The 282,125-nt window shown below is 47.4% G+C and overlaps 16 protein-coding genes and 1 long non-coding RNA gene across 45 annotated transcripts in view; 10 read left to right on the forward strand and 7 right to left on the reverse strand.

The window, feature by feature from the left end:
* Positions 1–8,745: 8,745 nt before the first annotated feature.
* Positions 8,746–13,266, reverse strand: tent5aa (terminal nucleotidyltransferase 5Aa). The gene is made up of 2 exons (XM_023812996.2): positions 11,892–13,266; positions 8,746–11,225 (listed from the first exon to the last, which is right to left on the reverse strand). The coding sequence occupies exons 1-2, from the start codon at positions 12,315–12,317 to the stop codon at positions 10,446–10,448; spliced, it is 1,206 nt and encodes a 401-aa protein (XP_023668764.1). The 5' UTR covers positions 12,318–13,266; the 3' UTR covers positions 8,746–10,445.
* A 5,907-nt stretch (positions 13,267–19,173) lies between these two features.
* On the reverse strand, positions 19,174–34,042 carry ibtk (inhibitor of Bruton agammaglobulinemia tyrosine kinase). Of its 2 annotated transcripts, none has more exons than XM_023813123.2 (28): positions 33,748–34,042; positions 31,593–32,355; positions 31,284–31,380; positions 30,560–30,684; positions 29,585–29,695; positions 29,324–29,494; positions 29,081–29,198; positions 28,781–28,961; positions 28,561–28,684; positions 28,303–28,480; positions 28,056–28,212; positions 27,115–27,738; positions 26,396–26,482; positions 26,136–26,218; positions 26,010–26,047; positions 25,736–25,832; positions 24,473–24,574; positions 24,008–24,125; positions 23,732–23,792; positions 23,529–23,650; positions 22,675–22,787; positions 21,917–22,050; positions 21,701–21,822; positions 21,521–21,616; positions 21,220–21,372; positions 20,925–21,092; positions 20,360–20,492; positions 19,174–20,171 (listed from the first exon to the last, which is right to left on the reverse strand). In XM_023813123.2, the coding sequence occupies exons 2-28, from the start codon at positions 31,917–31,919 to the stop codon at positions 20,046–20,048; spliced, it is 3,966 nt and encodes a 1,321-aa protein (XP_023668891.1). In that variant the 5' UTR covers positions 31,920–32,355; positions 33,748–34,042; the 3' UTR covers positions 19,174–20,045. The 2 variants fall into 2 exon arrangements, with proteins under 2 accessions (XP_023668891.1, XP_023668890.2); XM_023813122.2 differs by having other exon boundaries at positions 21,220–21,426.
* Positions 34,043–37,556: 3,514 nt separating this feature from the next.
* tpbg (trophoblast glycoprotein) lies at positions 37,557–39,568 on the forward strand. The gene has a single exon (XM_023813000.2). The coding sequence runs from the start codon at positions 38,068–38,070 to the stop codon at positions 39,124–39,126; it is 1,059 nt and encodes a 352-aa protein (XP_023668768.1). The 5' UTR covers positions 37,557–38,067; the 3' UTR covers positions 39,127–39,568.
* Positions 39,569–51,229: 11,661 nt separating this feature from the next.
* Positions 51,230–59,643, reverse strand: ube3d (ubiquitin protein ligase E3D). 2 transcript variants are annotated; one of them, XM_023813094.2, is made up of 10 exons: positions 59,351–59,643; positions 58,128–58,327; positions 57,666–57,756; positions 56,879–57,101; positions 55,960–56,029; positions 55,779–55,857; positions 55,338–55,446; positions 54,744–54,883; positions 52,636–52,774; positions 51,230–51,362 (listed from the first exon to the last, which is right to left on the reverse strand). In XM_023813094.2, the coding sequence occupies exons 1-10, from the start codon at positions 59,425–59,427 to the stop codon at positions 51,342–51,344; spliced, it is 1,149 nt and encodes a 382-aa protein (XP_023668862.1). In that variant the 5' UTR covers positions 59,428–59,643; the 3' UTR covers positions 51,230–51,341. The 2 variants fall into 2 exon arrangements, with proteins under 2 accessions (XP_023668862.1, XP_023668863.1); XM_023813095.2 differs by lacking the exon at positions 59,351–59,643 and adding an exon at positions 59,217–59,284.
* A 208-nt stretch (positions 59,644–59,851) lies between these two features.
* dop1a (DOP1 leucine zipper like protein A) lies at positions 59,852–81,522 on the forward strand. 4 transcript variants are annotated; one of them, XM_072716229.1, is made up of 38 exons: positions 59,852–60,164; positions 61,121–61,301; positions 61,725–61,906; positions 62,017–62,187; positions 62,987–63,176; positions 63,267–63,365; positions 63,447–63,546; positions 65,358–65,467; positions 65,785–65,899; positions 67,008–67,128; positions 67,257–67,376; positions 67,483–67,591; positions 68,228–68,257; positions 68,621–68,839; positions 70,665–71,163; positions 71,248–71,522; positions 71,959–72,111; positions 72,343–72,443; positions 72,979–73,226; positions 73,321–75,349; positions 75,444–75,555; positions 76,003–76,185; positions 76,302–76,427; positions 76,560–76,694; positions 77,140–77,195; positions 77,321–77,425; positions 78,087–78,153; positions 78,257–78,401; positions 78,661–78,740; positions 78,827–78,936; positions 79,021–79,170; positions 79,267–79,328; positions 79,439–79,591; positions 80,097–80,233; positions 80,362–80,417; positions 80,495–80,659; positions 80,754–80,883; positions 80,967–81,522. In XM_072716229.1, exons 2-38 carry the CDS (start codon positions 61,164–61,166, stop codon positions 81,264–81,266), a joined length of 7,281 nt encoding a protein of 2,426 aa, XP_072572330.1. In that variant the 5' UTR covers positions 59,852–60,164; positions 61,121–61,163; the 3' UTR covers positions 81,267–81,522. The 4 variants fall into 4 exon arrangements, with proteins under 4 accessions (XP_072572330.1, XP_072572329.1, XP_072572331.1 ...); XM_072716228.1 differs by having other exon boundaries at positions 59,852–60,122; XM_072716230.1 differs by having other exon boundaries at positions 59,852–60,122; positions 65,385–65,467.
* Positions 81,523–82,898: 1,376 nt separating this feature from the next.
* Positions 82,899–115,980, forward strand: snap91a (synaptosome associated protein 91a). Of its 5 annotated transcripts, none has more exons than XM_072716232.1 (28): positions 82,899–83,873; positions 93,717–93,859; positions 96,507–96,582; positions 96,756–96,858; positions 97,251–97,344; positions 97,737–97,848; positions 98,103–98,209; positions 98,298–98,339; positions 101,353–101,414; positions 104,309–104,321; positions 104,452–104,594; positions 105,189–105,286; positions 105,699–105,713; positions 105,958–106,146; positions 106,677–106,775; positions 107,891–108,082; positions 108,811–108,894; positions 109,096–109,164; positions 109,376–109,459; positions 109,562–109,633; positions 110,486–110,653; positions 112,474–112,626; positions 112,825–112,849; positions 113,010–113,103; positions 113,201–113,287; positions 113,372–113,464; positions 114,285–114,376; positions 114,512–115,980. In XM_072716232.1, exons 1-27 carry the CDS (start codon positions 83,744–83,746, stop codon positions 114,366–114,368), a joined length of 2,631 nt encoding a protein of 876 aa, XP_072572333.1. In that variant the 5' UTR covers positions 82,899–83,743; the 3' UTR covers positions 114,369–114,376; positions 114,512–115,980. The 5 variants fall into 5 exon arrangements, with proteins under 5 accessions (XP_072572333.1, XP_072572334.1, XP_072572335.1 ...); XM_072716233.1 differs by having other exon boundaries at positions 112,489–112,626; XM_072716234.1 differs by lacking the exon at positions 109,096–109,164.
* A 178-nt stretch (positions 115,981–116,158) lies between these two features.
* prss35 (serine protease 35) lies at positions 116,159–128,702 on the reverse strand. 3 transcript variants are annotated; one of them, XM_023813135.2, is made up of 3 exons: positions 128,581–128,702; positions 127,814–127,924; positions 116,159–118,131 (listed from the first exon to the last, which is right to left on the reverse strand). In XM_023813135.2, exons 2-3 carry the CDS (start codon positions 127,895–127,897, stop codon positions 116,878–116,880), a joined length of 1,338 nt encoding a protein of 445 aa, XP_023668903.1. In that variant the 5' UTR covers positions 127,898–127,924; positions 128,581–128,702; the 3' UTR covers positions 116,159–116,877. The 3 variants fall into 3 exon arrangements, with proteins under 3 accessions (XP_023668903.1, XP_023668904.1, XP_023668905.1); XM_023813136.2 differs by lacking the exon at positions 128,581–128,702 and adding an exon at positions 128,069–128,170; XM_023813137.2 differs by lacking the exons at positions 127,814–127,924; positions 128,581–128,702 and adding an exon at positions 121,527–122,395.
* On the forward strand, positions 128,657–162,061 carry me1 (malic enzyme 1, NADP(+)-dependent, cytosolic). Of its 4 annotated transcripts, none has more exons than XM_023813131.2 (14): positions 128,657–128,790; positions 139,558–139,691; positions 141,223–141,372; positions 146,869–146,944; positions 147,048–147,209; positions 148,507–148,610; positions 156,181–156,290; positions 157,683–157,780; positions 158,251–158,364; positions 159,169–159,274; positions 159,901–160,043; positions 160,203–160,376; positions 161,093–161,191; positions 161,322–162,061. In XM_023813131.2, the coding sequence occupies exons 1-14, from the start codon at positions 128,662–128,664 to the stop codon at positions 161,487–161,489; spliced, it is 1,767 nt and encodes a 588-aa protein (XP_023668899.1). In that variant the 5' UTR covers positions 128,657–128,661; the 3' UTR covers positions 161,490–162,061. The 4 variants fall into 4 exon arrangements, with proteins under 4 accessions (XP_023668899.1, XP_023668902.1, XP_072572338.1 ...); XM_072716237.1 differs by lacking the exon at positions 128,657–128,790 and adding an exon at positions 129,262–129,329; XM_023813133.2 differs by lacking the exon at positions 128,657–128,790 and adding an exon at positions 129,382–129,573.
* A 3,313-nt stretch (positions 162,062–165,374) lies between these two features.
* On the forward strand, positions 165,375–169,370 carry LOC111844574 (uncharacterized). Its single transcript, XR_002838419.2, has 3 exons — positions 165,375–165,446; positions 167,907–168,001; positions 168,494–169,370. It is a non-coding gene; the product is annotated as an uncharacterized lncRNA (long non-coding RNA).
* A 38,495-nt stretch (positions 169,371–207,865) lies between these two features.
* On the reverse strand, positions 207,866–214,961 carry prdm13 (PR domain containing 13). Its single transcript, XM_023813130.2, has 4 exons — positions 213,767–214,961; positions 212,122–212,253; positions 211,909–212,029; positions 207,866–210,045 (listed from the first exon to the last, which is right to left on the reverse strand). The coding sequence occupies exons 1-4, from the start codon at positions 213,899–213,901 to the stop codon at positions 208,580–208,582; spliced, it is 1,854 nt and encodes a 617-aa protein (XP_023668898.2). The 5' UTR covers positions 213,902–214,961; the 3' UTR covers positions 207,866–208,579.
* Positions 214,962–222,266: 7,305 nt separating this feature from the next.
* Positions 222,267–227,750, reverse strand: LOC111844492 (desmin). 2 transcript variants are annotated; one of them, XM_023813004.2, is made up of 11 exons: positions 227,450–227,750; positions 225,849–226,005; positions 225,352–225,501; positions 224,475–224,594; positions 224,296–224,391; positions 224,079–224,213; positions 223,761–223,871; positions 223,432–223,542; positions 223,150–223,274; positions 222,827–222,979; positions 222,267–222,546 (listed from the first exon to the last, which is right to left on the reverse strand). In XM_023813004.2, exons 1-11 carry the CDS (start codon positions 227,671–227,673, stop codon positions 222,543–222,545), a joined length of 1,386 nt encoding a protein of 461 aa, XP_023668772.1. In that variant the 5' UTR covers positions 227,674–227,750; the 3' UTR covers positions 222,267–222,542. The 2 variants fall into 2 exon arrangements, with proteins under 2 accessions (XP_023668772.1, XP_023668771.1); XM_023813003.2 differs by having other exon boundaries at positions 222,267–222,551.
* Positions 227,751–230,184: 2,434 nt separating this feature from the next.
* On the reverse strand, positions 230,185–233,219 carry tstd3 (thiosulfate sulfurtransferase like domain containing 3). The gene is made up of 4 exons (XM_023813081.2): positions 232,942–233,219; positions 232,491–232,676; positions 231,849–232,008; positions 230,185–230,962 (listed from the first exon to the last, which is right to left on the reverse strand). The coding sequence occupies exons 1-4, from the start codon at positions 233,069–233,071 to the stop codon at positions 230,896–230,898; spliced, it is 543 nt and encodes a 180-aa protein (XP_023668849.1). The 5' UTR covers positions 233,072–233,219; the 3' UTR covers positions 230,185–230,895.
* A 45-nt stretch (positions 233,220–233,264) lies between these two features.
* On the forward strand, positions 233,265–249,665 carry usp45 (ubiquitin specific peptidase 45). Of its 8 annotated transcripts, none has more exons than XM_023813027.2 (18): positions 233,265–233,405; positions 234,777–234,885; positions 235,184–235,347; positions 235,444–235,544; positions 237,447–237,547; positions 241,896–242,047; positions 242,473–242,568; positions 242,655–242,785; positions 244,351–244,438; positions 245,634–245,715; positions 245,875–245,966; positions 246,170–246,226; positions 246,306–246,431; positions 246,516–247,038; positions 247,145–247,245; positions 247,402–247,488; positions 247,614–247,743; positions 248,045–249,665. In XM_023813027.2, the coding sequence occupies exons 2-18, from the start codon at positions 234,783–234,785 to the stop codon at positions 248,173–248,175; spliced, it is 2,265 nt and encodes a 754-aa protein (XP_023668795.1). In that variant the 5' UTR covers positions 233,265–233,405; positions 234,777–234,782; the 3' UTR covers positions 248,176–249,665. The 8 variants fall into 8 exon arrangements, with proteins under 8 accessions (XP_023668795.1, XP_023668799.1, XP_023668798.1 ...); XM_023813031.2 differs by lacking the exon at positions 233,265–233,405 and adding an exon at positions 233,623–233,880 and having other exon boundaries at positions 246,306–246,401; XM_023813030.2 differs by lacking the exon at positions 233,265–233,405 and adding an exon at positions 233,623–233,880 and having other exon boundaries at positions 241,899–242,047.
* Positions 249,666–251,491: 1,826 nt separating this feature from the next.
* On the forward strand, positions 251,492–258,050 carry pnisr (PNN-interacting serine/arginine-rich protein). Of its 4 annotated transcripts, none has more exons than XM_023813023.2 (12): positions 251,492–251,591; positions 252,159–252,252; positions 252,687–252,866; positions 253,311–253,576; positions 253,674–253,830; positions 253,917–254,110; positions 254,223–254,366; positions 254,480–254,579; positions 255,077–255,130; positions 255,491–255,679; positions 256,043–257,081; positions 257,538–258,050. In XM_023813023.2, the coding sequence occupies exons 2-12, from the start codon at positions 252,165–252,167 to the stop codon at positions 257,566–257,568; spliced, it is 2,442 nt and encodes an 813-aa protein (XP_023668791.2). In that variant the 5' UTR covers positions 251,492–251,591; positions 252,159–252,164; the 3' UTR covers positions 257,569–258,050. The 4 variants fall into 4 exon arrangements, with proteins under 4 accessions (XP_023668791.2, XP_023668793.2, XP_072572339.1 ...); XM_023813025.2 differs by having other exon boundaries at positions 253,356–253,576; XM_072716238.1 differs by lacking the exon at positions 255,077–255,130.
* Positions 258,051–258,769: 719 nt separating this feature from the next.
* On the forward strand, positions 258,770–262,334 carry coq3 (coenzyme Q3 methyltransferase). Its single transcript, XM_023813055.2, has 6 exons — positions 258,770–259,090; positions 259,603–259,755; positions 260,241–260,340; positions 260,534–260,776; positions 261,061–261,220; positions 261,818–262,334. Exons 1-6 carry the CDS (start codon positions 258,840–258,842, stop codon positions 262,018–262,020), a joined length of 1,110 nt encoding a protein of 369 aa, XP_023668823.1. The 5' UTR covers positions 258,770–258,839; the 3' UTR covers positions 262,021–262,334.
* A 97-nt stretch (positions 262,335–262,431) lies between these two features.
* On the forward strand, positions 262,432–268,227 carry faxcb (failed axon connections homolog, metaxin like GST domain containing b). 2 transcript variants are annotated; one of them, XM_023813053.2, is made up of 6 exons: positions 262,432–263,694; positions 264,702–264,837; positions 264,942–265,138; positions 265,239–265,456; positions 266,238–266,354; positions 267,557–268,227. In XM_023813053.2, the coding sequence occupies exons 1-6, from the start codon at positions 263,435–263,437 to the stop codon at positions 267,844–267,846; spliced, it is 1,218 nt and encodes a 405-aa protein (XP_023668821.1). In that variant the 5' UTR covers positions 262,432–263,434; the 3' UTR covers positions 267,847–268,227. The 2 variants fall into 2 exon arrangements, with proteins under 2 accessions (XP_023668821.1, XP_023668820.1); XM_023813052.2 differs by lacking the exon at positions 262,432–263,694 and adding an exon at positions 263,744–264,268.
* A 10,132-nt stretch (positions 268,228–278,359) lies between these two features.
* Positions 278,360–282,125, forward strand: part of fbxl4 (F-box and leucine-rich repeat protein 4) — a 6,964-nt gene continuing 3,198 nt past the window's right edge. For 2 of the 3 annotated variants that reach the window (XR_002838400.2, XM_023813037.2), the window contains exons 1-5: positions 278,377–278,482; positions 279,704–280,144; positions 280,656–280,992; positions 281,092–281,336; positions 281,712–281,925. Coding sequence is in view for 2 of the 3 variants with exons in the window: in XM_023813037.2 (XP_023668805.1) it covers positions 278,424–278,482; positions 279,704–280,144; positions 280,656–280,992; positions 281,092–281,336; positions 281,712–281,925 (1,296 nt within the window). In the remaining variant the exon portion in view is untranslated. Of the gene's footprint in view, positions 278,483–279,551; positions 280,145–280,655; positions 280,993–281,091; positions 281,337–281,711; positions 281,926–282,125 lie in introns of all 3 variants that reach the window. The other variant, XM_023813038.2, reaches the window with a different exon arrangement.

Here is a 282,125-nt window from a genome sequence, read left to right on the forward strand (position 1 = left end):
AACCGAAGGCCGTCTGCTGGTTTCTCACCAGCTAGCGTGTCCGTGTCCCAGCACACCGTCACGCACCGAACAACAACAGCTTTATCAGAAGCACTGATCCAGACAGAAGCAGCACCATTCATGGAAAAAAGGGCACAGATGGAATTCTTCCAGGAACGTGTTTTATCAAGTAATAGTTTGTTTTTCTAGCAACTTTTCCAAGGTGTTTGCTTGCCTTGTGTCCTGTGCCTGCAGGGATATTCTCCAAGCTCACACTACCAGCCCGTACTGGGTAACTGGCAAAGAAGATGAATAGATGGAAGGTCTGTTCATTTCAATAAGAGAATTTAAAATTCACAGCATCGAGATGTTTGTCAAGTTGTACCTGTTTGATTCTTTAATGAGAATATTCATAAGAACATAAGAACATAAGAACATAAGAACATAAGAACTATACAAACGAGAGGAGGCCATTCGGCCCATCGAGCTCGCTTGGGGAGAACTTAACTAATAGCTCAGAGTTGTTAAAATCTTATCTAGCTCTGATTTAAAGGAACCCAAGGATTCAGCTTGCACTACGTTATCAGGAAGACTATTCCATACTCTGACTACACGCTGTGTAAAGAAGTGCTTCCTTAAATCCAGTTTGAAATGTTCTCCCGCTAATTTCCACCTATGGCCACGAGTTCTTGTATTTGAACTAATGCTGAAGTAACTATTCGGTTGAACAGCATCCAAACCTGTTAGAATCTTATAGACCTGGATCATGTCCCCCCTCAGTCTCCTTTGCTTGAGGCTGAACAGATTTAGCTCAAATAACCTTTCCTCGTATGACATTCCTCTAAGACCAGGAATCATTCTTGTGGCCCTACGCTGCACCTTTTCTAAGGCCGCTATGTCCTTTTTAAGATATGGTGACCAAACCTGTACACAATATTCTAGGTGAGGTCTCACCAAGGAATTGTATAATCTTAGCATTACCTCCCTTGACTTAAACTCCACACACCTGGAGATGTACCCCAACATCCTATTGGCCTTTTTTATTGCTTCCCCACACTGGCGAGAATGAGACATGGAAGCATCAACATACACACCAAGGTCTTTCTCATAATCAGCTACCTTTATTTCAGTAGGTCCCATAAAATACCTGTACTTTATATTTCTGCTCCCTACATGGAGTACCTTACATTTGTCTATGTTAAATTTCATCTGCCAGGTGTCAGCCCAGTCACTAATTAAATTAAGATCCCGCTGTAGCTGCTGAGCCGCTAGTTCAGTATCTGCTACACCACCCACCTTGGTGTCATCTGCAAATTTCACCAGTTTACTGTATATATTGGTGTCTATATCATTTATGTAAATTAGGAACAAAAGTGGTCCTAAAATTGAACCCTGCGGTACCCCACTATGAACGCAGGCCCACTGTGACATCGAGCCTCTTATAACTACTCGCTGCTTCCTATCCGTTAACCAGTTATCAATCCAAGTCGCTACAGTTCCTAAAATACCTGTCGCTTTGAGTTTAAGTGAGAGCCTCTTGTGGGGAACAACATCAAAAGCCTTTTGGAAATCTAAATAGATGACATCATAGGCCTTCTTATCATCAACTTCCTGAGTAGCTTCCTCAAAAAACTCCAACAGATTTGTTAAACAGGATCTACCTCTCCTAAATCCATGCTGGCTATCCCTCAAAATGTTATTTGAGTCCAGGTAATCTACCATTTTCTCTTTGATTATAGCCTCCATAACTTTACCAGTTATACAAGTTAGACTGATTGGCCTATAGTTTGACAAATTACTTCTATCCCCTTTTTTGAAAATGGGCGTTATGTTGGCATGCTTCCAATCAGAAGGTACCACACCTTCAGATAAGGATTTTTGAAACAGTAATGTTAAGGGTCGGCAAATAATATCCCTCATCTCTTTTAACACTATAGGTAAGATGCCATCAGGGCCCTGTGATTTATTTATTTTGAGCTTAGCTAGGCTTTGCAAAACATCAGCTTCAGTTATATATATATTAGTTATAGACGATGTTGAATTAGTAATAAGAACTGGTAAGTTACTAGTGTCCTCGTCCTTCATCTCTTTTTCTAATTAATTTATATATAATACACCCTTAATTATTAAATAATCTGTTACAAAGTCAGGTGATCTGGTCATTTTCCCGAAATAGGAAAATGTACCAGAAAATGTGCCTGAACAGCAAATGACAGACCAACACTAACCTTTCAGTTTTACTTTAAATACTGTATCAGTGCCCCAGCCTGATAAAACACAGAATGAGCACAGTCACTCTCCTGCCTGACCACCGATCCTCATGAGCACAGGTCCTATTCTACTTCAACCACGTCAAATCTACAAATTCACCACACCTACTAAACCCCAGTTGATTTACTTTTTGGCCCAGTCCACAGGACAAACTCATCTCCAGTACCTGTCAGAAAAAGGAAAAATATGCATGTAGTGTGTGCATTTTGTCTAAAAGTCTGAAATGGTTTTTTTTTTATTATTATTATTTTACTTAAATCAGTATAATTCATAAACTCTACAGCCACTCCTGCCAAATTACCCTGCCCACTCGCCAGTACACCACACCCTTTGAGGGAAAATGATTATTATTTTTTTTAATTCTGAGATTTTGACCATAGATAGTTGTTTATGGGTTGTTTGACTGAGGCAAGAGGGATGACCTCACACGGCAATGAATGAGAAGATTGTATACACTCCCAAAAAGTCACCTGACCCCTTCCTGGCTCAATCTAAAATAAGCCAAATATTGCACTGTCATCTGGTACGAATCACTGGAGAAACCCACTTCATCTTCCACAGATTCCAACAATCCAGCTAGAACTGTTTTCACTGGGGCTCAAAAATATTGTGGCTTATACACAAATGTTATGTTCAATATACATGCCAAGCTGAAAACATTTTCAGTTGTTTGGAGGCCAGTCAAACCTGTAAAAATGTTTATTCTTCCAATGAAATTGAAACGGTTAGTCTCAGTGTATTTAATAAGCGCAACACTCCCATGACCCAGAATGGTAAAAACTCCACTATTATTAATGAGATCTGAAACAGGCAGCTGTGGCTGGGGTCCTAGTAAATTATAAAACTGCTTAATAGCAAGAGCTACTGAAATGATCAGGAAAGTGCAGGTTTCCTTACATTTGTACTGTATGTGGCTTCAATCTCCTGTGTTAAAACCTTTATAGACATCATGCAAGTGCTAACATAATTATATTTAACTGTATTTCAGTGCTGGCTCATTAAAGTCCGAAGGTTTTTGGTGAGAGGGTCCAGTCACTAGTACACTTGCCCTGAAGATGCTGTTGGACCAGTTTTTGGTGAAGAAATTTCACTTCAACAAAGAATACTGATGGATTCAGGATCCTGGCTTTGCGCTGTGGAACATTGTACCACACTCACATCCCTGCACTTTCATCCTAACCACATCCAACATCATCTCCAACCACCTTTGAGTTGGTCTGGTAGGAGACACTTTGTATACATCGTAAGCTTGGAATCATATGCCAGTTAGGCGCTTTCACACTGAAGTTCTGGAACCTGGCGGGTTTCTCAATATGCATACTTGACCATATTTGTGTTCTCGTATTTCTGTTTCAAGTCATCTTCCACTCTTGAAAACCAGTTCCAATACTAAGAACAGAAGCACAGAGGATGGTAAAATCCCAGGGATGAATCTGTTGTAGCCTTGCCAAATGAGACCAATCCCATGATTCACTGCACCCTTGGGAGGCAAGTTAGCAAGATCGGTCTTATTAAGACCACAAGTATGATTTTCGCGTTCTTGGTATTTAGTCTGAAGTAAGAACTAAGGAAGGGGTTCTGAAACTGCCTCCAAGAAACTACAATCAGGCCTGCAATGTGAACATGGTTCCGGAAAAAGGTTCTGGTTCCTGAAAAAAAGTTCCTGCTTTGTGAAAGAGCCTACTGTAGATTTAATTTGTTGCTTTCGTTTTGCTTACTTGGGTAGTTTTGTACCACTGGTGAATCTGACATGTTACCTGTAGTTTATGTGCATGTCAGTGAAGTATCACAGCTTCTGGCGGTAGAGATGGTGCTCACCTACAGGCCATAGTGCTGGAATAAATTTTCCAAGTTTGTTAAGATGGTGACCTGGGATGACTGGCTAAGATTGCCATGGCCGAGTTACTGGGGTCCTTGCGTGAGAACGCTGGGGAACGATTGTGAAAGAGAAGGCTTTCATGCAGCGATACATAGCAGCAGTACTGGAAGACAAAACTCCTTAGTGAAGTCCTGCTTCACTGGCACACTTCTTGCTCCCTCTGGCTAGGGTCGGCACTGTCTGTAATAAAACGTAATTAAAAGGCACAGTCAGAAGAGAATGTATAGATACAGTGAGCTTTAGCATGGAGTTTTCCCACTAACAGTTATGGCTGAAATTGGTAATGACACCCATATGGTTCTGATTCATGAGGTTTATTTCATTTGCCGTGTCACCAGTGGGGCTGAAAGTGGGGACATGTATAGCTGGGGTAAAGGAAGAGGGGCCAAGTCCCCCCCCCCCCACGGAAACAAGCTAGGAGCATTGAGGGGCCTGTTAGGTGTGTCCGGATTTATTTAATTCTTGTTTTCACATCGTTCTTTGGCTACCTGGTCTAATTTTATGTGATAGCTTTCCAATAACGAGGAGAGCCCCCCGACTTCTGCGGATTCGCCAGTGCGCTCCTCAATCTGCACCATCCTCTGTCACCACCTTCCTCAGATAGAACAACGATACTGAACCGGCACCCATTTATTTATTTATTTTTTATGTATACTGTGTGGGCCAGTATTACATTGCTGAAGCTACAGCTCGGCAATAGCCTATATCGAATTTTTACTGTATATCAATATTTTTTCAAAATGAGGTATAATATAGCACAATGCTGTTTCTATCAGTATATTTTAATTGTGTGTTATAATTTGGGCTTTATTAAAGATAATAGAAATCAACAGTATTCCTTCCTGGTTGTGAACAGGTCATGATGCACAGAATCCCAGATAAGTGTTGGTGGACGTAGGAGAGTAAAAGCTTATTTGAGTCATATTCATATTAAATGACATTTCTTGGCAGTGTAACCAAATTAAATTATGTGTATGTTAATAATGACAGGCAAGTTTGTCATCATTGCAGAATGCATACAAGAGGAACCTGCGTAAGAGAGCCCAAACATGTTTCCCTGGGCACGGGGGGGTCCTTGGATAAAGAAAGACTGAGGACCGTTGGTGTAGGTGGCTGAAACAGCGATGGAAACACCAACGGCGGCATGGAGCGCAGCGCGGCCTGGATGCGAGACGAGTGTGGATCTGTTTCGCATTAATCTGGCACTATTTTCCACCAAAAAAAAAAAAATCTCCACCTCATGCCTGGCTGTGGGGGTCAGAAACCTCTGCAAGAGCGTGGATGCCTCTGGGCGCAGACGCCAAATGCAGAGCGGGGGCTGAGCTCTGGCGGTTTGGACAAATGTGGAGAGGGGGTAACTTTATCTCCCTTAATCGACGGAGATGGCAGTCACTCTGGATGGGAGCCCCTCCAGGCACACATACAGACAGACACACACACACACACACACACACACACTGTCCACGTATTCATATGTTTATGGGGGTTCTCCATTCATTTCTATGAGCATAACCCCCACCCACATTGCCCACAGTGTAATAATTACAAAAATGCCTACATAGTCAGGCCTGTCTGCTCTGGCATCAGCCTGCTATGGATGATGCTGATGGTTCAGTTTCAGTGACCTCCTCTCGAAACCCTCTACGCTTCCTGTTTGACTCAGCATCACCCACATGTTTACCTGTGTGCATGTGAAGGTCCTCTCTTGTGCGTTTACCCGTGTGTCCCTATGAGCCCCTGAAACCTATTCAGGCCTTAAGGTGTGGTGCTGCACCGTCGTCGCGGTAACAGCTGCCTCTGTTACCATCGTCATGGATATCTATACCATTATCTCAAAACGTAATACTTTCTTCAGTATCGCACTCCTAATGATAAACTTGTCAACGCACGCCCAGAGTAAATAGCGGTGAATCCAGACGAAACTAATAAATCATCTCTGTCCTCACTCTGCCTTGACTTATGCACACACACACACGCACACACATGCACACACACGCAGGCCAGGCCTCTCGCCCTGCGGCCTGACCATGCTTTCCTTGGCAGGGCAACGTGAAACATCATCGCTTCATCTCTCCCTCCATTGGTGGCTGCCCTCCGCCTGCAAGGTCACAGATTAATGCTCCCTCTATTGTGTTTAACGATGGAAAAATGACTTCAGTTGAAACCTCACCATCTCCATCTCTGATCCAGAGGGTCGTATTAGGGGAGGAAAACAGATTAAATCGGAACCTGACGTCGACATCCATGGGCCATAAATGACAGCACTCCTCTGCTGAGGGCAGGCCTGCAATGGCTATTATATTCCCAGAAGGCCACAGCACCATCTGAGGTGATATATGACCAGCTTTCCAATCCCAGAGCCGTCAAGGACTTGGCTGGTGAACAACATCAAACACATCAAATGTGCCGGAGATGTTGTCTCTCCTGTCACTCTCCTGATCTCCTAAGGGACTTCCTGGATTTCAGCCCTGAGGGCGAATCCATGTCTGGCATTCTCTTCACACATGGAGTCAGACATAGCTCAGGTAAATATGTACCGGATGGGCTTCAAATATAATTCTTTCATCTGATAAGAGTGTATGCGCAAGACGATGTCCGATATACGTCAGTATACGTCCGTAAGCTTTCTTTGCTAAAATTATTATTTTGCTTTGAAAAGCATCTAAGCTCTTAGTTTAATAGTATGATTTTACAGCAGCGTTTTGCTCACTGGTGACAGCTCAAGTGGTGGTGCTGTTGCTTCAAATCTAGCGATGCGTTTCTGGACGTTCTCTGTGTAGTGTGGGTTTCCTCCTTCAGTCAACATTTAGGCTAATTGGTGTCTCTAAACTGCCTATTTACTATGATTGTTTGTGCATGTGGCCTGCGATGGAACGATATCCTCTCCAGGTAGTACCCCACCCCTCTGCTGTCCGGAACAGGCCGCAGGTGACTTGGACAGGATGCGTGGATATCAGAGACCAGCAACATCCGTATGTCTCTGTCATTTAGCATAATATTTTGTGAAATCATTCTAATTATCATTTTAAAAAGTATTTCAGGAAAGTATTCCCTTTTTTCAAAAAATTGCAGACACAGTTCTCCCTGCCAATGGCCAGCAATGAGTTTCTTTGATCGATGCTGGATGCTTTATGATCTTATCTTGCTTTGATGTTGCTCCTGAAAGCTCCAGGGCACAGTCTCGATGTATATGATTTATGTTTTATTTCGGCTGTAAATCGGTAGATGTGCAGGAGTTACTGCCACCGTTACGGGATGGACCTTGGTCACCTTCTGCCTGGTCAGCACTGTCCGTCAGAAGTTCTCATCCCTGGTCCAGATGCAACGTGACTTGGGTGTCAGAACCAGTCAGCTTCAGGGTGACAGGACTGTCCTGAGCCCCATGACTGAGGAGAACTTCCATATTATTTTTAGGACCCTGAGGCAATTTAGTGACGGATTAACTTTATGGGAAGCCTGGAGTAGGGGGTGGGATGGCTGTCATATCAGACCCATTGCTCCATGATACGCTTCTTAGGAAGACTGGGGTGAGAATGTAAAAGCATCACAGCAAAGTTTCTCTGTCAATGTAGATGTTTGGGAGTCAGCCTTTGTGTGAATGAATGTGCCTCACATCCAGAGCCGTAATAAACTTTAGCAAGCCATAGCTACCCTGCACCTCTCTCCCTCTCCGTCTCGCTAACCGTCACGCAACACTGTCTGCTTCATAAGCCGATCAGTGTCACCTATTTCCTGGTCACGTCCATCGGGGGCAGGGGCGTACTGAGCCTATCTGAAAGCTGATTGGCCCCTGGAGTGCCCCATTTCCCGTCACTCACCGATTCAAAACACATCATTGGCTAATGACTCCTCTGTATGAATTATGGCCCCTCTTGTGCCCCCCCCCCCCCTTAAAAAAAAAATCCTAGATCCCCTAAGCTGGGGTTTATTCACATCATGTCCAGTTTGGCTTCACCTGGGCCGACACTTTCAAGTCTGACTACAATAGAAAATCCATAATGTGGTTTATTGGACTCCACTGCAGCCTGACCCGAGAAGCTCCCTCCTCTGCGCTATTTCAGTAACTGTGTTTTCGCCCTGACGCAGGCAGCGCTTCTGATGTGCGGAAAAGCTGCTGTCGGCTTTCGCCCGTCTGACCCAGAGAAATCCCAGCACATCCATCCCAGCTGGTCAGGTCTGCTCAGTGTGTCCCAAAGCGAGCAGCTGGGCTCACATTTAGATCCCCGGACTGGATCAGAGCTCCAGCAGCGTCAGGTTTCAGGAGGGGGGGGGGGGGGGGGGATTCATTCAGCTTTTTCTCTGTGAACGTCAGTGATCAGCTGCAATCAACATTAAATGATAAACGCTGCATAGCCCCCCCCCCCATTACATGTTCAGACTCATAACTCACCCCCCCCCCACCAAACTTCCCCCGTAATTCATGCCACCTCATCCCCAAATCTACATTTCAAATATGGTTTAGCCCTTAATAGTTCCTGGAACCCTAACCTTGTTTCCGTTTCAGCATTTCGTACGCTGGATTTCATTAAAAGCAAATCAAACCTGAATCAAACCTGAATCCCCTCCGGCGCCCCCTTGTATGAAATGATGAGAAGAGACAGACACCAAAGCTCCGCTTTCAGGATCCGTTCTTTTAATGGTAAAAATCTCCTTTCTCACAGAAAAACAAAGTACAACATTTCTCAGAAGGACTGCTAAGAATCTGCAGATACCCAAGCACCGCGACAAAGAGAACACCAGAAACATTAACAAAAATAGCATCAATAGAAAAATACAAGGTTCTCTTTTGCAGCAGAATGTGGTTCCACCGCGGGGTGATGCAATTCGGGGGGGGTGTGTATCGCATCACAGGTGAGGGGTATGCAACGGAACACATGGGTCCATATTCCCAGCACAACCTGCGCTGCATCATTCAGCCGTATGTAGCTGAAGAATCAGCATAGGGTTCTGGACAGGTTCACGTGTGAGAAGAGTGACAGGTTGGGGCCAGACTGAGGGATTGTGGGTAAAGCACTTATAGGTAGCTAAAAGACACCCTGAATGACTTCAGCATGGTGCTCGCATGATCATGTGACCGATTATGCTGAGAGAAACAGAACTGAAGGTGCCCACATCTGATTGCTGATAGCCTATCTCAGGTCCTGTATATGCTAGCAGAATATGGTCCTGTGAGACTGTGGTGCAGATGGATTGTAGGGGTTAATCCCACTGTCCGTTCTGGGGAGCAGGAACCATGATGCCTATATGTACTGAGCTGAAGAGGATGGGTGGAGACAGAATTGTGACCCATTCACCATGCAAACCTGCTCCCCTGGCTCCGCCCCCAAGCTGCCCAGCCCACCTCCTTCCATAGGCTGTGATTGGTCCCCGCATCCTGCCATTAATCAGACGCTGTGCAAACACCACTCCGTCAGAGGAGAGCCCAGGGCCATGCACCCCCCCACCCCCCATCGCATGCTTCTATCGCTTTTGCGGGACCTGCAGAATTCCCTGCCCAAGTGTCACAGCAAATAGCATAGAGCGCCTCACAGGGGGAAACACTGACCCCTTATGAAGAGGTCCCCAGCGGCCCCAGTCACGGGTGGCCGTAAAGACGCCCCGCTCGGTCCTACAACGCACACTGCACTTCCTCTTTTCAGCCCTTTTGCAATTCAGTCTTTCTACAGCGAGTATCTGTGAAAGGAAAGTATCTGAAGTGTTGGGGAAAAAAAGTCACAACTTTACACACACATAAAACAAAAAAAAAACCAAACACTAGCACTTCCCTTGGCAGCGCTGAACACTGGGGACATCTCGGGGGGTTATGACACTGTACAGATGAGATGACAGCTACGTGTCCCTCAATACGCAGCCACAGCTTTGCTAATTCAGCTGGCCCGGGCCCAAGCCTGACCCACGACACATATCAGACACGTCTCCCCTTCGGTGCCGTCGTCTGTTTTTGGGCATTAAGCTAAATCTTTGGTATTTAAACGCGACGTCATTCTCGTTTTTTGTTTTTTTTTGTCTTCCCTCCATCGATGTCGCCGCTCAGGTCACACGCGGCAGGTGAGGCGGGATGCAAGCCGGGAGCCCCCCCCCCCCCCCCCAGGGGAACGGGGCGGTGGGGGGGATTTTGCGTGGTCTCTGACAGCCCCCAGCACACGCGGACAGTAGCGCGTTCCAAAACCCTGTGCCTGCAGCACTCAAGACAGGCAGCATGACCAGGCTGAGTGTGGAACTGGGACTCTGCTCCTTGCCCTTCCCATGATGCTTCAGGGCCACGCAACTGTTCATGCAGCCTATTGTGTCTGCCCTCTGTGCCCATGTGCAGGGCTCAGTTACAGGGCATCCAGGTGGAATAAGAGTGGTGGTGCCACCCAAAGACAGGCTGGACCTGGGCGATGCAGTAGTTGCTGAAGTTGCCATCGGCCACGTAAGGTGCAGGCTGGTAGTAGCAGGTAACGTTGGCCACGTTGGGGATGGCGTTCTGCTCAGCCAGGACATGCACCGCCAGCATGGCGATGAGGCTGAGGGTCTGCCGCCTCTCGTGTCCCATCAGGCACACCGTACTCTCGTTCACCACACTGTGCAGCGTCATCAGATAGTCGTACTTGCGCTCCTCCAGGCCAACAAAGTGGTTCTGCAGGTAGGACTCCAGCTTGCGCCGCTGCTCGCCGATGTCTGAGAAGTCGATGAAGAAGCGCGAGCACATGTAGCGCTGCAGCGACTTCATCGCCGCCTCGGAGGCCGCGCGGAAGCCCCTCACCAGCAGGTGGCAGTATTTCAGCAGGCCGCCCCCTCGGATCTCCTCTGGGTTGCGTGTGCAGATGACCTTGTGGCGCAGGTGCTCCAGCGCCGCCTGGAAGTCCCCGTAGACGCTCTCGGCAACGACGGTGGGGTGCAGCGTCTCCGACATGGCGTTCTCCGAGCAGTCGTGGAAGAGGAGTAAGGAGTCCAGCTTGATCTGGAAGGAGTCCACGCTGAACTCGAACTGGCGACGCAGGGAGCCCACAAACTTGAGCTCCACGTTCTTGCCGTGGTTGTTGGAGAGTGAGATTAGACTCCACCGGTCCGTGTCCGTGCAGACCTTCACCATCTTCTGCACATAGGCCTCCTGGGGGGGGGGGGGGGAGATAAGCAGTTCTTCATGCTATTACTGCCCCGATTGATTTAGACGAGGAATGATTAAAAACTCAGGCAAGTGTTTACACTGAGAAAAAAATCAACTTATTTTTCCTGGTTACAAACGGGAGACTTAGCCAACGACAGCAGCGTCGTTTACAAGTTGACTTTTATGGATGATTAATGATCAGCTTTGCAGAACTTTACTAAGGAACGCATCAAGCTGAAAGCGCTGTTTTAATTTGTGCCCGATGGCATCATTCTCTTACGTGTTATTCGCGGTGTCATTTCGTGCATTAAATCATTATATCAGTAGCGGCTAAAATTAATTTAATTGCAAGATTATGTCTCTCCCGGTTTAATTTATTTTTCCTACATCTAAATGCGCGATATTACAAATTATGTTAATTGATGTAATTATGTAACTGAATCCTTGGAATCGCCTTCTTCCGTTTGGCATAAGGACCAATTGCTGGCTTACCTGCGTAGATTTTGAGGATCCACTTTAAATAGGTTTATTCAATCCTCTTAATGGTAGAAAAACATAATTTTACTAACAGAAACCCTTCTAAATATATCTCAGGAATGCCTAACGGGCACGAGACTTGGGTCGGCACTGTCATCAAACCCCAGAAAACCATTTTAAAGAAACGTGTACCTTCAGCGTTAGGGACGTTATTTTCTTCTTGTTCACGCCTTCGGGTAGGAAGTCCAGCAAGCAGTCCAGAACAATGTCCTTGATCACCTGAAACTCGGCTTCACCTTTCAAGTCCGCGCAGAAGATGAGGTCCAAGTCTTTGTAGCCCAAGCCGCTGTCCTCATGAAGAACGTGGCTCGCAGCAGACCCGTTCAACCTCACATCTCGGACACTGATCTTCTTGTCCTCCATCCGACTCCTGACTTTCTTAACAATTTGCTGGGGTTTCATCTCCAGGGTGGGGAAGTTGCCCCGGCCGTGGATGGGAATAGTTTCTGTCAGGATAGAGTCCAGGCGCCGAACCTGCTCCCAGTTCAGCACACTGGAGTTCCTGCTGTCTTTCTCAAGTCTTTCTCTATCAGGGCGCCTGACATCGTCTTCGGCCATCCTGACAAAATGCAATCTGCAGACACAAACGATTCTATCTATCTCGTCCCGGTACCGGTTCGCTCTCGGCGCGGCGGAGCAATGCTGACTTTATCCACATCGGTTAATCTGCGCCACTGCCGCCGTCTTAATTCACTGTCTTAAATCTAAGCATGCTTTAAGTGACTGCGCTCGTCCTAAGGCGTCTTCGGAGGAGAAGAAGTCCTTACCGATCTGCGGATCTCCGCATCCTGCCTACTGCTGTAACAGGGCTTATCTGGAGGTCCGCCCGCGCCTTCATCGCCCCAAGGCACGCCTATCAATTTGCATGCACGCTCGGTGGCTTTTGGCAGCTTCTGCGCATGAGTCTCCGCATAAGATCCTTGCCAAACTTCTCCGGACTTAAGCTTCAGATAAAATGAAGGTTTAGATGGGGTTATATCCGAAAAAAAGAGAATATCCTGCCAAAATTTCCATGCTCATTTTGACTACACATAAACTGGAGTTAATTTGCAAGGTGTTGCGTGCTTTATTATTTGTTAACTTTTGCTGGTCTAATAGCATCTAGCTTCTCAGGCTATCTGGAAACTTCTATTAGAATTCTGTCCCTGTTCTAATCTATTTAAAAAGGGTGGTGCAATTAAAACTTTTGTCGACAATTTCTAAGTCCAAAGCATTCCTGATATTCTACAGACTTGGATTCGTGATGAATTTACTGTATTATACCATAAAAGTGCATAAACACTTGAGAGGCTGTTTTAACTTTATTACAATATTCATAAAACATGTCATAAATGTAACAGTATATGTGCAGAACATTTGATAATGTGTGAGATGCCCCTCCCTTCACAGGCCGTGTGGATTACAGCTGAGAGTTCTGTACATTAACACTGCTCCCTAGAGGCTACACGTGGACTTGCAGGGCGGTGTAGAACATCACTCCATTCCAGGGGTCTCCAACTCCAGTCCTGGAGAGCTACTATCCAGTAGGTTTTCAATCCTACCTGGCTTCTGATGAGCCACACCTGCTCTCAGGTAAATACCAGGAACAGGTATGGCTCATCCGAAGCCATGTAGGATAGAAAACCTACTGGTTAGTAGCTCTCCAGGACTAGAGTTGGAGACCCCTGCTCCATTCTGATCTCTGTATTTCCATACATTTGCATCTTACATATACAGCTTGTTCTGAGGAGGACATTTTCTCCTTCAGGATGGAGGCCTACAGAGGAGAAGAGACCAGAACTGAGAAGGTGGAGGTTCTAAGGGGCAAACGGGGTCAGCATGGAGCAGGAAGGGGGTGGTAGTGAAAAAGCAGAGAAGCCTGCAGTGGGAGTAGAGTGTTGGAGGCTGCCTGGGTTGGGAGGCACGGATACACGTCACCCCCAATCCATCAGTCTGCACAAATCCCGACGTCACTGCGGCCTGACATCCCTTAAAGCCAGATTATCCCAATTATTCAAGCACTACCTTAGCCTGGAAACCAGCCTCCACCCAGCAGCCCTCGCTCAGGCTCCCCTCCCAGGCTCGGTGGCTGCCAGGCCTGGCCTGGACACTTCGCACTAGGGAGCACCCGTCTGGATCCCAACACCGATCCCACATTCCTCGGCTGCCTTCACAATGAACGCAGTTTGCAAATGCGCTTTGCAGGCAGCGCATTAAGACCTGCTGGCTGCACTTGCATATGCCACGCCTCCTCTTCCCTCTGCTCTGGAATTGTTTCCATAGATATGGGATATCAGCCTTTCCCCTGGAGCGCCTGAGGTCAGGTGATCAGGTGGACGGCCTGTGGCCCCTCCCCATACCCGGGTCGGTGAATGGACACACATACTGGTGTCCTCGCATGCACCTATCCGCTCATGTAGGTGGGTCCCCTTTCGAGAGTTTGTTGGGCATCATCTGGATCGTCCACCCCCAAGGCCTTGATCTGCAGAATTACTAAAGGCTCTTCCTGGCTCGAATAAGCCTTGGGTTCCTAGGGACTGGCAGGAGAATCAATCCCATAAGAAGAGGACAGAGCACTAGCCATGCTGAGCTGCACCACACCAAAAAGTGGCAAAAAGTGCTGAATTCACCACCAACCACATGCACCGTAAGAACTTCATTCCCATTCAGCCGGAGGGTGCTGGGGGCATCATGACCTGCAGGGTAAGTTGCAGCAGAAGGCATTTGATGCGTGTCCCAGGACTTAATTAATTAGTCCCCTTAATTGTGAGATTAGATTCACAGACGCTGGTTGGTGCTTCATCACTATTCCCCTCAGAACATGAGGAACATGAGGGTGTGAATCCAGCCTCAATGTTATGGACACACCTCCATCCCCCACATCTCCTTGGTGTGAACGTGACGAAGCAAGACTACATTACGGAAACACCTCGGCCATCTGTTTGCCACGCTTCCTAACGGCACAGCGATGGTCTCCACATTCGCGGGGAAGGCCAAGGAAACCAGCAGGTCTGCACCCCTGTGGTTCCCAGCGGGGTGCAATCAGGCAAACAATTCCTGAGAATATATTGTTGAGTACATAATGTACCACTTTTAATATTTTGCCTTAAGAGCAAGACAGTGACCCCTGGGTGCAAAGTGTAACCAATTTCAGTGGGAGCCGTGGCTGAAGATTATCTGATATGTGATAGCGTAGCTTGTCATGAATTTCGTACTAACACAACCACTACCGATTTTAGCTGCAGATTTCACCTTCAACGTATCAATGATTGCGACAGACTAGAGCGGCGAGTTAGATGTGGGCGGATGAGTTACCTACTGACAGCTGTGCTACACTCACTCACCTTCTCCAGAACATATATTTAACAAGTTTTCTCACTCTGACCACTAATGTCCAGTTCTGGGAAGCTCTACCTCTTCTCTAGGCACTGGGCCCAGAGCTTAACAACCCCAAAAAAACATCACTGAAAGACGGAGACGTTTGCCTTAAAGACTAGCTGCGCTAGAGGAAGCGTACGCATGCACAGGACACAGCTGAGAGCGGCACTCAACAGACCAACTTCCTGCACGATCATGACAATGTGTAATCAACAGAGCTAAAATAAAACACAAAGGTCATGGTGTTTTTTTTTTTAGGCCAGTTTGTGTTGCTGGAGCGCCAACAGAGACACGTGGGACCCAGTTACGTTTGGGACGTGATCACAGAATGGAAGGAGAATATGACTCCAACTGAAGACAGCAACGGGATGGAAAATCGTTTATGTTTAGGAATGAGGGACCGAGGAGCACAGCTCTTCATCTGGATGTGCGCATCAGCATTCCAGGGGATTCTTAAGGAATCCTGTTGCCATGCTCCTAAGGAGATGTAGGGTTGAGGGTTACCTTCTGAGGAGGAAGCTGTATGAAGGTCCTCCGTATGCTCCAGGTGGCCGGTGCAGAAACAATTAAGACACTCAAACACTCAACACCATGATGCCTGCTACCTTCTCCACCCAGTGTCCACCTCCACTTCATCTACAGGGGACTATGATTCGGCTGGATCACTTCACTCCGTTCTGTCTCGCCATTCTGTCAGGAGCAAAGGCATCACAGGAAACTAGCCCCGCCCTCCTCGAGGGGCTTAGCCTTTGACACAACAAAGCCAAAGAGCGGAAAGGTAACCCCCCTCCCCTACCACTGCCCCCCCGGCAGGGTCTCTGGCGGCTAAATGGGATTGATGGGCCAGCACGGGCTAACCCGTGGCCCAACTATAAGGACAGGCATGATCGGAGGGTTCATCTAAGGAGAGAAATAAGTAAACCAGTTAGCATGCGAGGCTTTGGCACCCCCTCTCTCTAAAACGAAAGTGACAGATGTCACATAGATGACAAAACGAACGATGAGGACAAATAAGACAAGGAGCAAGACAAATGTTATTTTGGAGAAACCGTGTTTGGCGAGGAGGTCTTTCGCCAACAACAACACCATTCATGATGAACTACCGCAGAGGCAACAGCGACCCCACAGAACACCCGCCTCACTATCAGTGTGTAACGTGCAGACACGAGTAACCCAGATATGCCGTCGCTCCAGATAAACACAGCCCACAATGAAGAAGCTTCCTTCGAGCTAATTTCACAATCAGCCTATGGCTAAGGACCAAATGACAAGCTCTGATAACGGATGGAGGTCAACTTCGAAAGGATGATGCAGCTTGTGAGAGGCAAGCAGATGACAAGCCAGCACCGTGATGAGCATCGTCCAGGGGACAAAGCACCTCCAGTTCCTGGAGTGATGCTGCAGCAGGTGCTGAGGAGGATTAGGTGAGGGCTGTGATCCACCGGCTGGTGCTCAGAGGAGAGCTAGGTCGGCCGTGTTGAGCAAGACAAGCTAACGGCTTGCAGAATAAATAGGCAGAAGTGCAAGATAAATAATCAGGATGACATCAGCCGTATGGCACAAGATAAGAACCAGCAAATACACACAGCAACAACCGCTTAGTAGAAGGTCCCTGGCCGTGAGAAGACAGGCCACTAGCAGAGAGCGGCTTCTGCCAGGAGCCGGACATATTAATTCCGGCCCGATTTCATGTGCTGCTCCGCAGATTAGGCATCTGTGTCTGTGATCAGAAGGTTGGCAGTTTGAACCCTGTTTACAGCAGAATAGTCCCTTGTCAGTTGGGCACTTAACCAAGGCCCTCAATGCCTAAGGCTGACCCTGCACTAGGACCTCAGGCTTTGCTCTCGACTGAACTTTGCGCTTAACTTACAAAGCACTGGATGGCTTTGCAACCAGAATATCTTAGATCTACTGGTCTCATACAACCCTCCCTGCCTGCTTCAATCTCAAGGAGCAGGATATCTGTTAGTACCTAGAGCAGAAAGAACTATGGACCATTCGACATGGCTCTGCAGCTTCCAGTAAGATTCAGGCTCACTCTCAGTATTCAAGACTAAAAAACACACTTGCTTAGGTTTCCTTATGGGCACTCTAGGTTTAGCTCTAGGTAGCTGCTCACCAGAGGTGGATAGTTCAGGTCCATAAAGTAAAAATCCAGACCAAGATTTTGTATCAGCCAACCAGTTGGGTATAGAGGCACAATCACCAAGTATGCAGCCGTTTGGTTGAAACAACTTGGTCTGGATTTTTACTTTCTGAACCTGAACTATCCACCTCTGCTACTCACTCCCAGTAGTGTGAGGTGTAAAGCTGGGTGGGGATCGGTGCCATTTGGCTTTAGATGAGCTGAACTGTCAGTGTTGTCACTCTAGCTTCACACCCCCTTGTGGAATTGGAGTGCTGACGGTCAGGGACCACCCCCCCCTCCCCATGCCTGTGTTCCCACTTGCCTCTCCCTCCTACTTACGCTGCCATAGCCATATCAGCACTCACCTATCAGTTAGCACTGTAGTCTTCCCTACTCTGGCTAATGTACTTTTGTACCCCCCACCCCTCCTGGGGATGTGCTGCCTGGAGACTCAAAAATCAAGATATCCTGTCTACCTTGCAACGCCCTACTACCGGCAAAGTCCTTCCTGTCTGCCCTGCTGCCAGTGATTCTGCATTTACACTCGGTCTTAATCTGATGTGTACAAATCAGGACTTTGTTAATTCGACTTCCTCTGCTGGCCCCAGGAAAACATGCTCCCCACTTTGAGTCTGGTTCCTCCTAAGGATATTATATATATATATACACACTCACCTAAAGGATTATTAGGAACACCTGTTCAATTTCTCATTAATGCAATTATCTAATCAACCAATCACATGGCAGTTGCTTCAATGCATTTAGGGGTGTGGTCCTGGTCAAGACAATCTCCTGAACTCCAAACTGAATGTCAGAATGGGAAAGAAAGATGATTTAAGCAATTTTGAGCGTGGCATGGTTGTTGGTGCCAGACGGGCCGGTCTGAGTATTTCACAATCAGTTACTGGGATTTTCACGCACAACCATTTCTAGGGCTTACAAGGAATGGTGTGCAAAGGGAAAAACATCCAGTATGCGGCAGTCCTGTGGGCGAAAATGCCTTGTTGATGCTAGAGGTCAGAGGAGAATGGGCCGACTGATTCAAGCTGATACTAGAGCAACTATGACTGAGATAACCACTCGTTACAACCGATGTATGCAGCAAAGCATTTGTGAAGCCACAACACGCACAACCTTGTGGCGGATGGGCTACAACAGCAGAAGACCCCACCGGGTACCGCTCATCTCCACTACAAATAGGAAAAAGAGGCTACAATTTGCACGAGCTCACCAAAATTGGACAGTTGAAGACTGGAAAAATGTTGCCTGGTCTGATGAGTCTCGATTTCTGTTGAGACATTCAAATGGTAGAGTCAGAATTTGGCGTAAACAGAATGAGAACATGGATCCATCATGCCTTGTTACCACTGTGCAGGCTGGTGGTGGTGGTGTAATGGTGTGGGGGATGTTTTCTTGGCACACTTTAGGCCCCTTAGTGCCAATTGGGCATCGTTTAAATGCCACGGCCTACCTGAGCATTGTTTCTGACCATGTCCATCCCTTTATGACCACCATGTACCCATCCTCTGATGGCTACTTCCAGCAGGATAATGCACCATGTCACAAAGCTTGCAACTGCAAGATGCTATCCTATCAATATGGGGCAACATTTCTAAAAAATGCTTTCAGCACCTTGTTGAATCAATGCCACGTAGAATTAAGGCAGTTCTGAAGGCGAATTGGGGTCAAACACCGTATTAGTATGGTGTTCCTAATAATCCTTTAGGTGAGTGTATATACACACATACATACACACACACACGGTGGATTATCTCGAACATCGCTGACACAGAAGCACCATGCTGCACAAAGCAGCTCTCCACAGACGAGAGGAGCACCAAGTCACCGAATGCGGCTCTGAGCCCACTCTGCTCTTCAAAACTCCAGTGTAGCAGGTTCTACTCAGGAGACTGAAGAAAGAGAGAGGTGTTATTGCACAGGTGTGGTCTTTATTGTGTGGCTGCAGGCTCACTGCATGTCTCACGGGGGGGGCGGGGTTGGCCCATATGGCCTAAGAGACCCAGGTGCGAGGTCAGCATTTTATCTTCAAGACCTTAGAGCATTGCTTCGCAGTCCAGTCCTCAGGGACCCCCAGACAATCCACATTTTTGCTCCTCCCCCCCCCACACACCTATACCAGGTATTCAGTGTTCTTGATTGGCTGGGAGCTGGGGGGGATAAAAAATGTGGACTGTCTGGGGGTCTCCAAGGACTGGGTTGGGAAACACTGCATTACAGAATTGTCAGGAGCGGAGCAGTTCCACAACGCAGCGACAGGTACCAGCAGGAATGGCACCGGCGAGTACAGGCACGTCCTGAGTAGAGCTCCCCAGCCTTGCAAAACACACACAAAAACTGTAAACAAGAGACGCTGTCTGGTACATTCTGTGCCATCATTCTCCGAAACAGCTCCCTGCACGCTGCTGCAGTCCGCAGTGTCTTATCAGGCTTCATCGCCAGACACTATTAGAATCCCAGACCTGTTCTTCAGACCTGCCTCCATCTTCCCAGCAGACATCTGGCCCTGTCTCCCAGAGCTTCCTGGGAAATGAAGTCTGTACTTTAAATCAGTTCTGAAAGAGACCAGTTTCTTTCCTCTCTGCCAGCTCTTAACCTGGTGTGTTCCAATTCCTGGGGGGGGGGGGGGCTTCCAGGGCCATGCTATGGGACCATCACCAAAAGACTGCAAACCCGTTTCACACAGACACTCAAGTAAAGCACAGCACTGCGTCGGACAGGATGAGGGCAGGGGTGGACGTCACGGTGACACTGCAGGGGGGGGGGGCTGCTTCCACTCTTTGTCAGTGCTTGTTCCATGTGGGGGCCGCAATGGGCCCCTGGGAAGCTCTCTCCACCACGACAAACTCCTCCGGGTTGTTGAGGGCCTTGTAATGGAGAAGCAAGTCCTGAATGGCCCTCTCCTCGATCTGGAACATGGAGAGGTCACAGAGGGGTCACAGAGAGGTCACAGAGGGGTCACAGAGGCGTCACAGAGGGGTCACAGAGGGGTCACAGAGGGGTCACAGAGGCGTCACAGAGGGGTCACAGAGGGGTCACAGAGGGGTCACAGAGGGGTCACAGAGGCATCACAGAGGGGTCACAGAGCCAGCATTACCTGGATGAGCGCCAGCGGTTTCTCCCGGCTACGGCACAGTGCTGCCTCCTGCTGAAGCTCCTCCTCCACGATGGAGGCGAAGGTTACCATGGTACCCACGGGCGGACTTCCCACTGCCGGCAGCACCCAGGGGCTGATGGGAGAGGACAGCCGGGGGTGTCAGCTCAGGATGGGGCAAACACAGCAAGACCTTCCAGCGAGATCTCATTACCCCGCATGTGGTGCTCTCTCAGGCCTGATCTGGGGAGAGTCACACCCTAACAGCCAGCCTCATGCCCACATACACACGCACACACATGCACACACGCGCTGAAGCCTAGCAACATGAAACGCATTTAAATTAATATTGATTGGGCCATAAGCAGATTTCCCAGCTCTCTTATCTGCCAGTGACCTGAGAATTAAGGGCTAGAAGTGTCCCTGACTTACCGCTACATAAACAGCATGAAAACAGAGAGCCCCCTGCTGGAGATAGTCTGTAACTGCAGCTACACAACACAGCCAGACAAATATGCTGCACTACTGCCTGCATCCCCAGGGTGGGTGTGTGTGACCCACGGCTCACCCAGCTGGTCTTTCCACTTCTTTCATCTCAGAGCTCTTAAAGGTCACTTTCCTGGCAGAAGAGCAGGACCCTCCTGGACCTTCAGCAGTGGCCCTGACCCGCATCTCCTCCTCTACCAGAAGGTCCCGAAAGGACTGGGATGCCTGGGGGGACTGGAGAGGTGTCGCCCTGATAGCAGAGATGCAACACGGCCATGGTTACTGGTGAACCTCACTTTGAATTTGGGGGCATTTAATAAACTGCATTCATCGGATCACAACATACAAAAGACCAAAACACGGCTACTTAAACCTACCATGCTCTCACGGTCTTGGTGGGGGTGGAGGTGGGAGCAGGGGAGGACTTGACCGAGATGCTCTCTGTGCTGGGCTCCTTGGTTGCCATGGCGATCATCTTCCGCTGCTTCTGAGACAGTTTCGGCGGGAGCGAAGAAGACTTGGTACCACCGCTGTCGATCAAGGGGAATGAGGAGACCAGCATCACGGGTGCCGCTGCTGGTGACCTTGAACATGCCCAGAATCCCTCAAGAGAGTAACCCAAACACCCTCCTTCAGAGCCCAGAGGCCCAAGGATGAGCGAAGATGAGGCCAACTTACGATCCAGGGCTTTTGGGCGGAGTCTGCAGGTTCCAACAACACGCCTCCATTTCCATGATGGTGCGCAGGTCCAGAACAGGAGGCGGCTGGGAAGAACTGGAAACGGATCACACGTCGCCCATTAAATACTGGTCCCCAGGCAACATAGCTGGGTTACCTGATAACCTGAGGTCCACCCACCTTGGTCTGGGTCTTGGAATGGGCTGGGGGGCGGAGCTCCTGGCAGGGGGGGCTACCCGGGATCCCCCATCTGGGGTTTGAGGTGGGGTCCTCAGCTTCAGGACACGAGTTTTGTCCTCCAGCTGCACAAACCGAACCCAGAACCCAAATCAGAACCGGAGCAGAGGGCTTTTCTCTGCACCAGCAGCGCGTGGGGGCCCGATAGCGGCACCATACCTGGAGTCCATCCTGAAAGATGGGGGAGTGGAGGTCACGGGGGCTGCCCACCCCTGCGTAGCTCCCCTCCGAGTCTGAGGTCAGCAGCTCCTGCAAGGACTCAATGGAGCTGGTCTTGCCTGACCTCACCAGACCTGCAGGGGGCGACACTCATCTGATTCGATGCATGCATACCTTTACGCCCGTTTCAAATCCGAACTGCATCCTATCGTCTCTGTCCGACGTTCACTTTTTGATGATTGTGTCTTTATACTATAAACGGAATGTGCCTATTTTCCTCCGCCTACTGATAGCATTTAACTGACCAATAAAAAAGATATTTTATGAAGTCATCCATTTCATTAATATTTTTGTATGAGTTAATTGTATTCATGATGGATGTTTGTATAGATTACTTCATACAGCTAATCTTAATGTTATTTCCTAGATAGCCAGCTAACATAATTGTTAATTGTGAATATAAAGCGAGATTCGTTTGTATCTTGTTGACTCTGACATTTGCCTCACTGACAACAATCACCATAAGTCCGTTCAAAACATCAAACCCTTCACTGACGGCTGTGTAAAGGCAGGTTTCTGATGCGGTGCTAAGGGTGTCTCATTACGTTGTTCTTGGTTAATTTTGTCAAGTGCTTACTAAAGAGATGTCATCACACTGCTGAAATAATGGATTTTTGGAGATGCAGGTTTTTCATTGGACAGTGACGATATGTGGTGTGGCGCGGTGGAGATGCTCAGCTCAGAGGGGTATAGGGTACCTGCAGCGGGGGGGCTATGGATGATGTCTGACAGGTTGTACCCCCCCGAGCTGTCGGACCGCCGGCGTGGCTTCCGTTTTGCCTTCGCTTTGGCTTTCTTCAAAAGAGTCTCTCTGAGAAGAATGATGTGGCAGAGGTGATGTGAGAAGGAGCCTGGATTGCACCCCACTTTAACTACAAAGCAAAATGTTCTACTCCTGAACCACAGGTTGGGAGATCTGAGGAGTATGCAGCGTGTCACAGGGCAAAGGTCACCAGAGGTCGCCATCATTGGTGAGTGATTGGTACAGCATACAGTACTAGTCAAAAGTCTGGACACACCTAGTGAAAATTATTTTGTTTTCAACAAGATAACTCTAAGCACATCTCAAGGTTGTAGTAAGTATTATCTTGTGAACATGGAAGGAGATGGTGTGCTGTGACAGATGACCTGACCCTCATAATCCCCCCCCCCCCCCGGCCAAAACCCTTTAGAACTAGTTTGGGGTGAGCTGGATCAAGGAAGAACTTTTGCCCAGAACTTGTGGAAACTCCTTCAGGCCTATTGGAGAAGCATTCCAGGTGGCTACATCTGAAAGCTGGTTGAAGGAATGCCAAGAGTCTGTAATGCTGTCATCAACACTAAACGGGGCTGTTTTGAAGAGTCCAAAATTTGAGAATATTTTGAGATGATGAACACTTCTCATGGTAATTGCAGTATTTAATGAGCATTACTTCATTGCCTCGTGGTCTTTTACTATAAGGTGAATAACATAGCTAAAATAGAGATGGATGCGTTAATAGCAGGGATGTCCAGACTTGACTGGTGCTGTATCAGTGCAGGTGTGTACTGAGTCATGTGACTAGAGACTCACCGGGAGGTGTGGTCTATCTCCGTGCCGCTGTCCGTGTTGAGAGAACAGTCCCAGTCCTCATAGGCGTTGAGGTCAGGGCCGTCGGGGTAAGGCGTGATCAGACGCTTCTGCATCGCTGGAATCTAAGGGCAGGTTGTGAGAACGACAGCATGAGTCACACAGAACGTGGAGGAAGAGGAGGAGGAAGAGCAGTAAGGGCTCACCATGTCCCTGTACACCGCTGAGAGCTCAAGCTGCACATCGGCACTCAGGACGTCCAGGGCTCTGAGGACAGACACAGGGGACACGAAGCACAGAGTTCACATTCCAGGTCATCCATAAAGGACCATTATTATATCTCATTTTACTACTCACTACCGTATATTTTGCTACTTATTTTATTCTACTTAAGTGTTATTTACTGTTAGGAGGCTCTGAGTCCAAGAAATTTCCTTGCCAGTTAATGCTGTTCCAGCATTAAAAAACTGAGTGATTCTCACTTGGTCTCCAGCAGGGCGGCCATGTTGAGCACGATGAACTGCAGGCAGGACAGTTTGAGCTGCTGGGCATTGTACATTGCTGCGAACTCCAGCAGCTCCGCCACGTTCTTCAGGGTCACTGGGGGTGACATCACAGTACATCACCCAATCAGGCTCCTCCACTGGCCTGCTCAGAGTGACAGCAAAAAGACATTAAGAGTCACGCGCAGAAATGGCCGTGATTATTGCCCGACGACTGCACCCCAGCACAGGAACGAGGCCCTAACTCCAATACCCTCACATCCGTTTGACCCGGAAGTTAACGGCTCAATTTTAACAGTTCTTTCAGGTTCGCTACGGACTGGGAAAGGATCTGTCTTCACAAAACCACGGGCAGCCACCACGGGCCACATCTGACTGCACGAGCCACATCTCGCTCTGCGGCCGCGAGGGAACGAGGAAGTGAACGTGGAAGGTGGTACATACGGTTCTCCACGATGGTCACCTCACAGATCTCCTTCAGGCGGGGGATGAGAAGCTGGTCGGCCACGACCAGGACATTGCACACAAATTCCACGTTCAGCGACTCTGCGAGCAAAGATGGGGGAGACGGACATCTATTATCACGTGCATTTAACTACCAAATATATAGAAGGTTGCTGGTTCAAGTCCCTTCTGGGGCTCTGCTGCTCATTCTGGTACAATACAAACTACATAACTGGGTTCATTTTGGGCCGGCTAACGAGCAAACGCTGTCCTACACATGGCTGGTTAAACAGATCATTGCAGTTATTCTCAAACGTTCTACGTCACATGCCACCTTAAAGACGATTTTTACTTCGCTTTTCCGTGTGCGCTTTCCGTTGCGTATGAGGGGATGCAACTTAAATTTCATCATCGGGGTTTGGCTGTGGACAGCTACAGTACGCGTGTAGCAGAAACCTTGTGCATCCAAGTACAGGTGCAGGAGGACTGATTAGGTATTTCCGGGATTGTTGTATTTATGGTGAGCAGCTGTATGGAGAGGGTAGGAGGTATCTCCATATCTAATCTGTCTTACTTACACTACACTGAGGTAAACGGTATTTCTAAAAGCAGCGTGATTCCGGCATATTCTGGAAAGCTGGCAATAAAATTCGCCAAGCGGATCAGGGGCGAAGGGGTCCTGGCTAATTTTGCCTTCTTACCGTAATACCGCCCAAGCCTAGACTAATAACTTTTGTGAACAAGTTTACCCGTTTCACTACACTGCTTGTATTTGTGTTTGTTGCAATACATCTGCCCTCTCCTGGTCTGGTGAAATATCACAGCTGTGTGCAGCACCGACCGCGACCGTCCGCATCCGCAGCCGAACGTGGTACGAACACAAGCTGCCGCGCACGATGGTCTGCAGCCCGAAAGTGAAGTATAAACTACTCTTCAGAAAATATCTGGCTCTCCGTGACCAACCACTGTAATTAATGTTCAAAAATATAAATACCTCACTGTACCACTAGAGGGAGCTTGAGTACCACTGGAGGTACAAATACCATAGTTTGAGAAGCACTGCAGTACCAGATTATCCTGTCTTTTCCTCACTGGCATAGCGAACGAAATCTCGTATATCGAGCTCTGATTTCATGGGCAGCCTTTACCAACATGACAACGTACATAAGGACACTTAAACACAGGTAGAAGTCCGTAGGTGGCTTTTCAGGGCAGAACCGTCCCGTGTCCTCATACACACACGGCCCCATGTCCAGCGCTCACCTCTGACTGTGGCTGACTCATCTGTGTACACATACTCCAGGATGACCTGCAGGATGTCTGCCTTAGTCGGCATCACCAGTGCAGTGCAGCAAGAGGCCTGCAGGGGGCAGAGTGAGGTCACACAACAGAAACAACCAACTCACAGGATGGAAATGGTCCAAATATGAACTCAAAGAATAATGCAGGAATATTCCTAAAGAGTTCAAGTGGACTGGAAATTAGTACACCTAGCAACTGACTGAACTGGACTTTAACAAAAAAGGGTAACACTTACCTCAATCCAGGGGTTTCCCAGCATGCTGTGGAAGTACTCTGTAAAGGTAGACCACACCAGTATAAGAGAGATTCCATAAGAGGCGTGCACACACGCGCACGCACACAGACACACACAGAAACTCACCAAGTCGCGCACACAAGACACACTTGTGGCACGGGAAATCCTTCCCATCTTCGGACCGCAGAGTAACATCACAGAGGTAGGAGCTGTGGTTAGAGCGAGGGTGAAAACTGCAATGAATTCTGGGTTACAGTCACTGTCCTAGACTGAATTTCTCCCTATGGTGAATCAGAGAGGCTCACTCGGCCCCTCCCACCCACGGCCATGACGCTTCTCCAAAGCCACACCCATCTGCAGGCCTCGCTGACCCTCTGGTCACCTACCATTTCTTTGGGTTGAATTTCAGCTTGTTTCCAGACTTCTTTTGAACGACGTTGATCCTTCCGTTCTCATATTTCACTCCATCCAAGCTGTAACGGTCAAACAAACAGATCTAGACAAGTTTAAACTCAAATGATAAGTGTTCTGCTGTGAAATGTTGAGGCATCATAAGACAAGGAGTGTTTCTCAATATGCATACTTGACCGTACTTGTGTTCACGTGCGCCTGTTTGACGTCATCTTCCATTACCAAAGACCAGTTCCAATAATCAAGAACAGAAGTGCAGAGGAAGGTAAAAAGCCCAGGATGCCATTCTTGCCACGCTTAAAAAAACGAGATCAATCCCGTGATTCACTGTGCCCCAAGTTTGTTCTTGGGAGGCAAATTAGCAAGACCAATCTTGCCAAAACCACAAGCGCGATCTTTGCATTTTCGGCATGGCGAAACACCCCAGTGCCAAGAATGCGAAGATCGACAGCAATGAAAGATGACGTCAAACGGGAACACAAGTACGGTCAAGAACGCATATTGAAAAACACCCCATGTCTGATTTAGCCACCATCCAGAAGAGATCCGAATGCCCGCCCACTAGCCAATTAGCCGTTAGCCAATTACATCAAACCTTCTAAACCTACCTAATGAAATGGCTACAAAAAAAAATGGCTGAGTAAAGGGAGAGGTAGAGTTTCATTGGCCAGCCCAACAGTGGGGCGGTCCTTACCGTGCAGACAAGCTGCCGACACCCAGTCTCTTGGCCACACCCTGAAGGGCCTTCACTGGGTTGACCCCTCCCTCACTGGCCTCTTTTCCTTTGCTCTTCTTGCTGCTCTTATTGGCTCTGCCCTTTGGCCCCTCCCCTCTGCAGTCGGAGGCGGGCAGCGAGCGGTACACCTCCAAAGCGGACCGGCCCTTCAGCTCCTGGTGGAAGCCCAGCACCTGCAGGTCATGGATCAGCTGGTCCGGTTCGATCGCCGGGCTGCGGTCCTGGCTGGGTGTGGCGGGCTGGTATCCCGGCTGCAGCATCTGGCAGCTGTCCGTGTAGATAAACTGCAGCACCTGCTCCAGCATGTCCGCCGGGATCTTGTCCAGCGCCAGAAGGTCACAGCCTATGGCATCCTCGCTGCGCGTCACCCCCTCCACCTCCTCCCCCTGGCCCGGCTCCGGGTACAGAATACGCCGGAAGTAGTCGGAGCGGGAGGACAGGATATATTTGTGTGCCGGGAAGGTGCGGCTTCCGGCCTGCAGGGTGACGTCGTGGATGTTGTCCGTCTCTTCGGCCTCGGCCTGCAGGCTGCGGAGATGCTCGGGGAATGAGGAGGCGGAGACAGAGGGGACCTCGAACAGGCTGGGTGGGGGGATGACATCGGGGGGGCGGGGCATCAACGCAATGCTCACATCCTGCACACTTGCCATGAAGCCGGCATTTCTGGGAACAGCCAGCACCAAACCACTTACACTTACATTTTAATCATTCAGCAGATGATTTTATTCAAAGTGACACACATATTTGACAGCAAGCAGGATGAGGATCCCTGGAGCGATTAAGGGCCTTGCCCCAGGGGCCCAACAGTGAAACCACACCGCCTATTCTGGGATTTGAACCAACATTCTAACCTGCTGAGCCACTCAGCCACCCCCTACCTCCAATCCCAACCCCAGTACCTTGTCTTAGGGTCTGACTGCAACACCGCAAAGTTGCGGCCCTTCATGTCCATGGTGATGCTGACGGCCCTGTGGGTAAACGGGATCCTCTCCAAGCGGATCCGCTCGTACGCCCCGCCGGCCTCGGACTGACCTGGCTCCGGCCCGCTTCCTGCCTCTGAACGACCGGAAAGAAGTGGGGTTTAGAGTCATGAAGTGATGAGGAGGTGCAGGATGCTTAGAGCCAGCAGGCGGACGCAGTCAAAACCTTTGCGATCCGCGTTCTTCTTGCGGTCTTGCTGCCAATGGCCATTGAAGCCCTCACCCTCCTGGGTGACGAACATCAGGTGGTCGTCGCTCAGCGCCATGTCCGCCACAAACACCTGCCGGCCGTACGCCCAGCGACACTGCTTCACGGAGCTGCTGGAAGATCTCCAGCAGAACACCTGACAGCGAGAGGGAGGGCGTCACAAGTGACGTGCCAAGACTCACCCCGCAGTGCCGAGAGAGAGGTATCTACACATACCCTTCCTGCCTGGTCCAGGGCAAGGATAGACACCTTTGCCCCACCCCCATCCATCAGCACCTGGGGGTCCACACGATGATCCAGGCTCCCCCCACTCACTAGGACCTTCTTGATGTTGAGCTGCCTGGGATGGAAAGAGGCAGAGGGGTGTGGTCAGACACTATGGGCAATCAGAAGGAGCTCTCCACACACACACAGAAGGACGGCATTCACACCTCACCTGGAAGCTAGCTTTTTGCACTGGTAGTCGGCGAGCAGGTAGACATCTCCCCTCTCGGTCACACACACGGTAGCCCCGGTGCTGGCCGCCAGCTTGCTGATGGTCACGTCCTTGTGATGCAGGGCAGATACCTGTCGAGGGGCCGTCACACACTTCTCCCCGTTAGGGTCGAGCAGGTAGCCTGCAGGTGGGGAGGAACGTTCCTAAGAAACCACCAGAATGGGTGGAAGCTGCTCCTTAATCGCAAGGCCAGGACCTGAAACGTAGCAGGACCTCCAAGCTCAAGGTGTGGAGTCTCACCCAGCTGGCCTCCGTTCAGCCCCATGGTGTAGACCGCCTCCCTGGTCCACAGGACGGTGTGGAACCTTCCCGCCGCCACGCCAACCACAGTCCTCCCCTTCAAAGCCTTGGAGAAGACCTGGAGGCCCATCAGTCAATCAGTACTGATTGCTCCGTACATCTGAAACTTAGACCTAACCATGTCAAAGAATCTGCATGACACAGGGCGCTGATCCCCAAGCGGGGGGGTCTATGGGGCCTCACCTGTTTGGGCACATGGCTGGACGCCGGTGGGGGGGTCAGGCCCAGCTGGTGAAAGGTGTTAAGGCCAAAGGTGTAGACATAGCCCTCCTCGGTCAAGACCACGGTATGATCCTTGGCGGCAGCAACTTGTGAGCAGTGGTGGGATAGGAGACCTTCCACTACCCGGGGCACCTGGGTAACGGCAGCCAGATGGAGGTGAGGCAGACCTCCCGCAGCACCGGAGAGGACCTACACCCAGCACCAGATGGAGGACGCTCCTACCAGGTAAGTCTGCTCGTCACCGTGACCCAGGCGGCCGCCCTGACCGTGTCCACAAGTGAACAGCTGTCCCTTCTGAGACAGGAACACGGAGTGGAACTTGCACAGCACCACCTGGGGGGTACAAGTCGGGCACTGTGAGATCCATCATCTGGACCACTAAACTCATGAAAGAGGAAGGTCTGAGCTGGAGGACAAAGCAGGGGGAGATATGAGACACACTGACCATGGACACGTCGCCCCCGCCAGGGGCTGATGTCATACTGCAGCTGACAGAAAACAGTGCATGTGTGTGTGTGTGTGTCACTGTCCTCTCTCTCTCTCTCTCTCTCTCTCTCTCACTCTCTCTCTGAGTGAGTACGATATCACAGGATGTTCCTTCTCCTCATAATCATCTCTTCCACAAGCACCAGACCATGCTCTTTAACATCTGGCACAGACACCCCTCGTGGAAGGAGGCCATCAGCCCCCACCCCTACGGGCCAGGGGACACCATGTGACACCGCTGCCACACGTAGGCCAGAACAGGAATTACACTCTTCAGCTTGCTAGGAACACAAACACTCTATGTACCACAGTGGGGAGGGAGGGAGAGAATAATGGGGAAGCTGCTGGCAGAAGGGGCAGGCATGTGACCAGTTACCCCCCCCTCCCCCCCGTGGCCCCTCCCAATCACCAAATGCCCAAAAGGAGAGCAACTGAGACAATGAACCTCTATGCACAGCTGTCCAGGGCTAGACTGTCTATGGCTCTAGCACAGACTATAAATGGCCTGCTATCAGCACCAATGCCAACCAACTCCCATCAATCCAGATTCCACAGGCCAGTGCCAATCACCCTCAGCCTGTGCCCTCATCCCAGTACCACAGAAATCATGGTCCTGCTATGCACACCCAGTTCTTTGGGCCTCTTCTGTGCAAGACCCAACCCAACAGCCCCATTTTAAGACGTTGAGAGACTGGGAGAATGACTGCCCACCTGTTTGATGTAAACTCCAGTCCGGGCGAAGAGGTCTATGATCTCAGGATGATTACGGCTCTCTTGGTTACCGTGTCCAAGACTGAAGTTAGTGTTGCTCCCCCACGTGTAAACCTCCGTGGGGTCTGTTCAGAGAGACAGGCCTGCTTAGAACAGCTCTGCATTTCCAAAATAACATCAACACCTTCTGCTTACACCCCGTTCAACAACTACTAACACCTTAGTGTTCCTAACGCTCATGGCAGTTTTATTTGCACAGAAATGTTCTGAGGGCAGAATGGAAAATGATTGGTTCTATCTCTGAACCAATCAGATTGTAGAGGAGGTGGGTCCAAGCAACTCGAAGAGGAGGGACCATGACATCTTATTGGCTGGTCTCACCTCCTCAAGTTGCTTGGACCCACCTCCTCTACAATCTGATTGGTTCTTTCTCTGAATCAATCATTTTCCATTCTGCCCTCAGAACATTTCTGTGTAAGTAAAACTCCCAAGAGCTTTCCGAACAGGAGTTAAACAAATCAAGGATGAATCCGGGGAAGCTCCGCACCATTCCACTCTGCAGATGCCAATCCCAAAACACAAGTGAGTGCTAACTAGAGAGGCCTTAACACGAGCAGAGTCTTGCTGTCCTGGATTTCCAGCCAGAAAAAAACTTTTACAATGCCCCATCAGCAGTAAAGGGACAGTGAACTGCAACAGGACCTGAAGTCAAAGTTCTCCTCACCAGTACTCCTGAAGACCACATGCTGGGGCCTGTCCTTCATGGTCAGGTCCAGGACGGAGAGCCCTTCCTTGTCCAGGGTGGTGAGAAGGCCACCATGCTGGGTGGGAGACAGGAAACGTCGGCATCAGTGATCGAATGGACTAAAGCAACCTGATGCTGGTGTGTCGAGTCTGAACCAATGATGGTTTGGTACCAATAAAGATGAACAGTTTGAGGCAGACCTTGAATGTGGATTAACCAATGAGAAGCAAGCACACAAGCAGAGAGCAACTGTATAACCAATAAGCACACACCACGCGCAGCCGGTACCTTGACCAGTGCCAGCAGACAATGGATGTGCCCGTAGAAGGTGCTGCGGTGCAGGGCAGTCCACCCTGACTCCTTGTCCTTTACCAGCAGGTCAGCACCTTTGTTCTGCAGCAACCACTCCACCAGGGGGCGCCGTCCCAGCGAGGCAGCCATGTGCAGGGCGGTGCGGCCGAAGGCGTCTCGCAGGGTGGCCGCGTTGTGGCAGTGGGCCGACAGAAAGGCCCGCAGACGTCCCTCTGAGTCCGCTGCCGTCAGCGCCGCCATCACCTCAGCCGCGTGCTGCGCAGACCGGCACCGCGGCGTACAGTCCGAAGGGGGGGGGCTCATCCTGACCGCCGGAACCGTGCCCACACAGAAACGACCCCCGCAAAAGCGGACACGACCGAACGCGGTCGCACTGGAACGTGTAGGGAACCAGAGGCTGATATCTCCTGGATGGCAGATAGGGGGCGCTAGCACAGTGCTTGTGTCAAGGATCCACCGCACGCTAGCAGCCACGAAACAGCCTCACCTCACCGCACACGCGTGACGACCTGCTCCGCACACACTCGCCGTCCACATAAATACATACAAAACTGTACAAATATAGACTCTCTCTGTTGGCAAAAATAGACTTTTCTCTTATATAAACAGTTCCATAGAAAATGTAACGACTCCTTCCTCCTTATTGCTGCCGTCTCCTGAGCCCCCACCCTGGGGAAGGGAAGACTCCACCTCCCCCAAACGCTGACAACCTTCAGGCCTCCATAATTGTATGTCGAACCTGGGTAGAAATTGAGGGGGGGGGGGAGGGCACAGGATGTCTTTAGCAGGTACAGATACTGTGGTATAAAAGCATCAAGGAATTAAGTCAGTTTCCATCTACAGTGTGTAACTAGGATGTGTACATATAAAAACTGTAGAATATATATATATATATATATATATATATATATATATATATATATATATATATATATATATATATATATATATATATATATATATCTGTATCTGTGAACACTGAATGACTGGAATAAACAAATAAGGCAAAGCTTTACTCCGGAGGCCCCTTTACCAAGAAATCTGATGTAATTCAGGGAACCTGGCGACACCCATTCTGCCTATAGCTCCAGCAGGCATTGGAAATAATACTGAACCTGCTTAGGCTTCTAACCCTGCATTATGGATCAAAGAAATTCAGTTCGGCATTCAACAATTACAATAATAATAAATTCAATAAATTCATAAATAATCTTTTGGCACCAACCCCACCCCACTCACTCCAGAACTTAGCAGTCTGTGTTCGATGAAGTAGCAGTCCCAGTTTACAAGGAGAGGGTCAATGACAATAAGTGGGGGGGGGGGGGGGCTTGCTGGTCTGCAGTGCTGTGAAATGACACTGCAAACTCAGCTGCTACTTTCAGGGCCCGGAAAAGTGCATTTTCACTAGAGCCATTATGAAGACACGGGGCAGCTCTTACAAAGCAGCAAACAGACTCCAGATGCTACACGCAGAACAGCACAGGCGATCCGCTTCATCCCCACTGGACCGAATAACTCCAAAACAAGAAGTCCCTTATCTAAATAGTTCTCATAACGTACACTTAAAATTAAATGGCTTTTATGTTTAACGCTCTTAAAGAGTTTTCTGGCTCCTCCCTCACTCATGTCTGTGCGTTGGCATGAAAAAATACCAAACCCAAGACAGTCGGTTTAAAACAGGACAGGAAATGTACCCATGTTGCATATAGATGTCCTCCGGTGATGAAAGACACCTTACCCAGAAACAGTCATCCTTTGCAACTTTTACTAAACCGTGCTGCATAGTGCTGCACCCACGATCAACCCCCAACAACCTCAATCCCCATTTGGGTACTTTATTACAATCCACAACACCGGTGCTGTGTTGACCACCAGCAATCAGATACCTGCGGTTATCAGTTTACCAGTCCGGCTGATGACCTGTAATTAGGCTGTGACACTTTTAATGCTGATATGTGTCCGGGGTGTCAAAGCCCGATTTAAACTTACGCCCAGGTAAGTTACTCCAAATCCTTGGCAAGAAAGTGACACGGGGACCGCAGCGTATATGTCAACGCCGATCGGCCTGACGGATAAGGGTACCGACCGGCCGGAGCCGTCTCTGTATGTCCGGCCCACAAACCCCTCTCACCTGCCGCTAGATGAAGCTGAAAACGGGGGTTCGGCGGGCCTCAGCGACACAGATCCAAGGGCTCATGGTGCAGAAGAAAGCAGATCTAACAGGAGGACTGCGGGAGGTATACGGCCAAGGAGAGGGGACACGAAGGCGCAGGGTTGGCTGGAGACGACGGCCGTAAGTCGTGTCAGACTGTCGCAAACGCCGCATATACCCTTAAATGGGTTCCCCACTTTTACGGCGATCGGCGTCGTAAACCGCCCTGTCAAAAGCAATCGTTCGGCGTTCACAGACTACGCGACCGAGAACGACAGTGAGATATGAGCAGAGGTCTTATATTAGCTGCCGCCCCTGACCATGTGTAGTGAGCAGATAATATGTGCTCACGCACCCTGGCACTCATACAGTACCCAGTGAGTCATTCTGTCAGGCCACCAGAACAAGTTCAGCATAAAATGGCCACATTCTTACCACCACAACACTACCCTTCACTCTTTTTTTAACATACTAAGATATTTACTAGAATAACCATGCGCAGGCTTGCTGTGCAGAAGCACAACTTCAGCTTCTAGGATCTCAGCCCCTAAACTTTAGGTCTCATATTTCATAACTAAATACCTCCACTGTTTACGACACTGCAGCTTTTAATTACACATAGGCATACTTTAAGGTTAACAGTAGGTGCTTACTTCTTGGGGGGAAACTAAACAGTAATATCGAGATACTCTGAAATTTTATGATAGTAATATTCTACGATTATAGCATGTGCAGTAGAACTAAACTGAAAGTTAGGATTTATTCTCTATGAGAAAAACAGCACTGCGATCTTGTAGTGAAATTATTTTTTCGCTATTTTTAACTATAGTTTTATTTCTTAGACGCTGTTTCGTGTAATTAACAGCTTGTTCTGTAATTATTTTTTATGGCACTAGGTGGCCTAAGAGGACTGAGGTTTGCTTTTGATTGATCACAGCGAAGTCCCCGATTTTATTGCTATACTTATCAAAACCTTTCATCCTCCAAAGACACTAACGGGCGATGCGATAACAAATGGTTGATTTTGTTAGTCAAAAATAGTCTTGTGGTGTTATCTTTGTAAGATATACTTTTAGGTTTTGTATGGTCTGGGGGCTCTGGAGCTATAATCCCAGGCAGCGTGGGTCCAATTTCTGTTCATTGGAAATCATTTTTGTAGTGAAGTTGAAGCCCTTTATATTAGCTTCAAAACTGTCAGATGGGTCGATGTGAAATAAGTTACCTTCGAAGTACATCTAGTCTTAAATACCATGCAGGCTGCGACTCTTCTCAGAACGATAGACACATTCGCATTTTCATGTCTTAACATATTATGATAATACTTATGTAAATATAAATAATTTATTTATGGGTTAATATTAGTATTTTTCATTTAGGTATTTCTTTAGCTATATGTGAATGAGGCAGTCCGTTGCGCGCATATGTGATGTTTTAACTGCATAATTTACATCTTCCTCAAAGTCATTCTCTACGAGAGTATGTCTCCGGTCAAATGCTTTCCGGAGTTTTCTTCAATGTCCGAGGCTGGATGTAGGCTTATTAAGTTTATTGGGATTCGTATTTTTTTCATATACTTTTTTGTAGTAAATCGTCACCACGCCTTTCCAGATCTTCGTAAAATTATTGTATTTTCTCCGATTTACATATTATAGCCAGCTGAGTTCGGAGTGGTGAGGATATTTTGCGCTGCTCGGTCAGCACAGTTACAAGTAGTGAAGTGGAGAGTGAAGGGCAGACAACGGCAGAGCCAAACGAACTTGGGTGAGGGTGAAGACTACCTCAAACCCTCTTCTCTTTCCATTGGGGCTCTTTGTAAATCTTGAGTCAGACATTTAGGATAAAATGGCTTTTTGCTTTAAAAAGGTTGCTGACATCTGATCTATGCTTAGTTATATGTCTAAGTAACATGTATTATTTAGCAGATCAACGTGCCGATCTGTTGTTGGGATTGAATTTTTCTTAAGTGATGAATGACATTTGGACACTCTTTGTTGTTGTTTATTGTTGGCAATAAATAATTAATTAAAAATAATTGCATACATTTGCAAAATGCAATCATGCCTTGCCAACTTAAAATCCCTTAATGGTAAATGTTGAATAAATTCATGATTTAATTTGCGATTAATTTGTGTGCGTACTGTAGGTGTAATTTAGGGACTAGCCATGTCCAAGACCTGTGATAGCCTAGTCACATGACTGTGTCTCATTCCTCTCCTGCCTGGTTTTTTGAGGTTCCTGGAATTTGTCCTGTGCATATTTACTCGTCATTAATCAATTAATATTACCAATTAGCATGTCATTAGAATCTAATCTAAATTCATGAGTACTAGGACTTCTGCTGCTGGGCATCGTGGTGGTGGTTGGGGGGGGGGGGGGGAGGCGTAGGATAGTTGTGTTAGGCTGTATTGTGACTAAACTGTCTGCGAATCCTATTAAAAAGCACAGCACCTTGTCAACGTTCATCCGAAGGTGGACTGCAGAGGTTAAAAAGTCAGGGTTGAATCATCAAGTCCTACCAGGCCTGTAGGATCTGGTGCCCCAGCAGACCACCGATTAAATTCATTATGATTAGCATAAAAAAAAAGAAAAATATCACCTGGTGCTTGCATCTGTGAGTTACTAACTGGGCCAGTTTCCAGTCAACAGTTGTTGTTTCCAGGCAAAAGCCAGGCGATGTAATTTTCCATCCAAATGATGTTTTGGATGTATCCATAAAGGTGACGACCATAGGGCTGTCCTAGGCTCCCATTTGGGTACCTAAAATATGCGTAAGCTGGGATATTTGTGTTAGGTGTGGTGTTTTGGTTAGGGCTGCAGTGTCAGGTTGAAAGAGGCTTTAGGGAAATAAAGTACATCATTACAGATGGCTGCCTGTGATTTTAGCTTCATCATATATCCCTGTGAAACCCATAAGCTGGAGAGAATTAGGCTTGATGAAAAAAACAGGTACCATGTTGATTTGTGATCCGCAACTAGAAGGTTGATGTGCGGCAAAGTCCTTTCAGGTCTCTGAGGAGTTGCTGAAAAGCAATTTACACCACATTTTTATTAAATATGGTGGTGTATGAATGGGTGTTTTTGTCTGTTAATTTTTTTACAATACAGTAGTTGTACCGACCATTGCTCACTGGGGGCGCTAATTTCACCTTCATATAAATGAAATGAAAGTAGGACTATTACATACTGGAGTTCAGGTAACTTGGTCAAATACCGCAAAGATCTGAAGATGTCTGTGTTTTGCGTACGAATTTGATTTTAATACTAAATATTCGGAATTGCATTGCCTACACTCGATAGCCTACTATACAGTCCTCGTAATTAAGCGAAACTGGCCTATAATCAATCTAAAACTGTCAATTATATTGAGGACAGTATCTTAATCATAAGCTGCAGAGAACAATTTAACGCATTTTTGTATTTTATTTTGTATTTTTTTGTATTTTGTAGTTTACACGTGTTACATATGTTACTTCGATGTTAAAACACTTAAATAATGACATGTGGAACTATATTCCACATGAAACATCTGGCCAGATTCAATCCAGAATCAAAACTTTGAATAAGTTCTCATAACCAATTTTAATACGCGCTAATTAAAACATGATCGGCGTTTACTATTCCATGAAGCCAGTTTTTTTCCATTCGGTTTGGGATATTTTCTGGATAAAATCGCACTTTAAAAAGTTATGTGGTGGGTGGTTAGACAGTTGCGAGCGGGCGGTCCGAAACCCCGCCGCCCTCCGCTGATGGTACATTCCTGGCACCGCTCCGTTTTACGGTTGACTCTCTGGAAAGACTGCCCCACGCCCCCACCCCCTTTTCCTAAAACGAGAAGGAATGTACAAAGGGAAGGGGACCCTGGAGCAGCTGTAAACGCAGGTTTGCTTTAATGAAGCGCTGCGCTCGGAGCATCCGTTCGGCTTAAAGCGCATGTAACGCCTGAAAAACGCCGAGATCTTACAGTTTAATTTTGGATTTGACTATTTAGCTGTGAAGTCAACGCAACAGGAGAATACTGAAACAACAGCTTTACTTATTCATTTTATTTTAAAAATTAGTAAACAACAAAGAACAGTAACACCGGCATGCGCGTAATGTAAACTTTCTTCCTCTATATTTCGTTAATGTGTTAATGAGCCGAAATCTGTGCATGAAGTCTCGCTTCATTTTCTCGTGTGTTATCTCTGGCGTGATCGGAGTTATGCGAAGCTTCCAGCGCAAAGGCATTTGAACCTGGGCCAGCATAATTTACCAACTTTCTGACGACCGTGGAGAAGGGATCTCAGAGAGCTCAAGAAAATGCGTGTTTCTGGCACCCGGCTTTTATCAGATCGGAGACATGTAATTACACAGAAGCTATGCTTGGTGTTTTTCCTCAAGATACTTGCTCCAGCTTTGTGTCAGGCTTGCCCGGACCCATGCCAGTGTAACGAGACAGCTGTACGGTGCGAAAATCTAGGCTTATTCGCCCTCCCGCAAGCATTTCCGAGTGACGTCAAGTACATTTTCGTAACTGGGAACAACATCACCGATCTTACCAACGAGTCCTTTCCAGTCATCCTGGAGCAGTTGACCAAACTGCTCCTTCCCGGGAATAATATCCAGCAGATTGGTCGAGAAGCGTTTGGTAACTTGCCAAACATTAACTTCCTGGATCTGAGCAACAACACACTCAGAATTTTCAACACGGACGTTTTATTCTCAAAGAAACTGATACCGCATCCTAGCTCAAATAGGTCTGTTTACAGTAGCCCTCAAATTGATGGAAGTAACACATGGCAAGTTGTAGCCGTTCAGGTGTCTACTCTGAATCTTTCCAACAACAATCTGTTTTTTCTGGATATGACACTCCTCAGCCTGGCCAGTCTCCGTCTGCTGGACCTGAGGTCCAACGCTCTGAGAGTGCTCCACAACAGCACACTGACAGCCTTCAGCCAGCCCCCTGACCTCCAGGTCCTCTTGGCCGGTAACCCCTGGCTCTGTGACTGCAACATCGAGGACTTTCTCTCTTGGCTCAGGGAGTCCGACAGGGTGCCTGATAAGTTTAACCTGTCCTGCTTGTCCCCTATGGAGCTGCAGGACGTCACCTTGCTGCAGATCAACCGATCAGAGCTGCAGTGTGTTTTCTCCAGCGGTATGAAGGGCGTACTGGAGACATCCTACGTGTTCCTGGGTGTGGTGCTGGCCTTCATCGGCCTGATCTTCTTGCTGGTCCTCTACCTCAACAGGAAGGGGATCAAACGTTGGCTTTATAACATCCGAGACGCATGCAGGGACCACATGGAGGGATATCACTACCGCTTCGAGGCCAGCCCTGATCCCCGGTTGGCCCAGCTCGGCATGAACTCAGAAGCATGAAGGTGCAGGTGGTCAGGGTCTGGTCCTAGATATGCATGCCACCCTCCAGGCCCACCTCTTCCCCCCAAATTCGGTGTTTTGTCATATCGACTGATGTACTATATTTGTGTTGTGCAGTGTTGCATGGATTGAACAGGACAGGTGTGGATCCTGTAAAGTGCTGAGCCCCAAGACTCCCTCAGCATTATATGTTGCTCATGGGACTGACTTTTATATGTTTATTTGTATATGTAGCCTGATTATTAGTTAGGGTAACTGCTGCACCCATTGTTCTTGAAGATGTCCTGGACCAGCAATTCCTTTGTCAGACGTGAGCGTGACATCCACGTGCTCGTCTTACCCTTGCGGGATTTTAATGTGGTGTACCTTGTTGTACAACGAAGTCTTTTTCCAGCTCTTTCCTCCTGAAGATGTTCTATTGAATAAAATGTCCTTCACAGCAGCTGTGGTCAGTTGATCTAACTGACGGTCTGAAGTGGAACTGTGGGGGTCGCACGCATGTACAAAATGACACACTTCCTGCATTCTCCTCAGTAAAGACATGCACAGATCACACATACACACGACATTGCTGTACAATACCAAGCTGGCCTGCATGGAATGTAGCAGAAGGTCATGGTAACAAAGTCATTATCACAAATACAGTGTAGAAGTTCATAGAGGAAAAGGTAGTGATTATCTCAAATGGAATATATCAGAAGTTCATGGTAAGAAAGGTAGTGATTATCCCTCGTCAATGCGTAAGTTTTCAGGGTTGCAAGAAATGGTATCATTTTCATATTTGTGTATAAGTGTTACTGACAGCTGGCAAGTGTCTGCAAGTCAAAATGCATTAGTTTGCCTCGACATTAAAATCTGCTTTTATAATACTTCGCTAATTTCAAGCCTCTCCTAACAGCTACAGAGAAAGCAGCAGGGGGCACTAAGCCTGCAGGGGCTGGCCAATAGGATCCCAAACAGCGTTAGTCCATGGCCACATGTTGGTGAACTGAAAACTCAGGCCTTTCCAGGGTGGTCCTGAGTGGGGTGAATACACATGTCCGTCAGCCGATTCATTGTGTGGGGGTGGTCATCAGCACAATTACACTCAGAAGAGGACCCGGCTAGCCCACCTACCGGCCCACCCACCACTGTCTTACGGTAATGATCTCCTCAGCGCTAAAACCAGAGGAGCAGAATTGAGACATGTGCAGCTCATCAGTTGCATGCGGTGGCATCCGTCACTTAACTAAGTGCCATCGGAAAAGAGGTGAGATCCCAAAACACACAGATTACCAACACGGGGAGCCCTAACCCCTTCAATGAGGGAGGTGGAATCACGTTCTGGAGATCCACCAGCGTGGTTGTGGGTTGTGAAGAGCAATGAGAGCCTTTATAGTGCCTGATGCTGGCTTACAGTCTCACCTGGGAAAAGCAACGTTTTTGTTGTTGCCAATCCAAATAATCCAAATGCCCACCCAAACTTGACATCCTAGTAACACCCCTGAGGCTGGCTCCTCTGTATGAATTATGGCCCCTCTTATGTTCACCCCCCCCCCCCTAAAATCACCCCTGCTGCATATGCACAGCTTTCCAAAAGTCTCTATCACGTGATCTTGGTCAGTAGATGAGATGGGGACCACACAGTACACGGCAATTTCACAAGCATGGGGATGAAGAGATGAAGGCCACGTTGAACTGGATTTTCCCGGAAAGAGGGGATGTATCAGATGCAAGGTCATTTTACATCTTCATTATGATTATAAAATGTCTGTAGGTACAGTAGCCTCTTCATGAGGAGCTGCTGGAAGTACAGCGATACAACAGCATCCGATAACCCCCCTCCCACAGCTTGACCACTGGAGGCTTTTCAGAAGGCATCTCAGTCAAGGTCAACGAGCGGTTTTCTGACTGTTCCACAGTGACCTGCGGCCTTCCCAGAACACACTGCATGAGTATGCTCTCCTGACGAAAAGGACCAACCTTCCTCACAGGAGGAATCCAACTCGGCCTTGATAGAAGCGTGGGTTGTTATGCTGGGGGAAATCTCAACTGGGCTGAGAACGGGCCTTCACACCCAGGCCATCAGTCTACCCTAATCCTAACCCTAACCCTAACCCTGACTCCTCACAGAATCAGAGATGTTCTCACTGTCTAAGAGAGTGCTCACTCAGTCTCCGCTTCTGTGTCCGGCCTGATCTGCAGTCTACTTCTGTGATAAAGGCTGAACGTTGTTAGTTATCCCGGCAGTACACAGGACAGCTCTCTTTGGCAAATGAGAGGGTATCTGGTGCTTTGCTCATGAAAACACACATCCGTTGTTTTGGAAACGGCTCCTGTCCGCCCCCTGTAGTTACACATGAGGTCTGGTTTTCCGACTTTGTGCCAAAGCTTGAAAAATACGACCCGGGGTCCAGGATCCTGTTCAGCAGAGGGTCGTGGGTGCGAGGACGCGGTGACACGGCCGGACGACATGACACTCGCCTGCCTCTTGTCTCTATGGTAACGGTGCTGCCGCCCTTGCGCAGTACGGCCCTTTATTAATGCCCGTGCTCTGCCCGCATCGGGTCGGCCTCGCGGGGCAGGTGTAATTAGGTCTGGCGGACAGACAGGAGGATATCAATGCGGGGGTAGCTCTGGCAACCCTGGACTGCAGCAGCCGAGCTTCTTTGCCCATTAAGAGCGGCCCCTGGACATTTCGAGATGGAGGAGCAGTTTATAAAGCCAGGCTGCCGTTCCAGCCAAGATGCGGGCTGCCATACTGGACGCCATCCTCCCATAACCGCCACTTTGCTACGGTGTCTCTCCGCCTCCACCAGGGGGCACTTCCTGTGGATGGGGACATCCCCCCTGGGTGTGGCTTCAGGCTCCGCCCACCCAGGCCACTACTAGACATCCAGGGGTTTGTGGAATGAGCTATTAGATCTCTACTGGTTTGCAGAAAGCCATACTGGTGTTTGTATAGCGCAGGGAGACCTCTACTGGTTTTTGCAGAGCAGGGTCACTCTTACTCTGCGGAGTATGGTCTCTTCATACTGGTTTTTACAGAGTACGGTCATTCATACTAGTTTTGGAGACTACAGTCACTTCATGCTGACTGTTTTGCAGAGTATGGTCAATTCATACCGGTTTGTGCAGAGTACGGCCACTCTCTTCTGGTTTGTACAGGGTACCGTCTCTCCATACTGGTTTGTGCAGAGTCTGGTTGGACTTCCTGGGATGTCTGTAGTCTGTCTTTCAGTCGTGGTTGTCTTGTGGTTGAAGCTGTGTGTGTGTGTGTGTGTGTGTGTGTGTGTGTGTGTGTGTGTGTGTGTGTGCTCCTGCCCAATCCCCTCAGCCCCGCGGTGTGCTATCTGCCCCGCGGGCGCCACTCTGCTGTTGATCTTCATTCTCCTCATTAGACGCCTCCTAATTTGGATTTATTGTGCTGCTCATTAGTGCTTCGCTGCTCTCCTCAGAGCCACGCCGCCCTTTATTAAAAACCTCTCTGCTAAATGAAGACGGATAGGGCCACCCGCCGCCACAGCAGCCGCGCTGCCCGGCTCGACACGACCGCAGGACGCCCGCCCTGAGTGCAGCCGAGGAGGACGAGAGGGCAGGGCACGGGGGCACTTCCACCGGCCAATAAGATTCGATATGAAAGCAGCAAAGACCAGCTGCGGATGATAAACACTCTGATAAAATCAGTGGTGGAAAGGCTAGATTCTAGGGAAGCAAAAGAGGGAGCATAATTCATACAGAGAGGTCAACCTTATCATTAACCAATGATATGTTTTCAATCAGTGAATAATAGGGAAGCGGCACTCTGTGGGCCAATCAGCTTTCAGCTCGGGGCATGGTCCCCTGTGAGTCCACCCATTTAAACGCCCCCTGGTTTCCTGTGCTGCTACTCCAAGATGCAGACAGACCCAATCATATCGATTGCAGGCGAAGGCAGGCTCACTTAGGGTCTGCATGATTATTTAATGATGCTTGTGACAAGCAAGCGATGTCCGTGTTCGAGCACGAGCCGCGGCCGGATCTGAAGTCGGATAACATTTTATCCAAGGAAAATGATGAAGTGAACTTCTGTAGCTGTAGGGTTAATGAGAAGTGCATGCTGGGATATCAGCGTGTTTCTCACACTAGTGGCAGAAACATGCGGATTGGGTGGTGTGGGTGTGAGGGTGGTGCACTGGAAGCAGTGGGGGCTGCTTCTTGGCGCAGTTTGTGAAGGACTGTCAAGGGGCAGGTCAGCGGAAGGGTGAACCGGAAACCTGAACAATTAATGGGGATGGTGGATGGGGCTGTGGCTCAGACCCAATGAGAGGTGGAAAGAAAAGGAGAGGGTGGAAAGTGAAGGGGAGGCTGAGGCAGGAAAGGTGGAGATGAGGATGGAGAGAGGAGGATGGAGAGGGAACGTGCATCGCTGCCAGGTAATGGCCTCACAGAGGAACGATTTAACGGCAAGACTGAAGCGGGGCTCAAGGCCGCCACCTCGTTTGTGTTTCTCCTAATGACATGCAGACCTGCAGGAGCCAGCCCATGTCTCTTTCCTCGGCCATCCTTAAATACCTTCTGTAGCCATCTCTGTGTCCTGCCCATGCCAGAATCTGCTAGTGAAACAGTTGCATTTGATTCCCCCCCCCCCAGAGCTGATCCTGGGGTTAGGTGATGCCCCATGAAGAGACCCCCCCCCTCACAGAATGCTCTGACTCTCCCCCAGAGCTCGTACCTCATATTGAAATGAGATGATGATGCTTTATTTGCCATTTGTATGAGTACAGCTACATGGAAATGCTGTTTTTCGCATATCCTATCTTGCTCTCTGAGACATACATGCACAAGTGACAGCTTGGGGCATTTTTTTTGGTTTAGGGGCCCTGCTCAAGGGCCCAATGGCAATTCTGGTGAGCATGAAATTCAGACCGGCAACCTTCCAATCACAGACACAAGCCTAACCTCCTGAGCCAGACAGCTGTGTGTGTGGAGGTGTGATCCACGTTGGTACTTTGCCCAGGGTGTCCTGTTCCCATGAGTGTGATCTCTATTAGCGTCTGCCATGTAGAGATCTAACAGCTCATTCCACTGCCATACTGAGGAATGTGACATAGGATGAGAAGATGTAGCTCAACGAGTTAGGACATCATGCCTGTGATCAAAACACTGCTGTTTCAGAACCCAGAGTCGGCAGTGATTTCACTGTTGGACCCTTGAGCAATGCCCCTAACCCCCAATCCCTCCATGGACAGTCTGACGTTAAATGCACGTTTTGAATAAAAGTTGAATAAATGAAAATAACATATTCAAAATGAAGTGAAACTTCAGTGGAAAGTAAAATTATCATTCGGACAGTGTTGGAATGACACTCCTAATAGAGCTAGGTCAACATCTGGAGCAATTAAGCACTCTTCAGTTCCAGGCCATGTACGAGCGTAGAGATGAATGCCCAGCCAGATGCAATGGCCAGGTCACCTTAGTCAGGCTTCCTGGGCTCAGCACAGCATAAGCCACCAGAATCAGCAAACGCATCCGACATCCAAGTGGTTTTGATTACGACGCAGATTAGAAGTTATGCAGGTGTTATTTATCAACGCGATCTTGGTGCATTTTACAGTGTAAACAGTCAGCAGTTGGTGTGCCCCTTACAGGGCGCCGCTAAGCTTTTGTAGCATCGTTAATAATTAAGTGTAATATTTTCCGGTGTCAGCTTCCTGACACGTTCGCGCTGAATGTGCCGGAGGGAACGTGCAATGTGGTAATTAGAATTGTTTCGGTTTAGCTGTGCGGGACAATCAAAGCTCCTCGGTGCATCACGGTCTATGAATAGTGCTGCCTCGGTCCCTCGTCTCTCCCGGTATCCGCCGAGGTATGTTGACCCCGCAAACAGAACTGTTACCCAGTACCCAGACTCCGAATCTGCTCCGTCGCTCGGATGACGGGACCATTAGCGATGCTCCCTGCGCTGCCCCCCTCTGCTCTACCCCGATCGCTGCCCCTCTCCTCTCGCCGTCAACCCATCCTTCGTCATCTCTCTTGGGAGTCCCTGTCCGCAACCTCCTGTCCCTCATCACGTCAAACCAAGCGAGCAAACTTCCCTTCTATGTCTGATTGTTGTTCTCTGGTTTTTGCCTCTCTCTTCCGCGACACATCTTTTTATAGAATGCTCTGGGATATGCGAAGCTCACAGACCGCAGCCCCATTGCCTTGGGGCAACACTCATGTGAAAGGCACTATATAAAAATAAACTGAATTGAACTGAGCTCGCCTCATCACTCCATTCGGTTTAAGAGAGCGGTCGTCTCCAAAACACATACCCTGGGTGGCACATTGGACAATCAGCTGACCTCCCAGCAAACAACAAAAATCACTGGGAAAAGTGAAATATTTCTGTACAATATTCGAAGAACTTCCTTGTCTTTTGCAACTGTTCTCGTCCGACCAGACTCCAAGTCCCCCTCCCTTACTAACAGCCTCTTCCAACAGCTGATATTAAATCAAAGATAAAATCTGTACGCTGTACATCTGGTGCTGGAACGTGATTACTCCTCTCCCTATACTGCCGTGCAGAGATCGATGTACTGTCTTATAAGGGGCTTTTTACCGCGTTTGTACTTTCTAGATCCAACTTGAGCAGGTGTGATTAATGAGGTCCCTGCCGCTGTCTTTCCGACAGGACACAAGCAAACACCATCACCGCCACATACTGGATCCAGCTCGGGATTTTTTTTAATTCTCAGAGTAGTCCGGGAGTGTAAAAATAAAGTCCGTAAGTGAATCTGCTTTTCTTTACTGACCTGTCTAGCAATGTCGAGATAGCATCGGCGAAGTGAAATCACCGACGGTTTCAGAGAAGCGCCGCAGCCTGGTGTGATGGAGCGCGATAGAGCGCGGAGCCCAGAAGCAGGAGGGCCATATAATTAACAGCCGCTCGGCCCGGTCCAGGGCTCCAACTGAAGGGGATCCGAGGAAGTGATATAATCCTTAAGTAAAACTGTGAGACGTTTTGGTAAACTGAAATAAGACACAAAAATAAAATTAAGAACAGCTAAACGAGAACTAAAAGTAATGCTTCTCAAACTAACCAAAATAAAAACAAACGTCAAATACTTCCGTTCCAAATACTATTTAGCTAGAATAATGACTTATCTTTAATTATCATTAATAATACCTGCGACATTTCTGTCCATTTTGCGGACATTAGAGAATAATGTGCGCTGTGTTTTATGTAGGATTCTCTAAATATAAGACGCATAAAATATCTTTGATCTTGGTAGCTATGGTTTCAAATACTCCGAGAATTCATGGATAAAGAAGAGTTTGGGGATCACTGCCCACATATGACCATCTTTCAAGATTGATTGTCCCCCCCCCCCAGCCTCAGTGAAACACTGTTACTGTTGCCACCTCCAGGTTGACCGCTCTTAGCATTGCCACACATGGTTGGACACCCCCAAAGACACTATTCGATCACTGGTTTGTACCCGACAGCCACACGGCAGCAAACCCCCCCCCGGACCGGCTGCTCGCGCTGTTACTGCTGAGGCTTTAATTATGACTGATTAAGCCGCCGCTTAAATGAATTGTGCAATTTGTACCACATCACGGCCAACATGCTGAGAAAGCTCCCCGCAGTTCTTCAATTAAAGCCGTATTTGTGTTAGTCCTCACACACGCAAAAAATGTTCGGTAGACTGTCGCACATACGTTCAAGTGGGAGTGGATTTGACCGGTCTAAACAGACCAACATTGTGACTATAATCTGCCTCATCTCCACTATCTGCCCAGGACGGAATTTCAGTTCAGTCTTTAAATACATTATTTTAATTGGATCACAACTGCAGGAGAACTCCCCCACCCCCTAGGGTAGTATGATGGTCCTAGCTCAGCAGCTCAGGGGGGGGCTGCCGATTCAGCAGAGGCAGTAACGCAGGAACATGGACAGCAGTCGGTCCTCCCACCTCCGTTCTGTACAAGCTGCACAACCTGCCCCCCCCCCCCCCCCACAGAAATAGTGTTTTTCTGATTCAAACCCACTCAGCTGCTAGACAGATCTGCTGAAAGTTTCTGTAATTACCTGCCTAAAATTGGGAAACAGCTTGGAATTTGGCCTGAATGTGCAATTAGCAATTGAATTTAGGTCTCAGAAGAAGCGAGACACACCACAGGCTTCTCACGCCAGAAGGCTCTCAGCTCCAAACTCCTTCTTGGGTCACTGTGGGCTCCGCCAGGGTGAATCCATAATTAATTGTCAGCTTGGCCAATAGCTTAGCCTTTAAATATATAATGAAAAGTAGAGCAGTGATATCTCTTAGATATATAACAATAGATAGAGGGGGTACACCTGTTAGATATATGGAATAAGACAGATAAGCACTAATCCTTGCAGACTGCATAAAACCTGCAACATCTGTAGCACCTGTAGTTGTTCAGCAACAGACATTTCTAGTCCCTGTGCAGATCACTCTCTGTTTCTCTGTCACACCTCCACCAGAGTGCCTCATGGGAAATTCTGATGCATTTGTTTCTGACGCTGCAGAGATAATCAGGTGAGTCAGGTACTGCTGTTATAGCCCCTGGGATGTCGTCCCTGGATGCGCCCCTGCCCCCCCACCACCGGCCAGAGCCTCCACACCGCTCCCCAGAAGCCCCAAACCCTCCGTCTCTCAGCTTCGTTCACCATCTGGCCATTGTGATTGGCTCTGATGGCCTCATGGTTTCATAGGATGTCAGGCAGGAAAGAGTCTAGGATTAGCCAATGATATGTCTTCAGCTGGTGAGTGACAGGGGAGGGTGCACTGCGAGGACCAATCAGCCTTCAGCCGGGGGCCAGTGCTTCTGAGGCCTTTGCCATTTGACATTGAGGGGGATCAAATTTGCCCTGGTGGCGGGGGGTGCAAGATACGTCACAACATTGCAATGGGCCCACATGCAATAGTCAAATGTGAAAGAATGTGACATAAGAAAGATTTTAAAGTAATAGTTTTAAAATAATAATGATTTCATCATTTAAAATAAGACTAGCACAGTTTCACAAACAGATTACTTAATTAAAAAACAATAACTGATCCATATAATGAAATGATTTTGCCTGATATAGGACTACAGTCTCAGTTAAGTATCTGCACAGCAAAAAAAAAAAGGGGGGGGGGGCATACGTCCCCTCCATCTCCCTATTTCCAAAGCCCCAGCTTTTACACTGTCACAATTCAGAGCCATTCAAGGAAAGAATGTAATGTAAGGTAGCCTCCTTACACTGGGGGGCGCTGTGGGGCTCAGCAGGCTAAGCCTCTGTGCTTGTGATCGGAAGGTTGCCGGCATGAGTCTTGGCAGGATAGTCACATGTTTGTGGGCCCTTGAGCAAGGCCCTGAACCCCCAGCTCCATGGGCACCACCGGAAGCTTGTTTTCACCTACATGTGTATCATGGAGAGAAAGCTGGGGTAGGAAAAAGGAGAATTTCCTCAGAGGAATCAATAAAAGCATCGTCATGTGTGATGCCAGTCAGCTGCTGATTTGTGGATACCTCAGGGCCAGCGTTTTGATTGGGTAATGGGAAAGTTTGTTATGCTAATGAGACACTTTAAAACTGGAACATGCTAGGCCCATCGTCTCCGGAAAGTACCGGAAAGTGCTTTCTGACACCTTGTTGATTTGAATGCTGCGCGTGAGGGGAAGACCGCGGCTTGAAAATGGGTGGGTGCAGAGACAAGAGGCACCGGCTGGTTGGAGGCAGCCATCGTAGCGCTCTCCGTGTGGGCATGAGGGCTCGCCGTGTCCTCAATCTCCTTCCCCAAGATAGCGAAGGATACAGAGAGGAGGGGGGTGAGGAAGACGGAGGGAAGGTGACTGGCTAGGGGGGGATGTGGTCCCAATACCACACTTACCGACACATGGGACGAGGAACAGCACTTGGCACATTAACCAGGGCATCTGCCTGGAACATGGATATTAGATGAATTTCGAGGTAAGCTGATCTGGGGGGACCGCTTGTGGAATGTGTGATGAAACCACCCTTCTGGATCTGTGTCTGAGTTCTGCTTACACAAAAATGTTCTTAAAGCAGAAGGAAAAATTATTGGTTCAGAGAAATAACCAATCAGATTGTAGAGGAGGAGGATACAAGCAACTAGTGGAGGTAAGACCAAACAATCAGATGTCTTGGTCTCGCCTCTTCTAGTTGCTTAGGCCCACCTCCCCTACAATCTGATTGGTTATGTCTCTGAACCAATAATTTTTTTCTTCTGCCCTCTGAACATTTTTGTGTAAGTAAAACTCCCACAAGCGTCTGTGTCTGCATAAACTTTGCCCACCGGGGCGCTGAGCTGGCTGTAGGACTGTCCCTGCACTCAGGGCACCGGAGGCAAAGAAGAGAGACCCTTCAATTTCTGGCTGTGACCTGGGGGGGGGGCAAAACCCTCTAATCAGCCAGTCAGGACTCAAACTAGATTTGGCTGAAGGGGTTCATTTATCACAGTGGTGTGAAGCTTGAGAGGCTGATGTAAGCACAGAGGTAACTATGTTAGACTCCCTCAGAACTCCACCAACGCCCCCCAGGAGAGAAGAGGAAAAACCATACGGCTCTCTGAATAGCGCTCGGGGGCCCCCAGTCAGACACTGAGTCAGACAGAAAATGAGAAATGTGACAAGCTCCAGTTGGGGACTCTGATATAACCATCCAATAAAACTGAGACAAAAATCCCCCAAATGTTTTTAAAAAAAAGTTTATTACATCTACAAGTAAACACTTTTTGTGTAAATGAAGAGCAATAAAAACTGACTATATTAAAAAAAAAAAAGTAGAACTTTCTCCTTGCCCACTTTGGAGGTGACGAATTTAACTTCGTAAACATTTTACAGAGACACATGGTGAAGGGCTATCAGTGGGCTTCTGAGACACATGAGGTTCATTATCTTCTCACACCAGACCTGCAGCGCAGTTCATTTCTGGAAGCTTCTTTTAAGCTTGCAAATGCCACAGACGGAACATGCCGGGTAGCGTGAGAGAGGCCTAATTAGCTTACTAGCGTTTTGCTTACGCGGGACCAAAAATGCTCCTTAGGAGAATCGTCACACTGTCAGCGCGTTTATAATATCATTTAAGTGACAGTGGAAACGTGCCAATATTTGTGAGAATGAGCCGAGGTGGGAACAGATGAAGCGTCGCTTAATGGATTCTTAAATCCTTCTTCCTGAGAAACGTCCACGTCTCTCCATTTCACTGACAGGGAACATTCCCTGCACCGCGCAGCCTTTGACTCATTCTCTGGAAAACACCCTCACCCCACCAGCAGGGGGCACCCAATAACCAGCTTGGCCTGTGACGTGAGCTTCCCCTTAGCTCTGAAGACATACGGTGTTGGTGAAGTGAACCACCTGGGGTCTTGGGGACCACAGTAAACCTTAAGGCTGATTTATACTCTTGTGTTGAGCTTACGCAGGGCGTAAACTCTGCCCTGTGTCACCATGAGCATTTATACTTGTGTGCTGGTGTGTCATTCTCTAATTACCCCAGTTGGTTGAGTACAGAGGGTTTAAGTTTTGCTAAAACATTTTTACTGTCAAAGGAAACTTAGCAATTTAGCTTTGCAATTTTAATGATTGTTCCTTTTCAAGATGATCTAGTATTAATCAGTTTAAAAATCAGTTTAAACCTTACTGCCACTGCTTTTTCCATGAGCTCTGTATGTACTCTTGAGCCAGTTATAATCATTTTCATCCCTGCTGTTTAAATCACTCGGGCAGGTTAGTGACAAATTCATTTTGAGCTCCATTTTTGCTTTACAATATTTATCAGGGAAAAAAAACACATTGTGAGATCTGAAATTTTACAGTATTGTGCAACCGCAGCAGGAATGGCTGCAACTGTATTATTTTTTTTTTAAATAAAGTGAACAGCTGAAACCATGGTACAAACAGCCAGCCTCCAATGAGCTGCATAGTTTCTATGCAGGAATATCAATCAGCCTTTAGACAGAGGGCACCGTTTTTCACAGCCAGCCTGATTACAGCAAGTTTTAAACACTCCAATAAAGTCTCAAGCTGAAGGAAAATCCCACAGAGAAGGTCATGCAGCAAATGCGTCAGTGCATGTTTGCGTGCAACCAAGTGAGGATCAGTTTACGTCCTGAATAAAACACAGAGCGTAACAAAATGAGCGTTTAATCAAGGTCAGGATAATGTCACAAGCAGACGTGCGGGGACCGCCGGGCCCCGGGCCGGACACTCGCACGGCGACACGTCCCTGGGCGTCCAGCTTCAGAGGGTTAGGAACGCCACCTGCGGGCACAAGGGCGATATCTCAGGTGCTGCAGCCTTTCCTGCATGTTGCAGGCTGGCATGTGAGGGAATGCGACCGCGACACTGAAATGCGCAGCAAAGTGTGGAGTCTGGAGGTTCCGTCCCACCCACCCACAGACCCCTGGGTGTCCAAGAAAGTCTCCACACCAGCATCTATAAAACCCTCAAACAAGGGGGGAGGACAAAGCAGGGCTTCCACACCACAAACTGGCAACCCAATAATTTTACTGATCATTTTTCATCTAACCCAAGAGTAGCCAGGCTGTGAATCCGTTCGTGTTGATATCATCCTAACTTTTCTGTCAACCTGATATTTTTGTCACTTTTAAATATTATTCTTATCTTCCTGTTTATAATTGGTTTTGTAGTCAACACTAATACTAAAATATTCACTTCTAACGAAAGTCGATTTGAGTGCTTATTAATGCCTCGTTCTGTTGTACAGATGAGGCGCAGTAAAGGAAAACAGCCTTTGCTAATGAGGTGCAGCGTTCCTACAGGGAGATTCGAGTGAGCAGCTGGTAGCATCTGTCAGATACAGCACCTCAGACGGGACTGATTCCTGGGAGATTTATTCCTGGATGATGAGAGCAGGGGAGGAGGAAGGAGAGATCTGTTACTCAAAGCTGTGAGCTTTCTGAGGCTGCCCTCCAGAGTCTGAGTCTCAGCGGCAAGCTTAAAGTCCCTTCTGACTCCAAGGTAACCTGCGTCCAGTTCCTGAAGACCCTGGGACATCCCTGGAGACCTGGGCTGTGGTCATATCCACATCACAACCCTACAGCAGCCAAGTCAAGAAATCATTCCTGGACCAAGTTCGCAAAAGCCTGGGATGTAGAGAACAAAAAAAAAAAACCAAAAAACACCCAACCTGGTTCTGGGAACAGGCCAGGGAAGGATCTACAGAGCGACAGATCAGGCTGAGGCATGCTCAGAGATATCTCTCAGAAGTTCTCCAAGCAGGCTGACAGGTAAAGAACGAGTCTGTAGTGTGTAATTACCCTTAATCTGCCAGCAGAGCAGAGAAGAAAAGGTTTCAGGAAACGGCAGGCGTGCGGGCGGAGTTAACCCCTTCACCGCCTGAACCTCCAAGTATTCCAGTGTTTAGGGACAAGCACTCTAACTCAACAGAACCAGACTCAGGCTGGTTGGTGCCGTGACCCAGGGCCCCGAGCCAGTGGCTGGGCTCACGGTCCATCACACCACGTCGGCTTTATTAAGCGGCACCGACCCACTGCTGCGTTTACCGACTCACCTGAAAGGAGTTCATCGTGCGCAGAGACGGCGGCAAAGAGGAAGTGCTGGCAGTCAGGAGCTGCATCACTTCCTGGCAGGTGGATGAGGGCAGAGAGAGGGGATGAACGCCCACATCCTTCTCCCAGGCCTCAGTTATCCTGCGGAGACACACAGTAACCAGTAACTACCCAGCAAAATGCCAATGACGATCTCTTGCTCCCTGTCTCTCTCTCTGACACACAGACACAGCAGGACAGCCCCTGACTCCCTGACTCATTACAGGTTTATTCTCAATGTGTGTGTACATGCTGAATATATCAATGACGGGAATCCATCAAAGGGGCGGAGTCAACTCTCAGGAGGACAAAGGAGACGCCATTACTGCTTAATTACAGGAGTGGAGTTTATTTCCGTGGATATGGTAAGCATGGGATCCGGGAGGTTAAATATAAACCCCCGAACGCAGCCTGGCAGGTACCTGTCTCCCCTGCCTGCTTCTGCCAGGCCAGTTCTGCTTCCCTGGGCCCACGAGGGACACGGACGGCCCCCCACAGCCGCGGCCTGACATCCCCAAGAACCTACATGTCAGACTGGGGGAGAGCGAGCCCCCCTTTCCCGTTTCAAACCACAGAGTCAGAGGTTGCCCTGTAGCTCCGATGAAGTCCTCCCTGAGGAGGTGGGACCCAGCGAGACCTGAGAGGGGCCCCCGCCTTGTCACCCCCGCCTCACTGAACACTCAGAACGGCTCTGACTGACACCCCAGCAAGGAGGCGCCCCAGTAGATCCTTACAGATTTAATGGGTGGTCGTCATCCTTGTTCACACACCCTCACTACGTGAGAAGCATCATCTCCAGTCGGCCATTTTTTTTGGGGTTTGTCTCCAGACGCCATCAGGCTCCAGGTCTCAACTGCCGAGGCGGCAACGAATCGAAGCTGGTCCAGTCAGACAGAGCAGATCTGCAGTGACTGGACCATCGGAAACACATGAAGAAGACGGCCAGAACCTGGGTTTCGGCTGATCCGAGCACCGATAAGACGTTCATTAAGACACGTGGACCCTAGTGACTTCCTGTGATTGGCTGTTACCGGCGGCGTGGGCTAGCAAACAGCAGAACGGAGGTCACGGGTGCCGACGAATGACGTGAGGCTTGCTTGGAGCAGAGACGCATCCGCTAATTACCACGATAACCTCGCGGAGTGAGTGGCTGTCAAGTTCTGGAACATTCCACCCCCGCCCTTTCCCCCTGGAGGCGAGGCAGTTCCTGTCAGGGCCCGGTCCAGTCCTCCTTAAGAGACAAGGATGGGCCCCCCGCCTCCATTCCCAGCTCTACCGGCTCATTAATGAAAAAATAAACAGTAGGAAGCATTCAGCGGCTGGGGTCTGGTCATTAAGACGAGCGTGACCTGTGCCGTCTGCACCCCCGCAGCGGAGGCGAGCCGGCCCGACACGACCACCTCTCGGGGAGAATCCACGGGGGACAGCAGGGCGTCTGAACACAGACATTGTACTTCCGCTACGGAGGAGTTAGAAAGCACGCAATCCGCCGGCAAAGTGGCCAGGAATCTCAGGAAAGGAGAAGGAGCCAGACAGAGACCTGAGGGCACCAAGGCTTAACGCGACACGGACGCTGCTGCCGCGCAACAACAGAGGGAGCGGGACGACGTTCGGTTCACGCTTCAGCTCTCCTTTTAAGGACTATTTCTACGGTTACAACATGACAACACAGCAGCTTTACTTACCGTGAAATAAGACTGTCAGCCTACAGCAAACACCGCAAGCAAAGTTTGACAGCCGGATCCAGATGCTCAGAGATGCGAAAATGTACAGGGGGTCTTATTTATTGCCTATGATTAAGACATCATATTTTTGAAATGGTCCAGCACCAGCAATAACATTAATTGGGGGGGGGGCTTTACAAAGTTTCACAGACATTGACCAGAGAGCCCAAGTAATCACGGGGTGGGGACTTAAGTAAAAATATCTTTAATGAGCCGGCATCTGAATGACTAGCCTCACTGTCACCGCAGTAACTGTCAAGAGCGGAGATCACTGCCCATCCACTCCATTAAGGGGCGCTAGTGAGTCCGTGAGGCTGGAAATACAAGAAATATGGTCAGTCACTTACTCCTGGTGCATGCTGGGAAGGCAGGCAAGGTAGAGCACTTTGACAGCACCCCTGGCTTCACACGATGGCTGCACACCGTGGGGACCGTCTCCGGGGTCGGACAGAGAAGCCAGGAGAGTATCTGTGTTTAGCAGCCAAAGCTGGAGAAGAGAAGAGAGATCAGGACTCTGACACCAGGCGTCGGCAGTGAAGCCGTGTGTGTAACCACATAATTCATACAGTGGCCATCCTCATCATCAGCCAGTGTTTTGAGTTGGTGAGTGTCAGGGAGGAGGTACTCCGGGGACCAATCAGTTTTCAGCCCCTCGACCTGCTGGCTGTTGTATACTCATGGAGGTGAATCTTCCAGTGACACACCCACAGAACACTGCACATCTCTATTTCTCTCTCTCTCTCTCTCTCTCTCTCACACACACACACACACACACACACACACACACACACACACACACACACCAGATTCATACACACATAAACTTAAACTATAACCATCTATATTCTGCTGCACACAAAACCATACAGGATTGGACCACACACACACACACACACACACACACACACACACACACACACACACACACACACACATCATACCAGGACGTAGGCCTTCCCGCTGGGAGTCTGGATGCAGAAGCGGAAGATGCTCTGCGTGCCGGACAGCTCCACCAGCCTGGCGGCAAGCGTCTGCTCCAGGAAGAGGTGTCTGCGTTTGAGGAAACACGGACCAATCAGCGGGTCGCAAGGCCGGCGTTTTCACTCCCATCAATGGTAGGAGTCGCAGGTCGTGTTTGAGCAAAGCCCCAAACCACCCCCCCCCCCGAAATGCTTCAGGGGCACCAGATAAACGACTGACCTTCTGCTCTGAGCTGTGTGATTATCTGTGTGCGTCTCAAAACGAGAGCAACATGGGATATGTAAAAAGTAGCATTTCAGTGCAGGTGTACTAGTGCTCGTGAAAATGGCAAATAAGTCAGATCAAATGAAATGATGCTTTAACAGGCTGGGACCAAGTGTTCCGCCTGCCTGCATGCTTACCTGTGCGTCCTGAGGTCACTGTCCCCGTCCTCGGCCACTTCCCTCACTGTCACCTCCGTGATGTACAGCCTCAGCGCCCCTAGCAGAAACATGCTCAGTCAGATATTCTGCAGCTCGGAAAAAAAAAAAAACAGATGTCACCTCACACACGGCGCACCGCATCCCCGGTCTGAGCTCGCACCTGCAGCCACGGCCTCCCCAAGCATCGCCCGGCAGCTGGAACACAGCACCACCTCACTTCTGGACACCTTCTGCAGGAGAGACAATGCGTCACAGAGGGCGACACCTGAATCACTCACCAACAGACATTCAGAGGACTGATGGTGACAGAGCCCCTGTAAACTAGGGGTGTCACTCCCCTCCCCAAGAGTGATCTCTGCTGGTTTACAGTTCAGTCAGGCCCGCAGCTTGATAGGTCTGATTAAGGGTGAATAATAATAATAATAATAATAGACACTTTTATTTTGTCTTTTTACAACTCCCTCAACTTGCTCTTTGTAGAGTAAGCTTTCTGCGAAGAGCAGCGACCTGCTTGGGGGTCCAGGGAGCTGGGCCTTGCTCAAGGACCCGCAGACGTGCTGAGGCTGGGTTTGAACTGGTGACCTTCTGATTAGACACAGAGGCTTAGCCCACTGAGCCACACGCTGCCCCCTAAATGTCTATACCAGGGGAGGCCAATCTTACCCGCAAAGGGCCGGTGTGTATGCAGGTTTTTGGGATAACCTGTAGGTCAGCTCTTCAAACCCAGGTGTGAGGACTCTTCAGCCAATCAGTCCTCTAATTAGTTATCTAATTATGGAGTTGCAGCGAAAACCCGCATACACACCGGCCCTTTGTGGATAAGATTGGCCACCCCTGGTCTAAACTAATGACACTATAGCAGTATTTCTCAACCTAGTCCCTGGTGACCCCCCATACGGTCCACGTTTTTGCTCCCTCCCAGCACATCTGAACCAGGCAATCGGTATTCCTGATTGGCTGGGAGCAAAAATGTGGACTGTCTGGGGATCCCCCAGGACTGGGTTGAGAAATTGAGAGAATTCTCCACTCAACTACCACAACAAGCTGGTCACCTGGATCCTCCACACGGTGGCCCTCACCTGCACAGGGTCTGATCCATGTTCCAGGTCGGCGGGGGCAGGCATCTGTACGAGCCGCCCACCCGCGTCCCCATCACATGCCAGCAGGACAAAGGTGTCCCCCAGTAAACAGTCCTCTTGTCTGGGGAGCAACTTCTTGTTGGCAAAGGGATCGGGGTGACAGCACCAGTCCACCAGTGCGTTCCAGTTCCCGGTGGGCAGGGGGAGGACCCTTCGGAAGGTTCTGGAAAGACAAGACTGTCAGGCCTGGCAGGTCGCACATTACGTCACCTGTGTGTGGAGAGCTTTGAGGGGTGGATATCAGAACAACAGGAAGCAAGAGCAAACTGGAAGAGGGACACACACACTCACACACGTAGGCAGACAGACAGGCAGACAGGCAGACAGACAGACAGGCAGGCAGACAGGCAGGCAGACAGGCAGGCAGACAGGCAGGCAGAGAGACAGACAGGCAGACAGACAGGCAGGCAGACAGACAGACAGACAGGCAGACAGAGGCAGGCAGGCAGGCAGGCAGACAGGCAGGCAGACAGGCAGGCAGACAGACAGAGACAGGCAGACAGGCAGGCAGACAGACAGGCAGGCAGACAGGCAGGCAGACAGGCAGGCAGGCAGAGACAGGCAGACAGGCAGGCAGACAGGCAGGCAGAGACAGGCAGACAGGCAGACAGAGACAGGCAGACAGACAGGCAGACAGACAGGCAGACAGACAGGCAGACAGACAGGCAGGCAGGCAGGCAGCCAGCAGGGGGCGTGAGAGGGCACATCAAACTATGAGCCTCCTCACCTGGCTGGCAGCAGAGTCTGACCACAGTGCTGACAGCAGAAAGCATGACTCTGCTGAACACGCAGCTTGGCAAACACACTCCTGGGGACCTCTGTGTAGGACAGAACACACTGTCAGAGCAGCCTGGACAGACGAGGGCGCCAAGATAAACCCTGTGGCCTCCCCAGTGACTAATGTACTCCAAAGATACCCCAGGCACTGGGCTTGGGGGGGGGTTGCCTCTCACCAGTGAGAGCAGACTTGTACAATGATGGCTCCCTATCCTCCAGATGTGATTGGAGGAATGAGCTGTCAATCACTACCAAATTGCCAGTAATCCTGCCCACTAATTTGTTTCACCACCAACTGCACACTATGGTTAAGAAGTTCATTTGTGTGTAGTACTTTATGGGGGAAGTCAACTGGTAGATGGCACCTGTGCATCGGATCCTATAGGAACGAGGTCAGTGAAACCATGAATACCTGTGTGCTGGTCCACCTCCAGACGCAGTCTCAGGTGCAGCCCCTCTCCTGTGGCCGTATGGGCCACCCTGCAGGATCCTGGTACAAGAGTGACCCCTGGTGGTAGCAGAGTGCATAGCAGCTCCGTTGATGTCTTTATAAGCAGAGACGCGTCACCAGCAGACACTGAGACATCTGCAGGGTCTCCAGCAACATCTGCCCTGGGGGGGTAGTTTAGGGTTAGAGTTAGTTTCTGCTGGCTGTCTGAGAGAACTGGGGCCAACTACAGAGAGAGACTTTATTATTATTAACCACTCAACAGACTTGTTTACCGCTCTACTATATTTTTCCACTTGTATAGTAAATGGCATGTATGATTAAATGCATTGTGTCTTGTCAGGCTGAAAACCCCATGTTTAGGACGCTACCGGTGATGTAATGGTGGGTATATATGGACTTACCGTAAACCTACCTAAAAATTGTCAGAAATTCGTATGAATCACAACAGAAGTGCGTATAAGAAATTATACGGTATAACAGTACACCCACTTACCAAGACACCACTACACGTTACCATTAAACCCCATCAGGCAATGAAGATGTGGAACCGATCTTACACCTCCAGGTACCATATCCCACAGTCCCATTATGCCTCATTTGCCCTGAGACTCGGACGAACTTCCGCTGATAGTCAGTAATCTTCCCTCTCCCCTCCGGATGAGTTTGAGCAGAAAACCACAAAGGGGCCGTGAACGGACACACGTGCACATGCATACCATGCTGTCCTAAAAAAGACTATGAACGTGCACGACCTTCCATATCCAAAATGATCCTAAATGTTTCAAACACTGATCAGCCTATTAAAAAAAAATCAGACTTCCATTCGCTGCTTGTGTTGGTTATAGGTTACAATATCAAACACGTGTGTAAGCAAGGGAGTAAGAATACATTTAACGTCTGCAAACGTGGCTGTAAACGTACAGCTAAAACTCCAGCTAAAATTGGAATAAAAGTTATAAGTCTCACTGGCCAAACCGCATAACAGATCAGGATAACTATAATAAGAAGCCATACGCTTCTGTTTAACTTTATAATTCCCGCAATCTTTACCTTTTGATCATACACATTCGTCGTTAACTTATGTTCGTACTGTACATTCCAGCCATCACATGCATGGTACTAACACGTACGGTACCGAAACAGCCCGTGTACCTTAACACCAGGATGTCGACCAGCACGTATACCTTAATACCAGCAGCCCGCTCTCTAACCGCTGTCTGAGCTCCAGGAAAACTCTGGCTTGCTTCTGGGCTTCAGCCATGCTCTTTCCACACTGGCCTTATTATGTGTTACCGTGTTATCACTATTATCGGCTTAACGGGACAACCTGTCCAGTAACGATATAAACAATACGTTTCACTAACTCATCACGGGTGCTGGGTGTTTAAATCATGCGTTCTAAAATTACCCCGGAGGCGAATGCTCCTACGAAAGGAAGTGATTATGTAAGTCTAGTGTAATGAAAGGTTATACGGAAGTTATTCATTTTATGGACTCTAAACGACAATATTATTAGCTAAAACACAATGATTTGTTATATACCGTGATATAATCTAAGTTATTTGAATCCAGCCGATTTATATACAATTACCTAAAAGTTTGAATATGTTTCAGATGTCTTTGTGTCTGACATAAGCAGTCGGAACCTTTCTGCTATTCTTGTTTCAGAGTCGGACCAATTTAAAGCGGCACACGACGTGCCGCAGTGGTTTCTGGGAGCTGTCAGTTGGGCCGTCGAAGCTTTGTACGCTTGAGCGACAACAGTTATCGCTGCGGTCCCTTTTTTGTTGGTTCTTTCCGATGGGAAAACGCCCGGGGGGCATGTAAGCTACGGTCGGTCGCCGGCTCCTGGAGTTTTGTTGTAGCGTTGCCGGCAGCGTCCGCCCCCTTACTCGGCCCGGAGCCGATACTGCTTTGCGGAGTGACTGACAGCGATGTGCGGCTGACCTGGAGTCGGTGAGACATTTCCTCTGCACTGACAAACAACAGCAAGCCGTGGTGTGAGCTGCGGGGCCAGCGACAATAGACACATCTGAGGCGTGTCGGGGTGTCGAAGAGGGTTAAGTAGTCAATGTAGTGGTAGGATACAGGGGTGTCGTGTTACTGTGTATAGGAGAATGTAGGTGGTTAGTGTGTAAGGTTAGTGTCATCAGTTTACAAACTCAGTGTCACGTTGTCAGATAGGTGGAATTAGGGGTTTGAGTGGAAAAGAATAAGGGTAACCAATACAAATACATTGGTAATTAAGGGGTTAAAGACACGGAAGAATGATACTGGTGGTCGTTTGATTGTTTTGAGAAGTGAGATTAAACACAGCCTGACTATCCTCTTTGTGAGAAGCTCAGATTAGACACACAGCCGGACTCTCCTCTTTGTGGCATGCTCAGATTTGACACATCTGTCGGCAGATGTTAAATCACATTCCTTCTGCTTCCTTGTATTCCCAGATAAAGACCTGACTGTGTAGCTTATCTGTCTACCTTTACTTATGGATTGGTGCTTTGTAGGTGTAGGTGGACTGTTGGTCCAATCCATTTACAAGAAATGCACTACCATATTCAAAGTTGCTTGCTTTGTTTCTTCATGCATACAGCAACGCATGACGCATGTTGAAAAGTGAGGATATACGTCGTTTCCAGTTTTAAAGCACAGTAAACTTTTATGTTTTGAGCTGTAGCAGGAAATGAAATTTTCCTCTGTTATGACACATTTACTTTTTACAGCCTGTTCTAGTTAATGGGTTACACTTGGAAGCTGTCTTATGGTCTTGCCTGTCAGTGTTTTGTCCAAATCTGTTTGTAAAGTCTGGATGTATTTGCATGTATTTGTGTAATAATACTATCCTACCTTCAGTTTTGATTCAGTGAGTGTTGCCATGTTGAGGATTCCTTTTTACAACCATATATTTGAGTGTGTGATGGTGCTGAGCTATGATAATGCCTTCCTGCCTCTAGGTGGCATGTGACCTAACATCGGACTGTAGTGGTACCGCACAGGATGAATGCAGAGGAGGTGGAGCTTCTCAGTGACTCAAAGTACAGGAACTATGTAGCTGCCGTGGACAAGGCGCTGAAAAACTTTGAGTACTCCAGCGAATGGGCGGACCTCATCTCGGCACTAGGGAAGCTGAACAAGGTGAGGATTGTGTTACATCAGGTGACCTGTTTTGTTTGCCTGAGAATGGCTTTGGATGACAGCTGAGCATGTACAGTTAGGATTATATGTGTAATGACGATATCGAGAACAACAGTAAGCCGAACTATCACCTTTGTGATATTACCTCAGTGTTTCCACCGGCAGACAAAAGCCGTCTACTTTTCAGTGATCAGTCTTTACTTTTATAAACCAGACTTATCTTCAGGATGCAATACATCAGATCTTATCTGATTAAATAAGACTTGGGACTCAATGAGTAGTTAATTAGATTTTATATATGATGATTTGCATGTGTGAAAGTTGTCACCAGGGACTGGAGAATAGCCCTCCTATTCCTTGTGAATTTTCTGCCTCTCTGCTGTCTATGGGCATCCCGTCAGTGTCTGTGTCCACCTGCTCCAGGTGCTGCAGAACAATGCAAAGTACCAGGTGGTGCCCAAGAAGCTGACCATTGGCAAGCGGTTGGCGCAGTGCCTTCACCCGGCCCTGCCCAGTGGTGTCCACCGCAAGGCCCTGGAGACCTATGAGATCATCTTCAAGATCATTGGGCCCAAGCGGCTCGCCAAGGACCTCTTTCTGTACAGGTGACTGGCGTTCTGGTCAGGCATATGCAAAGCCCTGAGCGCCCTCTAGTGGTCATCTGCAGGGGGATTGGTGCATGCCTGCTGACGCGTGCGCCCTGTCGTCTCCACAGTTCCGGCCTCTTCCCTCTGCTCAGCAATGCTGCCATGTCCGTGAAGCCAGTCCTTCTGGGCCTCTATGAGACCTACTACCTCCCTCTGGGCAAGACGCTGAAGCCGGGGCTGCAGGGGTTGCTGACGGGGGTTCTTCCTGGCTTGGAGGAGGGCTCTGAGTATTATGACAGGTGACTGTGGAGACTGTGCCTGGGGCAGGGCTATGAGTGGGGGGGTGGGGTGTGTGCATGGGGAAGGCGTTTGGGGGTGGGGTTTGAGTCAGAGGTAGGTCTGGGAGGATGGGGTCTGTGCATGGGGTAAGCCTTTGGGGGTGGGTTTTGTGCATGGGGAGGCTTTTGTGGGTTTGGTCTGTGCATGGGGGTGGCCTTTGTGGGTGGGGTTTGAACCTGAGACAGCTGTGTGAGGGTGGGGTATGTGCATGAGGTAGGCCTTTGTGGGCAGGGTCTGTTGATGGGGGAGACCTTTGAGGGTAGAGTTAGAGCCAGTGGTAGGCCTGAGAGGGTGGGATCTGTGGCTGGGAGAGGCCTCTGGGGGTGCAGTCTGTGCAGGTGGGAAGACTTTGTTTGGGGTCTGCATGGAGGAAACCTTTGTGGGTGGGGTTTGAACCTGAGGCCTTTTGGGGGTGGGGTCTGTTGCTAGGGTGTTGCATGCCTAGGGAGGGTTTAGAGTACTATACCAGGTAAGCAGGAGGATTTACCAAGTCTGAGACGTGGCCTCCAGCTGGTCTCCGAGTTGCAGTTGCTGCGCCCTCGTGTGATGGGTGTACAGTGTACGGGGGTGATGAGGAAGGCAGGGTGTCCTCTCCAGCGTGTGATGAATGCAGCCCGGCTGGTCCTATTCACCACCCAGTGCCCTGACATGCTGCTTTGCTGCTTGTGTTGACGAGCATTTGCTGGACTTTGTGTCTGTATTTTCTGTTTGTGGTCATTGGTTAAATACAACCTCCCACCCCCCCACCATGCACCCCAGAACCAACAACCTACTGGAGAAGGTGGCAGCGGCGGTGGAGCAGTGCGCCTTCTACAGTGCGCTGTGGGGCAGTATCCTCACCAGCCCGGCGGTCCGTCTGCCCGGGGTCACCTTCGTCCTGCTGCACCTCAACCGCAAGCTCTCCATGGAGGACCAGCTCTACGTCATGGGCAGCGACATCGAGCTCATGGTGCGGCCGCCTCTCCTGGGCTGGGCCCGCAGAGCATCCTGACCCACGGAGGAGTCTGACCCGGTTCGCTGTTGTCTGGCCCGTTCGTAGGTGGAAGCGGTCAGCACTTCGGTGCAAGACTCCAGCGTCCTGGTCCAGAGGAGCACACTGGACCTGATCCTCTTCTGTTTTCCATTCCACATGAGCCAGGTACTGCGTGTGGTGCGATGGGTCCCAGGAGATCCGGTGTCTGACTCCGCTGCCGCTAAGTCGCCCGTGTCCGTGTTGCAGGCGACGAGGCCAGACATGATCCGCATCCTGTCAGCAGCTCTGCACGTGGTTCTGCGGAGGGACATGTCACTGAATCGCAGGCTGTACGCCTGGATGCTGGGTAAGACACACACTTACACACCATGACGTGCACTTCACAGAACCAACCAACCATGCGGAGGTCAGTGTCACATGACGTACTCTGTGTGTTAAGTTATTTTTGGGGTAGCATAGTCACGTCAAGTCAGATCAACTTGACTTGACCTGGCATAACTTAAGTCAAACTATATTGTCATTTTAAAATATGCAGGCATACAAAGAAAAAATAGTGTTTATCAGAGACTTTAGAAACGAATTGATACATGATAACATAAACACACGAGACAATGAATAAATATATAGTGCTGTACAATATAGTGTGTAATGGGTTTGACTGTAAACCACTTACAGTGGAAGAGCAGTAGCAGATAGAACAGGAAGAATGGGTGCAGGATAAGGCAGTTTTCTATTGTTATGTGCAACTGATAATGACTGGTGCAGATGGCTGGAAAACAGTTCTACAGTGGTGGACATTTCAGGTCCAGTAAGTAGAAATCCAGATCGAGGTTTTGTTTCTGTGACTGTGACTCTGTATACTCAACTGATTGGTTGAAACAAAATCTTGGTCTGGATTTTTTTCTTTCAGGACCTGGAATGTCCATCTTTGCAGTTACAGTATGATTTAAGTTGTTCAGTGGAATTCCAGACAGGGCTGCTGAGGTAGAAGTGTGTTTATGAGTCAAGTTAAGCTAACACGTTAGTTAAGGTGAATCTGTGTGGCTGCCTGTTCTTCACACACGCGTGTGGTATGCTTCATGGCTCTAGGGCAGCCGCTGTTACACGCAACCGCAGCAACTGTCATAGGTTAGGGCCACGCAATATCACACTGCGATATAATCATGCAATATCACACTGCGATATAATCACGCAACCACCAGGGATTACGATAACGGGCGAAACATTTGTCCGGATGCCTAATTTTCAATAGTGTACGGATGTTTACTTATATAGAATTATAGTGCAGAAAAGCTTGCATCCAGACAAATGTTTCACCCAGTATCTAAAGCCCAGGGTATAATTGTGATTACATCGCAATGTGATACCTGCAGCCCTATAATAAGTAACAGGCTAATTTCTTGCTGTTCTCCCTGTCGCTGCTCCTTGATCTGGATATTGGCCGGTGAGTCCCTCCCTCCCTTTCTGCTCCACAGACCTCCACTGTGTGGATCTATTTTAGGGGGGGGGGGTGTGTACATGGTCATGTTCCTGGGAAAGTCACTCCCCCGGCATTAGTTACCCCCAAAGTACGTTATATGCCCAAAAGTATGTGGACGCCCCTAATTAAGCCACGCCCATTGCTGACACAGGTATATAATTAAACACACAGTCACACAATCTCCCGTAACAAACATTAGCAGCGGAATGGCTGGTTGTACAGGAGAGGGTAGTGACTTTCCACTTGGCACCATCACCGGATGCCATCTTTCCAACAAGTCAGTTTGCCACATTTCTGCCCTGATAGAGCCGCCCTGGTCAACTGCCAGTGTAGTGATTATGATGGTCAGAACGTCTGAGAGAAACACAAGCTCACAGAAAGGAACCTGATCACCCAACATCAATACCCAGCCTGAATGGCAGTAAATACCACCAACAGTAATCCAGCTTCTAACAGAAAGCCTTCCCAGAAGTACAGAGGCTATTATAGCATAAACGGGACAACCAAATTCATAGCAGTTTTAGAACGACATGTTGGTGAAGCTGGTGTCCACATACTATTGGCCAGTGTTTGGTCCAGGCCATCATACCCATAATGCCGAAATCATCCCATGTTAGATTGTCAAAGCGTGACGTCGCCGTGGTGACGGGTAACCCTGTGCGTGACCTCCTCCCCAGGCTCCGACAATAATGCCGCGAGAACAGGCCCTCGCAGTTCCAGGCTCAGCAGTCCCGAAGAACATGCTTCTTATTACTTCAACACCTACTCCAAGGATATGCTGGTCCAGGTAGGCCTGCCTCAGTCGGCCCCCTCCCCCCATCCATGCCTGTGTGCTCCGGGGGCCACGTGTTTCCCTTCTCCTCAGTCCTGCCCGGGGGCTGAGCCTGGCACACGACAGCCAGCGTTTTGTTCTGTGTGCTTTTTGTTCTTGAGCCATTCGATTGAAGCGGTTTGTTGGAGCTCCCCCGGTGGCAATGTTGGGAATTACAGGAGGCACAGCTGTCCGTGCTGGTAGCAGCAGCACATGGGGGCAGAGTGTCAGCATTATTGAACACAGTTTTGATGGGGCCCAGAATGGACAGCTTATGTGGGGCCTCTTTTCAGGCGATGGTGGGGATCCTGCAGGGAAAGGCCCGTGGGGGAGAGGAAGAGAGCGTCCTGATGCACGACCTGAAGCCATTCCGGATTCTGATCAGCCTGCTGGACAAGCCAGAACTGGGTGCGTTACACAGTGCTGTAGATATAGCTGGGTGCGTTACACAGTGCGGCAGACACAGCTGGGTGTATTACACAGTGCTGTAGATATAGCTGGGTGCGTTACACAGTGCGGCAGACACAGCTGGGTGTATTACACAGTGCTGTAGATATAGCTGGGTGCGTTACACAGTGCGGCAGACACAGCTGGGTGTATTACACAGTGCTGTAGATATAGCTGGGTGCGTTACACAGTGCGGCAGACACAGCTGGGTGTATTACACAGTGCTGTAGATATAGCTGGGTGCGTTACACAGTGCGGCAGACACAGCTGGGTGTATTACACAGTGCCATACACACCAGTGGGTGCGCTACGCAGTGCCATAGACACCAGTGGGTGCGCTACGCAGTGCTATGGGGTATTCTGCCGAGCGGTTTGTGGGGGCTGCCATCTTAGAGCGCCACCATCACTGCAGAGGCACTTTGCTCACCGCAGTGGAAATGACTGCAACATGAGTAGGTGGTATTCAAGATTAACTCGCTTTTTCTCCAAATTTGGAGTTTTCTATCACTGCTTCAGTAGCCAATGACAGCACACGTCCTTCCTGATTTCCTGGATACGTTTGTCAAAGTAACTTTAAATACACATTATAGGCATAAAACAGAAAATATTACACTTTGAGGACAGCTTCCGTTCACACACATGTATATTTGTGAGGAGGTGCCATAACAGAAATAGCACCTCCTTTATTTCCGGTTCTTTGCCGGGTTACTCTATAGACACAGCTAGGTCTGGGTTCGTTTAACCAGTGCTGTAGATACACTGTTATACAGTGTCATCAACATTAATGGGTGCGTTACACAATGCCATAGACATGATTGGGTGCGTTACACGGTGCTTCAGACACAAATGGGTGCGTAGCACAGTGCCATAGACACAAATATGTGCACTACACAGTGCACAGCTGGCTGCATCACACAGCACGCTCAGAACACAATCCTTACTTATCTACAGTTTGTGTACTTTCCTGGAACGACGGTAATTAATCATGTCATTCCCTGCAGTGAGTTAACCTGCAGATGAGTCACTCTGATTAAGTGCTTGACTCTTAAATGGTAATTTCACACCGCAGGACCAGCCATCCTGGAGGACGTGCTGATCGAGGTGTTCCGGACCCTGCACACGCAGTGCCGAGCCGAGCTGGACCTTCAGAACCAAAGCCCATTCAGCAAGGACCACAGCCAGCTTAGCAGGTTAACTCACTAAATTCAACCCTCTAGTGAAGGCTTATCTCCTGTCTACTTTATGTAAATCTCTAGTGACGCTCCTGGGTTCTGAGGTCACTTCCTGGTGTGATCATCTATTTCCTGTTTCTTCATAGCAAGCTACGTGAGAATAAGAAAACAGCAGAGCTGATCAAAACAGCCAACTTGCTGTTTAACTCCTTCGAGCCGTTTTACATGTGGGATTACGTGGCGCGCTGGTTCGAGGACTGCTGCAGGTGCGTGTGTGTGCGCGCCAGCTGTTACGACATTAAGCCCCCCCCCCCCCCCCATATTCCAGCTGTAATACAAAGCCTCATCCCTGATTGCTGCCTCCCACTTCAGGAAAACTCACAATTCCCAGTCGGGCCATACTGGGGGATCCCCGAACCAGTGTCCTTTGCTGCTGGAGTTCTGCCTGCTGGTAGATTTCCTGTTGGATATAGTTTCCCTGGTGAGTTTTTCACGACATCCTCTGCATGTACATACATGACACACGCGGCTTTATTCTGCCGTGACCCATGTTACCAGGTTAGTTCTCTGTGTGCACGGCTGTGCATAGGTGTGCCAGTATTCCCACGAAGGCATTAACTCCTGAAAAACTGACTTTCCATAAAGAAACACATTTTATTTTAAATTCTATTTAACACTACAAGATGCCAGCCTGTCTGTAAGGTCTGTTTTTAAAACTACACTGTCTGTACTGTGTAGTTTTAAAGGCGTACTCTCTCTAGCCTTTCTGTGTGATTTTATATGTCATCCTGTCTGGTTTGTCTCAGAGACCTCTTGTTTGTACTGCATCTATCTCACAGACCACCTGTCTGTACTTTGCCTGTCTTGGAGACCACCTGTCTGTACTTTGCCTGTCTTGGAGACCGCCTGTCTGTACTTTTCCTGTCTTAGAGACCGCCTGTCTGTACTACATCAGTCTCAGAGACCGCCTGTCTGTACTTTTCCTGTCTTAGAGACCGCCTGTCTGTACTACATCAGTCTCAGAGACCGCCTGTCTGTACTACATCAGTCTCAGAGACCGCCTGTCTGTACTATGCTTGCTTCTCTCTGTTCACCTCTACTTTCTCTCTTTTCCAAGCCCACTAGAAGCATGCGTGTGATCTGCCAGGTAAAGTACCCCTCTTCCTGCTCCCTCTCCTCTCACGCTGTCTGGCCTGTGGTCCATCTTCACTTTGTCACCTCAGTGGGTGACTTTAGGACAGCGGGACTGCCGGTTCTCCCTCCGGTTTGGCAAAACCGATTACGGCCCAGGAAGCATCTGTTTTGCATGTGCAATAATTGTTACTAAAATATAATTCAGAATAATAACAATGTAATATATTCCTGTACCGTATAAAAGTGTGTATCAGTGTGGTAAGTAATCAGGTAAGTCCAGAAGCTGAAATTTATGCCGCATGGAGTCAGTAAGGAACCAAAGAGACCCCTGGCCTGCCTCTCTGACCCCTGACCCCCATGGCTCCGCCCTCAACAGGAAACATACATCGAGATTCAGACGGAGCACCTCCCACAGCTGCTGCTACGCATGGTGTCTGCATTGACGTCGAACCTGCAGGCGCTGGACCTGGGCGAAATCACCCACTGCCTTCGGCTCTGCTCCAAAATCCTCAGCAAGGTGCAGCCACCCCTGGTGTCACCAGTGACCGGGGCCCCCCGACCCCCCACCAGCACCCGGGACAAGGAGGACAAGCGGGTGAGACACGTGCTTCCTGTGGGGAAACCTCTGTGTGATGCTAACTCCCCATTCAGCAACTGTAATGCTCCCTTTAGCTTGCTAACCATGACACTCCCTTTGGCTGGCTAACTGTAACGCTCCCATTACCTCACTAACTGTAACGCTCCCTTTAGCTCACTAACTGTAACGCTCCCTTTAGCTCATTAACTGTAACGCTCCCTTTAGCTCGCTGACTGTAACGCTCCCTTTAGCTCGCTAACTGTAACGCTCCCTTTAGCTCGCTAACTGTAACGCTCCCTTTAGCTCACTGACTGTAACGCTCCCTTTAGCTCACTGACTGTAACGCTCCCTTTAGCTCGCTGACTGTAACGCTCCCTTTAGCTCGCTGACTGTAACGCTCCCTTTAGCTCGCTAACTGTAACGCTCCCTTTAGCTCGCTAACTGTAACGCTCCCTTTAGCTCACTGACTGTAACGCTCCCATTACCTCGCTAACTGTAACGCTCCCTTTAGCTCGCTAACTGTAACGCTCCCTTTAGCTCGCTAACTGTAACGCTCCCTTTAGCTCGCTGACTGTAACGCTCCCTTTAGCTCGCTGACTGTAACGCTCCCTTTAGCTCGCTGACTGTAACGCTCCCTTTAGCTCGCTAACTGTAACGCTCCCTTTAGCTCACTAACTGTAACGCTCCCATTACCTCGCTAACTGTAACGCTCCCTTTAGCTCGCTAACTGTAACGCTCCCATTACCTCGCTAACTGTAACGCTCCATTTAGCTCGCTAACTGTAACGCTCCCATTACCTCGCTAACTGTAACGCTCCGTTTAGCTCACTAACTGTAACGCTCCGTTTAGCTCGCTAACTGTGACGCTCCCTTTAGCTCGCTAACTGTGACGCTCCCATTACCTCGCTAACTGTAACGCTCCCTTTAGCTCACTAACTGTAACGCTCCCTTTAGCTTGCTAACCATGACACTCCCTTTGACTGAGTAAATAAGGCTCCCTTTAGCTCGCTAACTGTAACGCTCCCTTTAGCTCGCTAACTGTAATGCTCCCTTTAGCTCGCTAACTGTAATGTTCCCTTTAGCCTGCCAAGGCACGGCATGGCAAGTTATTTATATAGCACATCTTCAAACACAGACGTCATTCAGAGTGTGTTACGTAGAATAAGATCAAATAAAAAGCAATCATTAAATGGAAATTAAAAACAAGTTAAAGACCAAAGCTAATGGGAGCTGTAATTCTCCCTTTGACTCGCTAATTGCAGGGGTGCAGTAAGGGCGGGGTTGGGGGGGGGAGATGTTACGATGATTCCAAACAATTTGGAACATAATTGGATTGGTCTAGGTTGGGGGCCCAATATTATATGCTTTCATGGGGCATAGAATCGGTAGCACCTCTAGCTAACTGCTACGCTTCCTTTGTTCTGCCAACACTCACTCTGGACAGAACTCTAAGCTTCCCTCTCTGTCGTTTTAACCATGGAGGCGCACTCTGTCCACACTGGCTGCTGCTAACTGAAGATCTAAGGCGACGGCTCCCCTTGATAACGACATCTGTACGTGAATGTTGCAGCTGTCCCCTGGTTCTCAGCGGGGTCTGCTGCTCTTAAAGCGTAATGACTGCAACAAACCCTAGACCTGGGGGTCTGTGCCCATCGCTCTGTCCGTTTTCTTACCTTCACGGTCTCTTCACCACTCCAGAGAGATTAGACTGCTCCCTGCGTAACTGCTTAGCTGGGCTGGAGGACCTTGGATGCTCTGTCCTAAGGTGCTAAGTGGTGGAGGTGGAGAGACCTTTCTCTGAATTGCTTTTGACCCACCTCCCGCCCCCCCCCACATTCTCCCAGGGCTGTGCAGTTACTGAGGCCCCCCCCTCCGTCCCGCAGTCCCTGGCTCCTGAAGTGTTTGAGGACGAGAACGCTTCCAGCAGTCGTTCCTCGGAGAGCGGCTTCACTGATTTCATCCAGTACCAGGCAGAGCGGTCCGACGACCCCGTCGCCTTGGAAACGGGCAGCCCATCGAGGGTGGGGCATGACGGCACTGGGTCCGCCCAGAACCAGCCCCAGGACACGCCCGTCATGCAGGGCTGCCTGGAGTGCTTCCAGCAGTTCCTGACACGCCTGGTAAAGTTGTACATCGTTCCGGAGGTGAAACTGGAGCAGTTGGGGCAGGATGAGCTGGGCCAGGAGGGGGCGCTGCAGAGTGGTGGGCCGGCTAACCCTGGGGCTCAGCCGAGGCTGGAGGCTTTCAGTGCTGCGTGTCAACTCTTCCTGGAGTGTTCCAGCTTTCCCGTCTATATCGCCGAGGGCAACATGAAGTCATCACCTTCGTGGGAGGAGCATTCAGGTATGTGTCGCCGGGAGCGACCTGCACACAGTCCTCTGTCTGCAGCCCCTCTTACTCTCTGCTGCGTGAATGCCTTACCTGCAGCCGGAGAGCATGCGCAGCTGCCGCTGTGGCTGCAGACACTGATGGACGCCTGCTACTTCGGGGGAGACTTTAGCATCCAGGCTGTGGCCATTTCCCTGGTCATGGATCTGGTGGGCCTCACGCAGTCCGTCGCCATGGTGACTGCCGAGAGTGTGGGCGGGCCGGACGTCACACAACCTATGAGTCCCAGCCAAGGCCGCGTTGCCGTGGTGATCAGACCGCCACTTACACAGGGCATCCTGAAGTTCTTAGCGGAGAAAACAGACTTTTTCAAGGTATGTTGCAGACGCACTGTGTGTAGTCATGTATATATTACATTATGGGGACAAAATGTCCCCACAGTGTGATAAAAACGTGTTATTTGAAGAGAAACTCAATTTTATAAAAATCTATGATTGCAATCAAAAAACTAAAATTGCCAAAAGTCTTGTATTTTGTTACTTATGGTTAAGGTCAGGAATGGGTAGGGTTTAAGGTTGTCATAGTTGGGATTAGGGTTAGTGAATGGAGAGTCCCCATAATAATATGAAAACGTGTCTGTGTGCGTGTGTGTTTGTGTGTGTGTGGTCTGTGCTATCCATGCCCAGTGACACTGTCCCTGCTCTATGACCCTTGCTTGTATGTCGCTTCGGACAAATGCATCTGTAAAATAAGAGTATGTAAATATGAAAATGTGATGAGGTGTACAAACGAGGCCCTGTGCTCCCCCAGCGAGTGGCCCTCATCCTGTGGGAGCAGCTCGGGGAGGGAAGCCCCCAGCACCACCAGCGCAGTGTCGAGCTCTTCTACCAGCTGCACAACCTGGTGCCCTCAGCCAGCATCTGCGAGGACGTGATCAGCCAGCAGCTCATGCACAGGGACAAGGTGACTTAGGGGGAGTCACAGAGACACGCGCACGGTGGGAGTCACAGAGACACGCGCACGGTGGGAGTCACAGAGACACGCGCACGGGGGGAGTCACAGAGACGCGCACGGGGGGAGTCACAGAGACAGGCACGGGGGAGTCACAGAGACGCAGACAGAGGGAGTCACAGAGACACAGACAGGCTGCACATCAGCGACCTGGCTCACAATATCTGCCTCCTACCTCCACAGGAGATCCGACTAGAAGCCCATGTGAAGTTCTCTGTACTCTGGCACCTGACCAGAGACCTGAACATCACCAAGTCCTCACCCTTCAACCGTACTTTTGACAGGTGGGTGTGGCCTGAGTCTGCTTCCCCAGTGTTGGTTGGCCATTTTGACCAACACCTGCTATTGGCTGTTATTATGCATCTTCTGTCGTATCCAGAATGAGGTATGTTTTATTTACAGTTGGCCCAAGTATGAGTACAGCTACATTAGAAGGCTTCTGCTGACATATCCCATCTTGTTCTCCTTTGCGTGTGTGTGCATGTGTGCCATTTGTTCAGCATTTCAGGGGGTTAAGGGCTTTGTTCAAGGGCCCCACAGAAATATGACTATTCTGTTGAGGCTGGGGCTCAAACCAGTGACCTTCTGATCACAGGCACAGAGGCCTAACCTGCTGAGCCCCCACCCCACTGTGAGTCTGTTCACAGCTTGAAGGACGAGGTAGACTATGCACCAAGTAAAGATTGCACTTTATAATACTGAGCTACTACTCAGTACTATAGAGATGGACGATTGTTGCTGTGGGGCTTTGAAATTCCTCTATTCTGCCTCAAGGTGGCACTGATGTGCCATTAACCCGGAATCCCACTTTTTGTTCAGGTCCCTGTTCATCATGCTGGACAGTCTGAGTTACTGGGACGGGTCTAGCAGCGCCGTGGGCCGGGCCTGGCTAAACCAGGTCCTGCAGAGGCACGACATTGCTCGCGTCCTGGAGCCCCTGCTGCTGCTGCTGCTTCACCCCAAGACGCACCGCGTGTCCATCCAGCGCGTGCAGGCCCAGATGCACTGGACTCACAGCTGCCCACAGCCTGCCGACCCGGTCTACATCAGGGACCTGGGTCCTGACGGTGAGTATGCTCTCGGACGCCCCCATGTTCTTTACAGTCATGGTTCTGTCTTCTGTCAGCTCTTACAATGTCACTCTCCCCTTTTTCCAATCAGAATTCAACAATCTGCCAGCAGATGGTGCTATTGCGGGGCCTGGGCATGGCAGAGACCCGCCTTTGGAAGACATGGAGACGTTCAGCCTCACTGTGAACCCACTGAGTGACAGTCTATCTGTGCTTAGCTTTAGCAGCGAGAACCTACAGCTTGGCTCTGACTTTCACCTTCCCCACCACCAGGGGGAGCCCCAAACCTCTGATTCTGGCTCCCAGTCCTCCAGAGCCTGCAGTTTTGATGATCCTGATGGCGCCAGCACCTTGGAAGCACCTGACCTTATCCAGGCTCCACCCATCCACAGCCTAGCCACGCCCCTGGAGGAGCCTGTCGATGACATGGTGGCAGAGGTGCTAGCTGACCTAATTGATCAGGTGGTTAAGATGGTGGAGGAATGTGGTGGGCGGGACCCACCAGCACTAGAAGTGTGGCCGCAGTCCAGCTCGGACAGCACCGACTCCTTGGACTCATCCAGCTGCCTGCCAGACCAAAAGCACCCCCAACTCAACAGAATGGAGGCAGGCAGGAACCCTGACCTCCTGTCCACGACCTCCGACACCGGGGATGAGGAACCGCATGGGAGCATGACCCGCCACAGCTCGTCCCCCTCTATTGTGACGCTGGCGGACTCTGCGGGCGAGCGGCGCCCCCCGGTGGGCCCAACAGTGCGAAGGCGGAGTCACAGCAGCACACAGCTCAACTTGAAAGGCCGCATCCTGGAACGACTGGGTGACCGCTCACCCGGTGCCAAGCCCAAGATCAAGAAGGCCAAGAGGAAGGATGAGCGGGGGGGGCAGGCATCGGCGGAGCGCGCTGGGCAGGCTGGGATCTTCTTTGGTGAGAGCCTGGACCTGGAGAACTGGTACAGCTGCGGCGAGGGCGAGGTGTCCGAAATTGAGAGCGATGCGGGTTCTCCCGGTGATGGCGGTGCCATGCCGGCAACCCCCCTGGCGCGCCTGAATGTGCACCCACTCTACCAGCATGTGCTGCTCTACCTGCAGCCCTACGACTCGTCGCGAGCCCTGCACGCCCTCTCCGCCATGGCCGCCATGCTGCGGGCCTCACCCGGCGCCTTTGTGAGCGCCATCTCTACCACCAGCGTCAACAACGCCTACACACCACAGCTGTCGCTGCTGCAGAACCTCCTGGCACGCCACCGCGTCTCCGTCGCCGGCCGCGACTTCTACTGCGCCATTCCGCAGGACTCGCACTCACACCCCTTCCGCGGCGCCATGTTCATTGAGATCATCATCTCCCTCTGCCTGTCCTTCCTGCGCAGCTACTATTGCGCACATGCGCCGGCCACAGCGCAAGACCTGGCGGGCAACCGCAGCATGCGGCTGACCAGCATCGAGGTGCTGACACTGCTCTTCGGCGAACTCGCCAAGGCCATGGAGGCGTCGGCCAAGGGCTTCGCCAGCTTCATTTGCGACGTGCTGTCCAAGTGCAAGGTGCAGAAGGTGGTGCTGCACTGCCTGCTGTCCTCCATCTTTGGCGCGCAGAAGTCCCACGAGCGGCGCCCGGGCCGGCCCAACGTAGCTGCCGTGGAGGAGGGCCTCTCCGAGGACAGTGTCATCAACCTGTCAGAGGACCAACTTGACGGGTGCAGCGCCCTGCAGTCGCAGCTGCTGCGCCTCTTGCAGAGCCTGGTGTTGCTGGAGCATCGGGTGCTGGTGCCGGCCGAGGAAGGGACCGAGAGCGGCCCAGGGCCCGGTCCCGGCCCGGGGACAGGCTTTGAGCTGCTCGGAGAGGTGGAGCATGTGAGCCCGCAGCAGCCGGCGACGTCGCTGCAGTACCTGCATGGGCAGCCCATCACAGCACAGGGCATGTTCCTGTGCGCTGTCATACGGGCGCTGCACCAGCACTACGCCTGCAAGATGCACCCGCAGTGGATCGGCCTCATCACGGCCACCCTGCCGTACATGGGCCGTCTGCTGCGACACATCGTGGCGTCCGTCACCCTGCAGCTCTGCCGGAACCTGGACAACCTGATCCAGCAGTACCGCTATGAGACGGGCCTCTCAGAGTCCAGGTGCCGTACCGACAGGCGGGCAGGGTACAGGCGTGAACCTTGAAGCCGTCCTCAGAGGGCGCCACTTTAATCATTTGCCATGTGTTAATCGCAGGCCCCAGTGGATGGCACTGTGCACTCCACCCGACCTCATTCTCACGATGCTGGAGGGAATGACTGCCATCATACACTACTGCCTGCTAGACCCCTCCTCCCAGTATCACCAGGTAAGGGTCCACGCTGCTCTTCATATTGACACGTGAATAAGTTTCAGTTATTCAGTTTCAATGTGTTTTACTGAAAACAACTAAGCTGGGCCTCACTGACGAGATGGGTTTATATGGGAATTGCTGTGCGGTTTTCAGGTTCCCATTTGTTTTATTTAACTTTTATCCAAAGCCGTGTACTACTTTTTGAGAATGCAAGGTCAGACCCTGGAGAAATGGAGGCTAAGGACCTTGCTCATGGGCCCAGCAGCGACATCACTCTGCTAGCACTGGGTTTTGACCCAGCCACCTTCCGATCACAGGCACATGCTCCCCGCCCCATCATCCCCACACTTTGTGGGGCTTAAGGCTGTGTCCAGACACCCTCCCCTCTCTGTTCTTTTTCTAAATGTTCCTGAAGTGACAATGACTCCCCCATCCCTTCTCGCTCTGCCCCATGTGACCCAGCTGCAGGCCGGCGTGGATCAGAAGCAGCTGGCGGAGGCGCGCTCCGGCATCCTCTCCATCCTGCACACCATCATGTCCTCCGTCACGCTGCTCTGGAGCGTCCTCTACCTGGCCGACAGCTCCGAGCGCCCTGCCGGCGCCTCTGCCTCCTGCCTGTCCAACATCAACCTGGGCTCCACCAAGGTGTGGCCCGGCCGTTCCCCCAGAGCCCTGTCCCGCGGGGTCCCGTATGTCCTCCCTGCATCTGTCCTGCCCCGCCGGGTCTGACACCCCCACCCCACCCCGCCCCGTCCTCGCAGAACCTGCGGCAGCAGATCCTGGAGCTCCTGGGCCCCATCTCCATGAACCACGGGCCGCACTTCATGGCCGCCATCGCCTACGTCTGGAACGAGAGGAAGGCGGGGAAGAGTCCGGCCCGAAATAAGGTGAGTTTGGACCATCAAAATAACGAGCTGTTCTCCGTGTGCCGAGATGGCACAGTCACGATTGCCTTCATGGAAGAGTCCCGTCCACTCGTTCGTGTCTCTGTTCGCCGAGCGCTTGCTCTTCTCATGCAGGTGATCCCCACGCCGAGTGAGGAGCAGCTAATCCTTGTGGAGTTGGTGCGGTCGGTCAGCGCCATGCGCACGGAGACCGTCATGCAGACGGTCAAGGATGTCCTGAAACAGCCCCCTGCCATCGCCAAAGAGAAGGTAAGACGTCGATGGGTTCATCCCTGGCACTGCATTAAGCAGGAGAGATCCCCTTGTATCAGACCACAATACTGCTCCTTTATTCCTATATTTGGCACACAGTTCCTGTGTATTTGTTACAGTATATGCTGCACCACCAGGCAGGTAACGCCCCTGCCAATCGACTTTCTTTTTCAAAAGTTCTGAGCCAATCAGAGGAGCCGCATAGCCACCTGCACTAACCAATAAGTTTCAGCTTCCTATCTGCTGGAGGCAGCTTGTGTGGCAGACACACTCAGCCTTATTGAGTCCCTGTGTCCCTTGGAGGGGAAACATGGTTAATTAAACTGACATTGCTGCCACCTTCAGGACAGATAACTGTAACGTTATCGGCAGCCATACGGTACTTCCTGCATGCTAATGCAGAAGATGTCTCTTGTCTCTCCACTGCCCATTCCTTCCCCAGAAGCACCTGTCGCTGGAGGTCTGCATGCTGCAGTTCTTCTATGCCTACGTGCAGAGGTGAGCACGGCTGTCCGGGGACATGCCCTTTTATTCTCCGTACAGCACGGGATTGGCTAGGCGCTGTGCCCAAATGTGTGCCTGAACCAATCAAATGGGAGTCCCTTTTCACTCCCGGCCTGCAGAATCCCTGTGTCCAGCCTGGTGGACAGCTGGCCTTCTCTGTTGGCCCTGCTGAAAGACTCCATCCAGCTGGGCCTCCCCTCCCCAGGACAGTTCCTCATTCTGGGGTATGTGGTGTGCCCCTTGCGCCCCCCGCCCCCCCACACATTCCGTAACTCTCCTGATTTGTGTAGCACTATCTTCCATGATGGAGACATATATTCCAGCCAAACCAAGTGGCCTTTATTGTCATACCATCCACATACAAGTAAACAATGGCAGGAAATAACTAGTAATGGGTAAATTAAGCTTCATGAACCATTTGCTGTATTTTTTGACTCCACTAGATGGTGCTGTTTACTTTGGGGCATAATGTGAGCCCTTCTATGAACAGAGAGCAACATCTAGTGGGCTCAGAAAATACAGCAAAAACAGGGAGGGATTTCACAAGACTTAAAGTACACAAATAGGGAGGCAGTGCATGAGGGTTTCTATACACGTGCAGTGTAGCGTGTGAGTACATAGGTAAACAAGAGGTTAGATGGCAGCAGTGCAGCGCTGTGGAATAAATGTAGTGGGTAAAAACTAACAATAAATAGATAAATGAGTTAAAGTGACCAATGCCAGGGTTGGGGGGGGTGGGATGTGGGCAGCAGGGTATTTAGCAAATCAGGAAACAGCAATTCAGGAACCACAACAAAGGACGTAACCAAGGGTTTGTAGCTGTGATTTTCACATGGTGTGTAGAAGCCTCCGTACGGTTCATGTTGCTGTATGTCTGACTTGCAGGGTTTTGAATGAGTTCATCCTGAAGAACCCAAACCTGGAGAACAAGAAGGACCAGCGTGAGCTTCAGGTGAGACCGGAGCCGCGTCGCCCCCATCACGGTAATCTGAAGCTGGAGCTCCCAGAATGCCGTGCAGTAAACCCGGATGGCTCACCCTTGTGTGTCCGGGCAGGACGTGACCCACAAGATTGTGGAGGCGGTCGGCACTATCGCCGGCTCCTCGCTGGAGCAGACCACCTGGCTGAGGAGGAACCTGGAGGTGAAGGCCTCGCCACAGATCGTGGTGGATGGTGCCAGCCTGGAAGCGGACGTGGAAGGTATGAGTGTGTTTCCCTAACGTTTCCCTGTCCGTGTGGGTCCTTAACATATTCCGATCTGATCAAAAAACTACAAAATGCCACAAGTCTTTGTTTGTTTGGTTACTTATGGTTAAGGTTAGGGCTGGGTAGGGGTTACGGTCGTCATATTTAGGACTAGGGTTATGCCCATATACATGAATGGACAGTCCTCACCAAAAGATATGAATATAAAACTGTGTGTGTATCAGTATCTGATGGTCCTGTGTGTGTCTTTCAGATCTGATGCTGACTGTGATGGAAACCTCTAACTTCACTCCCTCTGTGTACAGTGTCCATGCCCTCACTCTGCTGGCTGAGGTATCCCCGCCCCCTTATGAAAGCCCCACCCACGGACACGCCCCCCTGCAGCTCACCCTCTTACACTGCACTCTGTGCCGCCGCAGGTCCTGGCCCATCTCCTCGACATGGTCTTTTACAGTGACGAGAAGGAGAGAGTGATCCCCCTGCTGGTCAACCTCATGCATTACGTCGTGCCCTACCTGCGTAACCACAGGTAAGCCATGCGCCCCGACTGTCTGCCCGCTGCTGCGTCAAACCCGGGCCCGTGACTGACGCACCTGCTTGTTTGTGAGTCCAGTGCCCACAACGCACCCAGCTACCGGGCCTGCATCCAGCTTCTGAGCAGCCTCAGCGGCTACCAGTACACTCGGCGCGCCTGGAAGAAGGAGGCCTTCGACCTCTTTATGGACCACACCTTCTTCCAGATGGATCCCTCCTGTGTCAGCCAGTGAGTGCGGCCTCCTTTCCGCCCCAGCACCCACCTCGCCCGTGGCCCCGATCCTCCAGCCCCGAGGTTGTGACCTTTTGACCTTTTGTCTTTCAGCTGGAGAGCCATCATCGATCACCTGATGACCCACGACAAAACCACGTTCCGAGACCTAATGAGTCAGTACCGTGCCGACTGCCCTGAGCCCGCGTGCCTTGCCGTGTTCAGTCAGCACAAGTGTCATAAATCATGGTGTTAACAGGCCGTCTGTGAATATGTGTGCATACAGCGCGTGTGGCCGTGGCCCAGAGCAGTTCTCTGAACTTGTTCTCCAACCGCGATGCCGAGCTGGAGCAGAGGGCCATGCTGATGAAGAGACTGGCCTTCACGGTGTACAGCAGCGAGGTGGACCAGTACCAGAAATACCTGCCTGACATCCAGGGTTTGACCTCGTTCCTCTGAACATCTGTCCTGCCACATTTCTGTCGTGTGGTTGCCCATTAAATACTCGACTCTGTCCTGTTCTCTCATACTCCTGCCCCCCTTCGTGGTTTGTGCCCTCTCCTGCACTCCCACCCCCCATCATGGTCTGTGCCATCTCTCGTACTCCCGCCCCCCTTTGTGGTCTGTGCCCTTTCTTGTACTCATGCCCCCCTTTGTGGTCTGTGCCCTTTCTTGTACTCCCGCCCCCCCCACCGTGGTCTGTGCCCTCCCCCATACTCCCGCCCCCCCACCGTGGTCTGTGCCCTCTCTCGTACTCCCGCCCCCCCACCGTGGTCTGTGCCCTCCCCCGTACTCCTGCCCCCCCACCGTGGTCTGTGCCCTCTCTCGTACTCCCGCCCCCCCACCGTGGTCTGTGCCCTCTCTCGTACTCCCGCCCCCCCACCGTGGTCTGTGCCCTCTCTCGTACTCCCATCTTTAGCTGCATCCTTCTGTGCCCCTCGCAGAGCGTCTGGTGGAGAGCTTACGTCTGCCACAGGTGCCCATCCTGCACGCTCAGGTCTTCCTGTTCTTCAGGGTGCTGCTGCTGCGCATGTCCCCTCAGCACTTGACCTCCTTGTGGCCGACCATGATCACGGAGCTGGTGAGACACATGGACTCTGCCGTCTTCTTACCCACATCACGCTCCTTCAGACCGGCCCGTGAACGGACTTGCTTCTGCTAGTGAGTTGGGATTTCTGTGAACGGTCTCTCGCTGACTACCCCAACCAGGTACAAGTGTTTCTACTCATGGAGCAGGAGCTTACCGCAGATGAAGACATCTCCAGGTAAATGGCAAACCATAGCCGTACCGTATTGTGACAGCATCCGCCCACACCTGCGTCTGATGGCCCTGCTTCCCTAGGACTTCGGGTCCCGCCGTGGCTGGGCTGGAGACCACCTACTCTGGAGGAAACGGCTTCTCCACCTCCTACAACAGCCAACGCTGGCTCAACCTGTACCTCTCAGCCTGCAAGCTGCTGGACTTAGCTCTGGCACTACCATCTGAGAGCCTGCCGCAGTTCCAGATGTACGTCAGGCCGCCTGTTCCCATGGGGTGGTGCCCTCTATCTGCAACCTGTGGAGAGCCTTTGTTCACACTCTCCCTGTCGCTCTTGTCCCAGGTATCGTTGGGCATTTATCCCTGAGGCATCTGACGACTTGGGGCTGGAAGGGAGGCGGCAAGGAACCCATCAGCGCGAATTCAAGCCCTACGTGGTTCGACTGGCAAAGCTGCTGAGGAAGCGGGCCAAGGTACCAGGCAGCATCTGTTCTCCGAGTGTCTGCCTGTGCTCCCGATCCCTCCTCTTCACACTTTCTTATCTGTCTTCATGTAGAAGAATCCGGAGGAAGATTGCTCGAGCCGGACCCTCACGTGGGAACCGGGCCGCCTCCTGCTGACGCTCTATGCCATCCGAAGCATGGAGCAGCTGCTGCCTTTCTTCAACCTGCTCAGCCAGGTGTTCAGCAGCAAGATGGGATGCCGCTCGGGCCCCGCCCCTGGCCCCGCCTTCAGCCCCGCCTACACCACCAAGGATGGTAAGCTGGAGAGCCAGAAGGTGTTCTGGAGCCGTGCCCGGCAGGCCATCGAGGAGATGGTGGAGAAGGACTTCCTGGAAGGTCTGATCAAGACGTGACGGGTCAAATCTGAAGGACCCAACAGTACCACCTCAGAAATTGCTAACTAAAGAATCAACTTTGTATATCTTTCTTTTTGTATGTATAATGCCTGTACTTTACCTTTCAGAAGCAGCACTATTTAACTTAAATGATTTTTATTTGTATATATGGGGCACCTTTGTCCATGTGTGGGCCTCCTTGGCCAGTGTGAACATCACTGTATCATTCCATAATGTCCTGTCTCACTGAATAAACCACTATAAGATCACTGTGCCAAGAGTGAAACGTTGCATGCTGGCTTTCAGGGGGCTGTTCCCGGCTTCATGGGGTGATCAGTTTAGCTGCACCTGCAGCATTGGTCCTGCTTTTAGAAATGCGTGGTGTGTTTGGTCATGATGCTCTCCTGTTAGTATGGGAACATGTGAACAAGGGCTTAGTGGTTTTGATCTATTTTGGACCCAAGTGACAGGGTCCACAAACAGCACACTTTTAAGGCCTCTGACACACACACTCAGAAAAAAAGGTAAAAATTTGTACCTTTGCTTGTCAATGGGGCTGTAACATCAAGGGACTGCCATTTGTACACTTAGTTGTAAGTAATTGTACATTTTAAGGTACAGAAATGAGACTCTGAGGAACATTTCTGTACCATTGATGGTACAATAATGCTGTTTCTACCTTTGGGATGTTCCTCATAGTCTATTTCTGTACCTTAAAAAGTACAAATACAAGTGTACAGCCCCAGTAACAAGCAAAGGTACAAATTTTTACCCATTTTTTCTTAGAATGCATTGTGTGTGTTCTGGGTTTTTGTCATGATGACCTCTTAACAGTTTGGGTGTGATTCAGTGATTTCCAGTCGAAATTTATTTATTTATGAAACTGATGAGCCAGTGATTGGTCTATAAGACATCTTTAAAGCATATGTTTAATTTCATAGAGTATTAAATATTCAGTTTTTCAGTTATATGATTATTTGGTTGAGCCTAAACAATGACTGAATGGTTAATACTAATTAAGCTGAGTACTACTTTGTATTACTGTTGAAGGTGAACAAATAAACACAAATTGCGTTAACAAATTCAACTTTTTATTGACGCCAATTTAGCAACAACATTTTAGCAAACTGCCGATGTCGGTCTGCTATTGCTGATCATCAATCGGATCACGTTAACTAATTGTTAGTTAACCGTTTAAAAAAAAAACTGCGGAATCTTAGGGATCTGATGAAGGATAAAGAAGTTTAAAATGACACACGACAGCCCGCTGTCCGATAAGATGGATGAATTTAATACACCGCGACCCTTAGCTGTGTGATCGCTGTGTCTGTCACTTCTGTGACACATTTCGAATAGTGACCAGCATTGTAGATGACTTAATTTTTTATAAAAACCAGTAAATTCATTTTAAAGGCTTATTTGGTGTTTGACGCTCACGACATTATAGCATTATTTTTATTTTAAACCAAACTGATTATGATAGTGATATTTTGCACTAGTTCCGTAATTTAAGCAAACTGGCACCATAAGGAGATAAGTGGCCATATTTTGGGTCATAACGTGTTTTTTGGTAATTGGTCAAAGAAATGAAAGATTTGATGTATTTCATGTATCGTTTGAAATTAGCGGAGTCGCCGTGAGACGCGTTATTGCGGGAGCAGCCGCTCCCCTTGGATAAGCGGGGGTGTCGCCAGTGCTTTAACGGTGGTCAGCTGACTCGGCCGAGGGGGGAGGAGAGAGACTGGTGGCTAAATAAATAAATAAATGGCTAAATAAAGAAATAAATGAACGACCGTTAAATCGGCGCAGCTTCCAGCACAAAGCGGCGTGAGGAAGAGGAGAGGCGAGCGAGGCGCCTCACGGAACTGCACTGATACGGGTCCTTGAGCGGAGGAGAGAAGGGCATCAGCGGCGAGCGGCAGCGCCCAGAGCCGGCAGTCATTTCAGCACCGCTTACAGCCTGTGCGGCTTTTCCGCTCTCATCCGCCGCATTAAAATCGGAAACAAAGAAAAAAAAACACGCTGGAAAAGTGGACGGCGTCGGATTTATTTGTAGTGAGGAAAATACAGCAGATTTTTATATATAGGCTAAATATATAAATATATTCAGGCTCTCCCGGTAATTCTTTAGAAACGCAGGCTTGTCGCATGCGGATTAATTGAGAGTCTGTCCTTATTATAATAGCCAATTCGGTTACTAGCTTTTAAACGTTAGAAGAGGTAGTTTGTAACATCGGGCATCAGCAAATGTGTTAGAATAAACGGCTGAAGCGGCGAGAAGACCGGCGCAACCTTGCGAGTGTCCATGTCAGACATCGTATATGAAGCTGGCATTTTAACGCGGAGCTGAGAAAACGCACATTTCTTTATTAGACCAGGGGGTTTCGGGCTCGTTTTCCCTGAAAAGGCGCATCCCAGCCTGTGGAGGATAGCCTCGGACACACGAGAGGCGCTGCGATCTGACGCTTTGGCGAGCCTGAGGCTGCGGAGAGAAGATGTCGGGGCAGACACTAACGGATCGCATCGCTGCGGCGCAGTACAGCCTGACGGGCTCCGAGGTGGCCCGGGCTGTCTGTAAAGCCACCACTCATGAGGTGATGGGCCCCAAGAAGAAGCACCTGGAATGTGAGTATGTCCTCGTGTCCAGCCCCAGTGGCTGCCAATGGCCGCCGTGCCCGGCGTACGCGTGCGACGCACGTTTTAGTCACGACATGGTGTAAAGGGGCAGTAACACCAAGAGGCTGCAGTATGGAGGCTGTAAAGCCATGGAGACTGGATGACATACATCCATTACACAACCCCACCCCCACTGTATCCTGGCAGAGACAGACGGTGGCACACACACACATCCATCCCGTGATTTCTGCTCTCTGCCAAGAAAACACTCACTGAGACAGGTGTGTTCGTGTCTACAGTCATGGTGAGCAGGCCCATCATTACGTGGTGGGGATGTAGCCTGTATAAGTGTTCTCTGCCCCCCGGGGGTTTATTTGGCTGGGAGATTACCTCATCACGGCCACCTTGTCCCATGGGAGAAGGAGAATCTTGAAATTAAAGAATAAGAAATCATTTCACCCTGCCAGTTTGGAGATTACGCTCTTTCGCTGCTTGCAGACTAGGACATGCCTGTGCATTGTGTGGTGACCAAACTGAGCAAATCACCAGTATATAATAGCAGTATATATCAGACATATATTCCGTATTCCCCACTGCACCTTCACTGCCCATATTTAACTGGTCTGTATTCCTCATTGCATCTTCATTGCACATATCCAGTTGGCCTGTAATCCTCACTGTAGATATTTATCTGCTCTTTTTTTTACACTGCCCCTTCACTGTTTGAATTTAACTGGTTTGTATTCCTCACTGCTCCTTTGTTGTATGTATTTAGCTGGTCTGTATTCCTCACTGCACCTTTATTGTGTGTATTTAGCTGGTCTGTATTCCTCACTGCTTCTTTATTGTATGTATTTAGCTGGTCTGTATTCTTCACTGCTCCCTTATTGTATGTATTTAGCTGGTCTGTATTCCTCACTGCACCTTTATTGTATGTATTTAGCTGGTCTGTATTCTTCACTGCTCCCTTATTGTATGTATTTAGCTGGTCTGTATTCCTCACTGCACCTTTATTGTGTGTATTTAGCTGGTCTGTATTCCTCACTGCACCTTTATTGTATGTATTTAGCTGGTCTGTATTCCTCACTGCACCTTTATTGTGTGTATTTAGCTGGTCTGTATTCCTCACTGCACCTTTATTGTATGTATTTAGCTGGTCTGTATTCCTCACTGCGCCTTTATTGTATGTGTTTTGCTGCTATGAGTTTCACACTGCACCTTCACTGGATGTGTGCATGTTGTCTGTGCTTTGTAGTATGTAATGCCAGGCAGGTCTGGTTAATGCTATGGAATCTTTAATGCCGACAAGCATCACAGCCTTAACCATCAATCTGCATTATGTTTTTGCTTAAGAGATACATCAATGACTTGCTGGACTTTCTGCAAGGAATTATTAATCAATGCATGCGGTGTAAGAGTGCCTTTATCTGAGATGTACAGTAAGACAGGGCCGGGTAGCATTGGCAGACCTCCAACTGGGTCCCTTTTTATTGGGTTCCTTTTTTGTAGTGAGTATTAATTCATCCAGTAAGCTGGCATCTGCAAGGTCAAAGGTCATGATTTTAAATCAGCTGAAGCAGCCACACTGGGCAGAACACAGCATATCTCTGAGCACTGAATTACAGGATCTCTAAAGGATGGTGTTTACAAAGTGGACCTGTGGGCGGGTGGGGTGTACATTTGTGTACATTACCAGCCCTGCTTGACTACCTGGATTGCCAAGCAGGTGTGGGCCTGGTCGCTCTCGTTGGCATACTGCTAGGGAAAACCAGGATGTTTCTAGTTGTGATGTTGGAGAGCCAGTAGGGGGCACTCTTGCTTCTGAACCAAATAAAAATACCAATGCTGAGGGTACTGCAGAGGGTGCAGTGCTGCCAGAACATTTAACTTGAGGTCTTGTGATCAGCTTCCTGGCACAAAATGGCCACCATGCATCATTGTGGTGGGGGCTGTATGTTGGTGTGAGTGAGATGAATTAAAACCTTTTGTTGTTAATTTGTAATAGGATTGTAGTATGGAGAAGGTTAGTGATTTATGGGAATAGGCTCTGTTGAGTATTGGTTGCTCTTAATTTCGGAATCTATATTAGTATATTTTTCATTAAAGAATGAACAAATATAATGAAATATGAACATGCAAACAATGTCACAGGGCATACTTTCTGCCTGTCTCACAGTTTTGTAGAGATGGGAAAAAGGATGAGCATATTAAAAAGTGATGTGAATGCCCCTCCCCCCCCAAGAAGATGGAAGGTTCCTGGGACATACCACCTTTCAGTCACTCAGGGGGGTGTCTCATTTCATAAGGTGGGAGGAGGCGCGCGGCAACGAAGCTCACACAGTCTCGCAGTACAGTCGGCCCACCCACAGAGTCTGTGTTTTCCTTAATCATCGCATTGTCAGTCAACAGCCTTGAGTGTCAACATTCAGCTGATGTTTGAAAATGTCAGCTTGTTCTGTTCAAATGATCCTGCCCCCTCATTCTGAACATGGACAGTACATGGGCAAGTGCACCTTTGAAGGAGGTGGCAGCCTCAGAGTTTCACAATCGGCGGTCTCACAGTGAAAGGACGGCCTTGATTCTGACGAGAGTGGTGTGTGTGCGTTTTTTTGTAATAATTACATTGTGGGAACCAGATTTCCTCACAATGTGATAAAAGCCTGTAACATTTTATCTCGTGGTGACATTTTTTTGGTCCCCACAAGGATAACATCAATTTTATAAAAATCTGTGACTGCAATCAAAAAACTAAAATAGCCAAAAGTACTGTATTATTTTTGGCTACTTATAGCTGGGTAGGGGTTAAGGTTGTCATAGCTGGGATTAGAGTTTCCCCCAAAGTAATGAGCGGAAAATCCCCATAAAGATATGAATACATGGATTGTGTGTGTGTGTGTGTGTGTGTGTGTATCTGCAGGTGTTGCTGTGTTAGGGCGTTGAGGCTGGCATGAGATTGTGCTGTGATGGTGTCTCTTACATCAGGGCCGTTCTCTGTCCTCTGGTGTCCGTGGCAACAGATCAGCATCAATCTGAAAATGGTACTACTGTAAGGATTCATATAAAAATAGGAAATAAATGATGACAGGCAGTAATGAAAAGAGTACCGACCGGAGGTGGGTCGCTGGGCTGCATCGCTGGGCAGCAGGATTGGCTTCTGTAGTCGTGCAGTGAAGTCCTTCTAATAGATGCTGAGTAAGATGCTGACCATGGTCCTCACAGCTTGGGGTTTTTGTCAAATCAAGGCCTGAAGTATGAGGTCTGTCTGAGTGAGACCTTAATTTACTGAACAGAATCATCCACTGGCTGTTTTTAAGGCTGTATCCATGAACTTATCATTCTAAAATGTATCAGGAGAATGAACATGCTTTCAGCATGAATGACTTCTCTTTTTTTATGGCTGGATGATGGACAGACTTGTAATCTGCTGCCTCTGCTGGCAGGTAACGCTTAACATGTCGGCACCATGTGTAAATGTGTGTGAATGGGAGTAGCTGCTTTGGGCAGACAGTCTGTGGGTTATGAAGATGCCTTTGTGTGCCTTTATTGTGTGTCTTCAATTGTCTGTGGTGCCTTTTGTTTAAAATGCTATTTCCTTCTTCAAAATACTGCCCCACAAAGGCAAAACAGAGTAACTACACTGTTACTGAAACTGAGAAAAAGGGCTTCAAAGTTTTATTACCGTCCACCCGTATGTGTAATAGGCAGGTAAATTACAGTGTACTGCTGTACTTATTCAAGACCAAGCATAGCTGAAATAAAATATTTTATCATGAGCTAAAACAGAGTATAAGTGACCCGATTTTGGTCATAATTCAGTTTTCATTAAATATGCAGTTACTGTGTTTTGCCTTTGTGGGGCAGTATAGAGTAGTGCCACTATCTTTCAGGCTCCTTGCTGATTGGTTGTGTGTAGATGGTCTTTATTTGGTTGATATGATGATGATCTGCATGCACTGAGCTGTTAGGCACTTTAGAGAAATGCAACTGCCATATAAATATAGACGCTTGCCGGGTTGTGATGGGGTTACGTTCCGATAAACCTATCTTAAGGCGAAAATGCATTCTAATGCAGTACACCTAACCTAACAAACATCATAGCCTAGCCTAGCTTACCTTAAAACATGCTTAGAACACTTGCATTAGCCTACAGTTGGGCAAAATCATTAACACAGACACTATTTTATAATAAAGTGTTGAACATCTTATGTAATTAATTAATTTATTTACTGAAAGTGAAATACAGAATGGAATTGGAATACCCATCGTAAAGCAGAAATATCGTAAGATGGACCATCGTTTATGTTTTAAAAATGATGCCTTTAACAGGAAGTGGGGGTATCGTATATTTTCCCACAATTCCTTTCAAGAGCAGAGCCTTTGGCCACAGTGAACGTAATGACACTGACAGTCAAATAGCACGTTCAGTCACTCTGGGCAGGTAATTATAGCGTGAGTCACAGACAACATGCTGAGCGTGCTAGTGGGACTTTGACTCCTTATTCCTGCAATTTTTCACTTTGCATTTTAGGTTGTGAGGTTCTCTGAATGTTCATACGTTTACTGTTTTTGTGTGTTAAGTTTACATTCGGTCACCGTGTAATAGCTTGAGTCATTTATTTCATTATCTAGCAGATCCTTACCTGGAGAGGGTGCGATCGCCGTGATTCAGGGAGGGTAGGGATTACTGCTACATCCACGTGGTCAGCAGTGATTATTAGCATGTGTACCATTGAAGGGGTGGTCAGGGAATATTGCCTCATGCAGAGAAAGTGAGTTGTTACCTTAACCAGACATTAAATTGACTTTCAAAATCATGTTTATTAGTCATTTTAATAAACATTATGTTGCATGTTGTATATCTGTGAGTTTGGATGGCAGTGTAGGTGGTACAGTGCAGTAGACTGTAGTGTAGGCCGGTAGACTTCTATACCGAGGACTTCATTGTGAAAAAAAATGTAGTATTTGTAGTACAGCTGAGTAGGATACATCAGTAGCTCTTCCTTATAGTATGTCTGACGAAGCCTCTCTGTGCTCAGTTAATGGATACCAAACGTTAATCCAGCGGGGTCCTGTGTAAGTCTCACGTTTAAAGATGGTGACAGGCGGTTTTTAATAATGGTTGAAGAGAAATGTGATTCCAGCACCTGGATTATGAGACTGCAGAACACCTGGAAGAGGAATGGGAGGGTTGATCAGGTGCAGTACCGAACCATGTGGTCCAGATATGTGGGGGAGGGACTGTCCAGGGCCGACTGTAGCTATAGGCAGAAAGGGCAGCTGCCTGGGGCCCAGAATCACCTTCGTTGTGGAGGAGATTAAATGATCATCAGTTTTCTCATTGGGAGGACTCCCAAGTAAAGCTTTGCCAGGGGCCCCAGAAAAGGTAGAGACTGCCCTGGGGCATGTTTGAGATTGAGATTAAGATTAAGATTAAGATTAAGATTAAGATGGGCTTTATTGACCCATGGGCAAATTCTGGTTCATACAGCAGTGAGAATGTAGTGTACAAACAAACATACATATAGTGCCAAACAGACAAGCCATAAAGACAGCAGACATAGTGCAAACGAGTAAGCACAGTGCAAAAAAAAATGAAATAGATACACTGTGTGTGTTATTCTGCAGTTGATCAGGATAATCAATGAAGAGGTGAATCCATATTCCACTAATTTGTGTCCTATGCCGCAAACGTATAGCATCACCCGGCCTCATGAGGGCGCTGTACGTTTTTATAGGTTCTCGGTGGAACATGACGGCTGTTGGCGAGCCTCCATTGCCAGGTGGTCCTGTTCAGCTGCTCCCCACAGATTACATCACAGCTTATCGGCCTCACAACAAAAAGCGTTTGGAAATTACAGCGTCTCCTTTCGGCTGGCTGCGTGGAAATGGGTTGCCGTGGCAACACGAGCCGGCACGCAATGCTCCTCCCCCGCCTGATCGGACGGGCCAAGAAGGGCTGGGCGAGTTCCTGTGGAGCCGGCATGTAGCGGCGGTTCTGGCTGCAGCGTGGGAGAGCTGGAGGGGACCTCATCAGTCACGTGTACACTGGCCTGTGATGCAGTCTTTTGGTGATGCTGTGTTTCTCAGTATGTGGATACAGCTTCTTTTTATGCCATTTTAACTAAAATTTGCATGTAACTAAGATCTGCAGCCACCATAACAGAAGCTGTGAAAAGCCCAGCAGGGTGTGTGTTTGGTTTTGGGTGTGGAGAGGGTCAGGGGAACGTTTCTCTGTCAGGTCTTCTGGGAGGTCCAAGGTCCCTCTGGACGGGAGCAGTGCCTCACACCTCTGGAGACCAGGGTTCGAATACGTGTGTGGGGTTTGCATCTTCTCCTCATGTCGTTGTAAGGTTTCCTCTGGCTTTTTCCGTTTCCCCAAAAAACATGTCTGTGTGTGCCCTGTCCTGGGTTATGTTCCTGTCCCTTTCCCGGGTTATGTTCCTGTCCCTGTTTTGTTCCTCTAACTTCCAGGATAGGTTCTAGACCCCCGCGACACTGCATAGGACAAGTAGCTAAGGCACATGAATGAATGGTACTGTATGATGTACTGTGTGTATTTGTGGCCCAGCTGGATTAAATTAATGGCTACTCTGCTCTTTAAAAAAGATGAGGCTGGGGCAGCTGGCCTGGTTTCTGTTGCGTGAAGGTGGCCCCACATTTGCTGTGGGCTGGTTGTGTGGCCACACCCCCCCCCCCCCAGGGTTGGAGGATTACCCCGTGGAGTGATTCTCCTACAGGACTCCCTCTCAGCTGCTCTGTGCCCTGACCACAAACACAGGTGGTTGTTTGCACAGAATTCTGGGAACAAATAAAGAAGCGCACCATGTTGACCATAAATAACTGAAGTGTGTAAGAATTATGGCGATGTGATGGCAAAGTGACCTTGAGGCTCTCATAGAGTCACATCTCTGTCACTGTAAGGCCTCGCCATCTGTCGTAGTAGAAGTGGTGGGAGCACACAGACTCTGATTGGAGGATTGTCATGGGGTGGGCGGGCTTGCCTCCGGATGTGATGCTATAGCTGTTTCTGTCTCCCTTCCTTTTCTCTGCTGCTTGTACTGTTAATGCTACTACTGCTACTATACTAGTAATGCTACTACTGCTACTATACTAGTAATGCTACTCCTGCTATGGTGGCTGTTAGCGTACCTGTTGCTAACATTACTGTTAATGCTACTTCTGCTATTGTTACTCTTAATGCTCCTGCTACTATCTATTGTTACTGTTAATGCTACTCCTGCTCTGGCTGCTATTAGGACAGCTGCTACTCACACTGCTGTGCCGTGTAGAGCTACGAAAGCACATGCTCGGGAGGCGGAGGCGTGACACAGCCGATTTGACCTTAGTAGAGGTGCACTGGAGAGCAAGAACTAACTCAAATCTGCTCTCACAAAATCATGGCATTTTTCACAGAGGCGGAGCCAATAGAGGCTATGGGAAAGCACCCAAAAATTTGATTGTTGATTGCTCCTCAAGTACCCCTGATCTTCATTGGCTCTGAGTGATGATGCTGATTGTAGAATGAGGGAAGCAGTTTTCCCAAACACATGTATGTGATGCAGCTATATTGCATGAATATACACTTTTACTAGTGTTTTCCTTTGTGCAGGCCTGGTTCCTATGTGGATATAGGGGGCTCAGTTGAAGTTACTTTGCTAACTGGTAGTTAGCTAGTTGGCAGGTAAAAACTCACCAACCTATCACATGCAATGAGGGCATGCACTCAGGGAAAGTCATTGTTGCATTTTGCTTTATATTATTGTGTTGTCCGTTTCTCTTTCTGTTAGAGGCAAGAAAGTACACCTTCTGCACTGATGTGAATTAAAGATAGCGTTACTAGACGGTGTTAACCTTCATAACCTTCATGGTTCTGATATTGTCCTATCTGGTAAATCTGGGGTGTCCAATCTTATCCGCAAAGGGCCGGTGTGTATGCGTGTTTTTCGCTGCAACTCCCTAATTAGATTGCTAATTAGAGGACTGATTGGCTGAAGAGTCCAATCCACACCTGGGTTTGAACAGCTGACCTACAGGTTATCCCAAAAACCTGCGTACACACCGGCCCTTTGCGGATAAGATTGGACACCCCTGTGGTAAATGAACTAAACCCCAAGTGTGAAGTAAGTATTGCAGAATGATGATGATTTTTCTTCAAAAGGAAGCGAAGTGCATGACTTACTCTTGGTCAAGGATTAGACCAAGAGTAAGTCATGCACTTCGCTCCCCCCCCCCAAGCAGATAGTAAATGGATGGATGCATGGACTGGTGGATAACTGGCTTTTCAGGATAAACACACAAACACCACACTCTAAACATAATTGCTGTGTAATTTAAGGAAATGTTTTTTCGTTTGTTATTTTGTGCATTAAATGAAGAAATTGGTGACAGTTTATATTTTTTCAATTTGCTTGCCCCCGCTCCCCCCCAGAGGACCCACCTCTGATTTTTCAGTAATCGAAACTCATTTATGAGTACATACATTTGTATTATCTCACAGAAGTATCACAAAATTGCTTTCTGAATCATTTACTATGATTATAACATCAAGAATCTCGGTTTTGAAAAGACCCGTCATTATTTATGCACTTACGTGAGTCACAGCATGCCGTACAGTGAGTCAGCTCTCCTAATGGGGGGGGCTTGCAGGGAATGCGTACAGGTAGGTACCTTTACTTAGCCTATCACAAAAAACAAGAAACAGGAGAGAAGGAACACTACTTCCTGCTTTGGAGAACCTAAAAATAGGAAGACCAGTGAGAATTTTTTTTTTTTTCCCAGCTGATCAAAGCAAGACATTTGTTGAATGTTAATTTGCAGTCAGAGCTAGTAGCAGTACTCTAATGCATACATCATCACTGAGGCCTAAAATTGTGATGTGGTGTTTTGAAAGATGTAATGTCAGGGAATACGGCTCATATATTTGTCACAATTTAATATTTGAGGTTCTGCTTAAGCTAGGATGAGCATCATCTTCAGAATATTTTTACAAACGGTGATTTGACATAAAGAAAACGGGAACATAACTTTTGTTCTGGTCTTTGACAGTGAAGGATGTTATGTAGCTCGTGTCTTATTTGTCTAGCACATGCTTTTTCCTTAAGTGACATATAACTGAGACAGCAGGGTAAGCCGGTTCCTGGCCTGACCTGCCAGGCCACACCTCGCCTATATCAGAACGCATATTTGCGTTTGTTTCTGTGACTTGCAAAAGCTGTGTTGATGTTTAAAATCTGCAGAGGCTCCCGTCCTCTCAGTCATCCTGAATGCTGCTCCTTGTGCTTCCTGCGGTCATGGGAGTCCTGCGTATGGAGAACCTTCTCTTCTCCTGCACTGACCCTGGAACTTTCAGAAGGAAATCTGATCCATCGATAATTGCCACTTACCCATGGTACCAGCACAAAGCAGCTGGCCTTCGCAGCCACGGCTGCTGGAGTGTCTCTTCTGCCACACCATTGTACTCCTGTGGACAGTATCTTGTTTCAGTAAATTGTATAAATAGGGTTGTCCCTGTCATTGTGGTTCACAGTGTTAGCATTGTTCTGATTATAAGGGTTGTCATGGGTTGGGAAACTCAGTGTAAGCATTTGGTTGGCCCTCAGCTTCTCCTTCTCAGTTTATCCTTGTGTGTTGGCCTGCAGGTTAGGAGTTCAGCCGTGGTTTGAGGCTGTGTGTTAGACAATAACACATTACTGTACAGTCACACTGATGCTACAGTTGAGTGCCACTGGCTCATGGTAATTCTGCCTGGCGTGAAGTGTAAGGCCAGGTGTCTCTGAAGGAACAGCTCTTGTACAACCAGCAATGTGACAAGTGTGTGACGCACGTTCGGCTCTCTCCTCTGCTTCTCCTCAGACCTGATCCAGGCCACCAACGAGACCAACGTGAACATCCCACAGATGGCTGACACGCTTTTCGAGAGGGCGACCAATGCCAGTTGGGTCGTGGTCTTCAAGGCGCTGGTGACAACACATCACATGATGGTCCTCGGCAATGAGGTCAGTGTCACACCCAGCATAATCACACCTCTTTGGATAGTCTGGGTCAGACCAGGCTGTCTAGGTTCATTAACTGGTCCATTATTTCAGGCTGGTCCATCATCTTGGAGCTCTCTAGCAGAGGGTTGAGTTTCACCAGACACATTAAGCCGACTGTTTTTATTATTTAAAAATAGGTTTCTAAGAAATGGCCATTGAGCTTATCCCAAACACCGGTATACTGTTTGACATTAGTATGGCTGTTTCGTTTCTGCAGATGGAAAGACTGTAATCACATTATCATTGTTTTCGTTAATATCGCGTTAAAAATTAAAGAACGCAAAGTAGATATAGGCATGATATTGTTTCGCTGATCGCTCAGGATGAGGTAGCTGCAGCCACTGGGTCGGTACAGCAGCCAGACAGACGCTTCCTGGGGCGGATTATGTGTGAAGATGGTTTCTTTGGCTCACAGCTGCACTGCCGAGACCCGTCACGGCCGGCTGATCTCTGACCACCAAGTTCATGGTGTCATGCCAATAGGTGACCCTACCACTAACGGCTATTGCCTGTCCTGCATTTCACGTGTAAAAAACCAACTCAGCGCTGTCCGCTTGGGCGGCATCTCATTTTTCATACCGTCCAGACATTATACGTCGGGATTTTGGCGGTATTTTCAAGAGCAGCAATGCTTTGGTACGAAAAAATTTGCCAAGCTGGGGGCGGAATCCCCCGTGGTAAAATTCGCAGAGGGAATATGTTTCGCCAGACAGCAAATTTAATCTGGGGGGGGGGATGCACCCTGCTTGGATAATTTTGTTACCAAGAATTCAAAATACCAAAAGTATACTATATTACCGTAATAAGCATACACTGCAGTAGCATTCAAGTATTTGGGTTACGGGGGGGAAATTGTCAATTTTGCGTATTATTCATACATTTATTTTGACTAAATGATCTTACGTTGTTTGTTTGTTCGGTGAAAAGCGACACATCCAGCTTTCTGCTCATATTTCACGGTCACACATCACAGATTGATGATGTGGTTGCAAAAATCACAGGTGGACATCATTGGTCAGAAGCCTCTGTGGGCGAATTGGCTATTTGCTGACAGACAGCCCGGGTGAAACCTAATGGGACCCGGAAAGTAAACAGTATGAACTGGATTGTCGAAATGCAGGGTGGTCTCTCCTACCGTGGCCTGGAAAGCCCCGTTTTTCTCTGCCTTAATCTTCACCCTAACCTCTGTGCATGTTGAGTGCACGCTGTGCTCTGTACGTGCTGTTCTCTGTACGTGCTGTGCTCTGTACGTGCTGTGCTCTGTACGTGCTGTGCTCTGTACGTGCTGTGCTCTGTACGTGCTGTGCTCTGTACGTGCTGTGCTCTGGGCCTCAGAATGATTCTTTACTCACGGATTTGGGCGTAATTAGCAGGTCTTGCAGCAAAATGCATTTTGGCTGCACTACAGGAGCCCAGGTGACTGAGATTAAAGTCGGAGGCTTTGGAAACGTCCTTCTGGGGAGACCCTCACTGTCCGCGTGGCCATCTTTGTCCCCGACATTTTCACATTAAATGTAAACAAGTCATACAATTGCTTAAATTTAAGGGAATAAGCCTAACACTAAGATTATTACTTTATTCTCTGCAGAATATGGCTGACATGCCCACCTCTCCAAATTAAATTTAGCCATGGTGTGTCAGCAAACCTGGGAGACTCTGATGATATAAATGTTTTATGAAATGATTAATACCCAGAATCAAACATCAGTAAGATATTTTGCCTGTAAGTTGTGTATCTGCATGTGACAGCATGTCCGTTCGGGCCCCGAGTCACAGCTGTTTTTCTTAAACGTTATTTTGCTGTTTTCTTGCTGATAATAGCTCTGTTATCGAAGCTCCTAGCCTGTTTCAGTTTGGGCCGACAGGCTCATATCTCAGATCTGAGCTCAGATCAGAGTCCTGTCCTTTGCAGTCTGCGACTCTGTGACTCCATGCTGAAGGAGGGCCAGTTTAATTCCATGTGGGTGTCTGGGCACATCGCTGTCCGGACGTCCTTCACCAGCCCCTTGGGTGCCGGGGCTGCTGTTTGCCAGAAGATTCTCCTCGCACGCCCTGTCTGTTTGGCAGCATACAGTGAATATGCCCCTGCCAGCCCATCAGTGCAGGACTCGTCAGTTGTCAGCCAGGGAGCTCCTGCGGACAGCCTGGGGTGGGATACCTGCCACAATGCATGCTGGGAAGGCAGTGCTCCCCCTAGTTCGAGAATACTGCCCCACAAAGGCAACACACAGTAACTGCACATTTTATCAAAATTGTGACAAACAATCTTTGCTCAGCTATGTGTGCTTTTGAATATCTACAAAATCCACACTAAAACCAAGGAGAAAATCAATTTTCTTAGACTGAGCTTTAGTGTAGTTACTGTGAAGGATCGACACTAAATTATTGATTAAGATATTGCATGTTTCATTTTGAGAATTGATTCTCGCGTTAAAATATAGATTTTTTTAATCTGGTAATTTAAATGTTTATATTATAGACAGTAGTGAAAACAGAAATAAAATCAGTGGTAATGCGCATCCTTCGTTACTGTGTTTTGACTTTGTAGGGCAGAATAGTGCTCTGGTTGAGACCTGATCCATTTGTTCTGCATGCTCCATTTCTGCAGAGATTCATCCAGTACCTCGCCTCCAGGAACACTCTCTTCAACCTCAGTAATTTTCTGGACAAAACCGGCTCCCATGGTGAGTAAGGCATGCTCACTAAATAAGTTTGACCCACGTTTCACGTGCTCCAGATATCTATTAATTGATCAGCAGCCTGGTTCCCCACTAGGAAAACCCTAAAGTCTCGCGGCCTCTTGGGGGTCTCCTGTTGTGCCCTACTCCACCATCCATGTGTTGGTCTCCTCTTCCAGGCTATGACATGTCTACCTTCATCAGACGCTATAGTCGCTACCTGAACGAGAAGGCATTCACTTATCGGCAGATGGCCTTTGACTTCGGCAGGGTGAAGAAGGGGTATGTCAGCCTTCGTCACGGGGGTGGGCTTCTGGGCCAGCAGGTACCCAGACGGCTGCTCACTAAGAAGCGATGAGCGACGCACGCTGGGTTATTGTTCGGCCAACACAGCCGCTAATCTCGGGCTAACCTGGCATGGCTGCCGTTTGGTTTGTCTCATCTCGCGTCAGAGTGACAAGCTGCTTTCTCCCAAGCTCTGGAGCTGACTTGGCTGTCGGGCTACTGGCAAAGACACGGGGGTGGGGGCTCAAATAATGTTTACCCACAGTGGGCGGAGTCTGACTGTAGATCAGAGTGATAAACTGGTACAAGCGCAGGGAACGAGGTGTAAAGGCAGTAACCCCACGCTCCTGATTTCTGCCGTTTCCCTCACTTGTTTGCCTACATCCCAGTGCCGATGGAGTGATGAGGACCATGACCACGGAGAAGCTTTTGAAGGGAATGCCGATTCTCCAGGGCCAGATCGACGCCCTGCTGGAGTTCGATGTGAGTGAAATCACAGTGTTTTACATGATGGGGACGCACGGCCAATAACGAATAGTGCCAGTCTGCTTGTCAACACGACCGGCAAGCGCTGTCACCTGCCGGTCATGATTACCGGTTTCCATAGCAACTGGTCAACGTGCCGTGGTTGTAAATTCCGACAGCGTAAATCCCCAGTACAAATCCAGTAAATATAACTCTTAGTGGCGCACAAAATACAGTCCAATTCTGTGTGTTTTAAACTTTATTCAGCAATAACATCGGGCATGTTATTAAATATGGGAGAATTCATTGCGGATGCATAAAGCTCTTGCTGGAATTGATCACGTTACTAAATGGATCTTCCATGTCTACACATTGGGCAAGATGAAGCCTCCCCCTCTCCCCCCTGACAGGTCCATCCTAACGAACTTGTCAATGGAGTCATCAATGCGGCCTTTCTCTTGCTCTTCAAAGACCTAATTAAGCTCTTTGCCTGCTATAACGACGGGATCATCAATCTGTTAGGTGAGGATTCCCCAGTAAAAGCTCATTTGTAGTATAATGACACCTTTTCTGCACATTCATGGATGAGCTTAAGTGGCTTCATGTAGGCTATTCAGTCAGTTCAGGGCATGTAAATAACTGATGCTCAATGCCACTGCTCCAACAATTAAACTAACTACACCTCTGCTAAATAGCATGAATTGAAATAATGTGTGATTATATATGATATGCTTTTGCATAATGGTATTTTTTTTTTTTTGTTCTTCGTACAACAGAGAAGTTCTTTGAGATGAAGAAGGGCCAGTGCAAGGACGCTCTGGAGATCTACAAGCGCTTCCTGACACGGATGACTCGCGTATCCGAGTTCCTCAAGATCGCTGAGGTGCCTGATGGCTGAGCCCAGGCTCTGGGTTCAAAATGACGAAGGCTGTCTAGGTTTGACCTCTAACATGCTCTCTCCCTTTCAACAGCAAGTCGGAATCGACAAAAACGACATTCCCGAGCTCACTCAGGTCAGCTCCACTGAAAACAGTCGCCTTTTATTGTAGATCCTCCTCTTTCATGATGCTTCTACTAACATCGCTTGTGTGTGTTTGGTGTCGTCCAGCGTGTGTGTGCATGCTCTGTGGCCAAAGCCAACTCCCAGACTCCCTATATCTGAGGTCCTGACCAATTGCGATTCGTTTTCCCGTGGCAGCCCTAGCCAATCGCAGACATCCATGGTGCAATTCACAGGTCATCCTATCGTCTCGCTTTGTTCCATCTGGGGCGGATCCCATGGTTCCATTGTGTCCTCTCTGCACTCTCAACCAGGTGATTGACAGCTACTCTGCCCATTCTCTTCTCACTTCCAGAGGTGCAGCTTGATCACACAGGCTGAGAGTGTGAGTAGTGCATAGACGGTGCATTCCGCATTTTGGGATAGCCAATGAGGGGGCATCTCTCAGGGTCCCAGTCACAGATATGCACACGTGATACCCCTCCTGTCCAGAGCAGTGCAGGCCTCACTGGACCGGGATGTGACTGGGGGATTTTCTGGGATATCGCTCCACTGCAGGACAATGTATATTCTAAGATGTGGACCAGTGTGTCCCAGTTCTCTGGAATCTTCCATACGTCTGTAGAGATTCTATAATGGACCAATCTGCCAGACCCGCTGCAAGGTGTGGAGGTCCAGCTGGTGCTGCTCTCCCAAAGAGCCTTAGCCGCAGTGGTCCGACATTCTGGAAGCCCCACAGAAGGTGGGGTCTGTTGTCTTGCACTGAAGCATGCACTGAAGCTCCCCCCCTCAGGGCAAGGCCATGGGCTTCACTGGTAACGGGGGCTGAAGCTGGGGTTTGGGACTGGGGGCTGAAGCTGGGGGCCAAGGCTGAGGGAATTTGCATGGAGTGCTGAGGGACAGAGGTAGGCGGTCTCTGTGTCTGAAATGGTCTACATATACTACCTATAGATCTGATATGGTCTACATATATCACCTATAGACCTGATCTGGTCTACAGTACATTAAACCTGTCTATAGACCAGATATGGTCTTCATAAAACCTGTCTATAAACATGGTGTGGTCTACATATAAAATCTATATACCTGATATAGTCTAAATGAAAACTGTCTATAGACCTGATATGGTCTACATTAAACCTGTCTAAAGACATCATATGATCTTCATATCTCCTGTCTGTAAACCCAATATGGTCTATATATCCCTGCCTGATATGGTCTTCATATCTTCTGTCCATGAAGCTAATCTGGTCTGTGTATCCCCTCTTTATAAACCCAGTATATTTCATATAACCAATCTATAAACATGATACAGTCTTCATACCAAAACCTGTGTAAGTACTTCTCGGTATGAATGACTAGTGAACTCGGTTCAGAACTCAACATTCAGACAGGGTTGGGGGAGGCCTCACTCCAGGAGTGCCAGGAGCCGGGGTGTCAGACATATTCGTCGGCTCAAGTACCAGACAACAACTACTGCGGGACTTCAGGGACCAGCTGTGTGACCAGGCTGCGGATTCCAGGGCCAGGAATCTGTTATTTTCTCGAGAAAGGCGACTTATAAGAACTGTAAACTGCATTGGGTTAAAATGTCTGTAAAGCGACTAAACGTAATAAAATGCAGGGCAGCAATCAGACAGAGGAAAAGCTGCTCCGAGGCTCTGGCCGGAACAAGGACCTTTGCACCAGCCGTTTTTGGGTCACCATTCTGAGAACGGTACCCTTGTGAGAGGATATGGATGCCTGCACTCCGCGTTCTGTGTCGTGCGGCGATGGTAGCCAATAAATGGTCAGCTTGCTCTCACCTACGGAAAGCAAGTTGGGGGGGAGAGCATAAAGGCGTAAATTTCTCCCTCCGGGATCAATAAACTATCAATTAAATGGTGATTGTGGAAATGAGAGATGGTCTTCGGCTTATCCTAAGTCAGATAGTCCTGGGCAGACCAACATGACGGCACAGGAAAACCTAGGGGTGACGTATATTAATAATTTTTGACTGCTTTTTGACTGGTGTCCAGTGCTGATGGTGCACTTCATACAGTGTGGGCAGCAGTATGGCCCTCATCAATATGTGTGGTGACTGCATCTTCCAGGGTTTCTCTGTCGTATTCCCGGCGTCTTCTGGGATCTCCCTGTCCTTCATTGTTCCCTGAGAAAATTGGCAGCATAAAAGCGATAATGAAGTAGTGACCGTGACTAATTTGACGTTTCGCAGTGATTCTGGGATTTTTTTACACGGACAAAGCGTGTTTGGCTACGCCGCTCTGCTGCATTTGACTCCCAACGCATGTTTGGGTCTGATGCGTCTCTGTGTTGTTCCTGGGTGAGCATGCTGCATTGCATTATGGGCAGTGAAGTGGGACGCTTTGGCGTTTACGTTTAAGCATGGGCATGTATTTACTGTGATAAAAATCGGAAGCCTTGCGCTGAAATTAGCGGTTCTGAGTTGAGCTGTATTCCTTTATTTCTGATCTCTCTTTTTAGCTCTGTTGTTGTATGTCCCCTCCCTGTATCTCCTAGCTGTGCATTGTCTAGTGGCCCCTCCTGATAGCCTCTGTTTCTTCTGCAACACTCCTTATGTGTCTCTTCCCTAGTGTGATGACATTTTTGCCTCAGGCCCAGTGATGCTAATATGTTTGCTCCCGCTCTCTTGTCTGATTCATTATTCTTGTGATGCTAACCTTGATGGCCTCAATTCCTGTTGTAATGTTATCACTATCATTATAACCTTTTGGACCTTGATTTCTGTTACAATTCGTTACCGCTATCCTGCTATTCGTGAAGGCCTTCATATCTTTTGTAATTTGTTATCGCTGTCATGCTAACCTTAATGGCCTTAGTTTCTGTTGTAATATGTTATCATTATCATGCCAATCATAAGGGCCTTGATTTCTGTTGTAATATGTTATCGCTATCATGCTAACCTCGAGGGAACTGATTTCTGTCATAATTTCTTGTTCCTCTGATGCCAACCTTTAGGCCCGAATCTCTGGTTTACTTATGGCCCTTGTGTTGCTTGTTTTTAGGCACCTGAGAGTCTCCTGGAATCACTGGAGACACACCTGAACACACTGGAAGGGAAAAAGGGGTAAGTGGTGCTAAGTGACTAAACTGTCAAAGGAAGAGACCTAAATTAAAATTGAATCAAATTAAGAATGTATAAAACTTAAATTTCTAAAATATAGACTTTACATGTAAGTTCATGTTAGACCATAAACACAACTTCAATAGCAGAGGATAGTCCAAAGCTGGCATTGAAACTTGTGGGTCATATACGCTTTTCATGTATTAGAGGTGAAACTTCATCCTCAGTAATGGTCTGTTTCAGCATAATTGGTTGGTGAGGAAAGAACTGGCTCTGAAAATAGTAGCAGCAGTTGTGAGGATGTGCTGAAGGATCACAGAGATAAACCTTTGGAAAATGAACAAATAAATTAAATTACATTTAGATTTTTTAGTTACAGGTAATGAGTGTCTATCCAAGTAGTGGCCATTGCAGATACCAGGTGCAGGAAAGGAAAAAGGGATCTGATTACCGAGTGAGAATAGTGGAGATCCCAATACTGATCCATGAGGGACACCCATGGAGAAGGGTAATGGTGACAAGCAGTTACTTGGCCATTTGCTTGAAAGTGGAGGTCAGGCAAGTGTAAGTGAAGAAGATAGGCCCTCCAAACTATTTTCCCAAAAGCACGTTCTCATAATTGAACATGAATTTTCACAAATTGTATTCATAATTACTGTGTATTTTAAGAAAATATGTTTATTTTTTATTTTGTGCTTTTAGTAGAAAGAAGTGGGTGAGATTTTTCCTCTTTGGATGCCCCCCCTCCCCATTTTAACTATCCCCCCCTTACCCCTCCTTAAAAAATTATCTGGAGGGGCCACTGTCCCACAGCACTGGAAGGAGGAAATGAGGGTTGAATGATTATATGCATATATGTGTGAAATATATGCATATTTAATGTAAGTGCTGAATGTAAAATGTTCTCAGATCAGAAGGCTTAATTTATAGTGAGTTGTGCAGTGCCTTGCAAAAGTAGTCACACCATTCAATATTACAGTGTTTAGTTACAAATAATATTTACATATGCAAGTATCTCCTGTTTTACGAATGTTCGCGTTACGCTTCACAGAAGACCTACATTAGCACCTGTTTTCACTAACTGAAAGAAACTCAGAGGTTTTTTGCTTTTACGAAAAAAGGAGAAAAGCAAAAAGACTTTAGCATTGGTTTATCGCGATAATAGACATACGATCATGGGTCACATAACATTTTGGTCAACGACAGACTGCATATATGACGGCAGTCCCTTAAGATTGTAATGAGCTGAATTCCTATCACGTCGTAATGTTGCAGCTGCCATAGTGCAACATATTATTCACGTGTTTGTGGTAATGCTGGTGTAAACAAACCTACTGTGTTGCCACAATGTAAATATTAAAGGATAGCACCTACAATTGAAGTCAGTCCTGCTACAATGCAACTAACGCGTTCCTGAAAAATCTGGCATTCACTAAAGTCGCATATGTAAATACACATATCTAATGGAAAAAACAGGGTTGAGGGAATGCGACTCCAAAACTTAGTAATTTACGCCAAATAAAATTAATTCAGTAAGTTCAAGAGTGATACCAGTGGCCAACAACATAATTATATATATTTTAAATAAGAAATAATAATACATTAATAAATGATATCATAAACACCTCCTAATGGGCCTTATGAGTCGCGTGAGGATGGTCTAGCAACCGCTTCAACTAAACGTGACGAACTCCCTAACTTGTCGAACTGGGAGTAGTGAGTCACAGTCACCATGTGACCGGGCATTAGGAACACTACTATCTTAAAGCAGGAGATACCTGAATACCTATTTACAGAGATGTTTACCAGATGGTTGAGTGCTCCAACTTAAAGGAAATGTCAGCAATGAATCAAGTAACAGAGTCAAGCAAAAAGTCCTTGTCCTGTTCAGATGTGAGGTTTTTGTTCAGTCTGTCTGTGCTCCTGTCCATCTTTCTATCAATCATGAGAAAATGATGAGAAGCAGCTGCATTACATAACAGTCATAATCATGCTTGTCGCATGGATGTTTTAGCTATGTGGTTGGGAACATCTCCGAAACGCAGGGTTTGAGATGAATCAGTTGCTCACCTGTCAGCTTCGTCGGCTTGGTCATGATGTCGCCTGATGACTCACGTCGACTGCCATCCTCATGTGTCTTTGACCTTGCGGCTCTTCGTAATTCATTCTCGGCCTGAGCTGCCCTCGTTACCGACTGGTGTCCTCGTCCTTCGTCGTTAAAGCTGCATGTCACAGCACAGGACAGGGACCTCAGGGCAGGGGACGCCCGGGGGAAGGAGCTGAACATCGATGCCTTTGCTTAGAACCTCCGCGTTAGGAAAAAACATTAGTGTTGAAATTGCTGAAAGCTCTGAAAGAGCAAACTTTGCGTTCAAATGAAGAGGGTTGCTATCTTTTCAAGGCACTGTGACACCATGTGTGCTGAAGCGCTCCAGACGACTCTTAACTCTGTTTCTTTGTTCTCTGTCCTGTTCGTTTGAACGCACAGGGAGGGGTAAGTATTCTCCTTCCGCACTCTCTATCTAGGGCAGTGTTTCCCAACCCAGTCCTCAGGGAACCCCAGTTCATGTTTTTGCTCCCTCCCAGCTCACAGAAATGTGGACTGCCTGGCAGGGAGCTGGGAGGGAGCAAATACACGGACCCACTGGTGGACTCCGAGGACCGGGTTGGGTACCACTTGGCTTTGCTGCTGCATTTGTCCTGTTGAAGAATGTAACCTCATAGACTCCGGACACTAATTCCGTGGTTTCACTGGGCGCAGCTATAGCCAACATGTAACGTCTGTGGGAACCATGTCAACCTGGAAAATGAAAAATTCTTGCTCCTATTTGTTGGCCACATTCTGTGGACGACATTGTTCGCTCTGACCGAGGCTAACGGTGTTCCTTTCTTTGCAGCTCCCCAGGCAAGGTGAGTCAGAGACCCCGAATCACTGGCCTCCCGCGTCGTCCTGCGACACGTGCCAAACCGCAGTGCCGTACACCTGCATGGCGAGGTGGTGAAGTGGGCACCCCAGTGACCCTCTCTGTATGTATGCCAGGGCTCTCCCACCAAAAACGGCTCTCCGGCTACCACCCCGGCTAAAGCCCCCGATCAGGCTGCTGGTCCACCGGCTGAGGCTTTTTCCACCCCCCCGGCCAATGCCGCCACCTCCGCTGCTCCAGCTGCTCCATCTGCCTCCACGTTAGTCGTCTCACGTCGTGCGAGAATTTCAAGCGTAACCATGTGTGACAAATCGTCCAGGCACTGGAATGAAAAAAAAACACACACTGCAGAAAAATATCTGACCCTTCCATTCCGCACTGTAAGCATGACCCCAGAAAATCCTCTCGGGGAACACCTGGGCACCCCCGGAAGGCAGCTCAGAAAGCAGACTTTTATTATGAAAACAGTTTTGCCCCTTCAGTCCACAGTGAGGTGCAAAACAGAGGCAGACATTTATCCAGGAAACAGTATGAATAAACCAGGAAATATCCACGTAGGAAATGTATAATCTGGTTTGAAAGTGAATAACAGATTATTGAATGTTTATAAACATTAAAGCTGCCTATCTGTATTTTGTATACTTTTAAGAGAAAAATGGCCTAAATGAAACAGGACTTGATTTTTACTTTGTTTAAAATGAGGACAGGGATGCCAGGTTATATCGACATCCTCACCAGGATTCTGAAACCAATGTTGAACCTTTAACCAGGTCAATGATGTAGATGTTGAGCCATCAGTGTTTTAGTCACCCTCAACCTCTCTCCCTCTCTTGCTTCCTGGGTTTTTCTGCAGTGCGCTATCCAATGACCTCCTGGATCTGGACCTCTTATCTGCCGCACCACAGCCGGCTGGAGCAGCTGCTGCAGCCCCAACCACAACCTCCTGGGGAGGTAGGCAAACCTTCCACTCCCTGAGCTTTAATGGTCTTTGGAGAGGGTCTAATTGGCTGGGACAGCTGCCACTCAAAGTGTAACTGACCTATCAGATGGAGGGAATAGCATCTCGCTACAGCATTTCAGTTTTTCTCATACAGGCATCAACATCTATAAACCCCCCTTGCTCCTGAGTGCATGCAAGATAGATTGCCAGCAGATGATGAAACATCCCATTATTCAGCTGCCTTGGCTGCTATGGCAAATTCTTAAAGTTGCAAATGTTGGATATAACATTTTTTAAAGAAACAAAAAAACTCAATGATGAGTTAAAGAACAAGTTGGCTCAGTAATGTGTAACAGCAGTATAACTTACAAACTTCTCATTTATACATGACTCTCTCCCATGCTGCACTGCTGTTTATCACAGATCTTCTGGCAGGTGGTAAGTGAACAGCGCCCCCTATAGGACTTTAGTAGACACAGACGCCGCTCCTGCAGGCTGAAACTTGCACTGCAGCTGCTGATTACTTGCTGATCACTCGCCTGGATATTTCCCATGTCTGTTACTCTGTGGTTTTGTGCTTTGTGGTGTTTCTTTGATCCACCTGGTCTGAGGGGTCTCCATGTCTTTTGGCCCCTCTCTGCTTGTCTGACGGGGATGCTTGCGGGGGGATGGTGGCCCGCAGATGCCCTGGGTGCCCCAGCCGCCCCCGCTAGCTCAGAGGCCCTGCTAGCTGAGCCCTCCCTTGCTGGAGACTCTGCTCCCTCTGCGGCCGCTCCCGCCGCTGCCTCCGCCTGCGAGGCCACACCGGCGTCTGCCGCCCCAGCCGCTCCACCTGCCACCTCTAGCAGCTCTGACATGGATCTTTTTGGAGGTCAGTTGAGCCTCTGTGAGCAGGTCCTTCCTGCTGGCCCAGCTCGTGTCCGCAGACCACACTTAAGACCGCAGTGCCCGGACACTCGCAGTATCTCTCTGTCACCTTTACAGTTAATTGCGCCCTTATTTCACCGCCGTGGCTCATAGGTGACACAGAGCTGACGGACCTTCAAACAGCAGAGCTCCTGCTCCGGTCCCAGTTCTGTGTCCAGATGAAGCTTTCTGGTGTCGGCTCTTAAAGGTCATCTGCCCCGATGAAAGCCCTCAGAGATGCTTCAGAAGCTGTCCTCTTTAGATTGCTGATCTAGCTCCTATGATGCCTCAGGGCTGGCTAGTTGTCTTCCCTCTAAAGCTGGAACTCCATCCCCATGGAGTCCAGCTCCACTCTGTCAGCTTGGCTGCCGGTCTCCATCTCAGAAACGTGGAACCTGCTTTTGTCTGGATGGACACTCTTAGAAGTTTGATCTCCTGACTCGTTATTCTGTCTCCTGCTCTGCACCGATGCCTGCTGCTCCCCGGCGTTCCCAGACGCATTCGCGGCCTCTCCAGGTGACGGTCCGGGTGCCTCGGAGTGCGGGGCTGCGGCCGCTACGCCCGTCCCTGCTGCAGATGCATGCGCTGGATCCGGTGGGTGACGAAACAGCCTGCGCGTGAGTGCGCGTGTGTCTGTGACAGTCAGCTCAGTCGACCAGGCGCATTATAAGGACTCTCCATGGGGACAGTAGTTCAGGGGCCCAGGACCCCGTAGACCCCCCCCCACCACCTCACCTACCCCCCCGCTCATTCAGTCCAGCCTCCTTCTCCAGTCTTGTCACCTGAGGTATTCACCTGGTGAATGTTCAGGTAGTGCCCAGCTGGACTTACTTTGTTTTATTTTGAAAACTTTACCACGATATCATCCTGATTCATCATTGACCTTTTGCAAGTACTATGTGAAGGGGGGGGGGTGGGAGGCAGGGGGGGGGGGTCACCAGTCATGCAAGTGTGTCCAGGTTAATTACTGAATTACTGCATTTATTTTATAAAAATGCTCATGGAGCTCTGGTGGATACAAAGGCATAGAATTGATCGATCGAGACCATAGAATAGTTTTTAATTTTCATAATTTCTTTGCAACATTAACTTTAATCTGCACTGAAGCTGCTGGCAAAACCTTCAGAGTCAAACATAGATTAAAGAAATCTTCCCAAGAATTACTGCCCCGCAGATAGGTCCCCCCAGTCTTAACATTAATGGTCTCAGGAAGTATGACTTCTCTTCTGTTTTTCTTTACCAATGTGGTCAGTGTCCGGAGGTTTGCTGGCTTCCTGAGGCTCCAGGCTTGCTGGCTTCTTGAGGTTCTAGAGTTTCTGGCTTCCGGAGGTTCCAGACTTGGTAGCCTCTTGAGGTTCCAGGCTTACTGGCTTCCTGAGGTTCCAGACTCGCTGGCCTCCTGAGGTTCTAGACTCACTGGCCTCTTGAGGTTCCAGACTTGCTGGCTTCCTGAGGTTCCAGTCGTGCTGGCCTCCTAAGGTTCCAGACTCGCTGGCTTCCTGAGGTTCCAAACTTGCTGGCTTCCTGAAGTTCCAGACTTGCTGGCTTCTGGAGCTTCAAGGCTTGCTGGCTTCCTGAGCTTCAGGCTTGCTGGCTTCCTGAGCTTCAGGCCTGCTGGCTTCCTGAGCTTCAGGCTTGCTGGCTTCCTGAGCTTCAGGCTTGCTGATTCTACCTCTATTCACTGTGTAACTCCCTCATTTCCCTTTAAGACCCCTTCGCGCCTTCTGAGGGTAGTGCAGAAGTGGCTCCCGAGCTGGACCTCTTTGCAATGAAGCCCACCGACACCAGCCCCGCCGTAGTAGCCCCCAGCAATAGTGCCGCGCCGAACTCCACCCCCGCAGCTGTCCCTGCCGCCCCCACTCCGCTCACGACCGCCGCTCCTGCTCTAGATATCTTTGGTGGTAATGCCCTCGTCCTGTTTCGTTTGAGCTATCCGCATCTATGATCAGATGAGCTTAACCCTGCATTATTTGGTTTTCTTTAAGCCAGTTTTCATCTGTTCTAAGCCTACGGCTCAGGTGTAGAGACTGAATCAAGGCATTGACCCTTCCCTCCAAATGGTAAACTCTGTTTTCTGTTAGCTGTGCTGGCAGGCAAGACCCTTTTAAATAACTAACCAGCATAACGACTACCCTGATTAGAAAAGCTAGACTAACATAGGTATTTAACTAACACACAAACTGGACTAACTTCCCAGTTACAGAAACACATGAACTGCTCTAAACCATCAGTTAGACTTTTCTCTGATTGGACAAGCCCACTAATTAAACAAGCCCTCTTATTGGACTAACCCACCAAACAGACACCTACTGTATAGGACTAATAGAAATTGATAATAACAATGGCCATTTGGGGGTGAGTTTGGCCTTCAGGTTTTGATTCAATCCCACCCTGGCTGTCCTGGCTGGAGGAAGGGAGAGATGGTGAAGGCAGTTCCCTCACCTTCCACCCTGCACATCCTCCTTTCCTGTGAATGAAGGGATTCTGCACTGCTCCTGTTATGCTTAATATGTTTGACTTAAAAAAGATTCATCTGAGGATTGATTCTTTTTTTTCACCTTAGCTTGGATTGTTGTGCCCATTGCCTGTTTCCGGCTATGCCACTGATTGTGTTTGTCCTTGTCCATAGATTTGTTTGATTCTATGCCCGAGCAAAGTTCCTCCACAGCTTCCAAACCAGATGCTACTTCTAGCATAGACCTATTTGGGGCAGGTACAGGAGATGACTACTTCTTTTGTTCGTAACTCTTGTTTCTCACCCTCCACCACCCGTTTTCTCCATGCGTCCTCGTTTGTCCCTGCTCTGGAACGCGCCTTCTGCATGCCTAGTCAGAGAAGTGCTGCTTTCTCTCTCTCCCTCTCCTGCTGTTTCACGCTCCTGTTTGCTCCCTGTCCCCCCCTTTCCCCCCGGAAGACTTGCCCGCTGCCTCCCGTGGGCCTTCTCCTCTTCCTGAGGCCAGTCTGACCACTGATCTCCTGTCTGGTGAGTCTGCTCACCCTTCCTCTTCGGAGGGCTAATGGCCATCCTCTTTCTGCGATGCTGCCCTTTGCAGATGGTGGATGCTGTCTTGCCTGCTTCATGTGCCCCTGAAGGCCTGGGCCCCGAAGGGCCACTTCCTTACTTTCTTTGACATGTTACGAGTGACAGGCTCCATGTCTGGGTGTGTCTGCTGATTCTTTGTCTTCTGACTCAGACGCATTCTCCACCCCTGCTCCGGCCCCAGTGTCTGCTGCTCCTGCCCAACCCAGTGGGGGTGATGTTCTAGACCTGTTTGGGGGTTAGTATCACATGAAACATGCAAGAGAAACTCTCTGTCCCTGTGCCTAACTATCCTCTGACCTGATATTTCACTGTGGATTGGTTGGTTCTGCCCAAACAGATGCCTTTGGTCCAACTGGTTCAGAGAGCCAGCCAGCTGCCCCTGGAGCTCCTGCTACAGATCTTCTGGGAGGTAATTACCTAGAATATTTCATATGGATGACCTAGACTGTCTGTACCTCACACTGTCTGTACCTCACACTGTCTGTAACTCGCACTGTCTGTACCCATACCTCACACTGTCTGTACCCCGACCTCTCACTGTCTGTGCCTCACACTGTCTGTACCTCACACTGGCTATACCAAGACCTCACACGGTCTGTACCCAGTCCTCTCACTCTCTGTACCTCGCTCTGTCTGTACCCAGACCTCTTGCTGTCTGTGCCCAGACCTCTTGCTGTCTGTGCCCAGACCTCTCAGCCTGTAACTCACACTGTTTGTCCTTCACACTGTCAGTTACCAGACCTCTCACTGTCTGTACCTCTTATTGTCTGTACCCAGACCTCTCACTGTCTGTACCTCTCACTGTCTGTATCCAGACCTCTCACTCTGTACCCAGACCTCTCACACTTCCTGTACCCAGTTCTCTCACTGTCTGTACCTCACACTGTCTGTACCCAGACCTCTCACGGTCTGCACCTCACACTTCCAGTCCCCAGACCTTTAAGTCTGTACCTCAAACTGCCTGTACCCAGACCTCACACTGTCTGTACCCAGACCTCTCACGGTCTGCACCTCACACTTCCAGTCCCCAGACCTTTCAGTCTGTACCTCAAACTGCCTGTACCCAGACCTCACACTGTCTGTACCCAGACCTCTCACGGTCTGCACCTCACACTTCCAGTCCCCAGACCTTTCAGTCTGTACCTCAAACTGCCTGTACCCAGACCTCACACTGTCTGTACCCAGACCTCTCACTCTCTGTACTTCATACTTCCTGTACTCATACAACTCACCATCTCTGTATATGTTCCTCCCTTACCAGAGCTGATGACACCAACCCCAGTTCCTGTCGCATCTCCAGCCCCTGCGTCCACTGCAGCCCCAACTCTGGGCCAGGACAACCTCCTACAGTCTGGTTTTGATGCTTTTGGTTCCACAACGAACCCAACACCAGTCCCAACTGCACCCTCTAGTGGTTTTGATGCAACAGGTAGGTTACCGAATCTTCTAATCTTCTTAATCTCACGTCAGCCTTCAAAGTGTTTGGCTAAGATTCGGCGTGGAAATGTAGCTCTTTGTCAGTTTAATAGTAATCATTTAATCACTGAGATGCATTTTAAAGATGAGATGCAATTCACATTTTATTACCTGTTTTTTTTACCTCACTTGGCATATTTTTTTTCAATTTATGTCATTTTAAACTGCTAAGTTCAGCGGTTTGTTTCAATCTGAATTTCATTGCATACTAATATGCAATAACAATAAAAAAGATGTAATCTAATGTAATATTATGGGCTGGGTTTAACAGGGGCTGTTTATTATACAATAGTAATGTCTGAGTATGCCGGGTGTTGTCAGTAGAGTACTGGTTATGGGCTGGGCTTTACTCGAGCTACTAGTATAATACTGCTTATGGGCTGAGATTAAGTAGGGCTGCTGCTGGAGTTCTAGTAATGGACTGGGTGTATCTGGGAGGGTACAGCAAGAAAATGGACGGGCCCTGAGGTTAGGAGGGGGGTTCACTGTTGTTTACCAGGGTACTACAGTGTATTATGGGTAATGGCCACTGCAGGTAGCAACAAGAGAATCACTGACAAGGTGTGTCTATTGTGGTGTTCGATGGATCTCCAGAAACGCTACTGTCTCACAAATGCTACCAGACATGTTTCCTGTTCCTTATGCCGGGAATGTGTGCCATTCCCAAACGGAAAACAACATTTATAACGGCATATTCTAGGACCCATTGATGTGATCTCCCATACTTACATCTGTAGATAGATCGGATTTCGGCTCGGATTACAACTTAGGCTAACTAAATTTGACTACTAGTCTTCTAAAAATAGCTTGCTAGCTTATGCTGAGTGCCACCTCACTTAGCAACAGGACTAAGTAGGTCATTGGTTAAGCGGAGCGTTGTTTATCCATCCAAGACCACAGCAGAAGCTCCAGTCCAGCAAGCAGCCCAAAGCAGCAAGCAATGCTGGCAGATGGAATCAGTGCTTTTCCATTCGCTGTATGGTGGAGGCATCGGCCCCTGACTGTAACCGAATAAACCGTCATTGAGCAGACTGTGTAGGGAATGGGACATTGATTTGGGAGGAAGCCCACGTTGGGCGCCTGCCTGTCCGGGACGTAGGCAGCAGCTGTGCACTCGCCGTCTCCTCTGCACTCCCCTGATGCGTCTCCCCCTACCCGCCCTACTTCTCTGCCCCCCTTTCTCTCTCTCTCTCTCTCTCTCTCTCTCTCACTTCACCCTCTTTCCTTGGGTCTTTGCTTGCTTCCGCTCTGTCGATGGTGAGTTCCGGCTCTTCCCCATCCGCTTATGCCCCACGATGCTTTGCGGCATGACGGTGTTCCTCTGCTGAGTTCCCACTGTCCAGCGAACATGACTGGCTCGTCTCCCTGGTGTCTGTTTCTGACACCCGATCCTGTTTATCTGATATACCTCCTGAGGGCCCCAATAGTTCGTCCGCAAGCTGAACATTCATTCATTTATTATTCATCTAAGTGGCTTGCGGGGTCAGTAAGTGCAGGTAACAGGAGAACAGGTCATGATCACTGAGGTTTGTGAGGACTGCTCTGCATCTGTAGATACCCTGACTGCTGATGTGCAGTGGGCATGGCTCAGTGCATGCTATGTTTATCCCAGGTCCCCTCAGCTATAATTGCCGCTGTTCTTGTGGTTTCAGTTGTCCTGTGTGGTTGTCATGGCGATCTCCCTGGTTACCTTCCTATTGGAGGGTTTAGTGATGTGTGAAAGTGTCACATGTGCCCTATCTTTGACCCCCATGTGTTCCCCTTTCCTCTAAGTGTTTGATGGATTAGGGGACTTGCTTATGCCTGCCATGGCGCCCCAGGGCTCAGCGGCGCCCCCCGTGATAGGAACTGGGATGTCGGCGGCAAGTCCACCTGCAAAAGCCATCGGAGGTGACCTGGACTCCTCCCTGGCAAACCTGGTTGGAAGTACGTGCTGATCTGTGGAGGTGTAAGATTGTACTCATCAGTGACAGGAGTGATCAGAAGTATATAGAAAAATAATGCTTCAAATGCCCTTTAGCGCCCCCTGAAGGTAACTGGTAGGAGAGCAGGATCAATTTAAACACCTATGACAGTGCAGAGTGCAGCTGGTGCACAATCTGATCTTGTTTCCCTTTTTCACAGACTTGGGCATGGGGAATCAGAAAAAGTAAGAGCACATTGTGTCATATCTGTTTTGGTATGTCCTTGTGTGTATAGTTTTCAACTAGGAGTCTTTGATTTACTAACTGACTAAGTTCTGAACCTGAGTGCATGGGGGGCGGGGTTGCTTGGAGGATGCTGATTGGCCGATCTCCTCTGTCACTCAGAGACATGCAGTGGAATGAGAAAAAGCTGACTGGTGGTGCCAACTGGCAGCCACAGGTAGCCCCCACTAGCTGGGGGGGCCCTGGCTCTCAGATGGTAAGTGGGGTTTTGGATCTTGAAGAAGTTCTGTGTGTCTGTACTAAGCTCACAAACAGCAATCATTCTCACCCTCTGTGTTCTCCCGCCTCCCCAGTCGGGCGCCTCCCCTGCGGCTCCAGGTGCCACGCCCCCAGCCGGAGCCATGGCTCCACCAATGGGAGCGCAGCCAGGATTCGGCATGGTAGGGACGTGATCAGCGCGCTGTGTGCTGCTTCTGTGCCCGTGGAGGGCCTGGCTCACCACACCTCTGTCTCCCCACCCACAGCCCCCAGCTACCGGAGCCCCCATGATGCCTCAGATGTTCGCTCAGCCAATGATGAGGCCACAGTTTCCTGGTGCAGGAGCCCCTGGGGCCCCGGTACTGACAGGCACACAGTGACAGACATACAGACACAGTGACAGACACACACACAGACATAAAGACACAGTGACAGAAACACGCAGTGACAGGCACACACACAGTCATAAAGACACAGTGACAGACACACGCAGTGACAGGCACACAGACATAAAGACACAGTGACAGAAACACACACAGACATAAAGACACAGTGACAGAAGCACGCAGTGACAGGCACACACACAGTCATAAAGACACAGTGACAGACACACGCAGTGACAGACACACACACAGACATAAAGACACAGTGACAGACACACGCAGTGACAGACACACACACAGACATAAAGACACAGTGACAGACATACAGACACAGTGACAGACACACAGACATAAAGACACAGTGACAGAAACACACACAGACATAAAGACACAGTGACAGAAACACACACAGACATAAAGACACAGTGACGGAAACACGCAGTGACAGACACACACACAGACATAAAGACACAGTGACAGAAACACGCAGTGACAGACACACACACAGACATAAAGACACAGTGACAGAAACACGCAGTGACAGACACACACACAGACATAAAGACACAGTGACAGAAACACGCAGTGACAGACACACACACAGACATAAAGACACAGTGACAGAAACACGCAGTGACAGACACACACACAGACATAAAGACACAGTGACATATGGCACACAAATATCCATAATCGTTTTCTTTGACTGCCTCCATACTGTTGTACAGTATAAACACAGCAAGTAGGTGTTGTTTCTGCTGTGTGACTCTGCTTTGCTTATTCCCCCCCCCCCAAGCTGTCTCCAGGAGCTGCCCAGAGCCCTAAGAAGCCCCCCTCCAAAGACCCCCTGGCAGATCTCAACATCAAGGACTTCTTATAAAGCCCAAGGTACTTTGTTTTAGTTTGCAGGGTGAGGGGCCTGCACACACAGGGGGAGTTCCAGTGTATTGGTCTCGCAGCTCACACACACGCACACACACAGTTACACATGCACACGCGTGACTCCCATCTCCTCCCCCGCAGCTGCTTTCTCCATGGCGACACGTTGAGCGCGGCTACTGAGAGCCGTCAGACATGGATGACCCCTGAGGATCACAGCTACCACCGGAGCCCCTCCCCCTGCCTCAGCCCCTCCCCCTCCCTTAGCCCCTCCCCCTCCCTTGTCATGTTGTAGCACAAACTGTGAAACTGAACTATAGGAAAGGATTGTGTGCTTATCTCAATGTTATCTTCCCTTGAACAATAAGACATAAAAAGACATAAAAATGGTGTATTTTGTTCTGCCCCTTTCGAATGATGGACGTGTGTGTGTTTGATGCCTGCTCCGTCTGGCCCTGCCCCCCCGAGCTGACGTACAGGCGATTGTCTGGTGTGCGTATCGTTCATTGCTGATAGCTTTCGGTGTACATAAATCCCTTAAAATATCTTATTTCCTGTGTATCTATATCTATTCAAGAGCATATTGATGTCGGTCTAATATCAAACTGAATCAAAAGGCCATTATTTTATCTCCCATCTGCAGTTTAATTTGGGAACAAATATGGATATATGAGATATAGATATATAAATAAATATATATATATATGTAAAAGGTTTGCAAGCTCCTCACACCTGGAACAGCCTTTTCACTTTATAATGTTTATTTATTTGTTTATTTATTTAATATTTATTGGTTTAGTTTTATGTTTTTATGTCGAGCTCCTCGCTCCGTTATTTATATCTTGTTTAAATTTGTACTGTTTACATTTCTGGACATTTTGTCTGCAGATTTTATTGATCTTTATTCTTATTTTGAGAAATTTGTTATATTTTGTTTATTGTAGACGTTGTGCACATAAGAAAGAATTGTCCCATGATTACTTGAAAGCAGAGATCAGTATGGACGTCCATTTAAATAATAACTACACTTGTATAGTGGCCTAGGAAGCGGATTTGGTCTTGCTGTTTTGTTTTTCTGTCTCTATCAGTGAACTATTGTGTTTTGACCCTCATAGTAAGTAGTGTTCTATTCCTGCCAACCCGTGGTCAGCCCCCATAGTGTTATTTTTGTAATACATTAGAGCGAGCAGGCATTTGGTTCCTAACCCTTGCTTGGGGTCGCCCCACACACCTGTGCCCCCTTCCCTTTCACCCTGGTTGATGTTCACATGGTGTTTTCTGTTCCTCTTCCCTTTGGTGAACAGTGGTATTGTAAGTGTAGGCACTGGCAAACGTCTTAACAGTTCATTGAAATGTCCAGGAGAGGTCGCTGTTGACCACAGTTTCTGTTTGTTTCTACGGCAGCTCAGTAGAACCAGTGGAATCAGTTTGACTGTAGATGCCGTACACTGTTGTTTCCTTCCAAGTGACCGTGTCAGCAATCGTTGTGAAAAAACAATGGATAAAGAACAAGACTTTAACTTTGGTTTAAAGATAGCTTTTGTTTTCTTTTTCATTTACCCCCAGTGCATGTATGCTCTTTGAAATGCAATAAATACATTGACTTAAGGAAATATGGGTGTGTCTCCAGGATGAATGCCTGTATCCCTTCCATTTTTTGCTCATAAAGTTTTATAAATGAATGTAATATTTCAGTTCTCAGATACTGAATCTACATAAGGATGACAAAAATAAGGTACTGATCTATAAAATGTGTTACAGTTTAACCTCCTACTAAATCCAGACACCGTGTTAACCATTAAAAAAAATTATTTATTTTTTTCTAAAAATGTTACAAAGTAAAACTAGCACCAAGAATTTGTGATACAAAGCACCAGCACTGTCGTCCATGGAACACAACGTAGCTTCTGCTGTGAGAAAAATAAGCTTAAATCAATAAAAAAAAAAAAACCTCACCAGGATTTATGATTCTGTTCTGTCAAAATGTAACACTGATGAAAGATAATTTATTTTGAGCTTATTTAAAATAAAAAATCATAACCATTAGGTACTTAATAATTAATCTTATCCTCTCATAACCTTAAGTGAGCACCAAATGTTTCTATCTAAAGAAAAAATCTTTCTGCGTCATTTCTCAAATCAGAAAATGCCTATTTTGAGACAACCGTGCTGGCTACACACAAGCAAGCTATTCAGAAGATCTGGCACCACCCCATGTCATCTGAAGTAGCAGAAGCTATCATGCTGTGATAATGTCTTGGAGAACATTCTAGAGGCTGTCACATTTGTTTTGCACCTGGATTTTCTCTCAGTATCACACACTTTTTTTTTCGTTTGCATCTATTAACCAAATAAATTAAAAAATACAAGCTGACAGAATTTGCTCTTGCTCACATGGTTCCGTTCTCTTGGTGATCGGCATTGGAAAAGTCTGGAAAGACACAAAGGCGTGAACGGAAATGCGAAGCAAAATGGCCACATGGCAGGACTCAGTGGGGACCGGGGCTCCCTCAGGTGCTGAGACATTCTTCAGAGTTGCCGTGGATCCAGTGGCAGATCTGGGCATATTTGGCCGGCGTGATCCTCACAGCCACGTTGTAGTCCCGCTGCACCCCGTCAACATCCAGCCATCTGTGACCTGAAAACACGCCGATGATCTTCCTCTTCCACTTCTTCTTTCCTGGGTCTCTCAGGCGCACGTAGACCCCTGAGCCACTGGATCCTGGTTGGGCATCGCAGTACTGATACAGCAGGTCACTGGATTCGTCTGACACCGAGCAGAACCGGTACACCAGCTGGCCCTGACGGTCGTCATCGAAGCCTGAGAAGTGTATACGCCCAGCGGGCAATTTCTTGACGGATGGCACGAAGCCCAAATCCATGGAGGGCTGCTTCTGCGGACGCTTGAGGGTCAGCAGGGCGTAATCGTAGTCCAAGGCCACATCTTTGGACACGTCTTTGAACCAGCCTTTTGGGATCTGAGTCTGCTTCACACGTGTCCATTGGAAAGACAGCTGCTTGGGCTGCACACTGCGCCCACTCCGGTTCTTCTTCACCCTTTGCCCTTCCTCCGTGCCATCGCCCCTCCCTTGTCCTCTCCGCTTTCCTCCACCTCCTTGGCGCCCTCTTCTCCTACCTTCGTTGCTACGCCTGGAGCGCAGCTTTAGAAACCCAACCCGTAGCTTCCTGGCGCCCTTCACATAGTCCTGGCCATCATGGATGCAGTGGGCGGCCGTCAGCACGTGTTTCGGGGACAGTAGGATACCTGAGCATCCGGTGGAGACCTTCACGGCGGTGGAGAATGGATAGTTGGTGGAGAACTGCGAGTCAGAGATGGTGAAACGGCCATCCATGCCGTAGAGTTCCCTCCGGCGGCGGGTTCCAGAGGAGATGTTCCTCTTGGATTCCCCCAACCCCTCATTGGGGTTCCACAGGGACACAGTGGTGACGGTCCGCGTGCCATTGCCATACAGGGTCTCGTAGGACAGACACTTCTCCAGGTCCTGGAGGCTGGGCTGGGCGAGCTGGCCTTGGCACTCGATGCCACAGGCATGCCCAGGCTCCGCCCGGATCTCAGCCTCGAAGGCTGTGCTGCCAAGAGACACCGTGTCCCTGTCCCGCACTAGCGGCACCCTCTGCTGGGGCCAAACATTCTGGCTGTCTCCATTCGTCACGCTCTCGGCCACAGCCAGGGCCATGGCTAATGTGGCTAAAGAGAGCAAAGCATATAGGGAAACGGGGCCCATGATGACAGTGCTGTAGCTCTGGAACAGAAGAAGAGGAGCCAAGTTACCATTCGGCATGGCAGCGTCAGACAGACAATAATACTCTTCAAGGTACGATGAGGACACCATCACGCAGGGATGTTAGCACTTAGCATTAATCGGCTATCTGAAATCGTTCACCATTGTGCTGCTTTATCACAAAAATAGCAGTTTACCACACATTTTGTATACCACTCTGTATTCATGCCCTTTTGATGCAGTTGTGTTATTAGCCTTTAATTATCTCATCAGTTATATGATGCTACTGCTGTGTAGCATCACAGGAGGCATTATGCACACAATCTTCTAGCAGAATAGTGACTCTGCCATGTTGTACTTACTATAAGGAGTCTGTGCACATAAAGGACGGTGAGTTTGTGGCACGATGGCTCACTGAAACTGTTGATTTCTGTTTTGTGTGACACGTTATTTCAGGGTATGCATGACATGTCACCCAATCCGCTGTGGCCACGTAATGCAATAATGCTAGAAGCCTCAGATGGAATTTACATTAGTAATTTTTAGCTCTTATTTCTTAGTGCTGCCTCGCAAATTTAAAAAGCACATTAAAGAAATAGTTCACTCTTCCTATTTACAGACTCTCTCTTTTGGCGGTGTCACCCATGCACGCCCCAGAAGACATTTTGGATTGATGGATGGATGGATGGCTTGCTGGCTGGCACTAGACAAAAAGATGACTGCATCATTCCCCTGATGTTTGCCATTACATGCCTCACACCCCGAAGACCGCAGTCATGTTACAACCCGTAACAGCATTTACAATCCTGCTGATAAGGGTGATTACCACCTCATACAGTGTCACTAGGGGTTAACAGCAACTCATACAGTGTCACTAGGGGTTAAGAGCAGCTCATACAGTGTCACTAGGGATTAACAGCAGCTCATACAGTGTCACTAGGGGTTAACAGCAACTCATACAGTGTCACTAGGGGTTAAGAGCAGCTCATACAGTGTCACTAGGGATTAACAGCAGCTCATACAGTGTCACTAGGGATTAACAGCAACTCATACAGTGTCACTAGGGGTTAAGAGCAGCTCATACAGTGTCACTAGGGATTAACAGCAGCTCATACAGTGTCACTAGGGATTAACAGCAACTCATACAGTGTCACTAGGGATTAACATCAACTCATACAGTGTCACTAGGGATTAACATCAACTCATACAGTGTCACTAGGGATTAACAGCAGTTTATACAGTGTTACTAGGGGTTAACAGTAACTCATATAGTGTTACTATGGGTTAACAGCAGCTCATACAGTATTACTGGGGGTTAACCGCAGCTCATACAGTGTTACTCGGGGTTAACAGCAGTTCATACAGTGTTACTAGGGGTTAACAGCAACTCATACAGTGTTACAAGGGGGTATTAGCAATTCATTCAGTGATACCAAATGTTATCCTCACTTGCTGTGCTGCAATGGGGTTTATCACCATTCATAGTGTCACTATGGATTATCACCACCTCCTCCAACACGGCTGCTAAGCCTTATACGATGCTCTCATTAGCTGATGGGGATTATCCACATATACGGTGTACCAGTCAAAAGTTTGGACACGCCAGGTCACTTGCAAAAAAGAGTGATGGAGTCACATCACATGACCTGGTCAAGTTAAACATGGTAGAAATGGTTCTGGAGGAATTTGACCAAAGAGAGAAGGAACAGTGACCAATGGGTGCTCAGTATATATATGGGACCTTCTTCAGGACAGCTAGAAGAGCATCCCAGGAGGCCACCTCATGGACCTGGCATAGAGGAGAAATCATGATCAGCCAGTCCCTGAAAAATAATGCCAGGGTAATTCTTTAACTGAAAGAATTTTCTATTGCACTTTCAACTATCAAGTTACTATTATCCTTTGCCACTTTGCGTCACTAGAGATTCATGTAAAGCCTTTACTACACTGTCAGAAAAAAGGGTACCGCCCTGTTACAAACAATAAAGTACTGCCAATGGTGTAAAATGTTCCTCAAAGTAAATTTCTATACCTTAAAAGGTACATTTACTTACAGCTAGGGTACAACTGGCAGCCCCTGGAGGGTAACTGGTAACTCTACCCTCAATTGTACAAATTGGTACTTTTTCTGACAGGTAGGAGAGGTCTGATTTTAATAAAAATTAATGTGAAGAGTATTTCATCCAAATTAGTAAACATTTGTTTGGGGGGCGGGGCTAAATAATATTATAGAGGGTCCAAAGCCACATTGAAATGGCCTTACCGACGAAACTGCGGCACTGTTAAAAGGCGACAAAAAATTTGGACAGTAGAGGGCAGCAGTGGTTCATGTACCCTACATGCGTTTATTGATATTTATTTCATTGAATAAGCACCCCGTTATTGCATGTTTGTTTGTGTTCAGTACGATATAAAGCAGATATGATCCTTAGGGATGAAAAAATTGCCAATACATTATAAAACCTGTAGCATTTAAGGTGCTGCATTTTGTAGACCAGTGATTTGCAGCTACCATGGGTTCGTTTGCACGTTTGCTTCGAGTCTTGCCCCTTAATTTTACAACTGATCATGGACCACTTTATATACTGTGCTTACATAACCGAAAACACAGCCAAATACATTGTTTATGCACAAATTGTGTTTATTTTATACTGACGTTTAATGCTCATTCAATTTCGAAGACTTCAACGACATTTTCACATCTGTTGAATTTTTCAGATGAACTTTTTAATCTATTCCGCAGTATAAGCAAATCCTTCTGCAATTAAATCATGGAGCTGTAACAGTGGGTAAATAATTAATTCATTGTATATTTAAAAAATCTACGTATTTTTATTTTTCAGTTGCTTGACAGGATCGATAACTCAAAGGTGAAGTAGTTTTCCTCAGATTCTATTAAGTATTACTGTTCAAATTAAGTGCAGAGACCAAGGGCCCAACACCAAACTATGCATCAGCGGTACTCGGTAATTCTGTAGTTATTTATATCAAAGTTCGAGTGAATTCTCTCAGAATCAACGTCATATATACCATACCGTACCTTGTTATTAAATCAACTGAAAACAAACGCGTCAATTGCACAAAAATATACTGTTTATTTCAATACAGAAAGTACAACCCAAATTTCACGAGTATGAAGTCATAGACTCTTCAGCTTATTGTTAGCGTCCCACAAGCAAGTGCATTGCGCTGTTGCACCGTGTGTCCCGCAACAAAACGGAATGATCATGATGCATCACAAGATGTGGCAGTAACTACCGCACACAAAATACAATGAATAAATTACATTTAATAACATACCACACTATAAAATATTCAATCAAACAACCGAATTATTTACTTGTACGAAATTGATCTTATAGTTATTTAAGTTAATCATTACACTTTAAAGGTAAAAATTTGTGTGGGGGACGTACCTGATATAGTTCAATGCGTGAAAATGAAAGATCCAGTATCTGTACGTTTAGACAATCACCAGCAGTTCTTGTTTCAAATTGCTATCATTCCCAGTTTCTGTACGAACTGGGAAAGCCGGCTTCTCGCAGCATTTGCACCGAGGACGGAGGCAACATCCAAAGCGCCCTTTATGGATTACACTTGATGCTTGTGGAAAAAAAGATTTGCGACGAAGAGGTTTGCGTAGGGAGGGACCAGCAGTCAAGACAGGGACCGGACCGTATTAAGTTCATAAACAAAGCAGTGCCGCAACTCGGGGGTTTGGCTCTGCACAAAGAGAGTCCTGATGCTGTTGAGTGCAAACTGTGCGGCATTCAAGGCGGTTCCATTCATTCATTTTTCGGGGCACCCGTCCCGGACCCTCCACCGACGCCCGACCGAGTGTTGGTTATCACGGGACCACGTACCCGGTCCGAGCGCTTGGAGATAAACCAAAGCATACATAGGCTACATATGAACTCATGTATACATGCACGCAAATCAACTGTGTGCGTGTACAATATAAATACGTCCGCATCCCTGACGATTCTGCCCCAGTAGAAACTGAGAAATGTGCACTATTATTTGTTTGTTTATTTAATTGTTTTCCCACAATATTTGGAAGTTGTGTTCGGCTATATTTGGGGTGTTTGATTTTTCGGAGAGAGACGCAATATTATATTACTACCACCAGGTTTGCCCTGAATGTCTAACTGGAGTATTTGCGAAGTATTTTACAGTTGAGTGACTGTAGCGTTGTGTGTGAGAGCTTGATTGAGTAATAGATTTGATGTAGACTATTTGTTGACTGGCTTGCACAGTACTGTGCAAAGGCTATAGGCAGCCAAAGGAAATTATATTTACATATTAGACTTTGGGCTATCAAGATGACCTTGGAAGCCCAGAGTTTTTTTTTTCCTCCTTTTTGATTCCTTTCCTGCGTTGTCATCTTCCTTTCTTTATTTAATTTCTTTCCTTCCTTTTTCCCATTCTGTATTACTCTCTCTAATGGTGTTGTAATCACAACACATCCATGTAAAGTACCTTGGGATGATTCTGTTGTGAAAGGCACTATATAAAACAAATTGAATTGAATTACAAATGTATCTTTTAAATGGTGAGGTTGATTCCACAATTGGGAAAAGCCAGCACATAAAACTGACAGTAGAGTCTTAAAATTTCATCCCTATAGGAGTCCATAAGTAGATTAAAAAATACATACATAGAAAGTCTTGTCACTTATGCCTCTTCTTTAATACATTTTTTTAAAATGACAATTACACAGAATTTTGACCTAAAATTAATGCATAGATCATGAAGTCTCATAAAGTATTACTCTGGACTGGTGTTTTATCCGTAATTGCAAACTTGTACAATATGATGCTGCCTGACTGCATTTAAAAATAAACTGTAATTTTGTTCAACTTCTTGATAAATAAATAATGCAGGAATACAGATGTGACTCGGTTGCTGTCAATGTAATGTAACCTTTATATCATTTATATTCCCCTCGCTGTTTCCCCCTCATTTCACTTGCTCAGCCATTTTCTTTTCTTTCTTTCAGACAGTGTTATTAAATTTTGACATTTAGCTATTTAAGGAATATACAAAGTATATTATAGTCTATTATAGTCTATATATATATACACAATAACAACATATTATAATTATATGTAATTATATATAATATACAAATTATAATGTGATTGAATATAAAATAAATAAATTAATCACTGTTTATACTAGAAAAAACTTAAACTTAAAAATATAGAGTCTAAATAGAGAATAGATAGGAAATAGAATACACGTGGAACTAACATAAAAATATATTAACCGCAGTATAGCAGCAAAAACCAGTGTACATCACCGTTTCAGTTATAGTGCAAGACAAATTTGCAGTATATGATGCTGCAAAGCCTCTTCCCAGAGGGCAGCAGGGAGAACGGTCCGTGGTGGGGGTGGGCGGAGTCTCCGATGATGTCACAGGCTCTGCTGAGACATCGTTTGAGTGCAATGTCCTGGATGGATTTCCTCCTGAAGTCAATGATCATCTCCTTGGTCTTCTCATCATTCAGCATCAGGTCGTTGTCACTGCACCATCCCACCAGTCGCTTCACCTCCTCTCTATAGGGCAGGTCGCTGTCGTTCCTAATGAGACCCACCACTGTTGTGTCATCCGCGTATTTTATGATGTAATTCGAGGCAGATGCAGCACAGCAGTCCTGAGTCAGCAACGTGAACAACAGAGCCACTCGGCCCTGAGGGGAACCGATGGAGAGAGAGATGGAGCTGGAGATGATGTTCACTGACTGTGGTTTGCCACTGAGGAAGTCCAGCAGCCAGTTACACATGGGCATACTGGTACCCAGTGACGCACCAGCTGCTGGGGGATGATTGTATTGAACGCTGAGCTAAAATCAACAAACAGCAATTGTACGTTGGTGTTCTTGTCCTCCAATATATATATATATATATAAAAAAACTGTAATAAAATAAAAAATAGAAGAATTTCTTCTGATCTCCAAAATGCCACTGATATCTCATTGAATGACAAGAGGAGTAGAGCTATAGTTCACAAAACTATTTCTCGGTGGGCCAATCCGTGTGTTTATCTAAATTTCACCAACAATTCATTTAATTAATTAACTTAATTAGTGGATTCATTAAGCATTGATTACCCTAACAATCTGTTCTAGTGGGTGAGTTCATCAAACACTTGGATATATTGGATGGTAACTGAAAATACATGGGTGACTTGACAAGAGATTTTAAAATAGCTAAGCTGACACTTTGATGGTCATAAAGTCATCATTTTATACCAACATAAACATAATTTAAACATAGTTTCCACTGGCTTAGTGAGAGTTTTTGCACTGCAGTGCTGTGTTTGTAGTGGTTACTGTCAGCTTGGTTGGAAATGCAGTAGGATTTGTTGGCCTTGTCCACATGTGGAATATAAGATAAAAAACAAGAACTGAGAAGAAAAGGTGAAAGACCGCAAGGTTATGAGGTCAGGTGAAAAGTGAATTTGTGAAAACATCAACTTGAAGCTGAGAGACCAAACAGAAAAAGCAAAGGAGCCACATACACACAAAACAAGCTGGCGTGAGGATTTATGACTGAACACGTTAGTCACCATCATCAGGCCTTTAGTTGAGCAAAACCTCTCTTCCCTGGTAGGCTTTGCTGATAATGTTGAGTTTGTTGATAATTCGACTTCAGGCAGCAGAGAAGGATCTGTAGAAGGCATGCTTCAGATACTTGCACTTAGACACATCACAAATGCCTCTTATATCCTCTACAGTACACGTGCATGTGTATATGTGTGTGTGTGTGTGTGTTCCCAGAACTCCCAGCAGGCGTGGGAGTGGAATCCTGCACAAAGCGTGCTTTAGCCCAACATGCCAAAGTAAACATCCAGTAAATCAAGAGCATTGAAAATATGGCTGTGTTCCACAAGCAATTACTCTCATGGAATGTAAAACATTTTCAAAAGAGTGTGGAACAACAGCTTATCCTTGACTAGATCTAACAGGTCCAGTAAAGAGCTGCACGGCTAATCTAACACTCCTGTGTCTCCTTCATGCCATCCTGTATTCAACATAGGTCAGTTTACACGCCTGTACAGTGTGTTGTGTGCTAGAGCCACAGCTGTATCAACATCCAGCATGTTGGGAATCCTGTACCAAATGGCCAACAGCAGTGCATGACTCCTATGTTTTGTGCAGAATCTAATGTCTCCCTATAAAGTTGTTAAGCTGAACATTTTTTAGAGCCCAGGCTGCTCGATTTAACCCTTTGCCAGCTGCCGAGGACCTGAAGGATCTGCCGGCACTAAGCATGTTGCCTCTCAACGGATGTTGATAAACACATTGATAATTAATGTGACAAGTCCAGACTGGTTCTAAACCAAGCATCCTTCTTCCATCAGCACAGAAAAGGCAGCTGCAATTAAAAGGCAAACTCCCTAAGATAAGAATCTCCAGATCTCTTCTCAGCTACTTAGGCCTACTATGAACCTGGTACCAGTTCCACATAGCAGTCTTATTCAGGACTGGTGCTCTATGCACCTGTAGCCATGTCACATTGATCTGCATCTACTGCACAGCTGAGTTGGACCTACATTGTGCTGTATTCATTGTGGTGGCTATCTGGACTTCCCTCCTGCACAGTGGTTAACTGGACTTCCCTCCTGCACAGTGGTTACCTGAACTGCCCTCCTGCACAGTGGTTAACTGGACTGCCCTCTTGCACAGTGGTTAACTGGATCGCCCTCCTGCACAGTGGTTAACTGGGCTGCCCTCCTGCACAGTGGTTAACTGGATCGCCCTCCTGCACAGTGGTTAACTGGATCGCCCTCCTGCACAGTGGTTAACTGGATCGCCCTTCTGCACAGTGGTTAACTGGATCGCCCTCCTGCACAGTGGTTAACCAGCTCCTGTCTCCTTACACCATGCTGCCACACTTCTGACTTCTGTTGGTACCTGGGGTGCGTCACCAACTCACAGATGCTCCATTTTGCGCTGCCCAGCCCATTTTTTCCTTTCTCCTCCCCTGAAATCCAATAAACCCCAAGAACAAAGGCGGCTGTGTGAAGTCCCGGGCTGAACAATAGCCACAGGCATGCCGCTGCACACAGGACGCCTGGAGGCTGAGAGCTGGCTTTGCTTCTCCATGACGAGTCAGGGTCCACCGACACCATGTGCTGGCGCTCAGGTGTATCGTGTCTGGCGTGAGCCGACATGTGCTCTAACACCACAGAGAGGAGGAGCTCCAGCACCAAGGCTGGGCTCCCAGTCCAAGAGACAAGGGAAGCTAAAAACTTTCCCGAAAGTGTCCACGCCTTTCTCAGGTATCTTCAGTAGTTCTCTGTGGTCCAGAACAGGCATCACCAATTTCCTGTTATGCCTCATGGGAGAAATTAACCTTTGAAACCCACAGGAGGTGAGATTAATGTATGCTATCAATTACTGCCTGGTTTCACCCAATGGGGGGGCAATACGGTGACCAATGAGAAGCGGCAATTGAAAAAAAACATGGCGATGATTAACAGCACGTTATAATCCCACCCACCGGGGGTGTGAAAGCCATAATCTCCACTGAGCAGAGCCTGGTACTCTTCTTATCACAGCGTGATTCTATATCTTAAAAACATCACTATGGAATTTGGATATTCTTACTAAGTCAGCCCCAATCTTCCACCAGTCATGCTGATTTTACACAAATACGACCATATTGCCAAAATCACTTATTACAACTTCAAAAACATTATTCTCCTTTTGCGTCTTAAAAACATTTACTGCAAAATGAACTACACTGGTATTCCTTATGTTGATTATAACTGAACATACAGAATGTGTTATTTAGTTGTTCTGTAATCTTACGTTAATTAAACATGATGAAACATACACAACATGTTAATTATTCAGCTTAAAAAGTAACCTTCATCTTTGCTTTTGTTTGCAGAAGTAATAATTGATATTATATACATAATTACACTATGCTGTCATACCATAAATTAGTTATTAATTAACATTGTCACTCCAAAAGTTTAATCAGGTTCTGCTCCACCCACTCCAGGACCTCTACCCAGAATGCTTCAGTTCTAATGTGACATACCTGGTTAACCCCTGTAATTCTGCAGCTGTACCCTAGGGCCACATGGAGAGCACTGGAGAACTGTGTCAACCAGTGCCTGGTAACAGGTCATAGTTTTGTATCTCATAACCATGTTTTCTGCTGCAGAAGTCAGTTGGATCCGTCTCCCAATTTATTATAGTGCACCAATTACAGCTAATGTAATTCCTTCAGTAATTTGTTTATAATGTGATGCACAGAATGGCTCCATGAATCATTTAAGTTAATATAGTGTAGTAAATACTGATAAGATGGCCTTGCATTGAAATGGAACTCCAGGCTGTCCCCGGCTTTGTGCCCCGTGCTGCCTAGGATAGGCTCCACCCATCCCATCCCCCGCAAACCCTGACCATGATGGATGGATGGATGGATGGATGCATGCCCTGTAACACAGCCATTCCCAGTGATTCTCGGGACCAAATAAACAAAAGCTTCCCTTGAACCTGAGGACGGGATCCGGCCTCCACGCGTTCAGTGCCTCCACGCGCTTCTAGCGTGACCGGCAGCACATTTAGGTAACCTTGACAAAACGGGGCCGCCTGTATCTGTGCTTAACCAAAGCTCCCTGCATGTCGAAATCGTAAATGTTCATGCAGAACGGGTAGAGACCTGCAGGTGAAACAGAACAGACCTCTGACAGTGTTCTCATCATCCCATCAGACCTCAAGCGAATAGCCCAGGCGATCCAGTGCTGCCAGAATGAATCATAAGACATCCAGAGTCAGCATGACTCAGCAGTAACCTGAAACAAAATAAGCCGGTGTCATACACGCACGTGCAAACACATAACATACAAAACATACAAAACATACAAAACAACAAAAATTAGGTCAGAGGTCCATCGAGACCATGTTTGTTCAATGTCCCCTCATTCAGCTTAACTCGCCTTTATGTATCGAGCGCCTTTGTAGAGGTCACGTGTTTTTACAGTATGAAACCGCAGAGAATCAGTCCATAATGAGGCCACTGCTTTTCTGCCTTCCCCGTGGCTGAAAATAATACCTGTTCAGTACTCTGCCCATTGTAGGAGGTGTTCTGGCTAATTTAACCTGCCCCTGTCGCTAAAATCCAAGGAGCAGTTTGTTCTTGCATGTTATGGTTATTTTCCTGAATTTAACTTTAACCTTTGGTAAACTGGTGCATTTTAAAACCGTTATTTTATAAATTGTTTTCAGTTGACTTGTTCAGAATTACCGGTAACATTATTTAGAAAAAATACGCTCTTTTTATTCATAGGCAGAATTAAATTTCCCTTGTTTGTCTTTTAATATATATTGTCATTTGCGCTAACAAACTTAGTTAATGATCAACTTTTGCAGCATTGCAATAAAACGCCTAGCTGATCAGAATTAATAAAAGCGGGTTTAAGGTGTCTGATAAGGTACAGGACTCGCTCACCTCTCCTGTCTCAAGCGATCCGATCCCATCCACTTGTTGCTGTTTAGTCGGGTCACTATTAGTCTATTTAAAGGAACCGACATGTCGCACGGCTCGGCCAAGCGAGACAGCCCCAAGTGGGAAATGAGCAAGTCGGGGGACCAAGGTAAAACCTTCATTTATGCCAAGAAGAAGGGGTATGAAGTGACACGAAACCCCCACCTGAATAAGGTAAGGTGTTTGCAAAGTTCCGGTTTTATACGGCCTCGTACAGCCGCCCCCAGAGTTATAGAGCTGGGACTATAATTAGATTTTAAGAGGCACGGCGGTGGCGCAGAAACAGCCTGTCCCACGGATCCCGGCTTCGGGCGCTCATTGCGTCCGGTCCTGTTACACCAAGTTGTATCGCGCTGTATTGTATTAAACTCTATATTACCGAGCCGTCATTTTTTTGCCTTTGCACATAGCAAAACGGCCGTCAAATACTGGCCGTGCGAGAAGATTTTTAAATAAAGGGAAGGTTTGGTGTTGTTGTTGTTGTTTTTCTCATGTTGAACTTGACGCGTAAATATAACACCTCATTTTGCATTAGTTACTATTGGGTGTTTGAGTCAAGCTGAGGAACAGGTGCGCTTTCGCACTTTAAAGCGTTATGATCTGGACGGGCGGCGGTTGCAAATAAGCGGCGGTCCATAGCGGTCATTCTCGCCGGTTTATCATCAGCCTGACATATTTCAGGAATGAGTTGCACAGCAGGGAATACACTTCAGGTAGCGTGCTGCAAATGCCAAACTGGGTAATCCGAGTACGCCTCACTTCATGTTGTGCTTCTCAGATACCTTCCACAACAAACCTAGGTTATGGTGACTATTGCTGTGTTTTTGTAGTTATAAAGAAGGGGCTTCTGACGGAGAATGACAGATGTGTTGCCGGCTGACCTTTTCTTGGGCTTCAAGTTGTAAAGGCTAATCTCCTTGTGACCTTCACTCAGTCTGTCCATGAGACCTTGCAACAGTGAGTACATGAGTCAGTACTCAGGACATTGGGTATTGACCATGGTATTGCCTATGTATAGAATAACTGAGACAAAATATAATTCCGTGTAAGAACTTGTGTTACTGGCATTTCGGATTTTCTATCTGTGTAATAGATTCAGTTGTGGGTTCAGCATTTCTGTGCTGCTGGACAAAGTCAGCTGAGACTGACGAGTAACTGATAACGGTCCAGCAATAACTGCTGATAAAGCTGACTGAAGCAGCTCTCCAGCATAAGGCCGTCGGTCATGATTATCACAGTCCCATCGCTGTGCTGGTCGGGTTGGATATTAGCCTGTTCAGCAGAGAGCAATAAACCCGTTTGAGGAGGATAAGACGGGGTCAGGCTATTCAAGGTCATCCCTCACTTTCTGAGATCTGGGGGGGGGGGGCGTTTCCCTGCTTCACCACCCAATACCCCCAAAGATGAGACTGGGCTTCTGGAACTATTAAAAAATGAACGCTGATAGTGTGATGGCATGATTTACACATAAGTAATGCAGGCCTATCTTACTAACATGGGTAATTCACTCCATGACATTGGTACACTGGGGGGTGGGGGGCTCACACCTTGGTGGTCAGTCAGTAACAGAGCTACCTCTGGTGGGTGCTTTTGGTTTATACTGAGCAGTTGATGCCATACAGTGTTGGCGCACACAGGTAATGTGTCTGGCACATAATGTTATTATTATCAACAAGTTTACCGCCACTGTTCCCAACCTGTGCCCCCCATTCCCCCCCATCTGGCCCTGGCTGTCAGATTTCTTCTGCTGCTGACACTGATGTACAGTATGCAAGTCTGGTGTGCCCGTTCAATTTGCACATGGCATGATTTTCATTCCAAAGCACATGCCACTTAGGATGGCGCTCAGAAGACGCCACACTAGGTGGCCGTCTGCGATGCATAATTGGTCGACCGGCCCTGTTCAGTATGTCTGGTTGATGGTTGGCTCAATGCGTCTCTGGTTTCTTTGGTGGTTTTCTGAGGAACTTACCCTGTGTTCGCAGTGGAGCTCAGGTTACCGGCCTCTGGTGAGGAGTCACTGCTGTTGTGACACATGTGAGACATGGACAACATCGATTCACCTTATGGGTGGAGCTGGAGAGGCGATGGTGGACCATCCACATCTACCGCCACACTGCGCTCTAATGTAGTGCTCTTTGGAAAAGGTCTCGGCTCTGAAGACTATTTGAGCAGAAAGGGGGGAAATCATAACAGAAGTGACCCATAACCGTTTCCTGTCAACGCACAATTGGGGCACTGTGAGGCAGAATGATGCACTATACCTTTTCCAGCGGTAAGTGTGCCCCCACCCACTTATGTTGCCCCCCACCTCTGCCTTGTCGGTCAGGACACACTCTCCCTTTGTAAGATTAGAGCCGGATTTTGAGGGCCTTTTTAAATTGTCCGCCTCTCTTCAGAGCTTCATAGGCCAAGCACTGTACCAGGCCAGAAATTTATGCTCTCAGGTCGACAGTTTTATTGGACGTACAGAAAATGTTTTCCCGCTAAGTTCAAAGGCAATATGAATGAAGCAGTCAGGGGCGGAATTTCAAGCTGCGTTACGAGTGCTGAGTCTTTTTCTGACATTGGTCTCTCCACCGCATCTCTACCCACAACAATTTTGTTGCTATCATCTGGGATAGTGAAATTTCTGAGGCAGCCTTGGAAGGTAAAATGTGGTATTTTCATGATTGTAAGCTGTGTAGCACAATTTAAATGCAATGATCTTTCCTGTTACTTGTTTACAACCAGGGGCACAGTAGGGGCATGGACACCCTGGCAGATGTGGAGGGCCCAGAACTTCACAGGAGCCCTTGAATATGTAAAATTTAATGTAAAATTGGGCGGGGGGCCCACAGTGACATTTGGGCACAGAATTTCTAGTTACGTATCTGTTTATTACAGGAAATGCCCAGTGACCCTCTTAAACATTATTCATGATGCACTAACCAGTTATAGTGCTGAGTGGTTAATGAGGAAGCAGGCTAATGATCAGCTGTAACCCCTATACCCTAATGCTGATATTGAAACTGACCTCATCCCAGTTCCTCCATGAAGTTCCATTTACAGCGCTCTACTCCCATGTCTTACAGTACTTCATGGAATTGTGGGGGTGAAGGGGTTAAACCAACAGGACTCTGCTCCTTATGCTTGGCTCCTGTCAGGAGACCTTGGCTTATCTAGGCTGCAGATCAGACATGGGTGGGGCTCGGCCAATCAGGAATGCCAGCTCGACTGGTGAGCGTATCACCCAAGGACTCTCTGTTCACGCCAGACGTGCTCTCCAGAAATCGCGTCAGTGAAGCAATATCTACTCTCACTTTCCAGTTCCTCACCCTTGTCAGTAGTTCTTGTTTTTTATTGCAGCCTGTAATCCTGACAGACTGATGGTCAGAGCTCATGCCACTGGGACCACTGGGGTCCAGGGTGCCCTGACAGACTGACCCCTGAGCCACTCAGCATCAGCCCATCAGGCTGTGTTAACCAGGAGGTCTGTGCAAGCCCTGTGCAAGGCATGCTGGGACACCTGGCAGAGGTGCGCCTCCTATCTCCGAGTGCCCTTCAAAGTAAACTCAAATCTGCTACTTCAGCTGGCTCGTAAGCCGATTTTGAAGACTTACTTGCCGTTGACTCAGTAAAGCCCCCTAGAGGTGTGGAAGTGTTACTGTTGCCTTCTGGTATCCAAGGCATAGGTTGCTGAGGGACTCAGTCTTACAGTAGAGTCTGCTGGCCCTGGTGTGTGTTTAGAGGTTGGACTCTAGGGTGGGTCCTGGTTTTCCTGAGCGTCGATCTGGACTCTCTGACTTGTACTGAAACCATAATAAAATGACACTGCACGTATTACAAGGAGGTGCTGAATTTGTCGTGTTGAGGATTGGGGTCAGATAAGCCATGCTAACTGGGCAGGGGGGGGGTCCCATTAGCACTGTTGCCTCATACATCTGGGACCGGAGTTTACGGCTTTTGCATATTCTCTCCGTGTCATTGTCGGGTCTCCAGAAATAAGTTAAGGTGAACTGGAGTTATCACGTTGTCCGTAGGTGCAAATGGTGCTGGTGCCCTGCGATGGGTTGGCGCCCCTGAAATGACTGACATGCATATCATCGTGTAATGACCACTGCTTGGTGAAGGTCCTTTAGGTAAACGTGTGTAATCCGGTTAAAAGTAACCTTTTTAAACCTGATTCTCCCAACTTGTGCCTCTCATAATGCCCCCAATTCATGCCAGTAGCGGGACCCCGCCTTCTGCGGGTCACGCCTGCGTGGGGCCGCTTCCTGTCCCAGTGGGCTCCCCGCTGTGATGGAAGTGGTGTTTGTTTTCCTTGCATAGGAACAGATCTCCCCTAACCCTTCCTTTCCTGAGGATTGGCTGCTGGAAGGGGCTGTGGTGATGGTGGCCAGGACAGGGGCTCCTAAGCCCAGATGTTTGCAGCAGTTCCTATAAGCCCAGAGATCCATATGCATTGCTGTGCTCTGGGTGCCTGATCGGCTGCTGGCTTGTGGCTTGGTAGGTCTGGTTCCTCAGCATCATGCAACTGTTTCCTGATTCCTTTTAGAATCAAATTGATTGGAAGGACGAATGAAAACTGACCCCACACAATTTTCAACGTATCATTTCTCTGTACAGAAATGACAAATATTTTTTTTTTCATCAAAATAAAGGAAATCTCTTAGTCTTTCCACCAACCTACGCCTTCTCGTTATTTCTTCAAAAACCACACCGAAATTACCCATTGAAATGCGATGATTTTTCACCAGTTTGACGAAAAAATATTGGTCAGTTTCAGCTTCAGTTTTCTGTCTACAGTAAAGTGGGCAACAAAATAAAGCTTGGAAAAGAAAATTTTGTAGAAGATTGATAGAAAAATCTTGCAATAAATGGCAGAATGTGAGGTTTCCATTCATCAGGTCAGGGAATACCCCATTTGCTGAATCGCACAGCTAAAGATAATGATTTAAAAATGTTTGTGTCATTCTTTACTTTGGAAACATTCTGATTATTAAATATAACCTGGGCCATTTTTCAACTTTTACCTGCCCGCCGTTGAACCCTTGCTGCTTAATGACGTCTAAATAGACCCAGATTCCTTCTCCCCATCAGAACTGCATACAGTGAATGTTTCAGATGTTTGGGGTTGGATCATCCAACATCAACATTAGTTCTGTATGAGACTGATAATCCTGGACCCAAATGCACTTTTTACCCTGGACTGGGTTGATAAATGGAGAGTAAATAACTGGAAATGCGCAGAACTGGTTTGTGGTTCCTAACTCGCAGAGTCTGGGGAGAGAGTTTGCCGGATGCCAGAGGTGTCCTGGGAAACCCAGAGGGACTGTCCTGGTTGTGCGGGGGCTCAGTGTAGAAGTGTGGCAAGTTCATTGGACCTTAAGTCCAGCTGGGTCAATGAGTACTCAAGAACTCTTGGTTTGAGTTATGTAAATATTAGCCTTGGACTATGTGCTTGTTCCCAAGGGAGTGAAGGGGATCAGCATCTCCACTCTTTGAAGGAGTTCAGCTAACGGAGAAGCCACGCTTGCTTGTATTGACGTTTGCAGGCTTCTTGTATGTTCATGAAGGCTCTGCGGGTCCCTCCAACCCACCTAAGCAAACAGAGAAAAAGCTCTAAGGACAGAGTCCAATGATAAGGAAAAGGCCCTTTAACGAGAGACAGGTCCAGTGATGAGAGAAAGTGATTTAATAAGGGACAGGTCGAGTGACAAGGGAAAGAACCTTTAATGAGAGACAGGGTCCAGTGGCAAGGGAAAGGCCTTTTAACGAGGGACAGGTCCAGTGATGGGGGACAGCATCCAGTGATGAGGGAAAGGAGTTTTGACAAAGGCCATTAACTCCACTGATGGAGGCTTCTGGTTGTCTGGGGAGATGTGTCAGGGCTGCTCTGAAAGAACACGTTTGATTGTGGTGCTGCAGAAGAGCAGCTCTTGAGCCTGGATGATGTTGTTCATCTAGCCTGGGATCACTCCACTCCGCATTCTGTCTTTCCTGTCTGCATTTGGCAGCCCGCACTCCTCTCTGTGTTTTCTTTGTGTCTAGACTGAGTGGTTAAAACCAAACTTAGCTATGGGAAAGGACAGTGTGGGATTAATGAGCACCGAAGGGGCTCAAGCTTGCAGATATTTCCCTGGGGAGGTCCGCTGTGTATGGATGCACGAATGCATGCTTGTTCGCATATGAATGCTTCACACATGGAGGACAGTGCATCAGGCTGCAGTCGTGTGCCTGTGTGTCTGTTCTCCTGTAAGACTGAGTCACACTGACCTCCAGATGTTGCGTGTGTCAGCCACATGGTCAGGATTGTGTCCATCCCAAAAACAAAGCATGCAAAAAAACATGAAATGGTACTAAATCATAATATTCTACCTTAATGTGTCCTAACTTTAAATCGGCCACTTCAGAGATCTTTTTCAGTCTTATAATTTGCCAGTGGGATCGCATGACAGGAACGAGCTGGATGAGTTTGATTCCAGCTGATGCTCCTGTGGACTCAAACCTGCTCCTTTCATACAGTTTTTCTTAAATCTGTTTCACTGCAGAGTTTGTCTATTTTTAAACTCTGGTTTGGCTGCCTTCTGCCAGTTCTGCTGTCTCTTTAAACATTGGTTTGGCAGGAGGAATCTGCAGCCTTTGGTATCGCAGGCGAGTCCCTAAGGGAGCCCTGCAAGCTGTACCCTCAACACGGCACCTTCACGTCTGGCAGCATGATGTCCTGAGCATCAGCCTGATTCTGTGGCTTATTCAAGAAGAGACACACCAGTCGTGACTGGCTTCTATCGTGGTTTATACTATTTAGATGTTTGTGCTGAGTCGGGGGAGACAGAAAAACAAGGAAACAAGAAAAATATGGGGATTAAAATAACTGTGGTCGAGGTGTTGTGGATGGTATAGTGGCACAGTGGATAGCACTGTTGCCTGACGCTCGTGGGATCAGGGTTCAAGTCTCTGTCATAGGTTCACGTGTGGAGTTTGCATGTACTTCCTGTGTCTTTGTGGAGTTTTCTACACAAAGACACAGTACCCCCCCCCACACACACACACACACACACACAGTCCAAAAACCGGCTGAGGTTAATTGAAGTTATCAGATTGCCCTTACAGTATGTGTGTGTCATCTGTCATCGGTTGGCACCCCATCCTGAGTTGTTTTCTGTATTGAGAACATAGCCTCCTACCCCCCCCCCCCCCCCATGACCCTGAATAGGACAAGTTGCTGCAGAAGATGGATGGTGATCAAAGTGTCAAATTGCAGAATGTGCCATTTGAGTCTGTTGTGTGCTTGCCAGTGTCATGGCCAATCAGAGCTCCCATTTCCAGCAAAAATCTGAAGGAACCAAGTTTGTGAATATAAACAATTTTTCCCTAGTAATTAGATACAAACAACTTAAATATTTTGTGGCAGAAAAGTTACTTTACTTGGTTATTTTAGCTTAGCTGCAATGTATTTATGCCATTCTGCTTTGGGAACATTGGTACGACAGTAACCTTTGACTTAGGTGCCAGTTATAGCAAGCATGACAATCTCCAAGCAACCGCCAGAGATGGATGTTGACTGACCTGGACTGAACCCAGACGTTTTCATTTCCCCACAGGGCCTTTTAGCCTTTCCACACATACAGGAACATAAATCTTCTGCTTCATCATTTACTAATAGAATCACACCAACAATTTGCGGTCAGAAGTTTCACTGGGGGTGAATAAGCCTCTTAATAGGTACCTTTAATGAAGGATCATGTTTAAAACCATATACAGGCCTGAAATGTTCTTCAGAAGATATTGAAATTTTTTCGAGATGGTGTTTAACCTGGTTGCCATCTGAGTTCAATTTCCTTTCATTTCTAGCACCGCTTTAGATCTCTGTATTTATTTACTCTGCCTTGTCCTACTTCTGGGCCCCCCTCTGTTTGGAACAGCTGCTGGGGCTGATGGTTGGCTGACAGGAGATGGTCCATGATGAGATGACTGACAGGAGATGGTCCATGATAATGTTTGGTCGGAGATGGTGCATGTTGAGATGATTGGCTGGAGATGGTGCATGTTGAGATGATTGGCTGGAGATGGTGCATGTTGAGATGATTGGCTGGAGATGGTGCATGTTGAGATGATTGGCTGGAGATGGTGCATGTTGAGATGATTAACAGGTCTTATGTAGTGGTACATGCAGTCCATACCTTCTACTAACATGTGTATCTGCATGGACTGCTTTGTTATTTAAGTGCTATTTAAGTGTGTGTGTGTGTGTGTGTGTGTGTGTGCGTGTGATACACACACCTAAATCTGATGAATACCAGTTTTTTTTACTTTATGGAAAACAGTTTCCCCATAAGGTAAAGCTCAGTTTTCTAAAAATCTGTGACTGCAATCAAAAAGCTAAAACTCTACGTCTGTATTTTGTGTAGTTACTTACGGCTATGGTTAGGGCTGGGTAGAGGCTAAGGTTGTCATAGTTAGCATTAGCATTTTTAGAATGCCCATAGAAATGAATGAGCGGTCCCCACAAAGATATGATTACAGGTCTGTGTTGTCGTTGTTGGGATTAGGGTTATGCTCAAAGAAATTAACAGATCAATGTGTGTGTGTGTGTGTGAAAGACATTACAGAGCCATATTGCAGGAACTTGTCAGCTACCACAACAATGTGCTGTACATGTCAAACTCTCTATTTAAGAGTGCATTCAATATGCGTCATACTTTATAATTTAGCTGAGCGAGAAGCCGGACTTCTCTCTGCTCTCCACCATCTGATCCCAGTGTCCTCATAACTAAAAACAAGCTTTTAATTTTTCAGTTGTGGCGTTTGGTGAATCAGCTTTGGTTGAATAATCATTCGCTCTCAGCGAAGTCCAGTCGGAGGCTTTGCATAGGTTTGAAATATAATTGCGTTTATTTTTCAACTTTTTGTTTTGTTTTTTCTTGATTCCCCACTATAATCTACAAATGCTTCTCTGCCCCTTCCAACTGGGCCCTAGCTCACCTCATCCCAACAAAGGCATTGGATGGCCTGACTCTCACACAATAACACAACATCAATTGTCTTTTTACATTTATGGCCGGGATGAAGTCACCGTCTGACCAAAAGAAGCCGCGGATAGGGTGTGGGCTACAAATGTGGTTGAACAGTTTGCTTCCTCTCCGATGTTCTGGCATCTCATCCCTCTAAACTGTGTGTCCGTTCCAGGCAAGTTTCACATGTCACAGTGGGCTGTTCACAGCGCTGCTGTAAGTGAAAGATAGGGGGAGTTACACGTCTTCAGTCTCTGGCCTGTTTTGATACAGAAAAGAGTGCATCATGGGAACTAATGGAAGATCCCATCTGAGCGCTGCTCTTTGTAGGATTATTATTGTATCAATGTTTTCATCAACTAATTGCTTTACTTTGGAGAAAAACCAGCCTTGATTTGTTTTTAAACAGGATAAATATTGCTATGTGTCATATTCAATATGCATGTATATTATTTATAGGCAATAGTTTACCTCTCCTGCAAATACACATCTGTTGTAGCACTGATAGCAAGGAAATTAATTTGGGCTGCATGCTGAATATATTTTTGTTCCCAATAAACAAAACAACCGTCGCGTTTTTGAAGTTATAGAATACACTGAGCTCATCAGCCGGACACGAATGAGTCTCACACGGCGTTTGATCTTTCCTTGGTCGTCAGCTGGCTCTTTGAAGGGAGCAGAGAAGGAGATGTTGGAGTTCCAGCAGCTTCTGGAGCTGGGCCGGAGCAGGTCCCAGAGCCGGCGCAGGGGAGGAGCAGGGATGGGTGTGTGGACTGAGGTTGTGTGGCCCGCCACACAGGAAGCCCTCTGGCAGAGAGCTGTAGCCAGCAGTTTGTGGGAGCGTTCTGGACCAAAAGAGAGTAGCGATGGGCTACTAAGCAGTATTTTTCTGTTGAGTCTCTGTAGACCTGTAGTAGGCGGGGGGGCTGTTCAATTCTTTCTTGTGAATCAGTCATAATGGCTGCAAGGGTGATTCTAGAATTTTTTAAGGTAGGGGGCGTAGTTCATATAGAGGGGCCAACCTTATTATTAGCCAATGATATGTTACAAATTTGTGAGTGACAGGGGAAGGGGCACTCCACAGGCCAATCAGCTTTCAGCTGGGGTCAATGTTTCAGTGGTCCTGTACCTGAATGGCTGCTTGTCTATTTTTTATTTTTTTTTTTACTCTGTGATCTATGAGTGGTTTAGTAGAGGCTGATGTGCTGATTGTTGTGCTGAGTGACCATTTCTGTATTGTCTGCTTCAGAGTTTCATGTTGGCTGGCATCAATGTGGCTGTCCAAAGAGAGTCAAATAATATATATATATCTTTCATCTGTGGCTTTCAATCACACTCTTAGCTTTATTACACTGGTTGGAATGTTTTACCACCCTAAATATGGACCCCCCACAAAGAATGACGACAATGTCTGATCATGCCGCATACGCTTCCAATGAATTTCAGCCTTTAGGTAATTGTTGCCTTCCTGCAGTTTGTTTTAGGTGAATGATGCTGTCACAGCTGTGTTTGCATTGCATGTACACAAATAACTCAGGCCATGAATCGGGGGCACTTTGCTGCACCTGTGTGGGCACGAGGCCCCCTGCTGGTCAGGCTTTAAGGTTACGACCCCAGGGCAAAATGGGCAGAACGTTAGACAGGATGAGCAAAGGCAGGACCACAGCTGTCATAGGAGCAGAAAGCAGCAGGATTTGGACTCATATGGTGGAGAGCGGTGGTCCTGATGAACTGTGCAGTGTGTATGTGTCCAGACCCCATTAAGCATCTGGTTAATTATCATGTTAATTGGATCAATTTCATCTTTTCATTTAAGTACCAAGGCTGGTAGCTGAAAGCTGCTTAGATTGTGAGGAGTGGTATTGAGAATCACACAAACAGACCAATGAAAACCGACAGGAAGCAATTGGGTCTGCCCGGGTCATAATGATAGCGCCCCCTACAGGGCATGGCCTTCACCCTGGAGGAGCGCCTGCAGCTGGGCATCCATGGCCTCCTGCCCCCCTGCTTCATCAGCCAGGACGTCCAGCTGCTCCGGGTCCTCAAGAACTATGAGATGAAGAAGGATGATTTGGACAGGTTAGTAAGGCAACAGGGGACCTCAGAGCCTCTGCCAGCCGCCTCCTCGTCTGATTCAGATTCAGATTCAGATTCAGATTCAGAATACTTCTTTTATCCCAAAGGAAACTGCTTAAATTGCTAAAGCTCAACTGTCGCTCTTCTATTTTCTGTTCCCTGTATCTCTATATGAACCAGCATTATTTGCATTAACGAAAGCTAAAACTAAAACTATAAGAAAGCATTTTCATAAACTGAAATAAAATAAGATACGAAAGTGAAATAAAAAAACTACAACCAAATGAATACTATAAATATTGCTTCCAAAACTAACTGAAATAAAATAGAAACAACGTCAAATACTTTCCATTGGCATTTTAAGATACTATTTAACTACAGTAATGGTTTGTTTATCTTTCCCCTTTGATGGAAATCATTTGAGGAAATGTAATCCAGAGTATTGCCTTTAGATGACCATTATAATACCTGGAACATTTTTTTGTCCATTCTGAAGACATTCCATAATGTGCACTGTGGCTGCATGTAGGATTCTCTATAAATAACACATAAAATAACTTTCAAGCCATCCTTAGAAATAAAATTGCTAAAACTTAAACAGAAACTAAAATATATACAAACTAAAAATGTTTGTTTAAATAAACTAATAAAAGCACACTGAAAACTAAACTGTATTTCACATTTAAATTTAAAACAGAAACTAAATGAAAAAATCTAAACTATAACAACACTGGAATTAACCTTCTGGAGTCTGTAGAAAGGCCTCTGCCTGCTGATGCTGGGTTTCCAAGCCCTATTCAAGCCACTTATCTCCACTTTCGCTCTCTGACTCTTTCACTTACTCATTCCTGTCCTCTTAGTTCATGCTCCCTGGTCCTCCACACCTTCATTACTCATAGGGTGTCTGTGTCCTCGTACTTGGGGCCTGTCTTTGATGTGCACGTGTCCCATCAGAAAGTCCTCCCATCCCGACGTCACTCATGCTGAATAACGTTACAGGCTTTGCTGACGGCAGAATTAAAGGCCCTTGCATCCATCTGCAAAATAATGGCGGCATCACTCAGACTTCAAAGTGTGACCTGAATCCACTTTGATCAGAAATGTTAGAAGTTATAATTCTGCAAAAGCTCCAGTGCAGTGAAATGAAATCGCAGCTGCCGATAGCAGATTTAAAATTAAGCTGTAAGTGCTCTTTCTGATTCATCTGCTGTTTGGTGAGAAGCTTTTTCCAGCTGAAAGATCCTGCCCTTTTTGTCTTGTGTGAGTAATCTCAAAGCTCATGAACATGTGCATACAAGCTACACTCTGCCACGTCCATTGACATCTCATCTGTAGAGAACTTATCATGTGGTCATGTGACTAGAACAAGGATGATGGGTGTTCATGGCTCGCAGATACCTGGCCTGGGTCACAAGCTGTCTCCATGCTGGCCAGTTAGCCTATGGTACCGGGTTAGGTGAACAAAATGCGTGACATGTGATGTGTAGTATTTATGATGTGACGCACCACATCTGTCTCTCCTTCTCTCACGCAGATATGTGTTCCTGATGGGCCTGCAGGACCGTAATGAGAAACTCTTCTACAGAGTTCTCACTTCAGACCTCGAGCGCTTCATGCCCATAGTCTACACCCCTACCGTCGGACTGGCATGCCAACAGTACGGCCTCATCTTCAGGACACCCAGGTACAGACAGACAGACACACCACACACATACCAATCCAGTTATAATTCAAATTTTCTGGAGCAGTGGCTGCACGGTGGCACAGTGGTTAGCGCTGTTGCCTCATGCCTCTGGGGCCCCAGCTCTGTGTTTGCATGTTCTCCCCGTGTCATCATGGGGTTTCCCCCGGGTTCACCAATTTCCCATCCACAATCCAAACAACATGCTGAGGTTAATTGAAGTTGCCAAATTGCCTTTAGTTGTGAATCGTGTGCCCTGCGATGGGTTGGCGCCCCATCCTGGTTTGTTCCTTGCCTTGTGCCCATAGCCTCTGGGACAGGTTCCAGACCCCCTGCGACCCTGAATATTCTGTGGTTACAGAATATGGATGGATGGATGGATTTTCTACAGTCCCTGTCGCTCAGGGGCCCCTTGAAACCGTCCCAGCCTCCCCCCCCCCCTTTGCGGCGCCCCTACACACGCTGCCCCTTGGCTGATTACGGAGCACTCCACAGTATCCCAGCTCTGCTCCTCGGAGTGGTGCACTGCTTCTTGTTAAACTTCAGGTTTTGTTAATGCTGATTCAGTCACATGACTCTGCCAAAAGCTGACCATGAGGACCCAGGCTCGACCATCTCTGCTCTGGATTATCCTGCGCCGAGCCTGAGCAACAACAGCTTGGAAACTGTGAGCCCTGCTGATTTTGGCCGGTCCGTCTTTCTCAGAGTTACACTGTTGGGCACTTTGGGTCCTCCTGGTGGGGCTCGAGCCGTATGGTTTGACGCTCCTTTGTTACCCTCTTTATGCCGACGTATACGGTGACTTGTCTGCGTCGAGAGGGCCTGTCATCGGGCTGCAGCCTGATCATTGCTTTTCCCTCCCTCTGGGGCCTCTTCAACTGTTCCTCCATTTGTCCAAAGTCCATTTTGCTCAAAGCTTCAGTATCATATTCGACAGTACAATAAATGTAGGAAGAATGTAACTCTCCAGCACGCACCCCGGAGAAATTGCAGTAAGTCCCTCTAGCGTGCAGTGCGGGCGCAGTGGGGCTTGATCCGGCTGCCGATGAGGTTTCTGAGTCATGGACGACTACGGGTTTGGATCGTCAAGATTATAGGTATTTACAGCTCCTCAGGCTGCTGTAAAGACAGAGATCTACATAGACTTTATATGCAGTTCGCTTCTTACCATATGTCAATGCAAAGTGCAGCTATCTGAAGGTGCATTAGCTCACACTATCGTGAGTGCAGTTTGAGGGAGCTTTAATGTGATGAGTGTGTCCCTGAGTGTCTCCACGTCACAGTCCTGCAGGAAAGGTGTGGAACCTGCAGCAGCAGCAGCCTTTTAAAGATGCATTGGGTAGAGGGTCTGTATTCTATCTGCATTGTATCCAGAGGTGATAGATTTTGTTTCAACCAACCAGTTGAGTATAAAGAGTGACATTCACAGAGTACTCAACTGGTTGGTTGAAACAAAATCTTGGTCTGGATTTGTAGTCTCTGGACCTGAACTATCCAACTCTGATTGTATCCAAAGCTCAGTGGAAAGTCATGAGAAGGCAGTAGAGGTGGCAATTTCAGGTCCAGAAAGTAAAAATCCAGACCATGATTTACTTTCAACCAACCAGTTGAGCATAAAGAGTAACAGTCACAGAGTACTCAACTGGTTGGTTGAAACAAAATCAAGGTCTGTATTTTTACTTTCTGGACCTGAAATTGCCACCTCTGCAAGGCAGAAGGTTGTCAGGATTCCTTAAGCCCACAGGCATAGGAGATCCAGCGGTGCAGGATCACTTGTGCATTGAATACACCTGGATGAACAGAAACTGATGTTTTCCAATGCTCTAGTGACTAAGAAGACCAGACAATAGTTCTCTCATGTGATGGTGTTTGTTAACACTGGTTCCCAGTACTGCTTTATGTTATATATAAAACGTATTTTAATTCAGCAGCATGCGAAGAAATAGAGACAAGGAGTTAGAAACAGTGACCGAAGAGAGTTATATGAGGATGGGACGAGAATCAAGAATACTTTTGGATTTAGAGAATGTCATTAAGATCAGTTTTCCTTGGGAATGTTCAGGAACTCATAAAAGAATATTCAGAATCGAGGTCGGCCATCCTTAGCCAAAAGAACACATGCACCCCACTCTATCACCAGTGTCACGTTTCTGTTTCTGCCATGACAGGGATCGCGAGAATGGGCCATAAACAAAACCACATGTCCGGCTTTTACAGTTAGCTGGACTGGCACCTGGTTGTGATTGTGCCAGGAGAAACGTTGTAGGTCGGGGTCACCCTTGGGGACACTCTGGCATTAACACCTCATCTTGGCTCTTGCTTAAACTCTCATTAAGGCACACGCACATGACGAAGGGCGGTTGCCTGACGTCCCTCAGATGTGACGCAAAGGCAGGTGTAAGATGAAGGATGATGTAAAGAGCCTTTAGATCATCGCTGGGATCATCGCTCAGCATTTTCAGTGTGCCTCTTTCACCTACAATGTGATTTTCTGCCCCGTTCTTGTCTTTGTTAGGGGAAGGGTGTTAGGGTTAGGGTTAGGGTTAGGGTTAGGATTCCTATTTGAGCTGATTTGGTTGTTTTGGGTTGTCTTTGAATCTGTATCACTGTAAGATAGAGTAACATAAGTAAACATCTATAAATGTTCTCCACTGATTGAGCTCCTGGGTGAAAGGACTGTCCAATGCCAGATTCATTGCCCCCCCTCTGCCAAGGATCACTGCTGGTCTGAACACTGATAGGGCTTTGGATAGCAGTTATGAGAGCTCCTGAGTATGTTTTACCAAGTGGCACAGCCTTTTTCCAGTTCTGACAGGTCTTGGTGCTGCCAGTTGAGTGACCTGTGGCAAGGAGTTGAATGCCTGTTCTGTGTTTTGAAACACCGGGTCCATTATCTGCTGCTCTGGGCCCTAGCAAACTGCGATTGGCTGCCAGGGTGAGTGAATGCAGACAAGCTGACTACCCTGTTAGCCTCACAAGGATGATGTTTATCACCCTGGCAGCATCCAAGCACCAGTAACACGGGGAGGAGGACGATCCAGAATCGTGCAGCACGTCTGGACCGAGTGACCCCGCTGAACTTCCGTAGCAACGTTGCTGTTTCCACTGGCATTTACGAGATCAGAACAGGAAGGCCTGTACATGGATATGACGTCTTCAGTGGAACGTTCACTAGAAGTTTGTTAATGACCATCTGAGCTCTGTGAGAACTCGGTCCCTGTTGTTTGTGGTTGTTTGTGTGCCGAGTCCCAGAATGTTTCAGGTTTCAAAGGTCTTTTTTTTCTCCTCACAGACTCCATATTTAACTACGGTCTTTGTTGTGGTTGTTCTCCTTCTCACAGAGAGTGAGATTTTAAACGAGAGGTCAACTGGGACTCGGTAGAGCAACACGTGGTCCAGGCAGGAGGAGCGCAGAGGACCAGCGTGTCCTGAGCTCACCTAATCTTCCCTGCCTCCTGCTCTCTGTAACTCACCCTCCTTAACACTCCTGGTGTCCTTAACCCCAACCCACCAACACAGGATGTAGATGGGAACCAAATGCATGCATTTTCCTGAAGACCTGATGGCTACGATATGAATAAACGAAATGATGCTTCATTTGCCATTTGCACAAGGGCATTGTGCAGTGGAATGTGTCTTCGCGCACACATATCCCATCTTGCTCACTTTTGAGAGTAAGGCTTGGGGGATTTGAACCAGCAACCTTCTGAACAACAGGCAGATAGGCCAAGGAGACAGCAGACAGATATATCGTTTATAGCAGGCACTGGCCAGCAAAGAGCTGAGATTGCTATAAAAGAAGCATTTCTAAGCTTCTGTCATCACCCATTTAAACATGTTTATATTTCAGCCTGGAATAATAGGCTCATTTAATCTGTGATGTGGTTTTCCTTTGGGGTGGATGCAGACTCACAAACACGTGTTCACAGATCTGTCTTTGTTCATTAAAGGGACATACCATACCCCTCCATTCTGCCCTCACAAGGTGCAAAAACACGTCACAGTTTCGGCTGTTTTAGTTTAAACCAAAACCTTTACCTGATAATAAAAATACTATATGTATGAGACCCACACCCTTCAAGGTCTGTTTTTGTCCTTATGGGGAAAATACCTCCACAAGAACAGAAATATAGAGCCTTTAGCCACAAGGTTTAAGGATCTTTTTCCTTAATGATTGTTCTGCATAGGTCTCTGGAGCTGGTAAAGTAGCCCTAAGTTTTCAGAGTTTTTGCCAAAACCGCCCAAGAAAACGAGTCTCTGAAAACTGCCCACGTCTCTGATTTGGTACTTGGTTGTATGTGATTCTGAGACCTCCAGTGAAGCCCTCCTCTCTGACTGGCTGTACGCTGAGCTGTACTGGTCAGTCTCAGGGCCGCTTGCTGACATGGCTTCACACAAGAGGATGCGTATTAATGGAAACTCCCTGTGCCGATGGCTCCACCATGTGCGGCTCCATAATTCCATTTAACTTGACGTCTGATTCATTTCCCAGAGAGGCCTGCAGAAAGGCCTTTCCGTTCGCGCAGTTATATAAGGATGAGTAATGCAGCTCCCGTGTCAGTGCTACCCACTGCTGCCCCAGTGTAACTGCAAGTCTGCTGCAGTGTGATGTTTTATTTCCCATTTGGAGAAATACAGCTACACTGGAATGCTTCTTTTCACATATCCCATCTTGCTCTCCTTTGAGACACATACAAGGACCAAATACACTGTTCCCCCAGAGCTGGGATTAGAACCAACAACCTGCCGATCACAGGCACATACAGTGTAATTAGCACATGTGCATCTGGAGCTCCTTCAGCCCTCCTATAGTTCCTGCTTTTTTTTTTTTAAACGCTTGCATGGGAGATGGCTATCAGGTGGTCACATGACTCTGTGCTGTGGTCACATGACACTCTATGCTGTAGATCAGCGGTGGCCAATCTTATCCACAAAGGGCCGGTGTGTATGCAGGTTTTTGGGATAACCTGTAGGTCAGCTGTTCAAATACAGGTGTGAGGACTCTTCAGCCAATCAGTCCTCTAATTAGTAATCTAATTAGGGAGTTGCAGCGAAAACCCGCATACACACCGGCCCTTTGCGGATACGATTGGCCACCCCTGCTGTAGACCTGCTTTAGCTGGCTTGATTGCACACTGATACCCCCCCACAGACGGATTTCAGTATTTAGAGGGTGCTGCATCAACCTGAGGTTTGTGAGATTTGTGTTTCTGTCCTTCTCTCTGTTTCCATTTATACACAAATATTTATTACGTCACTGATTAAAAGTTAGTTGAAGGAAAAAACAATGTACTGGTACACGTCTATGTACAGTATCTGTCTGACAGAAATGTGCGTCACGTTCGTGTTCTTCTCTAAAAAATAGTCACTTGAAAAGGTTAAAAAATTTTGAGGGCATAAATGTTGAGGAAGGAAATGTAATTCTTCTCTTTTGACAGCCACGTTACAGAATTGACTGCCATAATGGGGGCTTCCACACGTTTTGTCTTTGTGTTACAGGGGGCTGTTCATCTCCATCCACGACCGTTTCCACATCTCCACGCTGCTGCAGAGCTGGCCAGAGAGCGACATCCGGGTGAGCTGCCAGGTGTCTCGTGGTCTCAACCAATTGGTCAAATCAGATATGTTCGACATGTTGACCAGTTGAGAGAAAAGATGTGCTGTGTTATGACTGACAGGCTGTAGTCGTGACAGACGGGGAGCGAATCCTGGGCCTCGGTGACCTGGGCACTTGCGGCATGGGCATCCCGGTGGGCAAGCTGGCACTGTACACAGCCTGTGGAGGCGTGCCACCCCAGAACTGTCTGCCCGTTATCCTGGATGTTGGGACAGATAATCAGGTATGCCATGCTTCCCAAAGAAAAGGTCTCAAAGGGAGCCCCCAGAATCTAGCTAGAGATCTAAACAGAGCATCCTGCAGCAGTGCTAAGTGCTAAACAGGGATCTTTAACTGGCAAAAGCTGCTTTAGCCAATGCTAGCTTGTGCTGCTAGATGCTAAGCCATCAAACATATTGCTGAATGTGCCCACAAGTCACATGTCATCGTATCACTGGTGCCCGGGGCGTGGCGCTCACCACAGATGGTAAATCCACCGCAAAAACGTCATTCCTTCTCTTTCTTCATATCTTCCTTTTTTCTCCACACATTCTCTCCGGGACTTAATTAAGCGCTGAATGGAAGCGAGTGACATGGAAAGATGCAACAGGCCAGACGAGTTGATTACAGATTAATCACCCCTGGCGCAGGTGCAGGGGGAACGCTTGATGCTGGACAGTGGCCTGATGGATGGGTTAGGGTGCTGAGTAAGGGGCTGACTGGGCAATAACACAAGGGGGTCACTGTCCACAGACACAAACCTGCAGACACAGAATTGCTCCAGAGTGCCACTTCAAGCCCAACAGCAGCAAAGCAATATTGGAAAATGGATACTGTGGCATTCTGCAGGTGTTTGCTGTCTGTAGAGTCCCATGAGTGTTTGATCGTGTTTATTCAGGAGAAATGTGTCAGAGCTTCCAGCAGAAAGAGGCCTGTGATCACCTGTGGCCTCATCATGGCATTCACACATAAGCGTACGCACATGCGCACGTGCGTAGAGACAGCCGAGCGACCTGCCTCTCCTCCCCCCGCGGAATCTGGGCCGGCGAGGACAGCTCTCAATGAGGCGTGACGCGGTTCTGGACCATTTCAGCCCGATTCATTGCTGGCTTCTGCAGAACCAGCCACTGGCACGCTGCAGTTCTTCGAGACGGAATGCAGATTTGCAGATTACGCAGGGCCTCGTTTTCAGGGGAAGCAAACCCCATGTAAAAGGAGCAGAGATTACAGCGTGACCCGCTGACAGCAGAGGGGTGGCAAGCAGATTTCACATTGTGTATAAATAAATGCCCTTTACTCGCGTGCATTTTGAAACAGAACCCATTATTCTGGCTGAAGAGAATCCCGATGTCCTTTTGTTAGCGGTAAAACGCATCACTGGACACAAACTTGCTGACATTTCTCATTTCTCCCCTCACAATATTGCCAGTGGTACAGTCCACAGTGCAGTTAAATTAGCTGGATTTCTTCATTAGCAGGAGTTTTGGGGGGATGCTTGTACAGCCCTATATGAGGAGCTATGAGCCCGTTCTCTTTTGCAGACCCTCCTGAACGACCCCCTGTACATTGGACTGCGGCAGAAGCGGGTGCGAGGTCAGGCGTACGATGACCTGCTGGATGAGTTCATGAAGGCCGTGACAGACAGGTACCATGGTGACGTCATCAGGGGAGGGTGACACTGGGCGTCCAGATGCTGGAGGCTGGCCGCTGAGACATAGAAGAACTTGGGGGGCTGGATTCTGTCTTGGCTGTACATCCTGACAGGGATGAGCATGTGACCGGGGTGTCGAGGCTGTGCTTCCTGACAGGGATGAGCATGTGACCGGGGTGTCGAGGCTGTGCTTCCTGTCCTGTCCAATGTTACACCTCCGGGCTGGATGGGGCCAGCGGAGCAGATCGGTGAACCTCAGCTTGCTTGCTGAGTTTCTGTTTATATTTGTATTTCCTGCTTGTGGACAAATCTCCAGGACTGCGGATCTCAGCGGCCACATCAGAGAAGACACCCTTTCATCCATAACAATGTCAGGGGAGGTCATCATGTTCAGCACATTAAATGCAGGTTCCAAAATGTAGAATGTCATGGGGTGGCTCATTAATATTCATAAAGTAAGTGTTGCCTGATTGGTCAATGAATACGGTAGTAGGAGATGGCTCATTAATATTAATAAAGGAAGCACTACCTGATTGGCTGGTGAGCTGGATAGCAAGGGAAGGCTCAGCTCATAAAGGAAGCACTACTTGATTGGTCAGTGAAATGCTGCTATAGTGTTTCCTTTATGAATATTAATGAGCCTCCGCCTGCCTTCCTATGTTTTGGACGTTCACTCTCAGGACCCATGCGGAGGTCGCGGTGAAATGACAGCTCAGGTAGACGGCGGAAAGCCCATGGTCATGTGATCGGATGTGCTGTTTACAGAGAGTTCCAGTCTGGCATCCATCTCGCAAGCCACATCACAGCTGGAACAGGACACAAGTTCCGCGATGCTTTTTCGGAAACGCACACTCGTGTCTATTTAAAGAGGTGCGCTCCGGCCAGAGAAGGGCGCCCTGACTTTCATGGCCGTGTAGTGGCTCAAGCAGAGAGCCACGCGGCGGGGGGGGGGGGGGTGGACGAAGGAGCTTCTCCCTTCTGAGGGTTTTCAGGCGGATGAAGTGACATGGGAAATTGATGCCGTGGGTTACAGTGGCTCTGCAGGAGTGGCACTGGCCCAGCGGGGGTCTGAGAGGGCCGGGACCCTCCCCTCTGCAGTCTGGGATATTTCTGTCCAGACGCACGGCGCGGAATGCGAGTCTGTACAGCTGAGCCTCGTCCCGGCGGGTTTTCGGCGGAGTCCGAACAGACAGTCCCTCGGGTCACGAAGAGGCTGGGAAATAGATGCTACTCATCTTAGGAAGGAGCAGCGCTGTCTGCACAACTGGACCGAGCCGGCGAGCATTGAGATGCTGCTCGGGCAGAGCATGTGTGACTTAATTAAATCCACAAGGCCGCATTCTCCGCCTTTCTGAGTAACCCGCAAGTTTTTTATTCTCCTTAGTTTGCCCCCCCACCCCATGCCCACGGGCCAATTGCCAGCCATCCCCTTTTTAGCTATAATAAGCTGAGGACGTATTAAGCTGTTGTCAAGGCGACAGAGGCTGGAGGACGTCCATCAGACGGAGGAGCAACAGATGGCAAAACGCAGATAAACGGCAGACGTCTGTGATCGGGTTTTCTGAAGGGCCCCCGGGGCCCTGAGCCGAGGGAGAGCTTCGCTACACGGGAGGGGCTACAGTCATACCTGTGGGCGTAGGAGCTGCAGAACTTAACTTAATGATCGAAAGAGAGGGCTTGTTTTCTAAAGGAGGAATGTCATATTCCATAAGGATTTCCATGAGATTCTATAGACAGCCCGACTTGCCTTCAGGACCAGTCTGGCATCATGGAGCACCTGCAGTTTGTGTCTACAGAGCGATACAGATCAACCTTGATGCCCCCCCCCCAGCCCAGACACCAGGCCCCGTGTGTGCGTGACACTCATGTAGCCTGTGGAGCCCTCTTCACACCTACCAATCAGAAATGCCTGGATTATTCTCAGCCGTAATTGAGGGCCTCATTAAGAGGTCCCCCCTCTCGAACGACCATTAAAGGACAAAGCCTCACTACATCACCCCCCCGGACAGAGCAACGCCGGTCGATATGTCTTTGTGTATGAAGCTCTGCACCATGCAGCATGGGGGGCCCGGAGAGCACCCCCCCCCCCCCACCCACCCCCCAAAAAAAACTCTGGGTGGAGTTACTGGGTGGAGCAACATAGATGTCATGTGATCATTTTTCATCTTTCACAGTCACCCTCAGCTTTGCTTTATTATGTGTTGATTCTGAGCCAAATATGTGCCAAATATAGCCTTTTTTAAAGCTAAATATCAAACTTATTTTATTACAAGGTTTAAAATCTTTAGTTATTAACCCTTCAAACTTCAGCCCACTGTAATTTCTGCTTGTTTTAGGCCAACTATATATGACCTCACCACCTTATTATCCTTTATGATGAGTTAGACCATCCATCCATCCATCCATCCATCTATCAGTGCCCATAGCAGCTTATCCAGGGCAGAATGATGGTTTGAGGTAGACTCCATCATATGAAACTTGTCTCCGTCAAATGTTTGGCTTGATGATTCAACAAATCTGACCTTCACTGAATGCTGATGTTTCTCTGTGACGGACGGAATCTTGAATCTGCTGATGGCCCTTTGGAGAATCGACAGCCCCTTTGAAAGAATGGGAATGTAAATCAGCGTTTCACCATTTCCATGACAAAAACCATTGTCATGTAATTGTCAGGATGGACACATCAATGAAGGCTTTGGAAAACTGGTGATGGATTTATTATACATTGTTTGGATCCAGGCAGATGTGATTGGAGTGTTGGACCAGGCACTGCTCAGTTCAGTTTTAATGACTGTTTACACATTACATTGCATCTTGAATTATACTAGTTAACTAAAACACTGCATGATATTAGCAGAGCTTAGTGGAAAAGCGGCAAACCTGCCAGAACAATTTTACAAAATGACAATAAAGTACAAGGTAAGGAAAAGCTGACCGATTGCCAAGTCAAATTTTCATTTTATTCCATATTGAACATCTTTTTCCACAGGCAAACAATTTGTTTAAATGGAACCAATTTGTGACTAGAATTGGCATTTTTAAGCAACGTCATTATGTTTTGACCACATAAGTGTTTGTTATGGGAGTTCTAGGTCTTCAGTAAAAGCCCCTCTGTCTGGATCACAATGTCAGTCACATAATCCAAGGCTCTCCATTTTATTCCATTTTAATCTCTTTGACATTCACACGTCTTGTGTAATTTGTAAGGGCTCAGGTAGCCTTGTGATTCTGAGAGTATTGTGATGTGGGAGTTGTGGGTTTCAGCTCTGCCGTATACCTGGGGTGGACGACACAGAAAGGAATGTATGCAGGGTAAAGTCATGGATAAAGCATCTGTCTGCGGTTAGTTTACTTCAGCAAACACTATAAGACACAGCCCTCAGATGGAAAGCTGAGAAGCTTCTCCACTGTGTGAACTACAAAGGGGCATTTGCTGGTCACTTCCTGAATTCCTCTCTTTTAACCCACTCAGCTGGTCCTGCATATGACTAAGAGTGTCACCCAGAGTAATAGCCAGGATTTTTAAAATACCGAGGTCAGAAATGTTAGCTCTTCCTAGTTGTGTCCTGTAATGGATCATGGTTATCAGAGTTGCAGAAAAAAAACTGAGGTACTTGACCTTGGTGACCTCGATGGTAGATACAGCCATGGTGTCACCTGTCTAATCCGAGGAAGCTCAGCTTCATTTAACACATCTCTTGGTACCGGGCCGCTGATCGATCACCATGGAAACATGAAATCGCCACATTCCATGCCTCAGCCATTGTTCTGTGTTGCGGAGAGGGGGACTCTGGTTTCCGCCAACTTTGTGTGAGCTCCTGATATGATCCATTAACTGCAACTGTATAGAGTTCATTCTCTTGCATTACGTTCATCTTAAATTTAAACAGCAGGCTGAAGGCTTAAAGTTTTGAAAAAAGCCAGAGGACAATGACCAGAAACCACAAAACTCGTAAGATAATTCAGCATCACCAAGTCTCAGTCTGTTGTTGTGACAGTGTTAAACTTTATTCCGTCCTGGAGAAGCACGTAGGCTAAACAGAGGGATGTGTCCTACATGTGCCTCTGAAACCGTGTCGTTTCGCCTTGGTGTCCCCGTGTGAGTGAGCAGAGGGCCAGCTGAGCAGCTTGGGAGACCCATGGGCCTGGTGCTTTTGTGTGTGTCTCACAGCACACTGAAAGGTGCATTGTGGCTTTGGGCTCCCGTCACAGAGAGTGGCTGTGTATGCACAATGGACCCCAGCCGGGCCTTTATTCGCCTTCCATGGCTTCATCTGCCGAGGCAGGTCTCTGAGGGCTTATTCCACAGGAAGTGACCCCTGCTGAAGGGATCAGCTGACCTAGTCTCAGCGCCTGATTGGTGGACATGTGACAGTCAGGGGGGAAAGCTTGAATCTGATATTAATGCGTCGTGAATGGGTCCTGTCATTAAAAGAACCCAAAAGCAGACATAAATGACTCGAACAAAGCGAGATGTCCATATCACTTCTGCTGAAGCAGAAATTATTGGCCACATTGATGCAAATACTGCAGTCATTATACTGGGTTATACTAACCCGGTGCTAAAAATGCCTGAAACACTTTATTTTATTGTGAGGTCTCCTCATCAGCAAACTTAAATGTTGCGTAGGTAGATGGTCTGGGCATTTGTCAGGAGCTCAGCCTAGCTGCAATTATGCTTAGTCAACTCCTCCACTCGTGTTTGCAATGTGCTGGTTTGCCTCATGTGCTCGTTACTTTCAACAAAAGCATCTGATAAATAAAGTAAATGTAAACTTTAAAAAATAATTTAAAACACATCCAAATTATAAAACAGAATGTCCACGGTGAAACACTGTTACATGTGATTGAAGTTTGCTCTTTATAATATGTAAAACACAAAGTAGGAAGGTCACAGACGTTGGAAGTTATTTCTGAGAGGAATAAAAATATTTTGCATGAATGAGAGTTCCTCTTTAGAGTGCCTTGTGTGTTTTGAAGAGGCATTTCCAAGGGCAGGTGATGTATTATCTCCATCGCAAATTACGAGTCAGTGATTCAGGAGCACTGAAAACAATGTGAGGTCATTAAGGAGAGTGCCGTAGAATTCCAGTGAATGAGACCTTACTATTTACCGAGAACCAAACCAGGTGGGGAAACTGATTAATTCATTTAGAATCATTTCTGCCTCATATTAAATAGTGAATTATAAACTGGGAACATACATATTGCACTTGGAGTTAAAATTCAGTGTGTACATGATTGAAAGTGTGTAGGAAATGAATCAGACGAGGGTTATATTACACAGGGCATAGAGGCTGTTGAAACTCATTCTGATTCTGATACTAATGTCTGCATGTAAAGTCTTTGTGTCATCAAAGACGTTTAGTGTCCAGTGTCTCCTATGGAACTGCATCATAAATATGAAGAAGCCTGTTTAAGGTGCCTTCAGGACAGACCTACCACACAGCACAGGCCTCATCTTCACGTCAGAACATCAACACTCATGTAGACTGCGGCTGAATTTATGAGCCACACAGTGAGCAACTAAGGAGCTTGACAATAAACAGGACTGATAATGGGCCCATGGGCACGGCATTTAAAGCAAAAGTGTTCCAGAAATGCGTCTCGATGGACAAGCAAAACACGGAATTGCTCTCCACTGTGTAACTAATGGAGCTGTTCCTCTCGTTGGCTCATTCTTCTGTTGAGTCCTTAAATTCCACTCCAGCCTTCTTACTGAAACCCAATGCCTAAATTTTCAATTTAAGCTGCAAGGCTTTCCACCATTTCACAAACACAGAGTGTTGTCTAATTTTGGGGTATGCTCTTTCCCAGATTTATGCATACGCTGAAATTAAAGCTTGATTCAGTTTAGGCTAAGCTGTTTCACTGCATCCAGCATCCTAAGTCGACCTTGAGTTTCTACAGCGCATAATGGATTTTTGATTTGCTCGGTTTCTGTGAGAAATAAGATGATCTGATATCAGCTGTGAGCCAGCAGCAGAAACAGTGACGGTGACGGACTGAGCTTGGGTGAAGTGTCGTATTGCTGTGGGAAATTAATTGGCAGCTGGGACCAAAATGAATGAATGTAACCTAGGTGGCCATGATTTGAATACTTGATGGGCAGAAGTTTATATGTGGTCAGCTGGATGGATTCTGTAGGGGATCTGAATGTGTGTCTGGTATGGTGGGTGGGCAACTTGTTTGTGTTAGTGACATTTTGCTGTTAATTGGGGTTGGTTTGTTTGCCATTAACAAAAGGAACTTGATACATTGTTCTTCTTGTTTCTCTCTGAATAAAAGGTGTTTGTTTTGTTAAACACTGGCATCCCAAAATCCCAGAACCTACAGCAGACTGTAAACAGTAAATAGTAATACAGCAGACTGAGGGTCACAGGGGTGTCTGACGTCTAACTGACAGTACTGAGGAAAATGCAAGCCTGATACCTTTGGAGGTGTTTAGATCTATAAGTGGGCGATCAGCCCTAAACGGCTGCAGACTTCGTACACATCTACTGGTGTGTGTGTGTGTGTGTGTGTGTGTGTGGATTATGTTTATATTACATTGTGGGGATGATAAAATGTTATTTTGACATTATGGGGACCATTTTTTAGTTCCCCACAAAGATCTGTGAATGCAATCAGAAAACTAAAAATACCAAAAATCTTGTATTTCGTTTGGTTATTTATGGTTAAGGTTAGGGCTGGGTAGGGGTTAAGGTCGTCATGATGGAATTAGATTTTCCCCCCTTGAAATGAATGGAGAGTCCCCACAAAGATATAATCACAAACCTGTGTGTGTGTGTGTGTGTGTGTGGACCTTCAGCTGGTACACCAGTAGAAGATGACCCTGTACCTTGGCACCATGGCAGAGTGTGCAGTGAATGTTGAGTCACCGCAAAGGTTTGAAAATAAACATTTTTAGACATGAAACATTCACCCTTCAAACCTGGGCTGGTGTGTGACTCTGCAGACTCTCTGTCTGTGATTGGAAGGTTGTCAGTTCAAATCCCGTGGCCGACGGAGCGATCCTTTCACCGTCGGGCCCTGGAGCAAGACCACTACCCCCATTGCTCCAGGGACTGGCCGACCCTGCTCTCAGGCCCTCGTTTTTCCATCTCTTTGGATAAAAACGTCTGCTAAATAAATAGTAATAAAATGTAATGAGCCCCAGAGCAGCATGTTCAGGTTCAGCTCTGTTTTATTCTCAGATGCTCAGTTCACTGTGACTGGGGAAACAGCGCCCTCTTTAGGGAAGAGGCACCAGGGCCGGTACTATTCCTCCAGCAAGCAGACAGCTACTATCATGATTATCCATGTAATGCAGTGAGGTTGTGGGGCTGGGTGTGCAGTCATGCCACTGCTTAGTTCAGATCCATGAAAAGGTTTGGTTTGGCCCATTGAGCCAGAGGTTCCTCCACTAGTTGCCTTCTGGTGGATCTCACACGTCTTTCTGTTGAACCTCATTTGTTGCGATGGTCTAAAATCATCTTGTTTTCTAGTGTTCTGGCTGCTTATTGTAACTCACAATGCTGCCTTTCACAGGTACCAGATTGATCTGTTGTCTCATATTCTTCAGATATGGAATGAACTGCTTGATCCAGTTTGAAGACTTTGCCAACACAAATGCTTTCCGTCTGCTCGACAAGTACCGCAACAAGTACTGCACCTTCAACGACGACATCCAAGGTAGGATGTGATTGCTTTCAGCATTAAGATAAGGGCACAGCGTAGACAGTGTTCGGTGTACAGTATAGGGCACAGCGTGGGCAGTGTTTGGTGTACGGTATAGGGCACAGCGTGGGCAGTGTTTGGTGTACGGTATAGGGCACAGCGTGGGCAGTGTTTGGTGTACGGTATAGGGCACAGCGTGGACAGTGTTTGGTGTACGGTATAGGGCACAGCGTGGGCAGTGTTTGGTGTACGGTATAGGGCACAGCGTGGACAGTGTTTGGTGTACGGTATAGGGCACAGCGTGGGCAGTGTTTGGTGTACGGTATAGGGAACAGCGTGGACAGTGTTTGGTGTACGGTATAGGGCACAGCGTGGGCAGTGTTTGGTGTACGGTATAGGGCACAGCGTGGGCAGTGTTTGGTGTACAGTGTAGGGCACAGTTTGGACAGTGTTTGGTGTACAGTATAGGGCACAGCGTGGGCAGTGTTTGGTGTACGGTATAGGGCACAGCGTGGGCAGTGTTTGGTGTACGGTATAGGGCACAGCGTGGACAGTGTTTGGTGTACAGTGTAGGGCACAGTTTGGACAGTGTTTGGTGTACAGTATAGGGCACAGCGTGGGCAGTGTTTGGTGTACGGTATAGGGCACAGCGTGGGCAGTGTTTGGTGTACGGTATAGGGCACAGCGTGGGCAGTGTTTGGTGTACGGTATAGGGCACAGCGTGGACAGTGTTTGGTGTACGGTATAGGGCACAGCGTGGGCAGTGTTTGGTGTACGGTATAGGGCACAGCGTGGGCAGTGTTTGGTGTACTGTATAGGGCACAGCGTGGGCAGTGTTTGGTGTACGGTATAGGGCACAGCGTGGGCAGTGTTTGGTGTACAGTACAGAATACTATAGTATGGTCAAATACATATACATGTATATTCATCAATCCAGACAGAACAGTAATGTACTACTGTATACAGGTACACAAACCCTATATTCTGCATGGTCCTCCAATTTGCAGACTACATTAACGCACAGATAGAATAAACACGAGCCCCGCACACATCAGCTCGAAGTCTGGTCTAGGGGAAAGCTTCTGCACTGCTGGTGTATTGTGGGTAATCTGCACAGGCATCCGTCTCCCTAAACCTTTGTGACCATTGGCCAGTATTCTTACAAATGAAAGACTGCATTCTCAGAGAATTGTCTCTAATCACAGTAGCTGACGATTTAAATACGGTAATTTGAACCACATTTCTTCCTGATTGGTTTCAGCACATCTGTTAGCAGTTACTGCACAGAAGCTGAGACTAATGGTTCGATCAAGCTCGCCTCACGTGATTGGCTGTGCCTTCTCCGTCCACTCTTTCCCTCCATCTGAAGGTATAGCTTACATATCTCCCTTTCCCACCCACCCCCAGGTACGGCTGCAGTGGCAGTGGCCGGCCTCCTTGTTGCCCTGCGCATCACCAAGAGCAGGATGTCAGACCATACCATCGTGTTCCAGGGTGCGGGGGAGGTACATGTCGGGTGCCTCTGTTGAGGGAAGTGGATGCGTCAGTGTTATTTTCTGCTCTTAATTGTAGCACAGAAACTGTGCAGTGCTGAGCCTGCACAGGACTCCACCACCATGCCACCCGGCACGCTTGTAAAAATAAAAACACTGTCATAAAACTGAAAACTGTTGAACAGAATTTGTATTGAGCACCAGTCTCATTTGTAAGTGCGCCTGGATAAGTGCTCACTATTTTTTGTGTACTTGGTGTGGAACTATAATTCACGTTACTGGTGTCTGACTGGCTTACACTACAAAGCATGTCAGCATATTTGCTTATAGAGAGATGGTTGTGAAAGGCACATGGCACCAGTCTGCCCGCCTGGGGTGGAGTTCAGAAAAGCCTGGCCCTGCTTTCTCTGATCAGCTGCCAGGCTGTGGGCAGGGTGGCGCACAATCTACATAGTGCGCTCACTTGTTTTACTGTTCTGCAGGCTGCCATGGGAATTGCTGATCTCATCACCAAGGCGATGGAGAAGGAGGGCCTCCCTCCAGAAGAATCCCTCAAAAAGATCTGGATGGTCGACTCCAAAGGCCTCATCGTCAAGGTTACCAGCATGGCTGATTTATCAGTGATGATTCATGCTGATTTTTTAAAAAAAATATTTTGTTTTGAAAATATTTTGTTTAAATAAGAAACACAAAACACACAGCAAAACAGCAAGAGAAGAACAACAACCAGCATCCTTCAATAATAACAATCAATCATCAAATAACTGAGGCTGATAAGAGAGAGGATGAGGCAGGGCTAGGGATGTGGTAAATTCAACAAATACAAGAAAGAGATAATAATAATAATACTAATAACAATACAACACCAACAAAGATGGAAAGAAGTATGATTGATGTTGATTTTGTCTGACTTCTCTGGCCTCTCTGAGTAACTATAAGTATGAAATCAGAGCTGAACTCCCTTGCTTAAACTGGGATGAGAATCCTGTTCATTGTAAGGTAATTACTGTTTCTATACTGAACACTAAAAAGTAGCTTACTATATTATGTTTATCAAAAGGAAAAAACAAGGAATTTAATTCTCTGTATAAATGAAGGCTTCCCTCTGAGTAATCAGGCCTGAGATGTGAATTAGTTCACTTCTGAATGACTGCTAAGATTTTGAGTTATTCTGTCGTTGCAATAGCTCCCCCTTAGTAACAAAAAGATACTACATCTGTTTAAGTACTGCCACCTAGTGGCCAAACACGATCTATCTACTACAATCTGCCTACTATAGAGCCTTCCCTTTTTTACATCAACAAACCCAAAAGCAACACGCACCTCTATGTTTGGGCCTCGGGAAGTACACCCTGAAGTACATCCAGGCTTTCTCATGCGCTTCACCCGCTGTCTCCTAGGGGCGTGGCCACCTGACCCATGAGAAGGAGCGGTTTGCTCAAGAGCACGCCCAGATGGCCAGGCTTGAGGACGTCGTTCGGGATCTGAAGCCTACTGTAATAATAGGTACAGAAGGCCAAAGGCCGACGACCAGCTGATCCTTCACATGTTCCCGAGTCAATACAGAAGCAATTACCTGCTCTGGCCCCGTTTCACGCGGCATGTGCCAGTGCAGGATGACATTTACATCATGTGCCACTTATTTAGCAGAAGCTTTTGTACAAAGCAACACACTGTCAAGAAGGCAACCAGACATAAGTGCAGCTAGGCTGAGCTTCCATTGACCAGTAACAAGGGCAAATTAGCACTGAAGTCTGAACTATAAAATGTCACGAAAAACAATAGGCTAAAAAGAGAGTTATCAAGGAACCATACCTAAGAAATGTCTAGAGTGAGACTTCTCACGTTGGCTAGCTGACCAAGGAGGATGAGACAAGGTGTAGGTCTTGAGTAGCTTTTGGAGATGGGTGCTGCCCTGATAATGGCTCTGAAAGCCAGCAGCATGGACCTCAACTACAGGGAACCAATGAAGAGAACCAAGGAGAAGCCTAACATAGGAGTATTTTGGCCGACTGAATAGCAGACGCGCTGCTGCATTTTGAATCATCCGCAGTGGTCTGGCAGTTTGACAGCTGATATTTTAGTATCCTCGCTAGGCGCAGGCTGATGATGTCATCTGTTCCATGGGCTAGGGGTGGCTGCAATCGCTGGAGCATTCACTGAGCAAATTATCAAGGACATGGCATCCTTTAATAAGAGGCCCATCATCTTCGCCCTCAGCAACCCTACCAGCAAAGCAGAATGCACGGCAGAGCAGTGCTACAGAATCACGGAGGTAACCCGTCACTGTTCACCTTTTTAAAATTTTCTGATCTGTATAGATAATGAAGAGTAGAGGGTACAGTATTGATCTGTATAGATAATGAAGAGTAGAGGGTACAGTGTTGATCTGTATACTGAGATAATAAATCATTTTGTGTTTTCTGTGTTTCAGGGACGGGGAATCTTTGCCAGCGGAAGCCCCTTTGACCCTGTCACTCTCCCTGATGGGCGGTGCTTCTTCCCCGGACAGGGCAACAATGCCTATGTGTTCCCTGGCTTGGCCCTGGGCATCGTTGCCTGTTCCATGAGGCACATTCCCGATGCCGTTTTCCTCACCACAGCTGAGGTAGCGTTGTGCCCTGAAAGATGCCATAAGTACTGTTCACAATGGCACAAAAATATATACGTACCTCCCCCCACACCAGCTCCCTCTCTTACTGTCTCAGCCCCTCCCACGCCCTCTTACTCTTAGCCCCTCCCATACGTACTCCCTATCATACTGTTGTAGCTCCTCCAACACCAACTAGCTGTATTATCTTAGCCCCTCCCACAACAACTCCTATTCTTACTGTCTTAACCCCTCCCTCTCTTACTGTCTCAGCCCCTCCCACAACAACTCCTATTCTTACTGTCTTAACCCCTCCCTCTCTTACTGTCTCTCTCCCACAAACAGTCCCTCTCTTACTCTCTTACTCGCTTCCTGTCTTAGCCCCTCCCACACACGCTTCCTGTCTTAGCCCCTCCCACAAATGCTTCCTGTCTTAGCCCCTCCCACACAGGCTTCCTGTCTTAGCCCCTCCCACACATGCTTCCTGTCTTAGCCCCTCCCACACATGCTTCCTGTCTTAGCCCCTCCCACACACGCTTCCTGTCTTAGCCCCTCCCACACACGCTTCCTGTCTTAGCCCCTCCCACACACGCTTCCTGTCTTAGCCCCTCCCACACATGCTTCCTGTCTTAGCCCCTCCCATACCCACTGGCTCTCTTACTCCTCACCTGGTGTGCTGGTGACCTCCTGTATATGTGGCTGTAATAGTACCTTCTGCTTGGTTTGTTTTAAAGGCCATTGCTGAACAGGTAACAGAGAAGGACCTTTCTGAAGGGAGACTCTACCCTCCTCTCACCCAGATCCGTGAGGTCTCCTGTAAACTGGCTGTTAAGGTGAAAGGCTGCCCATATTATCCCTCCTTTACAATGTGCCTTTATAGTAATAACCTCTCAGGCTCCTTTGAACTCATTGCTAGTCCCGACACAGCTGTGTGTCTTTGTTCTGTCTGTATGTTCATTGCAGGTAGTGCAATATGCATATGAACACCAGATGGCAGCATTGAGTCCAGAACCAGAGGACAAGGAAGCACTGGTGCGCTCACTGATGTACAGTACAGACTACGAGGAGTTTGTTGCGGACTCATACCACTGGCCAGAGGATGCCGCGAATGTACAGACTTGCAAATTGTGACCTGGGGGGAGGGGGCAAAGGGCTGGTGGGAGTGAGGATAGTGAGATTCCAGCGATTGTCATGCTCAAGCTGTATATGCACAAAATCGATCCCATCTGTATAAATACATGAAACTATATAGTGCTTTAAATTTCTTCACCCGCAGAACAGCAATGTGATGCTAAGTAAACATTTAAAAAATCGGTCTCGCTACATGTTCTTTCGCTGCACTGAGAATGAGACACACAGAGTAACAGAGTAAGCGATGCAGACGACCAGGCAGACCCTGTGGTTTTCTGCAGGAAGTGCTGGGGGCCACATCTCCTAGAGGCATAGTGGATAAACTGGGGCTAACGATAGGGGATTTATTCAGCCTTTGGGGATGTTGCAAGAGTCGTCTGAAGTCCCGCTCCCAATCCTGATTGGCTGTCAGCTGGACGGGGGTGGTGGCGTGGGAATTTCAGGTAATGGTAAATTCTTGTTAATTTTGCGTGATTGTCTTTTACGAAAAGCACTGAATAAAATTTGCTGGGTGCGGGGATCCCTTGGTAAATTTAGCAGAACCCCCCCTCACCCCACTACTGAGCTTGTTATATGTGCTTCCTTGTGCTTGTTTGACAAGTTATGCTACAGAAACAAACAGCTGATATTCATTCCAAAACAGTGATATTTATTAAGGCAGACCTAGCTGTATTCTCCTGAGTTCCAGGGGAAAAAATGATTTTTCATTTTGATTTTTTTGCATTAATTGTTGGTAAAAAGCACACCCCCACACATGTGATGTCATCCTATTGCCCTAATTGTCCTCCAAGATTAAGATTATACATCCCAGGGGGAAATTCTGAAAAAGGCTTACGGTAGTGGGAAGAGGCGCATTGCTTCACTGGATATGAACCTCAGAGCTCTTCTTCTTTCTTAGCACAGTGCTCTAGTGGAACGACAGTGGGTTGTATAGTATGGTAAATATGAGCAAAAACATGACGTCCTCTACAGAGGACAAAAAACAATTGCTGGATCTCAGCAGGATATCATATTTCTCTCTGTCTGGCAAGGACAGGGACAAAATTTGCCCGAAATCAGTCTGTGATTGCTTCTAGTGGCTTCTGGAAAGCTGAGCAGGATGTCCTGCAGTTTAGAACATGGCCATTCGGACAGCATAGCGCAGGAGAGAGACACTCATGCCTCCACACTCTGGCACTCAACAGGCACCTGTGCACTGCACAGCCGAGAACACAGCTCATACTCTGACTGTGCTCCACGATGTCAAACTTTCTTGGGGAAAATTATCTTCAGATGAGCAACTCCAGAGCTTGGTTTGGTTTGATTATTTTTTCATTTATAAAGAAATATGAAATAAAATGTTTAAACGTTTTCTGTTAAATATGAGGAGTCGCCATGGACACATGTGGCCTTAAGCATCACAGCAGTCATACTTTGAATTATGGGTTTTGCTTTATGGGAAATTATAGTGCTGATATTAAACCCAGACTATAGCAGTACTTTCATTTTTCCTTGCATGAAAAAAATAACTGCATTCTGAGACATTATGGGAATTTGACCTGCCCCTACGAATTCTTTCCATGCGCAGGATCGTCTTTACTGTGCGTTGGCTGCGGGACCCATTCAGATGCTGTCATAAGAAGTCACATTTCTCTACTACACGCATGGAACATTAAAGTCTGGTAGTAACACGCTGGTTTGTAGGTCGACAATATAGGAGATGCTGCAAACACAAGTAAATGGCATCGATTTATCACTGAAGCTTAAGCTGCCTGAAATCTGTTTTATTTTAGTCTAGTATTGGGATGGTCAGAAGGATATGGCCTGGGGGAGCGTCACCAGTATAAATAGGTTGGAAAGACTGGCTGGCACCCAATAAGCATTGTGGGAAACAGGGCCAAGCAAAGCTCCAGGTGCAGTCAATAATCTACCCAACCAGACCAGACATAAATACAGCCAGATCAATGGCTGAGAGTTTGTGCCAGAGGACAGAGACCACACCTCTTCTCCGCTTTTTTCTTCCTCTCATTGGCTATCAGCCCCAGACTCTGTAAGCCCTGGCGGCAAAATCAATGAAAGGGTCTCAGACTTCTCTCATTGCGACTGTCATTAGCGTTTGCATTTTCTGTACTCTGCTGATGTTGGCGATCGTGGGAATTCCCTGAGAACTACAGAAGTCTGCCCTTGGTATTGCATCATTGTTACAGGACAATCCTACTTATATGGATTGTCTGACTGTAACATATATGTAATCCATTTGTAGCACTCTGTAAACGGAAAAGGAGTTTCAAGGCCTTGGATACAGAGAGTCTAAAAACAATATCAATGACTAGGGTTGTGCGATTTGACGATATTAGATTAAAATGTGTCCATGATCTCCTCACCCTATGTCTAAGGCTGAGCCCAGACACGCAGTGGAGGAAACTCATTTCACCTGCTTGTATGTGATCTCATTCTTTCGGTCACTACACAGAGTTCGTGACCATAGGTGAGGGTAGGAACATAGATCGACTGGTAGATCGAAAGCTTTGCCTTCCAGCTCACCTCTCTCTTCAGCTAAAGAGACACTGCACTGACACTGCGCCAATCCACCTGTCAATCTCCCTCACTTGTGAAAAAGACCCCGAGATACATAAACTCTTCTCCTTGGGACAGCAACTCATCCCTCACCAGAAGAGGACAATCCATCCATTTCCAGTTGAGAACCATGGCTTCAGACTTGGAAGTGCTGACCCGCATCCCAGCCACCTCACACTCAGTTTGCAAACCGCCCCAGTGCATGCTGCAGGTCGGCGACGCCAACAGTACCACATCATGAAAGCGAAGATGCAATCCTGAGGCCCTTGAGAAGGACCCTCTCCACCCCTGGCTACACCTAGAAACTCTGTTCATAAAAATTATGAACAGAATCAGTGACAAAGGGAGTCCAACCCCCACTGGGAACAAGTCTGATTTACTGCTGGCAATGTGAACCAAGCTCTCGTTCTGTTTGTATAGGGATCTGATGGCCCGCAACAATGGACCTCGTACCCCACACTCCTGAAGCACCCCCCACAGGACCCCCTGAGGGACACGATCGTATGCCTTTCCACAAAGCACATGTAGACTGGTTGGGAAAACTCCCATGAACCCTCTAGTTTCCTTGTGAGAGTGAGCAATGCATGCACTGCTCAAGACTCAATTTAAACTACCAAGACGTACAGCAGATGGCGCTCAAGGATAAATTTCATCTACCTTAAAACGCAACTGAAGGCTATTTGGAACGTAGTAGCTCACTGTTTCTAATTTCAGAAAGCATCCGATACAAAAAAGTGTTAACTGGGATTTACTAGGCAAATGGATCATAATAGACTTACGCTTGTGCATGACCCTGACCTGGCCGCCACTCCACATGCGCATCAATTAATAGTATAACTGCCCTTCACGTTTGAAGTATCTGTTCACAAATTCAGTGTAGAATCCAGTTTTTTCATTTTATTCTGTCCTAAATGCGGTTTATATAAACAGATTACATCGGCTGACTTTATATAACTTAAAATTGGATTGAAATTGATGCAATGTAACCAGACCACTGAAACCACGACTATCAATTTTTATTATTAACGAAATGGGTTTAAACAACGAGGACTATTCTGCCATATAAAGTGAGAGATCATTGATGTACATTCAGTTTTGGCTCATACTAATTACATAACCAGTAAATGCGGGAATCCGCTCTCATGGCGGAGGGGCAGCATGTGAACTGGCGCACTCCGTCGAACGGGTGCCGGGCTCGGAGTCCAGCCTGAACGGCAGGGTAAAAAACCGCATCCCGCGACCGACAGTCCGTAACTATGGCGGGACGGGAGCAGGTCAGTAGGCCGCGATCTATTGAGACACGTAGCGCCGCGCGCTAAAGTTATTTGAAATTATTGTGTCGGTACCGGAAGCGATGCTCGAGCGCGGCAGGTGAAAAGAAGCCTGTTTGTTGGCGCTGAGGTAAGGCTTTGCTGTTCACTTGGGAATACTACGTATGTTAATCATTTTTATTTTATAGCTACATTAAATGGAGTGCCAAATTAATGTTTACATTTAAGATACATTCGTAAATATCTTGTTACTTTCTCAACGTTGCGAAATATTTTGAAGCTAACGTAATGGTACACGTATTACACTTAACTGTAAATTTTAAAAAACGAAATGATGGACTTTATGAATGTTGATGCGGAGAAAGACAAAATGCGGAGTTGACAAAGCACTGCTTGAAGCAAAACAGGAATGTAGGTCACATAAAGCTATTTCTGTAATTCCGCGTGGCATATTCACCCCCCACCAACAGTATCACCCGGGGAGTTCGCGAACCCTGGCTCCCTCGAACCCTGGACCCATAATGTGTGAGTGAGAGAAAGGACAGAGAGACCCAAAATCCAGATCACTGCACGGGTATCATCAGTCATCCATCTGTCTTAATTTTTCACCTTTGAGATGTGTTCTATATTAAACCGCAAACGATTAAAGTCTCCCAAAGGTTCCTTGTGGCAAATACTAAGTAGAGAAGTCAATAATAATAATAATCAGCAGAGCTTGAAATGGCAGTGCCGAGGTAACGTGGGAGCGTTCGATCGCGGCGCACGTTGCGCTTTTCCCACTGCGGCGCATACGCCGCTTGCTCTCATCCTGCTGCCTAATCGCCAGATGGACTAACACATGCTGCAAACGCGGCACGCAAGTAATGGGTTTATTTCTGACCTCAATCTATCACTTCTGGTTCTTGCGTGAACCTGACCGAGCTGCAAAGTGGTGACTCTGGAACTTGGACCTAGTGATATATCTAATTAAATGGCTCTCAGCTCACTTTGATGTCAGTTGTGACAGTAGGTTTGACCCGTTTGTGTAGGCAGAAGACACGCGGGTAAAGTCATAGTACGAAATCAGTATTTTGTATGTGGGGGATAGTTATGTCATACTGTACCAAATTACCAGTTCACCTACACAGTTATGGGAACAACCCAGAATACAACCCATCAATTTACATTACAGTTTAGGACATGGATAGAGGACAGGACACGGAAAAGGACTGTTAGTGTCTTGTGACCTGTCCTGGGTATTATTAGAAGTTGTGGTAAAAGACTCCAGTTTGGTTGGTTTATAATTATGGTATTGCTCTGGTTAAGAAGTTCTACTTGTTCACACTTTAGAGAGAGGAATGGTAGTCGAACTACTCATCAATCAAATTCTAGTGCTATAATCTTGAAAGAAACAAACATGGTGATGGAGCTGAATAGGAGAAGTGTATATTAAAGTGAAATACCTTCCTGGTCCTGTTTCTTAATCTGAATAGACAATGATGAGATAGATCTGTTAAATTGGCCAGTTGACTTGAGTTCAAGAATGCAGCAGTTTTTCCAATTAGACCGATTTCCCTCAATATAATGTGAAATATTTTAATAATTACCTAATATATAATTTACAGCATAATACCAATGATGACTGACAGAAGATAACATGATGGTATTTGGAATGTCATTTTCTATTTAATTATGAACAACTTAGGAAAATAGTCATACTGGTATCAAACGAAGCAGTGTGAGATCAATGTACACGCATGAGATTTGTGTCCATGCTTTATAAAGGTTAACTACTCCCACAAATCTTAGCTACCGCTGAAGGAGTATCTGGATAAAATTTTATTATAAAAGCAATAACTGGAATTATGACATCACAACAATGACCAACAGTATTTGCATTTCTGAGTGCAATGCTCATCCTATAATTGCTTCAATAAATGTATAATGTAGCAAACAAGTCTCGTACTTTTGGACATATTAGCACCTGTTGCACTAATAAAAAAATATGAAATATACTTTTTGCTTTATTATTGTAAAATACCTTGTCTATATGTTAAATAAATTTTCTTGTTAACAATTTTAAATTAATGCTTGATCATTGTTAACTCTGCACTGGGTTTAGACTGACTGAAGTAACAGTCAATTATACTGTAATGAAAATGGAACCGGGCACAGTTCATTTATTCATACTGCATTAACATGGATATATTTAAAACAATGGAATGGATCATTGTTCCCTGTTTCTTCATTAATTATTCTGTGCCACTGGTTGAATGCCATTGAGAAATACATCAAACGGTTTTCAGCCCTCCTAAAACCCATTAAATTAACATGCATATTGAATCTGTTTCCAATAACTTCCTTAATGAATTGCAAGTGCTTGACAATAGGCAAGCCTTTCGTTAATGGCAGAACTAAATGTTAAAAGTGGTTATATGCTGACTGTGTGTTGAGGGAGAGAGTGTGTGATGTAAATGAAGACTAGTGCACTCTAGCCCCCATTAATAACCTGCACTGCTTTGATATAGCAGAACCTAGTGAGGTGGTGCTTTCTCTGGATCGCTTGTGGCATGAAAATCGAACCCGCATCTTATCTCTTTACCTGCTCAAGGGTCGTCTGGAAATGCTCCACGCACACAGGCGACCTGATTTGTTGGGTGTTGCATACCAAGGGACTTCAATGGCAATCATAATTAAAGTGATAGGGTGAGTGTTAGTATAGTGTTAGGGTGTGGCTGTGTGTTTTAAGGTGTTAGATTTGGATGTTAGTAGTGACCTAGTGTGAGTCCGTCTGTGTTTGTCTTCAGCATTGTGTTTCAGTTGCACTTGTGTGAAATGTGCTATAGAAAAAAAAAACTTTAAATTAATATCTTTTATATCACTTTTGTCAAATATTGCCAGTGCCGACAGTGAAACTTACCGACGCTTATTAATGGAGTACGTTGCACCGTTTTTTTTTTATTCTGTGAAACTGAAAGATTGGTCAGATTTAATAATGAAATATAAACATATTCCAAACATATAAATAAAAGGCTGTGTCCCATTTTGATCACAGTCGCTCCCCCCCATAATTAAGAAATAGCTTAACAAAACAACTTTTTCATTCTTCATTGTTTTGGGGTAGCGGTGTAGTTTGTAATTATGTGTGAAGTTTAACCTAAAAGCTTTGTGTGTCTCCCATGCTTATTTAACATATAGGTTGCAGTTCTGTGTCCAATGTGAAAGCGACACACGAAAGTGGCCAGGAGCTTCAAAAGTCCCCAGTCGAGACAGCCCAGGAACTAGGGACTAGGTTCTGGAACTTTAGTGTGAAAGTGCCTAATATTCACCTGGAACCCTGGATCTTTTTCCAAACCAGCACTGACATTCTTCATTTACCATTGAATTCTTATCAGCACCTTGTCAATGGATGTCATCACACTTTCTTATCCCTGTTGCTGCCTATTTAACAGTTTGGGTGTCTTGCATCCCACTCACAGCCATTCAGAGGCCTTCTTGTCTTCTTTAAGTGGTGCTTTTCCTTTGCCACAAAGAACCAAGCCATACCCTGGATAGACTGTTTTCCATTGTGAATTATCTGAGTCATACCTGAGCCATGCCTGCACTGACATGACCCTGCTTTCTAGGGCAATGACTACTCAGAGCTGGTTGCATCAGCACTATGTGATGGGTTGAAATCCACAGTGATTTGTGTTGATATGCCTGGATTATTTGAAGGAAAAAAGGGCATATTCTATATATTATTCATTATTAGTAGTATCACACCTTGTGATGTATTGATGCATTCCCAATAACTCAGAACTTAAAAATTTCCAACCTTTTAAAAGAGTACTAGAGAATGGTGGAACGTAATGAATTTGTAATGCAAATTTACTCAAGCTAATGCTAATTCTGCTAGCATTTGATGCTAAAATAATGTGGTGCTTTCCACTGATGCTTCAGTTTTCCGTCACTGTCGCTCTCCATACCTGGCTACACTTTACCAAGCCGACCATTCTGCTGTGGAAAATCAAATCCAGCTGGAATCGCTCTGTAACTAGTATCTGTTCACAGTAAAGCTCTGGTATGGCCTGGTTCCTGTAGTTTTCTGAATATGAGTAAGATGTTTTAGCCCAATGTTTAGATTTCTCTGTCAATTATGCATAACATGTCAATCAGTCAAACCCAAACCAAGCCCAAGATAAAGGAATGAGCTCAGATATGTGACCAAAAAGAGAACTAGTCCAAAAATGTAAAAACCTGCATAGAAAACCAGTGTCAAACTGAAACATGTCCCTTACCTGCTCTGCACTTAGCCAAGGCGTATGACGGAGCTCATTGTCTGACATGTGGTTACTACAAGCACAGCTGATTGCCCCTTGACCTTGGTGGAATCAGTGCAAATTTACATTCCGATTGTGTCAGGGAAGGTTATTTGATGTTTAAATGGAGCCAGGCTTCAAAGAGATGCAGAAGCCTTGTGGTAAATTTACAGTATCTAGTCTAAGGGCATCGTATGATTACAGCCGGGATTTTCTGTAGCCATTGTGCTCTATCCTTGATCACTGCCTACACAGATATCTCATTATCTTTTGTTGACCAGCACAATAGTCACAGGGGGCAGCTACAGCCTGTACAGCGGCCTCACATAATACCTGTAAACAGCATACCTAATTGAAAATAAGGACCAACACCAGACTGTTTTTAATAGAGGATTGTATGAATAGATGAATTAAAAACTGGCCATGAGCTTTGTGCATGAGAAAGACGGATCTCTGACTGTATGTGTGGAAGAGAAAGACGGATAGCTGTGTGTATATTCACAGTATTGCATCCATTCGTCCGTGTATCTTTCCATCCTTCAAACTTCTGTCCGTATATCCTGGTCAGGGTTGGGAAGAGGGTACTGAAGACTATCCCACGCAGCACAGGGTACAACAATGCATTGCAGTATAGGTCATGGATGTTAGTGCCAAACCAAAATGGAGGTGATATTAGGAGATGGCAAGTTAAATTAAGCTGGTGCATGAACCAAAGACAGACTACAGTCAATGCAAAAGATAAAGGAAAGTAAATTGTTGTAAATGACAGGTAGGAGCCTGGAGTGGTTAGAATTAAATAGGCCTTCCATTAAAGCCTCTGTGTGGGCATTTCGTTTATCTGCAGGTATGCGCAATTTGCACTGCAGTATTCTTGTATATAAAGATCTACATGCTTGTTCTGTCTCCTCCTTATTGCGGGGCATGTTATTCCATCTTAACATGACTTTGGACAGCTGTCCTGTAGTGTCAGTAGAAGCCCTGCTCATGCAAGCCTGATTTGGTCATCCTGCTAACACTGACCCAGAGGGACTCGCGGTTCGGACATGGCACCGCAGGCTCTTGTAAACTGAAGTGGGTCTCTGCCCCCGAAAGTGCCGCCTCACGTTTTTGGTTGAGCTGGATGACAGATCCAGCTGAGGACCCTGGAAGGTTTCAAGTTGGGAGAGCACTAATGCGTAGGCTGGTGATGCGGGGTGGGACTCTGGTGCCCTGTGAACCAGGCCAAGCAGATCATAAGACTCTCGGCTACTCAGGCCTGAAGTGATATGATATGAAGGCTGGGCCACATCTTCCAGCCAGATTCTTATAAGAAGAGGGAGTAACCAGGAAAGATGCCTTCACGTTGATGGGCTGTGGCAAACGGAATTCCACACACCACCCCACACATCTGCCATGGCTGCTATATCCCCTGTGCTGAAATTGTTGGGGCTCTGGTGTGAAAATGTGTACCCCCCCCCACCTCTTCTACATCCAAGTTACTTGCCTAGGGAAAAAACCATTTCCCTTAGTCAAGTCTCACGGCTCATGGTCGACAATTTTTACTGTTGATTCCCCTCCCCCTCCCCATCCCCATCAGCCATCTCACTATTGTCCCTGCAGCTAAGTTTCCCTTGAGCCTCAGCACAGAATACTATGGACCTATGGTGAAGACCAGCTTCAGCTAGGGCAGCAGTGCAATTATTATGAGTGAGCACTTGTTCCTTCAGTTCACAGCACCTGACTAAGCCATTTATAAGGACCTCAACTTATATCCAGTCCATAATATTCACAATAAAAACAGCTTTACAGCTTTGAAATAACCTTTCCCTTTTTTTTCTGGTTATTACAGATGTATACTCAAATGGATTGGCATTCAATCTATAGTATACTCTGCCCCTCTGACCCTATGCTGGATAGCAGTAGAAAGGTGGATTTTTGTTATAAATTCACCAAAACTTATTTCATTACGGTACATGTTCCAAGCAGCCAAATTATCGAAAACCACTGATGGCCCAGAACCCTTCGTGACCCAATATCCTTCCATTATTCACGCTACCCTCCTTTGGACATATCCTTGAATAGGAATTCCTAACAGTGGGAAAACTCATGTTGTTTTAAGCACTCGCATAACCCCTTCAGTAAACGTAAAGCTGGTCATAATTTGATTAAGTTTGCCACAAAGTGAGCCACAATGCAGCACCAGATTCAACACATTTTAGATGCTGCAGACATTGGCTAAAATGCACACGAAATGGAAAACATTATTTACACTTGGAAATATGTCCCATCAGCAAAACTGAGACATTTTCTCGTTTCTTTCACCAAAATTGCAAAGGCTAAACACATCTTTCTAAAGAAATAAACATCACAGCACTTTTCAGCACAAAATATATCAAGTGAGGCAGCTAGCTCAGCGCAGTTGCTTTTTTCTGGAGGAAGCAATCAGCTCTACATCATATATTAATATGCACCACTATGCAGATATGTACTTCATGTACTATATTATTCATATGTACTATATTAGTTAGATATTTCATATTAAATCTTAAGCCATTTAGCAGCATAACTGTGCAATGTGTACAATAAAGGGCTAAAGTTCATATTCTCGCTGTACTAATCAAACTGAGCATATAAGACTGGATTGTAGAGAGAATGAGCACTTGAAAATGACTGTGCCATATTCATGTTTTGAATATCGTGGAGAGTGTCGTCATGATGATATGCGCTATGTTATGCAAACTGGAAAACAGGTCATAGAGGATCATTGTTTTGATGCAAACATTTCAAGTGCAGCGTTCAAGCAACTGAAATTAAACTGCAAATTACGTTTCATAGAAAATACCACATAATTCTCTTTTATAGCTGAACCACAAACAACAAAAATGGCAGATGAAACTAGGCATGATACGTTATCTGACATATTTTGCAGCGCAGAGTCAGTGAGTGCTGGTGTCACGTTCAGTGAACTCCCCGGGGCATGTCCCTGTTAGGTTCCCTTTTTGTGGGTTCAGCTCACAATATTAATTGGGTTCCGTACTGCAAAGCTTTATTGAACGTGACACTTGGGCTGGATGGACACTTTGTGAAAATAAATTATTGACCAGTAAATTTGACAATTTGGTCAATTAGGCATGTGTGAGGAAGTGTGAAAACTCCTGTCACATGCCTCGGACATGTCTGCAAACCCTGACCCATTCCGCCTCCATGTAAATGTGGGTGCATGTGTTTATTATGGTTGGAGGGTGAAAGGTTACATGTGGAGGTCTTTTTGGGGAAAGGTGCAGCCATTTTGAACACAGTATTCAGAAGGCAACAATATTTAAATGGTATTATGTCTAATCTTCAGTGACATTTGGCAATATGTTATGAAGAGTATTTAATCATTTAGCCTAAAGTGTGTGCCTTTGATTTTAGGTTATCTCTGCAGGGTGTTAAAACAGCACTTTCATACCTAGACCCATTTCATACCTGTTCATGAAGGAAAAACCGGTTTTGAACGGTCTCATGAATTAACAGGCTGAAGTTTTTTTGGAAACACTTTATTTTTAATAATTTATAAACACATTCATAACAAATAATGCATTCATAAAGCATAAAAATGGCTATAAATATTTATCAAAAGGCATAACACATTATAGCCATGTGTATAATGCATTATGAATACTTTATGAAGCTCTCATCTATAATGCACTATTGATACCTTTATAATGCATTATAATGGTTGGTATAAGCAATCAGGAAGCTTTGTACTGCTTTATAAAGGTAACTGTAGTGCATTATAGTTGAGAGGTTCATAAGCCAGACATAATGCATAATAAACATGCCTATAATGTGTTATGCTATTTTATAAATATAGTATTGTTTATAATGCTATATGAATGCAATATAATGTGTTATGAATGTGTTTATAAATTTCTAAAAATAAGTAAAGAGTCTCAATTAAAAAAAAAAATGAATTCAGAAATGGGCATTTTTTGCAGAAGTAATAAGGGTATTAAGGGTAATATCATACATAAGGTGTTATGGGCAGTGGTGTCTTAAAGGTTAGGGAAGTGCACTTGTAATTTAAAGATTTCTGGTTCAAATCCCCTACCAGCAAGGCACCACTGAGGTACCCTGAGCAAGGTACCTCCCCCGGGCGCTGAATTACCTGCCCCCTGCTATGTCACATATGGGTTAAATGCAAAGGACACATTTTGTTGTATAACATAACACACAAGGTAAAAATAGGTGTTAGGCAGTAGAATGAAGCCCTGTTTTGCCCTCCAGGAGGGCTGTCCTATAAGGATGTGACATCATGTGAAAACTAAGAACAGGCTACGGTTTTGCTTGCCAGCCTGAGAAATAACTGCTGAGTTTTGAAGACCACTCAAGCATTTCTGATTGGTGAAAACAGACCCCTTAGCCTTACAGAAAAAATTACACTAAAGCAGGGACCCAGAAGGAGTTCTTCAGGCCTCGTCAAGAGGGGTAGTGCTGCTCAGGTTATTGGGCAAGGGGACATTTGACCTAGTGCTACCCCCCTGCTGCCCCAGTGAACAGCAGTTACATGGATCAGGCATACAGATTATATGGCAGTGTACTGTTGTATTATGATGGCAACCTTATGTCTCTGCAGTGGATGTCTGTGAAAATAACACACAGAACACAAAGAACTTGACCTGTGAAGACTAATGTGGTTTATTTGGCTTTTTGACCAAGGATATGCACTATTAAATGTGTTTCATAAATGCACCTCTTAAGGAACTGAGCAAGAACTGTGAAGAGGGACTGTCCGCACGCTGGCGAAGTGTGTGTGACTCCCTGTGTTTACCTACCAGGTTGTGTGTCAGTGCTCTGTGCATGTGCACTGTTGTCTCCGTGAGGAGCTCCTTCGAAGGGCGACCATGAAGCCTGGCTCCTCACACACACCTCCTTCCTGGAGGGATTGTCTATCAATGCCACACTTTCCAGTGGCTTGAAAAGCACCTTCTACATATTGAATAAAAACCTTTGACGTTCACAGTACCAACTGTTCACATAACAGAAATGGTTTTTGTGAAAGCATCATATATATTGACATCAGAATATTAAACCTTTCAGAGCTTTTCCATGAATATGTCATCCTATCACCTCCGTTGATTAGATTTAATGAAAAAGCAGAATCACCAAGGCTGTTACCCTCTTATTACATTGTGGGTGATGTTGTCCATCAGTGAGAGTGAAGAGAAACTTCTCTTTTCCCAGTATACTCTGAGCCTCAATCAGGAAGTTCTGGTCAGAACTGGAGAACATGAGCCCATGCTTGTATATTTCTGTTCTGAGATTTTACTTTTTTCATATTGGTGCAGGTTTGTCAGTGGCACCGAGGTCCAAGCAGAAACTTCAAAAAATCCTTTGTTCTCAAGAAAAACACATCTAGTAGTTATGCTGTATATGTATATTCAGCTGATAAAATAGAACAGTAGGCCTATGTCCCAGAGCCAATACAATTGTAAGTAAAAGAGTAAAAAAAATAAAAATAGTAAAAGTTATAATAGTAAGTTTGTCATTGTGAACTTGAGTCTGGTCCATTGCGTCCTAATTCAGTTTTTGTGCCATCTTGTATAATGTGGAAGGGAAATCCAGTTCATGCCCTATAGCAGATGTTCTCAAAATACTTGTCCTGACTTCGGAGTGGGGAAGCAGGAGCCAGAGCCGAGGAATCGGGTAGACTAGGGATTTATGTAGCAAACAACACAAAACACGAGGCAAAGCAAAAGATGGACGTTAATGACCGGACTGGGGAAACATACTTTAACACGGGCTAGTCAAGCAACAACGACAAACAGCCAGTAAACATGGGAATTCCACACGATGGGGCGTGGCACATGGGAGGATCGGACGAGCAGAGCATGACAGGACCCCCCTCTCCAAAGGTGCGCACTCTGGGTGCGCCTAAGGGGAGTGAAGAGATGAAACCGGGGACACGACAGAACCTAGGGAAGAAAAAACATTAACGAGGCACAGGGAACAGGGCCGACACACAGAACAGGCACAGGGGGCAAAGAAGCAAAAGGTGGGAGAAGACAGGGAGCTGGAGGGAACCGCGGAAGGCGGTAGCCTCAGCGACCCTCAGCAATCGGGAGGTAGGAGCCGGAGGGGATGCCAAAGGGGGCGAGGAGGAAAGCAGGGGGACTGATGGAGGAGGCAAGGAGGGACGAGAAGGGGACACTGAAGGAGGGAGCAGAAGCCGTAGCCACAGCCGGCAAAGACGCAGTTGACCGACGAGGTGTCGGAGGTGGGACTGCAGCCGCCCCATGAGGCACTGCAGGGGGACCTGTGGGTGACCGCCGAGCAGGAGCCAAAGGACCCATAGGCGACCGCCAAAGCCAGGGGAACCAAAGGCGAGCCAGGGGGCAGGGTGGGTTGGTGAGTCTATCTCCAGGAGACCGACAGACGGGGATCTGCCGCGATGAGGTGGCAGTTGGGGTGACCCACCAGAGGGGTTCAGTGAAATGGGAGCCAGGGGCACAAGGGCAGGAACCAGGGGGACTGGAGCCGGAGGGTCAGGAACCATGGGCGCTGAAATAGGAACCTCCGGGATGGAAACCACGGGATCCAGAGCAGGAACCTCTGGTACAGGAACCACGGGAGGCGGAGCAGGATCTGCCAGCACTGGAACCATGGGGGCGGAGCAGGAACCGCCAGCACAGGAACCACAGGGGGCGGAGCAGGAACCGCAGGTACGGGAACTACAGGGGGCGGAGCAGAAATCTTGGGGACCCCAGCAAGGTGCGAGTCCTTGGTGAGGTACATCCCCTTGAGAATGACACAAGTATTGGTTTTCACAAAGTTTGCTGCTTCAGTGTTTGTAGATCTTTTTGTCTGATGTTTCTATGGTATACTGAAGTGTAATTGCAAGCATTTCATAAGTGTCATGCTTAATTACATTAAGTTTAAGCAAAGAGTCAATACTTGCAGTCTTGGCCCTTCTTTTTCAAGATCTCTGCAATTCCTCTGTTAGGATGTTTTGGTACCATTCTTTATTCATGGCTGTGTTCTTAGGCAAAATTGTGAGTGAGCCTACTCCCTTAGCTGAGAAGCAAGCCCACACGTGAATGGTCTCAGGATGCTTTAATGTTGGTATGACACAGAGTCACCAGAGACATGAATGTTGTTGCCGAAGTAGGTAAATCTCTCGAGAAGGTCAACATTCTCCCCGTAGACACACACTACTGATGGCTTTGCCTAAGAAGTCATTAAATGCCTGAATCTTGGTCTTTATCCAGTACACCCACAATCCCAGACACTCAGACTCCTCACTCAGTCTCTCAAGAGCCCCGATCTGAGCCTCCATTGACTCCGCTAAGATCACGGCATCGTCGGCAAAGTCAAGATCAGTAAATGTTTTTTTTACCAACGGACGCCACACAGCCACTTCTGCTCTCAAACTGGAGTTGCCACCAAGTCGTGTGCTGTGACTCCTCTCAATAATATCCAGGGTGCCCTGCGAGATGAAACACCTCCTTCTGGGAACACTGGCAACACCAACACAGCCCTTTGCAACCTTCAAGGTCTTATCATGGAAATTCTCCCACATCACATTAGAGTCAGCAGACGCACCCAAGTCTGCAAGTTCCTTACACAAACTGCATACAAACTCATCAGAAACAACTTGATCTTGGAATCTGGTCTCTTGAAGTCCAGCCTCATTCTCTTAGTAGGTGGGACTAAGAGACGATGGAGCGGGAAATCAACAGGCGGATCGGTGCGGCATCCACAGTGATGCGGGCGCTGCATCGGTCTGTCATGGTGAAGAAAGAGCTGAGCCAAAAGGCAAAGCTCTCGATTTACCAGTCGATCTACGTTCCTACCCTCACCTATGGTCACATGCTGTGGGTAGTGACCGAAAGAACGAGATCGCGAGTGCAAGCGGCCAAAATGAGTTTCTTCCGCAGGGTGGCTGGGCTCTCCCTTAGGGTGAGGAGCTCAGTCATTTGGGAGGTGTTCCGGGCATGTCCCACAGGGAGGAGGCCCCGGGGAAGACCCAGGACACGCTGGAGGGACTATGTCTCTCGGCTGGCCTGGGAATGCCTCGGGATTCCCCCAGAGAAGCTGGATGAAGTGGCTGGGGAGAGGGAAGTCTGGGTTTCCCTGCTGAGAGACCTGCCCCCGCGACCCGACCTCGGATTAAGCGGGAGATGATGAATGGATGGATGGAACTCATAGTTATAGTGATCAACTGCTTATATGGATCAAAAAAGCTTGGAACAGTCATTCCTGTACAAATACTATTTAAATGATTTGCTTATAGTAATCAAGTAGTCCGCTTACAGTGCTCATCTTGGGTCTTTATATATAACATATGGAAAGAATTAAAACTCCGGTAATTATTTTTTTACTTGCCTAGTTCACCTTGCGGTAACCCATTTGCTTCTGGCTAGCTAGGCTACCTGAGGCTAATGCTGCATGCACAGAAAACATGACAGAGAAAAGAAAGTCATTTTCTCTCAGTGACATATATGGACTCATCAAAGCTTATGATAAACTGCCAAAAACGAGCCACCGAGATGCAGTAGCGAAACTACAATAAGCTATATTTTAGCAGTAGTGTAATTCGAAATGGAACAACCATACTGTATTTTGAAAGAGTCAATAAAATTCAGTAAATAGTGGCGCCGTCTGTTTTATTACCTTATATTCCAGTAATAAATATACAGATGTCAATTAGATGGTAATCTGCCTGAGACTTAAAGAAAAAAAAAATGGTTATAGTGATCAATTTCACCCAGACAGACGTGATCACTATAAACCGTTTATTTTGTTTGCAAGAAAGGGAGCCTTATTGTGAAGTAGTACCCTAAAATGTAACCTTTTTCATAAGATGTTTTCATTAAAAGCGATTTGTGCTTTGATTTCAGTTATGCGAAACATTCTGTGAATATTTCTCTGTGTGTTTCCTTCCATTATTTTAAAATCATAAAGAAGACTGTCACTGGGTTATTACAGTGTTGCGTTGTGTCCCAGAAAACAGCTTACGGAGCTTAGTTAATGTTTTACTTAAAATAAAATGTGACACTGCCATATAATTTAGTCCAAGATAAAATAATTTCCTTATTTGTCAAGAGTGAATGTCTACCTTTGTAAAATTATACATTTAGGGTAAAATAAAATGATGTTGGTCTTGTTTTATGTCTATCTACAAACAAGTGCATCATCACAATGTAAGAGCGATATGTTATTTCTAGTACAGGACAGACTTGGTGTTCTCTTCAGTGAAATAAAAAATGTGTATATATTGGTATTGGCTAAAATGAGGGAAATATTGAATATCAGCAAAAATCCAATATTGTGTATCCCTGGTTAAACCAGTCTTTACATTGAGAACCCATTATTGTTTTATATTGATGTCTATATCGAAAGTTATTATTAATTCATTAAAGTTCATGAAATATTTTGTTGAAAATAGTTCTGGACCTCTAACTTTGAACAAAAATCTAATTTGGACCTTTGATTAAAAAAAAAAAAAAAATGTGGGAACCCTTGCCCTATAGTGTTCTTGTTGTTTACTTGGAAGCTGTGTATCCTTTGAGTTGATATCATGGACCGCAGTACCGGTGGGGGTTACATGCCCGGGTAACTTTTGGAGCATCGTTTAGAATGCAGTGATGAACAATCATGAAAAAGTTCCCTAAGAATATTTTATGTAGACCGATAAAAATGTACAGACACTCCTCTACTTACGAACTTTCAACTTTCAGACATAAGAACCAAGAGGACTGTAAGTCCAAATTGTGTTTCTTGGGCTCCCGTTTCCTGTCGGCAACATCAATATTTTTTCTGCACACCAATTCCGCCTAGTACGACTTCTGGCCACTACTCCCGCCACACAGCAGCGTAGCGTGCAAACTCCCCGCATCCTAGTTCTTTGTACTTCTGTATACCCTTAAAATGATGTTGAATAACGACTTACGAACATTTCAAGTTACAAATGGCCGTTCGGAACGTATCTCATTCGTAAGTAGAGGAGCGTCTGTATTAATAAAAACCTGGCCTGGATTACATCCATGACATCATATGTTTAAATTATATCCAATAATATCCAAACATGGTTTTTCAAAAGCAAACCGACAAGTGGACATGACTTCATGCCCCTCCCCCCCATTCAAATGCGTTCTATGATCAAAGGTTGATGTGACACGTTCAAAATTTGTCAGTATAAACCATGTTCACCTGACTAAATTTGTGTGTTGTACACATAAAACAGCCACTGAGTCAGATGCTCTGTAGTAGTCTTGGACCCTGAACCTGTGTTTTGTGGATTTCTGGTGTACCTCCTCCAAGAATGCATATAACAGACTTTTTATATATTCCTATTGTGAAGAGCATAAAACAAGCTGGCTCTTCCAGTGTCAAAACCCCTCACATGAAAGCTGGTGAAAATGTACTGGAATTGTGTAATGGCAGTTATGGAGTAACATCTCTATATGTGTTTTCCATTACATTTTTCGCAGATGCTTTTATCCAAAAGCGATGTACAATTGAGAATGCAGGGACAGAAAATCCCTGAAGCAGCTGGGGTTAGGGGTCTTGCTCAAGAGCTCAATGGTAAAATGACTCTGCTGACCACAGGGTTTGAACAAATGACCTTCCAATCTCGTGCTCTGAGGCTTTACCTGCAGAGCCATAGACCACCCCCACCTCTATTATACCTTGCACATTTATAGATAGCACTGCTATGGCCATCATCATCAACAGCAGTGGCATTATGTTATTCTTAATACTATTGGTTATCGATATCCTTATTGAGGATAATGATAGCTGGATCAAACTTTGGAGCAAAAGAACTGGATATTGTGTAAATGACAGTCTAAGCATGAAATAAATTAATTCATTTGCTTACCACCTCTAAAAGATCAAGATCTCAATCAGGAAAATATCCCGACATAATGAACTATTTAAGTGTCATTTACATTCATCAACTAAAAAGCAAATTATTTCAATGATACACAGGTTGAGTGACTGGTTAAAGTTGGTTATGATTTGGACACGGGCCTGCTCCATATGACCGTCTGTCAAAGGCATGACTGCAGCACCAATTAAAAAAGCATATAGCATAAAATAATAAGAGAATGAGTATGTTATGTCGATTTCCCCCGTTTGCTTGATTTTGTAATGTTGTCATGAGGGCCAGGCAGAAAAATTGCACTTGTAGCCTTGAGCCTTTTTAGCAATTCAACACAACAAAGCCACAAAAATGAATTTTTTCCTTTAATATGCACTGGAACATGGTTGATTGTGCTCTTCGTAGTGGACCGCGCATGTTGGAGATTACAGGCCTTTCCCCCACCAGGTACAATGGGTCTCTGACCTTCTGAAGACTTAAGGAGAAGGGAACACTTTAAAGGCTTGCAGATAGTACATTTACCACAGAAGCAAATTCAAGAAATAAGGCAATATCAAATCATTTATGTTTGTGAATGCATATACACGACTAAATAAGAAACCGTTAATGGCTTAGGCACTTTCTATAAACGGTCACTACAGGCTTACAGCAGTGTTGTTGCAGATCTCATCCAGGGGTACTGTAAAGAAGGGGAAAGATAGGACGATTCCAAGAACCTCTGAGTGACAGGGGCCCTAAAAAATTGAAACATAATCGACTTAGTCTGGGTTAGGGGCCAAATATGATATGCTTTCACGGGTGCAAAATCTCTAGCACCAACCCTGTCTCATCTTTCAAAGGTTTATGTGTGTTTAGTTTATGCAGGTTTGTGTTTTTAAATGCTGACAGTTTGGAGTGACTCTATTGAAAGAGCAGCGTTGTCCCCAAATGAGTTCATTTGAATGCTCTTTGGAAACACAATTAGAAAACAACTATCACTTAAGGCCGCTTATGTCCAGAGAGTATGTGTCAAGAATGTTTCAATGTCTTAAGACGTGCTAGGTGTCAGGTGGACTTCTGAGCATTAATGCAGGAGTGGGAACGTGCCATTAGAAGTGCAAATGAATGATTAGGACCAAGTTTACCAATGTAGAAAATCAATCAAAGAATATGCTTTCAAGTGCAAGTAAATATTGGCTTTTGAGATATATATACACACACACACACACACTCATTCATTATTTTGGATATAAATTTCTTTTGTTGAATAAAACATGAATCCACCAGGAGACTTCAGTTATTTTTTTCCTAAGGCTCAAATTTCGTCAGCCACAAAGAGCCAAGGTCCAATTTTGCCAATTGTGTTTCGATCTGAACGTGGAAATGAGTCCACCATTTCAGTACCTACTACTTCATATCTTTTATTTAGGTAATTTATTTATTCATTCAGGCATTTAAATTGGTTCATATGTTGTTAGGCTTTTGTTGAGAAACACAAAATTCTTCACTTTGTCATATTTGGTGAGACAGTTTGGACTTATGCCCACATTTGTTAGGGCAGGTGGTGCTCAGCATTCTCAGAAAGGCAGGAGAGGGGAATCTTGCCCTTGTGCATTGCCACTGGATGGCAGAATTGTTCATGTGAAACATTACATTGATCAAGAGCTAGACATGTGTGGCGCTGAACCAGGTGTACCCACTGCAACGGTTGCTATGTCCATCAGCTGGTAGTACGTAGTGCATCTGTAAATGGATGAATGGATACCATTTTCTGGGAATGACTTGCCACTGTTAATGCATAACAGGCAAACAGAAAGAATACACAGGTGTACTAACAGTGTAATTGTATTAGAAGTACAGGCTAGACCATTAACTGTGAAATATGCAGTTGTCTACAGTCCAGAATACTACAATTAGTGGAAGTAATGATCTGGCAGACTTCATATTCCATTCTGCTCCAACATAATGCTACTTGTGACACCTCTTTTATTTAAGAAGCCTCGATTTAATGTGCATCCATAGTCCTTTCTGACCCTAGTCTCTATAATGTATGCATACTATCTATCTTTTAACTGCTTATCCTGGCCAGAATCCTGTCCTAGGTGGCGCAGGACACATGGCTTGGGTACATTGTGAATGAAATACCAGTCTCTCTCAGGGTGCATACCTGGGCTGCACTGACCGTCTGGCATACCGGGCATTTCTCTGGTGGGCTGATGGGTATGTGGGCAGGCAAACTCTGTCGTGTTCCTTGGTCGGCAAAATTTACTCTTGGGGACCCCAAAGTCCTGGGCTTGTTTTTAATCCCATTCTAGTCCTGGCACATATACACTCACACACATTGATGGTCAATTTAGAAACACCTGTTTGTCTAATTGAATGTCTTTGGAGCGCAGAAGGAAATGGGAGGTATCCAAAGGACACTGGCGTGACACAGAGAGAACATATAAATCTCACAGAGTGGAGATGGGATTCAAATTTCCAACTGAGACAACAGTGCTACCCACAGACACCATGCCATCCCTGTATGTATGTACATAGTGCTGTGTAAAGTGAAAGCTGTTTGGTTGGGTTGGTAGAAAATGAAAGCATCTCATCAGTTGGTAGATATCCAACACTTAACCAATGCTTAATATTACCGTGAAGCATACAGATGTGACATGAATGATGTCTGTGACAGGAAGTAGTATCAGGCCTTGGAGTACCTGCCTGTCCAGCCTCATTCATCACAGCCAGCAGATACCTATGCCCCTCACCACGCTACTCCCCCACCTCCCCTCAGATAGTATTCCTGCCAGGATTATTTTTAGAGCATCATTTCCATGACCCTGTTGGCACTAACTTCCCAGTCCTGCCAGGGTAAGTGTCTCCCTTTGGAGCACATCGACAGTTTCTGGCTCGCTGGCTAGACAGCCCAGCATGGTCGGACTTCCCCTGCAAAAGGCCATGTCATTCTTTGGTAACTTAATCAAGGGCTATGTTTGGCTGAGCTGCACCACTGCCAACCAGTCTGATCATAGTAATGAGGACCTTCGGCTATTCGCTCATTGTAGGATAATTGACTTGTTCCTCTCTTATTTAAATAATGGACACTCCAACCTAGAGCACAGTTATTTCAGTATAAGAAATGTCAGCACGGATTGGAAGTTTGCTTTTGTGCCCATTAAATTAGAAAGCTGGCCACCCTGTCTGCTGCAAACCATCATGCCTTTGCCTCCCTGTCTCATTATGCAGATTCCCAGGACTTACATGTGATCCCTGTTTCTGGACCAAAACAAAACAATATGTTATGTTGGTAGTCTTGTAAAATAAATATATCTTCATAAGTTCTGACAGTAAACATTGTTGTTATCATCGTCTTATGCTTGCCTTTCAAGGCACATTGAAATCAAGCCCAAGTGTGCTAATGTGCCGCGGAATGGTGAGAGCAGTGGATTTCACTGTTGCAGCCTGTCGATTTGATATCCACATCATAGTAAACTAGGCCTTTGGCCCTGAAAAGTACTGGAAACCGTGACACTGGGACTCCCAGTACCCACAGCTGATGCATGTAGCGTTGTTTTATGCTAACGGTGAGCTTGTCATGTTCATGACAAATATGTCCTAGCAGGTTTCATGTGATCTGCCTCTGTTAGACTGCATTTAGTCGAACGGAGAAGAGCAAAGTACAGAAAGAATCGAAGACGCTTCTGATTGGTACTACAGACAAAAGCGATTGCATTCATGGTCGGTGGAAACTGCGTCGATGCATGGCGGAGTATGAACTACGCAGAAGTTCAGGCATAGAAATGGCGTGTTAGTCATTCCCAGTCTTCCTTAACATTTATCTGCAATATCAATAATTGTGTTTCAACAATACAATGTAGGATCATCATTAAAATAATTACTACAAGCTCAAGCAATGCATTTTTTATATATAAAAAAGCCATACAGGAGAGTTCCCTGTAGGATGGTTTCAGATCAAAATGACAACCATACCAGACCTTGCCTGTATTGTGACAGTGATCAGACCCCATTGCATTTGCTCATGTAGATTAGGGGCCTGGGACAATACACTGAACTGGGGAAAGCCCCCAGTCCACTGACTATTGTGGAGTGAACCACATTAGCCTTACACCACTGCCCTACTGCCATGGATGCTTACTGTACCACTGCTTGATCTAGAAGAGGTTGTAATGAAATTGGAGTTAAGATCTGTCCTGTTAGGCACTTCTGCAAAGTGTTTTAAGGATTTGTTGCAGAAGTTGAGTGGTGCAAGACGGGTCACCACCAAGCAGATGTGGAGAAAGTGATGTGCTGTAATTAGCAGAGAATGCGTCACTGAGCTAACACTGCATTTGTGCTGCATAGCACCACAGGCCTGCTTAAGTGGATGTAGCATTTCATACAACTGTGTAAAGCTGCAGGGTTTCTTTAATGACAAGTAGAAAGCTGTGTAAGAACAAGGCCTTAACCCCCTGAAATGCTCCAGGAGCACCGGCTATATAGCTGATCCTGTGCTTGGCCCCTAGACTTTGCTGTGTGTGCCTGTGTGTGTGTGTGTGTGCATGCATGTGTCTGTTTGTGTATGTGCATGCATGTGTCTGTTTGTGTATGTGCATGCGTATGTGTGTGTGTGTGTTTGTGTGCATGCATATGTTTGTGTGTGTGTGTACATGCGTGCGTGCGTGTTTTTGTGTGTGCATGTCTGTGTTTGTGCGCGTGCATGTGTGTGTGTGTGTGTGTGTGTGTGCATGCATATGTTTGTGTGTGTGTGTACATGCGTGCGTGCGTGTTTTTGTGTGTGCATGTCTGTGTTTGTGCGTGCGTGCGTGCGTGTGTGTGTGTGTGAAAAGGAGAGGAAGATGGAATTTTCAAAACTTTATCATTGAATTTTGACTTTGGTTTGTCCTGCCTATTAATATTTAATAGATACCATCTAGCCAATGTTGACCCCTGGTGAGCAAAAAGACAGTGTTCCTCCAGAATGTCTCCTTTCCAAGAAGATGTTCATTGTTATAATGTTTGAGTCCATTCATCTTGTTGCTGTTTGTGCTCTTCCTCTTTCACCTTCAACTTTTCTATACAGTATGATCTTCTTCAATGCACAGTCAGGTGAATTGTGGAAATTCAGGCTTGATTTGGTGAACAGTCCATTTGTCTGTTTTTCATGCAGTCCTTTCTTTGCAAGGTATTCTTAGAAATCTTTCACAACAGCAAAGTTCAAATGCATCAGTACTCCTCTTGCTCTGTTTCATTGTCCGGCTTTCACATTCATAAAGGGTTATGGCAAACATCATATCCTTAACAATTATGATTGTGTTTCTTAGAAGTTTTTTTCTAGGTTGTTTGTAAGTGTTCTGTCATCAGCAGTTTGACGTTTCCTCCACAACTGACTTCCAGTATGGTTCAGAAAACAAGTGGAATAAGTGTGATGATAGTATTCATCCTTGTCTAAATTATTTACCAATGTAGAACAAATCAATTTCTGCATATTCTCTTCTGAGTGTGGCTTCTGGTCCAGAGATTTTTCAAGGACTATGAGATGCTTTGGTTAAAAAAAAAAAAAAAGCATGTGTTGACCTTCTGGTATTTCTTGGTTTATTAGGTAACACTGCATAACAAAGTTTTTGCTTCTTGAACCGTGTTCGGTGTTCCTTTTTAGTTGCTGATCACGAAAATCACATCCAAATTTGCCCAGATTTCATCGAAATCTTCAGTTTTGTTATGTTTTTTTCTTATACAGTGGTACCTCGGTTCTCGAACTCACTAGAACTTGAATTTCTTGAAAGTCGAACAAACCAGTTTGACCTTGATTGCAATCTGAATATCAGAAATCGAGCCGTGAACGCTGACCTAATATAAATTGTACGCGCCAGGAAATGAGTCACACGGCACGTCTCTGAGCGGAAACAAAAGGTAACGCTTCAGTGTCAGCCTCGCAACCTATCAACAATGTTTTGTACAGTCTGGCAATGTCCAGGCATGTAATCAGGCCAAGATGGAAGCTTGGAGCTTGGACAGGAATGGTGTTTGCTGTCACCAGGTATGAAACTTTCTACTGGCTACTGTTGGACACTACAATGTGATGCACCTGACATTGAATATAACTGAAAATCAAGAACATAACACTTCTGATTATGTTAAACTTAATAGCGTATGAGAAACATAAATGTGATTAGCTACGTTAACGTGGTAAACAGTTAACGTGATGCAGCAAAACCAAAACTATATTTTTGCATACCCACCAGGTACCTGTTGCAATCAGCAAAAACTTTTCAGGAAGCAAAACTTTTCAAAAAACTTGTTGTGCAGTGTAATCCATTGTGGCTCTTTCAGGGATATCTTTGGTAGCTTTTCAGATTGTACATCAGCAAGTATTAGCATTTGTTTTCTAATTTTGTTGACTAATACTGCATATTTCAGGAATACAATAAAACAATATTCGGTCAGGATCTTGCATTTAAATGTATTTTTCTTCAAATGCATCTTAAAAGTATTTATGTATGCAGTGTCTACATCAAGTGTGTTCCCCACATGCCAGGGTTAGGGACTGGGGATCATGACCTGAAAATTGCAGATTCAGTATATAGCAAAGGCCTTGATGCAGTACCATACCCCTTCTAAAGGTCCCTTTGTATAAAAAACATTTGCTAAACAGATAATTGTTCTTTGGGATAGTAACCAAAATAGCTGGATGTGTGTAGAGCAGTGTTTCACAAGACGGTCCCTGGGGACCCCCAGACAGTCTATGTATTTCCTCCCTCCCGGCTCCATAGCTGGGAGGGAGCAAAATTGTGGACTGTCTGATGGAAAGTGGACTGTATATGAGTCGTCTGGGGGTCATCAAGGAACAGGGTGAGGAGAACTGGTATGGAGCCCAAACACTCAGGAAGCCAGCTGGTGGCCGAAGCATAGCCAATGAAAATGGATCCTTCTAGACTTCACTTTTAGGCCCTTACCGTTCTTTACATCCTGTGTAAAAATACATTTTCTCATTGGTTTGTCCCATATTGTCATACCCTGAAATGAAGTGATTCTTTGTTTCTTTTTGCCGGTAAATATGGGAACAAACAGTCCTGGTGCTTCCTGGTTACTGAACTGAAATGTCCTTTACACATATGTTCTATTTGTCCGAGCTCCATAGTATTCATCTGTGCTGGCACAAACAATTTCAGTACAATTTAGGCAACGACTAGACTTGCAAATGGTACTGGTAAAAACAACAGATCTAGATGTTGTTTTGCAACGTTCTGAAACACATTGTGTGGACCAAGTGCCCTTCAGTGTTCATCCTACAAAGGCATGGCTAACAGCACACACTCAGAGTCACAGGATCGGATCTGAGAGCAGCTGAGCAAATGGGCCCAGCATTCAGGGTCTCACTGCCTTGGCGGGGCCTAATTGGAGCTTTTTCAGCAGGGTAATTATCTGAGGCAAACATAGTCTATCTGAGCCTCATCAATAGGTAGGATTCACTGCTGATTATTCGTAATTACCCCTGGGTTATCTACCCTTTGTCTGGATCTGTGGGTACAAGCCTAATGTCCAATGGTGGCTTCTCTTGCAACTCCAATCAGGCTGTCTTTCCCCATTTTATCGCTTGTCACTTATCGTCCTCTCCTGTAAGGGGCGATATTGCCCCTCTCCAAGAAGAAGAGAAGCAAGTCAGAATGGTTTACCTCACAAGAATTTCAGTATCTGGATCATAATTGTTGTGGCACAGTGAGTTATGTGACAGCACCAAAATGTAGCTTTGCTTTTAATATAAATTTTACATTTTATATTTTAAAGCAAGGGTGCTCAACCCGTCAATCACGAGTTGATTAATTGATAATGCTTTATTTCATTGGTGGCCAACTGGTCAATCGCAGCAAAATATACCACATCCCCAGTCGGCAAGATATACCAAGAGGACCAGCCCCCCTATCCCCCCAGTTGGTGGCAAAATGAACCACCACGATTTGGTATCTTGTCAGAGTATTTTCTTTGTAAAAAGTTTTAAAGGTTTTGTAGTCCCCTTTATAAAATAAACACACGTTGATTTATTATAATAATGCACCAAGCATTTACAACTTGTCTTTATATCCAAGACATTTAAGATCATTGACAGATAGCCAAGGAAATGTAATGTTTACAGAAGGGTAATTTGTCATGTTGTTTAGAAGGTGTCGGTGTTCGATAGGACTGAGGTCAGGGGTCTGTGCGGGTCAGTCAAGTTCTTCCACACCAAACTTCCTCAAGTTGGAAGCATAGAATTGTCCAAAATGTCTTGATATGCAGAAGCATTAGGAGTTCCCTTCACACAAAAAAGGGGACAAAAACAACCCCATACCATTATCCCTCCTCCACCAAACATTACAGTTGGCACAATGCAGTCAGGCAGGTAGCATTCTCTTGGCATCCACCAAACTCAGACTCGTCCATCAGACAGAGAAGTATGATTCATCGCTCCACAAAACAGGTTTCCACTGCTCCAGAGTCCAGTGGTGGCGTGCTTTACACCAGTCCATTCGTCACTTGGCATTGCCCTTGGTGATGTGAGGCGTTTACTTGCAGCTGATCGGCCAAGGAAGCCCAATACATTACTGTGGTGTGGAATCAGAGTCCTCACAGCGTACATGTCTTTGGGCCATGAGGAAAGCGTGAAGAACATGGGGGAATATTCCAGAAGGACCTCCATGGAACAGCGCTTTCTGTGCATCTTCTTGCTGGTCCCCTTATCCCTTTCCAAATTAGGCCGACCAGATGGGTGGTGTCTTGCTAAAATGCGATACAAAAGAGAAGCTTTTTTTTTTTTTTTTGATGAAACCTGTAGCTGTTCAGGATCCGATTTCCAAGGTTACTGGTAGCTGTAGGAAGAGAGGGTGAGGCTCTTTCAGCGTGGTCCTTTTCCGCTGGAGCCGTGTGAATAAAGGTCACGTCGGCATCTGTTGCAATCTGCGAGAGAAAATTCCAATTTCGCTTTATGAATGCACCTTGTTTGTCCAAAGGCTTTTTATAGGGACAAGCACTTTAGAACAAAAACAAGATACAAACAACATTCCAATGAATCACCTAAAGATGTTCCGTCATGGTCATAATTGGCACAGGGAACAGGAGGCAAAACATGTGTCAGATGAATCAATAATAAATCACTAAGGGTAACCGGTCAAAAGGAGTATTTTAAGGCTGATCTTATGCATGATTGCTAGTAGATAAAAGTTTTGGAGGAACAGTAATGATATATGTAGGTAGGTATACATCATTGATCACAATTGGAAACTACATAGGTTTAGCAACAGCACAATAGTAACACAATGAATACTTCATGCTTACTGTGAGGATGGACTCTGAGCCTGCACTTCAGCCACGCCCCCTCTTTAGGACTCCATCACCAGAATACTAACTGCTGAACTTCATTACTAATTTCTGACAACTGCATTTCAGTGCCTAAACTATAAATCCGGTTTGATCAGTCTTCTCTGTGTGAAGAATTGTTAACTCTGGCTGCATCTGAAATCACACACTAGGGGCTCTATTTTGACAATCTAACACAATTTTTAAGCGCAACTAATAATAATATATATATTATTATCATTAAGAAAATCATTCGAGTTCATCATCAAAATTAGGAGTTGATGATAGGCTATCTGACCATTCGACACACATAGATATTGAAACATACCGGGTTGAGCAGCAAGCTTCTGTTTTCCCTGTCTTCTGACATCATCGTACCACTTTCAGCATTTAGTGGATGATCTGGTGATGCCAGACAATGGGGATACACTCACTGCTACATCATCCCATGCCCGCTTCACCTCGAAAGGCTTAGGTGGAACATTGGTGCTCCGGTTAATGGTGTGCATTTTCAAAACCGATCTGGTTTGCCAGGTAAACGCGCCGTTATAGTAGCAATCTGCCGTAGCTCATGTATCCCTGCCTTGTAAAGGTGAGGTGACATACCATTCTGACTGGTTTATTGCATGTTATGCCCAAAACACACCTCTGAATAACTAAAAGAGCTTTGCACCAGCGTGAAGTCTGTTTTTTCCATGATCAAAATAGCAAAATGGATTGTTAGTTGCACCTTGCATTTTGTGCTTTGCCTTAGATTGTCAACATAGAACCATAGACATGGTTTTTGTTGGTCTTAAAATAGCCAATAGGTCTGCCACTAACGACTATTTTTCTATGGATTAATCTATCGACTATTTTACTTATTGGTTGATTAATCTTAACAGTTAATTTACTTCCAGAAAATCAATTGTTTAAGTTCATTTTATTTTGGCAGCAACAAACTTTGTCATCGTAGAGCTTTAGATAATGGGCATTTCGGCACTATTCTGACATTATTTTCCCCTGTAATCCGATAAGTAGATTAGTAGTAAGCCTAAAATATTACTGAGATGTATATTATGATGCCCAAAAGTTAATAATCTGTATAAATTCCGCGTATCATTATGTTTATTAAATTCAGTTAGCGGAGCACCACGTGCTACTGTTTTGGTAAATAATGGAAGCAGTAAATACTGAAGTGGCGGTGAAGAAAGGGACAGCTTAGCAACTACAATATCTTTTAAAAGAGGAGATATTCTGGTTAAGCTAGGTAAAAAGACGTTGGTGGGTTGCCGTTTGCGCCTTTGTGTTCACCAGTGCCAGCATGTGCATTGTGAGTGAGCAGGCATGTGCAGGTGAATTGTGTGCCCTCGGCCGCATTCTCCGTGAGAGCGCGCGTGCGGCGCCTGGCGTGTGTGCCGCATGTGGCGCCGTTCACAGTGAAGCAGCGGGACTCTAATGAGGACCATCTCTGGACAGCAGCTGGTAAAGTCTCCGTTCAGAAAGGGCGGCCCGCTCTCCTTTATGCACACACAAAAGAATGCAAATGAGCCGGGCGGGTGAGTGGGCCCAGACCCAGCCCACACGGCCCACCCTGCACAGCACACATGCAGGTTAGCTCAATCACACGCACTGAGGGGCCCAGACGAGGTCAGCCGGTGTAATGGCGCGCCTGTCCTGATGCGTGCGCTCTCCCACTGGCCTCGTTATGTGTCAGTGTGTGTCTATGCTGGCACAGTTAACTAAAGTAATCTTCATGTCCCATGACTGTGGGTATTTCTGTGTGTATGTGTGTGTGCAAGGCCCTGCTTCTTCTGATATTAATAACAAACTTCCTCGCCTCGCGTGGTCCTACTTGTCCAACCCTCCATTCCCTGAAAGGTATCACTTTTTTGACCAGCTCCATCTGAGCATTGCCCACGACATGTTACCCTGGTGACAACTCTCCTATCCTGGGTGCATCAGACAGAAAGTATGTGTGCAAAGCACTTTAGATGCCTGCTACAATTACCAGCCCTTTCCTCACCAGATGAGTATATTCAGCATGACTACTATGTTACTCTGAGTGCTCATTTAAGCCAGTATGCTGGCATAAAAAAAGAGCAAGCTCTTCAAGGCAAACACTGCCAACACATCTCCTATCACACCGGAAGGAGAAGCACCATTGAGAAGTGGAGAGCTACACCTACCATGGCAGCATTGTTGATAAGGAGGGTGTGATGGTTAGGGTTAGGGTCAGCCAGGCAAGGGCAGCTTTCCTCAAAATGAAAAACATCTGGGAATCCAGGGACCTGTCCATCGCAACCAAGGTCCTAATCTTCAGAGCTAAGACAGGGAGGACCACCATTACAACCACCCAGAAGATCCAGACTTTCATCAACACCTGTATGAGAGGGATCCTCCAGATTCATTGGTCTGACACCATGAGCAACCGAGAACTGTGGCAGCGATCAAAAAACAAGAGCCTTCAGAGGAAGAGATTCTCCAGTAGTACTAGCGGTGGAGAGACCATGCCCTCCATAAGTCAAGCCCCAGAAGACAAGCCCTCACATGGAATCTCCAGGGGAGGAGGAAAAGTGACTGGCCAGGAAACACCTGGGACCATGATTTGGAAGCAGATGGCAAGAAAATGGGCCTCACCTGGGGACAACTGGAGAGACCAGCCCAGGGCCTAGATACCTGGAGAGCTCTTGTTGGCAGCCTATGCCACAGGAGAAGATGATGCTGGCATAAAGCAGGCTGAATGCCTATTTTCGTCATGTTCAAGTGTAATGCTCTACAAGGAGGTTAACGCGAGTGCAAGGCAAAGTCTCCCTTAAATCTCCATAATACAGAATGTATGACCATGCAGACCATGCATAGCCACATTGGATATAGCCAAGCTCTGGGGTAATCATTATAAGAAGACATTCAAGGCACTTTTCACAGCAGGAATATTAGATATGTGGAGCTGTGAAGAGGCTGTGCTTTAGGGACACATGTATCTGTGTGTGTTTTGTGAAGAGCATGTGGATGTGTTGACCATGACAACGAAATTAAAACCAATCTAATAATGGTACCATGGGAAAATACTCGAGATTCTGTCAGATCTCCAGCATGTTGATGGAGAAAACACAACTTTAACACATTAAGAGGACTCTCCCACATATTTTGACCAGGAAAAGGAAAGGCCACACATCCTGTATCTGTGGGCAGAAATAAAACCGAGTGTACCACACGTGAGGCGGGGGGGGGACCCAGCGCACTGTCATCTCGCTGATGGAGATGCAGTGTTTTCCAAGCATGTTGTCACCATAGGAGACAGGACGCATTTTCCACATGCTCATTGAAAGGGAACTACAGCTTGTCCTGAACCCACAACAACACACATATGCCTCCGACATTATGAGCATTCTGAATATGAGTTGGTACTAGAATGGAGCAAAGACGCTTCCTCCCTGAGACAGCTGAGGCTCTGGGCCCCCTTGTCTTTCCCATGCTGCAGTCATTCCAGCACACGCCAGGTAAAATGCTCTTCTGTTCCCTCCGCCATGCAATAAGTAACCTTCCCTGTGCACTTGACAGCACTTGGCCTAGGATATGCAAATCGTTTCGAGCACTTCAACTTAAACAGCAAGTAGAGGGCAGCAGGCCCCGCACCTGAAGAGCTCTATTTGTGCACATCTGTATCTCTCCATCAGACCCAAGTTGTCACGGTAACCCATTACATGGAGAGGAAATCAAAGAGTCACTGCGATTTCTTCAGAAGAGTTTAAACGAGGGGCCAGCAGACTGAGAGCAGCCCACACCTGGCCAGAGTCGGGCTTTTGCCACATGGAAATTGGAGCTTCAATGAGACTTGGATAATTAGAGCGCATGGAGATCAGGTCCATCGCTGGCCCGCCAATCACGCGGGATGGCTTCAAGGGCATCAACGTAATGCTGCGAAACAAAAGTCTTATTATAGAAAATTATAGCTGGACAGTACTGACGTTTTGAGGGCCTGAATTCGGGTACTTCCCCCACTCAGTCCAGGAGCGTGGGGGCCATTATCCAGGAGCAGATGTCACTGAAGAGCTGTGATGACAAATACAGCGATCTACATTCATACCATGACTCATATGGCGAGGGACAAAGAGCACTGGGACTCACTTTGGGACTTACACAATGATTACCGGCCAACACCATCTTCAGCCGTGAAACCATAAAACTGTAAGAGCACATGTGTGTATGTGTGTGTATATGGAATCATTGGCTCAGAGGTCACAAATATGACACATGGGTCATGTGACACATACAAACAGGAAACAGTTTCAGGAAACTGACTTGCACTGCGGCTATTTCGTTTTCTTTTCCTTGAGCAGTAATACTTAATGCTCCCCTAACAGAGCGCGTTGCTGGTACGCCACAGTGCTGTCAGCTGCAGCCCTGTCCGGCCTGCGAGCTCATTCTCAGCCTGTCTCCTGCAGCTGCTCCTCCAGCTGGAATCTGAACGCATCCCTAGAAAGGGACAGAGCAGGAGACGGGCAAACGGTCCCATTGTGCCAGGTTTACGGGGCATTCAGTGTCGACCCCTCAGCAACACCACATGGCTCCCATGACAGTACGGGGATGGAGCAGATCTTCAGTCGCTTCAGTTCTCTACACTCGCCACCTTTAGAAAGGTCTGTTTTGCACTTCAACAGCAATGCAGGGCTCGCCAAACTGAAGGTATCTCATACTTAATAAATGACATACGTGCCAGAATGAATATGGGCTGGCTTCAGTAGTTGGAGTGGTAAATGTGAATGTTACTTTACTACACAAAGGCTTAACTATAAGACAGCCAGTGCAGTTAATTAGTGTGCTGAGCTTGTCTTTGATTCAAAACATGCACTTTTTTTGACTGAGCTGATTTGCCAGATATGAACAGTTACTGTCATTGACTTCTAACCTTGACTGATTTGGTGGTAAGATGCTGGCACCTGCTGCCATTGTATTTGTTATCCTGCTCCAAACGCAGTTCTTTTTAAGGTTTAATATGCTGAAAATTACAAATATCAGTTTATCAGTGTGCAGACTTTAATATGTACAACACGGTGGATTAGCGGGTAGTAATGACAACTCAAACCATACCGCTGTTCTGGGTGTATCTCTGACCAGGATAACTGAGTGGGACCGTGCTGAAGTGTCATGTTTCTTAGTATTTTGGATTCTTTTTGGCGTCTTTCGAAACCAGCCAGCCATCCTTTATGCGAAAGATATGCATCATCTTGGTCCTGCTCGTCTGCATGATGAGATTTACATTTAATTTAATTAGCAGGTGCTTTTCAGGGTCAGGTGGTCCCTGGAGGAACTGAGGACTGGGGGTTAAGGGCCTCACTCAGGGGCCTGAAGGTGACATCATTCTGCTGACCTCGCAGTTTCAGCCTGCCAGCTTCTGATCACAGATACAGTGCCCTAATACTCCAAGCCACACACAGTCCCTGAATCAAAGACCTTGGACCATGACCATGGCCAAGCCTACCAGGACTCAACGATAAGGACCCAGTCCCAAACAGAGGATTTAACCCCATGTCTGTCACTTAACCGCCCTGTTTTCAGCACTGATTGGCAGGCCCACTCACCAGCTTGTCGGCCTCATTCCTACCAGCATAAATGGCAATAATACACCGTGAATCAAAACATTTTGACCTATTTTCAGGTATGCATTTCAAAAATACAGAATATGTTTATCCAAGGTCACACTTGAAAGAGGTTTATAAAGTGCATGTTTACCAACTGTTTAGTATGTGCATGAGAAATTAGCCACCAGCAGGGTCTGATGCCTTGGAAAGCCGTACACAGCCAATGCAACATCCCCAGATGGTCACCTTTGATTTGATCCATGTTTTTAGCCATGCTGATAATCTTATAATAATGTGTATTTTATCCCAGCATGTGTGTTGGTGCACATAGAGGCCACTGTCCTCTTTTCTTCAGGATGTCACGGACTCATATAAGGTAGGCTGTCATCAAAATTACTTCCTCTGAAGTTAAAAGGCTTTGCTGTTAATCAGTCTATTATATAGCACTAATAGATGACTAGTAATTGCAACTAATACCTTATTACTCATCCATACAGAAATTCTAATGACATGTATTTAGAAAACAATTCTCTCAATAGAAAAAGAAAAAAAAACCTTTTCACAAAACCAGGCAAGAAAGTGAAAACCTACAATAGAACCTTAAAAACCAACCTGTAGCATTTTTAGCAGAATTAATAACCTCATTCATACCATGTGAATCCCTGCTTGTTCATCTGAAGAACAGCCTGAGGTCTTTGTCTGCGTGTCCCACTTGAATAAGCCAGGGAGAAATTAAGCATGTTTATATAATGGTCTTCATTCAGCTCAGGCTCAACCTCTGACTGGCTGCCGTCGGCACCGACCCAGCGAGGCTGAGAACCGGAGGCCTTGAACCCGACCCTCATCGTATCCGCAGCGCAGTGGCACACACCGGAGGGTCCTGAGTTAAACCTGAAAAACAATATCACTTTATTGCCATTGCCAGATAATTTTATATGCATCCAAATGGTACCATTACAAGTAATTTTGAAGACCAAACCTCTCTGGGATGTTGGGCCTCTCCAATCGAATGACGTTTTGTTGATTTCGTCATCTGACGATTCGCTCTGTTGATTGAGGGTCTCTGGCGAATCGATGTGGAATTGCTGAGAATTCTGGTATTACAGTGGGCATAGATACCCAGGAGCTGTCTAAGTTCTGGGAAACGGGAGAAAGAAAATAATACATAACTGTGATCTTTGAGCTGGTCATTGCAGTTTTATTTCCTTTAGGAATGATCTGAAAACCTTTCCTCATGGATAACGAGGTAACACTTTACTTGAGCAGGCACAAATAATATACTGTTATGCTCTTAATTAATCATGAAGCAACTCTTAATGCATTAATTAACCATGAACTAAGTCTGATAAGCAACTAGTGATTAAGTAGTAGTTATTATTCATTTAGCATTTGCTGTAAGCCAGTCATTATGTTAATAATGGTAATGCTTTTGGCTGCTACTGTATTTATTACTATATCCATTAATCTATAAATTAACCTTAATTGATTAACTACTGAGGAAACAAATAATGAATAACGCAAGCAGTGAAATATTGATCCTGTGTTCATTTGTCATTAATGAATTGTAACTGATCATTTATTTCAAGCAGATACTGTATGTGTTTATGATTTGTAAAATTTTATTACTAAGGAACCATACTGTAAAGAGTTAACACATATAAATGCATGACAGGAAAGTGTTTGTCTCTGAGCCTCTATAGCAGGGTTATTCAACTCACGGTCCTCGAGGTCCGAGCACTGCTGGTTTTCCGGCCTTCCTTTACCTGTCAGTCAGGTGTGAAGCCTCTGACCAATCAGAATCAGTCAATATTAAACAACTACTTGGGAGAACTGAAAACACGGCCTGGATTTGGAATCGAGGTCCAGAGTTGAAGAACCCTGCTCTATAGTCTAGTATGCAAAAAGAAGCACAGAAATCTGAGTTTCAGCTGGTAATACTTCATCAAAAACCTTCTGGCCATGGAGTGTGTCAGCCTTACGATACCACTGGTTAGCATCTCCTAGCTAGCTGCTGCTTCACTCCAGTTGTATCATTTTGCCATGGAAGCTTCCGGACAGTGCCCCCTGCTGGCACTGCACCCTTATGCTATGTGCGTGGGAGCTATTGAGTTGAGTCTTTCTCATCTCAGCAGACTTCCCATGACATCGACATGTTCTGGCCCAGCTTAACCAGACTGGTTAATTTGTTCCTGGTGTTAATGTACTTTAATGACTTTCCATTGCTAAATCGTTGCACTAATGGGTGTCCTTTCCCCATTGCAAGGGGCTGAGAGTGCATCTGCATTCTGCACCCTCCGATTTGCCCTACGGATCTCGGATGTGGAGTCGAGGACAGACGCTTTGGCTTATGTGTTCTTAGGAAGGATACTGCCTTGTTTTTCTTAAAGAGGAATTGTCACTGTTTTGCATCAAGTACTGTTTCGCAAAACCTCTCACTTAATCGTTTCTGTCCCATGCGTCTCTGTCCCATGTGGCCTCTTTTGCCTCAAAACCTACGACAATATACAAAATTTAAAATGATTTTACCGATATATCATTCCTTGGCAACCTTGAATCCGACATGAATATGTGTGTTTTTCAGGCGTGATGCATTGAGTGGTCCCCATGCACAGGCATATCAACCAGTGACCACTCTCCAAGGACGATGCCTCCGTTCTGTTTTTCTTTAGATTGGGAAAATGAGTTCAGAGCACAAATTTCATATCTCTGCCCCCTACCCTCCCCCCTCATGACTCCCAATGGCTGCTCCACACTCTCAAGCCGCTGAAAATATGTCAGTACAATTGAAGGAAATATTTTTTTTAATAAATGTATTTTATTAAATAGGAATGTATGCTACTGGACCTGCAAGCATTTGGAGAACAAATCTGATGGTGGGAGATTTCATGATGTGAAGAAGGGACTTATAGGAGCCCCCCTCCCCCCAACTGTAGGGAGCTAATCAGAACAGGTCTAGAGGGTCACCAGGGCGGTTCAATGGACCCAGACTCTGGACTGCTCTTCTGTTGGCCCTGAGATCTGGAGACTCTATTGAAAACTCATTTGTTTAGACAGGCCATTAATAATAATAATAATACATTTATTTTATATAGCACTGTTCTAGATACTCAAAGTCACTTTACAAAGAAAAATCAGAGAAATAGAATCACATGCACACTAGCATATCGTGTTATTGCTCGTTTTATATATGCTTTTGCCTCTGTGTTTTTTTTTATATATCTCAACTTGCTTAATATATAAAACCTTAGGATTAATAAAATCAACTGTCTGGAATATCATTAAGAAGAGAGAATGCACTAGTGAGTTCAGTAACTTCTAGGGACTGGTAGGCCAAAGAAGACCTCCACTGCTCAGGACAGAAGGCCTGTCCAACAGATCATAAACAGTCTTCAGAAGGCAGGTGTGTTTTTGTCAGAGACTACTATCTACAGACAACTTCATGAACAGAAACTCAGAAGCTATACTGCAAGATGCAAACCACTAGTTAACCCCAAAAACAGGATGGCCAGATTGCAGTTTGCGAAAAGTACGTAAAAGAGCCTTCAGAATTCTGGAAAAAGGTCTTATAGACAGACGAGACCAAGATTAACCTGTATCAGTCATAGCAAGAGGAAAGTGTGGAGACGAAAAGGAACTGCCCTAGATCCAAAGCATACCAGCTCATCTGTTAAACGTGGTGGGGGTGTCATGGCTTGGGCATGTATGGCTGCCACAGGTACTGACACAGTCATCTTCATTGATGATGTAACTGCTGACGGTAGTGAAACACTGAATTCTGAGATGTATATAAACATCTCATCTGTTCAAGTTGCAGTAAATGCCTCCAAACTCTTTGGACGGTGCTTCATCCTTCAACAAGATAATGATGCCGAGCATTTTGCTAAAGCATCATGAGAGTTTTTCAAAGCTAAAAAATGGAAAATTCTTGAATGGCCAAGCCAGTCACCCAGTTTAACTCCAACTGAGCGTGCCTGCCATATGCTGAAGAAGAAACGTAAAGGGACAAGCCCCTGGAACAAGCAGGAGCTGAAGATGGCTGCAGGAGAGACTTGGTAGAACATCACCATAGAAGGTACTCAGCACCTGCTGATGTCTATGAATCGCAGACTTCAAGCAGTCATTGTGTGCAAGAGATATGCAACTAAGTACTAAATATGATCGTTTTAATATGCACCCCATTGCTATGTCCCGAACATTATGGTGCCCTGAAATAGGGGGACTATGTATAAAAGGTGTTGTAATTTCTACATGCCGAAACCCAAATGCATGTGAATAACTTTATATTAAAGTCTGGAACGTGCACTATAATCATATCTGAATTGTTTGATTCGAAATTTTAAACTGTGGAGCAGATGGGTAAATCAAGTTAAAATGTGTCTTTGTCCCAAACGTTATGGAAGGCACCGTTACCAACCTCCATTAATCTGCCTATGCAAGGCACTTTTCACATTTCCACAGTTCTGAACACTGTCTTTATTGTTGTTGTGGCTGGTCTGTATTCAGAGGGGCTTGGTGTGGGTCTGTGTTCAGAGGGGCTTGGTGTGGGACTGTGTTCAGAGGGGCTTGGTGTGGGACTGTGTTCAGAGGGGCTTGGTGTGGGACTGTGTTCAGTGGGGCTTGGTGTGGGTCTGTGTTCAGAGGGGCTTGGTGTGGGTCTGTGTTCAGAGGGGTTTGGTGTGGGTCTGTGTTCAGAGGGGCTTGGTGTGGGTCTGTGTTCAGAGGGGCTTGGTGTGGGTCTGTGTTCAGAGGGGCTTGGTGTGGGACTGTGTTCAGAGGGGCTTGGTGTGGGACTGTGTTCAGTGGGGCTTGGTGTGGGTCTGTGTTCAGTGGGGCTTGGTGTGGGTCTGTGTTCAGAGGGGCTTGGTGTGGGACTGTGTTCAGAGGGGCTTGGTGTGGGACTGTGTTCAGAGGGGTTTGGTGTGAGTCAGTGTTCAGAGGGGCTTGGTGTGGGTCTGTGTTCAGAGGGGCTTGGTGTGGGTCTGTGTTCAGAGGGGTTTGGTGTGGGTCTGTATTCAGAGGGGCTTGGTGTGGGTCTGTATTCAGAGGGGCTTGGTGTGGGTCTGTGTTCAGAGGGGCTTGGTGTGGGACTGTATTCAGAGGGGCTTGGTGTGGGTCTGTATTCAGAGGGGCTTGGTGTGGGTCTGTATTCAGAGGAGCTTGGTGTGGGTCTGTGTTCAGAGGGGTTTGGTGTGGGTCTGTATTCAGAGGGGCTTGGTGTGGGACTGTGTTCAGAGGGGCTTGGTGTGGGTCTGTATTCAGAGGGGCTTGGTGTGGGTCTGTGTTCAGAGGGGTTTGGTGTGGGTCTGTGTTCAGGGGTGTTTGGTGTAGGAATGTGTTTGGGGGAGTTGTGTGTGCCTCTCTCTCACGCACCGCTTCCAACATGTTGATCCTCTCCCTGTATCCCATGGGCTGTGTTGACTGGTGGAGGGCTGCCTGGTTGGTGTCATCTAGCGTGTCACTGCTTGAAGATGGTCCTTTTATTGTCAGATAATATGAACGTTGGCAAGTGCGGATTTTACTTCTATTTTATCCACCATCTCTTTGAACAACGATGAAGGCATCAGCCAGCCCGGCCTTGGTGCCATGAGCTTAAACCGCCATTGCAAGACTCTCAACACTGCAGTGCTAATTGTCAGAGCTGCCTTCTGCTGAGATTTACCAGCCTTGTTTTTCCTTTGCTTATTGTTCGCACTGAGCCATGCACCAAACTGAACAGTGCTGAATGGTGGCACTGCCGTATGTTTTCATTTTTTTTTTTATTTCCATTGCTGTAGTCGCAGTACTGGAATTCACTGTTATGTATTTCTACTACACCGGGTTTGTAACCTGCCTCCAGTTGCTCCTGCTGGATACATTTCTTTGTTGCCTCTTTTCTGCCTGGTTGCCATGGTATTTTGAAAACAGTTTCATTTTAGTTCCACACAGGCCTTCAACAGAAGCATGCGATTTTTTACAGCTGCATTTTTAAGGGGTACTTTGGGTTAAATAGCTCCCAAGAATACTATGAATATGAGTATATTGCACATTCTGAGGTTTGATCCAATACCCTTCAGGTGCAGGTCCACGATTTTGAATGATACTCCGCTTGCTGTCCATTTATCTACTTTGCAGACATACCGGGGGGCCAATGAGATTAGACAAGAAATGGTGTTGCTGACAGGCACCGTTGCCAGAAAGGGCTGGGCACATACTCACTGAAGAAGACTATTTGGCCCAAGTTCTTATGCTGCTGCCTTAGCTGGTGATCTGTGTTTAGAGCTGGAACAGGTCTAGAGGGTCACCAGAGGGGCCAAGTGTATCCAGCACTCAGCGCCATGGAAACAGAACCCCCCCCCCCACCCCCCACCCCGACTCCTCATGTCTGAGATTCTATCTGATTGAGGCCCCTTCGCAGGCTACTTGCCCAAATTTACACACATAGAGTCCTACATAGAGTCTAGAACTAAAGACCATTTGGCATTGATTCTGTGTGTTAACTGTCAATCCCATCTCTCCGACCACTGATTAGCTCCCATTAATCAGCTGGACATGGCTTAGCTGACTGGATGTAATCAGTGATCGATCTCCAGCATTATCAAGCGAAGGAGATCGCGGTGGGCGGGAGCACAGTCTGGGGAGTAACAGTCAAACCCAGCCTGGTCTCTGAGGTCGTCGCCACGGAGTGAAGTGACCTGTAAATGGTAAGCCGAGCATGGCTCAGGTGCAAGACACTGTCCAGATGGAGGGGACTGTCAACTCCAGCCATTAACGTGATGGATCAGCTCCTTCTCCACCCGTTGCCTGATAGTCAAAGGGCATCCTTTGCTGTATTTTCCATTTTCAGAACCACTAATCCCAAAAAAAAATACAGTCTGCTTGAAGTGACAATATTTATTATTTCCTGGATCTTCTAGAACCTCATCCTGTCGTTGTTTTGTGATGCGTGTGTGTGTGTGGTTTGTCAGAGGGGACACATTGTTGCCATAGTCAATCCAGAGACCAGAGAGAATCGGTTAAGCACAGGGCGCACATGCACAGTACAAGGCCAGAGAGTGGTGCTGAACCCAGGCAGCCCTTCAGAGGCTCGTGTGCCCACAGGCGGGCATCTCCTACACTGGGAAGTGGGCGCCTGGTGTCAGAGGTGCCCGGTGTCAGAGGTGCCTGCCTCAGCTTCCCCTGGCATCGCTGGAAGGGAGACTGTTTTGTCAGCTTTTGGTCGGCAGCCTCAGGGTCACACAATGGCCCCATACATCAGAGCCCCGGGCCTGATTATACCTCACATCAAACAGGGACAGGCTCATTTGCAAGTGAATGTGCTGCTATTGTAGCAGCAGGGGGAAGCGCGCGCTGCGATTAGCATGTGTTTGTGTGCGTCTGTGTGCGTGCGAGCGAGGACACCAGTGGGCCTCAGCTGGCGTGTCCCACGCTCTTACCTGTTGCTCCAAGAATGGAGTCACATGCTCAAGGTAGCTGAGGAATCAGGAAACGTTGGCAGGGGTCAGTGTGTTACAGTGGGATTGAGGGGGTCAGGGGTCAGTGTGTTACAGTGGGCATGGGGGGTGTCAGGAGTCAGTGTGTTACAGTGGGCATGGGGGGGTCTGGGGTCAGTGTATTACAGTGACCATGGGGGGCTCAGGAGTCAGTATGTTACAGTGGGCATGGAGGGGGTCAGGGGTCAGTGTGTTACAGTGGGCATGGAGGGGGTCAGGGGTCAGTGTGTTACAGTGGGATTGAGGGGGTCAGGGGTCAGTGTGTTACAGTGGGATTGGGGGGGTCTGGGGTCAGTGTATTACAGTGACCATGGGGGGCTCAGGAGTCAGTATGTTACAGTGGGCATGGGGGGGTCTGGGGTCAGTGTATTACAGTGACCATGGGGGGCTCAGGAGTCAGTATGTTACAGTGGGCATGGAGGGGGTCAGGGGTCAGTGTGTTACAGTGGGCATGGAGGGGGTCAGGGGTCAGTGTGTTACAGTGGGATTGAGGGGGTCAGGGGTCAGTGTGTTACAGTGGGATTGGGGGGGTCTGGGGTCAGTGTATTACAGTGACCATGGGGGGCTCAGGAGTCAGTATGTTACAGTGGGCATGGGGGGTGTCAGGGGTCAGTGTGTTACAGTGGGATTGGGGGGGTCTGGGGTCAGTGTATTACAGTGGGCATGAGGGGCTCAAGAGTCAGTGTGTTACAGTGGGCATGAGGGGGTCAGGGGTCAGTATGTTACAGTGGGCATGAGGAGGGTCAGGGGTCAGTATGTTACAGTGGGATTGGGGGGGTCTGGGGTCAGTGTATTACAGTGGCCATGAGGGGCTCAAGAGTCAGTGTGTTACAGTGGGCATGAGGGGGTCAGGGGTCAGTATGTTACAGTGGGCATGAGGAGGGTCAGGGGTCAGTGTGTTACAGTGGGCATGAGGGGGTCAGGGGTCAGTATGTTACAGTGGGCATGAGGAGGGTCAGGGGTCAGTATGTTACAGTGGGCATGAGGAGGGTCAGGAGTCAGTGTGTTACAGTGGGCATGAGGGGGTCAGGGGTCAGTATGTTACAGTGGGCACGGGGGGGTCAGGGGTCAGTGTGTTACAGTGGGCACGGGGGGGTCAGGGGTCAGTGTGTTACAGTGGGCATGGGGGTGGGTCAGGGGCCAGGGTGTTAAAGTAGGCATGGGGGGGTCAGGGGTCAGTGTGTTACAGTGCGCATGGGGGGGTCAGGGATCAGTGTGTTATAGTGGGTATGGGGGGTCAGAGCAGTGTACCCTGATATTGAAGATGAGCTCTGTAACACTGTACAGTGGGGGACCCCCTGCTAGGCTCCTTTTAGGGAAGGTGGAATCCCTATTGGTAGACCCAAGGTGACATTTTTTTCAAGGGTCCCAGAATTTCTAGCTGCAACTTTGCTTGGCACTGGTAGTTTGTTAACTTCATGACATCCACCTAGCATATCTTATAAACCACAGTTCCAGAATTAATCACAATACAACATTTAACACCTGTACACAAAAGCATCACCTGAAATACACTCAAATACTGTTCCTGGCACTAGATTGTCTTGTCAAGGTAAAACTTCGCTAACACAACACTATCATGGCAGCCAAAGCCAAAATAGTTACACTTTCAGTTCTTTTGTATGAAATATTTCCAAATCAGGATGAAAGAATCATCTGGGAGTGGAGTCCTGCACACTGGAAATGAACATGCTGCTTAACTGATGCTTTCATCCAATGTAGTTAGTGGTACAATTTAATCCAGCTATAAAGAGCTAGGCATTCCACTGGAAAAGTTCAGGTGAAATACCAGCAGGGTCACTATTTCAGTACTTGAACCTGCAGCCGTTAACCGTCATGCCCCCTGCTGCACCCTTGTGAAAGATATGATATTGGCATGCATTTGATGCAACAGTTTGGCTCAATTCAGCATATGTTGAGGTAAGGCACAGCTGTTTGTTTGGTTTGTGGGTTTATGCCTGTGCGTGCTTTCCTTACAAACACTGTGACACGTCATATCACTTCTGCTTACGTGTTTTGTGCATGAATCAAATGCATTATAATGAATTAAATACAGAAACCTCAATGTCAGGGGACTAACTTAGCTGAAAAATGATTTAAACATCACCTTGTACTAACTTTTGAAAAAATCTTTGAAAGTTCTTCAATGGGACAGTGACAGAGCCTTCAGGGAGACTTGAACTTCAGGGTCTTGGTCACAAGTGTGGCTCCTTAAGCAGCAGTCTTCCCGTCCTTGGTGTTATGGCTTGTTTGCAGCGCTGAATAGCGAAGACGTTCCTGGTTTACATTAGCAGTTTAATTGCTAACGGCACAATGACAGAGCCTGCTAGACAGACAGCACACTGCTTTCTGTCTTTCTGCTTCATGCTCATTCTTTGCCAGGGTTGTGATGCAAGGCGTTCAGAGGACTGTTTTTGTTTGGTTTTGGACAAAACTCAAGGCCACCCAGTGAATAAGGATCTAATTTAATTAAATTCTGTTTTGATTTTTTTGTTGATGTAATTAATCAGATTTAAATAACTGGAGCACGCCCCCCCCTCCCCCATTTGTGGTACAAGATGGTGTGACTGCAATGGTTCAGTCAGCTCTGCGGTTACAGGTACAGGCGTTGGCTCGTGCCGCGAGTAAGCCTATAAGCATGTGTGTACACACTCCTTTCTGTTTAATGTTTCGGTCCAGCCTCTCATAGTCAGATATGTCAAGACTGGTGGTCCTTCTACATTTTTCCACATGCACTCTGCATATATGACATGGAGTGCATACATAAATATATCACCGTTGCAGTCAGTCTGAGACTTACGAGGATGCATGTTCATTATGGGAACTGTTCTGGCCCTTGTTACACATTAGTTTTTCAGGACAGTGGGCTGATGTTGTTTGTTTGTTTGATTGTTCATTTGTGATGTAAAAGCCATAATGGTGGTACATTTTAATAATAGAATAATGGGTGTGCGGAGGTTTGATCGACTTCCAGGCTGAAGTTCTGGCTGACTATGGCCTGAATGTATCTGATTGATTACACGGCTGGTAGGACAGGATGGTTCCAAATGCATGTTGGGTCTAAGATGGGGTAGGAGAGAGTTTCTGGACCCATTATCCTCCATAAAGGCCTTGAGCCGACCCTGCAGCCAAACTTACTCATAAAACGCAGACTCTATTTGCTCACATGCTCTGATTCCCATACACACACCTAGAATTTACAGAGGGGAGCGGTCCAAAGTAAGAGTTGCAGAGTACATAAATTTAAATTTTTGGAAATCAGGGGCCGCTATGAAGTACTGAGCCCCCTGACCCCCCTAGTTCACAGGCACTTTCGCCATTGTGAATCAGTTTGTACCACGTACAGGGTAATGTATACTTGCACATTTTCATGTTACAACATGAAATTCTGCCCGGTTATCTCGGTTAATAAGGCAGTCAGTACTGGTAGCGAGTGATACAGGCACGGAGGCGTGGACACCACTCAGAACGGATCTTGCCGCCTTTTGTCTAATCCTTATAAATAAACGCTAATTATAACCAAGATTCGGTCCCACATTCAGCGATGGTGACGCTTGACAGCGTACTTCGGCTGGATTTCGTGGGAGGAAACCATTTTTACAATCAAGAAAATTATGGATGATTGGATGTCCTACGTGAAGAGACGCATTTTATAATGAACAAACAGACCGCGTATAAAAATCATCTGCGTTGGACCCAGATCACATTTATATTTGATATCGCTCAGTTTATAATTAAATACATGCAGCACCCTCCTTTAGTCGCGAAGGAAAAATACGTTTCTATTTTACTTTTTAAAATATCGTGAATTTTAATTGCATCTAAATAATTTAAAGATTTTATATAAAAACATTTTTTTCTGTTGTTTCGTGTAGTTGGCTAGGCTGTGTTCCAATGGCATCTCTCCGGAAAACAAGACTTAAAAGTTTTCCTATTGTCTGGTCCTCCTTATCTTTCCTCTCCCGACTAAAAGGTCCCCGTCCACAATACCCTGCCGCCATAAATTTGATGTCCGGCGGTTTGCTGACGGAGAGCAAGACTCAGCCTGACCTTGACAGGTTTATGGTCGCCTGATTGGTGGCAGGAAGAAGCGATTGGATTACAGTGTCACACAGCCCACCAGTTGAAAGTCCAGCCAACAAGAATATTTATCTTATTATTAACCTATTGTAACTAAATTGGGCTTCGGGTCGACAAGTGAATGTACTACAATGTTATAAAGTTTGTCATAAATATCTATGTATAATTTAATAAGCTATTTACCTTCAGTTTTACACCATCATCATTATTATCATTATTATTACCGGTTTAATATCCACTGCTGCAGAAATCCTCCAGCAGTTTTGCTTATATCTGTAATCGCAGCTTCTCGTCCTCACATAGCAGAATTTGTGGTTTTGTTTCTCTGGATTTTATCAGACGATCAAGCTGAACACCGTCAATCTCACTCTGAATAGCGGCCGGTCTACCTGTCAGTGTCCCGTGTGTGTTTTAATGACTACCTGCCCACTTTGGCGACGATTTACTGCGGATATACTGTAGAGTTCACAACTGAAGCATTTCGTCTGGTCGTGATAACATCACGAGAGGAAGCCGAAATACCTGCCGAAGTGCCGCGCGCCCTAAAGATAAGGTGCGCGGAGAAGACAGGAAAAGCGGCGGCGTCAACAGCACCTGCACTTAAATAGTGAGGATTACGTAGTCACACGAAACCAACTCAGAATTCAGACAAAACTATAGGCCTATATCTGTTACTCCTCTGCGCTTACTAACACTGTCCAGTTTTTCAAGTAAACAATGCATTTCTATGATTTCTTTTTGTATTGACTAAACACAATCCGTAGTAAAAAAAAAAATTAAAAAAGGTCATTAATTTATTATTGTAAAAGTCGGAGATCACATCTTTGACGATTTAAAAATTAAAGTTATATTTATTTAAGAAGCAATTACAAGGATGGAGGAAGAATTTGATATACAAATGTCGGTTCTTAAAGAAACGTATGTCATCTCATTAAACAGCAATTAATTGTATAATACATTTTAAACTGTAGTCTCACTTTTTAAATGACACTTTTCATTGATCCTATATTAGAGTTGATTTCAACGTTGACAGTAGAGCGGTGGTGGTCGCACGGCGATTGTGCCATCAAAATAAAATTAAATTTAAAAAAAAACAGAATTAATTCTTTTTACAGGAAAGTGCAAAACGTTGATACATCAGGGCATTATTTTAATAATTATCGTTTGAAACAGATTGACTTCACCTCAAAAACAATGCTACAATATCAGTATAATTTAAAAGGCGCACTCTTTCATCAGGTTAAAGAAAATATTTATTCATTTATAGGTTTAAACGTTTTCAGCGTTTGTCTGCGGGTTAAAGTGCAGCCGGTAACCTTCCATGATCCCTCATGATACTGATTTACTGTATTAAATATTTCGGGGAGAAATGTTTAGGGAAAACATTTAGTGTATATATGAGAACTTTTAAAGAGTAGCTGGTGTAAAATATCTAGCTTTCTACGTACAATTTATCAAGTCCTGTCAACGCATTCTTCAGTGACCGTGCAGAAGCTAATATGTCGACTTGGGGAAACTGCAAACACGATTGAAGAAAACAATTATATCTTTTAATCAGTGGTAATTTCCTTTAGTTCTCTGCATGAAATTAGCCGCCCGATGTTTTTTTTATTATTATTATTTTGTCATATAGTGTATTTAAAAGATAAATAAAAGGAAATCTATACAAGTATAAATCATATAAGATCACAGTATTTTGTCTTTTCTCTGTATGACTGTACAGTTCTCTAATGGTCGTTATTTTTGCCTGATTCTGGCTCGCTTTGATCATCAGTAAAGCACACATCAACGTCGCTGTCATTGTCACTCTTTTGTTCCTGTTCCTGAAACATGTCTTCCGCTTTGTCCTCAGTTTTTTTAATCGTTTGCCCGGGGTGCCTCGATTTGACGTGCCTTTCCAGATCTCGCCGACGAACAAGCACCTTCCCGCAGAAATCACACCTGTACGGGGTGTTGCCCTCCGCGTGCAGACGGATGTGCTTGTTGAGGTTGCTGGGGTCGCCGAATGGTCGGAAACAGACCTTGCATTTCAGTGGTTTGTAGCCTGTGTGAGTCCTCATGTGGATCTTCAGGCCGTATTTCCGAGAATACAGCTTACCGCAGTAAAGACAGAGGTGACCCTTTTTGGGTTTCCCCGGACCGGGGGTCGAGGCGGGCGTGGGGTCCAGTCTCCCTCGGTTCTTTTCAGCAGCGATTTCCGACAGTTGCTGCGTGTGCATGGCAATCTCCCTGTCGATGTTAGTGATGGAGCTCAGGTCGGGGTTAAGAGACGGAGCGCCGAAGTACGACACGGACTCGGGGTATTTGAGAAGATTGCTGAAGTGAAATTTGAGCGGATAGTACGGGGAGCTGTACAGCAACTCTCCGTTGTATACGGTGAATGGCATTAAGGGGATGTTACAGTCTGCGCTGTAGGGCTTGGTGCCGTCAAACTGGGGGAGGGAAAATCGTTCAAAATGAAAGCCGGGGGACATCTGTGAGTAACGTGAAGGGGAGAGCCCGGTGTGCAGGCGACTGTCCACGTGCTTGAAGGCAGAGGATTCCTCAAAGTGAGGTAGCAAGGGAAAGCCCCGCATGGCATTAGTACACTGTGCTACCGGCGATGCTGAGTCTATTGGATGGACGCACTTGGAAGGTTGGCTGCTTGACAAAGGTTCGGAAAGGGAGCGGGGGGACTTGTTTACTAAAAGTTTACCGAAGCCCAGACCATTGGTCTTCACGTTGGGCTCTTCTCGTAACACCTCTGCGGGCGTAATCTTAGCCAGCCCGGCGGGCTTGAATGCGGAGCGCACACCTGGATGAAATCCCATGTTCATCGACGACGATGCTGCGCGAAGTCCGAAGAGGTGTCCGTGGCCCCTCGTCGAGGGCACGCTCATATCCAGGGCCCTGTCCTGCTCTTCCACGCTCGTTTTCTTTGCTACCGCACTCCTGTTTGCAAACGGGGAGGAAGACACGTTGCGCTTGGCGGCCTCTGAGCTGGCGATGCTATGGCTGCTGCTGGGCGAGGCCGATGCGTTGGGAAGGTCCCCAGATTTAGGGGACTTGTTGTAGTTCTCCGAGTTTCTGCCGTGCTCGTTGTTTATAAAGCCCCGCCCGTTGCTCACAGCGCAGTGGAAGTGAACGTGTGCTTTAAGTGTGTTGGGGTATTTAAATATTCTCCAGCAGTACCAGCAGATATAACGTTCTTCGCCTGTAACAAAACAGAGAAAACAATAATAAACATTATACCGGTTCATTAGCTTTTGTCTTTATGTTTTATGGTAATTGCTTACTAATGTATATTGTATTGGCTATCAGTCATTATATCACCGAAATAACAATGATTATTGTATTACACCCCCTCCAGTTTGATCTGGCGTGACGCCGGTTAACATGACAATAATAATTTAGATGTAAAGATTTTGTAATCTTTATGCGGCTGTCGTTTATGATTGCCCTAAAAAGAGCAAACGCCAGGCCAATCTGGCGCCCAGAACCAATAGGTTGAATGGGGGCTATCTCTGCGTGCTTTCCCGTGGAAGTGACAGCAGCTGTTGCTTGAAATCGGGAGACGCGGGGGACAATGCGTGTGCCCATCTGTTGGCGCGGAAGAATAGTAAGCGTATGTCAAGGAGCGCGGCGCATTGGCCCGCGGAGCAACGCACACGGCGCTCCCTCGCAAATCAGGGCAATATACGTCCACATAAAAGTTAGCATTCATTACACAACAATACCTTGTGTAGCCAGCTAATTTACCGTATAGCACCTTTTTGAATTTATTTGGTTTTGAATACATGAATATTAAGGACTTGACATTAGTTAACCCTTTCCCCTGGAATTATTATTAGCAGCCGCAGTAATTATTAGAACAGTGATTTTTTTATTTATTTAGCTGACTCTTCGAATATTTTGATCTCTCGAATTATCACATGCGTTTTATTATAGTTACATGTCTTAATTAATTTACACAAAATACCGTTATATTTGCTTACACACGCCTAGTAAATATTCATCTATATTTAGACGAGGGCATATTCCTTTTCGGGACAAAATGGATACACTTTATTGCTGCATATAAAAATTGAATATATATATATTAATATATATATATATTTCTGATATTTCTCGTTATGATGCCTGTGAAACTACGAAAGGCTGAGCGGATTTGTGGTTGTCGCCTATAGATGTGCGTACGTCACTGACACAGACATATCCCCGAAATATCATTCATATAAAATGTATGTGTCCTGTTTGCCAGTGTCTTAACTTTACCGTTTCGAGTAATAGTACCAAAAATTATGTTGGAGCTATTGCTATAGAATTATTGTGAAAAATTAATAAAACATATTATAGAGAAAAAGAGAGGAGAACGGATGTATGCATGTATTAATTTTGTTCGATAAAAATTAACATATATTTGTTTTATTCGTTTAATTTAAATATTTTTATTTAATATTTGTAGCATTGAACCAGCACATATTTCAAAACATGTATTAGCCTATATTAACGACTGGAAATGTGAACGACAAATTAAGACGAGATACTAGTAAATGATTTCCAGTTTCCTTACTTGCTAAATAGTTCCACGTTAAGTGCATTCTTCTTGTCCACGAGAATGTTGGGTCCAGTCCTTGATTAAGTAGAATAATACGCAATTGACATATTTGCGCAAGTAAGTTTAAAAAGGGAATTAATCGAACATTTCTAAATATCGTCGGCAAATGAAAATTATATAGGCCTACTGTTTACAATCCGTTTTCATTTATAATACGCCGCAAGATATTATACGCAATAAACCATAGTATGATTTATATGTATAATTAGCCCACTTGTTGAGAGTAGTAAACGATCTAATCGTCAATTTAAAAACAATTCATACGATCCTCGCGTAGCCCAAGGTTTAAAAACCACTTTCTCTGGGATCAGGAGGACTCAAAAACCAGGTGTTGGTGCAAAATCAAGCACTTGCCTGACTATATAGGTTTAACACGCAATCGCATTTTCTAGCATGCAAAATCAGTGCTCATTTTTGGAAGATTAGACCTCTTTAAATTATCTGTATGATTTCGCCTACCTTTTTCGTCATGGGTAGGTGTAGCAGTTGTTGGCACATCGAACCACTGGGCCAGGCTGTTGGAGTACCACACGCTGAGCTCCTCGCCGGGGTGAACATCTCTCAGCACCCGGTAAAATATCTGTAAAAAGACGGTCATTTCGCTGTCAGCTTCGTGGAAAAGTGTCATTCCTTGCCAAAGAGGTCAACTGAGGTTTCGGAGTAAAAATGTACCTGTCCCCCCGGTGAATCCGAGACAGCCTCGAGGTTCTGCTCCTGGGCATTTCTTGCGGCCCGAATTAACCCAATCCAGTCTGCACCCGCGCACCCTGATTCGTCCACGAAATCCCCTCTCAGTAAACGTATCTATAAAATAGATATAAATATAAAAATAAATGAAGAGTGCAAGAAAAACGTATTTATTCGTTTAAAGGGTTTGAAATAATGTGTGGATTTACAAACATTCATTTGACAATTCATGAAATTACTGAGCGCAATACAGAAAAGTTTCTCCGATTATCGAAAATGTGTATCGTTGATGGATATTGCTAATACTGGTAAGTATTCACTCTTAGTTGCACTTTTCAAAATGATTTGTATTTTTACATATTGTTCTCTTTTCAATGATAAATTTCGATTTTAAATTAGCCTACTGAAATTCAACGTTAAAATTAAGTTTTATATCCCTCTTCATTTTATTTGAGTAATAAAGTAAATCAACTCTTTCTGAAATAATTCCGCAGTTCCTTTTATTTGTTCCCCTAAATGGCGTAGTTATTTATTTTTATTCGGTGAAACGACATATAATTGAGTTAATACGAGAAACGAATTTGATGAGTGTCAAAGCGTCTCTAAACCGTTCAAGCAAATTAAAAATTAAAGCGTGACATTTGACACGGCAAATGCACCTGATGATCGCTTCAAGCCCCGGGGGTGACATTCAGCGCTATTAATCAGGGACGTGAAGCGGGTATAGAGGAGGTGCACAGCTCCCAGATTCCTCTAGGAACAACAACTAAATACATCATATAATCGAAAAAAATAAGCACAAGTTATATTGTACTATTTTAATGTCTTAATGCGAAACTACGAGGACTCTGCTTTACTTAGTTGTGTAGTGTTTCTGGATATTCTGCTTTATAATCATGCCGGCGGTTGCATATCCTGGATTTTCACAAGTTGTTTTTTGTTTTCAAATGAAATAGTTCATCGGAATAATAAGCGAAGTAGGTTGTGGATTTTAAAGAGAAGGAGCATGAAATGTTGCTATCGACTCAATCTTTCCTATTAGGGCGGTTAACTGAAGGCGCAGACTGACAAGTTGTCTCACTAATATAGCTCAATTATTTCTAACCTGACAGCACGCACCAATTAATAACTGAACGCAAAATGACTCGTGACAGGTCTGTTTTACGGTTAAAAACAATTCGTAAGATTTTCCCGCTTAATTGTTGATCGATACAATTTATTTTAATATTTTGCAAAAACTTATTTTTTGCTGTACATAAATGCTCAATGACTCCACCCAAAGAGTTCTATCCATCGGAAAAATGGTGTACTTCAGATAATAATAATAATAATAATAATAATAATAATAATAATGAAGAAGAAGAAGAAGAAGAATACACCTGATTTTAACAAGGTTTTGTATGTTTTAATTATTACTGAAGTTGAAATGGAACCGGTCAAATGAATAATAGAAATAATTGAAAAAATGTTTTATTTAATGAATAAACTTTCTGACCCAAAGTTTTTCTAAAATATTTCATTTCGGAGAACTTTGATGACATTTAAAAATTACATTTTACAGCGCGACCCAGGCTGTTTAGAAGTAACCAAATAAAAAGGAGTTTTTGCAGTGGACATAAAGTTTTCGTACCTTCTTCTTGTGGCCTTGGTCCTTACGGTCCGACATGTGCTTCCCGAGCTTGAAGGCGCCCGGCACCGGCCCTATCCGCAGGCCCGCCGGGATGCTGCAGTCTGCAAACACGCTGGAAACCCGGGTCGCTTGCATGGCTGGCTCAGCGTGCACTGGGATCAGAACCGGGAAGATCAAGCAGGAACTGATTGAGCCGAGCTCAGCCAAGAATATGAGGACGGGCAAATCTCCGCCCGCGAAGTGACGCGGTGGCGTATGTGATCCTGCTTTTCAAACAGAACAGCAAGGTATTCCTCAGTTCATTAATTCACGAGGGCGAGCCGTACGGTGAGAGAGTTGGCTCTTTTAGCAGCTGTGAAGAACCCTCGGAGCGGGTCACATGGAGACTTTCCCTCACCCTGGCGCATAATGAACTGCTCCAAACGGACAGGAGACAATGGGCCGGTCGACCTTCCCATCCCCAAAATCCAATTTGTCAAGGGCAGAGAAAAGAGAGGAGAGAATCAAAGGTCTGGGGCGCACATTAATCCTCAGCATGAACCTTTGTTCCAGAGACAGTTCCGATATTTTAAGTGACAAATCCACTGTATAATTTCTCCATAAATTCTCCCTCTTTTTATTGTCCCTATACAAACCAGTTTTTGGAAATCAGTGACTACTTTAAGTCTACTTGGCTGCATCCTTTTAGCCCTAATATACTTCAAAGCTCTTTATTCCCTTTCCTTGGTTGTATTGTATGACTTTGACTCACAAAGAGCCGGGAATGTTTGGAAGACTTGTTAACTTCTATTGACTCCCGGCGTGTGCCTGGCTGAAATCGGGCAGGTACTCAACGGGAGAACCACCAGAAAAATAGCAACAGCGTTCAAAATAACCACCATCATTTCATTTCACACTTCTGGTTTTCTTGTCACGAGCTCACGGCTTCAAGATGGTGTCATTCAGCGCGTTCTTAGCACAGCGCCGATCTTAGAACCTGTGTGACCGATGCTCTTTAAAACTTTAAGAATTTCAGTAAATGCGATTTTCATTTTGACAAAAAACACATTCGATACAGTTTTAGGTCAAGTGATATTCATAGATATTTACAAGCAATATGTTTCGCCAATACTAACTTTTAACGCTATAAATATTATAAATATTAACTCGATTTTGCATATGCCGGCACCGGTATTTTGTATAGTGTCGGATTATTTTTAATTATATCAGTTTTGTTTGCCTGTCGTGATGAAGTACTTAAACTTACATTTTTACTGCTCAAAATTATATGCTGTAGTATTGTGTGCTAATATTACAGTACTGTAATTATAAGAATATATAATGCCGGCATGTATTGTAAGTATATTCATCCTGCTATTATCAGGCTAGTTTACTGTTCCATGCAACGTCTGTCCGTTTACTTAATTACCAACTGCCTTAATTCATCCGTTACATTTTATCTCACTTTATACTGGGAGAAAGTGTGAACGTGAAAGCTGGATGTTTCAAACTTGGGGAATGGATTTACCCGTGGATTTGTGACGCGGGTTATAAAACTATGTATGACCCCTTTGGTCATCCATCTGAAAGCCACAACAGAGGACGGAGAAAAACACAAAATTGTGGGCGATAAATTCAAACCATGAACATGTCCTGGTAACCCCTGCCCTAGAGACTCCGAGAAGAACGCTGAGCTGTTATTGGAGGCGGTAAGGCGAACCGTGCCCTGTGCAAAGGTACCCCACTGCTCCATTCTAGGAGCGCTGCATTTCCCCGCTTAATGAGTCAATGAGCGTGAACGACACGCGAACAATTTTATCAATAGGTGCTTGTAAAGGCCGGCTGTGCGGAGGGTTATTTATTAATGTTGCCATTTGTGACTGGTTCCCATCCGCCCGAGAATAGCAAGTCCAGCCTCCCAAGCGCTCACACCAGCCAGCCGATTCTTATTCTTATCCTGTGGCTCAAAGTTGAAGTTCTCCAAGTGAAATAAATTCTTAACAAAAGAGAGAAGGAAGACATTCCCCTTTATAGTTGCCTCAGTCCGAAAAGCAGGGGTGCAACCCAACTAATGCGCGCAATGGCGCACAGGGCAGAGTCAAAGGCTGGGTGTTAAAAGTGAACGCAGTGTTCGGAACCAATGGGATGGAAAATTAAATGAAATTAAATAGCTTGAAGGACGGCTTTGTCCCCCTTTAAAAAGACACATTAATTACATGGTCGCCGCTTTATTTAAGAACAATATTGTGGTCTCAATCAAAACATTCCACCACTCTTTTAATGGACTTCCCCGCTCTTGAGAAAAGCTTCATTGAAGTATCTAACATGGAGCTGAAACTTTCAGAGGAGTCATTTCACCTCTTGGAGCCGAAGCATCGAGCGGTCAGGGCTTGGCTTTACAATCTGGGCTTAATGCGGGTTTTGATTTAACAGGTTGCCACATAGTGAGTCTTAAACGCAGAGGAACAACCGGTCTGTAAAGCAGCACAGTTGCACGTTCCAAAGTCTCACCGGGGATCCTATTCAGAGCGCCAAAAAGCCCAGGAGCGTCAAAGATTCAACACCTTCTGTGTCTGCCACAATGTGTGTAAAAAGCCACCGAGGTCCAGGGAAAACAAACTCTATTATATATATAGGCTACTAACCAAAGCTTATTAAAACTTATTAAGACCGACGTTTTAAACTTTCAGTTACACCACCTACAATTTTTATGCGTGTAAAAATCAATACACAGAATTTACCGAATATACTAATTTAAAAAGACAGCATCTGGTTATGTATTTTAAGACGAAAGACCAAAGACTACATATATTACTGGGTATACTGATCAATGTGTTAAAAACATTCGCAATGCTGCCCTTTCTTGGATCGTACAAGTCCCGCATCGGTAGATATAAGAATCTCAAACTGCGAAATAAAACGCGTAAACTGGTAAGGCGCATGTTTCTAAATGCGGGAAAGCGCTGTGCCCATAAAGCGTAGACCAGCTGCAGCGCGGAAAGCGCGCGCGGGTGGGACATTACTGGCTCCTTTCAATAGTAATTGTGCTTGTATGGGAGTCCCACCAGATGACATGATTGGGATTTTAACCCAGACTAATATTCAAAATCGCATTAGAATGTGGCAGTATAAGTGGCAACTGATTCGGTGCTGTTCATGCGTGCTCTCATTTTTAAATGCGCCCCTCGGAAAATGGGCGCTCCGTTTCAGTATTCAAAGTCTGAACAAAGTTAGCTTTGCCTTTTGAACTGAATTTCCCTAACTTTAACTCACTTGTTTCGGTTGAAAAAGCTGGGATAAAGGGCAGTAAGCTCGTCTGAATTGAAATGTTTCGGTGTACCTTATAAATTCATACCTTTTTTCACTCGAGCGCTTCAGAATGAGCCCTGGGTCTATTCGATTCTCTCTGCTGTCGAGCGCATTTAGCGTGGACTCCATTTGTGAAGTTCATTTCTAGGCAAATGCATTCCGGGAGGGCTTCACATGAATGGCGCTCTGTGTCAGCCGGCCCTAATTGGTATTAAAGCACTTAAACCATATGCATAGAATGGCGGAAGTTCTCAGGTTTCACAGTACACAACGTCGGGATGCTCTAACTTTAACCCAGTCCATTATGGGAAATTACTCCACAGCATCGACTCAGTACGAATATGTGTATTTATATGTATATAATATTTATTACTTACTACCTCAGTATAAAAATAATAGAAATATTACTATAACCATATCACGAATAATTATGGCAACACATTATTGCAGTTTATTTAGCATTTGTTAATGTGTACAGAATATTATATTTAGAACATTTATGTGTTTTTATATATATTTTGAATATACACACATTGCATTTAATAAATTATGTAAATGCAGTACTACTATATTTGTTGGAATTTGCTGAGCTACTGCGATTTGTTCCTGTCGTGTGTGAACTCAAAACAATTAAGACACATTACGTATGTCATGAAAAGTCATGAAGTAGGTGAGATGGAAACGCGGTTCTTGCATGTGCGCTGTTGCACGTGCGTATTATTTTATGCATATTTTGTATTTTGAGGGGCATATTCTGTTTTTATATTGATATGTAACTAATAACAAACCAACTAATCAAAATGTTTCACAGCTACGCAATTATACTGATTTGGTTTTAAGCTTCTATATTATTGTTGTTGTTGTTATCATCATCATCATTATTGGTATAGTACTATAGCAGCAGGAGTATAGTACTATTTGTCTATTAATTTGTTCGTTTGATTACTTGTCGGTTTGCATATAGAATTGTTTTAAAAGTCGGCCTCGGTTAATGCAAACTCATATAAATTTGGTTAATTGCTTTTAGAACATTGACTGCTGTCTAACGTAACAATATCATTATTTTAGAAAATCATATTTCTGAAACGGCATACAGTTTGAAGCTATTACCAAGTCAAATATTTTAAAGCATTTCTATTCCTACCAAATAAACTCGGTGCATTTACAGCAAAATAAATGTTCTCTTTCTAAACTGAATTTCCTGTATATAGGTGCTGCATTGTTTCGATATTTAGTTCTTATTTTTTTATTATATAAGCATATATATTGTGAACATGTTTACGACAAAATATATTTCCATTACCTTTAAAACTACCAGTTTTATTTAATGTCATCTGGTTTATTCGATTTCGTTCGATCCTTGCAGGTTTTTTGGTCTTTGTTTTCTGTTTAATTTGGTTCATCGTAATTATGTGAATTTAATATTTTTGTTCTACAGGGATGAATCTCAATATGTGATTTATCAGACACACAAACATCTCCATCTGAGTTCCATGTCCCTTTTGTCATGTTCGGTTAGTAATGTTTTATTTAGTAGATTATAGAGTAGCAGAAAATCCATCTTTCTATTTGTGGTTTTACTGGTACTTGGTCACATGTGTATAACGAAGAAGGTGAACGTCAGGCTGGGTTGCGGACATTGATGCGGACAGGACCCTGGATAGCTCCCGGTATCTGCGGGAAAAGGCCGCTTGGGTCGCGGCTCCTCTAATTAAATTGATAACTTACGGTCCGTGCAGCATATAATAACATTAAATCTTAATTCTATTCTAGGACATGGAAAGACACGACGTTCTTGAAGGTCAGCAGCAAATTGAAATAACTGCAAAGCAAAGATATTAATCAGTGCTCATCACCGGCGCCTTCTCATTCGAGAAACGGACTGTCAGCTCTAAGATTAATGATCCAGTTTTAGTAAGTGTCGGGTGGAATGAGCTTTTAGAAATGACGACCAATAAATTCGGAGACTATCAACTAGAACCTCCTCTTATCTGCTCTCAGTGAACTAACCTTCTTTCCGTTTCTTGATTCATTTGGGCGATTTTGTGATGATACTGTACAGATTTCTTCGATTCCTATTTGTCTGTTTGTTTGTTTATTTGCGTTCTAATAAAGAAAATGTTTTATTCTCTTCAATAGCTTATATGACAAAATTAAATCCGAAATACGATGCAATAATCCCATCAATAAAAATTGTTAATAGTCCCGTATTTAGAAAAAAAAATGGGGAGTCAGTATTGTTAAAATGGGACCCCTGAGAGAATGGGACGCTTAAACTTTGCAGTTAATGTATGTATTTAGTAATACTTTATTTTCTCTTCTATGTAATGCTCACGGGGGATTGATGTATTTAGTATGGTATCAAGTTGGGACACTGAGATGATTCGGTAAATTTGTCCAGCAAGCAAATTTTCAGAAAGTGTCTCATTTTAGCAGTATTCACCCTTTATGCAACATTGCAAATATAGTCCAGCATTTCCCTAAGACATGAGCGCGCATCTCTACCGGTAACTCAACGGGATTTGGTGAAATCATTCCGTTTAAGTTAACTAATTCTTACATTCGCAGTTTGCTTCGGTACAGTAGTCCAGTGGTATTCAGTAATAAAAATCATCTAGGCATTCCTAATTAATTCGCTATATTTAAGATATATTATCAAACGAATTAGCCTACTCATATCTAAAGGAAAATATTAAGTGGTGCTTGTATGTGACGCAGGCTTCTTGTAATACCTGTATGGCCACCCAGTTTACATGTCTCGCTTGGGACTGTAATACGTAAAGGATTCTCTCCAGGCGACACACACACGTTGCCCAAACAAACACGGCCTAGATCATTAATGTCTTTCTTTCTGTTTCCGCAAGCGGCACAAACGCACGAGACCGCATTTACATGTAAACTGTCGGCCTGTCATCAGGAGACGCCTAACGCGGTCTAACTAACCGGGCGCCTATGCCTTACATGTACTCATGGTCTTTCATTAAGCATTAGAGAGCTGTCTGACTGAATTTTCTGTTGGAATGTATAAGAAGGATATTGGGAACAAATAGCAGAAAATGGCAAATGGAAAACATAACAAAACAGAAAAATATTTTTAAAAAATCATTTCAACAATTTTACTCTTTCTAATAACATTTAAAGTGCAAATTATAAAGAAAATGGGTAATATTGTAACTTATTTGTAATTACTGCCACTGATTGATGTCTGCTCTCTGTCCTGTACACGCTGACAGAGAAAAGGGAACCATCCTGGTACAGTTTTGTTTTCAACAACATTAATGTGCCTCCAGTGGTTCATTTTCGTACCTTAAACTAGACTAAAAGGTACATTTACCTACAGCCAAAGGGTACCATTGACAGACAGACTCTTGAGGGTACAGCCCTAGTGACAGGTAACTGTGCCCTCAAAGGTACAAATTGGTACTTTATCTCATGACAGTGCAGGGCTGGACTGGGATCAAAAATTGGCCCTGGACTTTGGGATCCCCCACAGATTTTGCTGATGAGGCAGTGGGGGGGGGGGGGGGTTGTGTTTCCTTGCCCAAACACCCACTGGTCCCTGTCCAGTACTCCAGAAGGCCATTCCAGCCTTAGTCCTGTTTCTCCTTCCAGCCTCCTATTGCGTGCAGGGTCACTGAAGATGGGGTCCAGCCCTCCCCCTCCATAACCTGCTGGAACCTTCGAGGCAGCTGTTAACCGCAGGGCCCCCCCCCCAGTACCGGCCACTTCCCTGCTCACTGTCACTGCAGGTTAGCCTACTGCTCATCACATCGAACTGGCAGTATGGCTACTTAGCAAGAAAAAAGTTCAGTCATTGATGGGATTTTCACTTGAACTGCCAGATGCATTCAAACAAACAAACAAACAACAACCTCAACCTGTGTATTTTGTGTAGTAAAGGGGAGCTTCGTGCCTGGGTATGTGTGCAGGCTGAGGGTCAGGTGCCTGTGGCGGCACAGGGAGGTGTGTCGTGCTTGGCACACCTGCGGCCTGCTCCCCAGGCCTCCTCAGCCCCATCCTCCCAGGACCCCACTCACCCGGCATGGCTGCTTCATGGGGACGCCTCCACGGCCTGTTGCCACGGTTACCATCCGGCGGGACGGAGCTGCTGCTGACGGAGCGCTTTTTGCTTGAGCGGATGATCCAGTGCAGATTAGTGCAGGTGATGCAGGATGGGGGTGGGGGGGGGGGGGGGGTGCTCTCCAGCCTATGGGGACCTCCCTCTATGCCGGGCCGCCCCACCGGAGCACCGACGCCGGCTGGCATTTGGCGGGAAATCCACTCGGCCCCCAGGAGCAGCAGACGGAGAGGTGAGATTGGGATGCAACGGGGACACAGAACAACAGTTTCACGTAGATTCTGGGCGCCTGAGACACTGAAGCGCCTCCAGCTGGGGGCCTCAGGTGTTTCTCGCACCTCACCCTCCAGTACCTCAGGCCCGAACGGACCAACAGCACGTGCAGCACAGAGACTGGGGCCTCGGCGTCCTCCATGATGTGACTGAGTACTGCTGCAAGGACCGTTTGCACACTGAACTGTCTCCATGTTAGAAGTGATGAGCAGAAGAATCATTGTGTGCAGTGGAGAATCACTACAGTCAGTCCCATGTGAGCTTTGGCACTAGGGAGTCAGTAGGGAGTCAGAGTCATTTCCATTTATGTATATGAGGATGACAGTATATGGTCCAAAAATGAAAGGAAATTAATACAGTCATGCGACAGAATGTAAGAGGATGGCTGTAATAGTCATGTAATGTACTGTGCAAAATCTTAGGCAGTCAAAGAACGTGATCCTTAAATAATATTTCTGCTAGTGTAAAATTATGATTTTCTATCTGTTAAAGTGTGTCAGGTTAGCTGAGTGTGTCAGCTTTTCAAAACATAATTGGGGAACAGAACTAATTCTCGCTATTTTATTGTTTTACTGTTAACTTGCATATATGTTCTAATGTAAATGTGTTTTTTGTCCAGAAGAAATATACATTTACTATGCAGATATATTGCTCTGAGCATTTTCTTTGACTGGCTACAACTTTTGCACAGCGCTGTATGTGTGTATTGTTTAGAATGATATACTTATGATGAAGCGTGTCATTCCTGTGTAGATACTGAAGCGGGGGAGCAGTGATGATTTTACATGGCTTATACATCAAAGGAGATCTAAGGGGTGTAAACCAGCACATTCCTGGGAAAAGAGGAGATGAAGACCGGCATACATGCAATCTGCTCAAAACTTTATTTGTTTCAGGAAGTTAAGCGTAAGACATGTGCCTGTTAATCTGAGAAAAGCGGTACAGGGTCTATGAGTTGGACAGTAGCTGCTTGGCACATGTGTCCTGCTGGGTCTGTGCTGAGGGTTGGGGTGTCAGCGGTGAGCTCAGGCGCGGCCGTGAACATGGCAACCCTACTCCTCCTCGCTGTCGTCAGCCGCCCCGGAAATGGTGATGGTCCGCTCCTGCATGTCGCTCTGCATCGAGTCGTCTTCTGTCTTAACTGTTCTGAGTGGAGATAGAGCCAGTTGTAAAATGCCTACTTTGCTGGGGCAATTCGGGATTTTATAAGGTTCATACAGAGGGGCCAAGCTTATCATTAACCAATGATACACAGGGGAGGGGGCAGTCTGGCAGCCAATCAGCTTTCAGTTTCAGTGAATTTTCACATAAAACCTTTGAGTCAGACCTTGGCAGTGAAGTGACATTCCGTTACATCGTAATAACAGAGTCTGCCTCCATCCCATCATGGTCCCCCCCTGCATTTACAAGGCTGACTTTACCTGATGAGCATGGTCTTTCTCTCCGTCATCTCCACCGCCTGCTCTTTGGAGTAAGAAGCGCTGGCTTCCTGATAGCCCAGCCCTCTTCCCATGACCAGGGACATGCCCTGCACCATTCCGCTCAGCCGGGAGTCCTCCCCTTCGATCAGCTTCCTGCAAAGAAACGCCGCAGGTTCAGCACAGTCGCTCCCTTTGCCATGTGCTTGGGGCCTTTGCAGACTGTTCACACACACAAAAAGCTATATAACACACTCAAGGAAAGAGGAAAACCCGAGGAGCGTAATATGGTCCCTTTAAAGCGATATCTATCTCCGGAAATGTACCTGTAGGTGGTGATTTCAATCTCGAGAGCCATTTTCATGTTGAGCAGATCCTGGTATTCACGGAGGTGTAATGCTATCTTCTCCTTAGTTGATTTCAGCTCCATCTGCAGACTCTCAATTCTTGCCTGTTAAATGACCAGGAGCAGCAGTTTGATTTGGTGTGAAAAAACCTTATCTTTGTAGCAAGCAGATAAACCGCTCATGAACAAAAATGCATCGCTGCTTAAGGAATCCTGCTAAACCAGCACGACTTTGCGGACCGCTGTGATAGCATCCCATCACCTGCAGCTCCTCCAGCTCCTTCCGGTGTCTCTCCTGCGCCTCCCGGATCTGCGCCTCCAGGGCATCTCGCTTGGACTTCAGGGTCTCCAAGTCGCGGTCTTTGCTCTGAATCTGCAGAAACAGTCCAACTGGGGGTTAAAACGTGTTTAGACTGATTAAATAGTGCTCCTTAGCACAGCTATGGTTCATTAGCCTGCTGCAGTCTTATACTCAGAATTTTTCAGCATTTGCTTAAGTTCCTGTCATTTAGTGGGCACTCTTTGGAAGGCTTCAGTGGTAAAAATCATAATAGTTATAAAATAATAAAGATTCACGTTAAATTAACATACATCTTTCTTTGCTCCCGCTATTTCCTGCCTGGTGTTCCGCACGGTGTCCACATGCCTCGTGGATGCTTGGCTTAGGTCATCAAATTTTGTTTTGTACCAGGTGTCCATTTCCTAAAAAAGGAAAAATTATATACACAGCTTAGGAATGGGAATCGAGCATGAGGCATTTGCCGGAGGGACATTTAGGTGCCATATTAGGAAATTTTCAAACATCAGCCACATTATGATACAAAGATATTTACAATCCATTATAGTGAATTTTGAGATCTGGTCTGCGGGCAATCAAGCGATTTCTGGCTGTAATGTGATTTTATTCACCTGCAAGCTCTTGGCTGCCATATCATCATACTGCTGTTGAATTTGCTTGAGTGCTGCGGTGAGATCCGGAAGGGTGAATCCGACCTCAACTATGGCGCTAATGCCATATATCTGTTTCATCAGCTCCTCGATTTCCTGAACGTAAACAAACGTGCATCGTGTACCTCTCCAGTAATAACACTCCTTAATAAAACCATAAAACTCGACGCCCATTCACCTCCTTGTGAACCCTCTGCAGAAATTCAAGTTCGACCTCCAGGTTTTCCAGTTGTTTCTCCAGGGCAATGCGGGAGGAGGTGGCCGTGTCGACATCCTGGCGGTCACAAGGCGATGTTAAGTTATAGAAGCGTTTGTATCGCAGGAGTTTAGCGCTATCCGGTCGCGTTTACTCTTTACCGGGCGGAAAGCTTCGATTTCCAGCTCAGCCTTTTTTCTCAGCTCCACCACTTCCTCGTATTTCAGTTTTAGCGCCTGAAGCTCCCCGGCCACAGCCTCTTTCTGGACAATAGCCATGTCCTGAAGACACAAAAGAACAAGTTAAGAGCTGGAGTTGGTGTCACTGTCCCTATAGGCAGCCACCGGAAAACCATTAAATCGCCTATTGAGGTTTACGTGGCAAATTTTCACCACGAGAGAAGCAGTCTGCACTCTCAGAAAAAAATATTGTACCTTTGCTTGTCACTGGGGCTGTACCCTTGTAATTGTACCTTTTAAGGTACAGAAATGGACATTAATGTACCATCAATTAATGTTCCTCAGAGTCCATTTCTGTACCTTAAAAGCTACAATTACGTTCAGCTAAGGGTACAATTGGCAGCTCCTTGATGGTACAGCCCCAGTGACAAGCAAAGATACAAATTTTTACCCTTTTTTTCTGAGAGAGTGGAGATGGACGGATGGATGGTCTAGATCAGGGTTTCTCAACCCGGTCCTCGGGGACCACCAGACGGTCCACGTTTTTGCTCTCTCCCAATTCCCTGCCAATTGGGAGAGAGCAAAAACGTGGACCGCCTGGTGGTCCCCGAGGACTGGGTTGAGAAACCTTGGTCTAGATACTTCTATATGGGTTGTCTTATAAATAAGTGTATTTATAAATTAGACTTACTGACAAAATAAATCTTCAGTCACTCGCACGCGACAAGTATAGGCCTGATTTTACCACCGATTGACATTCATCGTAATGAGTAGAAATGTTGTCCTGTTCTGAATTTCAGTATCAGTGAAGAAAGAGCTGAAATCGATAGTGCTGTCCCCAGCTGTCCAAATGTCTTACCCGATGCATTTTCATCTGATCTGCCGTTCTCTGCATCTCCTTCAGCTGCTCCTCATACAGCTTGCGCAGTCCGGTTGGCTTCACGACCCGGTTCTGTAGACTTTCAATCTCCGTCTCCAGCAGACGGTTCTGCTGCTCCAGGGACCGAACCTTTTTTTTTTTTTTTTTTAAAGAAACGGAAACCCAGGATAATGAGGACTTTGTGAAATGTCCTCTTAACTCACTGTAAGCATGAGTCATCTTCAGATGGTGTACCTGAGTAATGGCATTTTGTGCCTCTGGGAATCAGGATCAAACAGGTTTTGTGGAAAGGCCTTAATTAACAATATCTATTAAAGCCTTAAGATGGTAATAGGTAATTAAACCGGCTTTCAGACAATTTCCAGCACATTTAAAGCATAAATGTAAACCAAGTGTACCCGGGACCCAAACACGGTGTTTTAATATTTGTTTTTGGGCTGTCCAGTCCACCAGACCGATGTTTAGTGCAGCCTTGCCTTCTCTATGTAGAGAGCCAGTCTGTCATTGAGCACGACCATCTCCTGGCGCTCACTGCTGCGCGTGCTGAGGAACTGCTGGTTCTCGGCTGCAGCCACCTCCAGGTCTAGGGCCGGCGCGGTTCCGACCCCCATGCAGATCGCGCCCATGCCTGAGCTGCAACGGCACTGCGTGTTACGCTTTACGTGTTGTGACAGGTAAAATAAAACCTGGGATTCAAAAAATGTAGTTATAGTGAATATTGTATTTACGCCACCGTCTCTTTAAGAAATAAATGACCTGCCGTTCTGACTTTACGTCGTTGCATTTCAAATTGAGCCTATTTAAAGTTACGTATCTTAGTCTATGTGATAATCGTAGTCACAATTACAATTTATTCCAAAGAAATATTATCACCAAGTGAAACCTAAATTTGCATTAAATGCTCGTGTTGGAGAAGCGGACGGTCCCACAAATATCAAATAACGGAGTTGTCGTTTGGTCTCGATTGTGTCCGTTTATCTACATAGAATTTTATTGCAATTGGTCACCTAAAGCAGAGCTTTCAGTTTAGTGAGATCAATCCTTTCCCTCAAACTTTTGATATTGTTCTTCTTATTGGATGTGTTATTTTACCGATTCACCCACCCATTGGTTGTCGATTTTATTTTTTTTCTGAGATTCTGTGTGTGTTAGGCTACATGAACAAGATAGGGAAAATGTCTAAATAATTTAAATCATCACATTACAAAGCCAATGTGACTTCAGGAATAAACCAGAACAACTGTGATTTGTTACAAATGAAACCCTAACATCTTTTAATGTATAATACAAATAATGTGGTTTCCACTTAATGAAATTGAAATTGATAATATAAAAAACAGAGTAACTCAGATTCCAAATTGGAACTAAAGCTGTCGATGAGTATATACTTTTTACTAATATTTAACTACTGTTGTTTCATTTATGCTACTGAAATTGGTTTGTTGTATATCCGCGCCACCATACTCATGATGAGCGTTAGATTACTACGTTAATTTGCGCCTGTTAAATGCGATTCTGTTACTTTTATTTGTGTAATGTATACCTTTGTTATGTAGGCTTACTGGTTTATCTTTTTAAAGAGTTATTTTTTTAATATGAGTGGTAATATTTTTCCTAAAGACATTCAGATGCCGTGGATTTTAGATTTGTTGGCCCCGTAGTGTTTCATTGTATTTAAACTTTACTAATCTTCTTTTCTTTCCTGGTGCTACAGGATCTGGATGTACCGAATGGTAGATGTTCGTTTATTCATTTCATTTGTTAAATTTGGATAGTCCGTTTAATAGTTTAAATTCAAATAGTTACTCGCATATTGATAAATGGATTTTAAAACATGTATTATTTATTCACCATTATTATTATCTAGCCTATTTATTTTTTACCGACCTAACAATCATTAAAGCTGCGCCAGTCAGGAGAATTAAGACTCCTGCGACGTTCACGGACGACCTTCGGGGTCCTAGATAGGCCAACCTTGCACCCCTCATTAAGGAGCCAAGAAAACAGGTGCTTTCTTTATCCAGGGTGCTGCGAACTGGCTGTGAGGGCGGAGCCTACATGACTGGGCGGAGCCTACCTGACTGGGCGGAGCCTGATGGAGCTAGAGAAGGTTCTCTTGCCCACAGCCTGGGCTCTCAGGCTGGCTGAAGCAGCGCGGGTGAAGCTGGGGGAGCGCTGGCGAGTGTCCCGGCGAGTGTCCCGGCGGGTGGGGGACGGGCTGGATACGCGCACCTCATAGGAGGCGCCGGTATCCTCAAAGTGCCGGCGGTAGGAAGAGATCCGCTCTGGGCTGTGGCTCATCGTGACTCCGGGGGGCTGCTTCGGGCTTCCTCTGGGTGGAGAGTTCTTCGCGTCTGAGGGTCTGTGCTGCCCTCCCCTACGGCACGACCCGCTCTTATAACCCTGCTCCAGCCGGCCCGCCTCATGAGTCTGCACCTGCAGAATGTCGAACCTCCACACAAACCAGAGCCTGACCTGCCCTCAGTCATCTGACGGGGGCCCGTGAAGAGCAGGGAGGGGGGAGGAAGGGGAGGGGGGTTCCGAGAAAAAGAATTGTGATACTTTATTGAATGTACCCCCCAATATTTAATTTGGATTCATTGATCCCTAAATAAATAGCACTTTTTATTTAAATTATGTTATTTAAATTATATTAAATTGTGGCCCACCGATATTAAACTCTCCTATGCACACAGACATGGTTTTAGGAGCTACGGGTTTAGCGTCCCTGAAGCAGTTGGGGTTAAGGGCTTTGCTCAGGGACCCAACGGTGACATTAGCTTAATGACCCTGGGATTCGAAGCAGTGACCATCTGAGCAGAGGCACGGTGTCCTAAGCTGCTGATCCGCACGCCATTCCCAAAGGAGGAGGAGCAGAGGGACATCATGGGGTTAGGAGACCCGGGAGCAGAGGAGAAGAGGGGAACGGTAGAAAAGTGGAGAGCAGGAAGACCAGAGAGCACAGGACATCTCCATGATGCCCAGAAACACAGGAACCTCCAGACAGACACGATTTCTGCTTAGAGTTAATGCTCTGAAAGGGGAACTAAATGAAGACACTACTGTTTACATAACTAAAAAATCAGGTTTGGCCAGTGGACAGTTGAAGGAGCCTCTTTATGAGGCCTGTAAATAGCTCGTCTGGTCATGCCAAGTGGCACTTATCTGTGTCATTTGGCATCAGAGGAATTTAATATGGACCTGGGTGTGGGTGGTATGTGAGAGAACTGATAAACATTAATAGTTCATGAATAATGTGCTATTATACGATATGCAGTCATTTTCCAGTTGTTGTACCTGCCTTGTTGTCAAGGGAGATGTTTGTTGAAGACTCCTCTCCACAGTTGGAACAAACGATTAAGCATGGGCGTCATTGGGTCCGATCACTCGGGGGTACAGCCCCGAGTATTTTAAGCCTGGCCGAGTATTTCAGCCGCAATGCCAATCTTCCTTAAAAAACAAAATTGTCAAGCCCCAGGTTAACTCCACTTAGCCCTTGATCTTTTCCTTTTCAATAGCTAGAAACTCCCCGGTGGTTAAGGTTCACCCCTCCAACCTTGTGATTCGGTCTGGTGGACAACAGAGGAGGAATGTATGTGGCCATTTTAATCTGAAGGAAGCAGCAAAAAATCCCAGTTTGTGGATATGAGAAAGAAACAACCAGTTCCTTTATTAAACTGCTTAGGTCACATGATCGTGGGTCACATGGCTGATGGAGGAAGCGGCTGCCTATGGCTCTGTTTTCTTGAACCACCTTGGATGAGTCCGAACTGCACCCGGTCACATGGGCACCGACCCACGATGTAAGTCAGAGTTAATGTGGGGGCCGGGGTGACACCCCCCCAAAATCGGATCAAAAATTGGACCAAATGCCATTATGTAATGCAATTGTAATTTCCAGTTGCCAGAATTACTGTTACCATTAAGTTTAATGTTAAGAAACTGATGTTTAAATGATCTTCATGTTGGTATAAATCTATGACATAATGTCTGTCATAGTGTGTCAGCTGTCACCCCAGTATTTGCAGCAACCGTCCAATATTTCCATGCATCTCTTTGCCAGTCAATACCCCATTCAGTCTTTTAATTAATTCAGTTAATAAAGTGAGCTGGTGGTGAAATTTAACGAATACATGGAATGGCCGGGGTGCCCCTGAGCAGAGGTTTGGGGACTGAAGCGGTGTTCATCTAGCCGTCCAGCAAGATGTCAGTGACTTTTTGGAGAACAGAAAAAAAGTCTTGTTATATTTACTATGCTACTGTTAATTTATGTACGTTCTAATGTTGTGTGTTATTTCTTCTGGAGCAAATATACGCTTCCTGCCTAGACAAACAGCTTCAACCATGTAACTGCCTAAGGCTATACTACATATGAATCATAAGCATTATTATTTTATATGTACATTTTGTTTATTTTGCATCCTTAGTAGAAAGAAGGCAACAACAGCCAGCGTTTCTTCAGGTGCTCCTCCCCTGCAGCCATCCCAGTGCCTCCCGGCCGGATGCTGGGTAAACTGGCTGTTTGAGGTATGCAAACCCCCCTGACCTGCATGGTGCATAAGTATGAAACCTCTCACTGTGAGAGGCAGCAACTAAGCGGATTTGTTTCTAATTTTTCAAGCTTGATCCGAATCAGAATCAGTTTATTCACCAAATGTACACAAGAATTTGACCTGGCGTTCTGAGTGTAGTGTGAACGGCCAGCCGGAACCCCTTTGAAAGGCATTTAAATACCCGCAGTGAGTCACAGCTCTGTGGGCACCCAAGTGCTGGTGTTTATTTGCATCTCAGGTGTGCCGGCATAACACAAGCTTGCAGTACTTACGTCATTTTTTATTATTTCAGATAATACAACAAGCAGACAAAACAGATCACATCTGGGCCGCAGTGGCCCAGACTTTTTCCAGTTACATTTTTTTGTTGGGGGGGTGATTTCCCTCCTAGGGGTGGGTCACAATCAGGGGGACATTTCTCTGCATTTATGAGTGCAGGCGCCCCTGTCACTGTTCACAGATGCGTGTTTGGTTTTCAGAAGCTGAGGGGAAAAGGTCATCGTCAGACAGACCATGGTGGGGGAGGGGCAATGTAACATGATGCAGACACACTGGTACATCATAATTTTAGTATACAGAAGCTAACTCATTACACATTGAAGATTACCAGCTGAAAGTATAACAGAATGGGAACATCAGGGTATGCTTCATTAGCTACTAAACGTGCATTTGTTTTCACTACACAAGTGCATCAATAAGTACAGCAGGCAGGTGAGAAGAATCACTTTAAGAAGTGTCTCCTTTCACTTTTTGGAACTTTTTTTTCCCCATATGGTGAAATCAGTGCCCTCCCATACGGATTTAAATCAACGGTAATTTCAATCTGACCCATCACACGAGATGATTAGCCCTTATCAACCAATCATGAAATGGCAGTTTGCGTCCGCTTTAAGCCATCCCTCTAAAGGATCCATTTGCTCACTCTCCAGGAACAGATGATGACTATTCTGGGTTGGCTTGGAGAAGGCCTTCAGTGTTTAGTCCGTAACACCTCACGTTCAGCCCACTCCTCCCATCCGCCGGGATAATGCTGAACGCTGCACAGAACCAATTCGGGGGGTGGGGGGGGGGGGGATGGGTGGCGACAGCGTCACATAGTTTGCCACATAACCCCACTATGACAAATCGTAAAAGCTAAGATGAGAACTGGTAACAAACAGACAAAAAAACATCACCTGGAGTCACAGGCAATATTAGCATAATTTTCAGTTTTTCGTTTAGTTTTTATTTTATTTTAGTTTTATTTTATTTCTTTTCAAATCTAGCTTAGACATAGTTTGTTTTCAGTGTGGGTTTATTCATTTTTATTCGTTTTTTTAAAAGATATATTTCTGTTTAGTTTTTATATACTACACGCTAGAGAGATTATCTCTCTCGGCTGGCCTGGGAACGCCTTGGTATCCCCCCAGAGGAGCTGGAGGTGGCTGGGGGGACGGAGGTCTGGGCATCCCTGCTCAGACTGCTGCCCTCGCGACCCGACCCCGGATAAGCAGCAGACAATGGATAGATATTTTTGTTTCAGTCGTATCTTCCGTAATTTCAATTCTTGGGACAGAAAACTGAATTTGAATGTGTCTAATCTTTAGAGAATCCTACATGAATACACACGGTGCACATTATTTTCAAATGTTCCGGGTATTATTAATGGTAATGAAAGATAAATCATTACTTTAGATAAATAGTAGCAAACAACAGTAACAAGGTAATTAACGTTTGTTTTTATTTCAGTTAGTTCTGGAAGCAATATTTATAGTTTTCGTTTATCTGTAGTTTTTTGTATTTTGGTTTACAAAAATGCTGTTTTCTTATAGTCGTAATGTTTGTTTTCGCTAACGATAATAACCCTGGTCAGAGGGGAGGTCCCCAGGTTTTCTGTGTGATTCGGTGCATCTCTGAAGCACAACGTGCGCGTTTCTGACTTACTTGGAGTACCCTAAGGACACCGCTGTATCCAGAGCCTTCTTACTTCTGATACCTGCCAGGCAGGAGAACACAACCTGGTTGTTTGGGCGCGGCATGTCAGAGCCGTACTTCTCCCTGAAATCATCAGGAGTCAGCTGGAGTGCCTGGTTCACCTGCCCCACTGAGAATGGCACCAGATAGAGGCAGAGTTGGAGGCCAAGGTCACGCTTGCAGTGCACAAACAAGCTAAAATTACCGTCAAAGCCAGTGTGGTCAAGGTGCGTAGTAACACAAACTGTGAGGTCACTGCATGATTGAAATCAGGGTATAAGGTCACATAAAGATTCTGATCACAGCAGTCAAAGGAGGAGACATTGTGTTCAGCATAAACGATCAGAGGGAGTGTGGTTATAGGGTCAGAGGTCATGGGAACAAAACACTATTCCAGTTAGCCATCACACAATGCTGTCAGGATGCATGGTCAAAGAATGAACAAGGGCACAGTGTGCGGTCATGCTGGGAACACGATACTGGTGCAGAAAAATCAGCCAAGTACAGGAAGGAATGAGGAACAAGGGCGCCGGCAGGAAAATCACAAACAGACAAGTCACAGAGGTGCAAAGACACAGCGGTGGAATTAAAAACGACGAGAACTTAACTCACGGGGGACGTTAATTGACCCAGGAATGGATCCGTACTCCCTGAGTTCCCACGGCTCCCGGACGTCGATGACCACGCCAGTCCGGGTAGACAACAGCTGCTTTAGTTGCTGGTGGGACACCGTAAAGTCCGCCTGGGGTGCGGAGCTACAGCCGCGCAACACGTGCAGGGCAGCGGGGGTCCGCGGACCTGGCGGGACGCAGGCAAGCGTGGGTTCACACACGGCTCCAACCCAGCAGGCGACATTACCCAGGGTGATCCACGGGTGTACAGACACTGCCAAATGGACATTTTACAACTTGCCCTACCTTCGCAGAGGTTATACTAATTACAACACGTTTGACGAGGAGATTGCATGCCTTTTCCAACGTAAAAAACACGTATTTACGGTTTTACTGAGAAGTGCACAATATTTACTTAAAAAAGAGTTTAAGGTTGAGCTGTCAACACTTACAAAAGGCATAGTGAGTTCGAGCTTTCGATAAGCACGACAGTGTCCTAGAACAAGTTGGTGGAGTAAGGCTGCCATTTAACAGGACACGGTGAATCAGTCCCGTAAGCTTGAGACATTCTTTCAGAGACATTCCGAGTTGTTTTAGAATCCTAGGACGCGAAGCCAAGTCTGTGCAGAAAACTGATAGACACTTCCTCCGGGCGCTTTGCTGTCGCCGAGCTATGGGGCGCTCCCTGGACGGGACGCATGCGCGTACCGGCACCTCGTAAGGGCACTAGTGAGTCCCATGCATGCTGGATGTTGTAAGACCAGGACCGGAAAGCTAACACTGTCGGGGAACCCTCCATGTGACGGCAGTGTCTGGTATGAGAGAAAACTCTGGAGCAGCAGTATTTCGAGAATGGGATGCAGTGCCCCCCTAAACCTCCTCCATCGTGCCCGTAATTAACTATGCAAAGCAAAATGTACGGTAAACCTAATAAATAATAGCAATAATAATGTTCAAGTAAAATCTTTATGCTATATATAAAATATGAAATACTATTTAAATTGGCAACAAGATGTGTGCTTGATTGTATTTTATAAAACACTGCTTCTTGTTTTCTGTAGCCCCGTGTGACTCATATTTCTGTTATTAAAACGCGAGGCGAAGGCTCACACACCAGAGAGCCGTAGGCTCTGTTTGACTTGCCTGAGCTTCCGTGATGCGTCACCCGCCGACTTCCGGTGCATCAGTGTCACCGTCCGACGTTTGATGCAGATCTGAGTGTCCTCAAGTACGTTCAAGAAGTTCGCGGCGACACTCGGGACCCACTTTTCATAAAGCGCGTCCCGTACTTGTCCTTGGAAACGGACCGGGTGGCTCGAAAGATTACCTTTTGTAAAACCGTAGGGCCTTTTAGCCAGGAAGCTATTGCGAAGGGGTGCGGCAGAGGAAAGGTGAGTCGCCGGGCTTACATGGAGCAGGTCAGCCCGCCGGGCACCTCTTTAGCACAATGCCCAAAACCAGCGTCACTTAACCTTCATCTCTCTGAAGGGGGCGTCGCCCCACTGTTTATTAGTAACATGTGCCTGAAATATGCCCGAAGCAACTCGCGCTTCGGATTTTGACAGCTGAGGGGGAAGAGCGCAGGCTAAAACTTTGATATCAGACTCTTACCAACTGTACCACGCTGACCGGTTTGTCTTTGTTTTTTTTTTTGATGCTGCAATAAATAACTTTGGGAGGAGCGCGTGTGTTTCATAGTTTCATACTTGGGCGCCGACGTCATGATGCGTCGAATGTGTGGAGAGTCGTATACCGTTTAGGGAGCACCTTTTGCCCTTCATGAATTTTAACGCACTAAGTAAAGCTGAAGGCAGAAAATATCAAGTTTAAGGAAGTTAATAATGGTTACCGGCTAATCTTGGCCACGGGGAGGGTTTCTAAACCTCCCAGGTTTTCAGCAGAAGAGTTCGATTTCCTGAATAGTCATTTAGTCTATAAATATTTCCGGTTTTTTAATTTATTTTATTTTTATCCAGATTAAGAATGGGCAAAAACAAAAGTACATTTTAAAAGAAATACCTATACATCTGTACTGCATTTTAGTAACTCTTTTTTCTCGCGCTGGAATGTCGGCTCCATTGACAATGCAAATACAACGTGTATCCAAATAAATACATCTTTACGAGCCGTTGAGTAATGGACACATTTTATATGAAATGAGGAAGCGAGTTAATTTTGGTTACAGTAGTAGCTGTGGAACATGCCTTCATTAGTTTACCGGGGACGGCCGTTTGGGTGCGGCGTTTCAGCCTCTCCCGGGCAATGAGGTTTAGTTTCCCTTCCGCAGGCACCCATGAGGCTCAAAGACCCATTCTCCTTAAAACCCGCTGACATGACGAAGCGGACCAGCCGGCCGAAAAAAACTCGCGATGAGGAGTCCTCGGACGAGATCAGCGGTAAGGGTGTAAGCCGTATGCATTTGGGACGGCTGGGGAAATTTACTGTTAATCAGGGAAGATCACGCTTGGAGCTGTACTTTGCGCAGAGTGAATTTAGGCAGTCTTAATTTCCGAGCTGGCAGAGTGGATCCTGACAGTGTTTTTCTGAAGAAGGTTCACCTGGGAAACAGCTTCCACCCTCTGCATCATGAAACTGAGTAACCAGAGTGGGCATAACCACATGATGATCTAATTTATGCCACTGTTCATGGGGCGGCTGGCTGGTTTCACCTCTCACTGATCGTTGTTCCCCCAGGACTGACGTGTCAGCATGTCAGCAAGGCGGTGGACCTGAGTTCAGTGAAGAAGGCGGTCGCACAGAACTTGTGGTCAGTGTGTACAGACTGCCTGAGAGAGAGGACCGTGATCGAGGGCGAGCCCGCTGGGGATGTCCTCCTGTGTCTCAGGTGTGGCTTCCAGGTGAGGTAGTCGGCCCTCTCCAAGTTGGACTGCCACCATTGGCTGCAGTGGGGGGAACAAAATGGTCATACGGTGGCATCATGTCATCATCTGCAGGGCTGCAACCAGTCAGAAGTTCAGCACTCAGCCCGGCACCAGGTGGCGCTGCGTTCAGAATGTCACTGCATCTCCGTCAGCCTCAGCACGTGGAAGGCGTGGTGAGGACCGCCACTCGACCCAGAGTTCACGCAGATGTAACATGGCTGCCTCAAATGCTACAGTTCTGTAATGGGCCAGCAGGTGGCATAGTGGTAAAGGTCAAGCACTTGTAAGCTGAAGATTCGTAGTTTAATTCTCAAGAGGGGATATTTAACCTGAATCCCTTCTCTTATATTCTCAAGTGGGATATACAGTTACAAAGTATGTCCTGTATCACATACACCATATATAACAGGGTAAACAGTGTTAGGTTAACATGATTTTTATGTTTGCGTGGTTCTGTATCGGTACTGTGACATGTTAATCTAAGGTGACCCTTAGTAGTGCTCACAGCCTCTGGGGTGCTTAGTAATACTTTGTTTGGCTGCTTTCGGTTCTGGTTTCTTTGAGGTTTTTCCTGAATTTCAGTTTCAGATTCATCACGCAGAATTTGAATAACTATAGCAAACTGACACTGTGGGTCTCCTCAGAAGGCCGTAGTTTGCCATGGACATGGGCAAAGAGGACACCTGCGCTGCTTCCTTCAGACCAATGAGCAGTTTCTGTTCATATATTTGTTCCTCTGACTCCTCCCCCACTCTGCCTGACCAATGAGGTGATGGTGTCATCTTCCAATCAGAAGTCTCCTTGCCCTCTTCATGGAGGCTCATCCCCCTGCACTTTGGAGCCTCTTGTTAATCGCCTTTTCTGCCCCGCTGATCCTGATGGCCATCCTCTTGTGGACCAATCCAACTTAATGGGTCTCCCAGTAGCAGCTTCTCTCTGTCAGACACCCCTGAGGGCAGAGACACCTGACAGGATGCTTTTGGTGTGTGGTGGCTGGAAACACACACATACAGACACACACATACACACAGACACATACAGACACACATACATACACACACACATACACACACATACAGACACATACACATACACACACACATACAGACACATACACACACACATACAGACACACACACATACACACACACATACACACACACATACAGACAGACACACACACATACACACACACACATACACACACACATACAGACACACACACATACACACACACATACAGACACACATACAGACAGACACACCTACAGACAGACACACATACAGACACATACAGACACACACATACAGACACATACAGACACACACACATACAGACACATACAGACACACACATACAGACACATACAGACACACACACATACAGACACACACACATACAGACACACACACATACAGACACACACATACAGACACACACATACAGACACACACACATACAGACACACACACATACAGACACATACACATACAGACACACGCATACAGACACACACACACACATACAGACACACACACATACAGACACACACATACAGACACACACACACACACATACAGACACACACACATACAGACACACACACATACAGACACACGCATACAGACACACACATACACACACACACACGCATACAGACACACACACACACATACACATACACACACGCATACAGACACACACACATACAGACACACGCATACAGACACACACATACACACACACACACGCATACAGACACACACACACACATACACATACACACAGACACATACAGACACACACACACATACACATACACACACACACATACACATACACACAGACACATACAGACACACACACATACAGACACACACAAAGTGGTGCAGCACATGGTCGCCTTAATTGATTATTATCCTATTCTCTATATCTTTTGTCCAAAGCATCCCATAATAAGATGGCTGCCACTGTTTCCAGCTGGGCCCTAATAGCTAACGGGGATAAGTAAGCGAGCTGGGCGGCGTGTCATCAGGGCCGTTCACATGCCCTGTGCCTCCATGGTGTCCTGCAGGTGTTTGGAGTGTAACGAGGAGCTGTCCACACACTGCAACAAGAAGGTCCTGGCCCAAACACTGGACTTCCTGCAGAAGCACTCTGTGAAGGCAGCCTCAGGTAAGCGCTTGCCGAAGCCCGCTCCATCCGTACCAAGAGCCGATTCGTTATACCTCTCTGTGCCTCTGTAGAGGGCACATCCTCCTGATATCCTGTGGCGCCTCCTGGTGGCTGATGATGTGTCCTGCGTGGTGGAGCTGGCAATCGATCGCTCTGAGTACGGCCCTCTTGTGATGCTCAGGGATTAGTACCTACTTACGGAGCACCTTGGCTGGTGATGATGGAAGCTGGACGTTGGCTTTTGATGATACTGTATCTACTTTTGGACAGAGAGGTTGAGTAGATACCTTAGTTCAGGATATCCCAGCATGCATCACTGTACATGAGCTTTTCGGACAGTACCTGGAGTTTAAACCTCCTTGGGTCCAGGTCACAAGAAGCACAGTTCAGTGTGTAGCTGACACTGGAGCTCATGGCCCTGGGCCAGGGGTGTGCAGGCTGCTCTTACAGCTGTGGCACATTAGAGGCATACCAAGCTGTCCTCTGGAGGAGAAGGTGCCCCCTTGATGTCCTCGGAGGCTGTGGGTGGCTCACAGGGAGCCCGTCCCCCATGCCTGCAGGCCACGTCACGTGGGCTTCCCATGTCGCATGTCCAGCGCGGGCGCCCTCCGCCGGTCCCGTGATCGCACGCCGCAGCCTGTCTCTGCAGTTCCGGAACCCCTCCAGCAGGCTCCTCCCCCTTCCCCGTTCCGCTCTATCTGCCCCAGCTGCATTTCTGCCACCCGGCCGCTCCCATCAGTGCCGTCAGCAGCTCCGTGTGCTGCCCCGGCTGCGGTGGAGCTGCGGGAGCCGCAGCAGCTGCGTGTGTCCGACCCGCTGTCATGCCTGCCCCCCATCCCCAGGGTGCCCCGTCTGCTGCGTGCGGCGCTGGCCCCCGGGGGCTCGCTCGGGGTCACAGCACACGGAGTAATTTTGGATGCCCCTCCCTCGTAGCTGGCTGGGAGCCAGATCCTAGCCCAGGCGTTCCTTACGGAACAGGCGGCCTGTGGAGGAAGTGGTGCGCCTCTGGGAAGACTTCCCAGAATGCAGTGCGTGGTTAACTGGACCCTAGAGTAACTGCATGACAGTTTGCTGTGGTAGCCTGTGTTGATCTGCCTCATGGCATCTTCAAGTTTTTTATTTTGATGCTGCTTGGGCGACATAAAATTTTTCACTGCCCATACATTGTACCACAGTTTACGGTATTTTAATGCTCTTCCAGTCATTTGAAAACTTGCCAATACAATTTGCTGGATGGGGTATAACACATTGGCATAATATTAGGCCCAAGCCTGGTTTGGACTCACCGCTAAGCAGCAGTCATGCTTTTCCCGTTGCTGAAACGTGTCGGACGTCTCTGTACCTGGTCGTATTCAAACAGCTTCGTGCATGAAGCCGGGAAGCCGGGCGATTCCCCTTCCGCTCGCTCTCCTCCCCGTGCTGTAATGTCTCACGGCCCATGTGTACGGAGGAGCGCTCCTGCTGTCTCCCTCCATCCTGCGCCTCGCTGCCACCCCCGCATGTCACAGTTTCAGGGTAGCGGGGCATGGAGTGGTGCACAGGGGACCCTGGCATGGCGCCCCCCCGCGGTCCTTAAATGACCCACCGACGTTATCGTGGCCTGACGACTCGACAGCCATTGTCGGCGCCGCTGCGTGGCGGCTTGTGGAGCGAGCTGGTGAAATTGCATTTCTGCTGAAGGCCAGCGCCGCGGAAAGGATTGTACTACCTCCTCTTCCCGTGTACCCCCTGAACAAAAGAGCCCCAGCAAGAATTTAGAAGCCATTATAGTTTTATACAACAACGGCTTAGAGAAGAAAGAAAATCTATTAACTAGGCTCTTGTCAACAAGGCCTTCAGCTGGAGGACCTGGGTCCTGGAGGAGGGAGACTTGACCTCAGCGAGATGTGCAGGTTTGTATGGGCTCAGCACACAGCTGGGATTCTTTGTTGAGGAAATTAAAATGTTTCCCTGAATAGACATCAGTGGCTGGCGCTCGGCTATTTTGGCAGTTATTGTGCAGTATTGATTTTTCATCCACTCTCTTCCTTATAATTATGCCTCTCCCTGGTGGAACCGCCGCACACGACAGGATCGAGGGAGTTGTTTGCGTACCAGAGGCAAAACAAACACATTGTATTGTGTTAATTGAATTTTAAAAGGGAACAAAAAAAAAGAGTTGTCTTGCTGCCAGATAGTAAGGTCTGCGATATTGCGCTCTCTCGAGTAGGTGGGAGCTGTGACTCCATCAGCGGTAACTACGGCAGGCTTTTGACAGACGTCTGTAACCTTGATTTCCTGTGACTGCTCCAGTCCCCCCCCCCCGCCCCCCCCCCAGTAGCTCTGGCCTCCCCCGCCCCGCAGGGCACTCAGGGTGCTGTTTTTACTGCTGTTTTTGCCAAGCTGTATTTGACCCATGTCACATGGGGGTGACGGGGGCCTCTGTGGGCATCTGGCCATCAGACCCGGGGATGCGTCTTGGCCTCTGCTGCATCAACTCCCTGTTTCCTCAGTGTCGCTCCTTTGCTCCTTCACTTCTCCTTGCTCTGAACTATCCTCCATTTTAATGCTCTTGCCGTCTGATAACAAACTTTATTCCTGTGCTGCTGCTGACCTGCAGGTGGCGTAGTTGTTAAGGAGCCATTAGTCTTTGTCGGGTAATATGCCTTAAATCTCCCCGTGGATTTCCAATCTTGGTTAAAGGCACTGTCCCATCCAGCCATCTTCCTGACCAGTGCGCGGCCGCCATTATGATTGATAATTATGATAATTATGCTCATTATGATTATTAAGTTGATTCCTGACGAGGTAATTCTGCTGCCCTTTACAGAGGCTGCCCATTTTCCCATAGAGATTTTATTTGAATTTAGTTTCATGCTTTAAAAATAACCTTTTATATTCCTGGCCAGTGACTTGTATGTGAGCAGTAATACTGGGGCCAGTACGGCTCTGTGTGGGCCGTGATCACATGGGCTCTTTGTGCCCCCCCCCCCCCTTGTGCACATGCTGTGCTCTGGAACCTGTGGACAAAGCTGCCAGCATGTTGATGCTGCGTTTAGGCTGGATGGGGGTGGGGGGTGTGGTCCGTGCGGTGCCCCAAACCCCCCCCCCCTCCTCGCTGCTGCTGAGAGCCAGGTGGTGGAATGAGTCAAGCGTGGAGCCCAGTGAGGGCGACTCGGCCCGTCGCCGCCGTGGGGACGAGAAAAATCTGCTTTTTCCATATGCTGAGGCTGTGCCCCCCCCTCCCCCCGCCCACAGCTCCGTGCAGATGGCAGCGTGAACATTGTTTACCTTGAGTGCCCCTCGTCTCCAGATGCTCCGTGCGGACCCCTCCCCCCCCCCTCACCTGTTACGCACAGCTGGAGTGTCGAGGCAGAGCTTGTCGAACCCCAGACCGGTCTCGCCCCAGATCTTCGAGTGTCTCTCCTCTCCCAGCTTCCCATTCAAACCTTTGCCCCACGTCCTGCTCGGGCATCATAATGTCTGACTGGTTACCTTTACCTGTGACCCGCACAGATGGCGCTATGCTCCCGGTGGGGGGGGGGGAGGGGGTGCTAATGAGCTGCTAATGACAGCAGGCGTCACGCACCGTTAGCATCGCTGCTAAATGACCGTCACTGGCACAGAATGGCTGAGCCGCTCCAACAGCCAGAGGTTTTATTCCGGAGGTGCGATCGCACTGCGGGGCCCCCGCGTGGCCCCCAGGGTGGAGTCCGAGTTCCTCCATGCCTCCGGTGTGGCCCTTGGGGACTCGTGCGCCTCCCTCATCAGCTGCCTGCCTCATCCGTGGCGCAGCTGGGAATAGTGCAGCAGCACTAATAACTGCAGCCTGCCGCCCGTCCAGGTCTGTGGTTCCAGTGAGCCGGAAAAGCGCTTGTCTGTTCCTTTTGGGGGGGCACCGGTGATGGTGTGGCGAAGGCGCGGTGAAGCATCACGCGTTAAATCTGGAATTATCTGTGTGCATAGCGTGCCTGTTGAAGGAGCGCCGTGGAAACGTAAGGCTTTGAGGGCAGCTGGTTTGGAGTGTCTTGTGTATAATCTGGGACCCCTGACCCTCCCTGCCCTCGTTACTTCATTGGGGAGCACTCAGGATCGGGGGCCGGGCTCCACGCCGAGGTCCTCGGCTGGCGGGAACGTGTCCAGCTGCCGTCTAGGCTCTTGCTCCGGACTGTGGTCCGTCAACATCTGGGAGCGGCAGACAGGGGGCGCCAAAGCCGCCGTTTCTCCTTTGTCGATCTGTGTCGCGGGTCACGGCCAAGCCGCTGTCCTGCCTTCGCACGTCCTGAACCGTTTGCGCCCCGGTTGAATCTGAAACCTGCAGCTGCTTGCGGCCCCAAACCTTTGTGTGTGTGTGTTGCGTCCCTAAAAGCAGGGGGCCTGTCCAAAGTCATCAAGCTGAGAGAGGAGCCCTCGGAGACTGCGGAGTCCCTGCGAGGGAAGGCGGCCGGCAGCAGCAGCCTTATCCCCGTCAAGGGCATCAGCAACCTGGGAAACACCTGCTTCTTCAACGCAGTCATGCAGGTAGGTGTACGTGGGCCTCGAGCCGAGCCCTTTCCTGGCCCGGATGGGTGTATGATCATAACTTCAATATGGGCCTATAGACGGGAGTTCTCAAGCGCGGGGCAATCTCAGCTGGGGTGTCTGTGTAGTTTGAGGGCACACCCCCAACCCCCCCCTCAAAACTTGCTGTAAACATGTGTCCCTACAGAAATGCCAGCTGGCTGCTTGGAGCAGCCATGATTTAATGGGGCAGCTTAACGCTGGAAAATCCAAGCTGTTACTGGGAGAGTTCCCACCCGAGGCGCTTTTCCAGATCACAGGAAAGGGTTGCTGGCCTCCGCGGCGTTTCTTGTCGGAAGTGCGGCCCTCCGTATCGAAAGCGTCCATCGGGAGCACGGGGAAGCCTCCCCACTCCTGATCCATTACTGTGCCCCCCCCCCCCCCAGAACCTGTCCCAGACGCACCTCCTCAACGAGCTGATCCTGGAGGTGAAGGAGAAAGGGCACCGGCTGAAGATCTGCCCGCTTCCGGACGCCAACCTGGTAACGTGCCCCCGGCGTGGCCGCTCCCGCTCGCCTCGCGCCGTCACGCCGTCATGTGACCTCGCGCGTCGTCTCCCTCCGGTCAGGCCCCCCTGGTGGTCACCCTGCCCAGCCCGGAGCCCCTCACTTCCGCCCTGCTGCAGTTCCTCCACAGCATGAAGGAGCCGGGAAAAGGCCCAGTCCCCCCCAAAGGCCTCTTCAACCAGCTCTGCCAGAAGTATGTAGGAGGCCCCACGGGTCGCCGTGTGTCTGCGTCTGCGTCTGTGTCTGTGTCTGCGTCTGCGTCACTGCATCTGTGTCTGTGTTGCTGTGTCTGCATCTATGTGTGTCTGCATCGCTTTTTCTGTGTGGGTGTCTGTGTGCATATGTGTGTGTCTGCATTTAGGTGTCTGTGCATCTGTTTGCATGTGCTAGAGTGTCTGCATCACTGCGTGTGTCTGCATCACTGCATGCGTCTGCGTCTGTATCTGTGTGTGCCGGTGTCTCTCTGTGTGTCTGCGTGTTTGCATGTCTGCCTCCGTGTATGTCTGCATGTTTATCTGCGTCTTTGTGTGCCCGTGTCTGTCTGCGCGTGTCTGTCTGCGCTTGTCTGTCTGCGCGTGTCTGTCTGCGCGTGTCTGTCTGCGCTTGTCTGTCTGCGCGTGTCTGTCTGCGCATGTGGCTGGTGTCTTGCTCTGCGCTCATGTCCATGGCTGCACCTGCCGGGACGAGCATTTGGGAGCACGGCGGACATGCTGCACCTGCCGGCCCTCCGCTCCACTACAGAAAACCAACCACCCCCCCCCCCCCCCACCCACACCGCACACACGCACATGCCCAGCTGGTCTGCACACAGCTGCGCAAAGTTTGGTGAAGTATAGTCGCTGTTTGTGCTACCTGCCCTGCAATGTGTTACTGGCTGGATGAGGCCTGTGGGCTCTGGGCTGGGCGTTCGAACCACAGCCAGGAGCAGACCTGCTCCCCCACCATCACGTGACCGATGCACGTAGTTGCTCCCACGTCTGCATTCTCTCCAATGCCTGCTGCTAACTCATGTGCTGCTGATCACGGTAAGGCTGCAGCCAGACTGCACATCCCAGGCCCAGACTGTGCATCCCAGGCCCAGACTGCGCTGGCCCCCTGTCTGGCCCATTTGGATCGGCCTCTGAAGTTCTACTAATGTGGTGCTGACCGCTACCCCCTCACTGTGACCAGTGCCACACTGTGGTACCTTCCCAACTGGCATGTCGAGGCTCCCGGGGGATTAGGGTTCAGCGAAAAGCTTTTCCGCTCCTCATGGTGAGCTGACTGGGTGCTCAGTGCATCCCTGCGACCTGTGACCCAAACCGCAGGTTAGCGTTAATCTCTCTGCCAACAGAGTGCTGGTGGTGTGTGGAAAGTACAGTGGATGTAACATACCAGGTGGCCTTCTCTCTGCACATCTCTCTGCACATCTCTCTGCATGTCTATGTGCACATCTGTAAGCTTCCCTGTGTATTTAAAAATAAGGTATTACACTGTGATGCTTAACTTACCTACAGTTTCAGTGCGTCTGTGTGTGTGTTTGTGTGAGTGTGTGTGTAAGTGTGAGTGTGTGTAGCCGCACTGTGCCTCACAAACACATCCACCAGGTGCAGTGTGCTCAGGTCCTTGGAGCGTATTCACCTTCTGCTTGTGAGTGTCTCTCTCTTGGGGTGTGTGTGTGTGTGTGTGTGTGTGTGTGTCCACCTCCCCCCATTGTCTCTGATTCAGCCCATTCATTTGCATCTCACTCTGCCAGTCTGTGTGTCTCTCGCTCTCCAGGGCTCCGCGCTTTAAGGGATACCAGCAGCAGGACAGTCAGGAGCTGCTTCACTACCTGCTGGACTCCATCAGGATGGAGGAGACTAAGGTGAGAGTCACCCCCCCCCCCCCCCCCACCCCCCGGCTCCCAGTGTGTGTGGCATTGGTCTGCCGCACGTGCTGCCCTGTCTGCGGCAGCGTGATGCCTGTTCCTGCCCAGCACACACAGGCCCTTTGTCCCCAGCCACCGAGCGCCGTGTCTGGCCAGAGCGGGTGGGGATGGTGGGCCAAGCCGGTCCATTGTGTGCCTGGGAACCACACAGCTGCTTGGGGGCTTTGTGTTCAAGAGCTACCAGCAGGGGGTCCCGGCTGGGGTGATGGCGGCCGTCTCAGGATATACACACACAGCACAGGGTCCCGGCAGGGGAGAGGGCGCCCTCTGCTGATATACACACACACACAGCACAGGGTCCCGGCAGGGGAGAGGGCGCCCGCTGCTGATATACACACACAGCACAGGGTCCCGGCAGGGGAGAGGGCGCCCGCTGCTGATATACACACACAGCACGGGGTCCCGGCAGGGGAGAGGGCGCCCTCTGCTGATACACACACACAGCACGGGGTCCCGGCAGGGGAGAGGGCGCCCTCTGCTGATATACACACACACACAGCACAGGGTCCCGGCAGGGGAGAGGGCGCCCTCTGCTGATATACACACACAGCACGGGGTCCCGGCAGGGGAGAGGGCGCCCGCTGCTGATACACACACACAGCACGGGGTCCCGGCAGGGGAGAGGGCGCCCTCTGCTGATACACACACACAGCACGGGGTCCCGGCAGGGGAGAGGGCGCCCGCTGCTGATATACACACACAGCACAGGGTCCCGGCAGGGGAGAGGGCGCCCTCTGCTGATATACACACACAGCACGGGGTCCCGGCAGGGAAGAGGGCGCCCTCTGCTGATATACACACACAGCACAGGGTCCCGGCAGGGGAGAGGGCGCCCTCTGCTGATATACACACACACAATGCAGGTATGTGAAGAGTTATGGCCAAGACACCCAAACCTGCCCTGTTCTGTCAGCCTTGTGCTCTTTCATGAGTGGCGGCCATTGAACAGGTCTTCTCATTGCAGTCATGTGATCTGTTGTGGCGCACTTACACTTCTTATTAATTCAGACAGAAACATGTACAGTGTGTCCTTGCTGTCATTTCAGGTCCGTAAACTTGTGCTTAAGATGTCACAGCAGGTGCATCTTTTCATGATGTAAATTTCATTTTCTTCTGTTGTCATGTTCTGTAGCGCATCAAAGCCGGCATCCTGAAAGCATTTAACAACCCCACGGAAAAGACGGCAGACGAGGAGACCAAGAGGCAAGTGAAAGGTAGGCTGGCAGCAGCCATCGCACTCAAGCATGTACCAGTGGCGCCATCTGGTGGCTGAGGACTGTAAAGCTGTTAAAAGCCATCAGTAAGAGCAAAGTCATTCTGAACAGCTAGAAAAGCAGTCAGAGTGGTGACATCTGGATGTCGTTCCTTCTCAGCCTACGGGAAAGAGGGGGTGAAGATGAACTTTGTGGACCGGATCTTCGTCGGCGAATTGACCAACACCATCATGTGTGAAGTGTGTCAGCATGTGGGTATCTGCTGTTTGTTAGCATAACTGCGGATTTTCTGATAATTTCTAGCGGTACGATGAGTGTTTGGTTGGTGTTTTTCTTTCAGGACCATTAATGTATCAAAGGTGTGACTTGTGGTAACGGGGGGCTGCACAGGGACAATGTGGTGGAAAGGGGGGGGGGGGGGATCAGTGACAATAATGTGTGCTGGTTTCCCTAGATATCCACCGTGAAGGAGGCCTTCATAGACATCTCCCTTCCCATTATCGAGGAAAGGGTGAGTGAACCCCCCCCCCCCCAAAGTGACTCCTCATGTCCATGTGACCGTCTTTAATTATTATCATGCTTATTGTCAGAGCTCCAAACCCACCAACCCAGCGAGAAGCAGTAAAGGCAGCCGGGAGCTGGAAGCGCTGCTCCCCCGTGGCGATGAGACCCCCATGCCTCCCCAGGTCAGGAACGGCAAGAGGCCGGGCTCGCAGGTAATACCTGCGCTACCTGCAGGGGGCGTGCTTGGGCAAACTGACTGGCAGTTGGCTGCAGCTCTGTGTGTGTGTGTCTGTCAGCAGGTCAGTAGGTGCCTTGGGGTCCTGGGGGAGAGAGGCACCGACAGGAACCTTGGCCGCCAGGAGGAGCTGGGCGGTACGGCCCGGGGGGGCGGCTCAGGGGCCAGCGACAGGGACACGGGGCTGGAGGATAGCAGCAACGACGCAGACAGCGAGGCCTCTGAAAGTGAGTCTTCCTCCCGACTCCCGGGGGGCACCGTCTCCAGCCCGGCCTCCCTGAAGGTCCAGAAAGGGGGCGCCGTCCAGCAGCTGGTCAGTGCCGTTTCCAGGCTGGGCCTGGGCCCCGCCTGCGGCGAGCCACCTCCCTCGCACCTCCGCGGGGAGGAGCAGCCGCTGCCAGAGCGGCACCACCAGGGGGCATTTCAGGCGCTGTCTCACAGCTACACACCGTACTCCAAGGAGTGCTCCATACAATCCTGCCTGCACCAGTTCACCTCCGTCGAGCTCCTCATGGGGAACAACAAACTGCTGTGTGAGAACTGCACGGAAATGAGGCGGCGGCAGCTACGGCGGAGCCCTACAGGTAGGGGGCGATCTGCACCCAGCACCCTCATGAGGTCACCTTGACGACCGCGGTACAGCTCACAGACGGGCTGATATTGGAGTCTGATATTTGGGTTGCTTTCTAGGGGACAAAAAGACTGAGAAGGTTTACACCAGTGCCCGGAAGCAGATGCTGATCTCCATGCTGCCCCCAGTGGTCACTCTGCATCTCAAACGGTTCCATCAGGTCAGCGAGACCCTCCAGCAAAGGCCTTCCTTCCAGCCTTTGGTTGACATCTGCTGTCTTTTAAATGTGGCGTATAAATAAAGACGACTTCCACACACACTGACACTGTTTGCACTGGTGACTGATCTCTGGCTGCGTTTGCTTTGGTCTGTTCAGGCAGGAGTAAGTCTGCGCAAGGTCAATCGGCACGTCGATTTTCCCCTCGTCCTGGACCTGGCCCCATTCTGCTCTGCATCCTGCAAGGTACCAACGACCCCTACAGACCAGAGCCTGTCCCCCATCTGCCAGCAGGCCCTAAGTTTCCATTTCTAAGTTGTCTTCATGTGATATCAGCGGGCCATCTTAATCTCACACGTTCACGTCTGCAGAACATGGGGGCGGGCGAGCACGTGCTGTACAGCTTGTATGGGATCGTGGAGCACAGCGGGTCAATGCGGGGGGGCCACTACGCCGCGTACGTGAAGATCCGCTCACCTCAGCGCCGGGCCAGCCTGTCAGGTGAGGTCTTCGAACCCGGGTTCCCATCACCAACCATTATCGCATATCAGGAGAGCGTTGGTCTTGCTGATCAGACCTTCAGCCTGCAAGGTAAAGGTTAAGTCCTTTGCAGTGAAGATTTGACCAATAGGATGCCACCCTCCCCCCAAAGAAAAACCATACCCTAACCTTCCCTGAGGCACAAACATCACAGACATCTGCAATGGCGTGTCCTGCATAGGGTCATTTCCCTGGCAGTGCTCACTGCTCTTTCCAGTAGGGGGCCTCCTTGAGCGCATTAATGTATCCCCACTCTCTGCAGGTCCCAGGGAAGGCGGGGGCTCGTCGTCCGGCCAGTGGGTGTATGTGAGCGACACCAGCGTCCAGGTGGTGGCCGAGTCGAGAGTCCTCGGCTCTCAGGCCTACCTACTCTTTTACGAGGAGCTGCTGTAGGCTGCCCAAGTGCCCAAGCTCCTGTCAACCCCAGAGAGAGACTCCTGCGGGATCGTGCAGGTCCCTGCCCCTAGAAGAGCGCCCTGCACTGGCCAGTTACTCCTACAAAAACAGACAGGAGCGATGGATCTCAGCTGTGAGGGACACGTTCGACCTGTGCAGTGCATGCTGGGATCTCTCCTTCAGGGCTTATGTGATTCAGACGGCGCCTTTAAGTAAAGCCTGTCTTTATGCTGACTGGCGGCCATGGCGGGGATTAAAGGTGCCCTCTCTGTCTCTCTGGTGCACAGAGAGCCCTGCCTGTAGTTTACAGAATGAGGTGCTGCTGTGAAAATAATATCGTGGGTTATTTTGGAAGAATGTATGCATGTGTGTCATTCGTTGTCTGTGCCTAGTGTGTGTGCTTCCAGATGGCACCACAGCGCTGGTATCTATCCGGCTTCAAGACTCTGCTGCTCCTCACACGGTTCTGCTGTCTCCTGTTGGCTCTCGCCATCCATATTCCTCCTGTTACTCAGGGGCACTGACCAGCAGACACAATGCAAGCTTGCAGAGCAGTTTGGTCATTAATTTATCCATTTATTCAAAGTCTAGATGGTTCTGATTTTTATTTTATTTTTTACATTAAATCACCAGTATCTGATGCAAAAAATAATTATCTACAGATTATTTTGGAAAGGAATGTATCTGGTAACTTGTGTTCAGAGCTGTCTTCTCCCTGCTGTGTTATTATATATAATTTGTCAAAAATGTTCTTCTAACTTGCTAGTGATTCTTTGCCAGTAAACAAGAGTTAATTACCCACTGGACAAACATGAAATGGAAGGAGATGATGGGCATTTTTGCTCTGGCCTCATGCTGCTTGTGTGTCACCCAAAGGTTCTCTGTGATCTTGAATACTCAGCACCTTTCCTTATTGGTTCCTTTTTTTTTTGGCCACACTGCTTCCTCCTTCACGGCTGAATGTTGTCTTCACTGCAGAACAGTTTTTTTTTTTTTTTTTGCTCTGAAATCCCAGCTTTTAAAATTCCACGTCTGTTTAAAAATGCTTGAATTCACAGCTTCCGTGTGCTGCCTCATCGCTCTTTGCCAAGCAGACAGCCCTGCGAACTGGAGAATGTTTATCGTCCAAATCTGCAGGATTCCGTGTCTGTCGGTACACTCAGTCGGCACACGTTACGGCGTGGCGCCTCTGATCTGCCGCGACTGCAGCCGAGCCGTGCTGTTTGGGGACATGTCTGGAGCTGGTGCAGGAGAGGTGGGTGTGGATGGAGGAAAAGGGCACCGTCAGAAAAATCTCATGCACTGCCACACGCGTCAAACCAACGCTAACGGTCCAGCATGGTGTCGGACAATGGCTAAATCTTTCAGACGTCTATTTATAAATTTAGTATGCCAAGGGATGTTTTTTCAAAGGTTAAAGATGATCTGTTATGCACGGCCTGCTTGTCTTGATTAAATGTGGGCCCTGGGGCCATTGTGCATACCCAGTCCGATCTTAGCGCCTCTCCCTGGATGCAGCAGCAGTGCTCTGTTAGGACACATTTTCCACTCAGCGATGGGTCCTGCTCAAAGTCTGCCTGCAGAGCAGTTACCGGGACCGTCCTCTCAAGGCTGAGCCTACGAAGGATGAGCTCATTAAGAAAAGTGTCGGATTTTTCTGAAACGACTCCTGAATACGGCCAGTGTTGGAGACAGCTGAGGTTTGTAGTGTGGTAAATAAAAGGGGAATATGAAACAAAGGGAAATGAAAAGAGCTCTCTTGGGTTGTGAAAAGTGTGTAAGACTGTTTCAGTGTCTCAACCAGTCTAGAGCCCTCCACAAAAATAAGGTGTTTTTCATTTTTCAATCAAGGACACATTCCGATGTTTTTCCAGAAGACAAGTCCTCACAAACCAGGTGGTGCCATATGAAACCAGTCAGTCCATGTTGAAAGTCACAAAGTGTAGGAACAGCAGCTTCACTGAGATTCTCAGATCTACCCATAATGTGTGGTGTCCATTTCATAGCCTGGCACGGGCTCTAAGCCTGGAGCTTGGTGTGTCAAGTCACGGTAGGGGCTGTGCTGTGATACTCTTCATCTGTATTTCCAAATCTGTTCCTCTGGGACCCACAATTAGTCCATATTTTTGCTCCCTCTGAGCTCCCTGCCAGACAGTTCACATCTTTGCTCCTGGGAGGGAGCAAAAACATGAACTGTCTGTGGGTGCCTGAGGACTGGATTGAGAAACACTATGCATCAGCAATAGGCTTGACCAAAACTATTTTGGTAGAACAGCCTCAAAACTGCCAACCCTTAAACAGCAGCTCTTTCGTTTTTATTATGGTTCAGACCACCATTTCCACTAAGTACAGGTGGGGGCATACCTTGAAATTCTGGGTGCTACAAAATGTCACCTAAGCCCCCCCTCCCTCCACTATGGTTGCCATTTTTAATCAAAATAAATACAGGTCCCTCACAATTTTCCCAAGGTTATAAAGTGTTATTTTCCATATTCAGGGGTCCCTGCTGCCCCCCTGTATCTGCAAGGGAATCCAATGCCCCTTTGATGCCTCTGAGTACAGAGGCAATTTTTCGTCACATCTGGGGTACACATGAGCACAGGAGGTGACACATTTTAACTTGCATGCAGCTATCATGCAACCATGAAAACGTGTCGCTCCATAAATCATGCTAAGGGAAGAAACAAAGAGCCAGGTTTTCCATCAGTGGGAGGTACAAAGAGAAGTAGATGGCTAATTGTAATGACGCTCTCAGAAACTCCTGCAGTTCAAACAGAGAAGACAGTGATGCGCACTCCAGACTCATTAACACGGACAGAAAGGCTAGTCTCTAAGGGCAATTTTCAGTCATTTCTTAGGCTCCACCCAACTTCGGTAACTGTGTCTATGCCAGTAGTCACCTGACTTCCCTTTCACCTGATGCACATGTGATGAAAATGGCCTTTCAGAAGTGTCATGCTCATAGTTGCAAGTGTTTATTCATGTGGCTAAATACCAGTTATTAACTATTAAAGACCCTGCCAAATCCCTGAATTTAGTTGCCAGCTGATTATCTCCCCATTTACTGAAATTCAGTATTCTGTATTTACTTTTTGGTTCATGCAAAGAATGTTAATTTGGTATTGGGTGAATTTTGCGTGAAAGTTGCAAGAACACTTGCACGAATCTGGTGGACAAAACTGAGGCAATTGAAAGGAAAACGTTTATCTAGAAAGACACTGCATGGCGCACTGAACCTAACAGGCACTAAAGCATGTACCTGACTTACGTGTCCCGACTCCCAAGTGAGGCACATAATCGTGCAGAGGGCGGTGTCCCATTTTATTCGATTCCGGTCCATTGTCTTAGTACTTCCGGGCTGTCGCTCTTGCCGCCATCTTGTCTGCGACGCGGAGAAGAAGCGGCTTCAGGAGGTAGGTGTTCGTTGTGTTTCATGTCGGACTCAGCTATCGGTCGTACGCCTTATGGTCAGGTTGTTTTTTTTTCCCCAGAGAAGTTTTAAAGCATTTTTATCCGGATCGTTTGACTTCTGTGCGGGTGTGAGTGACAGTAAACCCGACGGCTCTATGCCGTGCGTTAGCAATAGCAGGGCCTGTGCTAACTGGGGGGGGGGGGGGGGGGACCGGGCTAGTCGGAGAAGGTAACTAATCCTCTCAATCGCACATACGACCTTTAACGTGGTTAACAGCGATCGCCGTGGCTTAAGCCGCCTAATTAGCTGGTGTGTAGCGCCTTTATCTGGACGGGCGGGTAAAACGCACGGCAGCTATATGAAGAGCGGTGACCACAGCCAGCTACGTCGCTAAACAACAAATTTTTAATATCTTAAAAGAAACACTATGTGACGGAGGAATTGAAGATTGGCTGTCAGGTAACCAGCAATAAATGATGTCGCGTAGAAAAAAAAATAGGATGGTCTGAGGATGAGATGATCTGAAGAACAGCCGGTAAGATGTTCTGATGATCTGATGGTCTTCCAGGCAGAAATGTGGGATCAGGGTGGACAGCCCTGGCCGCAGTGGCCTTTGAGCCAGCAGCAGTGGATGCAGTCCTTCCAGCACCAGCAGGACCCAGGTGAGCCTCCACTGCATCTGCATGTCTCATTGGGTATCCAGAAAAATGAGGCATTTGCTGTAGGGACCTGCCTCATCATAAGGTCCAGATACCAACCACTGCTCCCAAATCTGCTAAAATATTACCATCTAATTTTTTAATGGAGAAGCCAATTTGCACTAACACTGTGGGTTGGCTATTAAAAAAAAATGTGAGGGAAATCCTAAATTACCTAGCACAAGTAATTCAAAGCAAAAAAAGTTGTGGGAAATATCTGGTGGTAAAAACATTACAAATATAAAAAGGATCATCATTAAAAACTGAATGTTGTGGGAGTGGTAAAGCACTAACGCTTACTGTACGAGTTCCTGGGGTTGAGACAATAAGCAGTATGGTAGGAATAATTATAGGGAGATAGTGGGACCTCTGGCTGATGGACTCTGTCTTTGCTCCAGGCCAGGTGGACTGGGCAGCCCTAGCACAAGCCTGGATAGCGCAGAAGGAGTCTGCAGGACCCCCAGTGGAGCAGCCGAGCCAGCAGCCCAACGGGCAGGATGTTCAATCCCTGGAACCGGCTCCGAACAGCCACGGCTCCTTCCAGGGCGACTCGGCCTTCAACCGAATGTGGCAGCCAGGTTTGCTCTCTCTTTTCTCTCGCTATTAGTGCCTTGGGACCTGAAGGGCTCTATCTCACTGGTGTTCGCTTGTGATCTGTAAGCCTTCTGGGCCAGCTATGTGGCACGGACCTTTGTAGGGCGACTCCAGAGTCATTTTACAGTTTGCATGAAGATTATATATTTGTGGTTTTGCACTAGCACTTCCCATTTAATATATTTCTGTTTATTAGTTCTGTAAAATGCCATTATGGTCAACAGAATGAGATCATGACTTTCTGTCTTTTATCAAATGCGTTCGGAAAAAACGTCAATGAGTTAGGATGACACTTGTTGTAGCCCTAATTCTGGTAAGTTCATGTTTATTCAGGAGTGTCAGGTGTCTTAGAATTGCTAACTGTTTCAGAGATGATCTGATCTGCTGTCGATACATTAAACATGGCAAACATAATTTTTTAATGGCAGAAAGAATACAGCCTATCAGTGATGAGCTGCACCCCCACCCCCCAGATTGGAATATGCATGGCCCTCCCCCAGAGCAGGCATGGCTCCCCCAGGGCCCAGGGCCCATGGATGTTGTCACCCCTTCGGAGGACAGCAACAGCCAGGACAGCCTGGAGTTTGCACCAGATTCCCACCAGGGGGGGTTCCCACAGAACAGCCATGGTTTCGGGGGCCAGTCAGACAGCTTTTCCATGACGCCCATGCCTGTCAACCAGTTTGACTATCAGGTACGCAGTATATGATGGGCCTGGAGATGGTGGATTTATGGGGAAGGGGGTCCCGGCCTGTCGAAGGAGTGGTGGGTGACTTTTCCTCTTCTTCCAGCATGGGGCTGCTGCCTTTGGCCCCCCTTCTACAGGGTTTCCTCCTCCATACTGGCAGCAAGGGCCTCCCCAGAATCGACGGGACCGGCCCCCAGGATTCAGGGAGCGCCAAAGGTCCCCTCTTCAGATGCCCAACAAGCAGGAGCCCCCAGCCTTGGGTGAGCGTCGCAGGCACCCCGGTCCGCATGCGTCCAGCTCTCGCTCCTCGCTCCTGTACTGACCGTGTGCCGGCTTCGGTCCTCAGACGCAGTGAAGCGGCGGATCCTCCCCGCCTGGATTCGCGAGGGTCTGGAGAAGATGGACCGCGAGAAGCAGAAACGGCTGGAGAAGGAGAGGATGGAGAAGCAGCGGGCGGAGATGGCGAGAGAACATAAGAAAGAGGAAGACGCAGCCGACGAGGAAGGCGATGGCCCGAGGCTTCCACGCAAGAGCAAGTTTGTAAGTGGAGCGAGACAAGGGGCCATGAGTCACTGGGGAAGGTGGGGAAGGTGCAAGACCAGCTTGGATTCCCCTTTTATTTGGGGTAACTCCCTGAATCTCATCTGTGCAGGACAGTGACGACGAAGAGGAGGAGGGGGGTGAAGAAGAGCAGGCCCCCACCAGGAAGCCCGAGCTCGTAAGGAGCAGTCCGTCCCCATCCCACGAGGGGCAGAGCGAACCAGAGATGACGGAGGAGGAGCGAGAGTACCAGCTGGTCAGTTGGTCATGTGATCAGAATCTGCGTGCTGATCCTCCTGCCTGTTGTAGCGCTGTGTTCTCCCCCAAGACGGACGAGGTTTAAAGTGCTTCCTTTCGTGTTTCCTGCAGATACTCCTGACAAAGACTTTGCTGACGGAAGTGTTGCTGGAAGTGACCACTGAGGAAATCTACCAGGTGGCCCGGGAGACTCATCGCAAGGCTACCAAAGGTACGAGCCCCCCTGCTGCTGTCCATGTGAGCCTGGCCAGGCGCCCTGACATGTAGCATGCAGTTCAAATGGACACAGTCTTCTGAGCTACCAATCAGCAAGGCGCCTGTGTGTGTTTCCTTAGCCATTCTCAGCTAACGTAAAACGACAGGTTCAGAGGAGCGAAGGGGGAGGAGCCAGCGGCGAAGGCCTGGCGTAAAATGAACCCTCCACTGAACTCGACGTGCCCTGTAGATATAGCCCCCCCCCCCCCTCCCCACCCCACCCCAGTGACTCTTGGACAAGAACGAAAGTGCATTACGACAGAGTGGTGCGCCCTCTGCTGGGCGGACAGTGATTTGCATGTCGAAAGAGGACTGTGTTGCTAATTGTCTCTTCTCTCCTTTGCAAGGCAGCTCTGAATAGCCCCTTGTATCTGTGCCCCCCTTCTCTGTAGAGTCTTGCCTTTGAAATGGTGGCTATATGTTTTAACATGTTGTTCCTGTTGTGAATGAAAGCGCCTGCCAAACAGATCGCACAGTCAAGTGCACTGGCTTCTCTGACCGGCCTCGGTGAGTGGGTCCTCGTCCGGAGGGGTGGAACTGGGGGGTGGAGGGGTGGGGAGTGGGGGGGGGGGATGGTTCAGTCGGATCGGGGCAGGGCGATGGGCAATGTTTCACATGCAGCGGTAGAATGCCACACAGACGTTAATGAGACAGGCCGAAATGTCACAGCGTGATGTTGGGTGCAGGGTTCAGTAGACGTTTGTGTTCAGACATTTCTGCGCATGCTGTCTCAGCGAGCTCAGCCACCTGCAGACAGGGCCTCAGAGAGAGGTGTGTGTGACTGAGAGAGAGTGTGTTAGAGAGGGAGTGAGAGAGGGTGTGTCCTGGCACTGCCCGCTATAAAGGGTATGGCCTCTGTTGCCGCAGGGGGTCTGGGTGAGTACGGCTCGGACGAGAGCGACGGCGAGCACAGCACCAAGGCTTCGGACTCCTCTGACACAGACGAGGAGGAGTTACGGCACCGCATCCGCCAGAAGCAGGATGCCTTTCGGCGCCAGGAGAGGGCGCTGCAGCAGCAAGAGGAGAGGCGCGCGACTGAGGGGCCGCTTGCCCCAGGTGCGTCTCTGCAGAATCTGTACAGATAAAGTAGGAGTGCCTTGTTGTAGTATAGCAGTGGTTCTCAAACTATGGTACGCAAGCGCCCTCTAGTGGTTGGTGGGGGGATTTTGTTTTACATTGGCGATCATAATTGTGGTAAGCGGTGTAAGAAGATCGGGAACCGCTGAAGAACAGGAATGGAGCCACGTGTCTTACTAGTGTTTTAAGGTTGCTGCTCTTCACTGGAAATTCCTTACTTTATCTGAAAGATGAGTACAATGGTGTCGTAGACAAACCACGGATATTTTAGTCTAGCAAATGTTATGTGACAGTGTCTACCGGGTTGGGCATTAATGATTGTTATCTTTGTTACCCCCCCAGATGACCCAGCACTGGATAGGGTGGGCCGAGAGCAGACACAGTCGGAGAGCTTAGATAGAGCGGCAGTCAGGGAGGCGGAGCCTGTCAGGGAGGTGGAGAGACGCAAGGCCCGTCCTGAGCAGGAGGCTAGTGAGGTCAGGCGGGCGGGGCCAGTGAGGGAGCAGGCGGGGCGTGGCGGGGCGAGCGGCAGCGCCTCCCCCAGCGACGCTCGCAGCAGCACCTCGCGCTCCAGCTCCAGCAGCTCCAGCAGCCGTTCCTCTTCCTCCTCCTCCTCCTCCTCTTCCTCTCGCAGTTCATCCCGCTCCTCCTCCCCAAGGAGGAAGAGGCGGCGCAGCCCCTCGCCCTCCCGCCGGACGCGGCCGCGCAGCCGCAGTCCGCGCAGACGCCCCAGCGAACGGGAAAAGGGCCGGGAGAGGAGGCGGGGCAGTAGAAACCGCAGTGCCGAGCGCTCCGGCCGCCGGGGGAACCGCAGCCGCTCCCGGGAGAGGAGGCCCAGCAGGGGGCGCAAGAGCAGGTCCAGGGAGAGGGCGAAGGGCAGCCGCAGTCGCAGCGGGGACCGGCGGCAGAGCCGGGAGCGCAGACGCAGCCGAAGTCGCAGCCGGCGCAAGCAGAAAGAGCCGAGCAAAGACAGGGACAAGAGGAGGGAGAGGAGCCGGAGTGGAGAGAAGGACAAAAAGAAAAAGGAGAAGGATGTAGATAAGAAAGAGAGGTCCAAGCAGAGGGCGAAGGAGAAGGAGAGCGTAGTGCAGGAGGGCAGCAACGGCAGGGCTAAGCGGAGGAGGGAGAGCGAGCACACGGACTCCCACAGTGAGGCCGCCGGCAGGCCCGCCCGCTCGGACAAGAGCGGCAAGAAGGGCCCCAGCAAAGGCGGCAGGAAGTACTCAGACTCTGAGTCCAGCAGGAGCAGGTCTCCCTCTCCTGAGGTTAGCAAGGAAAAGAAATCTAAAAAGTCCAAACGCAGTCGCTCACGGTCAACGGAAAAGTCGCACAAGTCTGGTAAGAAGGCGAGCCACAAACACAAGTCTAAGTCGCCATCAAGGTAGTATTCAGTTCTCTTTACTTACTCCTTTTCACTGTCCATGTTCACGTTGTTGTGCTGTAATATCCCGCATACGTTTGCTTACTGTTAATGGGGTAAAGCCATGTTGGTTATTATGTGCCAGCTGATTGTCTCCCTGACGCGCCGCTCAGGCCTCGCCACAAGAGGCGCTGTCCCTTTGCACGCTACCCCACAAGGCGATTACGCACTAAAATACTAAAGAGAGGGCACAGCGTAATCTTCCTGAAAAGACTGTGCATGTCGACCCGTCTCCTTCCGCAGGATACTGCCCTTGCAGCCTGTGGGTGACGGTTCCGCTGTGTCATGTGGTGTGGGGCCATTTTTTGGCTGGAGGGAGGGGATAGGGTCTCGGGGCTGTCTGTCAGTGACTGTGCTTATGCTGATTGGCTGGTGGAAGCCTCGCCCTGACACCTTTTCCCTCCACCTCTCTTGCAGGTCAAACTCTCCCGCCCGCCGCTGGCGCTGAGGATCCTGATATGTGTACTTATTTTAAAATTCCATGAGTTTTAAAGGCTTGTCTCATTATAGAGGCAACAGTGTAGGTGACTCTCCCGTGACCCCCACCCCTGTAAATATCTCATTTTTAATTCCTGTCTGCAGTACAACACTCCCTCCAAAGCCTGATCACATCTGAGGACTTAGTCAGTAGAGCATCCAAGTTGTAACGTTTTATCACAAAAGGAAAAAAAAAAATCACACTGTAAATTGTCCAATAAAGCGAATGATTGTTGGTTTGGCTGTTGTGATTGTCCCTTTTTGTTCTGAAGCATTTAAAAGTCCTCCCCAGCTTTCCCTAGAGGCCTGGCTGCCCTTCCTACCTGTTAGTTAGTTAGTTAGGGTTTTTTTTTTAAGGAAAAAAACATGTTTTTTAAGGTGAATGTGGGCTGTCAGCACATGCTGTGATACACTGTAAAGTCTGTACAACTTCTAATAAAACATCGATCTGAATGTTGTGCTTGCTTGGTTTTTCTTGTTTGTTTGACACAGTCCGTACAATACAGATGAGGGTAGGATGAAATTTCAGTGGAAGTGAATGGTTGGAACAGTGTAGACCAGTGGTTCTCAACTGGTTTAGCCTCCGGATACACATTATTCGTTAATCACAACCCTGAATTTTTGTTGGTACGAGTTTATTTTGGCATGATATTGGGGGGGGGGGGGGTTGCTGGCAGTAAAAAAAAACATTTCTGGGATGACGTTTTGTCAACTACAAAAGCCTTATAAAAAAAAATCAAACACTTTTTTTCTTAAAACTACATAGTCTGTGACCCAAAGAAAATGGTTCCCATCAGTTGAGAACCACTAGTCTAGAGGACTGAGGATCAGCAGGATGTGTGAGATTTTAGGCCTTCGGAAGTGATGCAGCTTTTTTACGCTGTGATGTTACTCTGGACAAATGGGAAGAAAGCTATGGTGCTTGCATGTCATGGTTGCTCCACCTGCCTTTCTGCTGGTCTTAAATGTAAATGAAACCACTATGAACAGGGGAGGACAGTCTTACTCAGAAAGGGCTGTATGCAGGTTTTTGCTGTAACTCCCTAATTACATTACTAATTAGAGGACTGATTAACTGAAGAGTCACCTGAGTTTGAACAGCTGACCTAAATGGTATCCCCAAAACCGGCATACACACTGGTCCTTTGCTGATAGGAGTGGCCACCCCTGGTTTAAAAAAAAAATAGAGTACTGATTTTATAACAACGTTTGACAAGCAAAGCCCTCGATGTAGGAACTTTAATGCGCCCGGGTTCGTGTTTCCGCCCGGTTCGTCCTGTCGCCGGTCACGCCACTGCTATGCTCCGTAAAGCGCTGGGAAGCTCTGCTTTCCGTCTGCCCCTGGGTGTGGGGCTCCAACGCGGGTCGGTCCTAGGAGCAATTTTTCCGGGGAGCTCTGCGTGTGCATGCCGTGTACACGGTCTCCAACCCGACGGAGCAAGACCCCATGGACCGGTGCGCACAGCTGGGAGCAGCGTGTGCTCCGTCAGTAGGTGGGGACTGACTGTCACTAACCTTCCCGATACGGTGATAAGTAAATAAATAAATGAACAAACGGTGTAATTAACGGAATTCAATTTGCATTACCTTCTATTACTTTGTAACGCAGTCATATAATATTAACTGATATTCTGAATTCTCACCGTTACAAGGCTGCCAACTTTCACGCATGTGACATTAAACTCACGCTTTCAGACTGCCACGCTCACGCAAGAAATATTACGGCAAATCTATGTCATTCCATTAAAAACCTAAAGTTAGCTGCATCAGAAGCATCGGAGTAGTTTGCAGACTATTTACACGGTAATAAAACAGTTACACTTGTCTCGAAAGTCTCACACCAGCCAGCCGACGGCTAACGCACCGTTTTGCCTTCATTAGAACTTTTTATTTATTTTAGAACTTTGCTGTGGTACACCGAGCTCTGTAACAGGGCTACCCAGCAGGCTATTAGCTGTCACTGGGTTTCCTGGTACACTGATACACTGTGCCCTTGCCCCCGCAGTGTTCACCACTACAGTGCTGGTTCATCATCACGGACTACTCTGGACCCCAGCGAGACCAAGAAATTTCAGGCTCTGTCCAGCAGGTGGTGGGATGAGCGGGGTGCTTTTGCGGCTCTTCACTCTATGAACAGCCTCCGGGTGCCCTTCGTTAGGTGAGCATGGGTGTGATCGTGTGGCCAGGGGCCGTCTGGCTTCACTGTCAGGCCTTTTCACTCTGTTTTTAACATTAATCTCAGTTCTGTGTCTATAGCTGATCTAGCGACCCTCCATGTCTGCCCAGTGAGATGTAGAGGCGTACCCCCCCCCCACAATGTCCCATTGTGTCTCTTATTCAAAGGGACAGAATTAACAAGGCAAGGTCAGCTAGTCCCTAAAACAGTTGGGGTTGAAAGGTCTTGCTCAGGGGGCCCCAGGCAGTGACTCTACCAGCTCTGGGATTTGAACCAAAAACCTTCTGATCACAGACAGTGTCCTAACCCACTGAGCTACAAACTACCCCCCACTCCTGTTCTGTTTGTGGCTAAATTTCTGGAAGGTGGGGTGGGTTGTTCTAGAGGCTGGGGTGGTAGCTACATTAGAAGAGGATGAGGGATAGCAAGAGTGGCCCGACGCTTTCTCTGGATACCTCTGTCTGCAGGGACAGTCTGCTGAAGGTCCACCAGGGCCTGCAGGGAGGGAGGCTCCTGTCCGGGACGAGGATACTGGATGTGGGCTGCGGAGGAGGCCTGCTGAGCGAGGTACAGCCTAGGGTGCATCTGCAGCCTGAATAGTGGGAACGTGATTTGTGCAGAAAATACCCATGAACTCCCGAAGGGCTCCTACATCCATTTGGCTTGCTTTACAGTGTCATGTTTTTGGCCTCCCACCAGAAGGTGGCACTATTGCCACAGGTAATTTAATGGTTAATCTTCCTTGTGATTCCCGCCCCAGCCCCTGGCTAGACTGGGTGCCGATGTGATGGGCGTGGACCCGGTGGAGGACAACGTGCGGATTGCGGAGCTCCACAGCTCGTCTGACCCGACCCTGCGGGAGCGGCTCCAGTACCGGGCTTGTACCATAGAAGAGCTGTCCAGCGAAGAGACAGAGGCGTTTGATGCCATAGTGGCATCCGAGGTGGTGGAGCACCTGCTGGACGTGGACGTGTTCATACAGTGCTGCCACCAGGTGCTGAAGGTGAGCCAGAATGTTGCGGAGGCCTGCATGCATGCATATAGTCTCTTAAAATCACCGTCACTAAATGAGTTGGTGGTGTCCAGTCTGTGTGGGGAAATCTCTCTCTTACTAGCTCTAACAGTCAGGTTGCTGATGCAGTTCGCGGTTTGTTTCTGATGATGTAATTTGCCGCCGCTCCCTAACTGCCCCTCTCAGTCCAGTCAGATATTGCCGTCTCTGTTGGCTGAGATTTGGCCAGAAAGGGGATCATTGTTGATCTGTGAGCGCTTTTTTTTTTTTGGCAGCCTGGGGGTTTGCTTTTCATCACCACCATCAACAAGACCAAACTGTCATACGTGCTGGGCATCGTGGTAGCTGAGCACCTGCTCCACATCGTCCCCCCCGGCACCCACACCTGGGAGAAGTTCATCAGTCCTGTTGACCTGGAGAGGATGCTGGAGTCCAGTAAGTCTCCCTGTCCCTTAAGGTGGCTGTGACGATCAGTCTTGGCACACTGCCTGTGCAGGGTCCTCCAGGTGAACTTTTTTTTTTCTTCCTGTTCTGATCCCACCCACTGTCCATGATTGGCTGACACGAATGTGACTCCGCGGGGTTGGTCAGCAGGACTAACTATGCAGTTACTGGCATGCTTTACACTGCATGGCATGTATCTTTAAATGGTATAAAAGTATGTGTTTCTGCTGATGGTGAATGTCGTTTACTGTGGAATGCGTGTGTTTTCTTAGCATATAACCATGAATGTTTAATTTTCCTGGCTTCCATGTCTGTGCCTCTTAGTATTAAACCAATATTGGCTGTTAATGGAGAGTAACTTTCTTTTTAAAAGGGCTGTCATCTCGTTTATTAAAATGACTCATACACTCACCACAATATGTTTATTTGTGCTGTCTATGCGAGTCTGCTGTCTCTCAAACGTCCTGCACCCTCCGGGGTTGTGGCATGACAGAATGATCGCGGCGGCGTCGTTTTTAAGCGTGTCAATCACTGGCATGTTCGGTTTCATTTTGTCCGGATGTTGTTTTGAAGTGTGGTCTTCCCCAGATGGCTTCTGCGTGGAGTCCATCCAAGGCATGCTGTTCAACCCGCTGTCCGGAGCCTGGAGCTGGGCGGAGAGCACAGCCCTTAACTACGCCCTCTGCGCTGTGAAGGGGAGGGGGGGACAGCCACCCGGCCCCACCCACGGGCCGGAGCAGCAGCTGGCCCACCATGGAGGTGCGGTGGACCAGGAGCGCAGGGAGAGCTGAGCGCATCGCGGATTCGGACGGCGGATCGGGGCGGCGGGTCACGGGTCCCATCTGCCTCATTTCCAAACGAGGTCCGGTGACCCAGAGTGTTGGTGTGGTGTGACGTCACTTGGGGATGGGGCAGGTGAAGGAGGTCCCCAGACTGAAGACAGCAGTGTGTTGAGCTGGTCACTAAGTGCGTCTGTAGTAAAGTGAGAGGCACGCTTTCAGATTTCAGTGTTACTATATGTTTGTATAGAATAAAACTTATTTTTGTTCTGATGTAGGGGGAAAAGTCTTGGATTACAGTTTGAATAAAATTCTGATCGATTCCATGTCTGTTTTCTGCTCGTTTTACAGAGAACTGTTAAACACAGATGCTCCTCGCATTGATATTTAGAGGATAGTGCGATAGCGATGGACATTCGGATATCGGCAGTCGTTTTGAGTTTTGACCTGTTCCCGGGCTGCGATATGCCGTACGATACGTCCTACCGAAGCCGGGCAACAGCAGCATCCAGCCAGCCACGCTTCCAGTCTCTAGCGATCGCAAGCGTAAACATCTCATAGTGTTTAGAACCGTACAGTGCGTGTGCCCCCCCCCCCCCCCCCCCCTTTGCCTATTAAACCTTAAATTTCCCAATCCCATTCTCTCTACTAAATGCCCAAGGGTCACATCGTAACGCATTCATGTTCGACTTCTGATATTTTCGACCTAGTATGGGTTCATCGGAACGTAACCTCGCCGTAAGTTGAGGAGCGTCTATACTGAAATGTCCAGGGGCTGTGCACTAATCTCACCCAAAACAGCCGCGCAACAGATCCAGGGACTGATCACGGCCAGATATTGATAGATAAGCAACAACAGGAGACCAAACTGGCTCTCTGTCTACGGAAAGGACTGATTTAAAGCATGTGAACGCAATTTTTTGGCCATGTAAATTAAGCTATGATTTAATTAATGGATCAGTGGACATAATTGTTCAAATATACCATTGTTGATGTTCTGCAGTTTTTGGACAAGATGTACCCTTTTATAGAGAGAAAACAGATGTGACCAGCTGATGAAATACACGTGGGTTAAGAAGGGCATCAGGAAAGATAGTCCGTCTTAATTAGCCTCACCTACAGCTGAATTGGACGCGGGGTTATTTTGGAATTAAACGCAGACAGGAGTAAATGCGGTTCGGTACAGTCTGGGCTGTTGGTAATACGTTTCGATTATCCTGGGGAAAAATGAGGCTATAAGAAGAGGTGGCTGCGCTGCAGTCCCGCTGACGACAGCTGCACCCCTAGTGGAGCAGGGAAAGCAGGAGATGCTGGATGCGGAGCGCAGCGATCAGAGGACCAGCGGGCGGACCAGGCTACGGACCGGCCTTCGGACCGCCTCTCGCCTTAACGCCGATGTAGCCGGACGGATGCGGCCGGGGACAGGATGCTGTGGTGGCGTGGTTTCGCCTCCTCCCGGTCGTGCGTGGTCGATCTGGGCCACAATCGGAGTTTCTCGCTCGGGCTTTGCGGCTCCGATGATCGCTACTCGCTGTACGGGTACGTCGTGGCCTTCCATCTGCAGGACGACGGCGGGGTTATGTCTGGGCTGGGGTCCGACACCTGGTGGAAGAGGACGCTCTACCTGACCGGGGGAGCCCTAGTGGCAGCCGCTGTCTACATCCTACACGAGCTGCTGGTCGCCAGGTACCGAACATGACGCCGATGCCTGTGTCTCGCAAGCGGCGCTGGTGTGTGCAGGCGGATTATCTCCCCTGAATGATGAATAACAATACAGACTGTCTGATCCGTGGGGGACGCATCGTATTGACTTTGATTATTGGCTTTCATTTTAGAAGCAGTTGGCTTTTTAGGGATGCGTCTTCTTTTGCCTTTCGGGGTGCATTTATGCATGTGCACATAAATGCATGTAAACACCTCAGCAGTAATTAAAATAATGCGTCCGCCATATGAAAAGAGCAGCCTTTATAGCTTATTGTGCTATAGAGGACTGAGGCATGTACATTAAATTGCTGCCGCTGCATAAAGTGTATAATATTTTAATTACCTGTTTGTTTTCGATGTATTTCGGGGGGCGGGGGCATCACGTGGGTGTGTGCAGCCTCACGTGGTCTGGAGCTATAAAACGCTACTTAATGTCGCACGGACAGCAGCTTTCCACCGTCTACTGTGTACAGCGTAATCAGCAAAGGATGCTGTGGTACCCCGAGAAGCCGCAGGACCTGCATGATGCTCCAACACACTCTTATCCGACACGGACGTGTGTATTTCCATGCGGTTCTATTCTGAATAATACCACGTTCTTGAAAATTGGGGAAGACACACAGATTAATTATTTTAGAGCAATAAAAGATGGAGAGACGGCCATCCGTATATTTATTACACTGAAGAAATTACTACCAACGTCGATAAAAACGTTTGCTAGGCAGTAATTCCGGCACCATCTAGTGGTAGCTACTTCTAAAAATGAAGTCAAAGGTACAACGTCAGTCACTTTATAGTGATGAAATACTGGCTGTCCATTTGGAAAGGAAACATCTGAAGCAATCATTGTTTATACGAAAAGGCGGAAATAATTAAGGATTTGTATATGATGTCAGATGTATAAGAGGATATTGGGGGATGTGGCATAGCAGTTTTAATGTAAAGGTCCATTTTTTGAAGGGACAAATAAATGTTTGTTCTGCGTGTAGGAAGGAGCAGGAGATGGACTCCACAGATACCCTCATCCTGCACCAGTTTGGCAGGCCTTCGGGCTGCATTCCCAGCCTGTCGCCGTTCTGCCTGAGGCTGGAGACCTACCTGCGAATGGGCGGCGTGCCTTACCAGGTGGGCCGACGGGCATCACTCTCCTCGGCGCTGGTTTGTGCCCTGAGGTTAGTTCGTCTTCCTTTTCTCCGTCGAGAGACTAAAGTGGCCTCCCCTCCCGGCAGAATTACTTCGACGGGAAGCTCTCTCCGCAAGGCAAAATGCCGTGGATCGAGTACAACCAGGAGGAGGTGTCCGGCTTGGAGTTCATCATGGACTTCTTGGTGGAGAAGCTGGACGTAGACTTGAATAAGAATCTGAACCATGAGGAGAGGGCCGTGTCCCACGCCGTCACCCGGATGGTGGAGGAACACTTCTACTGGTCAGTGACAGCAGCAGGCTGGGCTCTGGCCGTGTAGCTGCTGGCCATAGGGTCATGGATACACATTAGGTTACGTGACATGTCATGTGTGTTGTGTCAGGACCATGGCCTACTGTCAGTGGGTGGAGAACCTAGAGACGACCCGGAAGATGCTGGCCGTGAGCGGGCCGCTGAGCCCCATCCTGAAGTGGATCCTGAGTCAGGTGAACCGCGGCATCGTGAAGCGAGAGATGTACGGCCACGGGATCGGCCGCTTCTCCAGGGAGGAAGTGTACACCCTGATGGAGAAGGACATGCGTGCGCTAGCCACCTTGTTAGGTATTGCTGGGGGCGTGGCTGAGGGATTGGGGGCGTGGCTGAGGGATTGGGGGCGTGGCTGATGTGAGGCATGTTTGGGTCCTGGGGGCGTGTTGGCATGGGTGGGAGGGAGCCACCAGTCAGGTGACACAGGAAAAGGTATTGTGGGGTGAGCAGTGTGGCATAAGGGGAGGGGTCATGTTCAGGGGTGTGGCATGAGGGGAGGGGTCATGTTCAGGGGTGTGGCATGAGGGGAGGGGTCATGTTCAGGGGTGTGGCATGGGGGGAGGGTTCATGTTCAGGGGTGTGGCATGGGGGGAGGGTTCATGTTCAGGGGTGTGGCATAAGGGGAGGGGTCATGTTCAGGGGTGTGGCAAAGGGGGAGGGGTAATGTTCAGGGGTGTGGCATAGGGGGAGGGGTCATGTTCAGGGGTGTGGCATAGGGGGAGGGGTCATGTTCAGGGGTGTGGCATGGGGGGAGGGGTCATGTTCAGGGGTGTGGCATGGGGGGAGGGGTCATGTTCAGGGGTGTGGCATAGGGGGAGGGGTCATGTTCAGGGGTGTGGCATGGGGGAGGGGTCATGTTCAGGGGTGTGGCATAGGGGGAGGGGTCTTGTTCAGGGGTGTGGCATAGGGGGAGGGGTCTTGTTCAGGGGTGTGGCATAAGGGGAGGGGTCATGTTCAGGGGTGTGGCATGGGGGGAGCGGTCATGTTCAGGGGTGTGGCATGGGGGGAGGGGTCATGTTCACCCCTGAACATGAGATTTTTTTGGTAACCCTGCTGGATGTTGTTTTTGCTGTAGGTGATAAGAAATACTTCATGGGGCCAAAGCTGTCATCAGTGGACGCCACAGTCTTCGGACACCTGGCCCAGGCTATGTGGGCGCTGCCGGGCACCCGGCCGGAACAGCTTCTCAAAGGTCAGGTGACTTTGCATCACTTCCTGTTTACCATCCACATCTCATAGCAAGTGTGAACCTGCAGCTCAGAGATGGTATCAGCGTTGGAACACACTAGTGAAAACTCACTTTCCATTGTACAGACTCTATTTCAGGGTAGCCTATATGGATTTATTCTAGAATAGGCTAAACAGAAGGTTGCCATGATAGCTTGTAACCTCATTTTATTATTTATAATATTATTATGACTTTATTTACAAACATAACTTCTCCACACATGTTCTTGTCCCGAAGGAGGCTAATTTAAGTGCAGCAGATTCTCAATCTGTGCTCTTTCTTCAAAATGGTTTAGAAATGCAGTTCAAACACGTGGCCACTAGATGGTGCCGGACGACTGTTCACGTCTTTGGTCCCAAGGTTAGAAAACCATTCACACGATACTCAAACACAACGTTGTCTTACATTCCTTATGGAATCAATATATATATATATGGTAAACCATTTTTGGTACATAAATAATTCCACCATTTTAAAATGAGGTTGTCAGCTGAATCATTTTCCATGACTTCATGAGCATGACAAATTATCATGTGACACAGCAGCCAATTAGGACTCCAGAAAGATAAATAAAACTTATAAAATTAAGTCACTCCTTCTGCATTGCGACTTTCCCCATTGCGGTTTCGATATATCGCGTAAGAAATTAAATGGGATTTTTTTTTTTTGGGAGTTTTTGGGAGTTTCTTATCGTGGAGGCCCTGCACCCCTAACCCCTGTGATGTGGGGGTGTCGACTATACTAATCAAAAGTTTTGAAGAGTCTAAAATCAAAAAAATTTTGAGATGTTGAACACTTTTTCAGTATTTAATATGTATTACTTCATTGCCTCGAGGCCATTTACTGTAAGGTAAATAACAGCTAAAACAGACACAAATGTGCAGACTTTACCTGGCACTGTGCATTAGAAAATGGATGGAGATCCCAGTTCGCTGTCTTCTGATATCAGGCTTTGTTAACAACGTCATTGTTAAAGACAAACGCGGGGCTTGCTGCTCCTGTGACCCATGTTCTGAGGCTGGTCTCTGTGTTGTACCTGAATGCTGTTTAAACTCCTAATGAGGGGAATGGATCGGTTTTACCCTGTCAGAGCAGATTTACTGCCTCGGGGTTTTCGCTAAAATGGATAACAGCTGAAGCTAACGCCGGTGTTTGCCTGTCCCTAGGTGAGCTGATAAACCTGGCCATGTTCTGTGAGAGGATACGGCGCAAGTTCTGGCCCGAGTGGTTCGTGGACTGCTATGACTTCCAGTATGACGGCTCCAGTGAGTCCAGCGAGGACGGCGGCTCCCCATCTCGGCTGCCGGCCCCCCGGACGGACTCCTTCGAGGAGGAGATCACTGGGAGCAGCCTGGCCTCCTCCTGCCTGACTGACATGGAGGCCACCACAGACGAGTCACTCTTTAACTCCGACATGGAGACGGAGGAGTCTGACCAGGAGCTGTTTAAGTGCTAGTCCAGTCACCGGGGTGCGGGGCACGTTGCCCAGTGGAAACACCTGAAGAGGCCTCTGAGATTCCACAAATCAGGAGGATTACCTCTGCAGCTGGGAGTCCTGCCAGTATCAGGGTCAGAAGCTGACAAGGGTATTTCAGGGGATACCCTACAGAGGGCTCTCTGAGCAGAGTGTGACTCACATTCAGTGTAATGCAGTACAGTAGTTCTCAGAGCATGGGCCGTGAGCTCCCTCTAGTGGTATCTCCATTTTAACGCCGATCATAACGTTGGTACGCAGAGAGCTTGGTATTTGCTCAGGTGGTGCGTGAGGCAAGAAGGTTGCTAGGCACTGGTATGATGGAAAATAAATGATTATAAATAAATAGTGGTTATGGTGAAATGTAATGCTTCATAGTGAGTGTGTCCGGGGGGGCCCCTGTGACCTGGGTGGGGGTGACTCTCTGGCTGAGTGCTAACGCAGCTATAGCATGGTAACTGTGCATTACAGGGACAAGTCTGGGCAAAGTGGGACGATACTGTCACCGAGTGTCACTGCCCCTCCCTCAGGCGCGGCTGCGGCTTGACCACGCACATCCGACCCCCCCCCCCGCTGGTCATCCTTCCTTTCTTTCCAAACGTGATGCATGTAAATCCTTTGACATGGCGGAGAGTCACATGATCTCTGGTGGAGTCTGCGGGCCACCCCCAACCTAACTCACTGTAGGTATGCAGTGGTGTGTGAGCTGTGGTTAAGAGGCGACACAACAGAAGGGGGTGTAGCTAGACATTCCAGCCCCTACTTGTGCCCCTGCATGTCTGCTACATCCTCGGAACACATTACAAGCATTCCTGAAACATGTCAGAAGACTCGTATTTTATCTGGTTACTTGGGTAGAAATGAATGGACAGTCCCCACAAAGATATGAGTACAAACGTGTGTGTGTGTGTGTGTGTGTGTGTGTGTGTGCCTGCATCTGCCTCTGTGTGCTTCACTCCATGCTGATGATTGGCATCCATCCAGCTGTAGTAGCAGGATGATTAGACCTCCACCAAGCTGGCAGCTGGGGGGCAGTGGCTGGGGGGGGGGCATGGCTGGGAGGGGGCGATTGGGGCACGGATCAGGAGCGGTCTTCCCTGGGGAGGGAGCAGGTGCAGCCTGTGAGGGAGACCGGCAGGCTCGAAGGGGCAGCCAGAGCTTACAGCAGGCAGCACGGAGTCTTTTTAATTTGGGTGTCCCCCCCCCAACCCCCGTACCCCCTCCTCTGTCGCTCCGCAAAGAGCAGTAAACAGAGAGGGAAATTAAAAAGGGGCTCCCCTGACACAGCCAACCAAATTAGAGCAAACTAATTACACAGAGTCAACACACTGCAGCATCTGTGTTTGTGGCCTGGGGGGTGGGGGGGTGGGCACACGTGCACAAACACACACGCAGCTCACTCGCCTACACGCCACGGCATCTGTGTTCATAGCCTGGAGGGGAGTCACACACACACACACACACACACACACACGCACAGCAACCCAGACCCGCATGGACACACGGCCAAAGCACTACCTCCGATCCAAGCACGCACACACACACGCACACGCACACACACACACACACCTGAATCTCCCCTTCACGCACCATGTCTTCAGTACACACTGAGGGGACTAGACCTGCACACGCACCCACTAAATGCTTTATAGACCTTTGCTAGCTTCCCGTTCCCTTATGTTGAACACAACCCAGGTTCTTACGAGGAACGTGCTTTTTAAATAAAAACACGGCTCTCTTGTGCCGTTCCCCGACTGAGCTGCCGAACCACGTCCGCCCATCAGACTCCCTCTCCACCTTCAAGAAACCTCTAGAACCATCTGCTCCATAAACTCAACCACAAACCTCATGCCTCATTACATTCCCTGAATGTTCTCACGTTGCACTTCTACTCCTTGCAAAGTCTTATTAGGTTCTTACTTTGTTATTCGAGTGTAGTTGTGTAGCTTCTGGTCCAGTAACTGCTTACACTGGTACCTGGCCGTTAGCAAGGTTGGGACCAGGGTTCAAGTCTCCACTCCTCTGTAGAGTTTGCATGTTCTCCCTGTATCATCATGGTGTTTCCTCTAGGTTCTCCAGTTCCTCCCCCACAGTCCAAAATACATGCTGAGGTTAATTGGAGTTACCAAATCGCCCATACGTAGGGGGTGTTTGTCTTGTAACACATCCCTGTGCATAAAGGGGTGTCTGTGACCACTGTTGTTTCCATGGTAACAGCCAAGCTCCTCAGATTCCCTGTGACTTCACAATGTTGCTGTTGGACTCCTGAAACATCTGCACAATTCTTTGAGTGCTTAATACAGTAACTTGCTTGTAGGATGTATTTTGGCATCTCTGGGTGTGTGGTGATGTCATCATTCAGGGACAGGTTTCTTTTGCTGTGGGGGTTATCCTGTAGAATCCAGAGCAAGACAGAGTGACAGTCAAGAACGTGATCAGTGCTAGCAGTGGCTGCTTATGGGTGTTATGTTGCTGTCAGGTTGGTGTGCAGTTTGCTCACTGAGTGGGTGTCTCCCTTAGTCCTGAGGCTGGCTTGCAGGACCAGAGGTGTCCTTAATCTACCGTCCCTCCCTGCCAGGGACAAAAGCTCATGTCAACCTCAGCTGGAGCTGGTGACATGTGCCAGGGGGATGAATAGCAGTCATTGGAGCTTGTGGGGGGGGGCAACTCCAACAGGTGGTGCTATTTTCTTTGCTAATGACATGTGTGCAGCTGCTGGCATGCAGAGAGGTGCAGCTGCCGCAGCAACTGGATTGCGCTGGGTCCAGTTTCAGTTGACCAAGCTGACGGTGACTCCACAGCGCCACCTTGAGCCAACAGGCGGTATCAGGCTTTGTCTGTCCAAGAACATCTGCTAAAAATTTCCCACCAGTATGAAAGTACAGTACTACTATCTGGTAGTATATAGATATGACAAAACACAAATGTCACAAAATAATTTTAAAAAGTTCCTCCACAAAGTTCCTCTGCATGTCCTCCACGGTGATGTTTCTATGGGGTATCATGAGTTACACGACCTGTTAAAATAATCATCCAGCGCTGCACAATCTGCAACCAGCAAGGCCTCAGAAACAGATGCTCTGACTCACATCAGATCCCCTTCTCTGGTGGTCCTGCCTCGTTTTATTCCTGTGCCTTAAAACCCAGCCCAGAACCGTTGTTCTCCGAAACAATAATTAGCGGGGCCAGTGAGACGAGGAGAGCCGAGCAGCCTTGCTCCGCCGTTTTTGTTCCCGTTTCATCCCCCCTTCGTGGGAGGGGGGGGGGCCGCTGGCAGGGTCTAGCGGAGCTGGCAGGCATCAGCGCAGATTACAGCGCTGCTCTGCCCCTCGGCGCGTCTGGGCCAGGCGCCGAAGGTAAAGCGTTTGTGTCACACTTGATTGCATTTAGAAATGGAAAAAACACCCAGACAAAGGCGAGAAACATGGACACCAGGAACCAGAGCCCTGAGGGACAAACCCCTTGTGTTCTTGGTCTCCACCCCCGTGCCATGAGGGCAGACACTGCCAGCACTCGCTCTGGAGCACAGCTTGGACCATCTGTCAGATCTCCCTCCTGCCCCACCAGGTCTTTCTGGATAGCGACCAGCTTTAACAATTCATTTGTTTACAAACAGACACGCTCGCGGCACCGGCCAGGTCCATGTCGTCACGGTTACTGCACTGCCAGCTCAGTCTTTCCTTCACAGGATACAACCACGACGTCGCCGTGATCGATCTTGTGGGAGGACCTGAGGACTCAGACTATGTAGGCTGTGACATTGTGAATATTTGCCAAGGATCAGTAAACTTGTGAATGTTTTATTTGGTTTTTGGCATTAAATCGACGACTGTAGATACATTTATTTAAGTCTGTGCCTGGAGCACCTCCCACCAGGTGAGAGTCTGCAGCACCTCCCATCTCCCCCTAGGTGAGAGTCTGCAGCACCTCCCATCTCCCCCAGATGAGAGTCTGCAGCACCTCCCATCTCCCCCAGATGAGAGTCTGCAGCACCTCCCATCTCCCCCAGGTGAGAGTCTGCAGCACCTCCCATCTCCCCCAGGTAAGAGCCTGCAGCACCTCCCATCTCCCCCAGGTGAGAGCCTGCAGCACCTCCCCCTAGGTGAGAGTCTGCAGCACCTCCCATCTCCCCCAGGTAAGAGCCTGCAGCACCTCCCACCTCCCCCAGGTAAGAGTCTGCAGCACCTCCCACCTCCCCCAGGCGAGGGCCTGCAGCACCTCCCATCTCGCCCAGGTAAGAGTCTGCAACATCTCCAATCTCCCCCCAGGTGAGGGCCTGCAGAACCTCCCACCTCCCCCTAGGTGAGAGTCTGCAGCACCTCCCACCTCCCCCAGGTAAGAGTCTGCAGCACCTCCCTCCTCCCCCAGGCGAGGGCCTGCAGCACCTCCCATCTCGCCCAGGTAAGAGTCTGCAACATCTCCCATCTTCCCCCAGGTGAGGGCCTGCAGAACCTCCCACCTCCCCCTAGGTGAGAGTCTGCAGCACCTCCCATCTCACCCAGGTAAGAGTCTGCAGCACCTCCCATCTCACCCAGGTAAGAGTCTGCAGCATCTCCCATCTCCCCCAGGTGAGGGCCTGCAGAACCTCCCACCTCCCCCTAGGTGAGAGTCTGCAGCACCTCCCATCTCACCCAGATAAGAGTCTGCAACATCTCCCATCTCCCCCCAGGTGAGGGCCTGCAGAACCTCCCACCTCCCCCTAGGTGAGAGTCTGCAGCACCTCCCATCTCGCCCAGGTAAGAGTCTGCAGCACCTCCCATCTCGCCCAGGTAAGAGCCTGCAGCACCTCCCATCTCGCCCAGGTGAGAGCCTGCAGCACCTCCCATCTCGCTCAGGTAAGAGCCTGCAGCACCTCCCATCTCACCCAGGTGAGAGCCTGCAGCACCTCCCATCTCGCCCAGGTAAGAGCCTGCAGCACCTCCCATCTCACCCAGGTAAGAGCCTGCAGCACCTCCCACCTTTTTCGAAAACTACTCACAAAAGGAATCCGTTACAGACAGAGGTGAACAGTTCAGATCCAGAGAGTAAAAATCCTGACCAAGGTTTTATTTCAACCAGCCAGTTCAGAATCTGTGACTGTGACTCTTTATACTCAACTTGCTGGTTGAAACAAAACCTTGGTCTGGATTTTTACTCTCTGGACCCGAACTTCCCCAACACTGACTACCCATGATGCCCCCATGGGGCTGTGGAATCACAGTTGCCTCACATGCTTGTCCTCTTACAGCACCTACCCCATTCTCTTACTCCTCCTTCCTGACTCTACACCACCCCACTGTTTCTCCTCCACCTCTTGTTCCTGGTCTAAACCCCATCCATGGTTCCTCCTATCCATACCCGTTCTGGCTGTACCGGATTCAGTCCTCTCTCAGCATCAGTACCAGCACCTTCATAGCACCTTCCTGCAGCCTACGGCTGTCACTCCCTCATTCATCTGAGGCCCCACAGCCCCCCACCCCTCCCTCCCAGAGCCAGAGACATTCATTAATCTAATTAAGTGTAGCGTATAGCCCAAACGAGACTCGAGAGTAGCCGGCTGTAGAACAGGCATGTCGCTTAGTCCCAGCAGAGGGCTGATGAGCTGACTGGAGTGAACAGTCTCACTTCATTACACTTATAATTAGCTGCCATTGCACCTGTTTTAATGACAATCTACAGCCTGTTATTTTAATAGACGTTTCCTAATACACTTGTAGATTTACCACAGAACGGTATTAGTGAACTTGGCTTTTAATTGGCTCCTCGTGTCAGTCAGAGTGACAGCTCAGGCTGCGGTGGTGGGAGAGACGTCCAAAGTACGTCTGCATCACTCCTGCCTGGGTCTGTAAACCGTGTGGAGACCGTGTGTTTAAAAACAGAAACGTCCCACCGACAGGGAGTCCTGAAGAAGGGCTCTCTCTGTGGTGAGCGGAGCACATACATGCAGAGATGCATGATAACGTTCTGCCCTCTGGTGGTCACGTTTGGCTGGTGCGTGGAGATCTGGAGAAGCCTTTAGAAGAGGGTACTATTGCCCCAAATATCATGCTCATGTGAGACCATGCAAAGATCGCAACATAGTTAGTATTTTTCGTCTGACTTCACAGACTGCGGAAGGTCTCTGTTCAGAGGCACATTCTGAAAGTCCTGGATGAGCCCTTCAGAGAGCCATTGTAAAGCGGAATGTCTTTTCATTGCCAATAATCACAGTCAAATAATTATTACCATTTGCTAGAAAACCGTATTGACTGATTAGTAGTGATTTAGAGGGCGGAAAGTTGGAAGGACATTAAAGTTTCTTGCTCGGTGTTTAGAACCAAGCTTCTGGGGAATAATTTATCAGTAAGGACAGGAGAGTAGTGCTTTCACAGGGACAGACAGATGCACTTAGTGATGGATGATGGTCTGCATGCAGAGCATAAGCGTCGCTCTATCTCTGCACTGCCAAACAGTCAGGGAACAGTGGCTGTAGAGAGACCTACATCCAGCTAATGGGGGGCATCATTCACAGGCACTGCTCGCCTGTCAAACCGAGGCCTGCCCTCTTTAGCACCTCAGCTGTTCCTCCTGTGGACATCAGACTATGTCTCCAACATTTAAATACAGGTTGCATTTACTCCTTCGACCTAATTAATGGAACACCACCCCAATTCTGGTGGTTTATGCAGTTCAGTCCCCTCGTGTTCTTATAGGCCAGTCTCAAAATGGCGTGAGCTACTATTGCAATCCACCAAAGGTGTAGGACTTTACGTAGTTTTGGAGGAATGAACCCAGGGAACGACAGCAGACAGGGAGTCCACCACTCTTACTGCATGACTCTGGATAATGCCTATAGCAGTGTTTCTCAACCCAGTCCTCAGCGAACCCCAGCCAGTCCACGTTTTTGCTCCCAACCCAGCTCCCAGCAAATCAGGAACACTGAATAGCTGGTACAGGTGCGGCGCTGGGAGCAGGGAGGGAGCAAAAACGTGGACTGGCTGGGGTTCGCTGAGGACTGGGTTGAGAAACACTGGCCTATAGGATCCTATACTGCCACTCAGACATCCTGTCCAGGGTGAACCTCTGCCCTGTGCTCTGTGCCGCGTGCGAGAACCTCCAGGCCCAGTGAGGCGCTGAACAGGGTGGAGCATAAATGGACAGATAGATCCATTCTGTTGTTCATTCATTAGGTTGTCTGTATGTAAATGTATAATCTGATTATGTATTTTTGTAATATTGTGTAAGACTCTGCACTAACATTGTGTTGCTGCTACCTTGGCCAGGTCTCCCTTGCAAAAGAGATCTGTGATCTCAATGGGACAAACCTGGTTAAATAAAGCCTAAAAAAAAAAAATTCTGAGAAAATAACTATATTAACATAGTATATATTGTACAGTACAGTGCAAAAGTCTCAGGCAGTCAAAAAATGGTGCTTAAATGGTCTTCATGTTTGGGTAAAACTATGATTTTATATCTATCAGTGTGTCAACTTAGCCACTTCAAAAGCTCTCGTAAAGTCACCCCAGTATTGGCAGCAGCTGTCCAATACACCCATATATTTATGATTCAAACACTAGCCTTCCGTGTATTTTTAGCAGTATTTTTGCAGCTACGGCGGTAAGTGTGTGAGAAACTGCTTTTTGTCCCCCTGTGCCTTCATTCCTTTATACTTCTGCTCTGGGACGACGCTGCCTGGTTGTTGATGTGCACTGGGTCCGTTTTCCAGGTCCACTGCTCCTTCGCTCTCAGATTTGGGAGCCTGGAGAGGGGATGGTGCGAGAAGCTGTGTGATATGTGGACGTGAAGCCTCCACGATTCGTCAGGCCTTCCAACGAGCCACGCGTTGGTGATTAATTATTTGGCAGGGTGTGTGTACACATTGGGCGTCATATCGCCGACCCCTTGTGCGTGTGCCTCCATATTATGTATCCAGATTAGAGTGTGTGTGCTTTCAGTACTAAACCTCATGAATGACACCCGGCTGGGTCTGGTCCAACCTACTGCACTCAGAATATTAAAGTCAACTGGGTTGAAAGAATGATCCACAGTCTTTATAGCCACATTCTTTCTGCCTGTGTTTTTCTGTGTTTTCTTATTCATGGCCATAATATGTGTGTGCGAACCTCATCAGTATCACTGACGGCATTTTTCAGTTTCCTTCTGCCTCCTTAGCTCCTCTAAATCGTTTGATCCAGTTTCTGACTATTTGTCTTAGAAACCTGACTTGCAAAATATGGGGGGTTAGGGGTGAAGGATGTGGAAGGTGTATGGATGGAAGATTAGCTTTTTTTTTCCGACATAAATTTTTACTTTTTGATAAAATTCATTTTGAACAGTAAACGTTTATTTCATTAAATGGTATTTGATTCCTCTGCAGAGGCATACTTTATTTCCATTTGCAGGCTATGTGATGTCTTTTACATTTACTGAATAGTCAAATGATCACAGTTTCAATAGAGTTTTAATAGGATTTTAATGAGATAATAAGATTAATCTAATGCTCTTTGTTTAAAAAGTTACCAAGCGTTTATTCTTTTGTGTTTTATATAGAAAAGCCAGGTGGCATTTTTCATGAAATAACCATTGAAATAGAGTTGTGGTGACGTAAGGTGTGTTTTGGGCTAAACGTTTGAGTGATTCAGGGTAATTATCTGGCCCCATTGTGGTGCAGGCCTCTCGCTAATGAGAGATTGGCCAGTCAGGACTCCGTGGAGACCGCTTGCTCTTTGTGTAGACAAAGCCTGCTCAAATCAACAGTGTGCCTGTTGCTGGACAGATCCTTCATCTACACAAATGCCAGCCAAGAGCAGGTCCATGCATATTTTACTCTCTCCGTTAATGGTGGAGTGACGGAGCTGTAACAATACGGAGGATGACCCCCGGGGAACCGCACGTGCTCTGTGTGGCCAGCAAATGTCACATGACCTCACTTCCTCAGCATTTTAGCTGACAAATGTTCTATTTGCTATTTCAAAACAATTAGGCTTTCATTTTGTAAAGTGATGGTTACCGGGAGGACGAGCTAGAGCAGAGCTGCCACGCAAAACCTCAAAGCCAAACATATGCAGGCACACATATGCAAATAGGTGTTTCACGCCAACAAGGCCAAGGTGCCAATTCAAAATGGTAAAGCCCAGAGGGCCAGACCTGGCACGGCTATTGTGTTAGCTGCAGAGAACACCCCCAAAATCATCACCACTATGAACCACACAGGTGCCCTGTTGTTTATAAGTGAGAAATCTCGATAAGTAATCAAGTATCCTACAACATGGGTTTCCAAACCGTTCAGCCCGCGACCCTCAAAAAATAACAATAGTAGACACTCGCGACCGCCATTGCGATTACACTTACAATGGATTTTTTTCACGCTTATAAATGGACTCAAATTGCCGTTTACTCGTGTAACTGCATGTGGTGGAACTATAGAGGGCGGTCCAACAAACAGAACTGATGTGTGGGGGCTGCTTTCATGTGCCCCCCCCCCCCCCCCCCGTATTTTACATTTACTAATTTAGCCGGCACTAAAAATCACGCAAAGCAAGTACACATGAGGAGCAGAGAGCAGGGTCTGCCAGTTCCCGGAGCTAAGGACCTCAGTGGGGCATCATTCTGTCCCGGTGGCAGTGCCATGATCCGCGATGCCAACCTAGAATCAGAATTTGGATATGCTAATCGGCACCAGTGTTTGAATTTGTGGGGGTTGGGGGTGTTGTTTTCTAATATAGTGATTCTATTAAATCATCAAACAATTGGTTAAATTTGAACTGTCTCTGTTGGGTGGGCAGATGATCTGCCTGGGTACTGCCCACTCCCCAGTCACTTGTAGCTGCAGGTCCCTGCTCTGCCAACTCTGCCAGCTATCCACCGATTTCTCAATCATGGGTCCTAACCTGCAGAGCCACATCTCACCTCTAACTGCTGTTAATTGGCAGTGGTGTAAGTAACATCAAAACTCCCTGCTGGTCATGGTTTATCGGAACAGTTTGTTGTCCATAACCAATGTGAGAGATTAGGTGTGTCCTAATGGTGGGCTTTGATAAGAAAAACGGCAGTCTTGTCTTTGCACACAACGTAACACCCATTTATGTATTGCGTATAATATTTTATTTTGTCACTAAAAGATGTTTTCAAGGATTTTACTGTTACAACTAATCCCCCAAAATCGACACAAACATTCAGAGCTGCGACTGAATTATTTCCTCTTCGAAAAAGCAGGGATATATACAAGAGAAATACCAATGAAATCCAGGTATCCCACCACTCCGACCAGCAGATGAGCAGAGTTATAAGTGTAAGTGTAAAAATAATACCTTATATATAATACTTAATAATAGTCCTTATAATTGATTATCGATGTTCGATGCTGTTAAAATGGTACAGACTTATTTAAGTCTATAATAAATTTTAACAGAAGCCAATTCTGATGTTCTCAACTATTAACAATACATTCGATCAAGAGTCTGAGCTGATACAGTTAACATACTTGGAATAATAACATTGGAACTACATTTCCCATAAACCCCAAGGGCAAGGGCGAGGAGCCGGATGTTTACGGTTCGGACGGGAAATGATGGTACCATGCGATCGCTTGCGTTTTCTACATGGATTTAGAAATGTCACGGAGGCGCCTGTATTATTTTCACTGGTATTTGGATATACCGTAAGTAATGTCAATAAAATGTTATAGTACTTTAGCTGCAGTACTTCTGCTGCTTAATTGTTAGTTTATAACCCCGTCATCCACCTTTGTGAGCAAGTCAAGTTTATTTATATAGCACCTGCGGGACGCCTGACGTTACTTAGCCCAGCAGCCAAATTTTACGTCTCAGCAAAATTGGACGCGATGGCTGCGCCCGTCTTTATGAGCGAGGAGAAGGGGACCCATGCTATACTTTGCAGTAGATGCCATAACGCGTCTTGTCGGTGAAGACCCGCTCGGGCCGGTTCTGTATCGGCTACCCGTTTATAATCTGTCAATCAGGTGGTAGTTCATAGCTGGCAGGCTGAATACCGCGATGGTGATGGTGGTCTTCCTCGCCCATAAAGGTGCCGATGACAATCTAAATGTGAGCAACACCTGACGGGTAACATAAAGCAGCGCTTGAACCAAAATGTAATGGAGAATCCCCGTATAGACTCAATCGAGTCCTCTCCAGTTTTTTTTTTTTTTTTTTCTTCTGTAGATCTCGCTGAAACATGCCTTGCCGGCAGAACAAAATTTGATAAAACGCAAATGGAGATGACAGCATATCTGCTGAAGGCTGTTTGATGCACTTATTGTGCGTAAACTAATGATGTGTAGTTAATGTCAGAGAGATCAATTTTTTTTTTTTTTGGAAACAGATACTTTTCCCGCAGTTACAACGTGGTCAATAATAGACACATAACTAGTGCATGAACGCCTAATGCTTGAGCTTCAAATTCTTATTGCTAGGGTGATATTAACAATAACTTAATGTCTGTGATTTCCCTGGTGTGAAAACTACATCCGTGTGCGTCTGTGTTTCTCACCAGTCCACAGAGACGTTTGCATTCATTACTCTCTTGGGTTTAGCAGGACAGCTAATGTCACACCTCCACATTCCCTGATGAAATCGACTTAATGACAGTGGTATTGCATATCTTCACGCTGGTTTACGGAAATTGCCCCCTTCTGGCCAGTCATTGCGGTGACTGATGCTCGTGAGCTTGTTGCTGTCACGCTCTGTCTCTCTCTGTCTGACCTGCAGGTGCTGCATGCGTTTGATCCTGTAGCCTGAGCTGATTATTGCAGAGTGCTGCCTGGTCCTGCTTCTGGCCTTTCCCCGGTCCCGGGCCAGTCCTTCCGTATGCTAACCCTACTGGGCATGTTTTACTATATCTGTCTGCGGCGCCGGTCCAGAAGCGGAACCCGGGGCGAGGTTCTCACCAGCCGGCGGGCCGTGGAATGCAACCAGCGCACGCTGCCCCTGAGCGTGGAGGTGAAGCAGTATGCTAAGGAGGTGCTGGACTTCAGCTCCCACTATGGCAGTGAGAACAGCATGTCCTACACTATGTGGAACCTGGCTGGCCTGCCCAACGTCTACCCCAGCTCCGGGGACTTCACCCAGACCGCCGTGTTCCGCATGTACGGCCCCTGGTGGGAACAGTGCTCCAGCATGCCGCAGCCATTTCCCAGGATGCCCCTGTCCTTCCACAGCCAGGATTACATCGAGCTGGGCTTCGAGGAGCCTGTCTACCCCACTGCCCTGGAAGTACTGGAAACCTACCACCCAGGGGGCATTGTCCAGATCCTGGCCTGCTCTCTCAACCCCTTTTCCCAGAATCCACCTTCTGATGTCAGGTAGCCTCCTCGGTGTTGCCGTCTCGGAATCGGAATCAGGTTTATTCGCCAAACACAGGCAGGCGCAAGAAACTTTCTTGGTACGGAAGGTGCAGACGTGAGAGCAGACAGACACGGCTATGCAGACAAAAATAAAGTAAAAACAAATACAAAACACAGCTAAACAGAAGTCTTTAAAATATTTATATGCATATACAAGAACAGAATCTAAACAAATTTATGTGAGTAAATATACTGGCTGGAGGGTAAAAACAATGTAATGTCAAGCTGCCAGTGAGAGAAATTGATGTGCAAAGGGCGCAAACAATTATGAAGTACATTATGAAGATCACTGATTAATAGTTACTGCAGCTTTTGGGAAGAGGCTGTTTTTGTGTCTAGTGGTTCTGTTTTTTATTGCTTGAAAGCACTTGCAGCTGCCAAAAGCTGGAAGGCTTTGGAAAAGGTGACGACGGAGGTGAGAGGTGTCGGTGATGATGCCCGCGCTGATTCGCGCCTCTCGCTCCCCCAGGTGGGAGGTGCTGTGGGCGGGGAAGCCCACCAAGAGCCTGAACCCACAGGCCCGGCAGTTTTCTCCCAGCATCAAGCAGATAAGCTTCGCCACCAATCTGATTCGGCTAGAGGTGAACAGCTCCATGCTGGACTACTACACAGAGCTAGATGCTGTCATCCTGCGCGGGGTCAAGGAGCGCCCCGTCCTGGCGCTATACAAGACCCCTATGCTGGACATGAGCGATCTGAGTGACGGCGAGGACGAGGACAGGGAACTGGAGGCGTGCTATGGTAGACAGGCCGAAGACGCCAAGCGGGGCACGGGGAATGGCTACTTTGATAAGCTTCCCTATGAGGTAGGTGTTGCACGCTTCCCAGCTTTGGATCCTCGGATCTTTGGTTCCCCGCCTGTCCTGTCCCGGTCTGACGCCCCGTCTCACTGTGCCTCGCCAAAGCTGATCCAGCTCATCGTGAGTCACCTGACCCTGCCAGACCTGTGCCGATTGGCCCAGACCTGCAAGCTGCTGAGGCAGCACTGCTGTGACCCGCTGCAGTACGTCCAGCTCAGCCTGCAGCCCTACTGGGCCTGGCTGAGCGACGCCTCCCTGGGCTACCTGCAGAGGTGCTGCACCATGGTCCAGAGGATCAACCTGTCCTGGACGGGGAACCGCGGGGCCCTCACCGTCACCGGCTTCTGCAGGTACGCCTGGTCCGCCGCTCAGCCCTGCGGATGACACTGAGGGACACCTGTGTTGACATGCATTAGTGTGTGCACATGCATGCACGCTTATTGTTCATTTGCACTGAGAAGATATTCAGCGAATGATTAAAATTAGAGCACGTATTAATGCAGTTTTATATGCAGTATGTAACAATGTGCAGTGAATAAATATTTTACACTGTAAAACATAGTGAACCAATTCAAGTTTCTCTTTTGTGGTTCCTTTAATACAGTCTGTACCACAGCACTGTGCGTAGTGGGGGTGTCCAGTGGAGCTGTGTGTGTGTGTGTGTGTGGGGGGGGGGTGTCTGCTGTAGTCCTGATGGGCAGGGAATCCCTCTCCTTCCTGTCTAGCTTCATTAAGGCATGTGGGCAGGGCTTGGTCTGCCTGGAACTGTCCTGCTGCCACTTCCTGACCGAGGCCTGCCTGGAGGTGATCTCCCAGACCTGCACGGGCCTGCAGGAGCTCAATCTCTCTTCCTGTGACCGGCTGCAGCCCCAATCCTTCGGGCACATAGCCAAACTGACGCAGTTGCGGCGGCTGGTGCTGTACCGCACCAAGGTGGAGGTGAGACGTGGAGGGAGGAGGCTGAGTGTCATTTCAGGCTGCATAAGGCTGGGAAATTAACGTTTCAAAAGAGGAATGGTCCTAATACAGAACCATGAGGTACCCCACTGATTATAGCTGCTCAACTGGAGGGGCGTGTGGCTGCTGTGGGCTGGGATAGGAGGTTGACCAGCAACACATCCCTCAACCTAAAGATTTTT

This window comes from Paramormyrops kingsleyae, chromosome 9 (assembly GCF_048594095.1).
Source record: "Paramormyrops kingsleyae isolate MSU_618 chromosome 9, PKINGS_0.4, whole genome shotgun sequence".
NCBI lineage: Eukaryota > Metazoa > Chordata > Actinopteri > Osteoglossiformes > Mormyridae > Paramormyrops > Paramormyrops kingsleyae.

Bases quoted from the DNA above. Each gene is read 5' to 3' on its own strand.
- coq3 (XM_023813055.2), top strand. From the start codon at position 258,840: ATGCGCCCGGGTTCGTGTTTCCGCCCGGTTCGTCCTGTCGCCGGTCAC. The intron at 260,341-260,533 runs GTACAGCCTAGG...TTCCCGCCCCAG, and splicing joins GAGGAGGCCTGCTGAGCGAG to CCCCTGGCTAGACTGGGTGC. The intron at 260,777-261,060 runs GTGAGCCAGAAT...TTTTTTTGGCAG, and splicing joins GCTGCCACCAGGTGCTGAAG to CCTGGGGGTTTGCTTTTCAT.
- LOC111844492 (XM_023813003.2), bottom strand. From the start codon at position 227,673: ATGAGCCACAGCCCAGAGCGGATCTCTTCCTACCGCCGGCACTTTGAG. The intron at 224,595-225,351 runs GTAAGACATTTG...TTGTGTCTTCAG, and splicing joins ATCAGATGAAAATGCATCGG to GACATGGCTATTGTCCAGAA. The intron at 224,392-224,474 runs GTAAAGAGTAAA...TGTGACCGCCAG, and splicing joins AAATCGAAGCTTTCCGCCCG to GATGTCGACACGGCCACCTC.
- tent5aa (XM_023812996.2), bottom strand. From the start codon at position 12,317: ATGGCCGAAGACGATGTCAGGCGCCCTGATAGAGAAAGACTTGAGAAA. The intron at 11,226-11,891 runs GTACACGTTTCT...CCCCCCCCCCAG, and splicing joins TAACGTCCCTAACGCTGAAG to GAGGCCTATGTGCAGAAGAT.
- dop1a (XM_072716229.1), top strand. From the start codon at position 61,164: ATGAATGCAGAGGAGGTGGAGCTTCTCAGTGACTCAAAGTACAGGAAC. The intron at 78,402-78,660 runs GTATGAGTGTGT...TGTGTCTTTCAG, and splicing joins CCTGGAAGCGGACGTGGAAG to ATCTGATGCTGACTGTGATG. The intron at 80,418-80,494 runs GTAAATGGCAAA...CTGCTTCCCTAG, and splicing joins GCAGATGAAGACATCTCCAG to GACTTCGGGTCCCGCCGTGG.
- prdm13 (XM_023813130.2), bottom strand. From the start codon at position 213,901: ATGCAAGCGACCCGGGTTTCCAGCGTGTTTGCAGACTGCAGCATCCCG. The intron at 212,254-213,766 runs GTACGAAAACTT...TCTATTTTATAG, and splicing joins ACCAAGGCCACAAGAAGAAG to ATACGTTTACTGAGAGGGGA. The intron at 212,030-212,121 runs GTACATTTTTAC...GTCTTTTTACAG, and splicing joins CGGATTCACCGGGGGGACAG to ATATTTTACCGGGTGCTGAG.
- tstd3 (XM_023813081.2), bottom strand. From the start codon at position 233,071: ATGTCTCTGAAAGAATGTCTCAAGCTTACGGGACTGATTCACCGTGTC. The intron at 232,677-232,941 runs GTAAGTGTTGAC...GCGTCCCGCCAG, and splicing joins TCGAACTCACTATGCCTTTT to GTCCGCGGACCCCCGCTGCC. The intron at 230,963-231,848 runs GTAAGTCAGAAA...GGTTCTGTGCAG, and splicing joins GTGTCCTTAGGGTACTCCAA to CGTTCAGCATTATCCCGGCG.
- ube3d (XM_023813094.2), bottom strand. From the start codon at position 59,427: ATGGCTGAAGCCCAGAAGCAAGCCAGAGTTTTCCTGGAGCTCAGACAG. The intron at 55,858-55,959 runs GTGCGAGCTCAG...TGTTTCTGCTAG, and splicing joins TGGGGAGGCCGTGGCTGCAG to GGGCGCTGAGGCTGTACATC. The intron at 52,775-54,743 runs GTAAGTGACTGA...GTGTCTCCGCAG, and splicing joins CTTCCCAGCATGCACCAGGA to GATAACTGAGGCCTGGGAGA.
- snap91a (XM_072716232.1), top strand. From the start codon at position 83,744: ATGTCGGGGCAGACACTAACGGATCGCATCGCTGCGGCGCAGTACAGC. The intron at 96,583-96,755 runs GTGAGTAAGGCA...CTCCTCTTCCAG, and splicing joins GGACAAAACCGGCTCCCATG to GCTATGACATGTCTACCTTC. The intron at 98,210-98,297 runs GTGCCTGATGGC...CCCTTTCAACAG, and splicing joins AGTTCCTCAAGATCGCTGAG to CAAGTCGGAATCGACAAAAA.
- faxcb (XM_023813052.2), top strand. From the start codon at position 264,006: ATGTACATTAAATTGCTGCCGCTGCATAAAGTGTATAATATTTTAATT. The intron at 264,838-264,941 runs GTGGGCCGACGG...CCCTCCCGGCAG, and splicing joins TGGGCGGCGTGCCTTACCAG to AATTACTTCGACGGGAAGCT. The intron at 265,457-266,237 runs GTATTGCTGGGG...TTTTTGCTGTAG, and splicing joins TGCGCTAGCCACCTTGTTAG to GTGATAAGAAATACTTCATG.
- tpbg (XM_023813000.2), top strand. From the start codon at position 38,068: ATGCGTGTTTCTGGCACCCGGCTTTTATCAGATCGGAGACATGTAATT.
- ibtk (XM_023813122.2), bottom strand. From the start codon at position 31,919: ATGAGCCCCCCCCCTTCGGACTGTACGCCGCGGTGCCGGTCTGCGCAG. The intron at 23,651-23,731 runs GTGAGCCCTTAC...ACCTGCCCTTAG, and splicing joins CAGCGGTGTACAGGGACATG to ATTCCAGCGATGCAGAAGCG. The intron at 20,172-20,359 runs GTAATGCTGGCT...TCCATGTTCCAG, and splicing joins AACCGCTGGCGCTCATCCAG to ATCGAGGAGAGGGCCATTCA.
- me1 (XM_023813131.2), top strand. From the start codon at position 128,662: ATGTCGCACGGCTCGGCCAAGCGAGACAGCCCCAAGTGGGAAATGAGC. The intron at 141,373-146,868 runs GTACAGACAGAC...TTTGTGTTACAG, and splicing joins CTCATCTTCAGGACACCCAG to GGGGCTGTTCATCTCCATCC. The intron at 160,377-161,092 runs GTAGCGTTGTGC...TTTGTTTTAAAG, and splicing joins TTTTCCTCACCACAGCTGAG to GCCATTGCTGAACAGGTAAC.
- usp45 (XM_023813027.2), top strand. From the start codon at position 234,783: ATGAGGCTCAAAGACCCATTCTCCTTAAAACCCGCTGACATGACGAAG. The intron at 234,886-235,183 runs GTAAGGGTGTAA...TTGTTCCCCCAG, and splicing joins GTCCTCGGACGAGATCAGCG to GACTGACGTGTCAGCATGTC. The intron at 246,227-246,305 runs GTGAGTGAACCC...GCTTATTGTCAG, and splicing joins TTCCCATTATCGAGGAAAGG to AGCTCCAAACCCACCAACCC.
- pnisr (XM_023813023.2), top strand. From the start codon at position 252,165: ATGTGGGATCAGGGTGGACAGCCCTGGCCGCAGTGGCCTTTGAGCCAG. The intron at 254,367-254,479 runs GTCAGTTGGTCA...TGTTTCCTGCAG, and splicing joins AGGAGCGAGAGTACCAGCTG to ATACTCCTGACAAAGACTTT. The intron at 257,082-257,537 runs GTAGTATTCAGT...CCTCTCTTGCAG, and splicing joins AAGTCTAAGTCGCCATCAAG to GTCAAACTCTCCCGCCCGCC.
- prss35 (XM_023813135.2), bottom strand. From the start codon at position 127,897: ATGTCTTATGATTCATTCTGGCAGCACTGGATCGCCTGGGCTATTCGC. The intron at 118,132-127,813 runs GTCTGTTCTGTT...CTTCTGTTCCAG, and splicing joins TGATGAGAACACTGTCAGAG to AGCTACAGCACTGTCATCAT.